This window comes from Mauremys mutica, chromosome 11 (genome assembly GCF_020497125.1).
Source record: "Mauremys mutica isolate MM-2020 ecotype Southern chromosome 11, ASM2049712v1, whole genome shotgun sequence".
Taxonomy (NCBI): domain Eukaryota; kingdom Metazoa; phylum Chordata; order Testudines; family Geoemydidae; genus Mauremys; species Mauremys mutica.
The window spans coordinates 64,474,091-64,701,264 of record NC_059082.1 but is presented as its reverse complement, the minus strand read 5'-3'; the positions used below and the strand labels follow the sequence as shown (position 1 = coordinate 64,701,264).

The 227,174-nt window shown below is 42.0% G+C and overlaps 3 protein-coding genes across 5 annotated transcripts; 1 reads left to right on the top strand and 2 right to left on the bottom strand.

Moving 5' to 3' along the window:
* Positions 1-12,918: 12,918 nt before the first annotated feature.
* Positions 12,919-165,595, bottom strand: PARN (poly(A)-specific ribonuclease). 2 transcript variants are annotated; one of them, XM_044979085.1, is made up of 24 exons: positions 165,424-165,595; positions 164,657-164,734; positions 163,741-163,820; positions 160,994-161,061; positions 160,820-160,901; positions 159,258-159,318; positions 158,091-158,256; positions 157,382-157,447; positions 156,032-156,070; positions 154,574-154,616; positions 153,724-153,804; positions 149,228-149,284; positions 147,482-147,559; positions 142,287-142,330; positions 136,130-136,172; positions 132,843-132,918; positions 130,394-130,504; positions 130,235-130,304; positions 116,658-116,713; positions 111,814-111,900; positions 89,135-89,209; positions 45,598-45,787; positions 35,103-35,293; positions 12,919-13,855 (listed from the first exon to the last, which is right to left on the bottom strand). In XM_044979085.1, exons 1-24 carry the CDS (start codon positions 165,440-165,442, stop codon positions 13,803-13,805), a joined length of 1,914 nt encoding a protein of 637 aa, XP_044835020.1. In that variant the 5' UTR covers positions 165,443-165,595; the 3' UTR covers positions 12,919-13,802. The 2 variants fall into 2 exon arrangements, with proteins under 2 accessions (XP_044835020.1, XP_044835022.1); XM_044979087.1 differs by lacking the exon at positions 165,424-165,595 and adding an exon at positions 165,165-165,216 and having other exon boundaries at positions 12,920-13,855.
* Positions 165,596-180,727: 15,132 nt separating this feature from the next.
* On the top strand, positions 180,728-193,335 carry BFAR (bifunctional apoptosis regulator). 2 transcript variants are annotated; one of them, XM_044981191.1, is made up of 9 exons: positions 180,785-180,879; positions 181,299-181,364; positions 182,193-182,528; positions 183,382-183,583; positions 183,942-184,105; positions 185,839-185,983; positions 186,438-186,608; positions 190,731-190,933; positions 192,035-193,335. In XM_044981191.1, the coding sequence occupies exons 3-9, from the start codon at positions 182,248-182,250 to the stop codon at positions 192,225-192,227; spliced, it is 1,359 nt and encodes a 452-aa protein (XP_044837126.1). In that variant the 5' UTR covers positions 180,785-180,879; positions 181,299-181,364; positions 182,193-182,247; the 3' UTR covers positions 192,228-193,335. The 2 variants fall into 2 exon arrangements, with proteins under 2 accessions (XP_044837127.1, XP_044837126.1); XM_044981192.1 differs by lacking the exon at positions 181,299-181,364 and having other exon boundaries at positions 180,728-180,879.
* A 1,322-nt stretch (positions 193,336-194,657) lies between these two features.
* On the bottom strand, positions 194,658-216,183 carry PLA2G10 (phospholipase A2 group X). Its single transcript, XM_044978684.1, has 4 exons — positions 216,034-216,183; positions 211,062-211,227; positions 199,239-199,345; positions 194,658-194,844 (listed from the first exon to the last, which is right to left on the bottom strand). The coding sequence occupies exons 1-4, from the start codon at positions 216,083-216,085 to the stop codon at positions 194,699-194,701; spliced, it is 471 nt and encodes a 156-aa protein (XP_044834619.1). The 5' UTR covers positions 216,086-216,183; the 3' UTR covers positions 194,658-194,698.
* Between the last annotated feature and the right edge of the window lie 10,991 nt (positions 216,184-227,174).

Here is a 227,174-nt window from a genome sequence, read left to right as displayed (position 1 = left end):
TCTAATGGCCTTTTTAAAAATTCATGCTATTATCAAGTAGAATGGGCTTTCATAGGAAACATTTACAGGACAGTAACTTTTACCTTTGTGTTTTCTAGTTCATCCTCCTCCTGCAATGCTGCACTATCAATTAAATGTAATATGTTCATCATAGCGCTCAGCAATCAAGGTGTCATTTCAATTCTCAGTCAGTTACAATTTTATGATGTGGTAGAAATATGCATGCTGTTGCAAAACTATTTTAGCTAATAATCAGCAGTTTCTCAAAGCAGTACTGCACAATATTATGATACCGAAGTTAAATGCAACTTCAGGATGGAATTAAAAGGTCAGATACATTGAAATGCAATATACAGGTTTTCCAAACAATTATGAGGAGGTGATATCTACAGTACATATTTGCTAATGATACCACAACTTCTTAAACACATCAGACATTACTACCAAAGTTGGTTAGTGGGACTGTAGTATCTGTTGGGAAAATAACACAGCAGGGCACAGATTATCTAACAAGTTCTTGGAATGTATTGGAGACAATTTTTCATTTCAGAAGATGGAGAAAGCTACTAGGGGAGAGGCTGTTCTAGATTTGATTTTGACAAATGGGGAGGAACTGGTTGAGAATTTGAAAGTGGGAAGGCAGCTTGGGTGAAAGTGATCATTAAATGGTAGAGTTCATGATTCTAAGGGTAGGAGGGAGAACAGCAAATGTTACTTGAAAGTGAGAACAGGCATTCACATGACACTGTTGTGGCCAGTGTTGCAAGATATTTACGTGCCAGATGCGCTAAAGATTCATATGTCCCTTCATGCTTCAACCACCATTCCAGAGGACATGCATCCATGCCGATGGGTTCTGCTCAATAACAATCCAAAGCAGTGCAGACCGACGCATGTTCATTTTCATTATCTGAGTCAGATGCCACCTGCAGAAGGTTGGTTTTCTTTTATGGTGATTCGGGTTCTGTAGTTTCCGCATCGGAGTGATGCTCTTTTCAGACTTCTGAAAGCATGCTGCACACCCCATCCCGATCAGATTTTGGAAGGCACTTCAGATTCTTAAACCTTGGGTCAAGTGCTGTAGCTATCTTTAGAAATCTCACATTGGTACCTTCTTTGTGTTTTATGAAATCTGCAGTAAAAGTGTTCTTAAAATGAACAACATGTGCGGGTCATCATCTGAGACTGCTACAACATGAAATATATGGCAGAATGAGGGTAAAACGGAACAGGGGGCATACAATTCTCCCCCAAGGAGTTCAGTCACAAATGTAATTAACGCATTATTTTTTAACAAGCGTCATCAGCATGGAAGCATGTCCTCTGGAATGCTGGCCAAAGCATGAAGGGGCATATGAATGTTTAACATATATGGCATGTAAATACCTTGCAATGCCGGCTGCAAAAGTGCCATGCGAACACCAGTTCTCACTTTCTGGTGGCATTGTAAATAAGAAGAGGGCAGCATTATCTCCTGTAAATGTAAACGAGCTTGTTTGTCTTAGCGATTGACTGAACAAAAAGTAGGACTGACTGGACTTTTAGGCTCTGAAGTTTTACATTGTTTTGTTTTTGAGTGCAGCTATGTAAAAAAAAATCTACATTTGTAAGTTCCACTTTCACAACAAAGATTGCACTACAGTACTTGTATAAAGTGAATTGAAAAATACTATTTCTTTTGTTTATCATTTTTACAGTGCACATATTTGTAATAAAAATAATATATACTGATTTGAATTACAACACAGAATACAATATATATGAAAATATAGAAAAACATCCAAAATATTTAATAAATTTCAATTGATAGTCTATTTTTTAACAGTGTGATTAAAACTGTGATTAATCACAGTTTTAATCTCGTGAGTTTACTGCGATTAATTGACAGCTCTACTGTTTATCTATAGCTGGTTGCCATCCATTATTTACAAAGCTACAGTGGTTTCCATTAAAGAGTAAGCGTTTGCCAACAGAAGTCAGACATATAGTATCCGAAATACATGTCATTACAGAAATGTCATTACACAGATGTCAAATTATAAATACCTTAGAAATACCATCTGTAGCTTAGAATGCTTGATAGCTACTTCTTTGTAAAATAGAAAATAAGTGTGATACACCTTACATAACCTTGTGTGATAAATATTAACAAATATTGATATTTTTTAAATGGTAACTACTGTACATGTGTTTTATATCCTGATGGAAATAATATAAATGAAAATATTAGGAGAGAAGCCCTGTGAGTTACAGTAGACACAACTTAGCTGTAGAAAATACTTTCAGAATATGGCTTTTTAAGTTGCTTTATTGCTGGGATCTAATTTCATACATCAGAGAGTGAGGTTTCATTTACATTACATGGAAAGTTCCAGGAACCGATATAATTTAAAAAGCTTTGGCCTGTTAAGAAATATTTAAATTTATTTCAGATACCATTAAAAAGCGTTGGTAGTGTGAGATACTCAAAAAATCTGCTGGGTCCGACAAAATGGATGGACATGTAATGGAATGAATTCCTGTGAGCTTAGCTGGGGGTGGATGTTGCTTAATGGAGATTTATGGGACACAATTTTATTGAAAAATAACAAACATATTTTATTTAACTAGCACTATTGACAAGACACAAATGGTCACATGTAATACAAAAGTGTTGTGCTCATTTGACCTCTCTCATCCCAATCCAAACACTAACTGCTTAGCCCCATTTTCGATTCCTTCATAGGTGGGCCCTGGTTTAAGCAGAAAGCTGCTTCTCTTGCCTGCTAAAAGTCGCAGGCCCATCAATTCATAGATTTCAAAGCCAGATGGGACCACTGTGATCATGTAGTTTGACCTCCTATATAACACAGTCCATAGAACTTCCCCCAAAATAATTCCTGGAGCAGATCTTTTAGAAAAAACATCCAATCTTGATAAAAAATTAACAGTGATGGAGAATTCACTATGATTCATTAAGGAAGAAAAGATTCAATAGATACGCAGAAAATCTGCTGAGCAGACACTGATCCTAAATCCCCCAATTCTAAATCCACTATGCTATTTTAAAGGGTACTGGGCTGTATTTTAGAAATTTATATAAAATACTACCTTAATGCTGCTGAATTTGTCTTATATTTTTGTTTTCAGTGAAAAAAAATAGCTTTTTAAAAAAAATAAAATAAAATAAATCTCCAAATTATAGCACATGCAGGTGCACATAAATATTTGTAAACTTCAGTAAACTGGATAACTGCTTTCAGAAAAAAAATTGTAAGCGTAATCAACCAATTTATACACTAATGTGTGCGTCCATGTGTGTTTTCTGCATCTTTGCCATTTTTCAAAATGTAGCCATTATCACTTTACCTAAAATGATGGTTAGACTTCAACCTTCTGGGCGCACCACATGGGGCTTCCATAACCCAGTCATAACTCCCGGGGTAGAGAAGAAGGCAGACTAGAGTGGCATGAACTGCTCAGCAAACTACTCTGCAGAGGAGCCTGAAATGAGCTAATGCAGTTCTCAAGTGGGCCAGGCCATAGTGGAAAGGACAAGGTCAAACTAGCAGGGAGATTACTTGATTCACAGCTTCTCCTGGAAAACCTCTGCTGGGTAGACTCCTATTGAATGCCAGTTGGAATATAAAGCTAGCTTCCCAGGAAAGGGGAAAAGGCAATCCTGTCATCTGTCCTTTCCTCAGGGGTTAAAACCCTTTACAACCAAGCAGAACTATGTGGGTGCAATTTATAGCCTCCTGTGCCAAAGGAAATGAAGTTGGCCTAATGACTCTATAACTCAAATGTTATAAGTTTGAAAACTCTCTTTCAACTGAGGGCTGTTATCCTTGTTTAAACTACAGTACCCTGAAAAAGCAAAATGAATTCAGACAACTCAAGTTCTTTGTATACTTTAAGAATCAGTGCATTCAAAGATAGGAAAAGGAGACGATGGTTCCATGAATCAGGCAAACACTAGATTTTTCGTATCTGTTCCTAGATTACTTATATCCATTCTTCTTTACAGACTTTGAGAACAGAAATGACTAGTTTTAAAGTTGGCAAAGGAGTAGTTCTTGTTGCAGGAACAATGTTAAGGGGGATAATTCTTTGTACAAATCTCAATTTTGGTGGTTTTTATTTTTTTAACGGATTGAAGTAATTAATACTTTCAGTCCCTCTTGGGACTTGGTGGTTTGTAAAAGCAGATGATGGACTAGAATGCAACATGCCTGGCGCAACTGTCCAAACTTTGGCATCAGTGGAAAACTACACAGCAATTAGATCATATTGGTTATCAAGTCTGGTAAGTCACTTAACCTTAAAAATGTTTGCATTTAGGCACTAACCTGTCCACGTGCATATATTGCTGCCACTTCATTTACAAATGGACATAATAAGGGCAAGGGAGTTTAAATTTTCACAGTTCTACTGAATTTTCTCCTATATTCTATGTAGGAAGATGCATTCCACATGGGTCCAGTAACTGTGACAGCCCTTTCATCTGCTGTAGTTCTCAGTGAAGCACCTGGCAGCCAATAATTATCCTGATACATTCTTTAAAGGAGCATCATGGATATTTAATAAATAATAAAATGGCAGGAACATCTTAATTACAAGTATAATTAAGCCTAACGCTCCAAACATTACTCCTCACACCATGGAGGTGTTGCAATATTTCTGTAAGGCACAGAGATAAAGTTTACTCAATGGGCTAGTGCCTGAGTAACATTTGACTGTAAAAAAGCTGTTCTGTCTTCATTTAGTAAATAGACTTTGGAATAAGTGAATGAGCTATTTGTGGAATTCTGTTCACTGCAGACATCTGCTCATCTGGCAATAGTCTAAGGACGTTAGAAGCCAAGGACTTTTGATTATCTTGAGTGGTCCTGTGTGTGTTCTGAAGCAAAAAGTGCAGAAGGAATTTTTGCTTGTATTACATTTATTATTTCTTAAATAAAGACATGGAACTCAATCAAAAGCCAGGAATTTCCTGGGGATCACAACAAAACTCATCATAAATGCTTAGAGAGTAGTAGGGGAGAAAGAGGTCAAATATCCTATCAATTATTTTCATTCCTTTTAAAATCATTAGATACACCACTCCACTCTTTCCTTGGGGAAAAACATTCCCCAAGAAATATTTAATATTCTATTTAAAAAATGTATTTATTCTTTTAATATAAGGAATGTAGTACTTGCAGGATCTAAATGTACCTTTAAACATTAAGGGGGAGTTGGGAATCTACAGTCCTCCATGCATCAAGATTAAATTCCTACATTGGAGTTTTTATATTAAAACACTTTTCTTAGTGGATTATCTGGTCTCCATCTTTTACTACAACTCAATTAAAATCAAAATTCTCATTAAGAATGTGAATCCCTTTAGAGAGTTTGGTAAGTGATATTAACCATAACATACAATAGTGACCAAAGTTTGCAGGCATATGGATATGATTTGTAACTCATTTTACAAGCATGCATCAAATGCTCAATTATCAAATATCTGAAAGTCTCTAAAGTTGTTGTAGCTTAAACCCCCCCCCCCCCCCAAGAATACCAAAAATATGTAGCTCACATCAGGGACACACTAATTCCTAAATTTCAGTTTTTTAAAAAACACCTCTCTGTTGTAAAACCACAAAAAAACCCATCACACTTAAGCTATTTTGAATACAAATAATGGTGTCATGACAGAAGATACATTTTCCGGACTAGCACCTCATCTCTAAATATACACATATTTGGTTAACTTTTAGCGCACTATATATAGTTAACCATAGATCTCACTATTCATGATGGAGTTGTGCAGCTAATATAAATCACTGCTGAAAGTTTACTACACTGGAATATTTGGTGGTAAAGATTTGAATTAACATTTTTATTCAAGTTTATTTTACATTAAATTCCTAAGAGGCCAGCTATTTTTACATTAAATGTTTAGTATGAAGTAAAAAACATATTACATCAGAAATAAAGACAATTAATATAGGACAAGAAAGCAATAATATATACATATTTAACTACTGTTACCAATTAAAGTAACTATAATATTTAAAGAACAAAAATTTTTATTTGGACTTATTCTCGTGCACTATGACAACATGCAGGGGACAAAGTGCAAAGTCACTTGATAAATGAATTTATCACACGCTTTTGATGACATTGACCTACCTATTTATATGGCTCTGTCTGGGCATGGATCAGCTTCATCATCAGATGTGGCCACTGCATCAGTTTTCCCCTTTTTTAAAATGTTTTCTCTCTGCTGGAAGGATGAGTTAGTTTAGCCCTCCGGCTACGTTAGAAGTCCTCCTTGCTTCTGGGGTAAACAAGAGTCTGAAATCAAATACCACCACAAATATAATGTTGTCCTCACTTCACTGTAGAAGCTCCACTGATAAATGTTTACCTTACTTGGGCCACAGTTCCTTCTCCCTATGGTCTCATTTTCCCTCCCCCAACCATCTCCCCGTCTCTCGGTCCTTTGCACATAGGCTGCAGAGTGCAAACCAATCCCTTTTCAGGTGGCTCTACTCCCAGAGCCCTAGGTGGCAAAACAAATCAAGTATTTTGCTTCACTGTTCTGCCCTGTCCCCCTCCCCTCCAACCCTACTTCCAACACTTAATATGGCCAGTACTAAGAGTTCAACTGTCATGAGTCAGATCCCAAAAAAGTAATGATGGGCTTAAAAATAATGATTATTTTTAAATAAATCAAATAATGTTTTTCACCTGCTTTCTGATTCTCACATTTAATTGGAAGCTGCCTGTTTTTAATTGGTAAGAAATCTCAGGTTTAGAATTCAACCATAAATACACACATGCCTCATGGTTCATCCCTTGGAGATGACCCTGCTTACCCCCTTGGGTGTGAGGAACTATCATTCTATCCCTTTTCTTAGCTAGACAAAATAGGCAGCATTCTCTCTCATTCTCCCTCCATGCTCTCCCAGTATCTGTTCCCCACTACCCATTACATTCACTTGCTCTCCCTGTCCTAGCATTACCACCTGTCCAGGTTTTCCCACGATCTTTCCTTTTTTGAAGTGTCTGTCCAAGAAAATCTGTAAGGGTGCTCAGCATATGCTGACAACTGTCTGGTTTTATGGACTCAGAATGATCCCAGATAGTCCTTTTTTGTACCTCAGAAGTGGCACACTGTTCCCCACCCACCACATTTTCCTCTTCTGACATAATACACTCCCTGACAACCTCTTCAGTTTACCACATGCCTGAAACAGTCCTTCGCATCCCTGCTTCTCTCACAATACCCTGTTCGCCTTCTGCTTCTCACATTCCTCTGACTCCTCAGTTTCCTAGCCTGTTCCTGCTCCTGCTCACCTCAGTTGGAGTTAGAGCAGCTCTACATTTTCTGTCCCCTGCTTAGCCCTTACTCTGTAAAAAAGGGATCTTGACTGAGGTAGGCCTGACATCAGCCTCACTTTCAGCAGCAAAGCTGAAGGGAAACAGCAACCATCTTGTTAAGGGCAGCCTGTGACTTCAGTCCCACTGATGATAAAGTGAGTGGCATTTGGGATGAGGGAAAAACTTGAGTTTAAAGGCAAAAATGAGAAAGCCTTGAGAACTCTTGAAAAGCACCAAACATCACAGACTTGTGATGAAGTCTGAGAGCCATCCCAAGTACACATTGTAGCCCTCAGTGGATTCCCATACACACATGTTGAGTATGATAGGATTAATTTTACTAGGGCTGCCAGAAAAAAAAAGGTGCAATCACCAATGGCCCAATTAATCATTATCCCCTACAAATCAAAACAGTTCCAAACCCAGCCCAGAGAGCCAGGCCAGTGGAGGGTTATACAGATAGCCTCAGTGTATAGCCTCCTCACTACCTTGTATCCTCCTCCTGCAGTGACTGCTCACCCCTGCCAGAAACAACTGTTTCTGGCTTGCTCTCAGCCTTCGAGTCCCAGCTCTCCTCCACAGCCAACTCCCGCGCTCGCTGTTGTCTCCAACCTGCAGCTCCTGCTCACCAGCAGTTGCTCTCTTTGCTGAACCAGGTTTCCTCTGACCTCAGGATGGCACTTCCTTTTCAGAGTCCTCTACTGGCTGCTTGTTGATAATGTAGCTCATTAGTCAGCCTGTATCATAAATATAAAGGGAAGGGTAACCACCTTTCTGTATACTGTACTATAAAATCCCTCCTGGCCAGAGGCACAAAATCCTTTTACCTGTAAAGGGTTAAGAAGCTCAGGTAACCTAGCTGGCACCTGACCAAAAGGACCAATAAGGGAACAAGATACTTTCAAATCTTGGGAGGGGGAAAAGGCTTTGTTTTGTCTGTTCTGTGTGCTTGCTGGAGACAGATCAAGAAAGCAAGCTATCCAACTCCATTAGTAAGCACTAGTGAAGAAATGCGTTAGATTACTTTTATTTTGGTTTGTGATTTTCCTTGTCTAGAGGGAGGTTTATTCCTGGATTTGTAACTTTAAGGTTTTGCCTAGAGGGAAGATCCTCTATGTTCTTGAGTCTTTTGTTATTCTGTAAAGTACTTACCATCCCGATTTTACAGAGTTAATTCTTTTACCTTTTCTTTAATTAAAATTCTTCTTTTAAGAACCTGATTGATTTTTCATCATTTTAAGATCCAAGGGTTTGGGTCTGTGTTCACCTGTACCAAGTTGTGAGGATATTATTCTCAAGCCTGCCCAGGAAAAGGGGTGTAGGGGCTTAGGGGGATATTTGGGGAACGTATGGCTCTAAGTGGCCCTCCCTAAATGTTTGTTTAAATCACTTGGTGGTGGCAGTGTTTCTTAATCCAAGGAATAGGAGAGTTTTTAACCTAAGCTGGTAGAAATAAGTTTAGGGGGTCTTTCATACGAATCCCCACATCTGTACCCCAGAGTTCAGAGTGGGAAGGGAACCCTGACAGCCTGTGTCCCCAGCATATTCATTCTACTCCCTCCCAGGATCCTTTCCCTGCTTGCTCACAGGAGGGATCTTTAGTCCCAGGATAGCCCAGCCTGCAAACTACTACTCTCCCTGGCAGTGGTGGAGCCAGGTTTTGCAACCAGGGGGGGTGATGGCCAAAGGGGCACTAACCACCTGCAGCAGCACCCTTCTCCCCAGCGCCACAACCCTAATCTTGTCGCAGTGCAGAAGGCAGACCTTGGGGATGGGCTGTCTCATGGGGCTGTGCCTGGCTCCTTGCTCCAGGCATTGACACATGGCACACAGGGTCACATGACTCCATATGGGTCATGAGGGAGGGCAGCCAGGCCAAATTTGAGTGACTGGTGTTGCAACCTGGCACATGGTTTGCAGCGCCATATGACCCCACCTGCCATGTCACAACACTGAAAGGGAGGAGCCAGACCTAGCCCTGCGGAACAGGAGCTGCTGGACGAGCTCAGGGCAGGCTCACATTGCGGTCCCATGTGAAAAGGCACAACACCCACACCTAAATGCTGCTGGGGCATGGTTGCTCCCTATTAGCTTTGCCACTGGTCCCTGGCTCTCTCTACAACGAGCAGAAAGGGCTTGTTTGTAGTCCTCACCCCCGTTCCTCAGCAGTCTTTGTTCTCATATGTAGGAAGAACTCTTTCCCTCTCCCCTCATCAACCTGAGGCCATTCTCATATTAAGGGAGAGGAGCAGAAAGAGCCCAACAGCTCAGGGCGGCTTTGCTCCCTCATCTTCACTGTGACCAACAGGGGAAGAATGGTGCCTCTGTTCCTCTCCCTGCAGCACCCAGCCTAGGGAGAGGAACAGAAAAGGGATGAAGAGCCTCTAGAACTGCCCTCCCAAGCTAGGAAGGGGGAAAGGGGACTCACTTCTGCTCTCCCAAACCTGGGAGAGCAGGTGAAGAACCCCAGAGGAGCATCAGTGAGGCTAGGGGAGCTGTAGTGATGGGGATATTGTAATTATCAAGCCCATAAAATGTACCCCTATTATAAATTTAAATGCAAGACATATGTAAAAGTTCCTGAGATGTGGCAATAATCATGAAAAATAAAGTTTACAACATTTTGTAACAAGTTCAAGAGAACCAGACAAAGAAGCCAGATTAGTCTAAACCAAAAAGGCCAAGTTGATATAGTCCAAGGACTATTAAAATTATGCTCGGTAAAAACAGAAGATATGGAACCAGATATTAATAGAACAAATACCCTCTACACATCAGGACTGGGAGTAAAATTAACCCTTTTCCTTTTCATCAAAGGGAGTTCTGAAAATAAGACTGATGGTTTGCCTCCAAAAGGAGAAAAACTTGAAAAGTTTTGACTTTTTTGCACACTCAAGCCACAGTTTCAGTATAAATGCCTGTTTTAATTTCTTGTTCTTTCTTGTGTTTAATAATTTTTTAATCTGAATAAATGCTTTTGGCTGTTTGCCAAATAACCAAGTAAAACCAAGGCCTTGCTGTTTAAAAGAACCCATTTCATGTTGGAGAGTGAAATGTATAGACACATTTATGTCTTTAGGTCTTTGAGCTCAATATCCTTTGACATCAATATCCATGTCCACAGGGGACAGGACTGATTTTGAGGTTTGGGGCAGAATTGCTGGGCAGGTAATGGTCAGATGTGGGGGTGAAAGCTCCTGCAGCAGGAGCCAAAAAATCAATTTAACCCCATAAATTTGGGAATAGGTAAAAATTATTTCTCACACGAGACAGGCAAGGATCGTTCAAAAAATCAAGACAGATCAGAAAACAATATTTTAAAAAACATGGTATTTGGGGACTGACATGATTTTTGATCTTTTGAGGCTGGCAATACTGGAGCCAGGTCTTGAGCTGCTCTAAAGGTCCAGCTCACCCTGTCACAGGTTCCTTTTGGATAATACCATAAATTGGTGATTTTCCTACTGAAATAGGAAGACCCTCAGACTTCTAACAGGATCTGTCACTTGGTTCTAATTCTAGAATATTCTAAAATGTCAGGCTTCAAAGTCATGAAGTCTTTATGAACAAAGTCCATTTTATCAGCGTTAATTTTAGTCATGTAAAGTTGGAATTGTAACTAAGGCGTTGTAACTTTCCAGGCAGAGGGCTACTTCCAACACGATTTTAAAACTCAAGTATTCCTAAAGGTTTTTTGGTAAGATGTGTTGTATACAAATTACATGAAATTGTGACAGATTTTATTGGCTGTTAATTGGGATAACCTACATAAAACCAGGTTTCAGAGTGGTGATTAGTCTTGTTGCAACACCCATTTTTTCATGTTTTCTGTGTATATATATATCTTCCTACTGTATTTTCCACTGCATGCATCCAATGAAGTGGGTTTTAGCCCACAAAAGCTTATGCCCAAATAAATTTGTTAGTCTCTAAGGTGCCACAAGTACTCCTTGTTCTTTCTACAAAAAAAATAAATTGTTTTGCCACTTGATGCAAATCTCAAACTCATGGTGAAGAATTGTTCATGCCACATCATCATTTTCATGTTTTATTTATAAACATTTTAATTTATTTGTAGTATAGTAGTGCCTAGAAACCCTAGTCAAGGATCCTGGAATTGTGCTAGACACCACAGATATGAAGACAGACAACACTTAATTACATTAAGTCTGTAACATTCCACATACACACAAAAGAACCAAAAATCAGGACTGTATGTATTACATAAATAGATTAGGACATTGATTCAATATAGGAAGTTTCCTCTCCCTTTTGCCTTATGTTACTGTTTAGAGTTAATCCCTACCAGAACCCTTAAAAGTATAATTAGAGAACTATATGCCAACTTCACACTGGTTTAGATACAATGAGGAGTCCTTGTGGCACCTTAAAGACTAAACACATTTATTTGGGCATAAGCTTTCGTGGGCTAAAACCCATTTCATCAGATGCATGGAGTGAAAAATACAGTAGCAGTATATATATGAAAAGATAGGAGTTGCCATACCAGGTGGGGTGTCAGTGCTAATGAGGCCAATTCAATTAAGGTGGACGTTGCCCATTTCCAACAGTTAACAAGAAATGGGAAAATTGACCATTGTAATGTACCATATTCAGACTGTTGCTATGGTTTAAAAAATATGAAACTACTGTATTACTTTTTTGAATGTTTACACTACTTGTTTTGCATCAAGGTAAGAATGTGAGGCTAAGCTTTTCGAACTGTGTTCTCTTTGATCCATTCATATGTTTGAGGACTTTGCCTTCTTGAAAACCACATTTTAGAGAATATAGACATGAAAATCGGACATTGTGACTGCAGCTTAAGTTTTACATCTCAGTGTTTGAAACTCTCTCTACAAGATGGTGCACAACATGAGTAGTTCTTCCTGCATAACTCTAACAATGATCATACTCACAGTGAGGAGGGATTTGAAGCCTCACTTTGGTTTGAGGCCACCAAAGGCACTTGGAGCTTGGTGATCCATATTAAGTTTTACCCCTGATATAGTACAGAAGACCTGGGGATCCCTAATAGCAACAGAGCTCACTCAGATTCATTACCCTCACCTCCCCCACTCCAGTCAGACATTCTCTTCCTTGCCTGACAAAGCAGTGGAGCAGATGATGTGTAGCAGAAGTTAGTGCTAAGATTGAAATTAGTTTCCCCCATAAAAGCTAGTCCATTCCTGGATTGTCAGATGAACATGCTGCCTTCCATATGTCAGGACCTAATATTTCAAAAGAAAAGGCAAGCAGGAAAAATTAAAAATTACTTTTAAGAACTTGAGGCATCTGCTATAGATCATAAAGGAACTGTAAAGGGCAGAAAGTTGTTTTTGCTTCACCCCTCACCTCCAAGGGGTTTCCCTTTATTGTGTTTAAGTGGGAAGGGGTTAGGCTCCACAATACATATAATCTCATGAAACCTGGTAGTTATTCCATTTGCTAGAATGATGTGTTGGAAATAGATTTATAAAACAAGAATGCGTCTGTCTTAATACCCACTAACCATATATGAATGGCAAAACAAGAGAAAAGTCAAATAAATGATGTGAAAAATAAAGACAGGTTCCTAAGAAAATTTCTTTTATTTTCATTTTATGGAAATACATTTTTCATTTTTATTTCCATGATACAAAAATGTTAAATATCAAAGTTTCTGAAATCTACCAAAGCAGATTTTTTTTAAATGAATAAAGGGCTGGTACAGTTTGCAGGTTTGTCACAGGTTTCAAAAACATTTTTACAAAAAACACAAACCATGGAAAACCAGATCTAGACTTAAGAGTGAAAACATCAAAGAAAAACCACCTCCTCCCAACATTAATTTCTCTTTCTTTCTTTTTCTATTTTTTTTTTTAAGGAAAGTATAAGTTAAATTTTTCCAAGAGGACAAAATGATAGTATATGTGTAGGATTAGTTTCCAGACAGATACTGGCTGAAGTCTTCCTACTGGGGAAAAAGGACAACACTGTAAGGTTTCCAGGGTAACTGGTAGAAAGCAGTAACCGATACTGAGGTTTATCTGTTCAGGACTACTGATAGTGTACTGATATTGCCCAAACATCTGATGAGAAGACTTGTGTGACAACTCCCCTCAAGCACAGGAAACAGCCTAACAAAATTCATAATAGTGCTGATTTTTTGTATATTTAATAGCCAACATGCCATAATAGGTGACCAAAACACATTTAGCCTTGCTTCTTAAATCTAACATTGTTTACGACAGCAAAGATTTCACATGATCAATAGACAGAATTGTAAACTAGTTAATACACGAGTAAAACTGACAGTGATTGTTCAGTAGACAGTTTAAAAAATTAAACTGATTTTCAGGAGACACACTTCTTTTTTAAACACCACTTTTTATTTAAATTAAGTATGGCTTCCAAGTGGTATACTCTTGCAATTGCTTTGAATCAGCTTCACTTTTTATTAATACAGATGTTGGCTACCACGTGTCAGGAACGTCAAAGAGTTCTGTGGAACCACTTGTGATGCTTCCTAAGAGAAGAGAAAGATATTTACAACATTAAAAAGTACCATCTCAAAATATTTAAGTGGACTAAGCCACCTTAAAATAGAACAAGTTGTAGCATAATACTTGCAATTCAGGGTAAATGTATAATGCTATAGTTATATGGGGAAAATCCTCAAAACAAAAATCTACATTTATACCATTACATTTAGCAGTCAATCTTAAGTGTGTCAGAACTATGAAAATGATTACAAACAAACCAACCAGGCTTTGATCCTGGATAAATTGCTAAGTTTCAGCCTTAACTTTTTTTTTTTGGTTTGGCTTTTGGGGGGGGGGGCATTTATGGGTTTAACAAGAGCAGCACACATGGCATGCATCACCAATCACAATTTGCAGACTGCCACGTAAGCAATACTCTAGTCTAAACAGTAAGACCAAGCATTCTCAGTGAAGACACTTCCTTAAAATGTGAGGCTTGCTGGTAAAAAGTTTAGCATTTTTTTTTAACCTGGATTTTAAAAGACTCATTACCTGTTTAAACCAAGAGTCAGAGACCTTCACTCATACTCTTTCACACTGTGCAAAGAAATTTTACTTCAGAGTGGGTTTTTACAGCTGGAATTAGTAAGTCAGAAAAGACGACTTTCTAACTGGAACCCTAACAGACCCTGCCTTGATTGCTTGGGTGCTCTCAAAGACTAAAAACAAGACAAGATGGAAGACTGGTGAAACCCTTCTCACCAGATGAAATTATAAGGTAACAAAGCAATGACCCTGGCAAATCATCAAGTGACATTTAAGTACTTTAGGGACTTTATATTTTCATACAGTATTTTGCAAATCAGATCTAATTTTATTAAAACAGATGCAGCAGCATATTCAGTTTGTAGCTGCAGCATCAAAATTATAATAAATAAAACTGTTAGTGGTACTATCCTACCTCCAAGAATCTGTACTGGGACATGTGCTGTTCAATATATGCATAAATGATTTGGAAAAGCAGATAAACAATGAAGTGGTGGCAAAATCTGCAGATGATACTAAATTACCCAAGATAGTTAAGTCCAGAGCTGACTTTGAAGAGTTTCAAAGGGATCTAACAAAACAGGGTGATTGGACAACACAAGGGCAGATGAAATTCAATATTAATGAGTGCAAGTAATGCACATTGGAAAATATAATCCCAACTACACATACAAAATGATGGGGTTCTAAATTAGCTGTTACCACTAAAGAAAGATCTTGGAGTCATTGTGAATAGTTCTCTAAAAACATATGCTCAATGTGCAGGAGCAGTCAACAAAGCTAACTATGTTAGGAACCATTAGGAAAGGGATATATAAGGCAGAAAAGATCAGAATGCCACTTCATAAATCCATGGCACACCCACATGTTGAATACTGCATGCTGTTCTGGTCTCCACATCTTAAAAAAAAAGGCATTCGAACTGGAAAAAGTATAGAAAAGAGCAACAAAAATGATTAGGGACATGGAACAGCTTCCATACGAGGAACGTTCTTAGAAAAGAGATTAACAAGGTGGGGGCATGGGATATGATAGAGATCTAAAAAATCATGAATGGTGTGGAGAATGTGAATAGAGAATCATTATTTACTCCTTTCCATAACACAAGAACTAGGGGTCACCCAATCAAATAAATAGGCAGCAGGTTTAAAACAAGCAAAAGGAAGTATTTCTTCACACAACACAGCCAGCCTGAGGAACTGTTGCCAGGCGTGTTGTGAAGGCCAAAAGTATAACTGGATTAAAAAAAAAAGTAGATAAGTTAATGGAGGATAGGTCCATAAATGGCTAAGATGGTCAGGGACACAGCTTCATGCTCTGAGTGTCCCTAAATTTCTGACTGCCAGAAGCAGAACTGGATGACTGAGGATGGAGGATCACTTGAAATTGCCCTGTTTTGTTCATTCCCTCTGAAACATATTGTGCTGGCCACTGTTGAAAGACAAGATACTGGGCTAGATGGATCATCGGTCTGACCCAGTATGGCCCTCCTTACATTAAATTCTTATGTACCAACTGCGATTGTTGTTAAATCCTTATTCAAGGCAGTTGAGAACAGGTAAAACACTGAAAACTCAAGTGTTTCAGCTTCAAACTAATGTTGGAAAGAGAAATTATTTACTGTTTTTCTGGCAGTCTCCATTTCCAAACAAGCATTAATGCCAAATATAGCAGAGGGATTTTACACACAATAGAGGCAGTTCCTTTAAAATATTTCTGTGGACAGATTTATCTAACATATTATTACATGCTTGCACAGTATGTTTTTTTCTTTTGTTGTGTCTGGAAGGAAGGGAGGCACTGAGAAAGATCTTAAAGTAAAATCAAGATCTAGGCAGTTTGAGACTTAGATTAAATCATTTGATAAACTGATCAGCTATTTATCACTGACAGACAATAGTTTGAGGAACACCACTGTGGGATGTGTCACCTACACTAACATGTATATCATCTTGATAGTGTTTAAAGAACTGTCAGCCATAATTTAAGAAACAGGAAAGTCCTTTAAAACAAAGCTATACATGAAAGCTTTATGAAAACAAAATTGCCAAAAAATGTACATTTGATTGTTTTTTTTAAAACTGGTATGCACAACATTAATGGTACATCCAATATTTTTGAACAAAAGATAAGTTACTATATAGCTATGACAATCTCTGTGAATTACCGTATTCCAGGTTAACAGTATCTACTTAAAATGGTAAGAATGTTACAAAGAAGAATTAAACATATGTATGAGTTAGCACGTTCCGGTAGCTTCTATCCTGGCAGCACATATATCTTATCTTTTCAGCTGTAAAGCGTTATGTTAAAACCGCCATTAGAAGACTTATTTGGAAGTAGATTAGGGTGGGCTTTTTTTAGCCTTGCCTTATACATTGACAGTACCTTTAGAACTTATTTCAAATTTTAATGAATCCTGCCAAACTATCTCAAGTGATTATTGCTTCAAGTGAATTCTAAACTTTTACACTGTAACCCTACACATATAAGATTTAAGAGTTCAGTAGTTTTTGTAAGACTAATAAAATACAATTTTTGCCAAACATTAAGGCAGGGGTAGGCAACCTATGGCACGCGTGCCAAAGGCGGCACATGAGCTGATTGACAATGGCACTCTCACTGCCTGGGTCCCGGCCACCGGTCCGGGGGGCACTGCATTTTAATTTAATTTTAAATGAAGCTTCTTAAACATTTTAAAAACCTTATTTACTTTACATACAACAATAGTTTAGTTATACATTATAGGCTTATAGAAAGAGACCTTCTAAAAATGTTAAAATGTATTACTGGCATGTGAAACCTTAAATTAGAGTGAATAAATGAAGACTCGGCACACCACTTCTGAAAGGTTGCCGACCCCTGCATTAAGGTCTTGTTTATAGTGCTTTGATTGTAAAAAAGCCCAGAAGACTTGGAATATTTTTCTCTGTTTACATTTTTAAAGATTAATACATATAGTATTTTAATTCATTTTTAAGGACTTTGAAACTCTGTTTAATACCTTTTATAGCAAGTCTCCATAAACTACATTCAAGAGTTAAGTGACCATGCTGTAACCTTAGGAGCCCTTAATGCCAACTGGCAAAGGGCTCACTGTCATAACAGCAATTTCTGTCAGGCCTCACTACACCTAACATATTGCTGTCATAGTACTTATCTATAAAGAATGTCATGTAAGGTATCTAATGAAAGCGTGTATCATACTAATCACCAGAAGTACTATGAGATGCATATACAGTGTTATTCAAGAAGTTGTATGTATGTATGTACTAAACTATCTTACCAGGCAGGGTTCAGAAAACAGTTTTTCCCAGAAAAGGAATGTTGAGTTACCTGTCTTCCTAGATTTCTGATGTAAATTAAGCAGGATAAGCCTGATACAATGGGAGTTCATTTGCATCTGATGTAAACAGGAAGATTTAGGAGGATGAGAAAGCAGCATTGAGTCAGCACAATGGAGCACAAGCCCCTGGGAAGAAGGATTTTACCTGAGGATACAATGATATATTTCAAGTTTGCTGGACTATAAGAAGGGAGAAGAATCCCTTTGTTATGCATCAGTGAGGACGAAAAAAGTACATCACTTTAATGAATGAAAGTTGGATCATGGCTCTGGGGCTGGTGACTCAGAGGTTGCTTCATGTGAGAAATTTATTTTAGACAAAGGTTTTAGCCTGTTAACAGTTGTGATTAGTTTCTTAAAATAAAAGTATAACATGCTTCTATTTGTAACCATCACTGCTTCCTTTATTCTTACTCAATACTCACTTGAATCTAGGAAATGGGCAGCAGGTTTAAAACAAATACAAGGTAGTTGTTCTTCACACAGCGCACAGTCAACCTGTGGAACTCCTTGCCTGAGGAGGTTGTGAAGGCTAGGACTATAACAGGGTTTAAAAGAGAACTGGATAAATTCATGGAGGTTCAGTCCATTAATGGCTATTAGCCAGGAAGGGTAAGGAATGGTGTCCCTAGCCTCTGTTTGTCAGAGGGTGGAGATGGATGGCAGGAGAGAGATCACTTGATCATTACCTGTTAGGTTCCCTCCCTCTGGGGCACCTGGCATTGGCCACTGTCAATAGACAGGATACTGGGCTAGTTGGACCTTTGGTCTGACCCAGTATGGCCGTTCTTATGAAAATCTGTTCTTTGTGAATAAACCTAATTTTCCTTTTAATAAACCATCATCTCAGTGCTATATTAAGTAGGGCATGCTTTCTCAGCTGAATCATGTAAACTGGGGCGTACACTTCTCTTTGAAGGCAGCAGACACATGCTTCCTGGATTTAATAACTGTAGATACATTTATAAGTTAGCAATTGTTTTTATATATACACATCTTTTATCTTGAGCTGATTATATTAGATAAAAATGTAATGCTACAAACAAAATTGTACATGGTAAGTGAGTTGGGTTAAAGACTGTAAATTAAGATTGAGAATGACACCATTACCACATCAATTTGAGCATTAGTAAGAAAGATTGTCTGATGGATTCATTTATTTACTACATTTGTGCTAGGAAAGAGTCCTGACTTCTCTTCCTTTGATCTTGTATGTTTTTAAAACATCTCTAAAGCACCTCTATACATAAGGGGACAGTGCATCATACAATATTTCTAAAGACAAAAAGGGGTAAAGAAAAATGACGTCAAGAGAGGCCATTCTATAAACAACTTAAGTTCTTCTTACAAGTAGGGAGAAACAGAAGTAAGGGAGGAGCAACTTCACCATACAAAGGCTCACCACAACAAAAATGTACTTGCCTGTAAAATTCAGACACAGCAGTGAGATTTTTAAACGGCAGTTAGTGTAGGTGCACAGACACCCAACAGAATCCGAAGAAACCTGCTGCTGCTTTCTGAAAAAGCTTCTAGGGTTAAAGCAGCGGTTTTGTAAGCCCCAATAGGATAGTACTGTAAAAAATAGATTAGTGGTCAGGAGGCCATGTGCAGCTGTTGCAACTTTTTCAGAAGATAGGATCATAGCCTGCATGAGTTGCACAACCAACAGACACACCCAACTCATGCTTTCCATGCAGAGAACTTTGGCCAAAGATGCCACATTTCTACAGCAAACAGGATTCATGGTCTGCCCAGACAACTCAGTGATAAATATGTTCTTTGTAGACAAACAAAGAGTACTTAGGACATTTCTTGATGATACTGTGCTACTTGGAAAGATTAGAAGTAGGAGATAGACAGGAGCAGACTAACTCCGTAATCAAAGTCTGTTGCTATTTTATCCAACTTTGTTTTTCTACAACTAGCAGTGTGTATCATGCAGCAGCACTCAGGGGTGGGAAGAAAACACCAGCTAATTCAACTGCTGTATTTCAAGTAAGTGGCTTTGATGTGCAGGCTCGGAGGACAACTTGGAGAGCCTATGGAACTTCAATGTTGAGTTTTTCATTTGAATTAGAACGTAAATGAGATTTTACATGGAAATTCTGGAGCTTGGTATACCACGGATACAGTATTCTGGATAAGAATCATTAGAGCAAGAACTGAAGTGACGTTTGAGCTAAGACATTCTGATGTAAGAATGAAAAATGTATCACTTTCAATAAAGGTAGCTCTCAACATGACCAGGAATTGGGCACCTGAATAGTAATTTATTATTTGCAGCAGGAATTAGATATAAAGCAGAGCCCCTATCTCAGAACCTCTCGGGATGCTGTAGACAGAAATATAATGTTAGTATTCCCTTCTTAAATACAAATATAAAATTCATTGATTCATAAATTCCAAGGCCAGAAGGGACCATTGTGATCAGCCAGTCTGATCTTCTGCATAACAAGCCGTAGAACTACCCCCAAAATATTTCCAAGAGCACAGCTTTTAGAAAAACATCCAATATTGATCTAAAAATCATCAGTGACTGAGAATCCATCACGACCCTTGGTAAATTGGTCTGATGTTAAATTATCCACACTTTAAAATGTATGGCTTATTTCTGGTCAGAATGTCTCAAACTTCGACTTTCAACCATTGGATGGTCTTACACCTACCTTTGCTACACTGAAAAACCTATTATTAAATATTTGTTGACCATATAGGTATTTATAGACTGTAACCAACTCACTCCTAACCTTCTCTTTGTTAAGCTAACCAGACTGAGCTCCTTGAGTCTATCATTATAAGTAGGGCCCTACCAAATTCATGGTCCATTTTGGTCAATTTAATGGTCATAGTATTTTAAAAATAGTAAAATTAATTATTTTAGCTATTTAAATCTGAAATTTCATGTTGTAACTGTAGGGGGTCCTAACACAAAAATGAGTTGGAGGGGGGTCGCAAGGTTATTATAGGCAGGGTTGTGATATTGCTATCTTTACTTCTATGCTGCTGCAGGCGGTGGTGCTGCCTTCAGAACTGTGGCCAGAGAGCAGCGGCTGCTAGCCAGGAGCCCAGCTCTGAAGGTAGAGCTGCCGCCAGCAGCAGCAGAGAAGTAAGGATGGCATGGTATGGTATTGCCACCCTTAAATCTGTGCTGCTGCCTGCAGAGCTGTGCCTTCAGTCAGCAGTCGCCACTCTACAGCTGCCCAGCTCTGAAGGCAGCAGGGCAGAAGTAAGGTAGTATGGTACAGCATTGCTTCCCTTACTTCTGCACTGCTGTTGCCTTCAGAGCTGGGTGCCCAGCCAACAGCCACCCAGGTCTGGCCACCCAACTCTGAAGGCAGCGCAGAAGTAAGGGTAGCAATACCACGATCTCCCCTAAAATAACCTTGTACCCCCCCCTCCCCTCCCCACAACTCCCTTTTGGATCAGGACCCCCAGTTTGACAAACTCTGGTCTCCCCCATGAAATTGGTATAGTATAGGCTAAAAGCTCACAAAGGAACAGATTCCACAGGGAGAGACCAGATTTCATGGTCCGTGACACATTTTTCACGGCCGTGAATTTGGTAGGGCCCTTACTATAAGGCAGGTTTGCTTTTGTAATCCTTTAATCACTCTTGTGGCTCTTCTCTGAACCCTCTCCAGTTTATCAACATCCTTCTTGAATTGTGGACACTAGAATTGTAGATAGTATTCCAGTAGTGGTTGCACCATTGCCAAATACAGAGGCAAAAATCACTCTACTCCTACACAAGATTACCATTTATGCATCCAAAGATGACATTAGTCCTTCTGAGCAACCTGTGTGACACTGTGTCCATGTTCAGCTGATTATCCACCAAGACTCCCAAATCATCTTCAGAGTCACTGCTTCCCAGGACAGAATCCCCCCAGCCTTAATTCTTTGTTCCTAGATCTACATATGTACATTTAACCGTATTAATATACATAAAGTTTGCTTATGTCCAGCTTGCCAAGTGATCCACACCACTTCGTCTGACGAAGTGAGTATTCACCCACGAAAGCTCATGCTCCAATACGTCTGTTAGTCTATAAGGTGCCACAGGACTCTTTGCTCCTTTTACAGATCCAGACTAACACAGCTACCCCTCTGATACCAGACCACTTTATATCAGTGACCGGCTCTCTTCATTCATTTACCACTCCCTCAATTTTTGTGTCATCTGCAAACTTTCAGTGATGACTTAATGTTTTCTTCCAGATCACTGGTGAAATTGTTAAAATACCATGGGGCCAAGAATCGATTCCTGTGGAACCTCACTAGAAACACACCTGCTCAATGATTCCCTGTTTACGACTACATTTTGAGACCTGTTAGCCAGCTTTTAATTCATTTAAAGTGTGCCATGTTAATTTTAATATTTTAGTTCTTTAAATCAAGATGTGATGCAGTACCAAGTCAAACTCCTGACGGAAGTTTAAGTGTATTACATCAACACTTTACCTTATCAACTAAACTTGTAATCTTATTAAAAAAAGATCAAGTTATTTGATGGGATCTATTTTACATAAACCCATGTTAATTGGCATTATATTACCTTCCTTTAATTCTTTATTAAGTCCAATAACAGTTGCTCCATTATCATGTCTGGGATCGGTGTCAGACTGACAGGCCTATCATTACCTGGGTCCTCCCATTTACCCTTTTAAAATATTGGCCCAAGATTAGCTTCCTTACAGTCTTCTGGAACTTAGACTTATCAAAAATCAACATTAAAAGTCCAGTAAGCACCTCAGCCAGCTCTTAAAATTCTTGGGTGTACACTAGACATTTAAAAATCAGCAGGTCTGACTCACTTTAGTAGCTGCTGTTCAACATCCTCCTGTGATACTAATGGGATGGAAGGAGTGTTATCATAGGCTATGACTAGAGCATATGTTTTTTCCCCAAATAAAGAACAGAAATATTTATTGAACACTTTGGTCTTTTCTGCATTATTATTGATAATTCTACCATTTCCATCTAGTAATGGACCAATACCATTGATAGGATTCTTTTTTTGTTCATAATATACTTGAACTTCTTATTGTCCTTAACTCTGCTGGCCACAGATTTCTCCTTGTGTTCCTTTGCTTCCTATGCCCATTTTCTATACTTCTTCGCTTCTGATTTACACTCATTACTATCAGCTTCCCCTTTCTTCTATTTGTTATCTATCTATCTATCTATCTATACATATATATATATATATATATCTATATATCTATATATCGTCTTTATTTTTTAAATAATACCTTCACTTCCCTCTCAACCAGTTTTTTTATTTTTTAACCAATATGGCTTTCTTCCTCAACTGTCGGATTGCAACTTTTTTTTGAACATCTAATTATCACCCACATTTTTCTGATTAAATTCTTTCTCCCAGTTGATTTGGCTCAATTGTTTTCAGCTTTGTGAAACTGACCCTTTTAAGTCACCACTTTTTTATTGCTGGTCTGGACTTGATAATATTTGTTACGTACAAACAGAATAAAGTCATGATCACTTGTACTTAAGCTGTCATTAATTTTTAGTTCTGTGATCAGTTCACTCTCTCTGTGTCAAGATAAGGTCCAATATAGAATCCACCTGTGGATTCAACATTTTCTGTGTCAGGAAATCATCATCTATAACAGTTAGAAATTCCAAGGATGTTTTAGTACTGGCAGCACAAGACCTCCAGCATGTTTCACTCAAACTGAAGTCCCCGAGGGTGTCTCAGCCTTTTCCCCCACTACACATTATAGATAGGTGCATAAGGAGCCAGTCATTCTGTTTCCCTGTGTGATTGGGTGATCTTTAGCAGATACCAATTAATATCCAATCTCATTCTTTACCTGTTAGGGCATTGATCCATAAGCATTCAAGATAATTTTCTTTCAGTTCCTGGTGACTCGGAAACAGGTAATGCTATTTTTGCTGAATACCACTCACCCACTCTCTTGCCCATTCGATCTTTCCTAAACATTTTAACATTCTAATTATGTGAATCATCCCACCAGGTTTGAGTAATACCAATTATATTGAATGTATGCTCATAAATGAGCAATTCCATTCTTCTTGTTTGTTACCCAGGCTCCTGGGATCAGTGTATAGGCAATTAAAGAATGTCCTTTACCACCTTGATTAATTTTGTTTCTCAACATCTGGATTTTGTGCTAAATGAGTACTCATATATTTCCTCTTTTTACTCTTCCCTTCTGTCATTAATTTAATGCCCTCCGAACTAAATGAAGCAGGCCAGTTTAATAAAACAGGAGTATGGAAATATATTTTTTTTATTTTTAAAGAGAGAATGTGGGTGGGTGGGAGGAATGAAGCTCTGGAGAAGGGATTTCCCACCACCAAAACTTGAGTCCTTATTATAGTGCCCAGTTTTGTAAAAATGTGATCTCAAGACAACTCCACATATGGTGGTACGATCTTTAAATGGTGGTGTGAGAAAATACACTCCAGACTTCATGAGACAGCTTTATATATACTGAAGGCTAACACTGATAAGGGACTTTACAAACTATTAAATACTTTTTAAAAAGTCCATCTACTAGTTAGGCAGATACTATAAAATACAAATAGGGCACAAACTAAACGGTGTGCAACTGTGCTGCTACATTCTGAACAAGCTCTAACAAAGAGGGAACTACGATGATTTCACTTCATGGTCAATGGTGCAAGATCCTGCTTGCTGCCCGATGATTCATTCCAAAGCTGTGAAAAAAACTCTTAGAAAATTAGTAACAATAATTTCAGTGCCAACTAATTAACTGTACACAGTAAGCCACTGCCTACACAGTAACTATCCAAATAAAATCCTGACGCTGGGCTGGGACGCTGTCCAGGATTAGAAGAATTGTGGGAGACACTATTAGCAGAAAGGAAACTATAAGGTAGAAGTTTCCCATTCTGTGGCCCAGCGTCTACCACGATCCTGATATGTGTGGGTAGTCATGAGCAGTGATGAGGAGTAGGGAGGAACAGAAAAGTGAACATAAAACATAGGAAACACACCCCCCCCACCATCCATTTTTGAACTATTCAAATGCAAAAGCAATGTCTGGATCACCACCTGGAGCACCTTCCTTCCAACAGAAGTCTATTAAGAGACAGAAAGTCCACCTTATAATATCTGATAGAGACATTTGTCCATGGCTACGTGGCTGGTCTGCAGATCTCTACAGTGGAAGCGCACAGTGTATTGGCCCACAAGGTTGCCATGGGACTACTAGAATGTGCCTTGATTCCTTCTGGAACAGATGCGCGGGAAGGCTTGTAGGTCTCAATGATACATAGTCTCATCCATAAGAAAGGGATAGTTTGGATACTCTAAGCCCTTGGCATGTCAGAATGAGGGAAATTAACAGGGAGCCTCATCTTTTTGTGGATTCTGTATGCTTGATTAAAAGTCTTTAGTGTTCTCCTGACATCAAGGGTATGCTGCTGCTTCTCGTTTGGATTCTGTCCCAATAGGCAGAATGAATGAAATCAGAGGCTCAAAGGGATGAATGGGTAGGGCTTTCAATCCCAGTGCTAGGTCCCTCTTAGAGAAGATTGGTTGGACTGCTGGCCTGGCCAGTCTGATTGCTCTGAGAAAACCAGATACCTGAAAGTTCTGCAAAGGAGCTAGACCATCCTCTGAATAGTACAATACTTAGAGCTGATACTCAGGATGCTATAGTGCTGGGATGAAGGCTCCATGTGCACCTTTCTGAAGGAAATCCTGAGTAGCCAGAATCCCAGGATTTCTTGGATCTGTGCTGAGCTCTTAGACATGAACTCAGTCCATGCGGAGGAGTAGGCTTTTAGAAAGGAAACTTCCCTGGAATAGAACAGAGTAGAATAGAATCCTGATAACTTTGGAAGATAGCTGCACTCGGCCTAACACTTCCCTTTTGATTGCCAGGCTATCAGATGAAAACTATCTGGGTCTGGAAGGAGGAATGGACCTTGAGAGAGAGAGAGAGAGAGAGAAAGACACCTCATCTAATTGGAAACGGCAACTGCAGTTCCACTGTATATTCCATCAGATTAGAGAACAAGGGTCTCCTTGGTCAATACAAAGTTAGCGCTATCACCCTTACTTTATTTTTGGATCACTTTCCCTAGGAGATGGTATGGCAGGAACACCTATAGCAGACCTAGAGGCCATCTATGTGACAGAACATCTGTCCCCAGACACTTTGCTGGAGTCTGCTTCCCAGGTGAAGAATATTGGCATTTTGCATTCTTGCAATTACCAAACAGGTCAACTGAGGGAAGGCTGAACATCCATGAGATCAGAGTGAAAACTTCCTGGGTTCAGACATCACTTAGTTCACTTTGAGTCCGCTGAGCCAATCTGCCTTTTGGTTCAGCTCTCCTTCCATGTGTATCACTTTTAGGGGAGGGAAAGTCTTGTCTGACCATTCTATTGTCTCCATTGCTTCTGCACATACAGCTACGCTCCTTGTTCCCCTGGGTTGTTTAATATGCAACTGTGGTCATGTTGTCTTGTTGGATCAAGACATGACTGCCTTCTAGGTAGCTCTGGAATCTCAGTAAAGCTAGTTTAACAGCTCTAAGCTCCAACAGTTTGATACTGTGATTCCTTTCTCTGGAGCTCCAGAAACCCTATGTTGTTATTGGTCCCGGAAGTGCACCTCATCCCTTCACCAATGGTGTCTATTGTGAGAACCAGCAGGTCTGGAAGATACACAGGAAGACCCCTGTGGATGTTCTCTGGGACTGTTCCTCATCTTAGGGAATCAAGCATCTGGTCGGGAACCAGTACCTGGTCTTGCATTTGCTCCAGGAAACGGTCCCATCCTCCCAGAAAAAAGACCTGGAGACACCTGAAATGTGACCTCACTCATGGAGAGACCCATATGCAAAAGACCAGAAGGCCCAGTGACTAGAGACACTACGCTATGGTTGGCCTACATGCATTTGTCTAACATGGATATCAGATCTTGGATCTTATGGAATCTGTCTAGTGATGGGTAGATCTTCATCACCAATGTCTCCATCCCCACTCATAGGTGAATTATGTTGGTCAAGGGAATCAGCTTTTCCTGGTATTATTGTGAAGCCATGAGCTTGGAGGTGATCCAGAGTCCAGGCTGCAAAACTGTGCGCTATGGCCTGTGAGATGTACCTTGCTGGACTACTATCAGCTACTTAAGACTCTGGGTGCAAAAGATGGATCAGAAGGAACTGTCATGCTGAGGATTTTGCTGGTTAGGAGGAAAATTAATCTAGCTTTCCTTGGAAACTTCTCCAGATTCCCTGCACTCCTCCAGGGTAACAGTCGTCTCTTGGATACTCTGAGTTGGTAGCAACCAGTGGATTGCTGTGCTGGCTTTGACAGCAAGGGTTGAGACCTCTGTGCAGTCTCAGCTACTAATTTCTCTAATGTTTTCCCCATTAGTTCCTCATATGTAAGTTTGAATGCACAAGATCCATTTAGAATGAGCGATGACTATTCATGGGTATAACATGACAACCTCGTAGCCACTAAATTAGAATCCACTGCTTATCACAAATCATATCAAGTATTTGAACAAGACAGGTCCCAAGACGTCTCACTCCAAGAACGGATCATACCCATGGAAGACGAGCCACTCATTGACCACAAAGGAGACTTGCCTTACTAAACATGTGAAAAACCTTTGGTCTGAACAACTATAGCTGAGGTTTTGCAATTGCTGTGCAGCATGTCATGATTCTTATGGTCTATAGCAGGAGTGACCAACCTGAACCTGAGAAGGAGCCAGAATTTACCAATGGACATTGCCAAACAGCTACAGTAACACATCAGCAACCCCCATCAGCCCCCTCCTCCCCCCGATGCCTGCCGGCAGCCCTGCCAATCAGCACCTCCCCCACCTTCCCCTCCTGCCTGCCAAGATTAGTTGTTTCGCAGTGTACAGGAGGCTCTTGGATGGAGCTGGGAGGAGCAAGGGTGCAGCAGGCTCAGGAAAGGCACACCTTGTCATGTGTCTTTGTTATGGTCACACGCTGAAGTGCTCAAGGCTTTAATGTCAAGCAGGGGAGGGGTGGCAAGAGAGCCACTTTACCTGCCTTTCAGAGTCTAATCCCCTTTCCCTGGCAGATAAGAAAGTGGATGATAAAGAAGGCACTTCCCATTCTGCTGCTGCCTCAAAATCTTAGTCCCTTTCTCTGGCAGAGCGAGGGTCCTCAAGATGAAAACCATACAGACACAATTTCCATTAGGCTGAAGCCTGAGGCAGGGCTGCATAGATGGCACAGGCTTCTCTGCATGCCCAAACATACTGCAGAGTTGGGGATGGGTATGGGGTGTCATATAGAATTCCGAGAAAGATTCTGAATGAGATAAATCCCAGGAAACCCTTCCTCAGGGGCAGAAGGGGTTTAAACCACCAATTTTCACACTATTTCACTTATTAATAAAAGTACCAGGTGCCTTGCAAAGAATACACTTCCTTTTTCCATTCTGGGATCCGGAGTCTCTGGGTTTTGCAGGATTTACCCGAGAGTATCATGAGAAACCCCTCATTCACGGTGAGAGGAAGGGATCTGAGTAGGACCCCAAGTTGTCTTCCCAGGGTTTCTGGGACCCACTTTTGGACTTGTGGGGGGACCAGTAGCCCAAAAAGGGGTCTTAGCTTTTATGGTGCTTTTTTGCCCCAGGACCCCCCTTGGTCAGCTTCTTCATTCTCCCTGTTCTATTCTCTCCCCCTGGTTGGGTTTTTTCTGAGATGGAGTCTCAGCTACTGGGGAAGAGGTGAGGGACACAGCAACATGTTTGTCCGACTCAGAGGCCTGTGCCCAAGCAGAGGCCCATGCCCTCGCAGATGGGAGGTGCTGCAGCAGAGGTTCTGGGCTGGCTGTGACCACTGCAGTGCTCACATTCCAGACCAGGAGGCAGTGTGGAGGCTTGAAAACATGCTTTATCTGCCCCCAAAATGGCTAACAACAACAAATCAAGAAGAGAAGGATGAGAGCAAAACACAATGACACCTAACTGCAGCTGTGGAGGTAGAAGATCTGGCAGCAGGCAAAAGAAGGGGTGTGGCTAGCATAAGCTGTGTTGCAACTTTGAACCGTCTCCAGAAACTGCAGACAAGAGAGGAATAGCTTATAAGTATCAGAATTGCGGGAGAAGCTGAGCATCAAGAACGCTTTCATACAATTACCTTTCAGTGGAAAATAAATGGTCAAATGGACATCAAGACCCTTTCAATTTGCCTTACTATTCTCAAACAAAATCCAACTGGGAGCATGAAAGAATGAGGCTCCATTTATAGATATACTCTACCAAACAGCAAGATCATATCTCCCCGGAGAAAGGGATATATATTATCAGCTGAATGCACTGCAGTTAAGCATTTATTCAAAGCAGAGACCAAGCCTGCATGGTCATCTGAGGAAGATTCACATAATTGCGTAACAGCGTATTCATACTATACCACACATTCAGACATGATCTCACTAAGAGACTTTATACATATATTCGACATGGGAAGCTGGATTTAATCACTGATTGACTACTGATACTTTAAGTCTATAAGTGTATTTTTCACACTTCAGGTAAACATGTAAACTATCAAGTTTCCAAGATCACCTAAATTTAAAGATAGAAACATTTTTGACATTGTTAATCAAAAAAAAGGTTAATCCTGTATAAATTCTTAGTGTCTGCACCATTTCTCATGCCACATTTTTCAATGCTTATTCAGTTACAAAAGCTTGACAGAACTTCATTTCAGAAACCATGAGCCACTATCTTGGGATCTCCCCAAAAGAAAGGTATTTCCACAATTCTTCTAAAAATGATCTGCCACACAATCATAATCCAACAAAGACATGCTCTTAAAAGCTCAAATGCCAAGAAGGCACTCTGTTCTACAGCTCCCAAAGTATAGTACAAGACAATATTTAGCCCTTCCATATTTTTCAAATCTATCACTCACTGAACAGATTTACGATTTAATTCATAATCTGAGGTCTGTCCTACATTATATGGGATACTAATAGGATTGGGAATGTTCACACAAGACTAAGTTAATATGATCCATTAAACAACTTTTTTTGTATGGCTAAAGACTTCAGTGTTTTTGATAATCTAAGATAAAATAAAAATCCTTTGATTTAACTGATTTAATTAAAAAATGAGGTAAACAATTATTGTAGTTCTTATTCATAACTACTTTGAACACTTAAAAAAAGTTAAGAATTAAGCTTCTTCAAAGTAATATTTAAGGTTAAACTCTTTAGTGAAATATGGTAATTTTAGTGTGTATAGCTGGACATTGTTGCCTTTACTATCAGACAATATCTGTACAGCACTTAGCACAATAGAGTCCTGACCCTGCCAGCCTCTGGATGATAGCAGAATATAAATGTTACGTTAGACACACAAAAACTAAATTAAAACAACATTAAGGTTGCAAAACAACGTGCTCAAAAGTTAGCAAACACCAGAATGAAAAGTTACGTCTGCAACCTTAATTCAGCCTCCTTCTGTCTATGCATGATACAGTAATTAATTACACAATTACATACAATTTTTTCCAGAGGAATTTTGCCATTTTCAGTGCACAGTGGACTTGCTCTGGGGATGAACCAGGGCTAGTAAAGACGACTTGTCTGTAGAACCCTTGCCTCATATATTGCAGGTTGGAAGGCATATAGTGAATGAGACAAGGGATTGCAGGAAGAAAGGAAGGTCTCATGGATAAGGCAGCTGAATGCCATCCACAGGTGATCACTGCATGTTCCTCATTTTCTGGGTGCCTAACTTGAGAGCCTGGGTCTGATTTGCAGAAGTGTTGAGAACTCAACTGCAACTAAAGCCAATGGGAGCTGTGTTTTGAACATATAAGACTCAGGTCTTAGGCACCTTAAATTGGGCACCCAAAATTAGGGCATACTTTTGACATTAATCTTTTTTTGTCTCCTAGAATCATACGGTTGGAAGAGACCTCCGGAGGTCATCTAGTCCAATCCCCTGCTCAAAGCAGGACCAACACCAACTAAATCGTCCCAGCCAAGGCTTTGTCAAGCTGGGCCTTAAAAACCTCTAAGGATGGAGATTCCACCACCTCCCTAGGTAACCCATTCCAGTGCTTCACCACCCTCCTAGTGAAATAGTGTTTCCTAATATCCAACCTAAACCTCCCCCACTGCAATTTGAAACCATTGCTTCTTGTTCTGTCATCTGCCATCACTGAGAACAGCCATGCTCCATCCTCTTTAGAACCCCCCTTCAGGTAGCTGAAGGCTGCTATCAAATCTCCTCTCACTCTTCTCTTCTGCAGACTAAATAAGCCCAGTTCCCTCAGCCTCTCCTTGTAAGTCATGTGCCCCAGCCCCCTGATCATTTTCGTTGCCCTCCGCTGGACTCTCTCCAATTTGTCCACATCCCTTCTGTAGTGGGGGGACCAAAACTGGATGCAATACTCTAGGTGTGCCCACACCAGTGTTGAATAGAGGAGAATAATCACTTCCCTCGATCTGTTGGCAATACTCCTACTACAGCCCAATATGCTGTTGGCCTTCTTGGCAACGAGAGCACACTGCTGACTCATATCCAGCTTCTCGTCCACTGTAATCCCCAGGTCCTTTTCTGCAGAATTGCTGCTTAGCCAGTCAGTCCCCAGCCTGTAGCAGTGCATGGGATTCTTTCTTCCTAAGTGCAGGACTCAGCACTTAAACTTGTTGAACCTCATCATATTTCTTTTGGCCCAATCCTCCAATTTGTCTAGGTAATGCTGGACCCTATCCCTATCCTCCAGCGTATCTACATCTCCCCCACTTAGTGTCATTTGCGAATTTGCTGAGGGTGCAATTATTAATCATCTGGATGATGGGATTAAAGATGTGGAACAAAACCGGCCTCAAGACCGACCCCTGGGGCACTCCGCTTGATACTGGCTGCCAACTAGACATTGAGCCATTGAGGAGGGAGGGATAGATCAGTGGTTTGAGCATTGGCCTGCTAAACCCAGGACCAAGTCACATGTGAGTAGCTCAATAACGAACCTGCAAATGTACTCTGTAAGAAGTACATGTAAAACACACTATTATGAACTGCTATTAATATGGAAACCTGCAAATGTATCTAAATAGCTTTCAGATGTTTGAGAAGCCAACAATCAGTTCTCTAACAATCTAATTCAAAACTTTAGTTCAAAATACTCAAATTGTGGAGGTTATAAAGTATTAATATGCAAGTCAAAAGGAAGGAACACCCATACAAAGGGTTGGTCTACACTAAAAAGTTAGATCAGCATAGCTACATCTCAGGGGCGGGAAAAATCCACACCCTCGTGAGACATAATTTAGCCAACCTAACCCCCGGGGAAGACGGCACTAGGTTGAGGGAAGAATTCTTCTGTCAATCTAGGGACTGCCTCTTGTGCAGGTGGATTACCTACCATGGTACCCCTCCCAATGTGGTATTCAGTGCGTACACTGAAGCGCTAAGCAGGACAGCTGCAGCACTGCAGCTCTGCCGCTATACTATTTTAAATTTTAAATATTTTAGTGCTGTAGAGTCTTACAAGCAAATTAGAATACAAACTACAGCTACAGCTGAGCCCATATGGAAGATACACACAGAACACTGGGTATGTTTATTTAAACACTTACAGCTCTAGGCTTGTTTTCTTTTTCTTTTTTTTGGGGAGGAGGGGGTTGGAAAAGTTGATTTTGGTTTACTTTTTTCACAAATATAATTAACTTTCAAATTACACATCTTCATACCAAGACACAAACAAGACATGCATGCATACATACATTACATGGCAAAACAAAGTGCTCCTTTACTGTTTAGACAAATCCAGAATTTGGCAGTACATAACCAAAAAGATTTTTGCAACCTACAATAAGGTGGGTCAGCTAAAATGTTCTACTCATCCTCCAATGTCCAACAGACACGAGAACACCACAACACTGGCAACTTACATTTTGCTCCTTTAGGAAACATTGACAACATTTAATAATGTGGCACTGGTCCCTAAAAGCTTTTTGATATGCTGTACATACAACCTAAAGATTTGTTTAAACTGTAGGCCATTTTCACAAAGCTACTTGCTAAACAGAGTGATTAATATGCAACGCTTGAACCTGTGAGCATGCCAAAACTTTCACATGATATCTGTGACTGAAATTGTACAGATACTGAATAAACTGGTTAACAGCAGTGTTCCCTTTACTATGAAAAGAATATTCCCCTCAATGCTTACATTTCCTTTTCCTTTTCATCCAGTAGAGTCATGACTGTGCACTCTGCCTTTCAAGTACGTAATGAAGTGACACTTGCATAAAAATGAAAGCAAATGTGGGTGCACCTCAATGATTGTTGACAAAGTTTAGATTTGACAACATGTTTATTGCTGTCATAAATAGTGTCCACAGATTCTACCATCAGGTTTAAGCTATACAAGTTAATACCACCTGAACAGAATAACTCTGAACTGCTCGGTAGTTCAGACGATTGGCCAGTACTAATTTGGAAAACAAAGCAATAGTGGCATACTTACGTTTCAAATTAAATAATTCTGATATTTGGGAAAGTATTAATAACTTCTTATATTTAACCTAATTATATTTAATATGCTGCAAATATCTCTATAAAAAGAGAAAAAATTACAATGGATGACATCAAGGCAGGGTAGGAAGGTACTATCACAATTCCTACTTTTTGTATCTTTGTTGCTTTATCTAGATTCAGCTGCTGGATTTGTTCATCGAAACACAAAAGTAACAAGATCCCTATAACCTTATTATATACCTCCCTTTGTAAGAAGTACATGTAAACAAACACACTATTATGAACTGCTATTAATATGGAAACTTTGTTCGTAAGTCAGTTCAGCATCCCTACTGCCTTCAAAAACAAGTATTCACCTGCCCTTAATTAACAGGAGGTAAGTGCACACAATGAAAGAGGAAGTCACCTACTGTTAATCCTATTTGTCAATAGGCTCTTAGTCTTCATGAAGTGGCCAACACTACATTAATCCCAGACACACATCAAATAAATCCGTAATTTGTTTTAGATAGCTAAAAACAGAAGTCACTTAGGCATGACCATCATTTCAGAATCCTTATGACGGGATAATAAAGCTATTACGAGAAAGAGGACTCTATATTTAATAAATCACATTTTTATTCCAAATTAAAGTGTAAAGAATTTACCATTTAACATTTTGCTGGACTCCAAATGTTTATTTAGAGTAATAAGAAAAACCAATTTATGTATGACATGACATATGACATCCACTTAGCTATACTGAAAATGGGAAATGGTCAGATTTTTCCTCTTCTACCTGGTGATAGAGAGGAAAGATGCTTCTTTAAGCCAGGAGATGAGTTTGCTTACGTTAAATAGGCATTGACATTTTCGGAGCTAGGGAGAGAACATGTAATATCTTTAGGGATGACCTGCTTCATATTATGGGAAACTAAACATGATCGACAACACGTATACACATGCTCTAGTTGGAGGATTTTTTATGAGGTGGACATTATGGTGTGGAATACAGAGCTCAAGGTTGGCGATTCAGAATGCCCCAAGTTCTGATGTCTGACTTGATGTGTAACCTTATGAAAGTCTCTTCATTTCTCTGCCTCGGTTTCCCCATATGTAAGATGTATTTTATTTATTTACCTTTCACGATGTTTTAGGAATCAGTTAATGTTGTGTAGTGCTTTGAGTATTTAAAACCCTAGTAAGTGCTAAATAATATTAAAAAAAGAGGAGTTCATGAACTTAATCAGGGAACCTGGAAGATTTATTAAAAGCTGAGCATATTTGCAATCTATATAAAAGACCAGCTAACAAAATACAACCAATGATGTCTCAGCTTAAACTATGCCAAGTTGATAAATAAGACTCCATCCACTCAAGCCAATAGACTAAAACAAAAAGATAAGTCTTGCAATATGCACAGGTTTGTTGGACTGATTGGGGAAAAATTGCAGAATCATGCTTCCAGTACCCAAATTTTCAAATTTCCATAGCATAAGCAAAAGTGTCCCAGATTACTCTAATTGTCAAGAGAGTGCATAGCCACACATTGGGAGAAAAAATTAGCTGAGATCACCAAGATTATCCCCACAGAGGCCTTTATTTTATAATAGAAAGTAATCTTCTAGTAAATGACCCGCCCCGCCCCCCCAAGCTTTCTTCTGGCCCAAAATCGAAGTCACAAATATTTCAAGTTTCTATCTTGTTGGCAATTTTTTTTTTACACTGATCAATGCAATCCCATAGTTTGCAATTCAAAATGGGCTTTAAATTAAAGCACTGTCTTAAGATAGATAACTATATGGATAAAAGCAATGTTTAACACTCAAAAGACATCTTGCACCTTAGGGTTAAGGTGGTTCCAAATAGAAAAAGGACAAAAATGAACAGTCAGACACATTGCTCTTACCTGTTGGATCTTGCTCCTTGACTTTTTTGAACTTTTTGGCTCTCTTCCTTCCCTCTGGAACAGACTCTGCATAGCAATCTGTTTCATCAAGCTCTGTGTCTTGGATTTCTCTCTCTTCCATATCATCAGAGCCAGTTTCCTCTTGAATAGGACTCATACTTCTTTTTCCAATTGTGCTGGTAGCTGTAAAACTGAAATTAAAAAAAGCAAGACAACATGGTCATCCTGATAGAATGAATACAGCAAGAGTATTTAATGAAGCAGGTGGGTCTGTCTATTTTTAATTTTTGTATACAGCATTCATGGGCCAGCTATAAATTTTAGTAATAATGACAGTTCACCATATCGACTGCATAAATTGTCTGGAAAATAATGCAGTCTTAAAATTAACTTGCCGGGTGGAAGATTTGTCTAGCACCAGTGTTCCATAAAAGTCATTCACAATTTCATCTTTTTTAAATGCAGAATGATCCGTTCTTTGTGCAAGAATATTTTATATTTTCCCCATACTTTGATCAGGACATTTTTTAGCTCCATAAAAACACTGATTAAACTCATATCAAAGACAACTGTATTTTATGAAGACACTGTAATGGTTTAACATATCTTCAGACTCAGCTACAAAAGCAGTCTCAGGGCAACACCAGTAGACACTGAAAAATTGTTCTATTTGTTATGGCTCAGATGTATATGAAATTAACATTCTACATGCTCACTTTTCATGTCTCCTTTGGACTGTAAGTAATCTGAAGAATATTTGTTGGGTAAAAGAGATGAACCCATCAACAATTAAGATCAGGTCTTAAAAAGTAAAGATTTCCTGCATGTAAAATCTATATATAAAAATAAAATTGCACCTTCTCTTGTTTCTCTATAAACTACTTACCCATAATATAGTCTAAATTTATCAAGACTTGATTAAAAAACCATGGTCTGAAGAGAATAACCACCACATTTTATTCAGAATGCACTGAAATTATACTGCACAAGACAGTTTCAAGCTTTTAATTCCACTGTAATTTGCCATTAGAGCAAACATTCTTGGACATAAAACCAAGGTTAGCAAATATGAGCAATGCAGTACTAAAGTAACCTAGCTCAAAGAACAATTACTGTAATGTAATTGCTGTGTATCTGGATATCAGATGTTTGCTTAAAAAATACTGTGTACATTTTAATGCTTTTTAAACAAGCCATTTTAAATATTATACTAAATTCATGCTTATGAAGCTTCTAATTTTCTGTTAATTTAAAATGACATCTCACACTGCAGTATTCACCAGTTCCTAAACAAACACTCTTACATAAATCAAAATGTAACATCTTCGTTAAAAAGCATGGTATCACAGGGCTTTTTTCCACTTAACAAGGAAATATGGCTCTCCAACAATCCTTTAGATTAATTCCTGTTTAGTTGTATTTTTTGGCTTCAAGATGAAATATTTTTTGTAGTGGATTCTGCAGAACTTCTCTCTACTTGAGACTGGCTTCTATTCGGATACCCAAAGGCACTAAAATATGAAATATATGATTAAACATCATGCTCTTACTTCCACTTCTGGGCCACACACACCGCCTGGTCTGAATGAATAGCTGGATTCTCCTCTCAATAGTCAGAGAGGAGAGGCCTTCCTTTGGGGACTCTTACAAGATCTCATTAAGTCACACCATGACTACCATTAACAAACACTTGAAGGCTATTTAGCTATAAAAATTCAGATGGCCAAAAAAGCAGAAGAGAACTATTTACCATATATATCCACTCTCAACATAATAGTAAATCTGGATTTGGAGTTTTAGACTAAAACTGAAGTGACAGAAGAGAAGGCACGATAAGAGGTTACAGGCATTCACAAAACTAAGAACCCAACCATGATTTAAGACTTCTTCTAAAAAATAGCTACCGGTACATAAAAAAAATTCAACTTCTGAGGAAAAGTATTAGTTCCAATGAACGAAAGAAATGAAAGTGTTGGGGAAAGGAGGGATGAGAGAGATTGAATAGTTATGTATTCTGATCCCATAGTTTGCAGGGGTACTCAAAGCACCTGGATCTTAGAAGAGAACCTGTTGTCTTTTCACAAAACACGTTTTAAACCAGGATCATGACCCTCCCACACAGCTGCATGGAAAGAGTTGCTGCAGCAACATAGGAATGTGAGTGTTGCTGCAGCACACTAATAATCTGGCTAAAGATTCTGGGTTGGTGGCTGAAGAGCCTTCTTCCTCTGAGTACACTAAAAAGGATGACCAAATTTCTAAATAACTATTCTCTTTTTGGTGCTGCTCTTGATTACGTACTTGGTATGAAAGATTTTCTATTAAAAGGACATTTTACTATACTATAATTTCATAGGAGAGCCTTATTTTTCCAATAATGTGCAATATAAAGCCTAGCTAACAATAAAAAAAACTGTCGTTCTGTTTAAAATGTGTATTTTTTTACTGGAGCATTAAGTAATCAGGTCAGAGGATCTCTAGGAAGCTGGAATTTTGTCAGAACATTAAATCTCTTTAATAATTTCCTCCCAAAACTATCCAATTTCTGGACAAAACCACCACATGTGCAAGTATGTTCCCCTGTCCCTGAGGCTCCAACACAGTGCGCCACCCTACCAGCAAAAATAGGATTGATCTCTACATGGAGTCAAATGCAATCTTTACAGAAATTTCTTTGTGAGATACACAAATTGAAGATGTATATCCCCTTTCAAATGTAGAGATCCACTCATCCAGAGCAACTGGTTTGTCCAAATCCCTCTCCCATCTTTTCATCTGGGCTGTTTTCTTATAAACATCTTTCAATTGAAATTGTGTGCACACAAGTGCATGCGTGTGTGTGTGTGTATATGTACGTATATCAGCTTTATTGCCCTTTTCATAATATTTTAATTTCAGGTATCTAAGTGTTTGCTCAGCCCTATTGCTTATAAAAGGTTAAACTTTCATTTCCTCTCTTTTACTTTCTTATGCACTTTTCAATCCTGTACATTTACATCTATATTCCAAACAGAAAGTTCTTTAACCAAACTCTCTTCAAGAATTCTCATTTTTTGACATACGATGCTTTATTATAAGGATCCCCCTCATTACTGCCTTTCCAGCATTGAGCTCCTCCTTATAATTTTCTTCTACATATTTCTGGACATTTTCTTCCAGCTTTTGAATTCTAATGCAGTCATACAACAAAGCTCTATTCAACCACCAGGCCCTTTGTTTTTCCAATGAGTTCCAATCTTTTAATCTAATATATACATGGGGAATAATCAGACTGTGTTATAAACACCCAGATTATCTTTTTTGACCAAATTAGCCAAAGTCTTAGAAATAAAAATCATATCAATCCTGGAATGAGATCCAAAAGTAGAGAATGTGTATGGTCCTTGATATCTGGATTCATTTCCTGCCAGACATCCATCAGATCCTCATTTTTTAAGTGATGCAACAAATTTGCATTTAACTCCTCCTGTACACCCTCCATGTACATTGCATTGATCCAGAAGTGGTATTAAGCACCTCACTAAAATCTCCCCTTCCCACCCCCCGCACCCCAGAGTAATATCCTCTTCCATACAACTTCCTAAATCCCTTTAAAAAAAAAAAAGAATAAAACTTGATTAGAAGCCATCAATTTGCTAAGGTGATGAGTTGTCCTCAACAATAAAAGAGACATGTTTAACAAAGAACACTGCCACTCCTCTTCTATTAGATTGCTTTGGAGACACATACGGTAGCTGTATCCAAGACATATTCAGGAATTTGTCAATTTTTTCATGTATTCCCTGTAAATAAATTAGATTAGAAAAATCCTTTTTCAGTGGCAGAATTCCCTTTTCCTTTTTATTGGATTGTTCATCATTTAGCATTAACAATCATTACAATATTAAACTCTCCCGAGTACCAAGTGTGCTCTTCTTACCCAGAACATTACCTTTTGTTGAAAGCAGTTAGACCAACCAGCCAAATGCCAGGTTTTCATTACATTGCATTTATTCTTTAAATAAGACATTTTAGATGGAGTTATCATATAGACAGTATCCCACAAATACTGTTTTTCTCCTTCTAATTCCTATATTGTTATACCCAGCCTCATTCGGAGTTTGATTTCCTGTAAACTTTTAAATTCTGAGCTCTAATATACTTTTTATTAAAACACATAATATTTAACATTTGTCTGTGTTCTAGGACAAGAAGCAATGGGCTTAAATTGCAGCAATGGTGGTTTAGGCTGGACCTTAGGAAAAAATTCCTCACCGTCAGGGTAGTTAAGCACTGGAACAAATTGCCTAGGGAAGTTGTGTAATCTCCATCATTGGAAGTTTTTGTCTAATCTGTTCTTAAATGGTTTAGTTATTACTAGTCCTGCCTTGAGTGCAGGGGACTGTAGTAGATGACCTACTAGGTCCTCTCCAGGCCTATGCTTCTGTGATGCTATGATTCTCTTACACCCTGCTTCCCTCCCTCTCTATGCATTCCATCATTGTTGCCTGGTGCCCTATAGCTGAAGGAGCCGTGTCTCTCCTTACTTCCTCCATGGGAATGTTAATTCCCTGCTGAACTGTTTTATTTAAAATATTCCTGAAAATTTTTGGGGTAGACAAAAGGCATTATATACTGTACAGTACTGTACTGTGGCTGGAAAGTGCTCCTGGCTTACCTCACACAGGTACAGCTCACTGCAGGCAAGGACGCTAGGAAGCATCTTCGCAGCAGCAGCAGCTTCCCCGGAGAAGAATAGGCGCTGACCTTGCCGGGGGATGATCCAGACCTGCCTCTTCCTGTCCCCTCTCCACTCCAGGCCCACCTCTTCCCACCCCCACTCCACCTCTTCTCTGGAGCATACCGCATCCCTGCTCCTCCCCCCCGCCCCAGAAAGTCCTAAGTGCCGCCAAACAGCTGTTTGGCAACACTTAGGAATTTCTGGGAGGGAGGGCGAGGAGCGGAGATGTGGCGCTTCCCCACTCCTCCTCCTCCCTCCCAGAAAGTCCTAGGGTCCCGGCCGCCGGCCCCGCTCAGCCCGCTGTTGGCCTGGATGGATGGAACCCCGGGCCGGCATCGGGTTGAGCGGGGCCAGTGGCTGGAACCCCGGCTGGCAGGAGCCGCCGGACGGAACTCCAGACCAGCAGCGCTGCCGCTCTGGGGTCCCGGCTGCTGGCCCCACTCAGCCTGCCGCTGCTCTGGGGTTCTGGCTGCCGGCCCCTTGCCAGCCAGGGTCCTGGCCACTGGGACCCTGGCCGGCAAGGGGCCGGCAGCCAGAACCTAGAAGTGAAAGTAAGGCGGAGCGTGCACGCTCGGAGCTGGCTGATGCTGTGGCGCTCCGCTGCAGCTGGAGGCATGGCACGTGGTGCGCTCCCAGCTGAGGTCCTGCTGGCTGCCGGAACTCTCCAGCAGGCTGGCGCTGGCGGCCCTGTGCACTGGACTAAGCAGCAGGCAGTCAGGCTGGTTACCAGGGCACTACAGGCACGTGCCAGCCCTGCGGCATGCACAGCTGCGGCCCCTCGGGGGGGAAGGGAACGTCAGGCCGGGGGTCTTCTGCCACCACCCCCCATTTGACTGCAGATGCAGTGTCCCCACACAGCTGGCCCACAGCTCCCTTGGCAGGAACAGGAACAGAGTGGGGCAGGGACCCATCCAGCATCCAGGTAACCCGGCTGCAACCGGGACTGTCCCAGGCCAGCCCCAAGTCCCCGCCCTGCCAAGGACTTCCCCCCACCCACACACCCCAACCCCCTGCCCTGAGCCCTCATGCCACCCAACCCTGACTCCTGCACCCCCATGCTCCCAGCCCTGACTCCTGCATCATCCACATCCCCATCCCCTGCCTTGAGTGATCCCCCCACACCCACACATCCCCAGCCCCTGAGCTCCTCCCCCCAAGGGGGGTTGCAATATGACAGTACCTGTAAGAAATTTAACTTACTTGCACCCCTGCTGAAACCCCAGACCAGCAGCGGACTGAACGGAGCCAGCGGTGGGCTGAGTGGTCATCCTGCTGCTGGTCTGGGGTTCCGGCCGCCGGCCCCGCTCAGCCACTGCCAGCCTGGGGTACCGGCAGTCAGCCCAGAGCTCTGCTCCTGGCCTCGACCCAGCACTCTTCAGTCACCCCCTGCTGTAGCCCACATTGGAAAACTCAGCAAGAAAAAGCGAGGGCAAGGATCACACTAAACTGATAAGATCAGCATTTTAATTTTATTTTAAATGAAGCGTCTTAAATATTTTAAAACCCTTATTTACTTTAAATGCAACAACAGTTTATTTATTGTGACAGGGTCAGGCCAGATGGCTACAGGAGAGTGATAGAAGGCAGATATATTAGCCCCAGGTTAAGTAGGTTCCCTTTCCCTGGGTAAGGTAACAGGGAAGGTTCCAGAACAATCAGCAGCTTTCTGGAAACAATTAAGGCAGACAGGCTGATTAGAACACCTGCAGCCAATCAAGAAGCTGCTAAAATCAATTAAGGCGGGCTAATCAGGGCACCTGGGTTTAAAGAGGAGCTCACTTCAGTTTGTGGTGCGCTTGTGAGGAGCTGGGAGCAAGAGGCGCAAGGAACTGAGAGTGAGAGGATGTGCTGCTGGAAGACTGAGGAGTACAAGCGTTATCAGACACAGGAGGAGTTGACCCGGACTGTGGGTTCCACAAGAGGGGAAGATCTCTGAGGCAAGTAAATCCGCCAATAAGTGCAGAACCCACCAAGGTAGAGGAGGAACTTTGTCACATTATAAAATATAGATTTATAGAGAGAGACCTTCTAAAAACGTTAAAATGTATTACCAGCATGCAAAACCTTAAATTACAGTGAGCTTGGCACACCACTTCTGAAAGGTTGCCTATCCCTGTTCTAGAGTGACATCGAGAAGGAGCTAGCATCTATTCAACTCAGACATCTTAATTGTACAAGGTGAGCGCAATGCATGCAGTGGTCCCAAGAGTTACCCAGAATGGAGCAGCTGTGTTGAGAATTTTGCGTATGGCAAGACAAACAGCAGAAGATTGCAACTCATGAAATAAGCAACTGTAAATGACTTACTATTACTAAATACCCTTTTCAAGCACAAACCATCATGGTGATGGATTGGGACACTGCCAGATTTTCAGACTCAATACCAAATAGACTTCATCATGATCTCGATGAGGTGATGTTCTGTTGTGACAGGAAGTCAATCCCTCAGGAAGGCTAACATAAGATCTCATCATAAGTAAGTAATAGCCACCATAAAGATCAAATTGTGACGCAAGAAACAACCAGCAAGTGACTTCAGAGTCCACTGTAATGTTGATAAACGGAAAGTCTGTGAAAGTAGTAAAATTCAAGATGACTGAACAAAAGCTGCAAGCTGCTGAACCTCTACAAGGGTGACATAGATCAGATGCACAGGAGATGTAATGCTCTATTACATACACCACAGATGTATGTGCTCTATTACATATACCTCGGGAAACAGATCCTAGAGCAGCAGCCTTGGATCACAGAGAAGATTATCAAGTTGTGTGATCAATGAAGGAAGCTAAGAGCACAAAGCAAGATGGATCAAATGGCAAGCAAGAGAGCAAGCACTTCCGTGTGATGTGAGAAAGATTGAAGACGCAAAAGAAGACTGGCTTGACAACAGTGCATCACACTATTATGGCAAATGCCACAAGAAAGGCCTACCAAAATATCAAGACTCTTTCAAAAAGTTTCCCTGAAGGAAAAATACCATTTTCACCCATTAAGTGAGGTAAGTATAACTTGAGACTTGTATAATATGAGCAAAAAGAATTTTAAGTTGGAAGTGAGGCAGAGATCTATGTCAGAAGCTTGACTTATGCCACTGAACCTCCTATGATCGAAGAACTTGATGAAGCAATGCAGACACTGAAAAGTAATAAAGTCCTTGAAGTGGATAATGTACAAGCAGAACTACTTGTAATTAAAAGTGGTGAAGAGGCATTCAACAGGCTTGTCAATGTGATTTGAGAATTTGGAAGAGGGCAAAGGACTTCGACACAGTCCCTGATGGTTCCTATATATAAACGGGGGACCCCGCTGTTAATGGAAATTAATGCAGAATCTCATTATTGACACACCCTAACAAAATGCTACCGGACATTATCCTGAAGAGAATTGCATCTAATATTGTGGTTGAAGAACAAGCTGGGTTTAGACCCAAAAGGGGTACACTGAAGGAGATATTGGGGAGGCATCCTAGCACCCGTGGCTGTTCCTACATTTGGACAAAGTATTTGTTGTTAAATGTAAAGGTGTCATGAGTGAGTATGAAATGTAAAATGAAATTGCTTGCGGCAGTCTCTCATCTTCAATATCTTGCTATAAAGATGAGACATGGATAGCAAGAAAAGAAGACATTAAAGAGACTTTTGGCCTTCAAACTGAAATGCTACAGGCAATTTCTGCACACTAGTTATATCTCACATATGATTAAAGAGAAGGAAATCACCCAAATGTACAGCCTAACTGGCATGATTCCTGGTATTAAGATGACCAGATAAAGAAAACTTGAATTTGCAGGACATGTGGGTAGGGTGGGTCTGATGAGTGGAAGAAGATTGCCAAAGCTAGTTTTGCAGGGACTGGTGTCAGAAGGCACCCACAGGGAGTGTGGATCAATGTGGCTGACTGGATGGACATGGTATGGCATCAAGGCTGAGTGAAGATCATAAAATGTGGAGAAAGATTAGCCACCAGTGACTCCCATGTGTTGTGTTTAGCGTACATTGTGAAGTGACTATGTATGCATGTACCTATGAAATAAAGTCCCATCTGTCTTCCTTGCTAGCTAGCCCATTATCAACTATTCAGGCCACTGGACTTTAATTTGGGACATGGATTTTGCTAACAAGAAAATATGCAATACATTCTGCCCTTTAAAGACCAAAACACAAAAAATGGGGGGCTGGGAGAGAGGAGAGGGGAGCTGTAATAATGCAGTCCTAAACCATGGTGAACACAGCAGTATCAACATACCTCAGAACTCTTCCCATATTACCGGATTACCTATGCTACCTAAACCTATAGGATGTACAAACTGTGTGAAGATGGATTACAGCAATACAGTTTATTTTACTGTATAAATTCTACTCCTAGATCAATTCATTTCACAGAAACATTAAGTAACTGAGGCTTCATAAACTTTAGAAGTCCTATAGTAGATTGTGTAACATGCCTTTCTCATTATTCATGCTCCCTCATACTGAATACCCAAAACTATGAAACACCATTTTTTGGAAAACCTAGATTAACTCCTCATCCCATCTCCCCAAAGAATCACTTGTGCTCCTCCTTCTCTCCTAAACATTCCTCACAAACTTTTAAACATGCATCAAAATGTGACAAGCATCCAAAACACCTGTTTTGTTCATATTAAATATAAACACTCATCTACAGTGTAAGTATAAAACCTGTTTTTAATGATTTCTTACTGTGAGAGAAGCCAGTTTTCTGTATTGCAAAATCCAACACATTCACAGGAGGAGGGGGCGTGGAAGCTACAGATCACCACATTATTCGTACAAAAGGAGAAGGAAGCAGAAAAAGCCCAGCAGTTCAGAATCAGTTTTGCTCCCTATTCGTACCTTCTCCCATCCTGTAAAAACATCAGGCCTGCAGCTCCCTTGAGATTTTTATAAATTTAAGAAGGAATCTATGAAACAGTGCAGCAGAGACTTTCAAGGACAAATCAGAGATTATATGAATTACAGTAACACTTAGAGGCCTCAGACCTCAAAATTGCACTAGACAGTGTACAGTGAGATTCCTTTTTCTGAAAAGCTCAATCTAAACAGACAAGACAAAGCAAACAAGAAACAGACGCAAGTCATACAGCAATTTACTGTGCCAGGATTACAACACAGTTTTCCTGACTCAGTCCAATGGATCATTAATGAGGGCAAAAATTCATGGCAACCCTTTAATTTTCACTAGAGACTCAAACAAAATCTAACCTAAAAAATAGGTGGTTAATCAAGGTAGTCACATAAAGAATTATTTCTATTCTTCCTCCCCACTTTTAGAAAAACAGAAGGAATTTTCATTATGATTGTTCAGTTGGCTGTTTCCCAGGGAGTGATAGAGTATGTATTACCGTGTGCTAGCACTTTGGAAAGTCAGCCACAAGACACTGATAGCAGTATGAGAGGGAGCAGCTCAGGGCTTGTCTACACTGGCACTTTACAGCGCTGCAATTTCTCGCTCACGGGTGTAAAAAAAACACACCCCGAGGTCAGCAAGTTTCAGCGCTGTAAAACACCAGTGTAGACCGTGCACCAGTGCTGGGAGCTGAACCCCTCGTGGAGGTGGGTTTTTCAGAGTGCTGGGAGAGCTCTCTTCCAACGCTCTGCCACGACTACACAAGCCATGTTAAAGCGCTGCCATTGTAGACTAGCCCTCAGTTTCCAAATCTTAAGAGAAGCCATCCAGAGCTGCTGAAATTAAGGATAAGTTGTTTTCTTTCCATGTGTTTTATTATTATTATTTTTACTTATGAAAGGCTCTCACCTGTTAACACAGTAGTACCGACTCTGGGGAATGTATGGTGTGTATTGCGTTTTTAACCGCTTTCTCTCCATCTCCTTCCAACTATCTTCTGTCCACTTTCTTTTTGCCTGTTTTTCTTCATGTTTTTTCTCAACATATTCTGCATAGGTCTGGATCCTATAACTTTCAGCATACCTGCTGGTGTTTACAGCTATGGGGAAGAAGAGCATTGGATATTATGTACAGAACAGCCTTTAAATACAGCCTTCCCTTCCCTGAAATAACTTAAAGAAGGTGGAGTGAACAGCTACACAATTCAAAGTTCAACTGATAGTGGTAAGGAAATGCAATAAGATCCTGCTAATTTTATGATAAATACTTCGGGAATGCAGGATGCACAAGAAATAGATCTATTATGGAACTGTAAAGGAGAACTTCCAAGTAAGAGTTCCCATATTTTGCAGTCATCTATCTAGGACAAGGAAACTAGTTTGCAGGAATGGAGATTTCCATCCTTGCTCCCAGGAGATGGAAGTTTAAATATGACACTCATGGATACAATAGCCTACATTTACCCACACCAAGTACAGTAGGACGTGCTACATTCACATTCATCCTCCTCTGCTGAAGGAAACAAGTTGTTTTGTACCCTCTTAATTCACATTGTTGCACGATAGAATATTTGTACTGTTAGCACTGCTCACAAAAATGGGCCTCACAAAAGGGGTTCATCGGTTTGAAGATTTTTTAAAAAAATGAGAAACCATCAAATCTTCTGTCATTATCCCTTCCAGATTGCTTATTGGCAGAAAAGCCTTCCTGGAATTTTTCCTTTAAGTCTCATTACTTAACCCAACAGGTTTATTTCACAAGTTTGCCAAGAAAAGACTATATTTACAAAATCTTAGACGAAACTTAGTTTTGATTGCTGCACAACACAGCTTTAGTTGAGTTGCATTTTCTATTATGCTAAATATTCATTAAAGAGGCAAGCAGTCTATTAATGATCACCTAGTTACTCCCATTATTGTAGCCCTCTACTGTTAGAACTCCATTTCACTGAAACATGACTGCCAATTTATGGTGGAGCGATTTCTCTCAACACATGCAGAATTAGGAGCACTTAAAAAAACACCCCACTTTCATTGCCTGCCTTCGCACAGCAACAATTTACCAACATTCCTTCAAGTCCCAGCAATTTTACAGTTGTCAGCCTTTAATCTGCAAGCCCAGTTCTGGCCTGAAGCCATTGGTATAATGAATGAATCAGCAAAATGAATTGGCTGTCAGCTGGTGTCCTCTGCTGTTTCCAGTTTAACTGTTTGAAAGAAAGTACTGTAGGGTGATCAGTAACACTGAAGTTTTACAAACAGTTTATAAATTATTCACACACTTTGTGTAATTCTAATTTAGTGAAGTTAGACACAAAACGCTGAAGTTTATCATTGCTTTTTCAGTCTTTTGCAGGAGCCAAGTTGCTCCTCACTAAACATTTTACATTACTGCTATCCCATGTATTTAAACTGGCATACCTTAACCTCACAGTTCCATATAGGCTGGGAAGCAATATCAATGATGATGGAATTTATTTTTCTTTTAGGACTGATGTTTGTATCCAATAGATTAAATATTTAAAAGTTATATGTAATTAATGACCCATGAGCCACAGGTCGCATATATTAGTGTTGTTGAAGGAGCATAAACCTTTTATTACAAGCATAGACAGCCAAACTAAAGCACATTATAGACTCCAGGAATAGTCACGTCTTATTTACTTTCTGATTAATGGAAAAATTTTATCGGATTTTTGTAGCAAAGTAAGGCATTAAACATATACCGTACATCTACACACACTAAAATTTTCTATTAACAACAAAGCTTCAGGATCTGTGTCCTTAGAAGCTAAAGTTATTTATTGCCCAGAGAAGTAGTTTTAACCCTTTAAATATGATTTAAACATGGCCCAAAATGGAAGGACTTCAAGAAATAGTGTGGGGAAAGTTCAATGTTTCTCATCCCAAAAAATAAGTTTAATACAACTGAGGAAAAATCCACAAGAAGGAGCAAAGTAATAAAAATTTGATGTTGGTGTGCCTTTTTAAAAAAAAAAAAATTTCACATAATGTTAATGTTTCTTACCTAAGTGGAGGAATCTGCTCTCTTTGAAGCCCTGTGTTTTATAGCAGCACATTCAAAAATTCTATATACTGAATGACCTACTGCTTTATGCATTGAGGAGTTGAGATTCATATATACAAAGTTTTAAGAAGCAACACACAGCTGAAACTTTCTTGTATGGCTTTCAGCAATGACTGGTAAAGAAGGGTGGTTCTTTAACTCAATTTGCAGCTATATTAGCAACAAAGCTTTTAGAATAGCACTCTTCATGCCACAATAGCACCAACATGCTACATAGTGTTATCTCATTTTGCATCTCCTGCCTAATGGCATGTGTTTCCAGAAGCTGAATCTCCCTATAACACAGTAAGCTCATTAAAAAAAGATTTTCATTATTTTGTTAGTTGAAAAAGCTGTCCTTTCCCTTTCTACGTCTGAGTTAGCGAGTCTGGTTTAGGATACCAAAAGCAAGCAGCTAAGTTATGTTATACACCAAACTAGATCCACTAAATGATTATTTAAAAAAACAAAAACAAAAGAAAACTGTAATTGCAAACATAACACTATGTTATGAAGAATATTTCTAGCACAGCATCACCCCCAGTTACTAGGCAGATTATTAAACAGTGACTGAGGCTGAGCGATCTAAAAGGAATGTGCACAAACACAAAGATTTTCTTTCACTAAGTCATTGCCCTTGTACAAAACTGAAATCATGCCAGACAGCCACTGACAATATTGAGCATATGAAGTACATAAAGTGGTCCCATACCTAAATATACAAATTAAATGTGTAGATAAAACTACACAGTTTTTTATTACACACACAGAGCAACATTAAAAGAAGACTAAAGTTGGAAAAATCAAGCACTCGAAAGTTAGGAAATTGCAGAATAAAGGTTACCGGAGGAACCTTAATTTGGCCCCTTGTATGAATGTATTATGATGCTGTCTTTAATTACATGATCACATGCTATTTTTTCCACAAAACCCCAGACTCATTCACTGCACAGGATGGACGCTGTTCAACTAATGAGCAACTATTCAATATTTTGTTTTATCCTTACTGAGCAATGTGCAGCTTTAGGATTTATTTACTGTACACTATTCAACCCTTGTTCTGAACAAAACCGACCCCCCCCCCCCAAGATGGATAGGTAAAAATAGCAAAAACTGCATGACCCTTTCATAAGCCACTTCCCGCAGTTCCCATTGGCTGGGAACGGCGAACCGCGGCCACGGGGAGCTGAGGGGCTCAATGCCTGCAGATGCTCCAGGTAAACAAAACGACAATGTATTAGATATTCAATTCAATGATTCCATAGAGTTTAAAACCATCAAATTTTGGTGTAGACCCGTCTATAAGGTGACCCACGCTCTTTGATGCGTTACTTTTTTACCAAAAATATTCAGCTTATGAACAAGTATATACGGTACTTTGCATTATATATCCCACTGACTTCAGCTGCAGGTGTGAGTGCTCAGCCCTACTGAAAATCAGAACCCCCAGTTTCGAGCTGGGCACCAAGAAAATGAGGAACCCAAATTAGTGACCACCTGTGAAAAGCTTGGTTTAAGTGACTTGCCCAGCATCACACAGGAACTCTTTAGCAGAGGAAGGGATAGAATCCAATTCTACATGACATCTTTCAATTGCCTTAATAAGACCATTCTTTCTCTTCCTACAAACCCCCCCCCCCATCTCATTCATTACACACTTTTCAATTTCTGTAACCTATGAGGCAGGAGAGTCTTGAAGACACCAATTTCTTTCACTACATAACACTGATTTATCTCAAGCAGAGACAGTATGTGCACTGAATGAGAAAGGGGTCCTTTGGAAAAAATTTGCTGCAAGCATGTAATTAAGGCTATGTCTACACTGCAGACCTTACACTGGCACAGGTGTATCGCTGCAGCTGCACCGCTGTAAAGTCTCCTGTGTAGCCGCTCTATGTTGAAGGGAGAGAGCTCTCCAGTGGCATAATTAAACCATCCCCCAACGGCATAGCGCTGTCCACACGGGCACTTTTGTTGGTGAAACTTATGTCGATCGGGGAAGTGTTTTTTTCACATCCTGACTTACAAAATTTTACTGACAAAAATGCTAGTGTAGACATAGCTTAACACTGTATATAATTCACACACACACACACACACACACACACACACACACACACACTAAGATTGCGCCTACAGCCTGAACTCTGGCATTTCTTAACTTCTAAGTGCTTGATTATGCAACCTGAATAGTGTTCTTTTATGTGTGTTTGTGCAATTTGATTATTTTTTTAAACTGAAAAACAAATTCCTTCATGTGACATCATACTGACACTAACATGCAACAGTAGGGTTGGAACCTTTAGATCCACCACACAGACCTCTGCCAATTGAGTTAATGGAGTAAATGATAGCAATAGAAGGTTGTCATGCTCTTTGTGGACCAAATAAGATACAGAGAGACTTGCTGACAACAGAGGAACGGCAATACGTGAATTTTGGTTTCCGTTCCAAGCTCTGAAGAGGTGTTTGTTACTGGGCATATACTCTTCTGCCTGTTTCCCCAAAACTTCTGCTCCAGCACATCGCTGTTCTAGTTCTGTCTCTTCTCCAAATCTAGCTCCTTGTCCCAGGCCCATTCTCCTTGCCTATCCAGTCCTACTCTCCATGCATGCTTCTTATCCTTGTACCAGTCTTTTTGCTTAGCCAATCCTACTCTCCCGGATTGAGCTTACTATCCAAGTTCCAGTCTCCCCCATCAACTCCCAGTCTCATCTCTCCACACACAGTCAAGTCCCATTTCCTCCTACTTTCTAGTCCAATCTGTCTCCTCTCCCCACACTGGCTCCCAATCTCCCTCAGGGTATGTTGACACAGCAACTAGATACCTGTGTCTGGCCCATGCTAGCTGACTGGGGCTCAGGCATTGTTGCTATGTAGATGTCTTGGCTCAAGCTGGAGCCCAGGCTCTAGGATCTGTGGGGTGGGAGGGCCCAGAACTCAGGCACCATCATAAGCCCATTAGTCTACACTGCAATGAAACAGCTCCATAGCCTGAGCCCCGAGCCCAAGTTGGCTGGCATGGGCCGGCCAAGGATTTTCCTTTGCTGTGTAGATATACCCTCAGACTCCTCATACAATCTCAGTATACCTGATTCCCCTGCCCTGGCTCCTCATTCCAGTCTTTTTGCCCAGACAGTCCCAGTTCCTCCCCCACATCCAGTTGTCGTCAGATGTCTCTATGCTCCCCATCTTGCCCATTATCTCCCAACGGTTTTCCACACTAGTTCTTTTCTCTTTGTCCAGTCTATTTCAGTCTCCACTTTCCTCACCCAATCTCAGTGTGCCCCCAGCAGTCAACTAAATCCTAGTCTCCCCCTATGCCTCCAGTATCAGACTTCCCTCAACCCCCTGGCTCCAGTCTCCTTGCCAACCCAGTCCCAGTTTCTCTTCCCCCCGCCTTCAGTCCCAGGCTCAGACTCCTTTCCTCAATCTACTCCTACTATTCCCCCAGTCTGGCATAGTCCCCTCTGCATTAGAACCAGACTTATTTCCCCTCCATGCTGCCTGGGTGTCAGCAAAACAGTTGCTGAAAGTACAGGAAAGATGGACTTTCTGCTCTGTGTTCTAGTGGTTGGCCCCATCCTCGCCCATTACAGGGAAAGGCCTTCTGAAATCTTGTAGTCTGGGGAAAGACTGTTCAGTTGCTCTATGCATGTGCTATCCCTACAGTCTGGTCAGCACTAGGAGCTGTGAGAAGCTTGAACATTCTCACTCGGGCAGAATCTTTTAGCTGCTAAGCTCTAGAAAGTGTCTACTCATCATGTGTGAACTGCAATTTTTGAAAGGTTATAATTTCGCAAAATTTGAGTGGATCTTCAGTGATGGCAAAAAGCACATCCCTGACAAAGTCCACAGCCTGCCAAATTTTAAGCACCTGCTTCAAAGTATGAGAAGCTCTAGCGTTCCCAAAGAAAAGGTCACTTAAAAAAAGTGGAAAATATATTTTTCCCTAACTTCATTCTTGGAAATGGCTCATTTGAAAGTCTAGCACAAGGTTTTAAGCCACTGAAAACTGTCTTAAAATAGGAAGCATCAGATGACCTTAATAGGTGGAGCTAGTAGCACAACCTAGCTAGTAGCACAACATCCCACATTTAAGGACATATTCAGGATAGAGACAAATATTTAACTTCTGATTTGTGGTCTACCCAGACAAAAAAGCCATTAGTGATATGAAAAAGTACAAGCTGAGATAATTACATTAGGTCTTGCATCACATAAGAGCATCAGTTACAAAGATTTCCTTCCTTCATGTTAAGATCTCTCCTGAAATCATTTCTCTAGTCAGCTGAAATAGAGTGCATTTTAAAAACATCTTTCCTATCTCAATGTTAACAGCAGTGCTGTAAGAGGTATGGGGAAAGAAAATGACTTTGTTCACTGCTCAGTAACAATACAAGCACAGCCTTTTAAAAAAGTTTGTATTTCACTAAAATTGGACAGCTTTTAAACTATGGTTATGAAAAACATTTCTTGTTCAATTCATTCTGAATTAAATACTTAGCAACAACAGGGAGGAAAGGTCATACTGGCCCGAGCCATGTTGCCTTCAACTATTGGCAAAGAACTATATTTATTGGCGGCAAAGAGTTCTGTGGCACCTTATAGACTAACAAACCGACGTTTGTTAGTCTATAAGGTGCCACAGAACTCTTTGCCGCTTTTACAGATCCAGACTAACACGGCTACCCCTCTGATATATTTATTGACTCTCTTTCCATACTTATGTCCACTTGGACTAAATGTATTTAATCCACCAGATGTGATTACAGATGGCAACCACCCTAAATGGAGAAACACAACATATTCCACAGGTCAGAAAACAAGAGAGCATGATTGTAAGCATCCTCCACAACCTGGAGAGAATAAGGGCTTTTGCGTTACCTAACTTGTCGCATCATTCACTTATTTTCATAATGTCATGGAGTATGGAGAAGATGCAGCAAGACTGGAGGAGAGGAAATGTAATGCATTTCTCTCAAACAGCAATGACTGATCCTCCCAATAACTGTCCCATACAAAAATTAACTTCTGTCATTAGTTAAATAAAGAAATAATTAAAAAATTCATTGAACATCTGGTGGATAAGAGAAATGTAAATAAACTGTGTGGATTTATAATAAATAAGTCTTTCTAAACTTGACTGCTTTTGACAGAATTACAAAATCAGGGGATGAAGAGAAGGCAGCAGATTTATTTGTATTTTAGTAAAGAATCTGGTTGTGTCCCAACTTTCTTGAAAAGTGGTTTTAAGCTTTTGGCACTAAGATTATTCCTGAGGAATGAAAATGGCTGAAAATGAACGGCAGAACAAGGTGGAAATGCTAGAGAAAAGATACTGTGGAAATCCATGAAACACTTACCTCCCCTCAATAGAAAGGAGAAAGGATGACTACGGAAGTTGCCTGGTGAAATGGATCATGGATTTTGCAACTCACACTCAAAGCAGATAAGAATATCATGGATAATAAAGATCCTACAGAATTCCAATTAAAAATCTTACCAAGCGGGAGGCATTACAACTTTTACACAGTTTTCTAAAGAATTATTATCCTAAAACATCATAAGGAGAAAAACTTGGTTTGATTTGTAGTGAAGAGATTGGTAATAAATCTGTTACACATGCATAAATACAATTTTTCCTATCAACATTCTCTGACTTGTGTACAGAAGAAAAAGCCTAACTGTGCTAGAAACCATTACTGTACACAGTGGTCCCTCTAAAAGTTGTAATTTTTTTTTTAATGGAAGTGTTTACGTAGTTTCTGTAGCACCAGAAACGTACACAAGGAAAGACACATTCCCGGTCCCAAAGAGTTTACGCTCTAGAATGGCTTACTACTGATGTCAATTCAGCAATTGGGAAAGCAATCTTAACCATGGTATCACAAATTCATAATATTAGGTAGTGAGACTCTTTTAGCATTAGTTCTACTACTGTATAAGAATTGGCTCACAAAAGACTAAAGCTGAACAAATCCTCATTGATTTTAAATATTATGGCCAGCTGCATTATTTTTTAAAAAGGTAACTTTCATTAAAAAAAATAAATATGCTTTTTCAAGTAGATGCAGATGTGTATTTCCAAGTAGGTGTGTGCGTGCAGCAGAGCCTTTTCTTAGCAGTACATGTAGAAGGGTGATGCTCACGCCTTGTGCCTGTAGCCCTTCCCCTAGTTATATGAGGTGGTATCGCCCCGACCCCCTCTCAGTTCCTTCTCACCCCCCATCGGCTAGAGTCAGAGCTCTGTGCAGTTCTTTTATAACCTCACAATTTATCTCAGCCTAGTTTTTATTTTTATTTTGTTACATAGTTAATAGTTAATTAGTACTGTTAGTTAAAGGTTACAATCTACAGTATAGTGGTAGTGTTTCCTGGTGATGCCCTCACCGGGGTTCAGGCATTGCCCTTCATGTGGAGTGGCGATTCCTAACAGTGACCCCACACGTGTTGATTGCTCTGCCTTGGCAAAGCACACCTTAAGTAGTGCTGTTCGACCTGCAGATTGTAAGAGAAAGTCTCAGGTGGTGTAGGACCTTCCCCTTAAGCAGCACCTGCATAAGCAGGCCATGAGGCTTGACCCAGTACCAAGGAGTTCTTCAGGCTGTAGAGCGCCCTCAGGTTTGGAGGGTGGTGCCACCTCCTATTCTGGGTCAGGGACCGCTCCGAAGAGGTGCGGGAGTTGTTCTCCATTGTCAATGCCAAAGAAGAGGTCACATAAGACCAATCGGGAGTGCTCCAGGTCCTGGGGCAACTCCTCTGAGTGTGAACTGGGGTGTGGAAACTTCTGATTTAAGAGTCTGTACCCCTATGCTCACCCCTTTTACAAGACTATGTTAAATTCTGTACAAAGCATACTGTGTAATGTATCATTTGAAAACTAATGTTTTGCTGATTATTGTGTGGTAAAATATGTGTGGCAACACTGTATGTAAAGATATAAGATTCCACTGTATAATAACAAAGCATGTTCCAGCATGTTCAGGAGGGCAGTAAGAAACGAGTTCCCCATAGACAAAAGGCTTGCCAACGCCTCAGAAAGGTGTCAATGAGATCAAACTAACCATTACCTAATTAAATGGCCACTCTTTGGGCAGGGAGAGGGTGTGTGTGTGTGGGGGGGGGGAAATCTACATCTTGACAAAGGAGCAGTTCTTAAACTGTTCCTGGCCCTGCACCAGGGCCCTGGCCCTGCACCAGGCTATACAGAGTTGCACAAGTGAACTGCACTCAATTTCTTCTCCACCACAAAATCCCTCAGCGGAAACTCTGAAACAGAGAGAAAGAAAGGCAGGTAGTAGAGCACACACCTTGAACAAATCCAGTTACTGCACAAGGTGAGTAACCACTCCTTCTTTGAGTGTTCTCCCTATAGGTGCTCCACTTCAAGTGACTACTGAGCAGTACCCTCATATATAGAGGGAGGAGATTTGGAACAGAGTCCACGACTGAAGACAACTGTATTCCCAAGGGCAGCAAAAGAATGGACCATCAAAATGTTTGGAAAGGGTATTACTGAAGTCCAAGTTGCAGCCTTGCAAACTTCCACAATGGGAACCTGCTTAGGCAATGCCACAGAAATACAAAGAAAGCTTGTAGAATGGTTAACAACTTAGAATAAGTATCAGAAGGGCAGCTGTGTTAGTCTGGATCTGTAAAAGCAGCAAAGAGTCCTGTAGCACTTTAGAGACTAACAGACATATTGGAGCATGAGCTTTCATGGGTGAATACCCATTTCGTCGGATGCATGTGGGTATTCACCCACGAAAGCTCATGCTCCAATATGTCTGTTAGTCTATAAGGTGCCACAGGACTCTCTGCTAACTTAGAATAAGGTTGCATATTGATAGATTCATACATAGTACGAAATAATACACCCAGAAATCCACCTGCAGAGTCTCTGGATGGAGACCGCAGACCCTTTGGATCTGTTGGCAATTGAAATGAACAGTTTGAAAGACTTTCTAAAATGGCTTGTTTTTGTCCAGTTAGAAACCACCACCTTACTAACGTACAAGATGCCTAAGATAGTATCCTTCCTAGTTTTATGTAGTTTTGGGAAGAGATGAGTTGGTAATGTGTAATTCAGATGACTCATTAGGTAAAAATTTAGGATGTAGGTGTAACAAAGCCTTGTCCTTGAAAAACTGCACAAGGGAGGACCTGGCCTTTAAGTTCTCCATTTCCCCGACTCTTTGGCTGTTTTCAAGGTAGACCATCTGCCCTGAAAGATGGGTGTTCCTAGATGTGCTCCCAAGCCAACAAAGATGCATTTGTCGTTAAAGTGATGACTGGAGATGGTGGATAAAGGAGAGACCTGCACAGACCTTGCAAGGGTTCTTCCACTAATTGAGAGTGTCTCGTACTTGACAAGGGATCGATAGCAGGTAGGTTAAGAAGAGAAAAGGTAGCCATCAGTTCAAAGGGAGATCTCATAAGACACTTAATACTGAAGTTTAGATCCCACCCAGGGGTTTAGTGGCTTTTAGTCTGAGGAAGAAAGGTTTCCCAACCTTGATAAATCTTATCATCATGGGATGAGCAAACACTGAGAATCCACTAAGGAACAGAAGGCTGTTACAGCCAGCAAGTGAACTCTGACAGAACTCCTAGGTAACCCAGATTTTTTTTAAATTCCCAAACTGTTTGTTCAGCATATGAACTGTTCTGAATCATCCCTGGAAACAGGAAAGACATAATTTTCAATGACATTATGCATGATGCACAACAAAGGTACACCTGCCATATGTCCCAGAAATTAAGGATAATTTCTTGTCGAAGTCTGGAGTACTGGAAGTGGTCTTGGTCAACCAGAAACCAAAAGAATTTCATGAAATGAGTAAACTGCAATATGAAAATACACATCCTGAAGGTTAAGGGCCAAAAACCAATCTCCTATAGCCAATGGTGCAATTATAGCTGCTTTCACAATGTTGTTTAGAAGTCTTAAATCTAGAATAGTTCTCCATCCTCTGTTTTCCTTTGGGACCAGAAAATACTTGGGGAGTAAAATCCCTTTCTCCTGTGCTGAGCAGGAACTGGCTCTATGGCTCCTAAGTGTAGAAGAGAGGTGATTTCCTATTTGAACCAAAGTTCATGAGACAGGTCCCTGAAGAGGGACAGGGAAGTGGGATGGGAGGAATGGAGTAACAATCTTATAAACTCCAGTACCCATTTGTTGGATATAATCTGCTCGCATGCAGACAGAAAGCAGGAGAGATGGTCCTGAAAGAGAGAGGTGGGTAAACTGGTGCAGCTGGAGATAAGAGAAGCACGGTTGTTCTGGGCCTTAACCAGACTGTCAAAATGCATGTTTTGACAATGGGGGTGGTCGAGTGGCTCAATCAGATGTAGTGTGTGGTCTCTTTCTTTGGAACCTGGGTTTCTTCCTTGGTGGTTCAGTAGGTCTCTAGAAACCAGAAAACTGGACTGAGTAGGATCTCTGGGTTGTCTGAGATCCACTAAACCAGTTTATTTTTAGGTGTAGACAGACGCACCCACTGCAAGGTGCCATGCAACAAATCCCAGAGTCTCCCCCTGGGCAACCATCTAGCTAGACTTCATTGTGAAGCTCCCCAAGTCTAAAGGGGTATACAAACATCTTAACCATCATAAACCACCTGACAAAGCTAGCCCACTTTGTACATGGTTACCCTTCTCCAAGGCAACCGTCTAGTTATAAGTAAACTAGGTTGTCTGTCTCCATGGACTCTGAGCTCATTATTTCTGACAGTAGTGCTCAGTTCATCTCTCATGATTGGCAGGAGGACCTCCAATTTTTGGGACTACGCTCCTGCCTTTCTTCATCTTAGTAGCCCCAAACGAATGGCCAGATGGAAAGGGTGAACCAAATCCAGGACCAACATCTCCAGCTTTATATCAACCATCACCAGAATGATTGGTCCTTGCTGTTACCTGATGTGGAGTATGCATATAATAATGCCAATCATGCCTCTATGGGACAAAGCCCCGTTTTTGTTTTTTTTTGTGAACTATAGGTTCCAACCCCAATTCCACCCTGAATTACCCACATCCTCCCTCAACCCAGCCTGCTGAAAAAGTGTCCATGCCCCTAAACTCATTTTAAAAAGTGTGATACTATTCACAACTTAGTCGTAAGTAACACACAAGTTTATTCAAGAGTGAACTATAATTGATCCATTAAATAACAATGACCACACAATAAATTAAACTTCAACATCCGGGGGGAAGAATCTGGACCAAAATCTAACACTGCAACGCAAACTTTTAGAAAGAAAATTTTAAAATAGGGAATTATTCATGACCCTAAAGTGAAGAGAAGGAACTAAAATTCTTACACTAAGCACATGTGCCATAACCCCTGAAACATGGAGACTGCTCAGCTATACACTCTTGCTGTGAGCCTTCTCCTGCAGTATTTCCAGAGCTGAAGTAGGACCTGCTATGCGGAACATAGCGATGTCCTGCAACCAGCCCTGCTGCAAGCCATTGAACAAAACAATTTACAGTTGCTGATGGTAGTCACAGAGCAGCTGCACTCTGTTGAGCGCCATTTCTGGTCCCGTGAAACAAGCACTGACTGGTGGGACTGCATCGTTTTGCAGGTATGGGATGATAAGCAGTGGCTGCAGAGCTTTCAAATGCAGAAGACCACCTTCCAGGGACTTTGGGCAGAGCTTTCCCCTGTCCTGCAGTTCGGCAACACAAAAATGAGAGCTAATCTGACAATGGAGAAGTAAGTGGCAATAGCTATTTGGAAGATTGCAGCGCCAGACAGTTATCAGTCAGTGCGGAATCAATTTGGAGTAGGTAAATCAACCGTGGGAGCTTCTGTGCTCCAAGTGTGCAGGGCCATTAATCAACTTCTGCTACAAAGGGGAGTGAGTCTGGAAAACGTGCAGAACATAGTGGATGGTTTTGCCGTGATAGGGTTCCCTAATTCCATTGGGGCAGTAGATGGCAAGCATATCTCCATCTTGACACCAGTCCACCTTGCCAAAGAGTATATAAAACGAAAGAAATACTTTTCAGTAGTGTTGCATGTGCCTATAGTTATCCCAGGGGACTCCGCCTACCCCTTACTCCCATGACTCATGAAGCCATACACCAGCCATCTGGACAGCAGTAAGGAATGGTTGAACTATAGGCTCAGCAAGTGAAGAATGGTGGTTGAATGTGCCTTTGGTTGTTTCAAAGGTCACTGGAGAAGTCTACTAACAAGGTTGGACCTCAGTGAGGAGAGCATCCTCCTGGTCATAGCTGCCTGCTGTGTGCTCCATAATATCTGGGAAAAAAAGGAAGAAATTTTTCCACGGGGTGGGCAGTTGAGACAGATCACATGACAGACATTTTTGAGCAGCCAGACACCAGGACAGTAAGAAGAGCACAACAAGGGATGCTGAGTATCCACAAGGCTCTGAAAAGCCCTTTCAATAATGAGTCACAGTAATGTACAATTTTTTCTTCATCTTGAAACATTTGGAAACTAGGTAACTTAAATCTCATTTGTCTGTTTATGCTTTTCTTTCATAAAATTCTCTGCAAGTAGATTTCCATCATAGCAACAGACAACATAGAACCACATACCGTAGTTATTTGGAACGTAAGCAAAAAACTTAACACCAGCTTTGACATGTAACCTGTCACCACCAAACTAACTTTTCAAATTGTAAATAGACATTTTTAGTTCACATACTTGTAGAATGTATATGTGCATGAGCTTACCAAACAGAAACTGGATAAGTGCTGTCATTAAGAACTCTCTCATTGTTATAAACACCTACATGGAAGACTACCAAAGTTTGAGGAAGAGTCTGTCAAATTTAATTAAGAGATTTGGAGATGCCACCAGGGTGAGCACAGAACATATTCTTGCTCAGTTCCTATGCCACAGTGGTCTCTGGTAGCCAGGAGGGGCAATTGCAGGGAAACCCTGCACTGGAGCGCACACAGTACAGATTGAAGAATTTATTTGGAGAATTTAGACTACTGACCATGAACACATAGATCAAAGGCTTATCAGTTTGCCAAGTTTGGATGGTTTTCACAGGAAGAGCAAAAAAGGAAATCTGACACAAAAGCAACCTATCAGTCAAATTTCATACCTCTTCTCCAAAGCATGGGGATGTGGGGAAGGGGGAAAACTAGAATGTTTCAATGGAGAAAGGTAAGAATTTAACATAGGCAAAATATATTTGTCCCTAATCATCTTCTTGAAAATGGCTAATTCATCTTTGCTGAATCCATCATGAGGATTGATAGAAAATTCAAGCGCAAACTGCTATAATTTGGCAAAGTTATAAGCACTGTCTTGTAACAGGAAGTGCCAGAAAGCTTCACTGTAAGTGTTGCTACCATCTTTGCCAATAAGCAATATCTTAAGTTTCACCTGGAAGCAGACTGGAATCAGTCCACTGCACAAACATGAGCTTGCCCTGTGTGATACAAAACTAAAAAGAGGTGGTAACACTATCTAAGTGGGCAATTAAGCTGAAAGTATAAGTAACTGGCTCCTGTTCAGACTGCTTATTTTTTAGGTGGAGTTTTAGTTAGAAATAAAGTTGTATTTTTTGGAAGCTGTATTTCAATTGCTAATAATGATTTATTGCTAATGACAGTGAAGTTTAGATATACCAACACAGTTTGCTTATCTGGGAATGATGAAAAGGAAATGACAAATATTCCTCTGTTAAGTGAACAGTGGACAGAAAAAATTCCCTCCACTCTCACAGTTTTAATGTAACAGACTTTTCTTCTGCCTTGAGGCATCAATGCTAAGTTTGAAATGTGGACATCAATTCAAAGAAAATAACACCTATCAACTCTGACCTCACTAAGACCCATCCATCTTCCGGTCTTACTCATTTTTCAAAAAAGGTTTTTTGAGAGTTCTCTTTGGTTAAAAAGGCCATTATCCAACATGTCTCCCATCGATTTCCGTAACTCAGAGATAAAACTGGCTCAAAAATCAGAGAACTTTGAGTCATCTTTGAGCAAACTAGGATACAACTTAGAAACAGGTCCACACCTTACTCTCTGTGAAAAATGACTCAGGAAAGAATGCTGGACTCTCAAACTAGAGACTGGGTGCTATTTTAGTCTCAAGTCCTAAAAAGGTAAGCTATTGGCTACTCCTGACAAACATCTATTTTTTGGCTGAAGGCTCAGGCTCCCAGTATATTTCTCCTGTTCTCCAACCTTTCATCAATGGCTTTTCTGAATTGCCAACAAAAAATTTATTTGTTTGTCTGCATCTCACCCAAGAAAGAAGGGTGTACAACTTGCATTAAGCTTCAGAAATATTTACACATTTTAACTTGCTTTTAATTTTGCAAATCTTTAACAATTGCTAGAACTGTATAAGATGCACTGTACACATTGATTGAAAATATTCAAATAACTGATGTTTCAGTTGGCTTGTAATTCTGAAAAAGAAAAAAAATCATTTTGGATTGACCCAAAAACAATTTGTGAAGATTTTTTTCAGTAATGTGAAAATCTTGTTCTTGGTTGAACAAAATATTGTTTAGATTTTGACACGGGACTACTACCAGCCTCTTAAGAATCTGGGTGCAGAGGATGGATCTAAAGGAAGTGTGTCACACTGAGGATTTCGTTGGTTGGCAGAAAGTATCATCTAGATTTCCATGGAAACGTCTCCTCCAAGTTGCTGCCCCACTGCCAGGGTAACAGTCCTTTTTGGATACCCTTGGCATTGGTAGCCACCAATGGATTTCTGGGCTCATTTTGACAGTGAGGATTGAGGCCTCTGCAATCTCAGCTACTAATTTCTCTAACGATTCAGCCAATAGCTCCTCACCTGTTAGTTGATAAAAAGTTTAATGGCCAGTTTTTGTCGCAAGTGAAGTGACATTCTGCAGCAAGTAATGAGGGAGCAACAGGAGCCCATGCCTGGCTGAGGAGTTTCTGGCATTCCCTATTTATCACCTGTCCTCTAAAGGATGATCTGTCTCACTATACACAGCTTTCTACCACTCCCCAATGGAAGAATAAAGAAGCCACTCTGAGGAGAAAACAGATTTTGAATGAAATATTTTAGAAGATTTAAATCTTCCCATTTTTACTGCATTTTAGAAGTGCCTGAATCTCCATTTGCTTTTACATCAAAATCCTAGCCTAGTCTAAATCATTCAATTTCTCAGGACCAGGGAAATGAAGCACCAGTGGTGTCACTCTACACAGCTCTATTCTCAGCACAGGAGCAAACATGCATACTTTTGCTTAGCTGGCTATGGACTTTTCTTGGGGATATGAATTTCTCTTTTCCCCATTCTCTCACTGCAAGCCATCACCACAGAACAGCTGCCAAAAATTAGGGCAGGTCTACACTATGGGGCTTTTTAAACTTAAGTTACACAACTCCAGCTACATGAATAGCGTAGCTGGAGTTGACGTACCTTAGGTTGACTTATTGTGATGCTTCTCGTTCTGGTAGAGTACCAGAGTCAACGGGAGAGAGATCAGCAGTCCATTTAGCAGGTTTTTGCATGATGAAGACCAGCTAAATCGACTCCCGGTGGATCGATTGCCGTGCGTCGATCCCCTGGTAAGGGGAGACAAGCCCTTAGTGAGTTCACTCTCTAATGCATATTTACATTACCATTCATGTAATCATTATATCTGGCAGTCTAAAGCACTTTGCAGTTAAGCTTAGCTATCTCACAGGGAAGATATTATCCTTTTACAGATTGGAAAATGTAAGAAGAGTGGTTAGGTCACTTGCCCAAGATCAAGTAAGTCCTTGGCGGGGCCAGGCTAACTGCTCTGACCATAATATACTCTTCCCCTACCCTTCATATTTTTAAAAATAAATCCACATTTTCCTTGAACTGTACAGCTGGTTTAAACTTCCTATGTGAGCTACTTAAGAACAAAAATAATTTGATAACTATTTCTTTAAAACTCTTTAAACTAAGAAAAACTTATACAATCAGACCCAATACCCAGAATTACTTGAATTCCATTAATAAATCAATGAAATATTAAACAATTTCAGGACTAAGTCAGAAATATAAAATGCCAACAAAAATGTTTTGACTGAGAGCAGCTTTTCTTGGAAAGGCAGCACTGGGAAAGCTTTGAACCAAAAATCTGTTTGGGGAAGTTTAAAAACGTCACAAAAACCAAGAGCCCAGTCAGGCCATGCTAAGTTAATACTTCCATTTTTAAGGTGTCCATTATTGAATATTAAATTTAAATAATTTTAAGCCACTCTGTAAAAGAGACTGAAATATGATTGAAATACTATAAACTGGAGACTTATTTCAGAACTTTTCATAGCACTGAATTACTGACAAGTGAAGCCATTACTAATTACACATCATTTTACCAGATAAAATTATTAAAATTTAATTATGAAAGTTACTACTTTTCTGACATTTATCCATATTCCCATATGATTTAGTACTGTATATAGAAAACAGCTGCTGAAAATGTTAACTCTAGTCTGACTGTTTTCAGCATTATTTTCTCAGTCCCCCTCCTCACCTGTAGTAATGAACTTCGGGTAATGACCGAAAGGACAAGATTGCGGGTACAAATGGCGGAAATGAGGTTCTCTGCAGTGTGGCTGGCAGAGGTGAAAATAAGCTGGTACGCCCCAGTACAGTGTACCGGCAAGAGCTGGTGTGCCGTACCGGGGCAGCCCAGCTTCACCAGGCGGCAATTTAAAGTGCCCTGCTGCCAGAGCTCTGGAGTAGCGGTGGGGCTCCGGGGGCTATTTAAAGGGCCAGGGCAGTAAGAAGCAAGGGAGTCCTGGGCCCTTTAAATAGCCCCCAGAGCCCTGCTGCTGGAGCCCTGGAGTAGCAGCGGCAGCCAGGGACCCCGGCAGTGGTTTAAAGGGCCCGGGGCAGTAGCAGCAGCTGAGCCCTGGGCCCTTTAAACTGCTGCCGGAGCCCCCAGCTGCCGCTGCTACTCCAGCGGGTGAGGGCACTTACCGGTACAGGGCGGGCCGGGGCTGTCTCTGACCCCCCCATCCCTGCCCCTTCTGCCCGAGGCCCCGCCCCTTCTGGGGGCCAGAGCCGGCCCCAACCCAGCCCCATACCAGTAACTCCCTATTTCTACTTTCACCCCGGTGGCTGGGCTCACTTTCCAAGACAGGGCGAGGAGCTCTGCTATTTGGGAGGGATAGCTCAGTGGTTTGAGCATTGGCCTGCTAAACCCAGGGTTGTGAGTTCAATCCTTGAGGGGGCCACCTAGGGATCTGGGGCAAAAATTGGTCCTACTAGTGAAGGCAGGGGGCTGGAGTCGATGACCTTTCAAGGTCCCTTCCAGTTCTAGGAGATTGGTATATCTCCAATTATTATTATTATTATTATTTTTTTATTATTATTCCTTGGAGTAGAAAAGATACTCCTTCAAATAGAGAAGAGCCAGCTGAGGGGGTTCAGGCACCTGATAAGGATACCATCTAGGAGGTTTCCTTTGGAACTCTACCAGGCATGTCCCACTGGAAGGAGGCCCCAAGGCCGACCCAGGACATGCTGGAGGAATAATAGCTCTCCAGCTGACCCAAGAATGCTTGGGAATACCCCAGGAGGAGCTGGAACCGGAACCTGTTGCAGAGGAAAGGGAGGTCTGGGCCTTCCTACTCTCCATACTATCGCTGCAACTCTTACCAGGAAATGTGGCATAAAGCAAAGAGAAGAATAATTTTCTCAGTTACAGCTACGTTTGTGACGTCTCAGTTTACTGGGCCATAAGGTTAGGCAATATCTTTTCTGTATTATACAATGATTTATTATAGCATTTCATGGCCAGCTTACATATATGAATACTGTGCAGCATCAGTTACATCTAGCCAAACATTTGCTTTTATGCAGAGTCAGCATTTCTTTAAATCTCTGAAGCCTTCTTTAAAAAGGTTGGGTTCAGTTTGTATGTTTCATTCACTATGAGTCTGAGATTTTCATCAAACAAAAAATTATGTTTAGGTAAGTTCACCTGCTGACACAGAATGCCTTGCACAATGTTTACGTTTGTAGCTTTTATGACTCAAGATTTTAACTTGAAAAGTAGCATTTTTATTATAAGGAAAATATAGGTCAAACATTGGCACTGAATTAGACTGATGAACACAAACATGTATACCAGTAAGAGTGAGAAAAAGACACCGTGTACCCTTCATATTGCACATACTTTTATGTTCTGAATATAAATATTTTGACATTCCAAAGGAACTACTGAAAAAATTTCCTCTTGGCAATGAAAACAGATGAATGATAGTACAGTCCATTAAATATTTCATACTGTGCATCTAAAATGTAGACTTTGTTCTAAAATGGTTTAAATTCTTAAAAGATCCAGTTCTTTCTTAAATACTGAAGGAATTCCAAACATTTGACCTTTGCACACAGTTTAAATACTTCAGTGATTGAAACAGAAGCTGAGAAATAAATGAATCTATTCCAAAAACAGCCACACAATGGACCAGCTATAAAATGAAAGATTATCATTACAGTTACATTTTTGCAATGGAGCATTATAAATGCCAGGGCCCTATATTTTAAGTTATCAGTCAACCAACCTTATTTTGTGTACAATACACGTATCTAACTGAAGTGTTTAATAAAAATGAGGTGATAGCTGTGAATCTACAGCCAATGAAAAAGTGGTTTGTTTCATATTGATTATAGAAGTCTGCCCCTATGTACCCTCACAGTGAGTCTACAACAGGAAAAATCAGATTTGTAATTCTCCGCTAGTGGTATCAATACTAGAAGCTGTAAAATAGACAGGGAACAGGTATTTTAGCAGTCATCTAGCAGAGCAGCATTAGACAGTGATAAATGTCTGGTGCCTGTCTCCACTACAGCTCCACCATTGAAGGATAATAGGTTCAACTTCTCCCAGGGTAGATTGACCCTGATTCAGTAAGCAATTCAGTTCTTAGTTACAGTCAAGTACTCTTGATTAGTTCAGTAAACAGACTAGTGCATTGCATCTCATATCCAGTGTTTACTGGTACAGAAATACTCTTGAAACAAAACACCAACACAAGTGCACCATTCAGAACATTTCTTACATCTCCAAAAGATCATTTAAATTAGTATAGTACTTTAAATTAACATTTAAGTCTATTCAAATCTGGGAACTAAAAGCCTTTCAAATACTTTGTAGCGCGTGTATAATCAGACAAGAATCCTCAGCTTTTATTACTACTAGTAGCAATAATTAGCACTTATAAATATTGCTTATCTTTAAGGTATTTTACAGAAAGTGCTTGAGAATCACATCATCAAGTTCAGTAAATATTCTCAGGGTCCTTTTGCTGTCACTCCAGAAGCCCAACTGTCTGCAAGACTCAACCCCAGCTGCAGAATTTGATCAATTTTTTTCAAGTTTGCAATTATAAAAACTTAGAAAAGCACCTTCAGAATATGAACTAACGTAGTGTCTCTGCCTGAGTCTGCAGATGACTTCAAACAATAGTTCCGAGGTACACAAAACAGCTTGCATTCACCATAATAGGAGAAGTGTTAATTTTTATATTAGCAGGCTTGAGTTATTTCACAAGCAGAAACACCCAACTAACACATTTGCCGACTAAAGAATACAGTAGCAGGTACTATTGGAGATACCTTGGTGGTTGATTCATAGGGTTAGTTCTAACATGCTCAGCCATTATTCCGTCCCTTGTGACGGAGTTGTCCCTCCCGCTAAAGAGGGAAGCGATTCAACCTCCCTCCACAAACCTCCACAGCCTCTTGGTGCCAAATCTCCAAACCACTGCCTGCCTCTTCCTTGGTGCCAGAAGCACTCAAAGCCACAATGTTTGTCAGTGGAAAAGATAATCTCTTTTATTATATTCAAGGCCCATCACTATAGTATACAAGCACTTTTCAAAGACTGATGTCACTTTAGGCTTGAAATTCAAAAGTTCCACAGTAGTCACAACTTATAAAATCAGCGAGTAACCAAGTTGAGATAAAAACCCTGAAGCGCTGCTCTCGACTGGACTAAGGAAGTTTACTTCATTTTGGGTAGCCATTTAAATTAAAGCCACTCCAAACATATTCAGTCACAGGTACACAAATTACAAAGAGCAACAGACAAGACGCATACACTTCTTTATTGCAGACTCTAAATAAGAAGGTTATGCCCAATCACAGCCTCTAATAGCCTGGTAAGGGAGAGGATTCACAAGACTGAAGTCCACTAGGACCCCTGCTATCCAGATTCTGAAAGTGGTCAAATTAAACAAAGATGCAATGGGAAATAAGATAGTTAAATACAATGTAATGCCCACTTCAGCCATCTCGATCCCATTTGACTCTCAGAGCTTTACAAGCTCAGGAGGATTAACAATTCAAGTGAGAGTAGTGCAAAAAATATACACCTCTACCCTGATATAACGCTGTCCTCAGTAGCCAAAAAAAATCTTACCACGCTATAGGTGAAACTGCCTTATAATCAAACTTGCTTTGATCCGCCGGAACGCGCAGCCCCCCCCCGGAGCACTGCTTTCCCGCGTTATATCCAAATTTGTGTTATATCGGGTTATGTTATATCGGGGTAGAGATGTATCAACTTGAGCTGTTGCAACTGCTCTAGTCCAATGTCATCCTGCTGTCTAAATGAATTGGACTACTCAAAGTCCAAAGGAAGAAAACATCTGACACAGTAAATCCTGTATGATATCATGTATCAGGATACCAACACATGGGACAATTTAATAGTTGCTCTTCACCTAGCACAAGTACATCAAATTGAAATTTTAAACATTTGAAAGCAATAGTAAAGGCAAAAAAATAGTCCAAACTAGGAAAATTCAGAGGCTAAAACTATCCTTAATCTAAGCTGTTGTCTTTAAAATGTCGGGGAAATTGCCCAGAGACAGCAGATATTCCAGAATACAACCTTCATTAAACTGCAGGCAAGCCTTAAAGAATCACACACTTCAGAAAAATTCTGACAGCATCTCTATAAACTAATCTTAAAAGGAAGAGCATGGTAACCAGATATATCCTTAAATGCAAAACTCTGATGAAATAAACCTGCAAGTATTTGCAGCTCATATTGCCTTACAGCCCTAAAAAACATGTATGTGATACTGGTGGACAGTTAAGGTTGTTTGGGGGATAATAGCTCTTTGAAAACAAATGCTCTTTAAAGTGAAACCTACATTTTTCATTTCTATATTTTCATTTCATTTCAATGTGTGTTTCAAAAAGCTACAATAGTTTCATAAGGGAGTTTTTCCTTATGTGACAGATTATACCATCCTTAGTTACAGGTTAACTTTTTTAAAAACAGTTTTCAGTGACCTATCATTAAAGGCAACCATGCTATTGTTTCGTTAGTGGTCACCCACAACAGATGTCAATGTTTCGTGATCAAACCTGATATTTAAATATCAGAAAGGATAAACTGGATTTATCTGGCCAAGTGCCCAGAAACATCTCAATAATTTACAACGATTAAAAAATGTTATCCTATCTCCATTATAGGTTTAAGTTCATAGTGTTTCAAAAAAATTCTTAAAGAATGAACTAAAATGGCAAGTGATTTTGATTTAACCACTTTCTAGAGATGTACAAATATGGATTAATGACAAAATCTACACTGCCGTCTAAAATATTAATATAACATTTAAATTTGACAAGTTTATATGAAAAAGACGTTTTTCTAGCTACTGAATATCTGAAATCTAAACGACAGTTTATGGCATACACCTCTATCATACTTAAGATCAGACCCTTGCTTTTAGAGCACCAAGACTTGCTACCTGATAAGTTTTCCCTCCTTTCATGAATAATGAAAAAACTTTACCTAAAAAGGAGCTGATTTTGACTCAGCTGATTGCTTCTTGTAGAAATTCACTATTAAAAGATCCTTTGCTTTTTCATGATAGAATATAAAGATAAACTAGCAGTATAGTTGGAGTAATTGTTCTTTTTGTGTCTGCAAATACCTGAAAATTGCTTTTGTGGGTGTTTCTAGAAGGGGTCCTACACTATTTAGCATTGATTCTTGGCCCTATGCTATTCAACAATTTTAAATCGGTGGCCTGGAAAGCAATATAAAATCATTACTCATGAAGTTTTCAGATGACAGACAAGGGAGTGGTAGATAATGAAAACAACAAGTTATTTTGAGAGAGAGAGAGAGAGAGAGAGAGAGATCTGGATCCTTTTGTAAGTAGGGCACAAGCAATATGCATTTCAGTACAACCAAAGGTAACATTATACATCTAGGAATAAAGAATGCAGGCCACTCTTAAAGGGGACTATCTTGGGAAGCAGCAACATTGAAAAAGATTTGGGGGTAATGCCGACTCATTAATTATGTACAGTAGATGACTGACTGCATGGTAATAATCCAAATAAAAGTGGTAGCCATCAGCTGTGAAGCCATCCATTGTGGCCAGAACTGTGGGAGATACCTAATAATTTCCTTTCTGCTAGCAATAAGAAATTTTCCATTCTGCAGCCCAAAGTCTCCCACAATTTTGCAACATGGAGGTAGCAAGCAATGAACAGGAGAAGGGAGGGATAAAGAGAAATTAAAACAGAATGAGATAGGGAATCCCCTCCCCATGAAGATTAATTGAAAGGCAAGGGTGTTACTGAACCACCGCCTGCAGCACTTTCCTGCCAAAGGAGGGCTCTGCAGATGAACGAAAGTTCACATTCTGGTGTCTTATAATGGTGTTAGCCAATGACCAAGTGGCCACTCTGCATCTCTCTGCAGTAGAAACAGTTCATTTGGGCCATAAGGCCACCATGGATCCTGTAGCGTGCATCTTGATTCCTTCTGAAGCAAAAAGTCACAATGTCTTCTAGGCCTCAACAATGCACTGTCTGATCTATCTAGCAAGAGATAGCTTGGAGGCTCTGAGTTTCTTACCATTTTGAATGGAAAAAGACACGTAGGGGACCTGACCCCCTTGTGGAGTCCGTACACAATGTAAATCTTCCATGCTCTTCTGACGTGTACGGCATGCTAAAGCTTCTCAGTCAGGTGCTGTGACACTGGGGAGAATGAAGGAAGGATCATCTTCTGTGATGTATGGAAAGGAGAGAGTTACACTTTGGGGAGAAAAGATTCTGAAATTCTCAGCATCATTGTTTCACTGTGGAACATGCAGTAAGGTTCCTACATAGATAAAGGCTACCAGCTCTAAAACTCACTAGCAATGGCAAGGAGAAAACAGGTTTTGATGGAGAGACAGAATGCTGATATTCAAGTCAAAGGCTCAAAGAGGTAAGTGGTCAAGGCTTGGACACCAATGCTAGGTCTCAAGGGGGAGGCTGGTACGATTGATGGCCTGGCCAGCCTGACTGCTCTGAGAAATCTGGATATCAGGGTGTTCATTTGCCAAACAGCCCAAGGACCCTTTTTGAGCCACTTAAAGTCGAGGATGGCTCTCACTCTCCCTCCAACCCACCACAGCGCTCTTCTGAACGATAAAGAGGGGAGGAAGAAGCTTTCTTCCAAGGGAATTCCTTCTATTGCTCCTATATCCAGGAGATAGGAAATCTCCTTCTGGAACAGTTCATGCTTGGCAGCGTTTGCTGAAGATTGGCAACTGGATGAAGAAGAGATGGGGTGGAGCCCATAGGTCAAGGGAGTTTCTCTGATTCTCTGTTTCTTATCCATTTGTCTGTGGTCAATGCACACTGCTCCTCTGAAAAGTGGGAAATTCTGCCTTCTAGATTCAGGTCTGGATGGAGACATATTTGCTCATTGTCATGTCATGGAGCCTGTGAGACTCAGCTCCACAACTTGCCCTTGGTTTATCCTTCCTTTGGTACTTCTTTCACCCACCTATCTCACAGGCATGTCTCTGCCTAAAAGCTAAAAATTCAAAACTCCCTTCTTAGAGGACTCAGCGAAGAGGGAAGGGCCTACTTAGATTTACCTGCACTTTTTGCCACTATCTTATCTAGTTTTTCTCCAAAGAGGAGAGACCAGGTTAACTCAGAGGAACACAGGACTGCTTGGATTGAGCATCTAACTTCCAGAGACAGAGCCATATGAGCTGCAAGGCCACTGAACTGGATACCATAGCCTGGCTGAAAAATGTCATTGGATTCATTGATGCATTAGCCACAAATGCTGTTGCCAGGGAAATTTTCTTTAAAATGGCGCTGAAGTCAGGGTGATTTATGTCCTTCAGGGTCCCCAGCCAGTACACGGTAGCTCTCATGAAGCATGTGGCTGCGAGAGATTTTTCTAAAGTGGCTGAGGAAGCTTCAAAATCCCTTCCTGTCTGTTGAGTCCAAGAACTCCATTTCTAATGGGACAACCTCATCCTCTGCCAGGGAGGCCATTGCAGTATCAACCTTTGGAACTTCAGTAATATTTTGTTGGCTCTTACAGCTTATATCGTCTTTGGTCATGTCTGTGAATGCATTTACCCTTCTTGAGTATCTCCCACTGCTCTCTGATCACATCCTCAAAGGAGGAGTGCAGGAGAATCATGGCCTCGGGGACAATTTTGAAGGAAAGTGTTTCCCTGAAGGCTTAGCCACAGGACAGGGATTGAATCTGGATTGTGGATGCAACTTTTTAGCAGATGGCCTCACACTTACTGAGGGGGAAGATATTGTTAAATTTTTTCCAAGTCCCGCTCATATTCAGTCTGAAAGCATTCCTTCTTCAGTAGAGGAGAAGGGGTCTAAGTCAAAAGTTCTTTTCAGGCTATTTATTTTGTGCACGTGCACTTGGTGGGCATTGCTGCCCTGCTGTGGCCAGAGCATGGTCTTCTGCAGCTTGCCTTATGTGGATTGTGGGGTCCTCCCATTTGGGGTCCCAATCCATCTGAGTGGGGGATGAGATCCCATTATCAGAATTCAGTGATTCACACTGTGAAGGAGGAAGGTTGTTTATGAGTCTGAGTTCTCTCCCCAAAGAACTGAGACCCATTTTAGGACTTGGATGGGGACTGGTAGCTCCACAAGGGTCTTATCATTGCAGTCCTGTGTTGCCACAGGTTTTATCTTCCTCCTCCTTAGAGCCTCTCCTTGTTCTGTCCTCTCTCCCCTGGTCAGTTTTTTTCCCCCCATGGGGGAGTCAGGACTTCTTGGGGTAGCAGAGGACCCAACATGCCTGACCAATGAAGAGCCCCATCTCCTAGCAGAGTTAGGGTTAGCTGCTGGGATCAGGCTGGGCATAGTTCACTCACTGCTGAGCCTGAGAAAGCTGCCTCACATATATAGCACCTTTTAGATTTTTCCCAGTGCTTGTGCGGCTGCTCAGCCCTGGCTGAAAGGGAGAAGAGGAGCTTGGCAAGGAGGCACTAAAGCAGAGGTTCCAGGCGGCTGTGACCACCACATTCCTCAGATTCAGGACAAGGGAGGAGGAGGAGAAGCTTGAAATAAAGAAAACTGCTTGCTATTGCCTGAAAAACAGCTAAAAATAAAATGCTAAAGAAAAGGATGGGAACAAAGCAAACCATCATTTGACTGCTGCCACCAAGGCTTAAGATCTGGCAGCAAGGAGAAGGGGGCATGGCCAGCACATGCTCTGCTGTAGCTTTGAACTGCCTCCAGAACTGCAGAAATGAGGCAAACAGCCCATGCATAGCAGAATTGTGGGAGGCGCTGGGCTGCAATATGATAAAATACACCCATACACATGACAGATTCAAAGTACCAAGGTACTAATGAATAGCTCAGACTGTCTATTGAATTATTTCTGATTTCTTATGCTTAAAGCTCAATTAAAATAGATATCTATTAGATTTTGCTTTAAAGTTGTACCAAGTGCTGAACTCTTTCCTCCATCTCACCCCCACTATTCCCAGACTACCTAAATGTAGTCTAAATGTACAACTCATAGAATCATAGAACTTAAGATCAGAAGGGACCATTATGATCATCTAGTCTGACCTCCCGCAAGATGCAGGCCACAAAAGCTGACCCACCCACTCCTGAAATAATTCTCTCCCTTCACTCAGCTGTTGAAGTCCCCAAATCCTGATTTAAAGACTTCAAGTAGCAGATAATCCTCCAGCAAGCGACCCCTGCCCCATGCTGTGGAGGAAGGCGAAAAACCTCCAGGGCCACTGCCAATCTACCCTGGAGGAAAATTCCTTCCCGACCCCAAATATGGCCATCAGCTGAACCCCGAGCATGCGGGCAAGACTCTCCATCCAGACACTCAGGAAAAAGACTTTCAATATCCCAACATTGACCCTCGGTACTAATTACCAGTGGTCGCACGTTATTGACCTATTGACTAAATCATGTTATCCTATCAAACCATTCCCTCCATAAACTTATCAAGCTTAATCTTAAAGCCAGAGAGGTCCTTCGCCCCCACTGTTTCCCTCGGTAGGCTGTTCCAGAATTTCACTCCCCTGATGGTTAGAAACCTTCGTCTAATTTCAAGCCTAAACTTCCCGACTGCCAATTTATATCCATTTGTTCTCGTGTCCACATTAGTACTGAGCTGAAATAATTCCTCTCCCTCCCTGGTATTTATCCCTCTGATATATTTAAAGAGAGCAATCATATCTCCTCTCAACCTTCTTTTGGTTAAGGAAAACAAACCGAGCTCCTCAAGTCTCCTTTCATACGACAGGCTTTCCATTCCTCGGATCATTCTAGTGGCCCTTCTTTGTACCTGTTCCAGTTTGAATTCATCCTTCTTAAACATGGGAGACCAAAACTCAAGATTCCTACAAAGCAAAACTCACTCAGATTCTCCAACAGTACTTATTCACATGTGAACTTCTGCAGATGAGAAGCTAGCTTCATAAACAGATGAAGCTGGCAACCATCCAGAAACAGAATAATCTAATGCAACTGGTTAGAGAGCTGAAGACCCTAATATATGCCAAGAATTTTTTTTGAATTTTTTTCCTATATTCCCAACTGACATCCCAAGTTAATAATCCCACGTATATATTGGTTTGTCCTTTTAACCAAATGTTTAAACAGTGGAAAACCTGAACTTAATATTTAATGGAAATATCTACTAACACAGGTGGTGCAGTCATCAATGTACTTTCTTTCCTATCATGTAAAAAGCCTCCCATATATGCAGTAAGAGAAACAGCAATGGTCAGTTGACAACCAAAGTGCTTTCTAATTAAGCAGTTGCCTCTAATTGGCGGCTACAGATTATAATTGACTATACTGTAGGTTGCATGCTCTGAGGTGAAGGAAAGGTTGCATAATGAGGTAGAGCTCAATTATTCTCCAGAGAGCACATGTAACTCAAGGAACAATTTTTATTAGAACATGTACAAAGAGGTAGAGTAAAGAAATCTGAATCACTATTTTAGAACTACATTTATTTGCAATTAATTTGGCAGTGTAATGAATTAACACCAAATAGTTTCAGACAAATGTATATTAAGATAGATCCAGCTAGGAACTAGAATTTACAAAAAAAAATTTTAGTCAGATTTAATGTGAACTATGTAAGCAAACAATGTCATATGACCAGTTTAACACAAGGAGGATCATAAGGCAGATAAAGGGTGTCTTCAACGAAGAATATCCGAGATATAAAGTGCACTTTCCGTTAACATACTGTAATTCCACAGAAAATCTCAGCATTACAAAAAACTATTGTGACAATAAAGGTCTCTGCTTGTTCCATAGCATCATAATATAGAATTATGTCAAGAAGCTATTAGTCTTCAGTCACTCGAATGATTTAGTTGGTTGAACATTCTTGGGTACTTTATAATAGAAAGAACAAAACTGTTGAAAAGCAAGAGTTTCTACCTGGTTTGAAACATTGAAAATGTGGTAATGCTTTGCAAATTTCAAACAGGTTCATATACTGCCTATAAAAATAGTGCTGCATCCTGTTTGCTTTCCGTCAAAATATTTATCCAACATGTAAAGATTTGTCAGTCTTTGGAGGGCAACAAAAATGCTTAAAAATCAGCATGCTTTTTACATTGAGCCATATGGGATTTGAAAGTAAATTTTACATTTCTTAAAGTAAGATAGAGTTCATATGCTCTCCCATTTATCAAGTATTTTTTACTATGCACTAGTTACCAGTATTGATATTATTTCTTTCAGAAACTGATCAGTAGTTTATAGATCACTGGGTTCCACAGATACAAAAGCTTTATTGCTTCACACTTTTATACTGGATTTTAGTTCATATTGAACTGTTACATCCGGAGCTAAAACATTCCCAGCATGCAAATAAGCAAGCTTTCAGTTAATCTGAAACCCACAAATCTACAGTTAACAGGGTTACAAATGATAGAAATAGCACCGAGGAGATGAAACAGAAAACTTCACATTAAGAAAAATCTTTCTTTTAGGTACTGTAAATGTAAAGTGTGACTTTGTATTAATCTATTAAAAGTAATTAGACATAACAGATTAATCTGAGATGTCATTTAAATAATCTGAATGTGTTATGGTGTGAAGACTTGAAAAATTAAAAAAAAATCCTCATACAGAAGTTTAAACTAAGAGCTCAATCCTGCAAATTAATCTGTAGTCTTCAGTGAAGATCCAAAGAAGCAAAGGTCCACCTGCTCAGATCCAATTACAACCCTTTTCTACAAACTGGTGACACACACACACACACACACACACACACTCTGTACTACAAGCAGCATTGGTGAATACTACTATAACCAGAATAGTGAAAACTGACATTTCTGTAATTTGAAGTATATTCAGAAGTTTTTAAATTAACCTACATGCATGCAGTATTCCCTTTGTTATTCTGATATTCTTAAATAAGATTGCTGGAATATATTTCCATTTTATGCTGCTACAAAATCTTCAGTTTTTAATGTGGCACAGAATTATGTATTATCAATACACACCCGTAATATCTTCAGTACAGTTAAGTGAATTTTGAAGTTTGGTAAGAGATATTTAGAGCCTTCTGATACCAATTAAGGGTTAAGAGATGGTTGATCTTTGTGTCCCTGGAAGGGGCTGAACTTCTTTCCCTGCCCTTGCTAGTAATAATGGAAGTGACCTAAATTTTGGAGGTGTAACTCCTAGTTTTCCAACCCAGCAATGCTTGACAGGAATCAGCCATCCACTGAAACAATAAGCACATCAAGGTGTAGGTTTCCATGAAAATCATAAGTAGTTAAACAATTAATATTAACATTAAGATCGATTTAAGTAAGTGGGGCAGATTTATACTTCAGGGCAATTATTCAGGATGTCTGAAGCCTCAGGAAGACAACACTTCAGTTTAAGAATAAATTTAATTTTTAATGTTTTTTGATTGTGTCTAACTTCATACAGATTTAATTTTCAAATAATTGCTTAGATTCTACACAAATTCCAGAGCCATGAAATAAAAAAAGAAATGAGATCTCAACTGTAATAAGCATGAGCAGGTTAATAAATCAAGTGGTGGCTACATTCCCCTGAGGAAGAGAACACAAAAATGTTTAACAACTAAACTATTAATGCCACAGTTTATGCTCTAGTCTACCACTGAGAATTGGTCACTTCTTGTATTAGGAAGTGGCAAACTATACTAAAATTCTCCCATTCTGTAAGTAATTATGTCTTAACCAGCTGCCACATATTTTGCAATCATACTCTTGTAAATAACTGAAGTCTCGCTCTAAAGTATTCTCCAACTTGTTCAACTCAATTTGCTACAGAGTTTATTCAGTTATGTACCAATATAAAAATCTGTCAGTCTAAGTTTTCATGTAATAGTATCTTCCTTGCTCTCCATATTGGTTAAAATGCCATCAGCACTGCATTACTTATCCAATATAGCATACTGAAGATAGTTCATTACACATGAAGCATATTCCCAAATTTTATTTTGATAGGCAGCTTTTCTATAACGTATTATGCAAAACGAAGTGGGGACTATCTTAAAAACACTAATTGGAAGAAGAAACGGATTCAACAAGGGGCTTTGAAGGTGTGTGGTATATCCTCACGTCTCAGACAAGGAAGTGGACAATTCACTGTCCAAGTGAGGATTTTAACAGCAATCCATGTAGACTAAAGATTGAGAGCTTTGTTGATTTTAAAGTTAAATAAGATCTAAAAAATGAATTTCAAAGCGTGTAGCTATTTGACATAACCTTTGTTTATCACAACATTAGGGCTCTGGTGTGATTAAATTTAGAGTATTTAATAGTGATTATATTAAGAAGTTAATGCTCCAAATAACTCATCAGTTACAAACAAATATTAATTGATTAGGTACATTTAAACTTGTTCTGTGTTTTTCTACTTCAGTATAAAAGCCTTAAGAAAGTGATGCTCATGTAGGATAGCCATTAAAGCAAGAAATACTAAAATCAATACAACTAGCTAGCTAATCTTCTTAAAATATTAAATATCTAACCAGGGTACATTTAGACCAAAAACTGTTGCAGTAGAGAAGTGATAAAAATAAGTTTCATTCCACTACCACTACAGCTCACAAAATACATATGAATCCTGAGCTCTGTGACTGACCAGAGAAAATAGTATTTATGAATACTCAATATTCAAGTTTTAAAAGAACGAAACCTGTTAGTGGCTGAATCCAATCAGATTCAAAATGAGAAATGCAAGAATTCTAAGTATACTCCAGGTAATGTAAACTCTAACTTCAGAAATTTAAGTTAATTAAAGTCTCTATAGTTTAAAAAAAACTGAAAAGTAAAATTATTAAGGATGATAAATGTGCAGATTGAATTACATCTGAATCTGATGCTGTTCTTTACATTAAAGATTTATACAGCAATTCATCTCCACCACATATAAAGTCTCACATAAAAATGTTTATATTCACTTACATTTGAATGTCATTTACTAATATAAAGAGAACCCAGAGTCTGACTCATCTTCAGAGGAGAAATGGTGGCAAGTATCCTCTGTACGTTTAGTAAGTAGCAGACCAATTAAGAACAGGAGTATCTTCTATTTTTTGCAATGCACACACACTGAGGCTACAATGATCTCGTGCTCCCTCTCCTGGGTATACCACAGCAGTGAACATTCACAGACTTATGCACGTTATGTTAAAATTGAAGATGCTATTGCGTTACGGAGCCACCAGTGCCCATTATGAACCAAATCAAGGTTCACCAAGAGGATTAAAAACTAGGTGTATTTAAAAAGGCAACAAACACATAGTTCTAGTCACCAATTCAGAGCTAGTCAAAAACTTCAAATTCAGACAGAAAATACTCCACCAATAGGACTGATCCTCTCTACATCTGAAATGAAGATGTTTTCTCCCACTTATAAAGTGGGACTACCAAGACAGGTACTTAACACAAAGAGCAAGTCAGTTGCAGAGACAGTATTAGAACTATAGGTTCCTGACTCCTACCCTAACCTCTAATAATTCAAGGTGATTGAAGTCTCTCCAACTGCTACGTAGAAAAAAGAAGACAAGAATACACATTGTTTATGGACAGAAGGGACCGCATATCCATAACCTAAAGTTATGAAAGCTGAAAGAGGATATATAGCTCGACATAACAGCATGAAAAATCTTGAAAATAAAATTCCAAGCAATCAGAGCATTATGACTTCAAAATACTCTCCTTTAAGAAACTGGAGCTACACAGAACTAAGACTTCAAAATGGTGGGCTTCAAATTTTGTTTTAACATCTATAGCTCAAAACTGAATAAAATTACAAGGATGGAATAGGAAAAAAATTACAAGAAACATCTGATTCACTGGTACTGAGTCTAACAGTGTGTACTTCAAGCCTGGTCTATAGTGAAATCATTTTTGAAAGAGTTTAGTACTGTAACCCTATTTTAGCACAGTTATAACAATTAAAGGTTAAAATAGTTTAACCATCCATAGAAGGCAGCAATAAGGTTTTTACCTGGATTTGAAGCTGTGAATTTTATTTTAATTAAAAAGATTTCATCTGGAAATAACTGACACTTTATAGTAGGGTCACAAAATGAGTAAACACCTATACGTCTCTTCATGTTTCTATGTGCATCACTAAATAGGAAGCATGTATGTCTGAAAAGACATTAAAAAACATTAAAGAATGCTGACACTGAGATATCTAACACATGAGCCAAATCAGGCCATCTTACAAATACAGAAATATATTTTGCCATGCTATATCATTTAATTCAATACCCAATTGTCAAGAGGAATTTATCCCCAATCTTCTATATGTCCAGAGTTCCTGCTGCATATGTACTCTAATGCAAGATCTGAACCAATCAGACAGCTCTTCCGACTTAAGTGTCAACCTCAACCAGTGGCAGTGAGGTGTTGAATTGCACAGTGTATTCTGGTTGGTGACTTTCCAAGGTTTTTCTTCTCTTGAGCACAGAAGATTTAGAAGCATTTTTGGATACACTCAGGTTAAGGAATAGGACTACAGTAACTCCTCACTTAACGTTGTCCCAGTAAATGTTGTTTCGTTGCTGATCTATTAGGGAACAAGCTCGTTAAAAGTTGTGCAATGCTCCCTTATAACATTGTTTGGCAGCTGCCTGCTTTGTCCACCGTTTGCAGGATTCTCTGGAAGAGCAGCCCCAACTTGTGGGGATTAGAACCAGGGGGGCCAACAGCCCCCCCCCATTAGCTCCCCTAAATTCCTTGTAATGTATGTGGCTCAGCAGTTGCCCAACACCAGTTCAGCTGTCCCTCCCTCCACTGCTGTGCTGCTCCTGCCCTGTCCTCTGCCTTGGAGCTGCTTCCTGCTCGCTGGGGGAGGAGGGGTACTGATAGCCAGATGTTCCCCTGCTCCTGCCCGCCCCCTCTGTACCCCTTCTCAGGGCCAGTGCAACCCATTAGGCAACCTAGGCAGTTGCCTAGGGCTCTAACATTTGGGGGGGGGGGGCGGCAACCGCGGCAGTCGTCAGTGGTATTTCAGGGGCGGGACCTTCCGTCACCTCTGTCAAGGGAGGCATTTCAGGGGTGGGACCTTCTGCCGCCTAGGGTGGCAAAAAAGCTGGTGGCGCTCCTGCCTCTTCTCCACAAAGTGGAGGAGGGGGACAGGGCTCAAGGACAGAAAGAAGGGCACCTGCTCGAAGCTGTTGCTTCCTGTCTGAACTGTTGATCTGCTTAAAAGGGCAACATACTTGAAATGGTGTCAGCATATTTAAAGGGGCAATGCACGTCTCTCTCTCTCTCACATGCACGCACGCCTCAGCACTTTGGAAAGTCAGCACCTGGACAGCCGTGCATGTGCTGTCAGGAGGAGGGAGTGGTGCACTCCAGTGGGATAGTGTGGGCTCATCATCATGTTCAGTTTTTGCAGGGAAGTGTTTGCAGCTACTGCCCTGCATTTATTGTGTTTCCTCCCTCACAATCATTCATTGCTGTGTACAATATTAAACTGTTTGTTTAAAACTTGTACTGTATATGTACTTCTTTTGTCTGGCAAAAAAATTTCCCTGGACTCTAACCCCCCCATTCACATTAATTCTTATGGGGAAATTGGATTCGCCTAACAGTTTCACATAAAGTCGTATTTTTCAGGAACATAACTACAACGTTAAGTGAGGAGTTACTGTACATGTTTATTTCTATATTGTTAACTATTTAAAAAATGAAGCTCACTAAATCACCAGAACAACAAGAGACCTTTATTAGCAAGTAACTCAAGAACAAAGGAATTAAAATGAGCCTTATTTGAAATGGAAATAGATACAGAAAAAGGACAGAATCCTTCTGAACATTCTGCAGGCACTGCTTGCTCTCTTTTCATCTCCTCCACATGGTATCCTTTCACTTGGTTCCAGTGAGCATAACTAAAAAAGGCATGCAAATGGAACCCACAGGCTTTATACTGCAGCATTTGACTTTCTGGCACAAAGAAAGGGAGAGAAGCAGTGGGGAGAAACAAGGATTTTTATTTGAATACTCAGTCTCTGCAAATATGCAGGGCCTGGCAACTCAGCTATAAGAGACGAGAAATATCCAGAAGTAGAATGTGGCAACTATGAGATATGCACAGTAGCAGTTTCTGAAACTATGTAAGAAGTTTAAATTTAGGGCAAGCAGTCTTGCAGGTGCCCCACTCATTCACTGAGACCTGAGCCAATCAGTGCTCAGGGGCAAGATAATAAACATAGGAGATAAAGACAGCCCTGTGGCCTTAGCAGCTGACAGACACAGGACCAAGAGTGGTATTTGCTGTGAGGGCTGGGTACCAATTCCTGTAACACTCTGGACACAGGTGAATGCTATTTCAGCTTACTTATTAGGGAAGCCCTCCATTAGGATAACGTTTGATCCACTGCAGTGCTCTATAATAGACAAAGGAAGAGCTGGAAGGGGAGCATTTTTATCCCTTGAGGCTACATAGTCTGTGGAAGTTACATTTAGCTGTTAGCCAACTGCTTTTAACTGGGATTTTGTTCCAGTTAAAGATAAGAGGGAAGATCTTAGCGAGTTGAAAGACTGTACTCTGAGTAGTTATCAACTGTTCTCTGTCAAACTGGGAGGGTGTATCTACTAGGATTCTGCAGGGGTCAGTTCTGGGTCTGGAACTAGTCAATATTTTCTTAAATGACTTGGATAATGGAGTGCAGAGCACGCTTATAAAATCTCTGACAATACCATGCTGGTAGGGGTAGCAAGCACTTTGGAGAGCAGAATTAGAATTTAAAATTATGTCGATAAATTGCAGAACTGATCTGAAATCAACAACATGAAATTCGTACTACACACACTTAGGAAGGAAAAATCAAATGTGCAAATACAAAATGGAAAATAACTGGCTTGGTAGGATCTGAAAAAGAGCTGGGGTTATAGTGGATCACAAACTGAATGTGAGTCAACAATGAGATGCAGTTGCAAAAAAGGCTAATATTCAGAGGTGTATTAACAAGAATGTTGTATGTAACAGTGGGAGATAATTGTCCCATGCTACTTGGTTGGCACTTGTGAGGCCTGAGCTGGAATACTGCATCCAATTCTAGATGCCACGCTTTAGGAAAGGTGGTGTGTACAAATTGGAGACACTCCAGATGAGAGCAGCTAAAAAGACAAAAATGTTTAGCAAATCTGACCTATGAAGAAAGGGTAGTTAAACTGTGGAAAAAGCTTCCAAGAGAGTTTATGGAGGTTTTTAAGAACAAAGTTGGACAAACACCTCTCAGGAATGGTCTAGATTTACTTGGTCCTGCCTCTGTACAGCAGGCTCGATTTGAGGACCTCTCAAGGTGCCTTCCAGCCCTACATTTCTATAACACTATGATATTCTTAACTAGCTTAACTCATTTTACGGGGATAAGATACAGCCCTCCAGAGTGATAGCCTTATAGAAATCTAAGGAAAAACTATTTTTATATGCTGATCTTTGCCAGTTTGGATACAGGCTACAGATGTGGTTCATCAGCAACTGAGTCCAGTCAACTATTAACCCAAAGACTGGAATGCTGCTAGCTGTAAGGATCCTCAGAGTTGCTTGCTAAGACGACTCTGAAGTGTTTGGAGAAGAACAGAGATGCTGCCATTCTTCTCAAGCTCTGAAGAATCCAGGTGACACACTACATATGACCACACTACAGTAAGGGAGAAATCATCTCTAAGAAAATCAGAGGGGAATGTGTGTACTAAAGTACAGAACTGTAGGTGTTATATTGAAACTTTGCATTTACATGGATGTAACATTAAGAGAAATTTGTATAAGGACTGATAACTTACAAATATTAAAAAAAATCTGTGTGTGTATTAAAGTTTGTTTATTATAGGAACTGTTATTTAGAGTTGCATTCAGAGTTTACACACAGAAGCCCCGAGGTTTAATTGTATAATGCTTTCTGGAAAATTCTAAAAAAAGACAGAATTCTGGCCTGTGCTTCAGCAAAGAGTTACGCTGAGGTGCAGGAAAAAGGGAATGCAGGAGTTAAACATAATAATACCTCAGCACCCTCCTCTCTGTTCTCCCTCCTGCCTATATCTATCTATCATCTACCAACCTACCTACCTACCTATCGGCAGCCAAACACACTAGTTCTATCTTGGTATTTTAACAGCAACCAGTTTTCCCCAGACTTTTCCCAAAGAGCCAAATTAAAACACCTTCCAGTGCATATCCTCCTTGTGAAGTTATTTTACTAATGCTAGGGACATTTAGTTTCCAAATTCACTGACTATTTTGATGGGGGTTGAAACAAAACAAAACAAAAAACCCTTTAGTTTTCAGGTTAGAAGACAAAATTCTTTAAAAATTCCCAAACCAGACAAGAATCCATAGAAACAAGGCTTAACACTTATGTAGTCAATGAATATCTGAGAAATGTTATAACTCAGATGTTGGCAGTAGACAAACTTGGCACGCATTATTTATTATATGCTCTAGAACACTGTGTACTAGCCAGAATGTTGGAAAAGTTAGTGTTATGATTTACACAGTGGAGCCTCCAACAGTGTTTCATGAACAGTTTATTCTTAGTTATTTAAAATGTACTCCATACAAAACTGATGAACAATAAGATGGACTTAGCATGCAGGACTCTTTTCTTTAATAGATGTTTTCCCTCAAAATATGGATGTTCAAGACTTACAGCTAGTTCATTTTTGCTTGGGGAGTTTGTTAAATAAACTTCAATGCCATATTTGAACTCCATCACTAATTACACGGCATGTTATTGGAATTATTAGATGCCTCAGTAGTGAAGAAAGTGCCAGGTCATAAGGAACACACTTTTCCATAATTTGAAATACCTATACTTTTATTCTGGTTATTTTCGATTAAGAAGATTATATGCCTCATTTTGGATGATTTAGAGGTATCAGATACTAAAAGTGAACACTGTAAATTGAGAGGTCTGCAAGTGAACTAAGTGAAACCAATAGGCTTTTCAACAAAGCTCAAATACGTAGTTTCATTTAAAAATATAAATTAGTTTTAAATGTCAGACAACCATAAAAAGCTACCCCATGCATGACACAAAAAAATCTAACCTGCATACAAGTAGCACAGCATTTTCTACAAACACGAAAAATGGTTTGAGCCAAAGGTCCAAATACTAAATCAAATTCTTCAGATTTTATAAGACAAAGGTGTTTATCAGTTATAATCAATTACTACTTTTTAAGCTCATGTTATACTTATATCACTATAGAAAATACTTTAACATAAGGATGTTAAAGGGTCCTTTAAAATTAAATTGCTTGCTATTCATAGCCCCTTGTAAACAGGAAACCAAAATCTGCCCCCTTATCAAGATGTTTCTCTTCCATCATGTGCACGCTGACTGGCACCACTCATGGAGTCTGAGTTGCTAGCGTTGAATTAAATCTTTTGCTATCATCAGATAAATTACACGACTGAAAAAAACAGATCAGACAAGACATGTCCAATTTCACATCTACCCACAAGTCACAAACTGAGCTCTTCGCAACTGTTCAACTACCAATAAAGAACAAAAATTAATTTTTGCTATAGGCACATAAGCAGAATGACCTCACCTCACATAAGAGGTGGGGGCCATTGGTTGACTTGTAGGAAAAGGTGTGTGACCACTTTAAAGGCTAGATAGCCAGAGAGTGACTTGATGCAGCAGCTTCAGACTAGGTCAGCGTGGGGACACTGCCCCATCCCTCCTCCCAGTCACTGGAAGAAAGGGGACTATTTAGGTCCATGCCAGAGCAGGAAAAGCCCATGCGGGTAGTTTAATACCAGACTTTGTCATAACCTACTGTGGGCATTATGCTAATCGCTCCTTTCACAGGGGGCTGAAGGAATTTTTTCCCTCACCACAGACTGGCCAAGGTGAGGTGGGGGCTTATTCATCTTCCCCACAGCAAGTTGGGGGCATAGTTTGGGAAGACATGAAACAGGGGTTAGGCTATGGTATCAACTCATTACATAGGTGTGGGGCAGATGTCCAGCACAGGGAAGGGATATGGTAATCAGATAAAATGGATTGGTAAAGGATTTAAAGGAGCAGAAGCAAAAAGGGACTTGAGGCTCTTATGACTGGTATGGCAGAAAGCCAATTCCCCTCCTTGGTATTGTTTTGAACAACGCTTGCGAGAGAAGTAAATCCTTCATACAAGCCTCTCCAAATCTAAGTTAAAGCGCACCAGGAAACTTTTAGTGTACTCAAGCAAGGCCAACACAGACCAGTTCATAAATGATGATCTAAGTTTGTCTAAACAGTGCGCTTTAGACATCCCATCCCTGCAGCATGCATTGCTGCACTACACAGACAAGCCCTTACATCATCTTCCATCATGATGTTGCAAACTCCTCTTTCCATCCTCTCCAACACACGCAGTTCCCCTTCAGCCACTAATATCTTTCTTTCTCAGTCTGATTATGTCTATACCTGTACAGGATGACTGTTTAGGAGCTGAAAACGGGTCTCAAAATATGGTTCAGCACATACCTTGTATACAAGAATAATCTATTGGGTGCTACCTATAAATTTCACAATTTTGCCTGGTTATGTTTTTATGAAGATATTCATTTTCTATTATGCCAATTAAACTTTACGGTATTTGAAAGCAATGGTAGAGATTGCTTGGAGGACAAGAACTATTGATATCCTGAGAAAAGAAATTGATCTGTGATATATTTCTGTAACTTTTTATAGAAAAAATAAGCTACTGAAGGTAAAGTTACACAAGTTAGAAAGTTTTCATTGTGTTACAGTGATTGCTATCTAATTCTCATGTGGTCACACTATAGTGCCAAGTAACTCAGCCTTCAATTTACACACTTTGAAATTTAAAAATCAAAAACTGTCTACAGAGTATAGGCCAGTTACGAATTTAATTTGCAACGTCCACATTTTATCTCAAACCTTTGCATTTTGCTGCAGAACATACTTAAAGTTAATATATATACACAAGCAGTGTTTTTGTAGCCATGTTGGTCCCAGGATATTAGAGACACAAGTTGGGTGAGGAAATACCTTTTATTGGACCAACCTGAGTTGGTGACAGAGATAAGCTTTCGAGTTTACACAGAGGTCTTCATGATCTGAAGAGAGCTGTGTAAGCTCGAAAGCTTGTCTCTGTCAACAACACAAGTTGGTCCAATAAAAAAATACTATCTCACCCAACTTCCATCTCTAACACACAATTGGTGTAACAATAAACCATACTTTGTTCCCCCAGCTATATCTGAATATCTTGACTTAATGGCACCTACTGGCAGCATCTAGCATTAAGAGACTGGAATTTTTATAAGAATACCTGTAGTTTATAAAGCCACTATCAAATCTAGCAGAAAGGAGTTTTCATCGGTGCATTTTGTATGTGACAGATACACAAGTCATTAACTTTAAGTGCAGGTGTATTACTGCTCTTTGTAATTGTAAGCTTATTACAAATAATCTACACTCTTTGAGGTTATGCTGTACAGCTTTTAAAAGCAAATGAGAGTACACAAATTAGTTTTCAAACTATTATGCAGAATTTGCAGGCACACAATTAGTTGGGGAGCCTCTCTCTGATGTCCAAGTTTGAAATACTCAAAGAATGCATGTAATTAAAGATATGTAAGTAATTCAATTGAAGACACCGCTGAGGGACTGACAGCAATGAAGGCAGCCTATTGGCCTTATGGGGGGGCCCCCCATTTGACAATTCCTGTCAGAGGCACCAAATTGGTCATCACATGCATTTACAGAGCTCTGCAAAGAGGAAGTAATCCGCTTCCTGCTTCTCCTGAATCATGTTAAGTCTCTCCTCCCTTTCCTACTGTGTGTTCTGTTGGTTGTTTCACTAATATGATTTACAAGTAACAGAGAATGGCTCATATTAATATTTTAAGAGGATCCATGTGGACCTCACTGGGCTAAATTTTGGGGCAGGGTTGGGTGTTGGTATGGCTCTTGGACATTACATAGAATCACAGAAACGTAGGGCTAGAGGGGATCTTAAGAGGTAATCTAGCCTATGGCCCTGAACTGAGGCAGGACTAAGTATACCTAGACCATCCCTGATGGGTCTTTGTCCAACCTGTTCTTTAAAATCTCCAATGATGGGGATTCCACAACCTCCCTTCGTAACATAATCCAGCATTTAACTAACCTTATAGTTAAGTTTTTCCCAATATCAAACCTAAACTTCCCCAGCTGCAGATTAAACCCATTACTTCTTATCCTACCTTCAACAGACAGAACAACAGATCACAATCCTGTTTACAAAAGCCATTAACATATTTGAAGGCTTATCAGGTCCCAGCACGGTCTTCTTTTCTCAAGACTGAACATACCCAGTTTAACCTTTCCTCATAAAAGGTTTAGAAAAACCTGACCTATCACTGATGACTCGTATTCAATTTGTGATGCACTATAACCCCACAGGTCCTTTTCAGTAGTACTACCACTACCAGTTATTCCCCATTTTGTAGTTGTCCATCTGATTTTTCCTTCCTAAGTGCAGTACTTATGTATATGCAGTCAATTTTTTACATCTACTCAAGAATGAGCCACTTATTTAGCCACTTTATTTTCTGAAAATGTTTGTATTTTTTTTTAAAAAACCTTTGTAAGTAAACAGTGCTCTCGTTCCACTTCCCATAGTGAGCAGTAATTTCCTTATTGGACCTTGTGTGAGGTCAGTGTTTTAAAGAAGGTCATTAACTACTTAACAGTATGAAATTGGAATGAGGATTAAGTAAGGTTACAATGTTTAAACATTAATATAAAGTATTCTGTCCAATAGGATTAGGAGTCTGTTTTCTATTTTCTGTGTCAGAATCAATAACTGCTCAGAGAAAAATGCATTCAACATCTCCAAACAGTAGAGTTTTGTGACCAAGGACACCTCCCCTGATCTCTTTCACTAGACCTCATGGATTTACTCCACAGGTGAGTTGGTGAGTTCTCTGGATGATGGTCAAAAGGGAAAACAACCCATGATATTAGGCTATGACTGTCACATAGCATTTCAGAACAGTGCTACAAATTGCATAACACACAGTGTTCTGTTTGTAATATCTCAATCAACTACCATAATACAATTATACTATTAGAGAAAGTTAGTTTTAATACTTGAATTTGATTTAAAGTGAATGAAGTTTGCCATCTGAAGTATTTAGGCGTATTTCTATCTATTCAGCTGTACACAGCCTTTGTGTTCTTGCTTTAAGATCATTTGATGTTTTCTTGAACAAGCTACTGATGAGAAAAAGCCTTTGCAAAACTTGGTTTTGGTAATAAGCCAATCAACTCTTTGGCACCAAGAAAAGTCAGCAATAATGAGCAGCTTGGCAAAGCTCACTAAGTATTTAGTACGATAAGGAAGAGCTAAGCAAACTTAAAGATGCCCATGCTAGAAAGTGGACTTTACACAAGCACTCAAGTAGAGATGGAACATAGATAGAATCATGTTTTAAGCATGTGAATGTTCAAACACTGGCAGCCCAAATTAAGTAAAAACTAAATTTTCATCTTTCCTAAAATGTTTTAGTCCTCTTCTACAATAAAGACAGAAGGGTACTCTGTATTGCTCATGCCTTTGGTAGATCATGAAACAAATCTAAGAAGATATGTCACACCTTAAGGTAGTTGGGGACACAGACATCTAGTGAAAACCCTCACAATTTTGCTCTACAGAGACTACCATTTGGTAGGCTTAGTGAGGAAGGGGAGAGAAAGAGGAGAAGAAAAGAAACTGAGCCAGGGAATTGGGTTTGTTTAGTCTGGAAAAGACGACAAGGGACATGACAGCAATTTTTGAAGTATGTAAAAGGTTGTTACAAGGAGGAGGAAGAAAAATTGTTCTTCTTAACCTCTGAGGATAGGATAAGACGCAATGGGCTTAAATTGCAGCAAGGGAGGTTTAGGTTGGACATTAGGAAAAACTTCCCAACTGTTAGGATGGTTACGCACTGGAATAAATTGTCTAGGGAGGCTGCGGAATCTCCATCATTGGAGATTTTTAAGAACAGGTTAAACAAACACCTGTCAGGAATTGTCTAGATACTCAGTCCTGCCACAAGTGCAGGGGACTGGACTAGATGACCTCTCGAGGTCCCTTCCAGTTCTATGATATGCAGATAGCAATGTGGATAGGGAAAACATGGAGTTTCAGTAAGTTTTACTACAAGAACTACTCAACTTGTTGCAGTGAAGCCTATAAACCCAACACATGCACTGGGGCTACAACAGCCTGGTGATTCTCTGCATAATACTGCTTGACTTCACAGTGCTTTGCCCCTTGGAACCTACCCATTCTGCTGGCTTCTTTTATGATACTCAGGAAGCAAAGTGGGCAGGAGAACAAATGAGTTCTGAATCTCTGTCTACCTCAACTGGCTCTAATAGCTCAACAAAATTCCCATACCTGTTTGTATTGCTGTTATTTCAGTGATACTCATACATAAAGATAAATGGTTGATACAAAGTGACAGCAGTTTATTAAGAGAAACAGTGGCAAATGAAATTCCTACTATCTTCCATCTAGAAGGAAATTATGGACTGAGGAATTTTAGAAGAGACAGTAGCAACCCTTTCAACGTCTGTTTATTGTGCCAACAGGCAAACCTTACAATGAGGTGATTCCAGTAACACTTACCTATTTGTACTTGTTCTGGCTGGCTAAGTGACACAAATGCTGATGTATCATCAATCCAAGATACCAGAATGTTACCTAAAAATGCAGATAAAACAAGAATCATCACAACAGTTATGACATTTCCCACAATCTAACAGGCTCACTCCATGTACTGATGTGCCATGGGATGGATAAAATCACTTGCCTTCAGTAACTAGAGTGTGAGATGGTTATGTCCTCTTGGATCTTACTGTAATACGTACACCTCACATACATGAGCCCAGAATCTTTTAAACCATGAGTGGACATGAAGCACTGAGCATCCTCAACCTCCACTCATTTCCTTCAGCAATATAGGCATCCAGGTAGAAGACTCAGTTACAAGTGGGGAAGGAAGGTGAGTCATAGTATCCATGTGGACAAAAGCATCTCTAAACCACTCCACTTACTGTAAGTTAGGTAACCTCTGCAAGCATTTGTCCACCTGCATACCACTATTAACTGCTGGTCAGTCACTAACTCAAGGAGCTGGGTGATAAGACTCCTATCTAAAAAACAACTAAGACAGACCTGCTTAATCTGATCTAGAAGCTCCTACAATGGAGTAATGATTGGTAAATACATGAGCAAAACTGTAAGTAATTGCTCTACTTCTCAGAAATAGAGATTCCTCTAAAATGAGCCATAAGAGTACCTGCACTAGCTTGAAAAGGGAGGATTACTTTGCTCAATATGTAAGAAACTTAAATACAATCTGAAACCTACTTTGAGAGTGTCTAGGTGGCATCCATTCCTTGGATTTATTAGCAAAAGCTACCACAACCCTGCAAGAGTTTCAGAATGACTGTTTTAAATAATATTAGAGCCTTGTCCTCTTATTTGTGTGTATAAAACTTAGTGTCTGTGGGAGAGTCAAGCAGCTTGGGAAAAATACTGGCAGCTGTATAAACTAACTTAAAAGATAATCTGAATTTTTTTAGTAAAAGCTACAGGTACAGCCTAATTATAACTCTGTCCTTATGGAATACAGCATATAGGGCAGGGAGCCATCACCAAGCCTGTTTTTCATTCATTGTGAGCTAAAGTGATAGCCACTAAAAATGTTGCTTACAGTGAGATGATATAGCAAATATGATGAAAGATTCAAAAGAAGAGTCCATTAAAAACAGCAGCAGCACCACATTAAAATCCCAGGTGAAATAAAGAGCTATTGGGTTGATTTAATAAAGAACGCACCATTCTCACAAAATAAACTGTTTCATGATATAAGGGGGAATATCTTCCACCCCTCTGTTTATATAATGCATCGCCATCATGTTGTCTCTGTTGGGATCTTGGTAGTGCTGTCCCAAAGGAGGGATAAGAAAGCCTTGCTGACTAGACAAACAGCTGTGAGTAGAAATACATTTGTGTAATTGACTTTGTCCAAAACCATAGACCTGAACCTGAAGGTTGTTTAAGGCCGTTTCTACCCTAGAAAAATTTTTACTGGCATAGCTATACCAGCAAACCCTCCTACTGTAGACACAGTTTATACTATCATAAGAGTGCTTCTGCCAGCCTAGCTCAATTTACTACTACAAATCCAATTCCAAAGTAGGTCTTGAGGCATGCGACTAGAAACAGCAAAATATAGCATGCCCAGACAGACAAAGTTTGTCTCAATTAAATCTCAGCCACAAATTAAAGATGATCTCAGATCATTACTGATATAAACTCTCATTCCAAGTGTAAGTTAGCTTAATAATTTTCACTTTCCATCCTATTCAGATAGGTTACAGAATGCTTTTTGAAGCTTAATCAGACAATAAAGTGATGCTCTTTTTTGCTATGATTAAACATCCTGAGCTTTTTATTCTTTAGTTTGCAAGTTAAGTACTGTACCTCTGAGTGGGCCAGGTGTTCAGGATGTAAATTACAATAAATCTGAAGACCCCAAGAAACATAATTGATTCAATATGGTTTCTGACAGCCCCAAACTGAATAACTGTTTCTAGTTCAGGACTTTCGTAACAGAACGCTCAATCATCCTGTAAATGAAGTTTATCACTTAAGTACAAGTTCTCTGAAATTATGTTTATACTACATTGCATTTCAAGAGGTTCAGTCTTCTCCATTATTCTAACAGTCTACAATGTTTTAGGAATGTGGATTCCTGCCCTCCTGTGGGGAAGAGATTCAGTACAGTGGGGGAGAATTATACTACTAGCCTTTGCAGGTGGCATAACAGTTCTTTGAGTATAAGAATTCAGAGTCAGGCAAAAAAGAGTAGAGAGGTGAGTGCACAATATGCATCTGGTAATGATCTGTTAACCTCACACTAGCCAGAATAAACCTTTTCCTGGCCATTTTAACCCTGCTCCAAACGTATCTTAAAACAGTTTACTGTACTGATGTCATGCAGTATTTTTTTTCAGTTTAAATATGATGAATCCATATTAACTCATTTCATTGGCATCCAGTTGTATGGTCATGTCGCATATTTCAAGTCTACTTGCATTTGCCATTCTACAGTTCTACCCTTCATTACTGGATTCTGACCCAACTGGTACTCATTTTCCTTGATACTTGCTCATGTCACCATTTTTAATCCATCAGTACAAGGGATGTTAAGAGATACTAAGTTAAATATTATTTTGAGGCATGAACATAAAAACCTGCAATCCAAAGTGTGTGAACCCCAAAAGGAATTCTTATGCAATTCCTCATGCTGATCAAAGAGTTCATGCAAAAGAAGTTGCTGATATTTAAGCTGACCTTTGATTAAGGGTATGTTAACTGACGAGAAATAGGCTCACAGAAGCAGGAGAGAATAGTAAGCTAGGTCATCCAGCAAATGTGGTAAGCATTCTCAATAAATTTTATAAATATTGTATATTTCATGAGTATGGTGAAAGGATAATAGATGTCGGAAAAATAGACACAGCTGTGCTGCAAGTACAGTATTTAGCAAAAAACACAACTGGATGCCAACTTACATACTGCAATACCAAGCCAAATATTTGACATTCACTAGAGTACAGAACACTAGCAGGAGAGGGTTGAGCCAGGGAGAGTTCTCAGTTTTGAGACATCTAATACAGGCCAACTGTCTTCTACAATCTAAGAAGTGACATTTTAGCCTAGCCTACAAGGTCACAAGTTGTCAAACAGATTTTTTCCCCCCATTAAAAAAAGTTTACAGCTTAACTTTTAAGTGTTATTAAAATTTATTTTATTCAAATCTCAGGAGATGAGACTTAAATCTGCCATTTCTGAGGAAAAGCTGCCATGTTAATATTTGGTCTCAATATTTTAGTTTTTAAATTTATTTTCCTTAAATTAAAATTGTGTGACAACCCAAAATATGGGAATTATCTTTTTGGACAGAACATTGCACTATAATGTCTAAGTCAGTGGTCCCCAACCTTTTCGCCTGGCGGGCGCCAGACGAAGGACCAGGGCAGCGATGGAGCATCCGCGGAAATGTCGCCGAATTTTAGTGGCGTTTTGGCAGCAGCACCTCTCGATGACGTCACTTGCCGCCAAGTGACGTCATCAAGAGGCGTCGCTGACGAAACGCTGCAGAAATTCAGCGGTATTTTGGTGGATGCTCCACTGCCAGCCAGGACGTGGGTGCATTTAGATGCCCCTACGGGCGTCATGGCACCTGTGGGCACCGCGTTGGGGACCCCTGGCCTAAGTGAATTATACATTATTCAAACAATATGTATGGAAGGATATGCTAAGACTCTCCCTGTTTTCATATTAAAGATTGGCTGAGTACTATATAGGTCACACTGAAGCTGCAAGCAACTTCTGGACACCTGCTCCCAGGACAGTGGAAACAGTTTAAGTCTTTATCTTGTGGGCAGGGGGTTAGTGCAGGTACTTGTACAGCATTTGCCGGCTAACGTAACTGAGAACAGTTAATAGAAACTATACATTTCAACTTTCTGGCTGGAAGACAGAGTGCAAAGATAGCAAGAACAGCTAGAGGGGGTGGTCAAGAAATCGGTCTTCAGTTGGGAATGGAAAGACCAGAAATGCTCAGAGCAGAAACAGAATGGAAAACTTTCACGGTGACCCGTATAACCTTTCCTAAAATTTCTTTAATACATGCTGAATTCCTCCAGAGTATATGGGAGGTATTTAGTACATATTACTATACTAGAAACATTTAAAAAAAAAAAAGAGGCTGGGCAGTTCACCTTAAAATACCATTTTTATTTTTAAAATGCAAACTTATAAAGTTAGATTAAATATTAATTTTATGACAGACATTGAAACACTAGCATAATTAGTAAACCTTGAAGACAAATGCTCAAGCAACAGGTGTTACAACCAAGCAATGTGGAATATGAAGTCTAGGTGTGCTGGCGTACATAAGATTTTTCAATATATGTTTCAAATATTGGTTTAAAGTGACTTTAAGAAGTCAAAATCTTATCTATGTACCATCTGAATTATTAAAACTGAAATTTTAAAAAATCCAGTGTTATTTGTGCATTTCACATTTTGAACATCACCAAGCTTAGACAATGAAAACAGATTAGCATCCATTTTTCCTCCCCAACTAAACGATTCTCTTGCACTAGCAAACTGCTATGTTTAGTCTGATTAAATCCAACTCACTCATTATGGTGAATTTAAAAAAAGAGTTTGGTAATAGTTTGACAATACTTTGAGTTTAAGTTACCTATAATTAGCAAGGACTAAACAAAGGCTATGAATGCAGCATAAAACCTTGGTTAAGTACTATCACATTTGTCATCTAATGACAATGTTGAATATTTAATAGCATTTCAAGAGTTTAAAGAGGTAAAAATAATGTTTTAAGGGATTTCACAGTCCTATGCCAAGATTTCTTTAGTTCTGACCAGCACTCGTTATGAAAGTTTTAAAAATCTCATTTAGCCAGGGTAAGAAAACTTGTTAAAAAATTGCAGCATGAAACATGTTAAAATCATGACAACAAAAACGGAAGGAGTGGTAAATAATGAAGAGGATTGGTCACTGATACAGAGCAATCTAGACCGCTTGGTAAACTGGGCAGGAGCAAACTATACATGTTTTAATATGGCTAAATGGAAATGTGTATACTTCCAGGAACAAAGATGAGGAGGTTACTCACCTGTTCAGTAAAAAACGGTTACTCACTTTCTCGTAATTATGCACATGCACGCCAGCCAGAAGATTTTTCCCTTAGCAGCGTCCGTAGGGTTGGCCTGCATTCCCCCTTGGAGTGGCGCCTTCATGGCGCCCAATATAGGGCCCTGCTGACCCTCCACCCGCTCAGTTCCTTCTTGCCAGCTATTCCGACAGGGGGTAGGAGAGTGGGCATTGGAATGGACATGAACACCACATCTTAAAACAACAACAGTTATGAGAAAGTGAGTAACCATTTTTTCTTCAAGTGATTATTCATGTCCATTCCAACCAAGTGACTCACAAGCCAAAGCTCAGGAGGTGGGGTCGGAGTCATGCACTGACTGGAGCACAGCATGTCCGAAGGCCACATCATCTCTGGCCTGTTGTGTAATTGCGTAGTGAGTCGTGAATGTACGCATCAAGGACCATGTAGCCACCCTGCAAATTTCCTGGGTGGGGACTTGCGCCAGGAACTCCGCCAAGGAGGCCTAGGCCCTGGTAGAGTGGGTGGTAATCGGTGGGGCAGGCACCCTCGCCAGGCTGTAATACTCCCAAATGCAGGATGTGATCCACGACGAGATGCGTTGAGAAGAGACAGGGAGACCTTTCATTCTGTCCACCACAGCCACAAAGAGTTGGATGGACTTCCAGAACGACTTAGTCCTCTCTAGGCTAGGGCCCGACGTACATTCAGAGAGTGCAGCCTGTGCTCCATACTGAAGGAGTGTGGCTTGGGATAAAACCCTGGGAGGAAGATGTCCTGGCCCACGTGAAACTGGGAGACAACCCAGGGAGAAAGACCGGGTGAGGTCTGAGTTGGACCTTGTCCTTATGAAAAACTGTGTAAAGGGCCTCGGACGTGACGGCCCTGAGCTCTGATACCCGTCTAGCTGAGGTAATTGCCGCGAGGAACGCGAACTTGTACGAGAGATAGAGCAGGGAACACGTCGCCAGTGGTTCAAATAGAGGGCCCGTAAGTCTGGAGAGGACTAGATTAAGGTCCCATGCTGGGACAGGCTGATGTGTCCGCAGGAAGAGCCTGTCCAGGCCTTGAGGAAATGACTGACTAGAGGATGTGTGAAGACCAAGAAGCCGTCTGTGCCCAGATGGAAGGTGGAGATGGCAGCTAAGTGGACCCTTATTGATGACAGGGACAGGTTGTTGTTGTTTTAGGTGAAGGAGATAGTCCAATATGAACAGTATGGGGGTGAGCAATGGCAACTGACTGCGTTGCTCTGCCCAGATAGAGAACCATTTCCACTTGGCAAGGCACGTTGCCCTGGTGGAGAGCTTTCTACTACCAAAGACGACTTGTCTGAGTTGATCCAAGCAGGACAGCTCCGCAGTGTTTAGCCACGGAGCATCCAGACCATGAGGTGGAGCGACTCTAGATTTGAGTGCCGAGTCAGCCATGGTCCTGTGTGATCAGATCTGGCACCAGCGGTAAAGCGAGCAGTATCACTACGGACATTCCCAGGAGCAATGTGAACCAGTGCTGGTGCAGCCACGCCGGCGCTGCCACGCCGGCGCTATCAATATGACTCGGGCCCAGTCCCCTGCGGATCTTGAGGAGCACCTTGTGGACAAGCAGAATTGGTGGAAAAGCATAGAGCAGGATGCCCCCCCAGAGGAGTAGGAAGGCATCCACAATGGACCCCGGACTGACTCATGAGGGAGCAGAATAGCTGACATTTCCTGTTGCCTGTTGTCGAGTGGCAAACAGGTCTATCTGGGGAGACCCCCCAGAGACAAAAGATTGAGCTCACCACATCCGGCCGAAGGGACCACTCGTGGCCATGTAAGGTCTAACTGAGACTGTTCTGCACTCCTGGGAGGTATGACGCCTGCAGGTGGATCGAGTGCTTTACGCAGAAGTCCCACAGCGTGAGAGCTTCCCGACACAGGGAAGAGGAGCGTGTATCCCTGTTTGTTGATATAGAAAATCACAGAGGTGTTGTCCATGAGGACTGAGACGCACCTGCCTGCTATGTGGGTTTTGAAAGCGTGGCATGCCAGGCACACCGCTCTCAGCTCTTTGACATTGATGTGCAGAGCAAGGTCCGCCTGAGACCAGAGGCCTTGAGTCCTGAAGTCCCCTAGATGAGCTCCCCAGCCCAGATATGAGGTGTCCGTCACCAATGAGAAAGAGGGCTGAAGGCTGGCAAAGGGCACTCCCGCACAAACCACTCAAGGGTTGAGACACCATAGGAGGGAGTCCAACACCGGGCAGGGCAGGGTTATGATGCTATCCAGAGCGTCTCGGGCTGGCCGATACACCGACACCAGCCAAGACTGGAGTGGGTGGAGTCTGAGTCTGGCATGCTGTGCCAAATAGGTGCACGCAGCCATGTGTCCCAGCACCTTTATGCAGTTCCTTGCTGTGGTCATGGGAAACTGTCTGAGGCCCCATACGATGTCCCCTAGTAAGCAAAACCTAGCTTCCAGGAGGTACACCTTAGCTTGAGTTGAGTCCAGGACTGCGCCTATAAACTCTATTCTCTGCACCAGGGACAGAGTAGATTTAGCCTCATTTAGGAGGAGACCTAATTCGAGGAAGGTCCTTCTTATGAATTCGACCTGACCCTCCACTTCGGCTCTTGAGCGGCCCTTGATCAGCCAGTCATCGAGGTAAGGAAAAACCTATATCTGGCGCTTACGCAGGAACGCCACAACGACTGCCATACATTTTGTGAATAATCAGGGAGCTGTCGACAGTCTGAACGGGAAGACAGCAAACTGATAGTCACCGCTACTCATCATGAATCTGAGGTAGTATCTGTGATGTGGGACTATTGCGATGTGAAAATACGCGTCCTTCAAGTCGAGGGTGGCGTACCAATCTCCTGGATCCAGTGAGGGGATAATGGAGGTTAGCGAGACTATACGAAACTCAAGTTTCTTTACAAACTTGTTGAGAAGCTGCAGGTCCAAGATAGGTCTGAGGCCCCCACTGGCCTTCAGTATGAGGAAATACCAGGAGTAAACTCCCTTGCCCTGTAGCTCCTGAGGAACCTTCTCCACTGCCCCCACCAAGAGGAGGGACTGCACTTCTTGAATTAGAAGTTGCTTGTGAGAGGGTCCCTGAAGAGGGACAAAGAAGGGGGTGGGAGGGCACAGAATTGGATGGAATATCCCCTCTCTACCGTGCAGATCACCCAGCGGTGTGAAGTAATTCGGGACCAGGCATGGTAGAAAGGGAATAGATGGGATGAGAAGGTAAGAGGGGAAGGATCCAGAGTCTGTACTGGTGAGCCGTCCTCCACCACACCTTCAAAAGGGTGGCCTAGGCCCCAGCGGAGGCTTGGGCTGGCCAGAGTTTTGCCCAGAAAAGGGATGTTGCCTCCTCCTACCACTCCTGTTTTGCCTAAGCTGAGCGTCCTGGTGGTTCTGCGGCTGGTAAAGCCAAGGGGCAGGCTGAGGCCTAAAATGTCTGCACTGGGTAGCTGGCATGTGGAGCCCCAGCCAGGGGCGGCTCCAGGCACCAGTGCAGCAAGCATGTGCCTAGGGTGGCAAGCTGCGGGGGTGGCCTGCTGGTTGCTGTGAGGGCAGTAGTCAGAAAATGTTTGGTGGCATGCCTGCGGGAGGTCCGCCGGTCCCACGGCCTCGGCGGTGGGTATGCCAAAGGCGCAGGACCGGCAGATCACCCGCAGAAACGCCGCCGAATCTGTGTCCCCAGCGGACTGCCCGCAAGGATGCCGCCAAAGGCCACCTGAGTGCCGTGCTTGGGGTGGCAAAAAGCCGCCCCTGGCCCCAGCGAGCACAGAGCAGCTCTAGAGTCCTTTAAACTGTGAAGTCTCCTATCTGTTTTTTCAGAGAACAGAGAGGATCCCTTGAAGGGAACGTCCTGTATGGTCTGCTGGACCTCATGGGGCAGTCCAGAGACCTGTAGCCAGAAGCCTCGCCTCATCACCACCCCTGTGGCCAGCGTGCGCAAGGCTGCATCCACCACATCCAGAGCTGCTTGCAGAGAGTCCCGGGAAACCAACTTCCCCTCCGCCACAAGTGCGGAGAACTCCCCCTGAGAGCCCTGAGGCAGGAGCTCCACGAACTTAGCCATTGCCAAGTGAGTATTATGTCCGTAGCAGCTCACAATGGCCTGCTGGTTGGCTATGCGGAGCTGCAGGCCCTCGGTCGAATACACCTTTCGGCCAAATAGGTCCAGCTTCTTGGCGTCCCTGTTTTTAGGGGTGGAGCCTTGGAACCCCTGGTGCTCGCTGATTGGCCGCATCAACCACCAACGAGTCTGGGGGAAGGTGAGTATAAAAGGTGTTCGTACCCCTTCGAGCAGCGCTACTTCATACCGTCTGTTTTCTTGGTTGTAGGGGCCAGAGAAGCAGGGGTCTGCCACAGATTTTTGGACATGTCAACTACTGTTTTTATCAGTGGCAGAGCAACCCTGGATGGGCCGGAGGGAGCAAGGATGTCCACAACAGGGTCCAAATCCTCCTCCACCTCCTCGTCCTGTATCCCCAGGCTTTGAGCGGCCCATCTCATTAGCTGCTGGAGAACACGGTTGTTCTTGAGAGCCGGGGCCGTCCATGTCCTCTCGACCACTTCATCAGTCAAGGACGAGGATGAGAGGATGGGTAGCAGGCCCTGTTAGCTACTCTTGGCCCCTCTGGGGTCCCTTGGCACATGGTACTCGAGCTGCGGTACTGGTGCTGATGGGGGATTCGGCACCAGGGCTGGTAAATCTGGCGGTGCTGAACCCAACGGTGCCAGAGGGGGTTGAAGCTGGAGCTCTCTACAGTGCTGTTGCCTGGAGACATGGTGCCAGAGTGGTTTGTGCCAGCAGTGCCGCTCCCTTGGATGACGGTGCCGCTGGCGGAGGTTCTGGCGCTGTCTGTGGCACGAAAGATGCCGAAGACACCAACACAGTCCTGGATCGCGGACCATGGACTTAGCCCTGGCTCTGATAGTAAGACCAGGGTGTCCAGAAGGGCCGCTGAGCAGACAGCTGCCACTGCTGCTGCTGCCGCCACGGTGCCGGGTATGGCTGGTGACTCCGTGGAGCAGGAGGTCCAGGTCTCGACGATCTGCTGGAGCGATAAGAGTCTACAGTCTCCGAGTAGGACGACCATGGAGGAGCAGTACCCTGGGTCAGTGGCAAGCGGTGCCGCAAAGCCAGGGAACAGTGCGGTCCTTCTGTCTGCGCGAGGGGTGCCAGTGATGGAGAATGGCGGGTCATCATAGCTGGCTTGCCACTGGAGTGGAACAAGGGGCACATGGGTCACTGGCGACTTGTCCCTTATCTGTGGGGAGGACGGCACCAAGAGGCGCATCAGGTCTGTGGCCACCTCAAACGCCTCTGTATGTCCCCTTGGCAGTCTGGGGACCAAGGAGGGTTCGGACTCAACTGAACCCCGGCTGGGGCAGGAGCCGACGAGATGCTGAGCAGAAGCAAGGAGGGGTGGGTCTGTCCTGACACACTCGTGGACGGTGATCGACCCCACACTAACCTCCTCTTCTTTACCGGCACCGAAGATGGAGAGCGGTACCATGCTGAGGCCGACTTCTTATGGCCCGAGCCGTGACGGTGCCAGGGGGCCTTAGAGTCCTTAGTTGGGGCAGTTTCACACGCCAATGAGGACGTGCTCAGTGCCAGTTCGGTGGGTCCTGGATCGGAGCGTGCTCTCAACAACACCTCCATCAACAGAAGTTAGCGTCTCTGTTCCTGGTCTTTGAGGGTTCTGAGACGGAAACCCTTGCAGATATGGCACTTCTCCTTCTGGGACTCTCACCAAGGCACTGCAAGCAGGAAGAGCGAGGCTCACTCTTGGGCATAAACTTGCCACAGGCCTCACAGAGCTTAAACCCTGGAGACCCAGGCACCAACTAATATAACTATAAGGAAAGACTAACTGAGAAACTATATACACAATATGCTATCAGACACTGCTAAAGCGCTTGCTACCGGAGTGAGCAAAGTTCCAGCTAGCCGTCACCGACGGTAAGAAGGAACTGAGGAGGTGGAGGGTCGGCAGGGCCCTATATTGGGCACCATGAAGGTGCCACTCTGGGGGGCGCCCAGGCCGACCAAATGGACGTTAAGGGAAAAGTCTTCCAGCTGGTGTGAATGTGGCACGCACACACCTGGATGGAATGGACATGAACAATCAACTGACGTTCTTCGAGATGTGTGCCCGCGGGTGCTCCGCTTCAGGTGTTGGTGCACCCTTGTGCCTTAGCTCGAAGATTTTTACAGCAGTACTCGCACAGGCCGCGCACATACGGTGCCTCCCTCACATGCCAACTGTGCCTCAATAGCACGCACGTGGCCCGGGCTCCTCAGTTCCTCCCCTACAATCGAGATCGTTCCAAACTCCAAAGTAGAGGGCAGGAGAGTGGGTAGCGGAGCACAGGGACACTCATCTCAAAGAACGTCAGTTACTGCATAGGTGAGTAACTTCCTCTTTGAGAGAGAGATGCCCCTGTGGGTGCTCCACTCCAGGTGACTGAAATGCAGTATCTCCTAAGAAGGTAAGGACTTCGGGTCTGGTTAGAAACTGTAGACAGCACAGCTCAGCCCATTCGAATGTTGGTCGGGGTCCCTGAATAAGAGCATAATGCTTAGCAAAAGATATGCTCCAACCCCCTGGTGGCGGCTTTGAAAATATCTGTGAGGGGAATGTTATGTAAGAATGCCACAAACGTTGACATCGATCTGGTGGAGTGGGCCCTAACAGAAGTTGGAGGATTCATCTTTAGTTGGTAGCATAGGCGGATGCAGTCTGCTATCCAATTGGATATTTTTTGGGTAGAAATGGATTTGCCTCTGGATTGTTCTGTGATTGAAATGAAAAGTTTAGGGGAAGCCCTAAAGGGCTTAGTCCTATCCAAATAAAAAGGACAATGCTCTGAGCACCTTGAGTGTGTGCATTGCTGCTTCAAAAGTGTTCTCAAGCGATTTAGGAAAGAAGGTTGGTAGATGGATGAGTTCACTGAGGTGGAGGCAGGAATGCACCTTCTGGAGAAATTTGGGATGCGTTCGAAGCGTAACTTTGTCGTTAAAATACAGTGTAAGGTGGGTCAGCCATAAGCGCTCCAAGTTCTCCTACATGCCTGGCAGACGCAATGGCAACTAAAAATGCAGTTTTCATGGATAGATGTAGGAGGCAGCATATTGTAAGTAACTCAAACGGATGGTGCATCAAGCATGTGAAGACTAAGTGCAGGTCCCAAGGTTGAGTGCATCATCTAATGTCTGGGTATAGGGTCTGGAGGCCCTTGAGGAATTGCTTTGTGATGGGGTGGGCACAGATAGTAGTGATCTTATTGTGAAATGCCATAATTGCTGCTAGATGCACCTTTATGGAGATAAAGGAGAGCTCAGATAGTCTAGTATTAATGAAAGAGGGGTGGAAGCAGGAGCTGTTTGCTTGGTGGAGCACCAGTGAGTGAACCTAGTCCACTTATGGAGATGGTATGTGTGGATTGTGTTTTACCTATGTAATAGTACTCTTTGTACCTCTTCAGAGCAGTTAAGTTCCTCATTAGAGAACCACTGAGATGCCATGCTTTGAGGTGCAGCATCGTTACGTTGGGATAGTATAGTTGACCCATGTTGTGATAATAGGTTGGGGGGGGGGAGGGAAAGAGTGGAATCGGCGGACAAACCGACATCCTGTTACAAATGGGTACCACGCCTGCCTGGGTCCATGTAGGGGCTATTAGCATGACCCTGGCCCTCTCCGCTTGTATTTTTTTGTAATACCCTGTGAAGAAGTGGTATCGGGAGGAATGAGTATAGGAAACTGTTGCTCCATTTGATGATGAACGCGTCTCCCATCGAGTGCTTTCCTAGGCCTGCTCTAGAGCAGAATTCCAGGCATTTCTTGTTGGTTGAGGTTGCAAAAAGATCCAGTTGCGGGTAGCCCCATATTTTGAATATGTTGTGTAGGATGGTATCATTTATCTCCCATTCGTGATCTAGGGGAAAAAGATCCGCTGAGCTCATCTGCAGTGGTGTTTAATGAACCAGGTAGGTAGGAGGCTGAAATTTGGATATTGTGTTGGAGGCATCAATCCCAAAGTTTCATAGCCTCTGTGCAGAGCAAGTTGGATTGAGCTCCCCTCTTGTCTGTTTACATAAAACATGCAGGCGATGTTGTCGGTCACGATCCTGATGTGTTGGTTCTGGATGTGTGGGAGAAATTGGAGGCAGCGTCACGGACTGCTTGGAGCTCTAAAAGATTTACGTGTAGTGAGGTTTCTGTAGGGGACCAGAGTTCCTGAGTGGTGTGCTGTGCCATGTGTGCCCCCCAGCCCGTGAGGGAAACATCCGTGGTAACTATAACGGAGGGGGACTCCTGCACGAATGGGACTCTGGAGCAGAGGTTATCTGGAAGAGTCCACCATGTGAGTGAGTGAGTGAATCCTTGACTTTGGTAGGTATGGATAGAAGTCTGTTTAGACCGTGCACATTTGGTCTGTAGACAGTGGTCATCCAACCCTGTAGGCACCGCATGCAGTGGCGTGCATTCTTGACCACAGAAGTGCAAGAGGCCATATGTCCAAGAAGTTGCAGAAAGTCGCAAACAGTAACCTGCAGATTGTTCTGCAACTTAGCGACAAGATTCTTTATGGTGTTGAATCTTTCGGATGGGAGAGATGCAAGTCCGGTTATGGAATTGAGGTGAGTGCCCATGAACTCTAGTCTTTCAGTAGGAGTTAATGTGGATTTGTTTTTGTTTATTTGTAGGCCAAGACCCTGGAAGCAGTCAATGGTCATCTGCATGGCTTGGATGGCCTCCTCGAGAGTCTGTGCCTTGAGCAGGCAATCATCCAGATAAGGAAAAATTATGACTCCTTTTTTGCGTAAGTGCACCATTGCCACCACGAGAATCTTGGAAAAGATGCAAGGTGCTGCTGAGAAGCCAAAGGGCAGTGGGAATAAACACCCTTTCCCCTGTGTGGATCAGGCACTGTCTCCACTGCTCCTAGTTGCTGGTGTATGGATGCCTAAGGATCTGAGCGTCGCTCTGGAATCCTTCATGGTGTGCAGCACCTTGTTGGTTTGCTGCAAATAACTTCTCACGATCGAAGGGGAGAACCTCTATGGTGTTTTGTATCTCGCGTGGGAAAGAAGAAGAGGCAAACCATGAAGCTTGACATATTACTACGACCATCGCGGTGGACCTGGCAGCTGTGTCCGCAGCATCAAGGGCAGCCTGCAGTGCCATGAGGGAAATAATCTGCCCTTCAGAGACTACTGCTTTGAATTGTTGTCTCTTGTCCTCTGGGATGTCATTAATAAAATCCATAAGCTTCCCGTAATTTCTGTGATCATATTTGGCCAGTAGGGCTGCGTAGTTTGCCACTCCAAATTGTAGCATGGATGATGCATAAACTTTGTGGCCAAGTAGGTCCATTCTTTTGCTGTCCTTGTCACAGGGAGTGGACTGGAAATGCTGCTGTTCTTTTGGTTGGCTGCTTCTACCACCAGCGAATTTGGTGCTGGGTCCGTGAAAAGGAATTCTGAACCCCTGGAGGGGACACAGTATACCCAGTCTGCCCTTTTTCAGGTAGGAGGTATGGTGGCTGGGGTTTGCCAGATATTCTTGGCAGGGTCCATAATGTCTCCATTAATAGGTAGAGTGATCTTGGAGGAGGTCCAAGGTTGTAATATTGTAATGCTGAGTCTCCGACACCTCCTCCAGAATTATCTTGAGCTCATTAGCCACTCTTTAGAAGAGGTCCTGAAAATGAAGAAAATCATCAGCTGTAGTTGGGGGACATAATAGCCTCATCCAGTGAAGAGGATGAACTATTATTATTTGGAGAGGTTTCAGGTGCCTCCTCGTCTGCGTGCACCACTGCAGGTTGCTCTTGTGCATCCATTACAAAAGTGTGCACAGGTACAGGAGAAGATCTAGTGTGCCAGCTACTGTGATGCCTGCTGTAGGACCCCACGAGTTCCAGTAATACCATTGTCCGTGGAAGGGCCTGGGCGGTCCCATCCACAGGTGTCCATACCAGGGTGGTAAGTCCCTGGAATATGAGGACTTCGGTCTTCTTGGTCCAATGCTAGCAGGAGAATGAAGGGGGGAGGAATGGTGTGGTGAAAAAACTCCCTCCACTTCATTGTCCTCATCACAAGAAAAGTGAGAGAGGGAATAGGGGATAGCTGTCGGTGCCGTGCTGATGGTTCTTCTGAGAGATCAGTACCAAGTAATGGGGAATCTGGAGTTGGCGAGACTAGCAAATCGCTGGAATGACTAAATTGTGGTACCGAGGTAGAAGGAGCTGTAATATATTGTGCTGGATGCGGCGGCGGCATAGGGTTGGCCAGTGCCAATTGGTGCAGCGCAGTATGTGGAGTCATAGATGGTTGAGGTGTTGGTACCGGGACAACAACCGTACTTGTGTGCAGCACAGGCAGGCTCAGCTGAGTTGGCACCGAGTCCTTTGCAGTGCTATGCGGTGCCATATTAGAAAAGGCAGGCAACTTTAAACCTGTAGCCTCGGCACCGGAGCGCTGTGTACCGGCAGCAGCTGGGGTACGGACGGTGCCGGAGTTGCCCAGAGCATCATATGTGCTGAGCCGTGGAGCGGTCGGCACTGACAAGACAGACCTGGTCGGAGACCATTTGGATGCTGGCTGGTCTCCGTGTTGTGATGAAACTGGCTGTTTTTTTGTCCTTAGTGGACTTAAGCAGGCTCTGTCTTGAGTAGGACTCCAGACCTGGGTCAGAGGCAGCTCCATTAGAAGATTCAGGTCTCTATCCTTTCGTACCTTATCCTTCAGTTTACTGCAGGGGGGATGTGGGACTCCCCCAAAACAGAGAACACACTGAGAATGGCCATCAGAGATATGGATGGCCTCTCTGCACGGAGTGCATCTCTTAAAACCTGGCAAGCCAGGCATAGTATAAACTGTCTAACTGACAGAAAATCTGGGAAGGGGATTTGTTTGTTTGTTTAAGAGAAAAGAAGGGGGAAATGAAACTTATCTGACTAAAAAAACTAGGTAAACTGTATAAACAACTATCTATCTAAAGCAAAAAAAATAATTGAGCAAGACTGCTGAGCTCCATCTCAGGCGAGGGACAGTAGAGAAGGAATTGAGGAGCCTGGGCTGTGCACTACTGAGGCACAGTCGGCGCATGGGGCAGGCACCACGCGTGCGCGGCCCATGTGAGTACTGCTGTAAAAACCTCCGACTGAAAGTGCACCGACACCTGGAGCGTAGCACCCACAGGGACATCTCCTGAAGAAAAAGAATGTAGGCCATATTTACAGGATGAAGGACACTATGCTGAGAAGCAGACACTCTGAAAGAGATTTGGAGGTTGGGGTAGACAATCACCCGAACGAGTTCCCAGTCTGATGCTGTGGCCAAAAGAATTAATATGATCCTGGGATGCATAAACAGGGGAATCTCGAGTAGGAGTAGAGAGGTTATTTTACCTCTCCGCACTTGGCACTGGTGAGCCCGTTGCTGGAATACTACATCCAGTTCTGGTGCTCACAATTCAAGGAGGCTGTAGATAAATTGGAGAGAGTTCAGAAAAGAGCCACAAGAATGACAAAGGATTAGAAACATGCCTTATAGCATAAGCTAACTAGGTTGAGCTTCTTGAGTCTAACAAAGAGAAGGTTAAGGGGTGACTTGATTAGAGTCCTGAAATACCTACACGGGGAACAGAAATTTAATAACGGGCTCTTCAGTCTAGCAGAGAAGCATAATACAATTTAATGGCTGGAAATGGAAGCTAGACAAATTCATACTGAACATAAGCTTTAAATTTAATGGTGAGAGGAATTCACCACTGGAACAATTTACCAAGGTCATGGTGGAGTCTCCATCACTGAATTATTAAATCAAGACTGGCTGTTGTTCTAAAAGATAATCTCTAGAAATTATTTTGGATGTCAGACTAGATGTTCACCATGGTTCCTCCTGGCCTTGAAATCTATGAATCTTTTTTTAAAACTAGAAAATCTAAATCTGCTTCCTCTATTACTTTAAGTTTTGCAGAGGCTGGCTGATCCTGAAAGAGTTTCAGGTGTTTCCATCAGAAACCTTGTATTGGAGCTCTTCAAAACAAGAGATTTTATTTAAAAAAGAAATCAGAGACCTTGTTTTTTTGTTTTTTTAAATAATGGACTGTTTAGTTGTTAGTAGTGGGATGAGATTTATTACTTCTATGACTACTATTGACTTTCTTTGGGGGCTTTTGGCAAGTCACAACCTCATTGTCCCTCAGTTGCTACCATCTGTAAAGCAGAAGTACTACTATATCTCATCACCCTAGGATGCTGAAAGGCTTAGATTAAAATGCTTTGAAATGCTTATCTGATCGGCTCTAAACTGAAACACTTTGCATTGATACTTTCCAAGTATCAAGTGTCCTGTTGTGTCAATGGGATTTTACATTACAGTTTTATAGCACCAACTACACCCGTGAACAATACTGTTCTATTTAAATTGAAAGTTTATTGCATTGTTCATAGATATGAAAGTATAACCCCTACTTGCTATGACCTATGGCTGCAATACTTGCCATTAGTAAGGCCTGGTCTACACTACAGAGTTAGGCCAACGTAAGCCTTACTTCGACCTAACGCTGTAAGCATCTACACTACAATGTTGTTTCTGCCGATGTAAGTCGCCCACTACACCGACTTAACTCCACCTCAGCGAGAGGCATAGCACTTAGGTCAATGTACTTGGATTGAAGCAATGTCAGTGTATAAATAAATAAATAATTGGAGATATACCTATCTCCTAGAACTGGAAGGGACCTTGAAAGGTCATCGAGTCCAGTCCCCTGCCTTCACTAGCAGGATCAAGTACTGATTTTTGCCCCAGTTCCCTAAATGGTCCCCTCAAGGATTGAACTCAGAACCCTGGGTTTAGCAGGCCAATGCTCAAACCACTGAGCTATCCCTCCCCTCCTGCACTGCATTACTTACATCAGACCCAGGCAGCGGGGCTCCGGCTGTCAGCCCTTCACAATGTCCTATGCTGACAGTTAAATCAGTGAAAGCGCTCCTGCTGAGGATGTGCACCATCGACAGAAGGAACTAGTGTGGACATGCTAAACCAATTTCATCACTGCAGTGACTGTATGTCAACATAACTTAAGTTGACTTAATTTTGTAGTGTAGACTTGCCCTAAACGTTAAAGAGAGGTATGTGAATTAGGGAGAATAATTCTACATAAGGGTTTTGGTGGCTTCTAAGCTGATGCTTTTTCTAGTAAGAATAAAGTTCACAAGCAAAATCCTGTGCTTTAGTCTCTGAGAAACTAGAAAGTAAAGTCCTGGTTAGCTATGTACTGTTCAGCAACCTGGAATACCAGCTTCTAGAAATTTCTAGAGATTTTATAGTACTCCAATTCAGGCAGTCAGGAATACAAAGGCCCACCCAGTGGTATACTGGCAGTGCCTTATGGTATAACTTGGGTGAAATAAAGGGAACACAGCCAGGCTCCTGGTTTGTGTTCTATATATATACACACTCTAAGGCCTGGAACCTAGAGAAACAGAGGTGAACTTCTCAACTCCACATGAAAAGCAGTGCTTAATTTCACCACCACAAACCTTGGGGTAGCATGAAATCTTTTGGTGTAGGATCACATTCCTACCCTCTAACGAACATTGCCATTGCATGAGCAAGACCAAGGACCACCCAAACTTACTAGCATGAACTACCTCTTAACAATATCTTCTGGATGTTGACTGAACATCCTTGTAGCTACTACAACAATTGCTTATCTGGAGCAAATGTAGTTTTAAATGTAGTTTAAAGGAGTCAGCACCACATGAATACTCAGCTATCTGTGGACTATTGGCAAGTGCTCTCTGAACCACAGAACATACTATGGGAACTGCTAGGCTACAGATGAGAGGAAGGAAGGCTTTAGTAGAACCCAAGGTCAAGGGAAATACATAGTTACAAGCTTAAATCTTCCAAGAAACATTCCTGGACCCCTGGGTCCTGATTTTAACTAACACACAGCGCTTTAAGAAGTGTCAAGATGATACAAGAACTTAACATTGATCAAATATGTTGTAGGGGTTTCACAGTAAATACCCAGTCTAGCAGCCTTGACTTTCAATTTCCTTTTAATCGATTTATATAATACTGAGTCTCAAGTTGGTCAGCTACTCATTCACAACTTATGTTGCCGTAAGTTTTATGGCCATGCTGCTTCAATAGAAAGAATTCATAACAAAGCCTGCTTTTAAAGAAAACACTTTTGACTAAGATGTTTGGGAGGGAAAAAAAACCAAGAAGTGTGCAGTTTATCCTTTACCAAAAGTATTTTGATTTGGACTCTGATTACAAAAAAAGCAAACATGCCCTAGTTAAAAATGTTTCAAAACTACTACAAAGACTGATGCCGAAGAGCACGAGTCATCAGAAACATTTTTCAGGAAGTAAATTTTTCAAGCATTTAATTCTTAAAAAAGCAAGAAATATCAAGGCAAAAAAACTAGATTATACAAGTATTTCAGGAAGACAAGTCAGATCATCCAGGATCTAACTTTGTATGATATATGTAACAATTTTATACACTTTCAATAGAATTCTATAAACAAATAAGTGTATCTGAACACTCATGCAAAAAAATAATATAATATAATATAATAAAATAAATAATATATGGAGATATACCTATCTCAGAACTGGAAGGGACCCTGAATGCTAATTTTCAGTAAGTCTTCAAATACTGTGGAAGTTCCATAGGACTGACAAAGCAAATGTTGTGACAATATTTTTAAAAAGGTAATGGGATGACCCAGGCAATAACAGGTCTATCAGCATGATATTGACCTTTGCCAAACTAACAGAAAGGATAATAAAAAATTAATAGTTAATAATAGAATTAAAAAAGATTAAAAGGCGGCTAATATAATACCAATCAGAGGTTTATGGAAAATAGATTGTGTAACCTGATATGTTCTTTATGAGATTAAAAGTTTGATTGATAAAGATAATAGTATCGATCTAATATAGACTTCTGTAAGGCATTTGACTTAGTACTGCATGATATTTTGGTTAAAAACTTGAATGACTCAAAATAAACATTAGCACAAACTAAATGGATTAAAAACTGGCTATCAGGTCTCAAAATTTTAAATAGGGAATCATCAGTAATTGGGTGGGTTTCCAACAGTGTCCTGAGAGGACGTATGTTATTTTTTATATCTTTGCCTTATGCTATTTAACATTTTTTCCCTGTGACCTAGAATTAAAAGTCATGCCTGATAAAGTTGCCAGACGGCGAAGACGGGGGGAGTAGTAAATAACAGAGAACAGGTCAGTCACATAGAGCAATCTGGATCACTTGGTAAACTGGGCAAAAGCAAACAATGTGCATTTCAATAAAGCCAAATGTAAGGTCATACATCTAAGGCCTACGCTACACTAGCAGGGGGGGTTCGAACTAAGATACGTAGCTGAAGTCAAAGTATCTTAGCTCAACTTACCTGGCCGTCCTCACGGCGGCGAGTCGACTGCCACGGCTCCCCCGTCGACTCCGCTTACTCCTCCTGTCAAGGTGGAGTACGGGTGTCGATTAGCGGATCGATTTATTGCGTCCAGACTAGATGCGATAAATCAATCTCTGATACATCGAACACTACCCGCCAATCCGGCGGGTAATACAGACGTACCCTAGGAATAAAGAATGCAAGCCATCCTTTAAGGATGAGGGACTCTATCTTGGGAAACAGCGACTCTGAAATGGACTTGAGAGTCATGGCAGATAGTCAGCTAAATATGAGTTCCCAGTGCAACGCTGTGGCCAAAAGGGCTAATGTGATCCATTGATGTACAAACAAGGGAATACTGAATAGGAATAAATTATTGCTGCTGTATTTGGCACAGGTGCTAGCACTGCTGGAATATTGTGTCCAGTTATGGTGTCCACAATTCAAGAAAGATGTTGAAAAATGGGTAAGGGTTCAGAGAAGAGCTACAATAATGATTAACGGATTGGAAAAACTTGTCTTATTGAAAAAACTCAAGGGGCTCAATCTATTTAGCTTATCAAACAGAAGATTGAAGAGTAATTTGATCACAGTCTCTAAATACCTATTAGGGAACAGAAACTTGACAATGAAAGGATCTTCCATCTAGCAGACAAGGCATAACAAGATCCAATGGCTGCAGGTTGACAATGGGCAGGTTTAGATTGGAAATAAGGTACAATATTATTTTTTTTTAAATCAGTGGGAGGCAATTAACTATTGGAATTCACCAAGGGCTGTGCAGGATTCTCTCTCTCTGGAAACTTAGATCAAGATAGGATGTTTTTCTAGAACATATGTTCTAATACAAGCAGGAGTTAATTCAGGGGAGTCTTATGGTCTGTGTTACACAGATAGTCAGATTTGATTATCACAAGTGTTCCTTCTGCTTTATAATCTAACAATGAACATGAAGCTCCAAATGAAGCTTTGGATAATGAAGGTTGTGCTATATATACACACACACTATACATAGTGAATAAATAGTTGGTATGAAGGTTGTTCCCATTCTCCCTATTGTTCCGTATTCGAAAACATCCAGACTATCATATGTAGGATACGCAGCTCTGTCTTTTCAAAACACATGCAGCCAAGAACCCATGGACAAGCACACCAGGATTGAAGTATGAGCTCCACTGCACAGAACCCTGCTGAGCAGTTGCTAATAGCCCCCTGATTAATGTCTACTAGCTTTATTGAATTTCAACCTCACCAGACCTGGCCATCCCTCACCATGACTTTTACCTTCACTCCTTTCCCATTTCAATTACATCTTGCCTTCTTTGCTCAAAACAACTCTATTTTTCCTCTTCCCATTCTCACATCAGAATACATAAAACTTCTGCTGGAGGCAGGGAAGGCTGACTTCTGATTTGCAATATCCTTTCATCCAAATCCTGCACTTCTGCTGACTTCAGCTTTCATGTTGAGGATTTCAGCAACTCTACTCTCATTTCCTTATTTAATTCTTGGCTAGATCAATCTACTTAATCACTGTCTTGGCCACTCTTAACCTTGTCTTCACCAGGCAATGCTTCTCCTCAAATATCACTCATCTACTGCATTCAGATTACTACTTTTTCCTTATTTAGTACTGTACACTTTCCCCCTCTCAGTCTCATTCCTTCCATAATCTTCAATCCACTGATAAAGACTTCTTTGCTCCTCTTAGCCACCTCCTTCCCTCCTTAACTGAAGTGCACCTTACCTCAACATTCTCCTCCCCTTCACTGACACTATGATCACCATCATCCTCTTCTCCATAATCCTTACTCCTTTCCCTCCACTCAGTTCATTCCACAAATTCCCCAAACCCTGGGTCAACTTTCACATCTACTTCTCCCTTTCTCCCCCAATGCTGCAGAGTACATCTTGAAAAACCTAAGGACCACAAGGATGATATAGCTAGATGTCCAACACCCATGAAACAAATATGCTATAGGCTAATCATGATTTAGCATTGTCTACTCTAACAGCTGAACAGTCTACAATCATGGTTAAAGGGTACAGACAGATCTGTTCAAGACCACCATTATCAAAAGCAGGACAGTTTCCTAGGCAGACAGGGACCCAGCTGCATTACTTACCAAAGGCACTGAAAAGCTGGTAAAGATCACTAGTCTTCCACTCTTTGGGAAATGTAACATGAAGAACATGGTCTCGTTTTGGCTGCACTGCAAGATAAGAATGCATTTAATAATGCTGTCAGGTATTCATATAGGTTTGAATTGTTCAGTGCATCAGAAAAAACTAAAATGTATACTTGAACTGCTAGAGTGGCAACTACTCATTACAGAAAACTGGTGCATGATTTTCAGAACTGCATGCAGTTACTAACTGAAGTGAGTTACAATTACTGTAATTATGCATGAAAATTACTACTTAAAATCACACTGGCTCATTCGTATATGCATTTGAAGCAACCGTGCATGAAGCAGTAACTGCTCACAAATTGCGTACATGCCTTTTTTGCCCAGCATTGCTCATATGTAATTATGAAAATCCAGTCTTACATCTCTTTTGCACCAAATTCAAGGAAACGAAACTTGCTGTAAAACAGTTCTTAATTATGTTTTCACACAGTACCAAATACAAATTAGAATATAAAACAATCCTCCTCCTCCTCATGTGATTTATCCCATTCACGTTAAAATTAGGAAACAAATGACCTGTTTCCTTATACTACTGATAGAGGGGAAGGACACAAGTAGGATGGAAAAGTTAACTGTATGCCAGGAACCCTAGGCATGCGGTGAAAATAATTTACTGAAAGCCAAATAAAAGACAAAGGGAAAATGCAGGATTTGGCTGAACATACAGCTTTCACAGCACTCCCTCCATAAACTTATTGAATTTGTGCATGACTGTAATGAAAGCAACTTCGTTTCATTCTTGGATACTCACATTCTGTAATTTCCTTATCCATTAAAAGAGAAAAGAATGGGATACTAATACTTTAAGGTGCAGGTAATTTATACTATTTGTCACTTTTATACATACAAAACATCCAGAATTTATCCTCTGTGGCATATGTCCTTGATGTAAGAATTACTGGACATTGCCTCATTCTGTTTTACTTTGTTCATTCCTTGCTACCCAATGTCAATCTGTCTACTCTGGCCCTCAAAAGAGATCAGGGAATTTGTCTGGAATGCCTACTATTGGGACAACCACAAGTGGCAAATATAATCCACTGATGCCAACATTCTCCCTGATGTCTGCTGATTCCTTCCAAATCCATATAACCCTAGGATTTAATCTAAAGTAATATTTTGGATTGCTCCAAGTTGTTCGGGAGAACACACATCAGTTAACCATCATAGACGCTGGTTTAAACCAAGAATGTAAAGTTGAATGCAATTCCAAACCACTGCAAAACTGTGCTAAGGAAGCAGCTTAGCATTTCTAGTATACTCTCCATGAGTACCTTACTAAAAATTATTATTAAGAATTCCTTATAAATCTGGGATTTTTTTTTTAAAAGAAGAATTTTAAAATTCAACTTCGTTTTGGTCTGTACAGTATTTTGTAGTGTACAAGCAGTTTCATATTTTAAGTTTTTGCTCTGTCAACTTTCAGAACTGCTGCTTATACAAGATTTCACCCACTGATTTCAGTGGAGTTACAATTGATTTATGCCAGTTAAATTCGATAATTAGACTGTTACACTGAACACCAAAAATGAACAGTGTGTGTAGTGCTTGATGTCATAAGTAGTGTCAGCAATTTCAATTTGTGGCATACTCATCTTAGCCTAAGATCTGTATGAAAACAGTAGCTGTTTTTAAAGACACCTACCCTGCTGCTCTCCCTCAATTCAATCAGCTCTGTATAAAAAAATCCATCATTTCTACGGAAACTACTGAGATGATGATAGCTTCAAGTGGGACATAAATGGGGTAATTCAGCCTTTCAGAATAAGATTTTAATATTTATAGAAATGTATTTGATAATAAAGAAAATGCACTCCAATTAAGTTTTTGTAAAAAAAATATTTAATTTATGCACTCCATTATGTGTTAGTATCTTGGAAACCAATCAATAGATCAAAGATCACCAGACAAAAAAGGTAATTTGAATTAAATATATCTGCAGCTTTAGCATAAGTGTAATAAAAAATATTGCCCTGACAAGTGTAACTCTACTATAAAGGAAAAGCACAAAATTGTACACTAAAAAATGTTACTGCTGAAAATAGCCACACTTAAAGTACAGTACAAACTAGAGCTAAGGCACAAAAATTCAAATTTTATAAACTAGTTTAAAGATGATCTATTTCTTGTTGTGAAACAGAGTTGATGGTGAATATTTCAAAGGGTTTTATTTAATCTTTGCAACTCAATTAGTCTAGCATTAGAACTCTAAATTTCCCAGTTCAAGATAAAGGTCTTAATAGCATCTGTTTCCAAATAAGATAGAATAAAATGTTTATGGCCCTTAATAAATGAACCTTACCACATGTTGTTTTTATTCTTAAATTTTACCCCCTATATTGTAACGTCCTTCTGATGAACACCAATGCCTAGCCAGGACAGGAATGTTTCAGTCATTTCATATAGTGTTCTAAATACAAAAGTAACCAAGTGTAACTGCTGTGAAAGCCTCTTCATATTCATCACTTCTTGAGATTGAGGATGGGTTACTGAATTCCTCTAAAGGTAACTTCTGTCACAGTTGCAGAACTAGCTGCATCTCTGGACTCTTAAGTGCACGCTCTTCAGATATGAGGCCTTGTGCCTTTATTTCTGTTGAGTGGAATCATAGGATTCTTCCACTCCTACGATAGGTCCTGGGCCACATCATCCCATTGATCAACTGTGCTTACCCAGCAGGCTCAAGTGCTTTAGGCACCTGCAAGTCTTCCCTCCAGGAGCCTGAGACCAATGGATAATACAGGAGACCAAACAGCTTTCGCAAACCAAAGTATTGTTACATCTTTTTAGTAGGAACAAAGCATGTCTACCCACCTAAGGTTACCATACCATGGAAGTTTAAGGCCTAACTGCTTCAGATCCTCCAGCAGTCAGTTTGTTTCCCCTGAACAGCTCCCTAACAACTGCCTCCCCCTATCTAAAGTGAATTTTTAATCATTTAAGGTGTCTACACAGCAGCTGGCTGATTCCCAGCACAAGTGGACATACACATGCTAGCTCTATTTGAGCTAGAGTACTAAAAATGGCATTGTGGCCATGGCAGTCAAGCTAGTCACCCGAGTACAATCCCACCTGATGTCCTGGGTAAGTACATGGGTGGCTAGCCCAAGCCATTACTTGTGGCGTCACAGCCACACTGCTCTTTTTAATGTGCAAGCTTGTGCAGAGCTAGAATGTGTATATTTACTCCCTTTAGGAATCACAACTCCCAGCTGCTGTGTAGACACACCCTTAGGATCCTTTTGGCAGTCAGACTTAGTTTTGTAATTTTGCTGGCATCTAGCAGTACCAACTTCACAGTTTAGTAGCTCAGGCATTGTCTCTTAATGATCCTAAAAATCTTTACATTGAGGTTGCTTATTTCCCAACTGACTACTATCAAACTAAACCAACATACAATAATCACACCAATAAAGCCACACTGTAACTATCCCAGTAACTAGGTCATATACTATATTCATAAATTGCTATTGATCTCCCTTACAACCTTCTCAAATTAAACTTCTCTCTGAAGTACTTCCCTCCAGTCAGTGAATTTAATGACGCTACCATCAAAAGGCTGTAGTTACAAAAGGCTATTTTTAGTCAGAATTATTCAGTGCACAGAAAAAAAAAATCTTAAAAAAAAAAGGAGGAGAAATGGCTATTATCAGGAAGTTTTATTTTGAGGGCAAAAGCAAAATGTCTCTCTTGAGTTATATGTTTCAAAGTCACTGATAATTTTTTTTCCTCCTAAAAAACTAAAACTTATGTGGGTATTTATATAAATCAACCTTTTCTATGTTAAAATACTTATTAAAAAGTCTAGTCCTGACATGAAATTAGTCTTTTACCACTCTTTTATTGTGGATTACATATTTACTATTGCTGTAGTGCATATTAAGACTACAAACAGACTTGTGTTTTTCAAGTATCTGGACAAAGCTGTAGGACTCCAATGGTTTTTAAAGAAAACCTTAATCACAGGGATGAAGAATTTTTAAGCCTCTATTTAATCAAAGACCAAACCTTCCCATATTTTTAACCAAATAAATCAAATCATGAAAGGTTCAGATCTCTAATGTTTGTAAGGATGATAGGGTCCATGCAATGCTTTCCCTCCTGAAGTTATAACCTGGCGTGAAAATGAACCTCTGGCTCAATAGCCTTAATAAAAAATAAATAATTATTCATTAGCATTCTATGGTTTTTGAATCCAGAATCAAGGTAACAACTGATTCTATGTGAAGGCCTAATTTCAATCCCCATCTAATTTCACCAAAATATCCTTTGGCCTGAAAATCCTTACATTTAGGCTAAACACATTTTTGGTGAACTTTGAAGTGAAGTTGTCAATCTACTGAACAATCACTACCTTGCATCCTTTACTTATTGCAAGAGATGAGACAAAATGGCTATTTAAGACCGCAAACTTTAATTTGGGCCACTTCACTTGTGCATAGATCAAGGATAGAATATGACTCAAAGCTGTTATCTTCAACTATATTAAACTTGGTACCCACAAGGAGTCCAGACTGATCTAGACAAAACCTGTTTCAATAGTATTTACTGTATACTGCAGATCCTTCATCCAAAGTAACAAGGATGGTTACTTTTTTTTTTTTTAATAAAATGGAGAAGCAGTACATTAATGCCACTTGATAAGAGTCGATAAGAGCTCAGCTGCAATTTAAGTCCCATTCTCTACCCATGAAATAATACTGTCTTACACTTGCTTCTACAGAGGACCTTTTTAACCAGAACAGTAGTAAGATCAAGGTAAAATGAAAATTACTTACAGTCTGGTCCTTCCAAATTGAGATATGGTATGTCCATTACCCTCATAAGAAATAACCTGAGGCAAAAAGGAGAAGTGTCACTAGCAAACTTATGCCATACAGTTCTCTATTATAAAGCTTAACACCACACTGATTCTCTAAGGTAGCCAGGAGCAGTACTAGTCTAGGGTGACTAGCAACGGAAAGCTTCAGTCCCACTAATAATTTAAAAATCACAAGATGTAGGGAGTATCCCATCAGCTAGCTCGTTCCATGCTGTGCAATTATTTTAAAGTAAATGTTCGTTATCTTACTGACTTGCTCTAAAACCGATATGCCTAGTGTTATTAAAATAGGAAAGAAAATGTGAAAAGTACATACAAATTTCAAAATAATCCAGTAATTTATGGTACTGCATAAAAGCAGTTAAGTAATTAAGAGTTGATTACAGTGTGGAAGGAGTCAAGAAGCACTAGCGTAAATATGCTGGAGAGGGGGACTATAAGAGTCAGCTGTTAATGTATTGCAGTTCTGCCTCTTCCTCCTCTACCCACAACTTCCCCAGCCCCTCTGTCCCTATTTACATTGAATGGAATTGGAAAGCTTAAAAACAGATAGCTTATAATATTTTAAATGGAGAATAATGAGAGATCTGGCCAAATAAAAGCTGCCCCCTCTAAACTATGAAAACTACAGACACGTCTACACTACAAAGGCACAGCTATGGTGCTCGAGGTCTATAGTGCAAACACTTGCTACAGTGATGAAAGGGGGTTTTCCATTGACGTAGTTAATCCACCCTCTTTGAGAGGCAGCAGCTAGATCGACAGAAGAATTCTTCAGTCGACCTAGCAGCGTCTACACCAAGGCTTAGGTCTGCTTACCTACATCTCTCAGATGGTGAGAAAAATTCACAATGAACAATGTACAAAGGTCATCCTAAGTTGCAGGTGTAGATCAGGCCTATGTAATGGAAAGTAAGTTTTTCATAATTTTGATTCGTATTTAAATAGCGCCTCTCTTTATGATCTATCTGGTTAAAATTGTTAGCTTCAGCATGCAGTAAGCCAGAAAACAGAACAGGATGACCTGAAGGGTTTTTAATTTTATAAAATCCATGCCACTCCACGTTAGAAGCACAAGTCTCCATTTGCGTAACAGTTTACTATGTAAGAGAGAGGTGTATATACTGCACACACAAATAACAGTTCTGTTAAGAAAGAAGCCAAGTGATGCTTGAGATTATAAATGGAATGCATTCTGTCACATTTACTGTCCAGGAGCTCTGAACATCTGAACTCAACATCTACAAGCTATTTTGTTTCTTTCATTAATGAGATTTCCATCGGTATGGCTGGACTTTTTTCAATAAGGTCCAAAAAACACCAACACCACCACGGGAATGTTATTCCAAAGTCACTAGCCCCAGCTCCGCCTTCAGCCCAAGCTCCACTGCTGAGGAAGCCCTGGCTGTGCAGTAATGGAAAGGAGAAAGATTCCATTAATGGGAGGGTGCAACTGGAAACGTTTGCACACCACTGCTCTCGAACTTGATTAACATTATTAACAAAATATCCCAGAGAATGAAGTACATTAGACCATGGAAACAGTCCTATGCCAACAATTCCACTTAATATCTGACCCTTGCCTCATCCAAGATGGGTAGAGTTGTAGGAGACACTGCTAGCAGAAAGGAAATTATTGGTAAGAAATTTTCCATTCTGCTCCACAGTATCTCCCACAATACTGGACATCAGGGAAGTAGTGAGCAAATCTAGGGAGGGTTATGATAAAAAGTTTGGTAGATATGTACCCCCCTTTTCATGAGCCCACTCAAAGGTCTATATTATTTGGTTATGTTTGTTCCATTAGAAGTCAGAAATCACTACAACTTTGGGGGGCACATCTGGATTCAAACTGATGGTTAAAAGATTTTGTTTTTCATTCTGAGCCTTCATCCAGAAACATTCTGCTCACTGATTTTAGTTTGCAAACTCAAGACTATATTTTGAATCAAGATTTTTATATACTATGGCAAACATAATATTTGAATAATTGGGTCTGTTTTATGAGAAAGACATTTTTACATAGAAAATCTGTACACTAAGTTCTCTAGGAACTAAGAGCAGGGTAACCTTGTTTAAGTGCTCCATTTTTTAATTGACAGTAACAATTTAAATGCACACTACTATATTGTGTTTGACCTAGTTATGCATGTTTATAGTATATTTGCACCTCAAAAATGGAGAAAAATATTTAGAGTTATAAAAACAATTCTGCAAGGTATGTATCATGATTAAGGCTAAGGTTTTGTCACAGATATTTTTTAGTAAGAGTCATAAACAGGTCATGGGCAATAAACAAAAATTCATGGAAGCCCGTGACCTTTCCACAACTTTCACTAAAAATATCCCTGACAAAATGGAGAGGTGGGTTCAGCATCCACTGCTACGGGGGCTCCCAGGTCCCCCACTACTGTGGTCACTGGGAGCTCTGGGGGTCCCCTGCTGCTCTGGGGAGTGGGAGATGCAGGGTACCCGCCATGTCTGGGCAGCTGCAGGGTGCCCCCACCATTGCACAGGCTGGGAGCTGTGGGGGGTTAGTGGGGTAGAGGGAGGGAGACTGTCTGGGAGCAGAAAATGTCATGGAGGTCAATGGAAATCACGGAGTCTGTGACTTCCGTGACCCCCATGATATAATTGTAGCTTTAATCTTGATGAATCCATGTGTAAAGAGCCCTTATAGAAGTTAGCAGTATATGTACCAAATACAAACAAGTTCATTCTGTTAAAAAGTATGTGTTAAGTTGTCTTGGTTCTAGTTAATGCCCCCTCGCCATTTTAATTTAGGTTGGATTCCATGGTTGAAAGATACAACAGCTAAAAATTAATGGAGCTATGCAAGGTTACCTCAGAAGCAACTCCGTTTGTTTGAAATTCGGCACAGCCATTTGGCTTAAAGTAAAAATATGCAATACATTTCACAACAGGCAACATAGCTAACTGCAATTCTTCCTATTAGCTCAGCCAAAAGACAAGCTTCTAGGATTAACAAGACCATGGCTAATGGTTTTCAAATCTGCTGAAAGCTTGGTCAAGGTACCTTACTGAAGCATACAAGTAGCATTTAGAAAAGATTGATCAACTGCTAGTTCTAAATTCTACATTTTAAGTTTAAGAAATTGGGTAAATAAGCTTATGAGCAGGGATCCTAGTCTTCCCATGATAAAAAGCCCACAAAATTATCCAATAAAAATATAAAAATCAGAGTTTACCATGATTAAAATGAAACGCTGAACTTGTTCCCTAGCCACGATACACACACACCAGTTGAACATAATGTCTTATTGACATATTTACCATTTTTAAGCAAGTTCGAAGCCTAACAGTGTCTCAATCATTATAATAAAAAAAAATACAATTACTATTTGTATTTCTTACATATACATATACTTATGTCTGTATTTTATTTTTTAAGAAAACTTTTTTTTAAGTGCACAAATAATAAAGCAAAAATTGCTTTTATATTAACATTACTCACTTTCAGAGATAGTCCTCGCGGCTCACGTGAAATTTGAGATGTATTAAAACACAAATCCCTTTATGCCATTGAGTAACCTCTATATGCCAGAGGTTTATTGGAGTATGTTTAGCTGTGTAAATTTAAAGTGCATTCAAAAATCAACCACAGAAGGGGAGGTTGCATGTATTGAATAAGTGACACTGATACTTTCAGTAAAATTTAGTTAATAGTTAATATGTTTTTATTTTTTCATAAAACGTAAAAACTGAAGATTATCTGTAAAAACGCAAATTCTGCATTTTTCCATGGCAATTGGATTTCTAGGATCCTTACTTATGAGTAAAATATTGTTTTTTGCAAGTCAGTCATCCTTAGCTATTTGACTTGCTTTGTATTACAGACATCACTCTTTTGTCACGTAGTCACTACTGACACACATTCAGGTTTATCTTAATATTCTGTTGAATAGCATTTATGAAGTCAGAAAGTAAAGGTGCTTAATAGAACTAAACTAGCATTTAAAACTTAAGTCCAAACCCAAAGTATCTATTGTATGATTTTCTGTATGGAAGCTAGAAGCAGAAACTACATTTAACCACTACAACATGTAGTGAAAAATTAACAGATGCTCCAAGTTTAACATTGGATTTATTTTTACCGCATGAAAACATATTGATCCATTCCTGACTGCAGATTTGTACTAGGCTGAAATCTGATTAACTTAAGTTCTAAAATGTAGCTATGTTTTCTTATCTTTATACAGCTACCACACAAGCAAATCATAAATCCACTGGGGAAGTGATTTCTGATATCATAATGTTGTAAAGCTGAAGTGCTCAACCTGTAGGTCATGACCTCATCATCCTCTTGTAGTCTACAAGTGTGAGGGGTAGAGAGGTCTCGAGCCAGTTCTCATGCCCTGATCTTGGTTTTCCTCTAAAGTGATTTGCTTAGTCATTTAAAAACATCCCTCCAACATCAAAACCACAAACCATTCCGTAGATTTCAACGGCACATCTGTTTAAGTGCTGTTCAGATTCCTGCTTCTGACTGACTGAAATAACTATTTTTTAAGTTAATATGCAATATTTATACCCACAATGCCCCCCATCCCCAACACACACTTTGCTTTACAGGGAACATTTTTCATCTCAACTGTTAAAAAAATACACCTAACTAGATTTACAGATTTTTTAACACCAGGCAGGACCATTGCAATCATCTAGTCTGGTAAATTAACAGCTCCATAGTTTGGAGAAAAGTGCATTTATATATGCACTGAAATAATGTGTTACTGATTTATGAAGTGCTTCTTGCTGTAGCAGGTAGGTGCTAGTTTACTAAGTTAAGAAACCAGTGACAAGAGTTCCCACACCACACTAGAGAATCACTGCAGTTGTTCCAGAAACACTGATATTTTATTAGGAACACCACAAACAAGTCTGATAAGACTAAACCACATACACATCTTGCATTCTGTCAGGGCAGCTTGTAAGTCCAATACTGAAGGCCAGCTTCTTCAACCCAGAAAGCACTGCCATCAGCCCTGCAGAGTTCAGAAATGGGAAAAGGATCATCTCCCAGTCAACCTGAACTGCTTCATTAGGGACCAGGATAAAGCTACTTCTCAGACAGGAACAACCACAACCTCCTGAATGGCCACAGAAACCACTTACGCTACTGAAAAATCAGGAGCATCGAGGGTTTCAAAAAGACCCTGAGGCTGTGAATGATGGTGGAGAAAGGCAAATACACAGCCTCAGACTGGAAGCTATATTCATAAACAACATTCCTCTATTTGCTTCCACTTACTAGCTAACACATTTCAGAATTATCCAGGTTGATATGCAGCCAGTTTACATAGCATCCAAACCCTCATTCTGGAGTATGATTTTTCCAAAGAATGACAGTTAAAGTATTTGAATACTGTTAGAATATAAAATTTTTCGACAATTTTGAGTTCATACTTTGAAATTACTGGTAAAGACAGCATTTGGGTCACAAGACTGTTATAATGTGACACATACTTCACTACACTTGGTATAATTAGTACATTAAGTGGACAGTAAGATTTGATGTTCTTGATTAACTCCTTGCTTCTAGGTGCTTGAACTTTGTGTGATAACTACAAGATAAGAACACTGAGCATATTAAGTGGTTTCTGAAGTTTTTTTAGTTTTAGAATTCATTCAATATTAATTTTAACTCAGTATCAATTACTGTCTAATGATTAGGAAATCTGAACTGACAAACTAAGGTAGTTGCTAGAGATCATGTAATCTGATGAGACAAAGTAATTTTGAGTTAGCTGCTCACTAGCAATAAATTGAAAAAATATAAAAGGAAAAACAAGTGTAATTCCAAAAACCTGAATCAACTGCAAGTCAGTATGATATTAATTCGCTAGACAGTTTTATCATTTAAGCTGTTTAGAAATCAGTTTAGCTTGTAAGAGTGAGGTTTCTTCTTAAGGTTAACCGGTTTTATGTGCCAAATCTATAAAGCATATTGAGTTCATATAAAATAAGCTAGTTGACCACTGTTACTGGAAAAGCACACAAAGGAATAAATGCCTCTGGGCTCTAGTTCTCAGTTTACAGTACTGAATTAAAGTATTTCATCTGTAATGAGCTTGGACACTTATTACAGATAGATGTGTTTTCCAAGGGCAGCCCATATTTCCACACTGGAATCCAGTCACCTAAAGAGCAAACCGCATGCTCAGTGTCGTGATGGTAAGAGTATCAGCAGGGTTACATTAGTTGCTGGGATAGTGATTAAATGTTAATGTTTTTACTGGTATCGGTTGACTGAATTAGGAGAGCATAGAGATCCTAATAACCATGGAAGACTGAACATGTACCCTGTAGGGAGGAACACAGTACTAAATATTTATGATAAAGTAGATTTTTCCAAGCAAAAGAACTTCCTTCATTGGTACTTTAGGCAACAGTCTATGCTGCAATTGAAGCGTTGACAGTTTTAGTTTTTGAATTTTAAACTGTAGAACGCCAGTCCTAACTTTTTAAAATCAGACGCTGGAATTTCAACCACCACCCAACTGTACTGAACTTGCTAGTAGTTTCAATATTTTCTGCAGCTAACAGCATTAAAAGTAGAACACAAGCAGTTTCTATGCTATATTATACATATTTACATGACATAAGTTTTCAGATATGCACATTTTCAATAGTAGTTAATGGATTTTAAGAAGTGGACTAGAATAAATTGTGCAATTTATTCAAGATTGTTCAAAACAAGTAACTTATTAATTCCATTCATTTTTAACTATCTGGTTTGGTTTGGTTTTACTTTTTGCTTGAGACAACCTCACCTTTGTCTGATCAATGAGACATCAGCATTACAAAGACCTATCTGGGCAATACAGATCTAGTGAACCGGAGCAAGTGACACCCTAAACCTTGCAGTAATAAAAAGGATAACATGTATGATTCTGCTAACAAATTAGTTTTGAATGGTTAGACTAGACCAACCGCAAAACCAGTTACAAAGTGAAAAGTTGTATTGTCAGGTGGCAACACTATTTTAAGAAGAGTCTTATGCAAGTAAATATGTCCAGAGTGCTAACCACAAGTGCACTGATATCTGGTGTTTGAGAAACTGAGGATAAGCATTAATTTCTCATTTGAAAAACTCTAAAGTATAAGCATGGCATTTGACATGATACCTGTAATAGATGATTTTCACACTTGGCTATTTAGATGACCAGAATGAGGGAGATGGATAGTCTGATGATTGAAAGCAAGCACTGAAGCCAGTGTCTGAGTGACCATGACTAGATAAAGAGAAAAAGGAGGGGTAGGGCTATTTTCTGGATGCCAAGACAAAAGATGTGAGAGATAAAGGATACCCTGAAGAATAATATGAACTGTTGACACAAATAGAGAAACATATGATAGGTTCTTAAAAATCAAGACATTATTAAGAACCTAACAGGAGATTTGCTGTACTGACTCAAGTTTTGTGGAAAAGCTACAATGGATACCTCTACCAGACATTCATTAGAGATAGCTAAAATATTAATATACCACCTAAGCATGCTTAGAAACAAAGTCTCTTCCACTGACTTCAGCAGACTTTGAATCAGGCTCAATTCAATACAGGTAACTGCTGTATAATAAGGTTTTGTTTTTGATGGGGGTACAGAAGACAGTAAAGGAAATTCAGAGAACTGGCCAACCATAAGTACTGTATAATAGGGATTTTTGGTTTGAGGTTTTTTTTGGGGTGAGGAGGGGCACACCACAGAGGGTAATGAAGACCTGGCCAACCACAACCGTTCAGACACAAACCTGGCATTTTTTGTTCATTTGGTTATGGCATTATTGGTGACTAAAAAGTGTATATGTCATTTTACATTTCTGAAAAAAGTTTCTTCCATCCTCTAACACACACAACTGAAGGGATTCTCAAAATTTTCCATAGAAGTGTCCCTCTGAGATCCAGCAAGGAAAACATCTGTCCCTCAGAATAGTTTTTCAGAAAGTAATGAGACTATTAAGACAAAAGTGTTATAAAGGAAACCCCCCATCATAAGTATATTGGCTGCTATAAGGCATTTGCTACTTATCAGAATGTCTGGATGCAACACAGATAATATTTTCATCAATACCTTCCACCATTTTCCCTTTCACAGACCTCCACTGAGTGGTTCTGATCATAATTACAGTAGTCATTTCAATCAGAAGATTATAAATGTTAACACAATTGTCTGATGAAGACTTCATTTACACTGTAATAAAATACTAAATGTTAATTTTTTTTTATTGCACAGAAATTTCAAATACTTTCCATAGTATCCCGTTCAGTAGTAGCATTTTAACTGCATTACATTTTAAAACCTCTTCTGGTTACTTTGAAAGCTTCATTTAGGAATTAAGTATGCCTGTTTGTTGGAAGGCAATTACTTGCTCTTCACTGCAAAAGCTGAGAAAGCAAATTTTTATGTTGCATGAATATAACTAACTGCTCTAACTTTTAAAATCAGCCAGTCAATTTACTGTTCAACCTTAATATACCTAACAAACGAAAATTCAGTTTCCTATGCAATATTCAGAAACTGCAGGAAGTAGTAGCAGAATTTGTATTCAATTTTAATGGCTTGCACAATTGAGATTTTACTAGAAATCTCCTTATTTTCTTTAAACTCCACTATTTAGTAATATCATTCACCACCATTCACGAAGCACTTGTCTACTTGAACAATTAGAAAGCAGCAAGCCAGGGTCTGAATCTACCCTGCACTTGCCTGTCCTGGTCTAACTGTCTGTGTGGATCCTGCTGATGAACATTAAGAGTTTGTCAGAGCGCTCTATTATCAAAGTGCTCTAACTGTTATCACATATCACTAGGGCGTGCATAGAATTTAGACTGTAACAGGCTAGTGCAAGCTAAATTTACATCCTGGCTTGCCCCGGTCCAATTGGACAAGCCCCTAAGTTGTTACCAACATGACAGTTAATAATAAATAATATTAAGGATCAAAAACATTTCAATTATGGCAATGCAATCATACTTTAAAATTGGCTTATTCATAAAGTCATAATTAAATACTAATTGGCACATCAGCTTGACAATAGTTCTCTATGATCATACGTTGTACATTATCTCTATTTAAGTACTAGGAAACCCTCCAAAAAGAGGAGTTATCACTGACAAAGTGACTTGTATACCAGTTCTGAATTGCCAGGAATTGTAACTAAGATAGAAAATTTCAGCAGATGCAAAATGTTAGTCACTGCAGCTACCATATGCATGTGCAACATAACTTTCCACCAGTAACTTATTTGTGACACCACCATTACGTACAAGTTGTGTATATTGCTTTGTGTTGTAGTGAGTGTGCGGCATCCTCGATTGGTAGATTAGCCTTGCAGTTTACGTCCTCACATTATGTACAAGGAGAAAACATTCAGGTGATATTAGGAGTGCTGCTATAATTTTTTGCCCTTCACAACAAAAGAACCATATTTACTAGATTTGAAGAGTAACTGAACAAAGCTAAACTCCATCTGCTCTTGACCAATTTCAAAGCTTTTAAGCCACCATAATATTTAACTGAGTTCCAAACTGGTAACTCCAAAATGTTCAGGCTTCCACTAGAAGTGGAAAACAACAAGTGGTAAAGAAAAGCAGCTTCTCTGATGGCGAATACTGGAGAAAACTCTTACAACAAGTTGTCTCAGCACCAGCTACCTAAGTGTTATCCAATGCATTCATTTACCCTTAGTAGACAGTTGTTGTCATTAAGTTAATTGTTGCAGATGCTAGTTTACTAAAATGCTGGAGAAAAAAGTTTAGCTAGAATACTACCCATCGGTATTTAATATAGTTAGTTTTAAAAGCATGTTTAGGAAAACAAATTGTGGCTGATAGCAAGAATAGACAGGCACCAAAAATTATGCCTATGCCAGGAATTTATCACGGTCAGAGATCTGCTCCCTTGCAAAAGCACTGATCTTAGAATTGAGATAGTCGCAGTAATATTTCTTTAAATGATGCATTTCAAAATACTGCATTAGTTAATATAATCAATATTTGCACTTGCATTTAAAACTAAGTAACATCAGTGGGAATGTGGTGCAACAAATGAGATCTGCTACATCTGTATTTTCATTTATCTGCATGAATTAGGAATAGAGAGTCAGTGTCTTTATCCATGATTTGAGACTACCTCTTTTGTCTGTTTGAAACAAATAGTCACATAAGAGTGTCACCTTATACTATGAAATAAATAAGTGGTGCCTGTGCTGAATTAACAAGATTTATGTAATCATGGGTAAATATAAATGTGTTTTCACTACATTAACTCAAACGTGTTTATTCTAATTTTATCAGTATAACTCAAACTTTTCCTATTAAGCATTTACAGTCAATAGCTAATGCAGGAAGTCACAAGGAGAAAGAATGTCCTCTCTATACATCTTATGGAGTGTTTTCCAGTCCTTTTTGCATTTGGAGGAAGCCTTCTTTAAGATCTTTGAATGAAAATTGCAATAGAAGTGATAACTCTTAGTACTGGGAAGAGTGTGTTAAAGTGCCTCAACATCCCTATGTGATAGGAATACTTTGTGAACCTATGTTACAAATAGGAAACTGAGACAAGTCAGTGGTGGAGCCCATAACCCATCTCCTCCAATCCCACTCTAACTACTAGAGTAACTATATATAACTTTTACATACTCTATCCTACATTTCCCAAAAACTGAAATTCTTTGATATCAGGAAAATGTTACAAACAGAAAAATAGATTTACTATCAGTCTGGGTTCTCAAGCTAACAAATTCATCAGCGTGGTTGCTTCGAGCCCAGTATTTTAGAAATTTCAGATTTGTAGTTTCTTTAGAAGACTCAACAGAGCCTCTGATAAGGATATTTTAGTTTTAAGTGTTTAAATTTCATTTATTACTAACTTGGAATTCTCTCAATCCATATATATTTGTGGCAGAGATCTCCAAGTCTAACAAGACCATAGACACTTTTAATCAGTTTCAGTATATTATGAAGAATATAATGACACTCTTGGAATTTCTGTAAAAAAGTGTTTTTATCTACAGCTACTGGGAGTGAGTGAACAAACGTGTTAATGTCATGTATTGAATAACCTCTCAAAATACATATAACTTTAGAGTGAGATGTATCACAAGATTAAATGAGACTAGACTGATCAATGCTGCAGCCAGCTCTCAGTTACTCAACTGAATATATGCAATAAGAGTGGTGTTGAATTCCAGTTGATCACTAATCTACACTTTTCAGTCACTAGTATATCATAGATAATGGAAGAACTTACAAAATCATCAGATAAAATAGCCTTTTTTAAATGGTAGAGAACTGATAAGGGGGATTTTAAAAGTCTACTTAATGGGCTAGAGTCACAAAAGGACTTAAAGAGCTGCCACTTCGGGAAACTACTGGGATTCACCAAACCATCACTCAGCTGTTGCAGACTTCAGGTGCCTGCAGGATTTGGCAAGCACCTACATTTTTTTCAGTAAAAGTTCTAGGTGTCTCTGTTTCTGCCTCTGAGCATGCACAATACAGCCCGATGCCAGGCATCCAGATGCATGAGTTCCATAGCCATTCACAAGCCAGGAGAAAAGAGGGGTTCCTCCTCCTAATTTGCCTACGGGGCTGATCTGGTAAGCATGCAAACCTCACCTAGCAGATCGGAACCCTATAGGCAAGCTTACATAAAACATCTGGGATGGGATGGCTACCTCCCTCATAACTTTTAGCCCAGTGATTCAGGTACTCACACTGGATGTGGGAGAACCCTGATTCAAGGCTCTCTACCCACCTCAGCCCTCTAACTGAGCAGGACAAGAGATCTGAAAAGGGATATACTACCTCTCTGGTGAGCATCCTAACCATTCGGCTGTAGGATATTCTGGTGTGGGGCTCCTTCTGTCCTACCTGATGACGCTGTTCTACTATGGACAAGTAAAGTCATTGGAGCAGGTCTACTACCTCCTGAGTGCTCTAATCACTAGTCCACTGAATGATTTATCCTTGCTCCCAATGACACTTTCATTATTCACAGTGAAACGCTTTCAGAGAGACTGAGGGAGCCACACACATCACAATATCCTATTGCCCAGTGATTATTTACTCACATGAAAAGTGGCATATCCCTGTTCAAATCCCTTCTTCCGTTCAGGTGGTGGGAGGGGCATGAACCAGGGGTCTCCCATATCCCCAGTGAGTATCCTAACCACTGAGATAAATGTTATGAGGGAGGTCCTCCTCCTTCCCCTCCCTCTCAGCTTCTTGATAAAATGGCATAGGTGCCTAATGTCAAGCAAGGGTGTGCAGCTGAGAATCCCAATGTAGGAAGGCACCTCCCTGCAGCCCAAATTTAGGCACGCCTATCTTTGAGGTACAGGGTGTAGGATGAAAACCGCATCTTGGCATCTCCCATTGGCTAGTTTAGGCAAGGAGCCGCCACCATGCTGTCTTTTGTGAAACCCACTCTCAGGAGGCTCTCCCCCCATTCCCTCATTGTATAGGGCACCTAACTCAAGTTTTGTGAATCTCAGTGATTTTGTAAGCGCCAAAAAAAAATCAGGAGTGCTGATGCCCCTAAGTTTCTTTGTGACTTAGCTTAACATGCCTTCAATATTATCTCCAATAAGGTGACAGTTTGCAGATTTGGCTATTTCTTTCCAAAATGTGGCAGTCTTCAGTTTACAACTGTCACTAAACCTCTGTTAAGAGATTCCCCATCATAACCTTACTGTGTTCACATGCCATCATGTAAGATTATTCTAACTTCAGAAACATGATAAGGAAAGACTATGAATAATCAAAGCATCAGAAACATGCACAAAAAACCCTTTAGATTTCTAAAATTCTCAATTTAATCTTTAAGATCTTCATGAATATCTAATCCAGAAATAAAAAATGTTGTGAATTTAAGATCCTATGAATTTATTCTGAAAATTCAATGTAACTTCTTTAAAAGTTTATTGCCTGATATCTTAAATGTCACAGATATTAAGATTCTGGTCCACTTAAAGCAAAAGCTGCATCAAAAATACCACTCTGGATCCTTTGGACATACTTCTAGGCTACATCTCTCGCTCTCTCTCTTTTTTTCTTTTTTAAAAAGTGTAGCAACAAGCTTAATTATTGCTCACACTAAATCTATAATACCTAACCTTGCCTTACGAACTATAGAAACATCTAAATCAGAGTTATTTTCCTCACTGATTATTCCTTAGGACTATGCAAACGTTTGCTAACTAACAAAAATATATATCTCAATACCGAGAATAATAATGGAGCTAGAGACACACAGTTTTAACGTAATCCCTACCATGCTCTCTTGAGCAAGTTAGCAGGCATCTCCCTGCTCAGAAACAATACTTAATGAACATATGGGAGTTTTTAACTCCCAATACCAACACTTTATGAAATTCTTAATATGAATAAGATATGCCACTAGGGAATTTTAAATGTGAAGAAAATACAAGTAATTAGTTTAAACTGAGGCTAGGATTTTCAGCTCCACCTTCAGATTATAGCAGGTTTTGTAATGTACAGTGATTACTTACTTGTTAAAAAAGGGTTCAATGAGTTTTGATCTAGCAGATACATGATTTTTCGGAGGACTGAGAAATGAACCTAACAAACAAAGAAGAAATTCAGCATATCACATGCAGTGAAACAGAGCATGGAGGAAAAGTTTTGGGGGAAAAAAAAATATATAGTACCTAGGTAGTTAGCCATGGAGATGAAACACAGTCCTGTTATGTAAGCATCATATCCTGCTTCATGAAGTTGTTCAGAAGCTGTGTCATAACTTGGAAAGCCTTCTGCACTTTCTGAAGAAGGAAAAGTCATGTTTACCTAAGGGTATCATGGAAGTGGAAGTTACATTTAACCAGAAACTTACATTTGCAGCAAGTGCATAATGCACTATGGATAACTGTAGTAAGTTTTACAAATTACAAGCAATTTAAAGCTTCATTGACAGGATAAGGCTTCTAGGAACCATTCCTATTCTCATTGAGTCAAAAATTGTAGCACTAGTCTCTCATAGCCCTTCTCATCCAGAGATATTCTGGACCATACTTCCACTTTAGCAGTCAAACTTCCATTGAAACAATGGGAACAGGATTAGTCATCAGCTTATTTCTTCGGACTCCTCTGCAACACATGACATATACAGCGTGTAATTGACTACATTTTTTCAAAAATGCCTAAGTGACTTCAGCATCTAAATCCTATTTCCAAAGGTGACTTAGGGCCACATTAAAGATACTTAAATGCCTAAATATGTAAATAAGTACCTTGTGGCATTCTGAAAATCCCACTAAGCACCTAACTGCATTTTTAAGCACCTAAATACTTTTTAAAAGTTTATCCCTAAAATATTTAGAAAGCCTACGTCCCATTGACAGTCAATTTACTTCCACCCCACAAGCCCCCAACATTAGGATTGTGTAGCCTTTAATACTTAATTTCCCAGTCTGTAGAAAGACATCTGAACAGTTCAAGCAATTTTTTGGAGGGGAAATGGGACTAGAAGGAGAGAAACAGCTGCTTAAACCAATCAAACTTAAGTTCACACAGTGGAAACGGAGGTCAAGCTTAGTTATATTCACATTATTACAATTAAGGAGTCTTTTCCGCAGCAAAAGTGATGAATGAATATAGCTATGAAGTACACCCCAATATTTACAACAGGGACATAAACAGCTGTAATAATATAGTATTTTAGCCATATGTAAAGGAAGCCTACCTATATGTAACAAAATAAGCTGACTAGTATCTAGTATTTTTCCAGTGTCTAACCATGACTCAAAATTCTTAGCATATTTAAGTTTAAAAATCTACAAAAAAGTTACACAGCACTAACACATAAGTATGCCAATGTTTCACAGTCAAAAACAGTCTCTCTCGAAAGAGTATATTTCTAAGAAAAAAATGTTACCACCACCTAACAGGTTCAATTAACCTGTTTGAGTTTAAATCAAGTTATCCTTTTAACGCCACAATGCATACCCACAAACACATTTCTCCATAAATCAAACAATTGACAGAAGTATTTCAATAACTTTAAACCATCTTTGCCTTGAAAGTTCTGACCCATTTCTATGGCAATATCAAACTTTACAGTAGTCATTCTCTACAAGTGATTAATGTTAACATATCCAAATTTTGATGCAGAATCTGACAAGTAGCAAAATTAATATGATTTCATACAATCATTTGGTACTACATCAGGTAAAAGAGCTCACCAGGGAGAGGCCAAGTTGTCCCATCCCCAAGTTCGAAGAGGCTACAGTGAATACATTGTGAAAACTACATATGTGGAAGTAGGAAACTATGCTGTGTGCACCAGCACCTCCTGCCATTTGGTTAATAGAATGATTATTACAGATGGAAGTCAGAAAGCCTCTGGATTATTATTTCCTTTCTTGAAGCCACCCAAGTTTATTAAACTATGCATAGCTAATGCACTTATTTAGAATGCTAAACAGAGTAATTCAAAAACATCTGTATTGCTTAAGACAAGAGACCCTCTCCTCCTGCCTTTTAACATGTTACACTGCCCAATGGTTTTTCCCCTTTCTGTATCAGCAATTCGTACACTCCATTCCAGAATGTTAAAACCAGTCTGTCCCTTCTGATCATTTAACATCCCTTCTTTCATGCCACTGCCTTATAAAAAGTGATACAGCTCCACAGTACTTAATTACATTCTAAAAGTTAGCATGGGATCTAGTTACTACTGTATTTTTTTCAGAGTTCAGCTAAGTACTAGTGGTAATTATTTAAATAAGAGCTTTTAGAGTAAAGTACTTACAACTTGGCTTAATTTGAGACATAGCAGAAATTATTCACCAAAACCTAAGCTACAGAACAAATGCCATCAGTACAGTGACAGAACAGCTGTTCATTCAAGAATTACTATTCTACTTCACTCAAAATAAAGCTGACATATAATGCCTAAAACCACAAAGAATAATGATCACAAATAGTATTGCATATATGTAACCCACTGGCAATACTAAATGGAGTTTAAACACCATTTAATTTAGAAATAGACCATTTTACATCCCAAACCAAGCAATCAGCATATCAAACTGTTCTGCGAAAGTGGAAACCTAGCACGTAATTTAGGGCCATGGGACAAACGCTTTTATGCATCCTTACCAACTTCAGGAGGGTTGAATGGAATCTTTTTTAAACGCTTTTCCAGTTCTGCAAGGGATGTGTTGTTAATAATTTCCTAGAAACATAAGGCACAGTATGTGAGGACATCAATGCCAAATGCATTTTCCCATATATTGAAATCATATGTATCAGAGGTAACATTTGGGATTTAGTACCGCCAGCCTGTGCGCTCTACAGAGCTATACACAATCCAGTTCCAAACTCTAAAGTCCTGGAATGAACAGTTTGTTCCAACTCAAGTTTAATGTTACATGCAAACAATTGTTACAATTACACTATTTTTATCAAAAGCAACTTAGGCTCTGGGAACCTAAAAAAACAGCAAAATCAATACTGAGGCACAGTTCTTATCTAAAATCTGGCCCCCTGCTGAAAAAGGAGCACAAACAGCAATTCACAAAAACCAAGGTTTACAGCAGGTTATGGAATTGGAACTGAGCACCTCTTGCCCAGAAAGGATATAACTGACCAAAAATATTGGTACTTGAGCTGGTGAGGGTTTTTTTTAAACAAATAGTAAAGAATACACAACAAGGTGTACTGTTGCTTAATGGGGTAGCCAAGCAATGGAAATAGACTAACAGTTTAGTTACACTGCTATATGGTGTCTGATTTATTAGAGTTAGCAAATCTTATACATTAGCTTAGTTGACTAGCTTTATTCAATATTACAAAAGTAGTCATTGACACATTACACAAAGATTCTTAAATCTGAAATAAAAAGACAATCTAGTCTAATTCATTATTTGGGTCACTAAATACTTTGTACTTATAACACCATTAGTCTCTCCATTGTACAAAGAGAGAAAGAAGCAGCAACTTGCTCACGGTGATAACCATTGGAAGTCAGTAGAACTTAGTTCTCTCTATTCAGCTGCGCTATCGTTTTACAACTTCAGCTATCTACAATATATGTAATAATTTTGTGGTTTGAGTTTAACTCTTATGTTTGAAGACAATCACCAGAAGCCAAGAACCAAAATGGACACAGTCTGGAATACCCTCACTCACTAGTGGCCATCCATCCAGTGTAAAGCTACATGGGTAGAACAGGATGGGAAAGCTTGCACTAGCACTACCTCAGACAGACCTATTCTGAGAACAAAAGTTTTAGCCACAAGAGCTGAAAAACAAGATAAACAAGTACTACTGTCTTTAAAAACTATATTAAGAACCTGCCAAATAATTTTCAACCCAGTGGTCGAGCTCAGAATATTTGTTGCACTGGCATCCAAAAACCTCAATTAGATGCACAAGACATGTACACAAATAACATTGTTTCTGTCCCCCCCCACCCCACCCAAAATTATATACAATAAAAATTCCAAAGCAAATATCACTGAAGTATGTGAGCTAAACACAAAACCCAACATGTGTTATCAAAATATTAGTTTTCAAGTCACAAAAGCCTCCAGATCTATTTAGATTCAAACAGTACTGCTCAACACAAGGCTGAAATACCTGCTACATAAATTAGTTATTTTTACTCATTAAGACCTTGCCCCCTGCCCCTCCCAAGAAAGCTACAGAAGTTATTATGGCAAGGTATGCACCTCTAGAGGCACCTTCTTCATCAGGTCACCATTCACCTTTAGAATTCACTCAGTCCTGGGGCACACAGGAAAGTTTTGCAGAATGATCACTAGCCTGGCCATTCATTCCTCTAACTGGTATGTGATATTTAGGAAGCGTTTTTAATTTCACGCAGAGACAGCTCCCAGTATGCAAGGGGGAGCGGGGGAAGAGAGAGAGTGAGAGAGAGAGTGAGAGAGAGCAACCGAAGCCCCAGGCCCTTTAAATCACTTCTGGAGCCTCAGGTGGTGCCGGCCGGGCAGCGCTGAAAAGCTGGCTGGGGGATTTTGGCCCCAGCCCTGCCCCCTCCACCCGAGGCCCTGTCCCTTCTGGAGGCCCAGAGCTGCCCCACCCCCACCCTGCCTTGCACGGGACCCCAGCTGCTCCGCGTAAGTCATTTAAGTTACTTTCACCCCACAAGTAGACAGACAATTCAGGATGCAACAACTGTTATTCACAAAGCAAAACCATTCTACCAGTCTCATTAATTAGAACCACATTTTAAACACTAAAATTAATATGCTTTTTGAATTTAGAGGACACCAAGTTAATACATAACATATGCAGAAGTTAATATTTGCAGCCCACTTAGAACAGGACAAAAATATAGCTAACTGCCCATAATTCTTATCATAATTATGAATTAAATAGGGTTTTTTTCCCTTTAGTGCCCCATATTGTTCTGGTACAGATCACATGTACTGCAAGAGCTTGTGTGCCTAGAAAGTTAAGACTACCTTTAAGATATTGGTCCTACAAATATTGTTCCATTTATGAAACATTTTGAATTGTTATTCAATTTTTTAGATATAGCTATAAGAATTAGTTTCCCTATCTTATATAAACAAAATAGGCAAATTAACCGTCTGTACACACACGGTTAATTTGCCTATTTTGTGTATACACACACACATGGTTAATTTGCCTTTTTTGTGTATATAAGATAGGGAAACTAATTCTTATAGCTATATCTAAAAATTTGAATTTTACTATACAGATACAATTTGGCCATGATGAAATCCTACATTCAAAATCAATAGTTTAGTATTACCATGGATATAAAATCCAGCAACTGTGGTACAACACAGCATTAAATTAAACTTAACCGAATACTCTGTTCAACTGACATTTTAAAAAACTTGTTAAAATTACGTTTGAACAGTCAAATGAGTCTAAATAAAAATGATGCACCTTGGACTCAAAAACCCAGAGTTCTACTCAGGCAAAAGTCCTGTTGATTGAGAGGATAGTTACCCAAGTAAGGACTGCAGGAACGGTGCTCCCAGAGTTCAAGGAAAATCATGATGGATAATTCAGACATTTTCTTGTATTATCTCACAATAGAAATAGTAGAAGATTAGTTTCGGCAGAGTCAATTAAGAACTTTACATTTGTCCAGGACCCAAAGCTAACTGCTCAAGACCAGCCATCTAGTAGAGATTTTACAATGAAAGAATGGAATTTTAAAAGTATTATAATTTGTTATTTTAAAGTTCATTTACGGTAGTTTTAGAAGGGTTAAATGAGAAAGTTTTTACAACAGTATGAAGTCATCCTGCTACAACAGAGGTAGTATTTATAAATGCAACATTCTATTATCGGTTGTCCTCTAGTAAAATATTATTTGTATTTCAGTACTCATTTAAAACACACACAAAAAGATTAGACTATAGTTATTTACATTTGTAAGTTACCTTAAAAGGTTGCGTACTTGCCATCAGTTTAGTATCCAATAGTCTAAAAATGAAATTTAAGAGGTAAGAATAAAATGTTTTGCTTTTATAAACAATTTTGCCAAACACTCAAGGATATTTTGTTTTATTCAGTGGTAAACAACATTAAGATGCTGAAAATCATTAACACAGATCTTCAGGGAGCATTAGAACTGAGCTATGTCCACTAGAAAAAGTCAACAAACTAAGCCTGATAAAAGCCTGAAGCTAGTAACATTAATAGCAAATGAACATTGTTCCCGATTCAATCGGGGTTCACAACAATAATTTTCATACAAAGATTTTTTTGTAAAGGCTTCTCCTTGGCTAAGAAGTATTCTGACAAGGGCAATGCAATCAGCAATGTCATAAATATGAATTAAAATGCAGACAGTAAGATTATTTTTAAACTAAATTGTTCTTCTTCTTCGAGTGATTGCTCCTATGCATCCCAGTTAGGTGTGTGCGCCGCGCGTGCACGGCTCTTCGGAAGACTTTTACCCTAGCAACACTCGGTGGGTCGGCTGGGCGCCCCCTGGAGTGGCGCCGCTATAGCGCAGGATATATACCCCTGCCGACCCATCCGCTCCTCAGTTCCTTCTTTCCGCCCGTGACGGCCGTTAGAACAGTGGAGCGCAGCTTAGCTGACCTCCACCTCCCTAGCTACTCGTAGTTTCTCTCGTTTAGTGTATAGTTTATAGTTGTAGTTGACTTTATTTGTTTGTAGTATAGGATTTATTTTCAGGGGTTCGGGGTTTATCCCCTTCCCCTCACCCGGTGCCGGGTCCGATGCCCGGTCCACAGGGTTTTACAATGCTCGGCCGGCCACAAGCCATTGCCGACAAGAGATCCTCTCCTAAGTGCCTCGAGGATTCTCAACTGACAGATAAGTGCCGCATTCGCGGGGCCTTTGATCCTAGAACAAAGGGGAGCGGGACTTTCGTCTCAAACAGCTCCTGAGGGAGGCAGCTCTTGCTCCTCCGCTCTCGGCGCCGAGCGCTGGTTAGTCTTCAAGGAGCACTCCCTCGGCACCGGTTCCCCGGTGCCGCCAAGGCCTCCCGGCACTGGCCCTCGCTGACTCCGACGTCCACTCGCCATGGTTCCCTCTCCTGGAGGATGAAGAGGCACAATATACTTGCTGCGTCCGAGCCGCCTGCTCCGCAGCCAAGCGCTAGGCTCAGTCGGATCGCCCAACACCGATGTCTGCCGCGGCACCGACATTATCCGCTCCATTAACTCCGGCCAGGCAAGAGCCGTCGAGTCCGGTGCTGGAAAGCTCCCCGGTACGGACCGTGGTCGAGCTCGCTAAGACGCTGCGTCCGAGCCGCCTGCTCCGCAGCCGAGCGCTACGCTCAGTCGGATCGCCCGGCACCGATGTCTGCCGCGGCACCGACAGTATCCACACCGTTAACTCCGGCCAGGCAAGAGCTGTTGAGTCCGGTGCTGGAAAGCTCCCCGGTACGAACCGTGGTCGAGCTCGCTTTTCAGCGGCGTCTGAGCGGCCCGCTCCGCAGCCCGAGCGCTCTACTACGTCGGGCTGCCCGGCACCGGTGACTGCTTCGGCACCGACAGTATCAGCACCGTGGACTACGGCCTCGCAAGAGCCGTCGAGTCCAACACCTGAATGCTCCCCGGCGCGAGCTGTGGTCGAGCTCACTATTCCCTCCATGCTGGGAACATTTCCACAGCGAGGGAGTTGATGGCAAGGGCAGAGCCTGCGCTGCTTAACCCCCGACATCGCCGGTGCGGGTTTTATGGTCTTTTGGCGAGCCTGTCTTGCTCACGCCACCCTGCGTCGGCACCGCAGAGTGGCACCGTCCCCGATCGCGGTCCCGCAGACGTTCTCGGTCCCGTCACCGATCGAGGTCCCGACGCCGCTCGTGGTCTCGGCACCGTTCTCCATTGCGGTACCTTTAGTACTCGCGGCACCGGCCAGCGTCACGTTCGCTGGCCCGGTACATTCGGCACCGATCCCGCCCCCGGCACCGCCCCAGGCACCGAGACTCCTGTACCCACTCCTGAACGTCGAGCCTCGCGCTCTCGGTCTACCGCCCAGCACAGCTCCGGTGGCAGGTCTCGTTCTCGGTACCGGTATGTCTCCCGGTACCGATCCCCGGTGCCGAGTCGAGCGACGTCAGTTAGAGAAGGAGACTCTACCAAAGGCTCTTCAGCTCCTTCAGGGCCACCCAGTCACGCATCAGTGTTGCCACGTGCGGACACTTCATATGCACAGTACTCTCTTTTCCGATGTGCCCCCCAGAGTCTTCCAGGAGACCTATCAGAGGTCCTTCTAGTCACCATGGGCGTACTGCCACGCCAGAGGCATACCGGTGCTCCCATCTCGCTCCGTTCCGTCGGAGCTCTGGGTGCCAGAGGCGGCAATTAGCCGTCCCCCTGCGACCAGTACGGAGCAAGCCCCGGTTCAGCCACCGGGCTCCCAGATCCCACCGGATCAGGAGGTCGTCCAGGAGTGCGAGCCCACACAGGACCCGCTTGTCCCTGGCCTTTCTTCTTCCTCCTCCCCAGCTGAGGCGGGGGCAGGAACATACTCCTCGGGCCCTCCTCTGATCGGAATGCAAGTGCATAGCATCATCCAGGGGGTACGAGTACCTAGGTACATCTAACCCCCCCCCCCACTCCCTTGTCGTCCAGTCCCTCAATGGGATGGAACGCCATGGCCAGCAGGCACCAGCTCCTAAATCCTAGCGGGCTAGGCGACTGGTCTTACGGGGCTGTACGATGTACCGGCGGGGGCCCTGCCATTTTGTGTAGCAAACTAGCAAGCCCTGCTTAGCTGCTACTACGGGTGGCGGTGGGCAACTTTACAGAGTCGGTTCTTCAGAACTCACGTCAAGAGTTCGATGCCCTCCTGGATCGAGGGAAGAAGCTGGATAGAGCTTCCCTCCAGGCCTAGTTGGATGCAGCTGACTTCGCTGCCACGACCCTGGCCTCGGGTGTGGCCACGAGGCGCATTTCCTGGCTCCGGTTATCGAGCCTTCCCTCGCAGCTGCTGTCCACTATACAGGACTTGCCCTGCTCTGGCAAAGGCCTGTTCTCTGAGAAACCTGGCCCTAGGCTGCAAAGCCGGAAGGGCAGCAGGGTCACTTTCCGCTCTCTATTAGCATGCACACGCCGGTGCTTAGCACCGACCTTTCCGTCCCCAGCCTCACCGCTCTTACCCTGCGCCTAGACAAAGACAAGACTTTGCCAGCAGGCGTCACTTATGCGGTCGTGGGCGTCAATCAGGCCCTCAAGGTTAAGGTCCTTCTAACCATCCTCATCCCTCTTAGGGACCCCTCTCATGAGCGATTCCTCTTGCAACAGGTGCGGACGCTCCTCTTCATCGGAGCTATACAGGAGGTGCCTAGGGATGAAACCTAATCCCCTAGGCGAAGGGAGGTCTCAGACATATCCTAGACCTGCGGGTCCTCAACAAGTTCACGCTGCGGATAGGTTCCGCATGGTTCCCAGGGGGACCGTCATCCCACCCTTGGATCCCGGAGTCTGTATGCCGCCCTCGATATGACGGGCGCGTATTTTCATGTCCCCATTTCTCTTCCACATTGGCTCGTTCGAGGGACCTCCCAGCCCAAGTACCAGCCCTGTGGGCATCGACACGGACCTATTCCGGTGTGTAGGCCTGATCATCAATGGTAAAATCCACTCTGGTTCCCACACAGGGAATAGAATTCATTGGAGCCACCCTGGACTCCAATCTCACCAGAGCCTGCTTACCTCAGCCTTGGTTTCATGCGGTGGTAACAATTGTACAAGGTCTACGGACCTTCCCGGCAATTTTGGCTCGCCCAGGCCTAGGTTTCCTGAGTCACATGGCTGTCTGCGCGTTTGTTTCCAAACATACCAGGCTTCGCCTCTGTCCACTCCAATCGTGGCTCACCTGGGTGTGCCACCCGGGCAGAGATACCACCCTGGTCGTCTCGTTCCCCCTGAGCATCCTAGGCTCCCTCAACCGAGAGTCAGTGCCCTCCCTGGTGTATCCAGGGATGCTGTTCCATTCACCCCTCGGGGTCCCTCATGACGGACACCCCATCTCTCGGCTGCGTGCTCACCTGGGTCAGCTTCGCGCTCACGGCCTTTGGTCGGCCCAAGAGCTGGCCTTACGCATCAGTGTCCGAGAGCTGGGAGCAGTCTGCCTTGTATGCCAGGCTTTTCAGCTGGCGGATCGCCTCAGCAGATCCTTCCGGTCTCACAAGTGTCGTTCCCTCCGGACAGTATCCATTCCGTTTTTTGGAAGTGGGTCTTTCCCCGCATAGCCCTCTTCGCTCCCGCGAGAGCGAAAACAGAGAGAAGTCCTCCTCATTCCAAGACCTCTCCCCGGGCTCAGGCTTGGAGAGGTTTCTGATGCCATGGATGAGCCATCGGCTGTCCAATTTCCACCGTTCCCGCTGGCTTGCAGGGCCCTGCTAAAGCTCCGCAGGGGCAGAGCGCACCTGATCATGATCGCTCCAGCGTATCCCAGGCAGCACTGGTACACCAGGTTGCTACCCCTGTCAGTAGCCAACCCTATTTCCCTACCTCTTGGCCCAGACCCCATTTCGCGGGATCGCAGCAAGCTTCACCACCCAGACTGGTAATCCCTGCACCTCACAGCAGGGCTGCTGTGTGGCTAAACCGATCCGAATTACATTGTTCTGCCTCGGCTCTACAGGATTCTCCTGGGTGATAGGAGATCCTCCACTCGGTTAACGTATCTGGCAGAGTGGAAGCGTTTCTCCTGCTGCTACGAAACGCACAATGTTTCTCCCGCCGAGGTCCCGATCCAGTCCGTCTTGGACTACCTCTGGGTCTCAAACAGCAGCACATGGCGTGGCCCTCATTAAGGGCACTCTTGGCAGCCATCTCTCCCTTCCACCCAGCGGGGAGTGGCCGCTCCGTATTCTTACGCCTTGTGGTTTCTAGATTCCTCAAGGACTTGGAGCGTTATACCCCCACGGTTGGCCCCCGCCACAACCTGGGTCTTCAACCTGGTTCTCGCCAGTTTTATGATTGCCCATTCGGGACACTGACAACATGCTCGCTGGCATACCTGTCCTGGAAGGCAGTCTTCTTTGTAGCCTTTCCAGACGAGTCTCCGAGCTTCAGGCGCTCGCGATGGACCCACGGTATACTGTCTCTCTCAAGGACAAGTGCAGTTGTGACCATGTCCGGCCTTCCTCCCTAAAGGTGGTGTCAGCCTCTCATATCATCCAGGATAGCTTCCTTCCGGTCTTCTTTCCGAAGCCACACTCATCGCAAGGAGAGCAACAATTGCCCTCCCTAGACGTCCGTAGGGCGTCCGCAATCTATATCGAGCGGACAAAGCCCTTGCGTAACGCCCCCGAATCTTCATCGTACTGGCATACCGGACGAGGGGCATACCTGTCTCCTCCTAGAGGATTTCATCTTCGATGACTGGTGCATCTGCGCCTCCTGTGTTTAGCCCATGTTCCATGGAGCCACCTTACTGCACATTCCACCAGGGCTCAGGCTTCCCTGCTGCCTTCTTGGCCCACATACCCTTTCAGGGGATGTGTCGTGCAGCTAGTACACACCTTTGCCTCATTGGCCCAAGTGTCCAGAGATGATGCAGCCTTTGGCACAGAAGTTTGCATTCTGCAGCATCTAACTCCGACCCCACCGCCTACATAAGGCTTGGGAATCACCTAACTGGAATGCATAGGAGCAATCACTCGAAGAAGAAAAGACGGTTACTCACCGTAGTAACTGTTGTTCTTCGAGATGTGTTGCTCCTATCCATTCCAGACCCGCCCTCCTTCCCCACTGTCGGAGTAGCCGGCAAGAAGGAACTGAGGAGCGGATGGGTCGGCAGGGGTATATATCCTGCGCTATAGCGGCGCCACTCCAGGGGGCGCCCAGCCGACCCACCGAGTGTTGCTAGGGTAAAAGTCTTCCGAAGAGCCGTGCACGCACGGCGCGCACACCTAACTGGAATGGATAGGAGCAACACATCTCGAAGAACAACAGTTACTACGGTGAGTAACCGTCTTTTAAATCACTGCAAATTGTGATACGAGTCACAACCATAATTTTATGCTTAATTTAGCCAAGAAGATAACAGGAATTTGACAGTTGATATCAGTGAAAAAACTGCTCAATTGTAATTTGAAGATGAGCCTACCTGGGAAAGACACATGCCGCTAACTCCTTAAACTCACTTAGGTCCTAAAATTCAAAACAAAGTTTTGTTACTATCAAACCTGAACAGCATAAAATTCATAAGATATTCTACTACCCTGAAACAGATATTGATCAAGAGGTTCCAACTCTTTTATACACTAAGATTTCTAAAGTAAGATCAAATGACTGTATTGTTTTCTATTCAAGACTGAAGCATGCTTGGTTACACTCTTTGAATGCCTCCTCTCACACAGTTTTTATAGGATTATAACCGTTTAGCTTGTCACTGTTTTTTCACCTAAACCTTCTGCCACCCATCTCCAATATTCTGCTATGCAAAGATAATTGAAAAGGCTGCTACAGAAGATGAGCAGAAACTTTTAACCTGAAGAAGTTTGGTATAACCCAAAGCCACTTTCCATTAGAAGCGGATGCTCTTCCCATCCCAATTTATCATACTAACAATGGCAGCCTCCATATTTTGTCTGATATTAGAGCTAATCAACTACAGAAAACTGAAAAAAATTATTAGGTATTTCTTATATATTTCATAGTAGAGAATTAATTGAATGTTCATTTTCAGAAGATATTTTACTAATGAAACACTTTTTAAGTCATTGGCCCTTTCTTAGAAGGGGTTTGTGGAAGTCCAACTCAGTCTCTTAAACATTAACTCTTTGAGCCAATGAAGCATATGAACAGATGGTCACCTGGGGCTTCTGGGGAAGGTTGAGAAAACCCATCCTCTGTATTCACACAGAAATGACAGTGAATCTGCTAATAGAGGTGAAGAGTCCACTCTTTGCAGCAGAGATGTATACCAGAACCCCACTCTATGCCGAACGAGGAGGGGGAAGTAATCCAGCTAAAACCCTTATGAGGGGGGCAGAAGGGAAGAAGTCACTGTGATGTTCTGGGGATCACCCAGATCAGTAAGGGGTTCTGTCACCACCTGTCCTGCAGCCATGAGTTGCCTTCATGTTATGCTGCTATGGCTCAGAGTCCTGACACCAGTAGACAGCTCCATCAAACTCACAAAGGAGGTGTGACAATCAGGGCTCAGACACTCCAAGAAGAGAACAGGGGGTCTGAAACTCACAGAGTAAGCAACTGAATCGACAGGTTGTATACAATGTTATTGTGTACAAAAATATGTTGAATAATGTCTTTTATAAAAACCTGTAATGTTCTGCACTTGATGGTCTGAAATATGTATAGAGACTGATTATGAATATATGTATATAGAATACTATGCTCATGATATGTACTACAATTTCAAATACACCTCAAAGCAGACAAGTAACCATTCATCTTACAACCCAGGAAAAGACAAATAATGTACCATTACAGTTAATGGGAAGACACTGACACCCCAGCTACCAAATAAAAGGGAATTTCCCCTGTTCTGAGAAACAATGAATTACCATAGTCAAGGCGGAAAAAACTTCAAGCCGTATTAAAAGGGAAAGCGGGGTTTGAAGTGAAAAAGCACTGAACTGAGAGACAGTCTCAACAGCAGAAGGGACAGGGGCGCTGCCTGTGAACATACGATATCATCACCTAAGGCTAGGGGGCAAGCTGGGAAACTGTTCAAAGGCAAAAGGTAAGTTTGTATTAGAAAAAGGAATTTATCTAATATAGAAATGTAAAGCATGAAGTTGCATCTTCATATTTATATTCCCTAACTTGTTTGCTTTTTCCTTACTATTTCATCTTTGAGTCCGAGATTATTTTATTAAATAAATGTTGTTTATTTTTATCCCAAGCAGATCTCTGGTGTGCAAACTGCATGGAGTGTCTCTGCTAAAGTGAGCTGATAACTGAAGACTATTTCCACACTTTTAGGGGTGACGAACCAGAAGGGAAGAGTACTAGTATCTGGTGGTTCAGAACTCAGGTTAGACAAATTTGGAGAGGCTCAGGACCAGAAGGGCTGTTGGAGTCACCCTGCAAGGAGTAATTAAACTGGTGGAAGCCAGGCTGAGTCTTTGTTTGTCGGCTGGCTACTAGTGTCAGGTCTCTGAGCCATAGCAGCACAGCATTAAGACACCCAAAGTTACAAGGGAGGCCTGTCTGGGTGATCCCCAGATCATCAGTCACTACTCACTCTTCCCAGTGCCTGAAAATCCCTACCACAAATACAAGTCCTAACTGACTCAGCCCCTTCTCTCTCAGCTGCCAACCATCTTCCATAACAGAAGCCGAAATACCTTCATCATGGCCTTGGATTCTGGATCTCCCCATTTCCACAGGGAAAGAGGGCTAACGCAAGCTACAAGTGACAACTTCTGAATGACTCAACAGCATCCAAGGGTGTAGATCCTTGATCATTTGTAGGAGTAAGCAAAGAAAATCAGCCTACACCATAATAACTACATTGACCAAAATCTGAGGACTTCAGAAGCAGTGACAGCAGCCTGACCTGCACTTTAATAACTAAAAAGGACATGTTACACCCCTGTCTGAAGATGGTTTCTTGAGCAAGTGACTCCCTATTTGCCTATGTGCCAACATAGTTCAAACAAGCCTCAACCCACTTCCCCCACATCTAATAACCAAGTCTTGCACGCAGCCTCACATGAAAAAGCCTCAAAGATGATGATGACTGTACAGGACACAAGTGACCCCTCTCCAATCAAATCTCTTGCTTCCTCAAAGACTACTACTGTACCCTTACCCACCTTGCACAAACAAAGCCCAGGCTAGTAGATTAGGACTTCTTAAATAATCAGAACACCCTCCTCCTCCAATATTTCAGTACTGCAATTCCCATCCTTATAATCAATTTGATTTTATCCCCCAACTTCTGTTATTAGATTTCATAATGTCATCTCCATATCACAACTCAGCTTCTAGCAAACATCACAGAAGAGAACTTTATTTTTAAAACACAGCAGAGGAAAGTAAAACACTTCCATTAACGCTAGAGGCCTTGTTAAGACATAAAAAGTAAGGAATTTTTTAAAAGAAACCAGTATAATGCACCTAATTACCCAGTCAACTACTGAAGCAGCACTGAAGGCCAAGAGCTGCAAGTACAATATTGACTTCCTAGTTTTCCTTTTTCTGAAACTGAACTTAAAACTTGATTTCCTACAACTTAAATTTTCCACTGCCATAGAGCATTGCAACTCCTGATCACTGAAGGCAATTCTGCCCTTTAATAATTATACTCTTCTTTAGCATTATTCATGCTCCATAGGAAACTGCCATTTCCAATTAGCTTTCCTGCACTGTAAATACTTAGTGATATGGGATTATAAAGGCTAAAGGATGAATGTAACATATATTTAGTCAGACTAGGTTTTCAATTACAGTCACTTAATAAAGGTTTAGTTTTATACTCAAGTCTCAATTAAAAATAGCTCAAGGACAATAAGGACATATGCCCAATTATATATGGGTTGAAATTTTAAAGCTTTCAGGACAAATGCTTTTAAAAGTGATTGAGGTATGCAGTTAGAGATGCTATAGTACATAAAGTCACATACTAGAGTTGATTTTTATTTGTACTCAATGTACGTGTTTCAAGAACATACATTTAATACCCTGAATCCTCGCCATTTTAACTGCTGCTCCACTTTGAGCAGATGTTTTCAGAGAACTATCCACAAAGACTCCAAGATCTTTTCCTTGAGTGGCAACAGCTACTTTAGACCCCATCATTTTGTATGTATAGTTGGGATTATGTTTTCCAATGTGCATTACTTTGCATTTATCAAGTATCAGAGGGGTAGCCGTGTTAGTCTGGTTCTGTAGAAGCAGCAAAGAGTCCTGTGGCACCTTATAGACTAACAGACGTTTTGCAGCATGAGCTTTCGTGCAAGTGCCTTGCATCTGAAGAAGTGGGTATTCACCCACGAAAGCTCATGCTGCAAAACGTCTGTTAGTCTATAAGGTGCCACAGGACTCTTTGCTGCCTTTGCATTTATCTACATTGCATTTCATCAGCCATTTTGTTGCCCAGTCACCCTATTTTGTGAGATCCCTTTCTAACTCTTTGCACTCAACTTTGGACTTAACTGTCTTGAGTAACTTAGTATCAGCTGCAAATTTTGCCACCTCGTTGTTCACCTCTTTTTCCAGATCATTCATGACTGTATTGAACATCACTCGTCACAGTATAGATACTTGGAGGACCCCGCTATTGACCTCTTTCCACTGTGAAATCTGACGATTTATTCCTACCTTTTAATGAGTTACTGATCAATGACAGGACCTTTCCTCTCATCCCATGACTGTTTACTTTACTTAAGAGTCTTTGGTGAGAGACCTTGTCAAAGGCTTTCTGGAAGTCCAAGTACACTATAGCCATTGGATCCTTGTCCACATTTGTTGACCCTAGGGTGACCAGATGTCCCGATTTTATAGGGTCAGTCCTGATACTTGGAGCTTTGTCTTATATAGGCGCCTATTACCCCCATCCCCATCCCAATTTTTCACACTTGCTATCTAGTCACCCTAATTGACCCAGAAATCGAATAGATTGGTGAGGCAGGATTTCCCCTTACAAAAGCCTGATTGACTCTTCAACATAATTTGTTCATCTCTGTATCTGATCATTCTATTCTTTACTATAGTTTCAACCAATTTGTGTACTACTGAAGTTAGGCTTACAGGCCTGTAATTGTCAGGATGGCCTCTGGAGCCTTTTTTTTAAAACATCAGCATTATATTAGCTATCTACCAGTCTTCTGATAGAGGCTAATTTAAGCAATAGTTTATATATCACAGTAAGCAGTTCTGCAATTTCATGTTTGAGTTCCTTCAGGTGATTACCATCTGGTCCTGAGATTTCAAATTACTGGTGAATTTATCAGTTTGTTCCAAATCTGGGAAGGTTCCTGAGATCTGTCAACTAAAAAGAATGGCTAGGTGTGGGAAATTCCCCTCATTTGCATCTCTCGTTGCATCTCTTACTGCGGCATTTCATGCAAAGATACAGTTACCAAATTGATGATAGAGATAATTTCAGCCCTAACTGCAAACTCTCCCTAGTAGAGGGTTTAAGAAAACTGATGAACTATGGGCCAGTATCTCCAGAGAGCACACAGATTTCTAATAGCATTTCAAAGATTCTATTTTAGTTTGTTCAACAGCCCCTAGTAAGTTTCCATCCACAATAGGTTTCAGATGAATTACTTCAAATTTCAGGATACATTTTCTAATTAGCTGAAGACTGACAAGGCCACTTACTTCAGGTAGGGGACAGTAAAACTGGTGGATCGTGTGCATGACATCCAGTAGCATGTTGTGTCCAACAACAAGTTTGCCCTAAAGAAAGAGTCCATTATACATGTGAATGACATTTCAAACTACTGTATACAAAATAGGTTACGGAAAAGGCTCTGGCGCAGTTTCACTCAGTTTTCAAACTACCATACTGAATCACAAGCATATTCTTTACAGTTCAAGTATCTGATAATACAGTGGCAGTGTCAATAAGAAGAGGGGAGGGGGCTATTGTGGCAGGCACTGTACAAACACAATGAGTCCTGTCCTAGAGCATAGCGAAACCATTTAAAAACCTATTTTGAATATTTAGGTAGAAAGTAAGCAGACCCTGTTGATCTTTTTCTTACTGTGGTTATGCTTTTTACCTTGTGGTTACAGTCAAAACAAGAGCTATGTCCTTTTTGAAAAAAAGGAAATGACTCAAAATCTTGTTAACTCCTATAAGAAATTGGTATTATTCACTTTTAAAAAGATCTAATGAATAGGTGTAGTGAAATCTCATATTACTAAAGACTTTTAAAAAAGGATACACTACACCTATTTTATATCAAAGCATTGCCATAACCAAAAATCTTAATTAAACTTGATAATGTAAGTCAATTAGAGCCCTGCATGGATAAAAAATTGATATCCATGGAGCTGCAGGGCTCTACTAGGAACAGCAGCAGCAAAAGCAACAGCATGTCGGGCTGCCGCTCACAGGAGCCAGCACCCCACCCAGACAGCACCTCTGGCATGGATGTACCATCCCCAGCCCTGGCCACAGGGACGGGCACCAGGCTCACTGGCAGCTGCCCTGGTCACACTAGCGTGTGCAAGCAGCTTGCATACTCCCATAAGGCAGCCCCACATGCTGTGCTATCACCATTGTGGTTCCTGATAGAGCACAGCAGGTCCGCACATATGCACTTCAGATCCAAGGATATAAATTTTGTATCTGCGCGGGGCTCTAAAGTTACATACATTTGAGTCATACTTCATTAGTATTTGCTTATTTGTACAATTTAGTAGTAATGGACCTCATACTCTATGTGAATTATCAACTTTTTACTGTTAACTACGTTGGGACTCCCTGAGACCTTTCCCACTCGGCTTATCCAGAACACTTCATTCAGTTCTCTAGGATCTAAAAAACTCTGTTCGAGTCCAGATTTAAATCACTAAGGTTCCTTTATTTGCCATATAGCAAAACTACACTGAGCTTATCAAACAAAAACAGGGAGGTGGATGCAGGGTATATCACACCTCCAAATGTACACAGAAACCCTCTCCCTTCTGATACATTTACACATGTCATGTATAGTAAATGCAATGAGATCACATTTTTGTATTGGCTTGATTACTTTGCAAAAAACAATCCCTGTGCAGCATGCTGTGTCTACAAATTGTTGATGCTTGACCTCTTCTCTGCATTCCTAATTAATCTTGTCCATTGCTAGTAAATGGTTCCCTGGATGTTCTCCCTCTTACCTTACCTGGCTCAGACATTCTGTTTTTTTAGCCTACTGACCTATTTACTTATCTTATTTAGCACAAAAGTTCTGCTTTCAGCCTGATGATCTGTTTACCTGTCTAATCCTATCCTCCAAGTAATGAGGCCTCCCTCCAGGTGTTAATTACTCATGTTAGGCCAGGCCTCAGCTGAAAACTAAAGGTATATATTGGGGGAGGGGGGAACAAAAAAAAAAAACATGTTGGTTAACTTACAGAATTAGCAATGGCATGAATGACTCTGGAAAATCCCACTGCATCACTGAGTTCTTCCTGCAAAATTTCAAGTATCATTAAGTGAAGTATAAATGCAAATAACTGACAGCAATGTCTGTATATTGTGACAATAAGACAATATCCCTGCAACTCCATCTCAAATTAAGGTACCCCCATTCTGTATACTTCATAAAATGATAATCAATATTTGCCTAGGAAAGGCAAATATTGTGGAAGTATTATTGTGGTCAGAATAGGGCACTGGTATCAGCCGTCTCTCTATTGGTGTAAATAAAGACAAGTCAACTTGTGTCACAGATCCCCATCTATAAAATACGCATGAGCGGGGATGAAAGAAGTCACACTGAACGCGTGTTTAGCTGAGTTGGAAAGGGGTGTTAAATATCAAGCCAAAGAGGACTTCCACTTATGAGCAAATAATGCATGCTCAAAACAGGTTGAATTTTTATCCTGAAACATGCATTCAATAAAGGGTGCCTGGCATTTTTCTGCTCAGGGCTCAGGACTTTTGTCAGGCCCCAGAGACAGACAGACATTTCACGACTCAATCATTTGATATTTTAGAGATTTGTCTTGATTTCAGACCTCAATCTATAAGGTATTTGGAAGTACTGCTAACCTATACACCATTAGTTCAAAATACTGATCTGTGAGTTGCATGCTGTATACAACAAACTACTACATTATTCTATAATGTAATCAGCAAAACTGAATGAGGTGTGTTTTTGGGCTGGAGGAAAGGAGGATAAGACTCCATTAGGTGTCCCTGCTGCATCTGGATTACAAGGGAGGGGAAAAAGGGGGACAGACTTATCTGAGCAGAGCCAAGGTGGGAAAAGTGGCCAGACCAGATGGAGGCTGACTGACCATGTGCACCAGGGAAGGGAGGTATTTATACCCCATGTATACCAGAAGGAATGTGAACTCTCAGTCACTTAGCAGCAGCACTCATCTTCCCACCCATGGGATCAAAGTAAGACAGGATTTTATGATCTACTGTGGGCTTGTGCTGGTTGCTTTCTTCATTTGGAGCTGGAAAGGAATTTTTCACCATCACCTTCCCACGGCAGGTGATGGACCAAGAGATGCAATGAAAGAAGGTAGGTCAAGATGTTGCAACTTAGGTAACACATGCAACAGGTGTCCAGTGCAGGTGCTCATTACAGGGGATACAGTTCGCTGATAAACAGGAGTTGGAAATGGATTTAGGGGAAGAAATCCCCTAAGAAAGCCGGAAAAGAGGGGCTGGGGCTCCAAACATCAGGTACAGCCCTCTTTTTTTTCCAAGCCCACTTTAGTCCCCATACAAGGAAATGGTGATGGGGTTCCAACAATGGGCTGGGACCAACTTGAAAAGGGGGAGGGCTGATGGCAGCGCTCAGAAGTGGGAATGATTAAGGAAAGAATGAATCTGCACTGTGTGACTCATCGCCAGATATGTTAAGTGAATGAAGTTGCAGCCTAAATGAGTCACATTAATTGCATTTTGTCTTTCTTCCTTTTCTTTCTTCCTTTCTGTGGCCAGAACGAAGGTAGTAGCCCTCTGATTGCTCTTAGAACAATGCATTTTTACTGGGCTAGTGTACAGTAAGGAATATTTTTACTTCAACAACATGCTACAGTACAAATGTGGTGCACAACTTCACCTTAGAAGCACCACACAACTTCCATTTAAGTATAAGTACTCAGTCATTGTAAGTAACGCATTTAAGGCTTAAACGTTTCATACATGTAGAACCTGCAGATCTGGTAGAGTAAATTCACATAAGGATATAGAGAGCAAGTGCAAGGGAAGATGTTTGAGCACTGGAAGCCCACTCTTTATGCTCATTCTAATGGTAAGAGGACAATGCTAAAAACGCTTTGATCTTCTTTCTTTATCCCTTATTAATCCACTTTATGAGCTACTAACTAAGAACACTTTTTAACATTTATGGGGAATCTTAGTCTCTGCGGTTATGGCTGGATAAGTTCTACTGTGACTAGTCAATTAATTCTTAGCACAGAAGCATTTGATGTCCCAAAGAAAAGACTCATAAGCACTAAAAATCCATTAAAGCAGGCAATTCAGTACCGCAAGCCATACATCTGGAACTGTATATGCCCAGTTTCAGGACTATCCTGGAAAGACTGAAACAGACGGCTATTAAAGTCTTCTCTAATTTTAATTTAAAAGAATAACTGAGGTACTTAATATTATGAGCGATACAGTAAAAAAAATACTCAGCCATTCCTTTTGACACCAAGTCAAAGTAAGAAAATAAGAATCATAGAATTATAGAATATCAGGGTTGGAAGGGACCTCAGGAGGTCATCTAGTCCAACCCTCTGCTCAAAGCAGGACAATTCCCAACTAAATCATCCCAGCCAGGGCTATGTCAAGCCTGACCTTAAAAACCTCTAAGGAAGGAGATTCCACCACCTCCCTAGCTAACCCATTCCAGTGCTTCACCATCCTTATGAGGAAATTTTTTTTTCCCCCCACAATATCCAACCTAAACCTCCTCCACTGCAACTTGAGATCATTACTCCTTGTTCGGTCATCTGCTACCACTGAGAACAGTCTAGATCCATCCTCTTTGGAACCCCCTTTCAGGGAGCTGAAAGCAGCTATCAAATCTTCCCTCATTCTTCTCTTCTGCAGACCAAATAATCCGTTCCCTCAGCCTCTCCTCATAAGTCATGTGCTCCAGCCCCCTAATCATTTTTGTTGCCCTCCACTGGGATTCTTTCCAACTTTTCCACATCCTTCTTGTAGTGTGGGGCCCAAAACTGGACACAGTACTCCAGATGAGGCCTCTCCAATGCCGAACAGAGGGGAATGATCACATCCCTCGATCTGCTGGCAATGTTCCTACTTATACAGCCCAAAATGCCGTTAGCCTTCTTGGCAACACTGTTGACTCATATCCAGCTTCTTGTCCACTGTAACCCCTAGGTCCTTTTCTGCAGAACTACTGTCTAGCCATTCGGTCCCTAGTCTGTAACAGTGTATGGGATTCTTCCTTCCTAAGTGCAGGACTCTGCACTTGTCCTTGTTGAACCTCATCAGATTTCTTTTAGCCCAATCCTCTAATTTGTCTAGGTCCCTCTGTATCCTATCCCTACTCTCCAGCGTATCTACCTCGCCTCCCAGTTTAGTGTCAACTGCAAACTTGCTGAGGATGCAATCCATGCCATTCTCCAGATCATTAATGAAGATATTGAACAAAACCGGCACCAGGATCAACCCTTGAGGCACTCCACTTGATACCGGCTGTCAACTACCTGTTGAGCCTGATGATCTAGCCAGCTTTCTATCTACCTTATAGTCCATTCATACAACCCATACTTTTTTAACTTGCTGCCAAGAATACTGTGGGAGACCGTATCAAAAGCAATGCTAAAGACAAGGAATAACACATCCACTGCTTTCCCCTCATCCACAGAGCCAGTTATCTCATCATAGAAGGCAATTAGGCTAGTCAGGCATGACTGGCCCTTGGTGAATCCATGCTGACTTTCCTCTCCTCTAAGTGCTTCAAAATTGATTTCTTGGGGACTTGCTCCATGATTTTTCCAGGGACTGAGGTGAGACTGACTGGCCTGTAGTTCCCCAGATGGGCACTACATTAGCCTTTTTCCAGTCATCCGGGACCTCTCCCAATCATCATGAGTTTCCAAAGATAATGGCCAATGGCTCTGCAATCACATCCGCCAACTCCTTTAGCACCCTCGGATACAGTGCATCCAGCCCCATGGACTTGTCCTTGTCCAGCTTTTCTAATTAGTCCTGAACGACTTCTTTCTCCACAGAGGGCCCAGTGCAGTAGTCTGGGAGCTGACCTTGTTCGTGAAGACAGAGGCAAAAAAACAAAACAACCAAAAAAACCGCATTGAGTACATTAGTTTTTTTCACATTCTCTGTCACTAGGGTTGCCTCCCCAATTCAGTAAGGGGTCCACACTTTCCTTGACCACCTTCGTGTTGCTAACATACCTGTAGAAATCCTTGTTACTCTTAACATCCCTTACTAGCTCCAAGGTGTCACTTTAGTTTGAAAATAGCACAGGAAACACTTTTCAGAATGCAGTTAGTTACTACTCAAAGTTTTCAAATACTGTAGCAAGATTTTAAGAGACGAGTAATGATAAACATCTTCTAGCTATTCTGGCTAAGATAAAGGTAACTGAATATGCGCCATGACATAAGCAGAGAGTCACAGTGAGCAGGTACAAATATTATCCCCCCTCCACTTCCATCATGCACAGCATTGCTTACTTAGTCAAGCATATCCCTGATTTTTCCTTCCTCTGAAGGATCAGATATCACCAATGCAAGAGGCAGGATACTGGAGTTCAGAGGTGGGGAAATTTCAGTGTCATAAGCATGTGGAATTCAAGTCAGTCAGGTCTCTTCCCCAGTTCCAACATTTCAATTAAAACAAACAGTGTTTTCTTTACCTTAAGAAAGAACAAGGACACTAAAAATTTTACCTGTTCTTTTGCTTGTTTCTGCTGTTCTCTTCTTTTGCGTTCTTCTTCATCTACCTTGCTAATAACAATGTATCTTTCCTTCTGAAAGCAATAATGACATAAATAAATTATTCCAGGAATAGCTTGACAAAAAAGGTGAGAAACTAAAACAGAATCCCAATGCTAATACATGAACTAATCACAATTTGCGATCTAAATTTCTACTGCAAACAAAGCTAAATTGCATCTGTTATACTCAGAGTTTAGCGGCAGCAGTTTACCTATTAATATTACAGTGTTTCCTTTATAAACTATTTTTTTCTAGGGATTTATAATTTTAACAACGCTATCTGAGCTGAACCTACTCACATAATGAAGCCTAAGGGAAATATGCTTTTTGGTTGGAATGAAAACATTAATCATACTAAGTTTCCCTATAACTTTAGGTTTTAGTGGGGTTTTTTAATCCAGTATTTTCAGGTGATTTGGGGTTCATATTGTTTACCTAGCTCTTTGGGGAAAAGTTAATGCTTAATATCTGCTGCAATTATTGTTCTGTTCTCAAACCACTCAGCTGACCAAGACGTCTCAATGTACTGAATGTTAGATAGCCATTATAGTTTCCATTCACACACTTTTAATATAAATATACAAGTCATATATTTGTATTTATACCTCCTGGATTTTTAAGTCAGGCCATAAAGGTTATTCAAAAGTATTTTATCATAGTTTAATAAAAGTTTAAAAGTTTGCATAACAAAGCTTCAGCAGACAAATTTAGAGGTCAAGTAGCATGAAATTTCATTAGGACTGAGATTTTGCTTACACAAAACAAGCATCTAAGACAGTATGTTGTTAGTCAATTAATTACCTTCTCGGTCTCCAGAGTTTCAACATGGATACCTTTTGGATACCTACAGCAAACAGTGAAAAGTAAACTATAGTTTTTGACTAATTTGGCAGTTAGTATACTGAAGCTCCATCTTCAGCTAGGCTAATTTTTATAGCTACACAACTTGTAGTAAGGTTACAGACAGGCTTAATATTAAATGCAAAAACTAGTAAGGCAGCTTTTAACCAAAATGAAGTCAGCAAATTCAAAGTACCAAAGTACTCAATAATTTAGCCTTCTTGTGTATCTCAAGAATTTCAACAATTAGTGTTAGTTTCTTAATATACTATGCAGATATATTGCTGAGAGAACTCTAACTAAATTTCTTGACTTCAGTGCAATTAAACCAATCTGTGTAATCTGATGTGCATTTTTTCAGAAGGAGAAACTTATTCAAAAAAGCAGTTACTAAGTTACCCATTCAGGAATGCACATACACTCAAATTCCACAGGTTTCAGAGTGGTAGCCGTGTTAGTCCATATCAGCAAAAAGAATGAGTATTTGTGGCACCTTAGAGACTAACAAATTTATTTGGGCATAAGCTTTTGTGGGCTAAAACCTACTTCATCAAAAAGCTTATGCCCAAATAAATTTGTTAGTCTCTAAGGTACCCCAAGTATTTCAAATTCCATAGTGAGCCCTCATCTTTCAGGGAGAGTGTAGGCAAAGCCGTTAAAAAAATCTGCCACAATGATAAAAAAAAATGCAAAATGTCATTATTTCAATGTGCAGATATCCAAACAAGTATTTTAGAGTAACTTCCTCATGTTCAACAAAAATGGTAAGGAAAACATTGTGGAAATATATTTGTTAAGCAGCTTAAAGACCTCATCCCATCTCCATTACTCAAATGGCTTCTTCAACAGCTTTTTTATTTTTAAAATACAATTTACTTCTAAGATGAGAATAAGCACAAAACAATTTTAGCTAAGAACAGCCTCTAAAAACAGGATTTTAAGAACTACTGCCAACTTGAAACAATCTCCCACAACATCACCCATAAATATAACAGCACTATCAACACCCTATAGAATTAGTTATTGTTCAAACTAATCCCACTATCTATGTAGGAATACATTCCCGCTCTACAGTCGTTTGCAATAACTGCACACTGTACGTTAAGAGTCGCATGTTATTACATAATCACTCTAATCTGCAACATTGTACCGTTCAATTTACAACTATTTTAATAATTATAAGTGGTAGAATAGAAATATGCTCAATTAAAAAAGGATTCTAATGAACCCCTAAGAACTCCACGCTTGTAATAGGGCTAAACTGAACTAATGCTTACAAGACTGCTTAAGAGGAGAAACAATTTAAATATAATGGATATGAGATTAAGCATAGATCAGCTTTTTATCCCGATTTTTTTCATGTTAAAAACAGCACAGATATACAGTAGGTAAGGTAAGAGGTTAACACTAGTAACTTACTTCCAGCTCAAGGTCTGATAAATTAGTTTCCTCTGAAATCTTTAAAAGCAGAAAAGAGTAATGGTTCTCGTATATAAATATTTCAAAGTCAAAAACAAATTGATGTTAAAAATTCATGCAGTGAACATAAAACAGCTCATGGTGTTATCACATAGTATTTTAAAGGGCATTTAAAAGGCTAAACACTAGTCTAATTTTCCAATGAGAAATTGATTTACATCTTATTGCACACATATCTGCCTTTCTGATGAGAATGACTAGCCAAAAATTAATAGCTGACAGAACCAAACAAACATTTTTCTAAGCATTATTCACTCAAGTCTATTTAGGTGGAATAACTACACCCCTACCCCGATATAACGCGGTCGTGGGGAGCCAAAAATCCCTACCGCATTATAAGTTAAACGCCGTTATATCTGGGTAGCGGTGGCAGGGCTGCAGAGGTGATTTAAAGAGCCCGGGGCTCCGGCCGCTGCGGGGAGCTCGGTCCCTTTAAAATCGCCAGCCCAGCCCCACTGCCGCATCCCCGGGATAGCGGCAGCAGGACTCCGGCGGTGACTTAAAGGGCCCGGGGCTCCCCGCAGCAGCTGGAGCCCTGGACCCTTTAAAGTGCTGCCGGAGCCCCGCTTCTACCGTGCTATATGCGAACCCGTGTTATATCAGGTCGCGTTATAGCGGGGTAGCGGTGTACTTCCTTTTTCATTATGGTTAGTTAAGAAATAACTATACATCCAATGATAGTGGGCCTCGTAATACAATATTCCAATGTGTATAATATTTCACATGCACAAGAGCCACCTCGTATCACCAGGAGCTGATTCAAAAAATATGCAGACACATGAAGTATATTGACTAAAGGAAAAAGGAGTTTTAAAAAGTCATCTTGATAATCAACAGAAAAGGCACTAGAGGAAATTTGATACTTTACCTAAATTCCAATTCAAGTATTATTTATGAAGAGCACCTCTTTGACTTAAAACAATGTTTCAAGATAGACGACTGTAAATGTATGTATATTCAAATAATGCCATGTGCATACTATATATCACCCTTAGTATGTGTTGCCACCACTGCAGAACTTCAGGATGAACATCTAGAAGTTTAGACCTTTTAAGCAAGGAAAGATAACGAAGCTCCATGACAGCAAGTCTTTACTTTCAGTGCTAAGTCAAACAGTTTTTGCTAGGACTAAGAAGGGATAAATTTGTTGACATTATCTGCAGACCTGCAGAAAGAGGCTTCCCCCCCTCCCACATAGCTGGCTAGTAGGTCAAACGTAATTTCTTATACAGAAGACAATTCAGAGTTCTCTGTTTACCAGAGAATTAGTGTTTATTTTCAGAAACTGACCCTGTGCATGGCTCAAACTGCAAACTCTTGTTTTCTTCATTCTGTATCAAATCTTCTATTTGCTCCCTGGAGGAAAACAGATTAAATGTATTAGTAAAAGCAAAAAATAATCTAACACTATTGTCAAAAAAGCATTTAGTGATATATGCCAAAAGGCAAGACAAATCTTTTATAAGTAGTAGTAATGGAATATTTAAGATGTTTATATATATATATATATATATATATATTTCATTTTTAGAGACATTAGTATAGTGATAAATATGAAATCTTGCATGATTAAGAAATCTAAAACAGAAACCAAGTGTAGATTTAAATGCCTTCATATTTGAGGGCCAGAACATACATGGCCATTATTTTCCATCCAAGATCACAAACTAAGAATTGGATTAAACTTTAGCAGAGGTTTTGGAAAACTGATAATACCATCAAGAGTTAAAAATGTAACTAACAACTTAAGTAGCCTTGATGTAGCTGAAGACAGATTACTGAAAGTTGCAAATAAGCAGCAAAAATGGCTGATTAAAAGGAACAGAAGTTTCCCAGGCAAACCCTCTCATCCAAAGGAATGTTTTGTTAAGACTGACAAATTTAGAATCAGAACACACAACTTCAAGTTTTTAGGCAACTTCAGAATGGAGGACTACCACATAAAGAACAGTGTGCACACATTAGGATAACATGATTTCATTTTTATATTTCCACTTACACCACTCTCTCAATGAATTTTTTCTGATCCTCAGGAATAGTCACAGGACACTTTGTGGCATTAGGGGAAATGTACGATAGGGTCCCTGCACCATTTGCCTGAGAACGTTTTTCATCATACTGCTCCCGTAATTGTCTTTCCTCTTCCTGATTTAAATATGGGATTCCTAAGAAAAACATTGTACAGGTTTTATCATTAAAAGCAAGCAAATACTGCACAGCTCAGAGAGGCTTAGTCACTACCCCGGTCATGTTACACCCTAAAAATGGGGGGGAGGGGGAAATCTGTATCCCTCAAATATTTCTTCTAAGTTTCCCTTTCCGTATCTCTAGTTGCAATGGATTTCTTTTGAGAGAGCCAAAGCAGCTGGCACCTTCAAGTCTAAATGAGTCACAAGCACTTTAGGCCCTGCTCCTGCAATCTGATCCTCACAGGCAGACCCCTATTTCTGTACAGAACCTCACTGAATTTGATGGACCTTCAAATTGTTGATACATGACTGGGGCTTTCTACCACAAAGCAAATAAATAAGGAATAGGGATCTACCCACATGGATACAGTTCAGCATCAGGGCCACAGATTGCTATGGATGTCAAGGAGCTTTGAAGTAGTTGCTATGTATCTCACAGAAAAGATTTGCAAAACATCAGAGCCCTCCAGGTACTAATTACCTTAAGAAACCTGCTGAAATAGGGAAGTGTTAAGCAGAAGAGCGGCATTATATAGGTTCCTAAATTGAGGAACAAGTCAAATGACACTGGCACTGTCATATTAAGTATCACAATTATCTAGTCCTTAATTTACAGTGTGACAAGCTAGAAAATGCGAGTGTTCCAGCAGTAAAACCTATAGGAAAGTTCTTTTGGAAAGATTACAACTTTGGTTTGTGTTTGACCACTGAAAAACAATCATCACTAAACTATGCTTAAACAAGTAGGCATTCACCTGTTTCTAAGAAAATGTAGATGGACATAGTCACTTTCCCTCCTCCCCCCACAAACATTGTATAGAACTTTATTTGCATTATTAAAACACCAAATAAGCTATAACCCTAGCAACTTTACCAAAAGGTCAAAGTGTACATGTTTTGCCTTTTGTTTTAAACAGGAAATGGAGGAAAAGAAAGATAGTCTATAAAAACAGGTTGTAAAATGAAAGAAAGCTTACCATTGCGAAAAACTTTATTAAAATCAAATCCTTGGTTTGCTAAAAAGTCTATACTTGAACTCTGGGGGAAAAAAAAAAAGAACAAAAAAGAAAAAAAACAGCTTTGTGACTGGTTGTATACCACTGAAATTTCAAAGGTCAATTAAAAAACAACTCAGGTACTTTCCTCAAATATATTTGTTTTAAAAAAACCTATACTAACTTTTTTCTTTGTCAAAGTATTAGGTTAGTGAACTCAAGAAAGTTAGTCTGTGCAACGAAATAGTTTATTAAAAGATAAAGTTTAATAGAGTAGAACAAGTCATTCATAATTAAATCTCTCCATCAGTATTTTGTCGCTTACTTGTTCCTAACAGATAATCCACGGCTTGTGCACTATGGATAACAATACATCCCAAAACCTTAACATCAAACCCACCATAACACCAATTAATATGTAGTACACTGTTTAAATTATAATAAAAAAAGCCACTTTGAAGCGATGTACCATTTTGATTTTAGTTAGAAGCTACAGAGTCATGATTTTAGTTGGCCCAGAGAGCCAAGTGAGGCTCAGGATTGTTTAAAACTGTACCCTTCCAAACAAAAAGCTTACAAATGCATCTACAGGAGCCATTTTGGCAACGAGACTCTTGATATCTAGGGCAACATGGAAACCAGCAACGCAGCAGTTTCTGCCATAACACAATATAATGGTAATATGGGTAGAAAGGAGCGTAAAGCTTTCTACACATGTATCTACTACTATATAGATTTTTTTTAATACACATAATCAACTTTCTGTAATAAGAAGAGAAAGCGCATTCTGGGCTCTATCAAGCTACACATGACTTGTTGAACCTTTGTGCCAGAACAAAGAGTGGTACAACTGTTAGAAAAAAGAGTCAGGTGGAAAAACATGAGGCTATGTCTGATGATGTCTGCTGCCTTTCCTTTAGAGCTTAGCACTGGCTATGAATCCCAATCTTTGGTATACTGATTATATTTTTAATGAGGTACGGATGAGAGACAGGAGAAAAATAAAGACATAGGAGAGAAAGAATTGCGGGGGAGGGACCAGAGGTGGAGAGGGAATAGGAATCAAGTGAAGGAACTGGTGCGGCAAAATCCCATGAATCCAGAAATTCTCACAACAACTTTGGGAAGTAATGAGAGAGAAAGGGAGAATAAGAATGGATAGGAAGAGAAATCAATAAAAAAGCTGGATAAGAAAATACTTTATAATGTCATAAATCTGATTGTCAGCTTCAGACAGTCACCTGTCGCCAGAAAAAACTAAGGCCTGTTTTAAGCAGCAGGAGTTTAAAAAGGGGCATGACCTTTACTTCATTTTTCACCCTAGTTTTCTTCATTTATAGAATATGGTCCCACTAAGACTTTTTTTTAGCGAAACTTGCTTCCTTCTCTATGCACTGGGGAAAAAAAATTCATGAAGAAGGAATTATGCATAGGCAAAAATGCTTGAGGGACTAACCAAAATTGACACCACTACAGAAATTTCCCAAAAATCATTTTGAAAAGTTTTCCAGTAGCAATACATATAAACCTGTTTTTCCACTAACCTGACAGACAAACTTGACATCTGGTGAACTTCTATTGAAGGGTTTTGGAAAAATATAGAAGTTAAATGATTTCATTATATATCTGTGAAAGGTAAGAGTTACAAGTCAAAATAGAGCTTATCAATATTACCTAGCATAAAAAAAAGTTAGGAATAAGTCAAGGAAACAACATACTTAGCTTCTGTGTGGTCATATTTAAAACTACAAAGGCCAAACTGAAAAAGCAAGAAATCCATGGAATGCTGAAAAGGAAAAATAAGTGAGAATAATGGTTACAATACATTTTGAAATGCAACTTAGAGGCACTCTGGGAAAAAATTATTTGTCTGAGTCTCAGATAGCTATACCTCATTGATAAATATTGGCACTACTAGGTTACCTCAAGTGAAAATGCCTTGGCATAATACTTTAGTTTAAAAAGGACCTTTGGCTACATAAGTCTCACGTTTAAAAAGAAAATTATTCTTACCAATAGCATTCTATTTTTCTTCTGAAGTTTAGCATTTCATTTTTACCTTTTCTTCATTTTTGCAATTTTTTTCTGCACTTCACTCGGCTTGGACAGTGAATGGACTAAATTTTCACTTTGTTTCTCAGGCATTAGGGCAATATTGTTTCAGCTGCCATTATTGCAATGGTATGAACTAAAACCAGCTTTTTAGAAACAAGTTCTTTTCTATTTATATTAAAGGGACACCACCAACTTGATCTGTTCAACTTCAAAGTAGGTTCTGAGGATGTACATGCCTCAACTACCTCCTGACAGCTTTTCTAACGTTACAGCTACCTTTCCAAAACTTGTTTCCCTTCTCCATTGCTATACACACACACTCCCACGAGAGGTGAGCCTGACAGACTATTCAGGCGGAGACAGTGGAACTGTACACAAAGAGCTAAAAAATCCACAAAGTAAACAAAATGCAAAATAGAACAATTCTTCTAATATCTTGAATTCTAATAATCCTAACTGTAACCTCTAACAATAGCAGATAAAATATACAGATATATGATTTAAGTTTGGTAAATTCTTGTTTTAAAAATGTGGTGTTGGGGCTGACAGTCTCTTTAAAGGGATAAATGTAGTAGCTTTTATAGCTAACAGCAAATAAGCATGCTCATAAGCTTAACAAGTATTTTACAAGAAAAGAGTTCCTTCCCTTTCTGAGATATAATCTTAGTTTTAAATAGTACTGAAAGCTTTTGGCATTTTCCTTCTCATGACTGATAGTCAACCTAACCCAAGATCTGAGAAGTAATTTAAGCACTTCCAGTAGAAGATAATAGTATTTGGGGGGGGAGGGGGGGAAAGATACCTATTACAGCTTCAGTAGTCAAAGTTATTAAGTGTAAGCTGTTGCCACAACACCCTTTCTAATGTCATGTCTATATGGTAGGTTAGTGCACAGCAAGTGGCGGTACAAATCTACAGCACTTCAGCATGCCACGCAGTGACAGTCTGTGTGGACCCTGCTGCTGCACACTAAAAGTTCTCTGGTGCACTTTGTGTTATTGTGCAGCAGTAAGTACACATGGACAGTAAGTGTGTCGCATGCTGGAGCACTGTAGATTTATACCCCAGCTTGCTAAATCTTAACTGTTCATCTAAACAAGCCCTAGCACCAAGTTGCAATCCTCTCTTTTCCCCATTTCATCTGGCAGTTGCCCAAAGGGTTCTTGTTTGGGGGGGGGGGGTGTTTCTTCCTCCCTCCCTCCCCTTTTACACACACAGGCAATCTGGCCTTGCGTACAATGTCAGATATCAGATTCCCACCTTCCACTATTTGTCTAGCACAAGAGTTCTCAAGCTTATTTGATTGGGTCCCCCTTCTTTGAGTCTGTAGTAATTTACACAAACACAAACACAGCTCTGAAGGCAGAGTGGAGAGCAGTGGCTGCTGGCTGAGCGCCCAGCTCTGAAGGCAGCACTATGCCAGCAGCAGCACAGAAGCAAGGGTGACAACGTGAAAAGTGATATTCATCAATATCACTTCACAGCAGATTTAGCACCCCATTGCCACCCTTACTAAAGCTGATGCCATCTCAGGGCTGTCAACCAGAGCCCTGCCACCTCCAGATGAGGGATTGGGGGGCAAGGGAAGGAAAGCCTGAGCTGCCTCCTGGTGAGGGGGAGGAGAGCCTCCTGTCATGGCCCTTCTGCACAAGCCCCAGCCACCCAGGGCTGACAGCCAACTCCCAAAAAAAGGCACTCAGCTCATGCTTCCCCTGAACATATTCCTACACCGCTGTTGGAAGGTCCGCCCCATAGTTTGAGAATCACTGGCCTAGCATCAATGACACTTACATTGGCAAAAGAACTAGTGTTGACTGGACACAGGTGTTTTACCACCATGACATCTGGCACTTGCCCACTGTTAGACCAGTGTTAGACCAATGCTGGAGGCTCTCAAGACAGTTAGCATAGACACTGCCAGACTCCTGCTCAACAGGATAAGCATGGCCTTACCGAAACACTCACCAATTGCTGTAGACCAGTGGTTCTCAACCTATTGACCACTGTGAGCCAGGTATGTGGCCCACAATGCATTATGTGGGCTCTGGGGCACAGGCTGAGAACCAGTCCTGTAGACTAAATAGATCAAAAGTATTGTTTTTAATCAATAACTATTTTAACCTAATGTAAATTTAAAATCCTACTTGTCTCCACTGTTTCCCTGCCAACATCCTGTCAGCAGCCAAATATTAGACTATTTTTACTGCTGGAATTCAAGTTTTTAATCTATGAGTACTATTTAGAATGAAGCAGAAGTCTTAATTTGTCTCAGAATAATGCCTATCATGACATACTGATATACTACTAACAAATCTAACAGTTTGTTCTAGTCTCAGATACATTGCACCTCCTACCAAGGATGGCAAAATACTTAAATAGTTTCATTTTAACTCTTAAGTTTTACATTTACCTTTTTAAGTTTTTGATACCTTTCTTCTGGTGTGTCAAAGCCATTGGTTAATGTGCTAACAGATGGCCCGTCACTGATTCCTGAAAAAATATAGGGAATATTACATAAAAATAAAGCTATTTAAAGAGAGTAGGTGAGGAGCAGCAACAAAGGACAATTATTAAGAAGTCTGCCACTATATAACTAACATAATATTACATTACATGTGTATAAGTTACCATTCAACTGAAAATAAACCTCTTCCATTACAGGTGAGCATCCCTCTTTAAACAAAAGCCAATTAAACGATGTCATTCTACATAAACAATCTGGTGAGTTCAGAGAAGATAACATGCTAGCAGCAAAGCCATGTTCTAGGGGAAACTATGAAAGCCTCACTTGTGTCATTCACCAGTTAGATAAATAATCCTGATAGAATGGCATGTGGTACCAATGACCAGATGTTGATGGGTCTCAAGCCACATTACTGGAGCCAGAACCAGAGTCAACGAAGTGACAAACCAACAGGAGTGTGACAAATATTGTCAAGTGACTATTGGCCTCTCTTATTCAATACATAACCCATATGTACAGTAAACATTTTGACCTAGCTTTTGTTTTAAGTATTTCAGTTTCCTATTCGGGCATCGTAGAATAACAGAAAAGTCTAAAGACAGCTATTACATCTAACAGCAATAGGAAGTCCATAAGCCAAGTGGCTGCAGATTCATTACAGCAGATCTCTGTCAGCCCATTTGCTAATACTCCCCCTTCCCAAGGGGTGCTGGAACTATTTTTATAGTGGGAATGCTGAGAGGCCTTGAACCAAACTGTAAATCCCGTATATAAGAAAACTACTTCAAGTCAGGGGGCATGGCACCACCCCAGCACCCCTAATTCCAAATCTATGACGTTCACAAAATAATCTTAACAGTACCTGAAAATTCGCCATCAATAGCCAAAAAGTCTGCTTCCTCGATGGCTTCATACACTTTATTTAGATTATCCTTAAAATCTATAAAGAAATCATTACAAACATCCCTGAGAACAAGGCTGTTATCAACTCGGGAACATCCATCCCGCCTCCCACCGCACGGGAGCTAGACAGCAGGGCCCTGAGAGCCACCCTCTGTCTCGCAGCCTTTTTAAGAGACTCGGTGTCCAGTTGCAAGAAGAACCATCGTTTTAGAGGTAAACCGACAACCCCGGGCCTGCAGAGGTGAGGGCCAAACGCAGAGCGCCCAACGACTCGGCTCGCGTTCGGCGGTTTCCCCGAGCGCACACAGGCCAGGGCCCGCGTCAGCGCAGGGCCTCAGGCAGCAGCACAAGGGCCGGGCTTTGGGGTGCAGACAGCGGGCCGGAGGTCACAGCTCAGCCAGGTACCGCGGCACGGCCCGCGCGTGGAGCCCCGGCCCCTGTGAGGCAGCGGCCCGCAGTCCACCTACCGCTCCCCGGCCCCTCACTCGGGGGCGGCTGGGCTGAGCCTGCCCTGCCTGGCGCCCTCTCGCGGGGACTCCCCCCTCCCCGGAACCAGGAGCCTCCTGGCGGGGGCACGTGCAGCCCCCGAGCACAGCGCAGCCCCGGCTCCTGCGCGAACGGGCCACGGCACCGAGGACGCGCTCGGGGCCCGCCCGGGCAGCGGCGAGGCCAGGCCAGGCCCTGGGAAACCAGCCCCCGCCCGGCGCGCGCCCCGCCGTCACTCACTGCTCCTGATGATCTCCATCCCCGCAGCCCGCACCAGCCCGGCCGGAGCCCCGCTCCGCAGCGTCCTAAACCCGGCTCCGCCCGCGCCGAGCACTTCCGGAAACAACCCTCCGCCCCCGCCGGGCACGTGAGCGCTCACGTGAGCGGCCCCACGCGGGAGGCGGGCGGGGACAGCTGCCATGTTGTCCCTGGGGCGCCCGTGCGGCGGGGCGGGTTTAGGGGTTTGTGTTTAGCGGCTTCGCAGGCGCAGCCGCGCTCGAAGTTCCGCAGCGCGAGCCAGGCGGCTGCCGTACCCCCGGCTCCTCGGGGAGCCGCAGCCCACGCAGCGCTACCCGCAGCCCTTCTGCTGGCGGCATCGCTATTGATAGTTGCACCCAGCAGATTCCCTCAGCCCATGGCGCCCTCCCGGGGCCCTTCCTCCCGCCCCCGTTTAGCCCTAAGCCCCTCACTTCTCCCTGAAGCTCCGGCTTTTGCCCTCCCAGGATCCCCAGGCAGGACTCACACCTGACCGCCCCTGTCTCCACAGTGGCTGCAGGGTCCCCTTCATTTTCAGGTAAATGAGGGGTTTGCTATAAGAATATTTTACATTGTTATTTGTCTGCTGAGTGTCCTTATCGAGGTACAGCAGAGGAACTAGGCCCAGAAGTAACAAAGGCTCACGTGAGAACCCTCTGCAATGTAGGTAAGCAAACCTAAGCCCCTGCGAAGATGCCACTAGATCAGGGTCGGCAACCTTTCAGAAGTGGTGTGCCGAGTCTTCATTTATTCACTCTAAGTTAAGGTTTTGCGTGCTGGTAATACATTTTAATGTTTTTAGAAGGGCTCTTTCTCTAAGTCTATAATATATAACTAAACTATTGTTGTATATAAAGTAAATAAGGTTTTTAAAATGTTTAAGAAGCTTCATTTAAAATTAAATTAAAATGCAGAGCCCCCTGGACCGGTGGCCAGGATCCGGGCAGTGTGAGTGCCACTGAAAATCAGCTCGCATGCCGCCTTCGGCACACGTGCCATAGGTTGCCTACCCCTGGACTAGATCAATGGAAGCATTCTTCCAGCAGCCTAGCTAATGCATCTCAGAGAGATGGATTTACCAGACAAACCCCTTCCATAGTGTAGTACAGGGGTAGGCAACCTATGGCACAGGTGCCAAAGGCAGCAGGCAAGCTGATTTTCAGTGGCACTCACACTGCCCAGGTCCTGGCCACCGGTCCGGGCGGCTTTGCATTTTAATTTTAAATGAAGCTTCTTAAACATTTTAAAACCCTTATTTACTTTACATACAACAATAGTTTAGTTATATATTATAGACTTTTAGAAAGAGATCTTCTAAAAACATTAAAATGTATTATTGGCACTTGAAACCTTAAATTAGAGTGAATAAATGAAGACTCAGCACATCACTTCTGAAAGGTTGCCGACCCCTGGTGTAGTAAGTATCTACAGGCTGCATCAGTGCAAGTGCAGTTTTTTTTTTAATAAAAGATTTTAGGGCTTGTCTGTCCACACTAAAAAACAGTACCACTTTATATTGGTGTAGTTAGAACAGCAAAAACCCCTAGTGTTGCAGTTATACCAATATAAAAGTTCTTATCGATAAAGTTTATTCTAGATTATGAATAAAAATAAAATATATCAGTATAAATGCATCCAGACTAGGGCTATTACCAATAACTGTGTTGGGGGAGGAGGATCACACCTCGGACAGACCTTGTTATACCAGTAAAACTTTTTAATTGACCAACCCCATATTGGGCCCACTGAGATTAATAGCCACACTCCAGCTGACTTCCTGGTAGCCTAATACTTCATTTAGGAATGGTAATTCATAGATAATATCTGCAGTTACATACTGCACTTGTTTAAAAGCATATGAATTTCACCAAGAAACTTTGAACTATATGATAGTACAAGAACTAAAAGAGACCCATATAATGAAAAAAACTGCATCAGTTAACTTTTTTTGTCACACAAAAAGAAGAGAAAGTACAAGTAGTTTAGATACTCATTGTTTATTTAATACAAAGCTCACATTGCAGATCATAAAAAAAAATCTGCATAATCTTTGCTCTTGTATTCTCTATTTTAGATTCAGTGAAGAAAGTGATTTAGATTTTTAGATTTAAGTGAAGAAAAATATTAAGGGACATTTACCTTGAGCATTTTTTTAAAGTTTAAAAATCAAAAGAGTTTTAAGATTATAAATATAGCAATGCTGAAAATGCTTAGGGATCTAAACAGTTTTCTGCATAGTTATATTCTGATTAATAATCTAGGTAGGATTACTGAAATATTAGACTCTAGAGTGTGGTTTCATTCAGACTAGAGTGACTCAAGCTTTGTCCTTGTTCTGTGATTTTCATACAAGATCTGTTCAAAAAAAATCTCCAACTTCTAAGTAGCTAGTATTGCGCACAACCTGTACACAAGTGAGAAAGTTCACTTTTCAGGTAATATTCTTAATTATTACTTGTATAAATGTTTAAGTTTGTAATTTCTTTTACATTCAAATCCAGTCCTGCTCAGGCACTTTTCTGAGTAGGGATGTTTAAGCTGTTCAGTCATTCAGGTTCCCTGTCTCCCTCCCCTCCCCCATAAAAGCAAAAATGTTTCTTTTTAGGTAATGCTCCCACCTGTCTGGAGTCTCAGTAAACTCTAATGATGGTACATCCTCAAACACTAGGGTGAAAGTGAAGGGAAACTGGGCTTTGTACCAACAGTTAAATAAATACTTCATTGTAATAAGAGATTTAGAGTTTCTAATTTTACTGATAACACCAATGTAAAAATATTAAGACATTTTTACATTATGATTACTGAGTTTTGAGTTGTTTTACTGCAAGTTCTACATATTTTCAACGTTCAGACCAGCAGCTAATGCCAGCCATTTCTTATCACTAAAATACTTTAGCAACCGTCTTCCTCTGGTCTCACCCTCCCACAGGCCAATACCATTCACTAGACTCTAAAACAGCAAGATATTTAGGAATACTTTAGAAGTTTTACATCACTGGAATTTTAAACTTTTTGGCAAAATAATATACACTTAAAACAAAAAACATTTAAAAGACATAAGTTAATTAGAGAATGTTACTTAGAAAGCTTGACTTTTTAAAGCAAAGTATTTTGAAAATTGTATGTAGACTAGAATGACAAAGTTTTCTAAATGAGTTCTAATTAGATAATATTATTCAATAGTTAAGTATTCTAAAGCACACTATTTAAGACTATTAGATTACTATGATATAGTACTCTGAGGCCTGGTCTACACTAGGACTTTAAATCGAATTTAGCAGCGTTAATTCGAATTAACCGCTCAACCGTCCACACCAGGATGCCGTTTAATACGACCTAGAGGGCTCTTTAGTTCGAATTCGGTACTCCACCCCGACGAGGGGAGTAGCGCTAAATTCGACATGGCTATCTCGAATTAGGCTATGTGTGGATGCAAATCGAACTTAGTAGCTCCGGGAGCTATCCCACAGTGCACCACTCTGTTGACGCTCTGGACAGCAGTCCAAGCTTGGATTCTCTGACCAGCCACATAGGAAACGACCCGGGAAAATTTGAATTCCTTTTCCTGTCTGGGCACTTTGAATCTGATGTCCTGGTTGGACATCGAGGCGAGCTCAGCAGCACCTGCAACGATGCAGAGCTCTCCAGCAGAGGAGTCCATGCAATCCCAGAATAGAAAGAGGTCCCCAGCATGGACAGACCGGGAAGTCCTGGATCTGATCGCTGTGTGGGGCAATGAGTCTGTGCTGTCGGAGCTGCGCTCCAACAAACGGAATGCAAAGACCTACGAGAAGGTCTCCAAAGCCATGGCACTCAGAGGATACAGCTGGGATACAATGCAGTGCCGCGTGAAAATCAAGGACCTGAGACAAGGCTACCAAAAAGTCAGAGCGGCAAACGGACGCTCCGGAGCCCAGCCCCAGACATGCCGCTTCTACGAGGCACTGCATGCCATTCTAGGTGGGTCTGCCACCACTGCCCCACCAGTGACCGTGGACTCTGCGGATGGCATAGTGTCAACGGGCAGTTCCTCGGCGATGTTCGCCGATGGGGAAGATGAGGAAGGGTTTGTGGAGGACGACGCAGGCGACAGCGCTTACAATACCGCTTTCCCCGACAGCCAGGATCTCTTCATCACCCTCACAGAGATCCCCTACCAACCCTCCCCGGCCGTTAACCCGGACTCAGAATCAGGGGAAGGATCAGTCGGTAAGTGCTATAAACATGGAAACATGTATTTTTTAAAAAACAGGAATTAAAAATATATAAAAACTTTTCCATATAAAACTATATAAAAAGAAGGTCCACACATATAGGGATGGAACAGACACATATAGGGATGGAACAGAAATCCTCCTGGGACACTTCCACGAAGCTCTCGTAGAGCAGCTCGAAAAGTCTCCGCAGGAGGTTCCTGGGGAGAGGTGCCTTATTTGGTGCTCCGTGGAAGCACACTCTTCCGCGCCAGGCCATCCTAATGTACAGCGGAATCATTGCCTCCACCAGCATGGCAGCATACGGTCCTGGTCTGTGCAGGGATTCTCGCAGCATCCTCTCTCTCTCTCCGAGTGACCCGCCTCAGGGTAATCTCGTTCGGAGACTGCTGCATCTAATTAGGGCAATTAGTGTACTGTTACTATTGTGAATGCTTGACTTTTACCTTGCATAGCAATGACCTTCGTTTAACAGCCACGTGTTGGAGGCCGCAGAGGAAAAGCATACAGTGATCTTTCCCGGGCACAGCCGCGAGGGGCTGGAACAGGGTCAGACTTTATGCTTTCCAGATTGCCTTCAGCGGGAGGGCACAGCTATCCATTAACTGTTAAGCAGCCTATAGTGTAGTGCTTACCAGGCCTGGCTGCTACACGGATTCAGCTGTACCGCCCCGCTTGTCCGATCTCCTGTGCACGACCGCAGCCAATGAAAGCGTATTCCGAAATCTCGAACTTGTCCTGAGAGCTCGTGAGACTAGGTGCCCTGTATGGTCTTGTTCACAGAAACTGACTAGACTATGTTCAGTGTTCGCAAACATGTATCTTTTCAAGGAAATCACTTCCTTTTTCCCATCACACAGCTGCGGCTCTTTCACGAACTGCCCCGGCTTCCCCCTCACAGAGGCTGGCGCAGATTAGGCGGCGAAAGAAAAAGACTAGGGACGACATGTTCTCGGAACTGATGGCCTGCTCCAGAGCCGATGCGGCCGAGCAGAGACAGTGGAGGGAGACCCTATGTCAGCACCAGCGCTCACACAGCGAACGGGAGGACAGGTGGCGGCAGGAAGACCAGCAGGCGACTCAAACGCTGCTTGGGCTAATGAGGGAGCAAACGGACACGCTCCGGCGCCTTGTAGATGTTCTGCAGGACCGCAGGCAGGAGCAGAGAGCCCCCCTGAACTGTATCTGCAACCGCCCTCCCCCGCCACAAAGTCCTGTCCCCCCCTCACCCAAAATCACAAGAAGGAGGGGCCGTGAAAACTGTCACTCCACCCCAGCAGAGCGCTCATGTACCAAACAGCTCTCATGCCATAAATTTTGAGAAGTGCTTCCCTTCCTGGATCACCCAGTCCCAAATCCAAGTTTCATCCCCCCACTGTGTAGTTGAGTATTAAGAGTAGTTTGTTGTTATTCACTGTTTCCGTCACGTTTTCCTTGTCAGAAGACTTTGTGTGAAGGGGGGGGAGGGGTTTTTTAATTGCATAGGACAGCCTCCATTACCAGGGTACAGACTTGGGGGCAGGATCAACAGCAGGACACACACAGACTGCAGTCACTAGGCACCAGGGTCAGTCTGTGAGGTGTATGCTGCCCCGGGTCAGTCTGTGAGGTGTATGCTGCCCCAGGGTCCTAGCGCCTGCCATCCACAAATGGCAAGGCAGGCTGCCCTTACCATGCCCTTCCACCCTAGCCACGAGCCTCTCCGATGCCCTGAGCCCCAGCAAGAGCCCTCATCCACGGACACATACTCACCCTTTCCACACACCCCTCACCCCTTCCTACGCCCCAACCCCCAGCCCAGAGCCTGCATCCAAACTCCGTCCCAAAGACGGCACCCCTCACCCTTTCCTGCAAACCCACCCCTTCCTGCACACCCACCTGCAACCGTCCTCCCCCCAGAGACCGCTGTAGGAGCAGGAGCCTGTCATTCCTCTAGTGTAGAAGCGGTCTGTACATCAGTGCACACCGTACCCACCACAGTCTGCGTCCATGTTTCAACCCTTGAACAGGAATTCATAATTAAAGAAAACTTTGTTAATAATCAGTGTTCCATTAAATTTATTTTAAAACGTGTGTTGGAAGGGGGGAAACCTGGAGAACGGGGTATGTAACCGCAGATCGAAGTCAACAGTCACTGAAACAGGCTCAGGTTCAGCTTCTCTGTAAATCAACTGGAGAGTCATAGGTTACCCTGCTCTCCGAGGAACCTAGCTTTCAAAGCCTCCCGGATGCACAGCGCTTCCCGCTGGGATCTTCTATCGGCACGGCTGTCTGGCTGAGCGTAATCAGCAGCCAGGCAATTTGCCTCAACCTCCCATCCCGCCATAAAGGTCTCCCCCTTGCTCTCACAGAGATTGTGGAGCACACAGCAAGCGGCAATAACAACGGGGATATTTTTTTCGCTGAGGTCCGAGCGAGTCAGTAAGCTCCGCCATCTCCCCTTGAGACGTCCGAAAGCACACTCCACCACCATTCTGCACTTGCTCAGCCGGTAGTTGAAGAGTTCCTTCTCACTGTCCAAGGCGCCTGTATAGGGCTTCATGAGCCAGGGCATTAGCGGGTAGGCTGGGTCCCCGAGGATCACTGTAGGCATCTGCACATCCCCAACCGTTATTTTGTGGTCCGGGAAGAAAGTACCTGCCTGGAGGCGTTTAAACAGACCAGAGTTCCTGAACACACGCGCGTCATGAACCTTGCCCGCCCACCCAACGAAGATGTTGGTAAAACGTCCCCTATGGTCTACCAGTGCTTGCAGCACCATTGAAAAGTAGCCCTTTCGGTTAATGTACTCGCTGGCCTGGTGGGCTGGTGCCAGGATAGGGATGTGAGTCCCATCTATAGCCCCACCGCAGTTTGGGAATCCCATCGCGGCGAAGCCATCTATGATGTCCTGGACGTTTCCGAGAGTCACTACCTTTGAGAGAACTTGCTCAACGATTGCGTGGGCTACTTCAATCACAGCAACCCCACGGTAGATTTGCCCACGCCAAAGTGGTTCGCTACTGACCGGTAGCTGTCTGGCGTTGCAAGTTTCCAGAGGGCTATGGCCACTCGCTTCTGCACACTCAGGGCTGCTCGCATCCGGGTGTCCTGGCGCTTCAGGGCAGGGGACAGCAAGTCACAGAGTTCAAGGAAAGTGCCCTTACGCATCCTGAAGTTTCGCAGCCACTGTGATTCATCCCAGACCTGCAGCACTATGCGGTCCCACCAGTCCGTGCTTGTTTCCCGGGCCCAGAATCGCCGTTCCACACCATGAACTTGATCCATTGCCACCATGATCTCCACTGCGCGGCGTACCCTGCTTTGTGAGAGGTCTGCGCCACTCTGTGACTTCCTGTCCTCACCGCGCTGACGGAGCCTCCTCGCCCGATTTCTCAGCAGCTGACTGTGGAAGAGGTGGACGATAAGGTGCGAGGAGTTGACAACGGCCATAAGTGCAGCGATGATCGCAGCGGGCTCCATGCTCGCAGTGCTGTGGCGTCCGAGCTGTAACCGACCAGAGAAGGGCGCGAATAGATTTCCCGCCGGGGCTTTCAAGGAGAGAGGGCGGGAGTGACGGTTGAATGATGACAGTTACCCAAAACCACCCTCAACACATTTTTTCCCCCAGCAGGCATTGGGGGCTCTACCCAGCATTCCAATGGGCAGCGGGGACTGCGGGAACTGTGGGATAGCTTCCCACAGTGCACCGCTTCCAAAGTCGACGCTGGCCCCGTTACTGTGGACTCAGACAGTCGAATTAGTGTATTTAGTGTGGATACACAAATTCGACTTCATAAGGTCGATTCCACAAATTCGAATTAAGTAGATTCGAAATAGTCTTGTAGTGTAGATGTACCCTTAGGCTTGTCTACGCTATCCGTCAGATCAGCGGGCAGCAATCAATCCAGCGTGGGGGGGCTATTTATCATGTCTAGATGTGATAAATCGACTGTGAATGCTCTCCCATCAACTCTGGTACTCCACCAGAACGAGGAGCGCAAGCAGAGTCAACGGGAGAGCATCATCTGTCGACTTACTGCAATGAAGTCACCGCGGTAAGTAGATCTAAGTACATCAACTTTGGCTACGCTATTCACATAGCTGAAGTTGTGTATCTTAGATCGACCCTGCATGATAGTGTAGACAAGTTTGTAAGAATCTTAAGTAACAAAGTCTTTAATACATACTATAGTATTTTTAAAAGCAAAAATAGCTAAAGAACGTAAGTGAAAACATCATGATCCATATTTATCAAAAACCTTTTCTATTTAAGATATTTTATAGCTATATAATTTAAATATTTCTAAAATATTAATCAGTACACCCCCTCCCACTACAGAATCAAGATTATTTCAAAGCAAGACCCTTAGCACAGTTTTTATATTTTATTGTAAATTACACAGCTAATTTGACACTTATAGCCAATTAGCAGCCAATGATACAATTTTCACCTTTCCTTCCCTTAATAGATATATCATATTGGGCAGAGGAGGAGTCAGTGTAAAATAGCTAAAAGAAAAGGTATATGATAAATTACTTCTTAGAATGATTAGTAAACAGTATCTATGTATTTATTATAAATGATAATATAATAGAATAAAATCAATTTTGATAATACTTTCCCTGAATTTTGGGGATTAGTGCATTCTTTTTCAATTTGAAGGATCAAACCAACTGAAAGGTCTGCAGAGTCTTGAAGGGTTTTTTGTTTGTTTTTGTTTTTTTTTCTGTTACCATGACAGCATTTATCAGCAAACTTTATAATATAAATGTCATGCTCAGGGAACAAACAAGTTAGCTGAGTTGTGTTAACATAATTTTAAGGCTCCTAACTAACAAGTTTTGATATTTCTTTACAAAATGAGACATTTAATACATTATGATATAATAGGACATGTATCAGTCTATATTTCCTGGAACGCAAGGCTAGTCTATGTCTAACAAAAGGTCACAATATCAACTGAAAGCAATGGTTATCTTAATTAGAATATTTACACTTCCTTCATCAACACAGAAGTATAATCAATTAAAACATTGTCTTCTAACACCTTCACAATCAATTAATTGACCCTTGTAACGACAGTATAACTGCAAGTTAATTAAATGAAATAAGCAACAAGTTTCCACTTCTTCAGACCTAAAGAACAGATTGATTCAATTGTTTGAAAAATATACTATGCTCTTAAGGATTTTTTTCTGCCAACTTGTTTCAGGAGCTCTGATATTTGCTGTTTTTTCCTCCAGTGTCTTTAATTTATTTGTTTTGATTGAACTAAAAAGGAATCAGTCAACTATGGTTAAAATCAAATAAAATTTAACTTTGAGAAATATTATGTACTTGATTGATGGTGTTTGAACTCTTTCTTTCTTTTAAGTATTAAAGTAGTTTCTTAGGGCCAGCTTTTTAAAGGAATTTAGTTGCCTAAAGATGTAGAAAGATGGCTAGTGGGATTTTCAAAAGCACCTGGAGCATAAATCCTATTCTTTCCAAAATCTGCGCCTTAGGTCCTAATCCTGAAATGTGATGCATACATGTGGACCCTAGCACTGATATGGAGCCCCGTTGACTTAACTGCATTGCTAGATTTGGGATTTTGTGTTTTACTAGATTAAGGCTAAAAGGGTCCTTGAATCCAAAGTTATTGCTGTGATATCTGAATAGTGATCATTTGGATTCTGATATTAAGAGTTGGAAAAATACATGTGTCCCTGGGCCTAAATGACTCTTGATTTAATCTGTGCTGATGGATTGATGTGACTGATTTTCTATAATGCTTGTCACATGATCCTCAATTTTTTTTTTCATATGTAGAATCTTTTTGAGTAGATTATGTATTTTTAGTGGGGGGTTATATGGTCTTTTTTTGGTCTTGTTTGATTTTTTACGCCAAAATTATGTTTATGGATACATATTTTATACAGGATTATTAGTGCCTAGTTTTTAAGAAACTTTGGTCTCTGAAATAGATCATTTAACTTTGCAATTTGTTGACAGACTTCTTTTCTTTACAAATTACAGCCCTGAACCTGTAAAGACTTAAGTGTGAATTTAATTTTATGCACTATGAGTAGTTTTATTGAAGTCAATTAAGTTTAATTTTGTAATATGATTCCAGATGGAGCCCCATTGACTTCTAATGTTTCAGTCCTGCAGATTGACTAGTGGAGCTTTGCATAGACATAAGGGTTTCAGGATCAAGGCCCTAGTCTTTTCATATTTGTAAAAGTATATGATGCGTTTTGTTGTTTTTTATGTATATTTTTCCATATAGGTTTTGCTTTCTCATAGAAACAAGTTACAGAAAGGTGTTTGAAACACCTATGATTTTTATTATATCCTGTTAATTTTTATGAATTTAAAAAGCAGCATTTTAAATTGGGACACAAGGTTTGATTTAGCCCTTCTGAGGGCTATCTTGAGTAAAGATTTGGGATAAATGACTTAAAACAGTCAGAATTGGATCTTTCATTCTCTCTCTCAAAACCAAGTTTGTTCAACACAATTAAGACCCTCATATTTACTCACATGAATAAATAATAATATTCATGAGTAAGTATTTACAGGATTGAGCTATGCACTTGCAATACACAATAGGGTGAACATTTAAATCCCATCAGAATTGCAAAGGCCTTTAATTCCTTCTTAAGGTATTATTCCTTTTTCACTAGAATCGAGTGGATAGATCTCATAATATAGTGCTTAGCTGAGTTAGCTCACAATCCTGCAAACACTCTTATGCTTGACTTTACTACTGTGAGGATCCCCTGTAAATCAATGGGACCTCTCACAGTAATAAAGTTACACATGCATGTTAAGTGTTTGCAGAAGAGGGCCTTAACTGTAAGCGTTTTGGGGGCAGGGACTGATATATTTTTTTAATCATCTGTTGTTCAGTTCCTGGCACAATCAGATCCTGGCCCATGAGTGGGGATCATGGGTGCTTCTACAATACAAATAAATAACAAAGATAACTTTAACCAAGTAGGGAAAGCCTCACAGATGGGCCACATACTGGGGTGGAACTCATTAGAGAAGGGAAGGTATAAGGCTGGAAAGGACAGAAATGATTTTTTTCTTTCCACTTTTAGATGCCTTGACCTTTTAGGATACAGAGATCTAAATAAGATTGCACAGAAAATTAATAGTAAGTTTTTGAAGTATATTTTCTTGTTGTCTTATAAAGCTTTTTAACATTGTCAGTTCATAATTATTTTTTTACTTTCATGTTATTTCAGTATACATTTTCTTTTTTGCATGTTTCCTTTATAGTTTGCTATGTATAAAATAAAGGTTGAACATATTTATTTTCTGTGTATACTATAAAACATAAGAACGGCTGTACTGGGTCAGACCAAAGGTCCATCTAACCCAGTATCCTGTCTACCGACAGTGGCCAATGCCAGGTGCCTCAGAAGGAATGAGCCTAACAGGTAATGATTAAGTGATCTCTCTCCTGCCATCCATCTCCACCCTCTGACAAACAGAGGCTAGGGACACCATTCCTTACCCATCCTGGCTAATAGCCATTAATGGACTTAACCTCCATGAATTTATCCAGTTCTCTTTTAAACGCTGTTACAGTCCTAGCCTTCACAACCTCCTCAGGCAAGGAGTTCCACAACTTGACTGTGCGCTGTGTGAAGAACTTCCTTTTATTTGTTTTAAACCTGCTACCCATTAATTTCATTTGTAGACCCCTAGTTCTTGTATTATGGGAATAAGTAAATAACTTTTCCTTATCTACTTTCTCCACATCACTCATGATTTTATATACCTCTATCATATCCCCCCTTAGTCTCCTCTTTTCCAAACTGAAAAGTCCTTGCCTCTTTAATCTCTCATCATATGGTACCCATTCCAAACCCTTAATCATTTTAGTTGCTCTTCTCTGAACCTCTTCTAGTGCCAGTATATCCTTTTTGAGATGAGGAGACCACATCTGTACACAGTATTCAAGATGTGGGTGTACCATCAATTTGCCTATCTGTTTGCCCACTTATTAGAGAAGGACTGAGATAGATAAGGTTTGTTTAGTGTAGGAATTCTAGCTCTTATGGGATTTCATTTTTCATTTCTATGAGGTGGTGAGAGAGAAGGAAGTACTGTTGTTGTGATTCTATTATGTTAAATAGATAACTTTTGCACTACTAATTTAACAGTCATTGGATAGCACTTTGTCCTGGCTAGGTCTAGATTTGATCCCAGGATTTAAAGTAGTAGCTCCAAATCCTGTTGCCCATTTTTTCCCTGAGGATTTTTTAAAATTTTTCTATTACTGCTAATAGATATGCACAGGCACTGGCAACTGTGGGAGTGCTAGTGCAGCATTTTTACCACAATGTTGTAAATGTTCTAAACTTTCATCAACTTAGAAAAGAGATGACTAACGCACGGTCCACCTCCTCTCCCTTTCTGTGGGCTACATCTCTATGGCAATTGGTACCCTTGGAAAGTAATATTAAAGAGATTTTAACTCTCTTCAATGCATTGATCTTGGGGGGGGGGAAATCCTATTTCATTTTACTCTTCATTGTCTCGCCCTCTTCCCTCCATATCGTTCCTTTTTCTCTCACTGACTCATCCATATGATTCTCTGCCATGTGGTGCTTTTTTTCCTCTGTTCTCCTTGATATGCTTTACTGCAAGTTGGTCTCTTCTTCTGGTCTCAGATAAAAAAGCTTTCCAGATGACTTACACTAGAGCAGTTTGACAAAGATAAGGCATTTTTTAAGAGACTCAAAACCCCAGACTTCAGTCTCTCTACACTGAAAAAAACAGAACTATGGTGGGATTGAAGGGGTATGTTCAGTGTTGTGGAAAGGAAAAGCCAGTAAGAAGTGTAAGGATATCTTTAGACATATTCTGTAGAATTAAAAGCAAAATATTTTTTTCCAATTATAGTTCACTTTCATACAGCAAACTTTAATCTCTGTTTAAATTAACATTATACCTCAGCAATAGATGTAAACTTCCTGATTAATTTTCATCTTGCTGGAAACTTGAAAAATTAATTTGCTGTCAGTGTGGACAACTAAGATTTCAGTGCATGTGTTGAAGCAGGTAGATGTTTGCTCTGAGGTGCTGGACCACGTTTCCATTTCCCACTCTTGTACAAATGTATCATATGGCAGATAATTGCCACCTTATATATTGAAGATGGCTATTACTTACAAGGCAGACATGTATTTTTCTAGAACTGTGTATGTTTGTGAAATACTTCTGTCATTTGGGGAGTGGGAAATCCCTCTTCATCCTTACTACAGGGACAGTAAGTATATGCTTTGTTTCCTCCAGCTTCCTCTTCTCCATTGAGCCAAATCCATAACAATCCATAGCTGTCAAAATCTTTCTCTTCCATTTTTTAGTTTTTCCTTTGTTCTCTTCTTTTCTCCCTACAATACAGTGCGTTAAACCTATTCATTTTCACTGTGAAGGTATGGCTACAGTACAGGGGTTGATAAAATGGGGGGGGGTCATGAGGTGGTTATATGTGGGGGTCAGGGTCTGATAGCCCCAGACCCAGCCATGCACAGGGGGCTGTCAGCCCCGAGCCCCTTTAAATTAAAATTAAATTACATTTAAAACCTGAATTTAATTGGGGGGGGGTGTCACACTTAGAGGTTTGCTGTGTGAAAGGGGTCACCAATACAAAAAGTTTGAGAACCACTGCTATAGTAGAAATGCTACAGCTGCATTTGCACCGATGTAGCCTGTAAATACTTACTACACCAGGGGTCGGCAACCTTTCAGAAGTGATGTGCCGAGTCTTCATATATTCACTGTAATTTAAGGTTTCAAGTGCCTTTTAACGTTTTTAGAAATCTTTCTATGTCTATAATATATAACTAAGCTATTGTTGTATGGAAAGTAAATAAGGGTTTTAAAATGTTTAAGAAGCTTCATTTAAAATTAAAATGCAGAGCCGGCCGGACCGGTGGCCAGGACCTGGGCAGTGTGAGTGTCACTGAAAATCAGCCCGCGTGCTGCCTTCAGCACCTGTGCCATAGGTTGCCTACCCCTGTACTACACTATGGAAGGGGTTTGTCTGGTAAATCCATCTCTGTGAGATGCAGTAGCTAGGCTGCTGTAAGAATGCTTCCATTGATCTAGCAGCATCTTTGCAGGGGCTTAGGTTTGCTTACCTAAATTTCAGAGGGTATGAAATTTTTCACAGGGCTGGATGAGCTAGTTAGGTTGACCTAACTCTATGACACAGCAGCCCTTAGACACTTATTCTGCTCTCTTTCTGCTCCTACTGCTCTTAGAATCACAGAAATTAACAGATGGAAAAAAATGCTACTCTCAGCTGGTTGGTGTACCAGTGTAGGACTATTCCCTATACTAGAGCTTTGTGTTAGTTTAGTTTTAAGTTTCTGCTGCAAAGGCTTAACTTTGCTCATGCTTGAGGTTTGTCCTTTTTTGGGTCAGCCCCTTCATTCGATCAAGCTTCCATACACTTAGGGCACTCACTCCCTGTATAAAGCACACCTGCTGATCGTGGGAACCACTTCCAGCATAATGACATGTCCCAGTCTCCCATTTTTATTTCTGTATTGCCCCCCTCTTTGTGCCCTGAGGTGGCAAGGGTTCTCACGTGAGTCTTTGTTACTTCTGGGCCTAGTTCCTCTGCTGTACCTCGATAAGGACACTCAGCAGACAAATAACAATGTAAAATATTCTTATAGCAAACCCCTCATTTACCTGAAAATGAAGGGGACCCTGCAGCCACTGTGGAGACAGGGGCGGTCAGGTGTGAGTCCTGCCTGGGGATCCTGGGAGGGCAAAAGCCGGAGCTTCAGGGAGAAGTGAGGGGCTTAGGGCTAAATGGGGGCGGGAGGAAGGGACCCGGGAGGGCGCCATGGGCTGAGGGAATCCGCGGGGTGCAACTCTATCAATCGCGATGCCGCCAGCAGAAGGGCTGCGGGTACCGCTGCGTGGGCTGCGGCTCCCCGAGGAGCCGGGGGTACGGCAGCCGCCTGGCTCGCGCTGCGGAACTTCGAGCGCGGCTGCGCCTGCGAAGCCGCTAAACACAAACCCCTAAACCCGCCCCGCCGCACGGGCGCCCCAGGGACAACATGGCAGCTGTCCCCGCCCGCCTCCCGCGTGGGGCCGCTCACGTGCCCGGCGGGGGCGGAGGGTTGTTTCCGGAAGTGCTCGGCGCGGGCGGAGCCGGGTTTAGGACGCTGCGGAGCGGGGCTCCGGCCGGGCTGGTGCGGGCTGCGGGGATGGAGATCATCAGGAGCAGTGAGTGACGGCGGGGCGCGCGCCGGGCGGGGGCTGGTTTCCCAGGGCCTGGCCTCGCCGCTGCCCGGGCGGGCCCCGAGCGCGTCCTCGGTGCCGTGGCCCGTTCGCGTAGGAGCCGGGGCTGCGCTGTGCTCGGGGGCTGCACGTGCCCCCGCCAGGAGGCTCCTGGTTCCGAGGAGGGGGGAGTCCCCGCGAGAGGGCGCCAGGCAGGGCAGGCTCAGCCCAGCCGCCCCCGAGTGAGGGGCCGGGGAGCGGTAGGTGGGCTGCGGGCCGCTGCCTCACAGGGGCCGGGGCTCCACGCGCGGGCCGTGCCGCGGTACCTGGCTGAGCTGTGACCTCCGGCCCGCTGTCTGCACCCCAAGGCCCGGCCCTTGTGCTGCTGCCTGAGGCCCTGCGCTGACGCCCATGTCTATTTGCAGTTATTGATGCAGCAAATGAAGAAAACTTGAAGAGCACCTGAACAAATAAAATGTGAAAGATGACTGGTAATCTGAGCAATCTGTTTGATCTCACCCCAATCCCCCCGCCCCCCGAAATAGATCTGAGTGCTTGATCTTCCCACTGAACTTTACCTCAATAGAATAGGTCTTCTGAAATGGTGAGACAGTAGAAAATTAAAGTCACTGTTTTTGCTGGGGAGATATGTGCCCCGTTGAACTGTGACCATCTAATCATTGTTAGGGAAGCTAATTGGGCCCCTATTCTGCACTGAAGTCTATACTAGCCAGCCCTTGCACAGAGCTACATTTATTTTATGGAGTCTGCCTCTGTAGGAGGCTGGGGACTCTACATGGGAATGTGCAGGGCAAGACTGGGCAGAGGAAATTTGATCATAGTATACCACATATGCAATATTTTTAGGTTAAACTTTTTAGGTGTTGCTTAACATGGTGATTTGATTAAATACATAGTTTGCTAAAATAAAATAAATTCACCTTTGATCTTGTCTTGGCAAGTGCTTACAGATTTTTGTTGTGGTGTTGGTTAGTTTGTATCTGAAGATAAATGAAGGGCAAGAAAATGACAAGGACTTAGGGTTTCAGCTATTTTAGTTGGGTACATCCAGAGTCTGCTTTTTATTGTAGTCTGTACTGGATGTATTATAACTGAGAGAAGGTAGAAGGTGATGCTACATCTGCTAGAGTTGATACTCTAGCAAAATGATAAAAAAAAATTGGTGAATTTGAGCTAAAACATTGAGGATATAACGTTACATGTCACATGGAAAATTTGGTCATTGTATTAATGCTGCTTCTAATACTTCTTTAGGTTTTGTTAAGGAGAAAATAATTGCCTTTTTCATTGTTTTGCAGAATTACTAATGCCTCGCGTGATTTAAAGACTTGGAGTGTGCTTTCTGGTGATCTGATGCACAAAGGGAAAATGGAGGAAGATGTGAAGTTACAAAGAGAGAATGAGAAGTTGAAAGTTAAAGCAGATGCTGCTCCTGAGATCAGCCATCTGATTTCAGTTAGTGAGTTCTCTTGCCACTGCTGTTATGATATTCTGGTGAATCCCACCACCTTGAACTGTGGTCATAGTTTCTGTAGACATTGCCTAGCCTTGTGGTGGGTATCCTCTAAGAAGAATGAGTGTCCAGAATGCAGAGAAAAGTGGGAAGGATTCCCCAAGGTCAACATCGTCCTCAGGTGATTGTAATGCATCTATTTGGTCTTTCTAAAAGCAAGGACACATACATTGTTGCTTGTTTTTTGCTATATACTTTTAAAACCACTCTGTAATCAGAGCTTTCTTGCAGACTTTAAGGCTTGCAGTCTCTCACAATATGTAATTGTTCTGAACTGTTCAAGTAATCACTTCTGTATTTTGGAGTGGATCTCTGAATTTTCTTTTCAGATTTTTTTTTAAATGCCTTAATTTTTCCCCCTTCACTTTTAATAGTTCTTAACAACATATCACAACTAGAAATAATTCTAGTTTTGAATGATCAGTGGTATTAATGCGAGTACTGTTTTAGTTCCTTGGAATAAATTCTGGTCTCATTACAGCACAATGCTAGAAGTATTGATTCATTAAGTACTTGCTGGTGTTTTGAGTTACATACAACCTCTTTTATTGCATTTTTTAAGAAAGCAATTTTCTGAGCTGTGTAAACAATATTCAGTTAAATAGTCTACACTGTTGATTTTAGCCTTCACTGTTGGACTTGGCCACTGCTATTGAATAACAACCTATTAGCTGTCTTTCAGAAGTACTAAGGTATATCCTGACTATCTAAATTTAGAATAGTGGTTATTGTATAAACTTCAGTTTTTCTTGTCACATATTTCTTTATAGTGAACCTTAAATTTAATGTCTGTGTTCAAAAACCTTTTATTCAACTTTAGTTAAAAGTTGATTGCCTAAACCTCCTTTCACTCAAAACTTAATATGTAACTAATAAGCTGTAAAATACGCTTTGCAGCTGAGGCCTAGTTCTCGGTGCTGTAGACTTGGATAGACTCAGTGAAATATTGTAGTGACTGATATGTGTTTCTCCAGGGATGCTATTGAAAAGCTATTTCCTGATGCCATTGAACAGAGAAAAGAAGACATTCAGCAAAACAGTGATGTAGCTCACAGCCTTGAAGCCTTCCAAAAACATGGAAATGATCAGATTTCTGCACCTCCAAATGTGAGAAGAATTAATCCTCGAGGAGGGGGGTTTTTCTCTGGAGTTCTGACAGCTTTAACTTGTGTGGCAGTAAGTTTCATCCCCATGCATTTTCCAGATAAACATGGAAAACCATCTTGATGGTTTTAAATCATTGACAAACACCATCAGCATTTAATTTAAGTGCTCCAGAAAAGTAATGACAAATATATATATTTTTGGGGGGGAGTGGTGGAGTTGGTGTTAACTATAGATTTCAGTGCCAACTGTGGATGGATAATAAATGGGGGTGGGAGAAGTTGAGAACTTGGAGATTTTACTCAAATTTGTATTTGTTGTGGTATTTGAGTGTACCTCATGAAACCTGCAAGACTTTCAAAGATTTGATCCAAACTTAGTCAATGATGTTTATACTACATTCCAAAAGAATCCGTTGGCTGTTTTGTAGGTGGTTTTGCTTGGGTATCATTGGAGCAGCAGAGAATATGAAGATGATCTTCTTGTCCACAAACCTGTTGCTAAATGGACTCCTGAAGAGGTGATTCTTTGGCTAGAACAGCTGGGTCCTTGGGCTTCCCTGTATAGAGAGAGATTTTTATTAGTGAATGGAAGGTGAGGAAAATACAATCTCAAACTGACAAGAGCAGCCATAATAGAACCATTTAATTGGATAGACTTCCTTTTGCATACTATATATGTAATGAAATGTCAAGATCGTGTGTCCGAGGTGATCAAACATTCTGGTACCAAAGGATGTTTCAACCCTCAATTTAATTGACATAATTCTAATAATGGGTGTCAATACTAAGTATGTGATTTTTCTTTGTTTTACAGTTTTTATAGCTTGTAGTCAGGAAAGATTATAAGTAAAATGTTACTAGGTCTCTACAACAGGGATTTGGACAGTTACCGAATGACCCAGATTCTGGAGTTAAAGGCTTAGCAACATCCAGATCATGGGGTTGCATCTCTTACCATTTTGGCTAATAGTCATTGATGGACCTATCCTCCATGAATTTATCTCATTCACTTTTGAACCCAGTTATAGTTTGTCTTCACAACATCCCCTGGCAATGGGTTCCACAGTTAACTGTGCATCGTGTGAAGAACTTCCTATTGTTTAAAACCTGCTGTCTATTAATTTATCATATTCTTATTATGTGAAGGGGTACATAACACTACTTATTCACATTCTCCATTCATGATTTTATAGACCTCAATCATATCCCCCCTTTTCCAAGCTGAACAGTCTAAATCTTTTTAATTTCTCCTCGTATGGAAGCTGTTCCATACCCTTAATCATTTTTGTTGCCCTTCTCTGTACTTCTGTTTTGAGACAGGGTGACCAGACCTGCACACAGTATTCAAGGTGTGTGCTTACCATGGATTTACATAGTGGCATTACATTTTCTGTCTTATTCTATCCCTTTCCTAACAGCTCCTAACATTGTTGGCTTTTTTGAGTGCTGCTGCACACTGACTTGCTCCTCCCCAATGTACCTTCTAGTTCTCCTCTGTTTGGAAATATTTTCTCTGGACTCCTCTCCTCTCCCTCACGCTTCCTCTTAACTTGGTGCTCCAGTAGATGATAACTCTTCCATCCTAAATTGATACACAACCAGTTAAAATTACAGAACAGATTTCTTTTCATGAAACCCAGATTTAAAACATAAGATCCTATCTAAGTGTAGTGGCTTATCTTATAGCAGGGGTAGGCAACCTCTGGCACGGGTGCCGAAGGTGGCACACGAGCTGATTTTCAGTGGCACTCACGCTGCCCACTGGTCCGGGAGGGCTCTGTATTTTAATATAATTGTAAATGAAGTTTCTTAAACATTTTAAAAACCTTATTTACTTTACATACAACAATAGTTTAGTTGTATATTATAGACTTATAGAAAGAGACCGTTTAAAAACGTTAAAATGTATAACTGGCACGTAAAACCTTAAATTAGAGTGAATAAATGAAGACTCAGCACACCACTTCTGAAAGATTGCCGACCCCTGTCTTATAGCATGGTGTTAGTTAGTTATAGTTATTGTGTGAGCACAGCTCTAGGAATAAAAGGGAAGCTGTGTTGGCTTGCCTGGCTTAAAACTTGTTTGTTTGCCAAATGTGGGGACAAAATGAGTAAGAGAAGATTTTAATTCAAGCTTGTCAATGATAAAACCATAGAAGGTATTTTATAGGATTTGGGGGCTTAGTATGTTTAAAAGTGTATGGTATGGGACATAATTTCTAAAGGTGATTCAGTGTCTCGTTACTATGTTAGAATTAAAATAGTGTCTGTTACGGAAGAGGTGAGCTGTCAGTATTTACCCTTCTGAAATATTTTATTTTGTAGGCTTCTACTAACAATAACAGACGAAGATTTCACAAAAACTCCTTATCATATAGAGAACAGTAGCCATAGAAAAGCCATCATAATGGAATTGGAACGTGTGAAAACATTGGGAGTTAAACCACCACAGAACCTTTGGGAATACAAGGTAAATTTTATAAAGTAATGTAGTGTGTCACTTAGAATAGATATTTTCAGAGACTATTTAGGCAACTACAAAGAAACGTCTAATTCTTTAGAATGGGATCAATAAGTGTCTGAATACAGTGCAAGGAATAACATGCAAATAAAATCTCTCAAAGGTGAATGAAAAACAGGATTCATGTGACTGGTATGGCAATGGATGCCACTGTAAAAGGTACTGTTGCATATTGCACAACAAAAGCCCAGAAAATCATAAAGTTCAGAAGAAGGCAAGGCAGGGAAGTAGTCTGTGTGCAAACTGTTAAGTTTAAAAACTAATGACTTGATTTGTCACATTTGTCAATGCTAAATGCTTTTCAGCGATGACTGCGTAAAGCAAAATAAACATACTTCAGAAAAGTCTAAAGCTGACTTCTCATAATAGTATGTCTCACTGTTAACCTTCTGGTTCATTTCAGGCAGTAAATCCAGGAAAGTCACTGTTCCTACTGTATGCACTAAAGAGCTCTCCAAGACTCAGTATGTTGTATCTATACTTGTTCGATTACACAGAAATATTTTTACCGTTCATCTACACAATATGCCCTGTGCAAGAAGATGAATATGAAGATATTATCACAAAACTATTAGTAAGTGTTTAAAACATTTATCATTGTGCCAATTGCTTTAAATTAAGCATTTGTATTTAAAATTTACTTTTCAAATATGCATAGCACGTTGCTTATCATTCTTATAATAGCTTTAAAAAAAAAAAAACTTCCCTGCTAAGTACGCTTCATCCTCAAGCTTACTGTATAGGGTTTTGATAGTGTAACAGCTATTAAAGTTGCCCAGCACTTCCAGTTTATAACTCCCTGTTCTTAATTGGTTACTGTTTGGCAATTTTAGACATTCAGATTAAAAAAAAAAAAATCATGCTTCATCTTGGCCTCAGGTTGACTTAAAAAATATATATATATATTAGCACTGCATGAAATAGCAGTCTCATGGGAAAAATAGCATTTGACCATGTAATTAAATATTGTTCCATAAAATATTTGAGGGGGGCAGAATTGAAGCTGCATTGGCAACTCCAGCACGGGCACTTTCTAACTTTTGAATGCCTGACTCTGCAAACTTAACACTTTTTAACATTTGTTTCCATGTGTAGATTGTGCATTAATCAATGGTAAATGAGACTAGACGTACCAAGCAATTCCTTGCCCAGAAATGGAAAGGCATTCCATCTGTTCATGTGGACTTCTATATTTAAGAGCAGATCTTGTGAAAGCAAATAGTGACAATGTCTAGTTAAATTATGTATATTACTAATTAGATTTCTGAAGTCTTGCACTTTTAAAATATCTCCACTTGGCTTTTCTTTTTTCATTTGCATTTGACATCTTAGGGCAGGTCTACACTAAGGGCGGGGGTCGAACTAGGGTACGCAAGTTCAGCTACGTGAATAGCGTAGCTGAATTCGAAGTACCCTAGTTCGAACTATTCACCCGTCCAGACGCTGCGGAATCGAAGTCCGCGGCTCCAATGTCGACTCCGCCACCGCCTTTTGCAGTGGTGGAGTACCGGAGTCGACCGCGGCGCTTCCGGAGTTCGAACTATCGCGTCCAGATTAGACGCGATAGTTCAAACTCCGAGAAGTCGAACTCACCGCGTCGACCCGGCTGGTAAGTGTAGACTAGCCCTTAGACAACTTAAAACAATTGTTAGTTTCATATTTAGGCTTTACTGCTTAAATGTTTGGGAGTCCATTTTAAAAACTGACATTCCTTTTGAAAAACTTTCCATTAGAGCTTAAAGAAAAATATTCTACTGGTCTTGGAATATGTGTAAACTTGTTCTTATAAAATATAAATATTAGTCTGAATTGGAGTAATCCATTGTAATTTATAAGGGCACTACAGTAACAAATGCATGTATTTTAAAGATCAGTTTTGTGTTAACTACAATCTCTTCTTTTAACACATGTGGCTTGCACTTTAAAAGAAATCTCATCTGAAGATTCCTATGTATTTTTCTAAATAACTAATTACTTTAAAAACATGATAGATTTTATCCAGTATGATAGGTAAACATATTTAATAACTCTAAGGAATGAGATGGTAGCTTTCACGTTTTTTGTCCAAAACCATTTTATTTATAATAAAGCCTGTAGTGGCAACAACCACTCCTTAGTTAATGTTGTCTTCTGTCTGGAAGCACAATTCCACTTTACTTCTGTGTCCCTTCACCCCTCCCTTAAATCCTCAAATGTCATCCGCTTCAAATTTGGCCTGTGAGCACCTTTTTCTGCTACCAAATTTTGAAACTGTTCAGACAAGCTGTTAAGATAAATGCCTATTCACACCTGAAAATACTTACTACTTCCCCACTCTCTGATAACAGCCTGCTGCCGCCAGCTAATGTAGTTTAATTCTGTAGCAACTTTGAAGGTTCAGGACTTGGTTACTGATCTATTCCTTCCCATTCCCCTATTCAACCCTCTGTATTCAAGCCAGGCTCTTCCTCCTCGGTGCTGCCTGGGCCGCACCAGGGTGAGTACTGAGGGCACAGGAAAGACACTGAGTCTGTCTTGTCCTTTTTTTTTTTCCCCTGGAGATGGAAGGTATAACTACCAGCTTCAGGAGACATACCAGAGCTAGCGTGCTAAAAATAGAAGTGTAGTGTCAGCTGCACATGTGGCAAAAGGACTAGTTGCCCCTTGTTCATGTTTAGGGTCTCAGAGGGGATTGTACTGGGGCAGCCAGCCCCTCATGTTGCTGTACCTACATTTCTATTGTTAGGGGATCAACTCAACCAGAAATTAAACATTGCAGTATAACCATACACTAAGTCTGTGCTCAGTTAAGAGCAGAAGCTGCAGGCAAGTCATTCCTAGTCCCTGCAGCCCTGGGCTGGACCATGCTCCAATACAAAAGGAGTATTTGGAGAACTTGGTCCCCAAACCACAACAAGCCTTTTCTGCGTGTGTAAATAGCAATTGTTCAGAGGCTTGTAACTTAGCCAAACAGAGATTTTCTTGGGGATGATAAACAGCACTTCTGTGATGCCAGGGTGACCGTGATGTCAAATTTCAGGTTCTTGCTCCAAAATATGAAGATGATAGAGCTTTTCACTGAAAGGACTTATAAGTTTTGGGTTGTTTGTTTAAACATTGGTAAAAAAAAACTTAATTTTTTCCTAACCTTATCCTTGAAAATGGCTGAACCTTTTCAGTCTTAAGCAGTGACCCAAATAGAAAATAGCCAAACTTTAACCATTAGGATTGATAAGTTAGAAAGAAGACGGTTTTCAGTTCCTTCTGATGGAAGGTTGTCCAGCACTCTATCACTTTAACCATAGGTGTCACTGTCCCCATCTACAATATTGATAACCTAAATATGTGGCCCATGTTGAAATGCTGACCACCTGCAGCTCCCATTGACTTGGGCAGCAGTTGTGGGTGCCCATCTTTGAAAATCACTTATTTTATTAGCCTAAATATTAATTTAGGTGCCTTACTATAGGCTCCCATATTTGAGACTGTTGACCTGTAATCCCATGTGGATGGGAAAAGATGGATTTCACAGGGAAGCAGTGACTTAAACTCTGCTGAGGCATGTGTCACTGTGCAATTCTTAACTGTCTTCAGTTTCTGAGAAACTTTTAAGATTGAGAATACAATATCAGTCCTTAATTCTGAATCAATACATCCAATAAAATAGGCATAAAGAGAAGAAAGGAGGTTTGAATCATTACAGGGGCAAAAGTTGAGGCTTGTATTAGGATTCAATATTGATATGGAAAATGAGAATAAACCCTCATAATTTCAGGACATGAACCAATTTCTGGCACTAGTTATGAAAAAAGTTTCCTTAAGGGCAAGTTTATTTTTGTAACTGCCTATCAAAGGCTTTCTTACTCCTTCCTTTGAAATATCTTTTGATGGCCACTACTAGAAACTAGACTGTGGAATAGATGGATCATTTGTAGACATGCCAAACCTGTGGGGGGAAAAATGCAGTAATTGGGCTTGGTTTTGGCTTAATTGGCTTGTGATTGCTTATTGGCTAGTTTTTTGGCTTGTTGGGCTTGTAGCTTGTTGCTTCTTTGATCAGCTCCCGGCAAGCAGGGGTAAGGGGAGGGGGGGGGCAGTGGCAAGCGGGGAGAGAGTCAGGAGTGCCCAGCATGCCCAGCACAGTACCAGACGGCATGCCGGGGGGATCTAGTCACAGAGTGTTGGAGTTCTTGTTTTGGGATTGGCTTGTTTGGCCTTGTTTTGAAATGGGATTAACCTGATTTTTGGCTTATTGTGAAAGTTAGGGTGCTTGTTTACCACGTGACAGTTGGCAACTGTGATCATTTGTCTAATCTGATATGGCAGTTCCTGTGCACGTCTGTATATTTTTAAAAGATTGACTTTCCTGGATTTAAATGTCAGTGTCTTTTCTATAATCTTGTGTTTTTAAACTCTTAAACTGCGTACACACCTACTCAATCATTAATTCCAGTATAATGAAGACTTTCTTTATTTTTTTAAACACTTCAGTGATTAGTACTCATTGAAAGGAATCTCACCCATATCTGCATCTGGTGCTTGTTTGTAGAGTATACTTATTTGCACCCTCACTTAAAAATTTGTGTGATGGAAATTTAAAATTTCCATTTAACTAGCTAGCAAAACTTTGGTGAAGCAAAGGTACTTCCTTCAATGAAAGGTAAACTGAACTAGTATGTAATTAATTTGACCATTGATTTTAATTTTTTCCCCTTAGGACCTTAAGGATCCTACTTGGAAACAGTGGAGAGAATTCATTGTTAAGTACTCATTTTTGCCATATCAGTTAATAGCTGAATTTGCTTGGGATTGGTTGGAGATACACTATTGGACATCACGATTTATAATTGTTAATGCCATGTTGCTCTCTGTTCTGGAGTTATTCTCCTTTTGGAGGCTCTGGTCAAGAAGGGAACTGAAGTAAGTCTTGCTCAGATTGTTTGTTTCCATTTTTTATGGTTGCTATTGAAGATTTGGGGGGGGCAGGGATAAATGGTGACAATTGGTTATTTTCATAATTTGATCATTAAAATGACCATGTTGAAACAGTACCATCAAGGTGAATAAGTATTAGATGAATCTGCCCACAGAAATCAATGTATACCACAGCTGGTGAATGTATAATGTAATTGATATTTTACTCACGGACATTTGAGTGACTTTTAATCAGTACATCTGTTGATTCTGAATACTAGTACTATACAGTGTTTTCACCTCTCTTAGCCAGAAGGCCGAGAAGCGATGCTTCCCATAAATTCGCTAATGTTAATTCTCCAGGAAAAAGCTTCAAGTTTCTGTTATGGCAATCTTAATGTAAGGAGTGTATGCTAAAGATCCAATGCAAATTAAGACCATCTAATTTGGCTTGGAAATTCAGTATAGTACAATAGTTCTTGGAAGATGTTTACTTAGCAATTCTTTGTATTTTTTCTCAAATTTAGATTACTGGTATTTATTAAGGCTTTACTTAAGATGTTAATCACCTTTTACAGAGTTAGAGAGTGGGAATAATTACTGTTTACCAAGCACTATTCTAATTTGTCTTCCAAAATGAATGGAATCAATATTGCTTTATTAGAATAGAAATGAGCAGTCATTAGTCTCTACTTTCATGCTGTGCTTGGAGGGGATGGGCAAAAAGAGGGTTAATGTTTTGACGGGATGGTTTTTTGTTATCTTTCTACTAATGGAGGGCGGAGTAGGCTTTGTGGAGAACAGTCTACATAATTTTTTTTCTCTATTTAAGCAATTATCTTAACTTGCTATAAACTACTGAATTCTTGTGGCTCAGTAGCAGTATTTTATCTGAGTAGGCCAGGACAGGAGCTACACCTGCAAGGCATCTGTTGGAACCATAGGATGCAATTGGTGAGAATGCAGTAGACTAGGTGGCATCTCACTGATTGAATTAATGTTGTAATGATTACTCATAGGTATTTTTCTTCATTCATTTGTTTTAATAGCGATGTCTAGAATACCTTCTCTATAGAAAGATGATTCTATTGCTTTTTTTTTTTCCAGGACTATTCCTCAGAGAATGTGGAGCCATTTCTGGAAAGTGTCAACCCAGGGTCTTTTTGTTGCTATCTTTTGGCCCATTATTCCTCAGTTTGTCTGCAACTGTCTGTTTTACTGGGCCTTGTACTTTAACCCAATTATAAATATTGATCTTGTGGTAAAAGAAGTACGACGTCTGGAAACACAAGTGCTGTGATTTGACATTGAATCTTTTTCTTAGGAATTGAATACCTAAGCTGTCCAAATGTCTGAAGTCAGACATCTGAAAGGAAAACAAATTGCTTTCTTTGCTTGCTTCCTTTATGGTGATTGGAAAAAATGCTCATTTTGTTAATTTAAAAAAAAAGATTGCCTTGAGGTAAGTCCATTTTGAAGCAGTAGGTACCATAACCCTAAAGGTAAGCTTTGTTTTATGTACCATTGCCATAAATAAGAAGGATATTGTATTCTTGAATGGGCCTTGTACGTTTGTTGTAGTCATTCTATTCGATTTTTGGCTAACTATAAAAATCAGACTGTAATACTACTCCTGTGAAATCTGGCTAATGCCAAGCTGTTAGGGCCTTTCCACTCAATACCTTCTAAACAGTTAAAACTGAGTGCTGTGCTATTTTGTAACTTAACATTTCCTGACTGTTGTATATTATTCAAAACTTGCCAGAGGGGAGCTTTTGGACAATCTCTTTAATTGGTTTAATATTGAAAATATTTGAGGCTTTTTGATTCATCTTGACATGCTAGGATGCTACAGTCAAACCCATACATTTATAAACATTTGCCAATAGTGCTCATTTTAAAATTCCCTCTATTCCAACTGTATAACACTTAGTTTTCTTTGTATCCCACACCTTTTATAATTGGCAAACATGATTGGCATGACTTAAAGCTGTTTTATTTAGGCCAGTTAATTTTTATCTGTCAGAGCTGACTTAGTGCTTCCTCTCCTAAATCAATTTTTATTTGCTAATTTCTTAAATGAATTCAGATACCTCTCACAGTATTAATCTGGTAAAGCTGCCATGATACTGTAATTGATTATTGTAGTCTGATGTACGTAGCAAGACCTGTATCTGTAAATACTGAATGAGAAGTGATTTATTTTGTATAAAAACCCAACCAGGTTGCCATTTTGTTTTTGTGGTGTTTGAGAGAAACAGAGGTTAGCTTTTGTTCTTAAAATCCTTTGTACTTATGAATCTCATCTTGTTAAGTTTGCATTTGTATCATACTATTAATGAATTCCAGATTTGCATATGAACACTTTTAAAAGTTGGACAAAATTAAAGATTTTTTTCTACAACTTTCTTCCTGTAAACTAAAGATTCGAATTTACCTTTAATTTTTTTCTTGTCAATGCTGTTGACATTTACCTTATACTGTAATTGATCAATAACTTTTAGCAAATCTGCTGGCTTAAAGTTAGCCTGATCACAATGGAAACAAGATTCGTTTTTCAGAAAACGTGAATGTTCACAAATAGTTATGAAGAAAATTCATTGTACAGTACTAGTTAATTTGAAGCTTTTCTGAAGAGAAGCCCCAAAACTTTAAAGTTTGCTTACCTAACCGTGCAACCCAGCTTTACATTCCTGTAAAGCAAAACCGTTCTCTTCTGAGTATTGTTGTATATAGATCCTGACTCATGGGGATAGGTCTATGCCCTGCGTGTTGCGTAACCCTCTTTGCGTAAAAGGGGGGACAGAATACAGGAATCCATATCATGGAGCTGTGGTCTTTGGAGACTTCCTCTGGTTCAATATACTCTAGATCCTAGTGGCTTAACCACTCATCACATCTACCTCTGTGGAATGAAGCTACAGCAGGCGACCATGGAGCTGCTGCAGCCCAGAGGCCACACTAGTGGCCACTGGTATCTGTGTTGCTGCTCTATATGTGGGAGGCAGGCAGGATTTTTTTTCCCCTTGTGTCTATGGGATTCCCACTCTGGTTGTACAAGGGGACCAGGATTTGACCCATACTTATCAGTCAGTGACTTAATGTCTTTTTTTTTTTTTAATTTAAATACTCAAGTGACTGAACAAGACAGTGAAGCTAAACAGTCTAATTGTGTTGCCTAGGCCAAGTGAAATTCAAAACTTTTATGATATAGTGAATAGTAAACTATTGTTGGTTATCAAAAGTGTTGCTAATAACAAAGGTTAAAAGCCCTTCCTTAAACTGACAGTGTCACTTTGAGTGTGCCTTTCCCTTGGCTACATCTAATAATAAAATTTTAGCTTCAGGATTCAAATGAAGTTTAAAAGTAAAGGTTTTCACTCCATCCCTATGTGCTGTTTTGCATAGGTGGGCGATAGAACAACGTTGATGAAAGAAAATGAGTAGCTTGCAGTAAATAACATGGTGAAAGCTGGTGTTCTAGAGGCTTTCCCCATAGTTAACATTCCATTGCTGCTTGTGGTGATAAAGGTTCACAGACTATTAGACATCTCTGACAAAATCATTCTTGAGATTCAGTCCGTGAAAGCTGCTACAGATTCCCAGCTGTTAAGAACCACTAAATTTTCTTTTAGCTTATGCATTATGAAAACTAGGCATGCACAAACATTGCTGGAAAAAATCAGTCATCATTTTTTATAGAAATTTTATTTTAAATTCAAAAGCATGTACAGATTTTTGTAAATATTAGAGTAGTGTCCTCCTGTCTCACTAAAACTTACATTTTGGGTGATAGTCACCACATACAAAATTTGGCCAGAAAATGTACCTTGGGTAATAAGGGGCTTTAGCCAAACACTTGGCAGCTTTGCGGTCACATTTACACATTATTTTTTGGCATTTGTCTTCTAGTGAATCTGGAAAAGAAAATGAAAACAAAGTACAAATGATTCTTAAAGTAATTAAAGGACATCAAATGGTAACAGTAAGCAGTAAACATAGTATTCAGAAAATTGTCCTAAATGTTATTTCCGGTATAAATTGTAACATCTTAATTTTTTATAACAAACCTTTTACTTTACCCAACTGAGATTTCTTTCCTCCTCTACTATTCTTTACATATTTTGAAATTTTTGCTGTACTTGGTTCATGGTAAACCAGAATTCTCCCAAATTACAGTGCTAGACTGAACCTAGATGATGATGATACCTCCCAGCAGATGGAGATAGTGGGAGGGGAGGGGATTTGTGAGCAATCCCATCTGCAGAGCTCATTTTAGCTGAGAAATTAATTTTGCTAACTGTGTTGGGAGGAGCAAACCCTCAGTGAAGAGTTATCTTAAATCCTCTTATGCTTACAAAATGGAGGGATTTTATAGTTTAGCTCCTTTTCAGAAAGGAGTAATGGTAATTGTTTTGTATCTTCTGCTCTAGTCAGAGCTATGTGAGAGAAGTGGCTCTTCGTTCTCTCTGTGTATTTAATGCCCTTTTAAAAGATGCAAGATCAAAAGTTAGACTTATGTACTATAAAATTGAGTTGCAAAGGTGTTAAGACTTCTACTAAACTTAACTCGCTCATTTATACAATATGACTTGTTACACACTATATTCAACAGCCTATTTAAGGTGCAATTTAACCTTACAACATTATTTTCTGTGCCTTTCACAAAGGTTTTGTTTGTAACTGTCATGTTGCAGTAACGTGGTCTTTATTTTCTCCAACTCTGGTATTTGACCAGGTATTTGTAGTATACAGTGACCTGTAGAGAGCAAGTACAACAGTCTTGGAGGACCCACTTATATCAGGTGGCTTCTGACACTGTTAAATCAAAGTTTAATTGAGAAGTGTAGAGTGGATCTTTAACTCTGCCCCTGAATCATTCCAAGGTGTTGGCACAGTAACAGCCCAGTCTTGTAGAGCATGGTTAAGATCTAGTTCATGCTATGGTATTGAACTGTGCTTGAAACATAACCATGTTAGATCTCAGGGCAAGCTACATCTGTAGACTAGACAAGATCTTAAATGAGAAGAATGCAGAACAGCACTCTCCCTTTCCTTCCTCCACCCCAAACTTTGTCTCCTTTCTGGCATGTCAGGCACCCTAAATTTAATATTTTGCATCTCATGAGCATGCAGTTAACTTATTTTGGCTGTTACTAGCAGGCTGTCTTTAGATTAGAGTAGGAAAATCACGTTTTTTTAAAAAATGGTTAAAATGTGTTGGTTTAACACTTTAAATCCTAGTGTAGAAATGGTTTAACACCTTTTTAAAAAAAAAAAAAGGTGATCACAAACACTAGTTGGCTAATGCACTATTTTAAAGTTATCTTAAACATGACCGATTTGTCATCATCTAGACATGTCCCCCAATGCAGCATTGCATGCATTTAAATATGCTAGACTAAAATTAATACTCAAATGCACCTGAGCAAAACAAATTTAAGTTCAAAATGTGCCTTTTCTATTGGCTAAATGTCATATTTGTAAGAAGGAGTAAGCGCCTGTAAGAAACCAACTGGTGAGACATCTTTGTGTTTCATATCTGTGTCCATATTTTTGTGAGGTGCCAACATAATTGCTTTCTAGATGGCTTCAGGGTTTTTGCTCCCAGGGTTTACCTCTGCAGTGGCATACAATTATTGGAACTACAATTACAGGTGAGTAACTTTTGTCTTAAAATTTGTCAAATACGACAGCATTTTGTCTTGCCCAGTTTTATGTAATCTTGTAATGAAAAACTTAGTTTAAGCAGATAGAATTAAACTTACTGAGACCACTAATACTAAGTTTACAACTTTTGTGGTCTTAATTCTTCCTTCTTTTTGTAAACTTAATCACAGAATAATCTTTTCATCTTCTGTTTTGCTTTACTATTATGTGCACAGTTATAAAAATGGGGGTCAGGTGACCAAATGAAAGGTCGAAAGCTAAAAGATAGGTACAAGTTACTGAGTCTGGACAGGGATATTAAACAAAAATTACTATCTGTTAACTTCCAGTCTCTGTAGTGTGTATACTTGGTATTAGAAAGGTCTCCCTTTTCCAGTCTTCACCTCTTGAAGCCAGAAACCAATTTTGTGTCAAAATTTTTCTACATGAATAGAAAAACATAATTTTCTCTAATCTACAGTGGGGTCAGGTGTATGATAGCAATCAAATTAAGTCGGTGGTAATAATAATCAACACACACGCTCTTTTCAGTGATTGGAATCGCCATTAGCAGGTATAAAAACTTTGTGGGAGTCTTCAGGAAGGATTAATGACCTCCAGGATTGACTTATTTAAATTAAGTCATTTTCAAAGTAACTGAAGTTAAGATATTCAGCAATAAACTGGGTAGAGATGGGGAGAGAGGACAGCAAAGATTTAACAAATGATACATAAAATAATTGTGGCTGTAGGAGTTATACAATACACACTGCAGAATTACTGAAACAATTTATGTTGTAATGTTTAGCTACTGTTGTAAAATTGAGAGAGAAGTTCTACAGAAAACCTCCTTCCCCACTCCAAACATTTAAGTCCTAATTACAGCAAAATCTTTTCACTCTGAATCTTATTGTGTGCTGTCAATCTGAGTGAAGTCTTTCATTTCTAATTTCATTACTTTTTATTTTAATTTGAGCAAAATTCTGTCTAACATAACTTGAGTTCCCATATTTCAATCTTTTGTTTCTGACTTTCCACTAAAGATATTTCTTGCGACTGAAGGGAAATAACATGACTTCCTTCCAAGAGAAGGAAACTTGAACACTACTCATTGTAATTCTATTCTGCCTCTTGAAGGTATGTTAAAGCTTACAGCTGAAACTCTGGTGCATTGGAAAAAAAATTGTTTAAGCAGCATTTTTGTTGAACATGCATATGAATCCCATGTAGTTCCTCTTTCACATTAGTTTACCTTATCCGAATTTTAGGGCTCAATGAATTCCTATCCTGACTTTCATGGGAGATTTTTCTGCAGGGGGCCTGATGCATTAATTTAGGAAATTAGTACTTGATCAATTTGTCATACTGTAGCTATTGTATAACCAGACTGCTTTGCTTAATTTTACATGTTTTTTCCATCCGGTCATGTCATTACTTAGCAATACTCTTCTGCCCTCCTGTAGTTTGGCAAATGTATTGAAGTTTAAATCTTATGGAAGAAAAACACATTATCAAGGTGCTGTGAGCAAGAAAATAATGACCCAAGCAATTCTGAAGTATGAATTTCTATGTCTTTTCAAAAAGATAGTGGGTTTTTTTTGTGGCCTATGGGCATATTTTTCCCATATGTAAACCTAGTAACGTAGTGCACTATTACATGTACTAAAGCAATTGTTCGTAAATTCTAGCCATGACTAAGGCCTGGTCCACACTGGCGGGCAGTGTCGAGGTAAGATACGCAACTTCAGCTACGGGAATACCGTAGCTGAAGTCGAAGTATCTTATCCCGACTTACCTCCCGTCCTCACCGCTCGGGATCGACGTCCGCGGCTCCCCCGTCGACTCCGCTACCGCCACTCGCTCCAGTGGAGTTCCGGAGTCGACGGGAGCGCGTTCGGGGATCAATATATCGCGTCTAGATGAGACGTGATATAGCGATCCCCGCAAAATCGATCGCTACCCGCCGAATCGGCGGGTAGTCTGGACGTACCCTAAGTGGAGCCTTTCCCATTAGGCTGCAGTGTGAAACATTTTGAGAACCCAGTGGCAAGGAATTGGGTAGCTGGGAGGAAAGGTGGCTTATGAAGGGTTTTCTTTTTTTTTTCTTCTTTTTTTTTTGGGGAGGAGGGAAGTAGGCAAAGAATGGAAAAAGTTTAAGAATCACTGTACTACAGTGCATAGAAATGACAATCATCCCAGATGTGCTTATGTCCATTTTGAATATTCAGATGTGGAGAGGCATTTCCTGCTATGTGTAAATTGTAAGATGCCTTTGAAAGTACTTCAGTTTCTGAGTCTACTGTTGGCAGTGGCTATCTTGATGAAGATGCCACTTGTGACCATAGCAATGTAGCATACTGTGGTTCTAGCAGCATGACAGAATGCAGATTGTACGTGATTGGTGATTAACTTTTTTAAGTTGCCTTGTATTGCTGTACATAGAAAACTCATTAGTATGTGATCCCTCACTTTAAAGCTGTGGTTATTTTGAATCTCACTGAAGCTAAAATTTAGAGATGAACAAATTTAGGAGCATTAGGAGTGTTAATAGAAATGGTGCAAAGAAAGAAGGGCCAAAAACAAAGGAAGAAAGACAAAATAAGGAAGTTACAAGTGGCATTGTGGTTCCCTGGAAGGAGAATAGAGTTAATTAGTTACTCACCACACACAGCAGTATTGTCTTCACATTCCCACTTATAGCTTGCTATCTTGGGCTTACAGCCTGCTTGTTCTGCCTTACTGTAGCAGCAGTCATGCTTAAAGCAGCACCTGACAGCAATAAAAAGATGGATTTATGTTTATCTCACTATAATATTGTGTGGTCATGTAGTGAGTTTAATGCTTTTGTTGGCACACTTTCCTATTAACACAGTACACTCTCACTATAATAGACCTGTTGGGATCCATGCCTTTTTGTTATAGCCAGGGGTTTGTTATAGAGAAAGGACAATCAAAAGTAATAAAACTGCTGGAGTAAGTTAATGAAGTTGCCTTAGATAAAGGAGTTAGGTATCATCATCATTTTATTAATTAAACTAAGGCTAGGAGTTGGTCACAGAAGGTGATTTTAGGTGACCTCTCCACCTTCAGCCATCGTAGAGAGGGTCAGGCGGTCAGCCCCTGCAGCTGCTGGGCTCCAGGCTGTCAGCCCCCACCTCAGCGGGGCTTCGGCTTTAGCCCTGGGAGGCTGGATGTGGGCCCACTCCTTAGTTTCTGCCCTGGGGCTTGTGTATGATGCTGAACAAAAATTGTGCATGCATGTGCAACATCTTTTTTTAACAGTACTGTCCTGTAGTTGGGATCCAGGGACCAGGTCCGTTATAGCTGAAGGTTTGTAATAATGAAGGGCACTATAGCAAGGGTGTACTGTACGTAGACTATGCAACTTCAAAACGCTAAAGGTCTCCATGAACAAATTCTTCTAGATCCAGTCAAGAGTCTTAATGAGAGAATAGATAATTGGCTTTTAATGTAGTATAGCACTTAAACGACATTGTTTTGCCATGTTTATTCATATATACTAACCAGTATTGAAGAAAACAAGTAGAATAGCTATTGTGGATCTTAGATAATCTAGCTGCATGTGTACTTTTTTGCTCTCAAATGATCCTATCAGGATATTTTGGCAGTATTCTCTAATCACAGCGAGCTTTGTGTCTCCCAAGAAACTGCCCAGTGACAGGGCCCAATCATGCTACAGCTACGTCCACTTTTGGTAGCATGTAGTGCATATACATAGCTCCCCAGTCCAGCATCAGGGAGCTGGCAGAGCCTTGCCCCACTGCCAGAGCTTTTTCCTGCAGTGCAGGGAAGGGCTTCAGCAGAGGGCAGGCAGCTGGAGGCTACATTGCTACAAATAGCAATGTATCTGGTGAGTAAAGACAAGTCTGAAGGGTGCAGGTATGTAGTGGAGTACATATCCTACATGGCTCACAGCCCCACACACTCAGCTACATACTCCCTTCAGGTGTGTCTTTACTTGCCTAAGCTGTGCCTCACTGTCTCCATTGCTGTTTATACCAGTTAAAAGGGCATCCATTTGTGGTTTATATTACTAATGAAGATAAGAAATGCAGTAAAATCTATTATGAAATAGTATTGTTTAAATAAAGACATTACTTAAGCTGTAACACTGTCCCTTAATTGTGGTAGAGAACCAAGCAATACCTGTAGAGTGTACGGCCCTACAGTGAACAGACATGACCGCTGTATAATCCAGGGGTGGGCAAACTACAGGCCAGATTCAGCCCCTCAGGGCTTTGGATTGGCCCCCGTGGTGCTGTGGGCCCCACGCCGCTCTCGGAAGTGGCCGGCACCATGTCCCTGTGGCCCCTGGGCAGAGGGCTCTGTGCGTTGCCTTTGCCTCCAAGCACTGCCCCCCCCCCACAGCTCCCATTGGCCGGGAATGGGGAACCGCGGCCAACGGGAGCTTCGGGAGAGGTACCTGGAGGTACATCAAGGGCGGCGCATGTGGAGCCCTCCAACCCCCTCCCCCAGGGGCCACAGCGCTTCCTGAAGCGGTGCGGGGCCGGGAACAGGGCAGGCATGAAGGGAGCCTGCCCTGGCCCTGGTGTGTGCCGCTGCCACCCTGGAGCCTGCACCCCTCCTGCACCCCAATCCCCTGCCCTGAGCCCCCTCATACGCCCCTCCTCTGCCTCAATCCCTTGCCCTGAGCCCCTTCCTGCACACAGCACCTCCAACCCTCTGCCCCAGCCCTGCATACAATTTCCCCACCCAGATGTGGCCCTTGGCCCAAAAAATTTGCCCATGCCTGGTATAATCAGAATAAAAGCAGAATTGTTGCTTAATTGGGATTTATTTGGAGAGCACTGATGAATTAAGTGTCATTTAATGAGTGAAATTGAGTTGCTAATGTAGAAAAAATTTGGGGATAACTCAAAATGACTCACCCTTCCTGTTTTTTAAAAGCCTTCATAATTAACACAGCTAATATAGAAAAGCTATATAAGAAACGGTATTTTATTGTAAAATTGCTAGCATTTCATAAACCTTGATTCTTGAGCCAGAGTCACTACTCTTGCAACTACTTTTGACAACTGGGGACATTTTGGGGGGGATCTGGAATTAGGGGGCTGTAGGCTCTGCTACAAACTCTGGAGTCTGAACTATGCAATAGTTACTGGTACACTCTTTTTGTTCAGATGGAGAGTAGGACATGCTAGTGAGCCCTTTTTGTTCAGTGATGACATCTGGTCTCTTCTGGTGACAAACAAATATAGTATTGCAGTATGTATATGATTTTTTTAGATAGCTCCTAGATTGGCATGTTTCGCTTTTTAGGATCTGGACCTACAAAGATTAAAAAGTAGTGCTTTGAATCTCAGCACTATCAAGTATTTATTTTTGTCTTGATTTTACAAATTGCTGCCAACAGTGAATAAACAAGTGATTTTTTTTTTTTTGCTATAATTTGTTAAACTAATACTTGGCAGCTCGACATGACCCTTCATCTAAAGATTGCAAATTGCTTCACAAACAGTTTCACAATGCTCCTGTGATGTAGGTAAATATACGTATTTGACAGATGAAGAAACAAAGCACAGAAAAAATTGGTGACTTGTCCAAACTCCTTCAGCAGGACTGAGGTAGTCAGAATATAGCCCAGAAAGTCATGGTTCCCGGCACCAAGTTCTAATTACTAGATTATGCTGCCTCATGGACTTAAAATTTACTATGTTTATGGAAAAACAAACAGCCTTTGTCTAGCTGAAGTTTAGGAATTAATTTTAATCCATTTGTGTTTCAAATGGTTAAATACAGAAGTGTGTGTAAGAATTGCTATGTCTTGCTTTTGATTTTATGAAAGTAATATAGCTGCAGTGATGTGATCAAAACTTCAAGAAATAAAACAGGGAGAATAAGAACTCAGCTGCCCTTTGTGAAGCCCAAGTATGCATAAATGTCTTGTACTTTCTAATTGCTGTCCAAATTGAGATGCTCCGTAAAGATATTTTAAAAACCAAGACAAAAGAAGGCAAGTTGTGTACCCACTAAACCCATACCACAAATAGCTAGCCATATTTTGTAAGCAGGAAGTTGGCTTGCCACCAGGGGCTCTTTATATTTTTTCAGATGCCATACCCCAGAATGAAGGATTTGAGCTTACAGTGACCACAAGCAAAGATAATACTCTTCCATCCATCTGTATTCTTAATTTAGTTATTAAAGTAGCAATTACCTTCCACAAAATTGTCTACAAAATAAATGTCAGATGTTGCATTCAGAAGCTTCAAATAACCAGCCAGAGGATCATAAAATTTATTCCACGTAGTCCAGATTTCAGTACAACAAAGGAGTTTAAAATGTGATCTGTTTGTATATTCTAGCCCTAAAGAAATATTCAAAAAAAAATTCTGCTTTCCTGTTGGTTACAATACCATTTACTGTTAGGGTACCAACATCCCCAATTTGGGGTGCAACAGATAATGCAGAAGAGGGGAGTGTCTTAGTAGGTTCATATTCCCAATGATGATCTTTAGAGGAGGCATTTTGTAGCTGTTTACTTGGTAGTATGGTTACTACCAAGTGTAGTTTAAAATGTTGATGTCAGTATGGATCCCACTGTAACCACTCATGTACACATAACCAGATCTTATTTTTCATAGTGTCTTTGGGGCTATGCATGCTTGTGCGTTTCGTTAAAATTCCTTGCTCTTGGATTTGTATGGAATCTGTAAACTCCCTGTGACAGGAGAATTGCTAATATATTTGCCATTTTTAAGAAAAAGGCGGTGGGGGGTGGGGAGAAGAGGGTTTAATCCAGGCAACTACAGGCCTGTTAATTTCACCTCAATTATACGCAAGGTCTTAAAACAAATTTGGAAAAAGAGAGTAGTTAAGGATATAGAGGTGAATGATAATTGGGGTAAAATACAATATGGCTTTTCAAAAGGTAGATTGTGCCAGACCAACTGAAAATTTGCAGATGACACAAAATTGGGAGGTATTGCCAATATGGAGGAGGACCAGAATATTATACAAGAAAATCTGGAAGATCTTGAAAACTGGAGTAATAGAAATGGAATGAAATTTAATACTGCAAATTGCAAGGTCATGCACTTAAAGACTAACAAACATTTTTGCTATAAGATGGGGATGGAAGTTGGAAGTGATGGAGGAGAAAGACTTCGGTGTGTTGATTGATCACAGGATGACTGAGTTGCCAAGGTGATGTGGCCATGAAAAAAGGCTAATGTAGTCCTAAAATGGGTCAGGTGAGATACTTCTAGTAGACAGGGAAGTGTTAGTACCATTATACAAGGCACTGATGAGACTTCATCTGGAATAGTGTGTGCAATTCTGGTCTTATCTTTTAAGAAAGATGAATTCAAACCGGAACAGGTGCAGAGAGCAGCTACTGGGATTATCCGAGGAACGGAAAACCTACCTTATGAGAGGAGACTCAATGAGCTTGTCTTGTTTCATCATCCTCATCATGTTCCCATTACGCCTCTGGTGTTCAGGGCAGCAACAAAGCTCCTCCAGTGATGAGCACCGTCATTGCCAAGAGGCATTGGAGATGGATTGGCCATGTACTTCGGATGGAAACTGATTCCATCACTAGAGTAGCAATAAGATGGACACTTGAAGGCAAGCGAAAATGAGGCTTCCCAAAAACAACATGGTGAAGAGCTGTAGAAGCCAAGCTGAAAATCCTGGGGCACAGCTGGGGAACCATTGAAAGACTTACCAGAAACAGACAGGACTGGCTTGTTTAGCCTAACCAAAAGAAGGCTACAATATACAGAAGGTCAAGCTAGATCAGGGGAGGGCAAACTACGGCCTGTAGGCCGGATCCGGCCCATCAAGGCTTTCAGTCTGGCCCATGGGATTGCCAGCCTCATGGCGCAGCGGAGCTAAGGCAGGCTCCCTGGCCCTGCGCAGCTCCCGGAAGCAGCCAGCACCATGTCCTGTGGCCCCTGGGGGCGGGGAGGGGGAAGAGGGCTCTGTGCGCTTCCCTCGCCTGCAGGCACCGCTGTCCATAGCTCCCATTGGCCAGGAACAGGGAACCACAGCCAACGGGAGCTTTGGAGGTGGTACCCACAGGTGATAGCAGCACATAGCAGAGCCACCTGCCCCACCCCCAGGAGCCACTGCCAGACATGCTGGCCACTTCCAGGAGTGACATGGGGCCAGGGCAGGCAGGGTGTCTGACTTTGCCCTGCTGCACACAGCTGCTATCCTGGAGCTGCTGGAGGTAAGTGGTGCCGGGCCGGAGCCTGGACCCCAAACTCCTGTACCCAAACCCCTTGCCCTGAGCCCCTTCCCGCACACTGCACCCCCTCCCACACTCCCTCCCGCACCCCAAACTCATGCCCCAGCCCTACATCCATGGTCCTGCATACTATTTCCCCACCCAGATGTGGCCCTTGGACCAAAAAGTTTGCTGCCCACCTCTGGGGTAGATGATGATGTTCCCTTCTGACCTTTAAAGTTTGTCATTAAGGGTGGGTCAGCCACAAACCTTCCTTAGCTCCCTTGCAATTCCTTGGCTACATGGGCTTTGACTTAAAAAAGCAAGGATGGCATGTGGGTTAGAGAATCCACACTGACTACAGTATCTCTAAGAATCACAATTACTGTAGGGTAAATAACCATACTTTCTTTTTCAAGTATGTGTGTGACACATGGCCAGAAAGTGTTAAACATCCTGCAAAATTAAATAACCCTCAAAAGACATGTGGGGAGATGTTTGTGTTTTTTGTGTATTTACATATGTATAAGTAGAGTCGACAATGTAATCAACAGTCCCTGTCTATCCTGTATTCTGATTGTTCTTTTGATCTCTAAACTTCTAGCATTTACTGAATTGTAAACATTGGATATCTCGGTATTCATCTCTCTTTGAAACATACTGTGAATCGGGTGGGCAAATTTTTTGGCCTGAGGGCCACATTGGGGTTCTGAAACTGTATGGAGGGCTGGGTAGGGAAGGCTGTACTTCCCAAAACAGCCTGCCCCCATCCCGACCCCTCCCACTTCCCGCCCCTGACTGCCCGCCCTCAGAATCCCTGACCCATCCAACCTCCCCTACTCCTTGTCCCCTGACTGCCCTCTCCTGGGACCCCCACCCCTAATGGCCCCCCTGCTCCCTGTCTCCTGACTGCCCCAATCCCTGTCCACACCCCCTCCACCTGACAGCCCCCCTGGGACTCCTATGCTCCTGCTCCTTCTCCCCTGACTACCCCCCCCCCGCTACCCGCCCCCTTACCATGCCACTCAGAGCACCGGGACTGGCAGCTGCGCCGCCTGGCCAGAGCCAGCAATGCTGCTGCACAGTCTAGAGCACCAGGGCAGGCGGGTGGCTCTAGCAGATAGGGGAGGGGCTGGGGGCTAGCCTCCATGGCTGGGAGCTCAAGGGCTGGGCAGGACGGTCCCATGGGCCAGATGTGGCCCGTGAGCTGTAGTTTGCCCACCTCTGCTGTGAATGGTGGAGGAACAAGCAAATGGCTTTAATTCTGTAGCTAAGTACCAGTGATGGACCTCCTTCAAAGTTATCCTAATTACCGTTTTGTTCCTGGAGGAACTCACAACTTGTCCAAGAGTACATGAAATTGTATAAAAGATCCTTGGGTCCTGATTCTGTCATCTCAGATCTGCTTAAGCTTCATCAGGAGACGTTTGAGTCGCAAGACAGAGGTCCCAGTTATGCTGGTATGCCCTAAATATGATATTTGGACATTGGACTATAACCTATGAACTATTTCTGAAAGAACTCTTTGCAACTACAAAGCTCACCATCTCTGCTATGAATCTTAACCTCAATGAATTGAACTCATGTCTGTATGTATATTGATCTTTTAACCATACTCTTGTTTTTAATAAATTTTAGTTAATAAAAATTGGCTGTAACATGTATTTGGGTAAGATCTGGAATATTCAATAACCTGGGAGGTAATGTGTCTGATCCTTTGGGATTGGTAGATCCTTTTCTTTTATATGATGAAATAAGATTTTCAGATATCATATTTGACTTAGGTACCTGGACGGAGGCCTGAGGCTTGAACACCTCAAGAGAACTGTGTTTGGACTTCTGCATAACCAGTAAGGTAATAAAGAAGCTGTTTTATGCTGGCTTGGTAAATCTAAATATTGGAATATCCACCAGCTTTTGGGGGTTTGGCTGCCCCGTTCTTTGCAGTTCACCCTAATTGAGTGACCACAGCTGGCCCTACTGGGACCCTGGTCCCAATGTATATCTGGATCCTGCAGTAAGTGACTGACAAGCAGTACCCTCACCAGATGGTGAGAGTGAGGAATCTTGGCTGTATCCGTCAAACAGGGATTGAGATACTGTTTTTTGAACTTCGTATTTGTTCTGGCTGCCATGTCAAGTTCACAGTGTTTCACAGAGGTCAGTGACTTGCTGCATATGGCTGCCTTACAGATCTCAGAGATCTGTATATTTCTAACGCAGGCTGAAGAAGTCACCTGGGCCCTGGAATAACATTCCTTGACATTTTGGGGAGAGGCTTTCCAGTCAACTGATAGCAGATTACACAGTGCATTTCCACTGCTTTGAGATACTCTGGGGCTAGATGACTTGGCATTTCTGCACACCAGGTATAGGCGCACAAAGAGACCAAGGTAGAAGTCCTGAAAGATTTGGTCCTTGTAATAAAGTAGGGCCCTGGACACGTATGAAGCTTTTTTACTGACGAGTGCAGCGGAGGGAAGACTACCCATAGAGTAATAGACTGCTTCACAGGGAGTTCTGAGAACACTTCAGGAATGAATCTAGGGTGCAGTTTAATCACCACTTTGTCATCGTGGAAGGATGTACGTTGCTGTCCTGCCAGGAGAGCTTGCAGTTCTCACTCTCCATGTTGGCGTGATGGCTATGAGAAACACTTGTAGAGGTGGGGTGATATAACAAACTACATTAACTATTTGAATTGAGGCTCCATAAGCTGTAGAACAACATCAAGCTTCTGTGTGGGAGCAGGTCTCTAACCATAGGGCAGGTATGGAGAAGGCCCTTGAAAAATCTTAATACCATGGAATGTGAAAAGATTGAATATGACTATATTGGGGTGTGGCACGCTGATATTGCTGCCAGATGGACTTTAGCTCCCTCTAAAAGGCTAGGCCTGCTTGCTTCAGCAGCAGTGTGTGTAGTCCAGAATCTTTGGTATTGGGGCTCTACTGGCTTCACGCTGAGTTCACACTGATTTGCCTGCATGGGAAGTCTTTTTCCACTTCAAGAAGTAAGGCTTCCTCGTGGAGGATTTGACTGTAAAACAATCTCTTGGACCTGTAGGGAGTAATTTCTAGCAGTCCTGCTCAACCAGCTGACATCTAGGCCATGGATCAGCAACCTATGGCACGCGAGCTGATTTTCAGTGGCACTCTGCTGCCGGCCTGGGATTCCGTCTGTAAATGGCTTTCCGTTTTTTGCAGTTCAGTGCAATCTTGTAACTTCCTTCTGTAGCTTTGGCTGTAACACCCGATCTAATTTCAGTTGCTGATGACTTATGTCATGCAGGAGACAGGCTAAATAAGCTAGTGGTCCTGTCCGGCCTTGGACTCTGGCTTATCTGGCCCCCATCACTGCAGTAGCTGAGCAATTCACTATTTTTAAGACACTTACCCTCCTGGCAGCCATGTGGGGCAGGGCAGTTCCCATTGTACAGAGGGAAAACTAAGGCACAAAGGAGACATCCACACTGTGATAAACTTGCCGCACCAAGTCTTAGCCTGGGTCAGCTGACTCAGGCTTGCAGGGCTAAAATTAGCAATGTAGATGCTGAGAGACCCTTTCTGGGATCTCGGAGCCTGAGCATCTACATCACTTTTCAGCCCTGCAAGCCAGAGCCAGCTGCTGCCCATTTATTGCAGCGCAGACATATCCAAACAGGCTGAGTGACTGGCCCACGGTCTCACAGGAAGCCTGTAGCAGAGGAAGGCAGAGGCGGAGAGTTGTATGGGCCCGTGGTGCCTGGGCTCCAGGAATATTCATGGCCCAGGGGCCCTGCTCCACCAATGTTTGGATAAGTTAACCAATCACTCAGAAGCCGGTGTGCAGCTTAAAGTATCCAAATATGTGCCAGACATTGGAAAACTCAGCAAGGAAAAGCACGGGCAAAGATCACACTACATTGGTAAGATCTGCATTTTAATTTAATTTTAAATGAAGCTGCTTAAACATGTTAAAAACCTTATTTACTTTACGTACAATAATAGATTAGTTACATAATATAGATTTATAGAAAGAGACCTAAAAACATTAACATGTATTACTGGCACGCAAAACCTTAAATTACAGTGAATAAATGAAATCTTGGCACACCACTTCTGAAAGGGTGCCGACCCCTGATCTAGGCCCTCAGAAGCAATAATTGGGTCTGGGAGCAATATTTGACCATAGTTTTATGAAAACATCTGAACAGGTGGGAAGGCATATGAGGGAAATGGCTGAGCATATGTCAGTGGTCTGGTAGCCCACTACTGGCAGAGTCAATTTTGACTATCATGATGACCATAGCTTGGATATCATCCTGGATATCGGTGGGAAGATTTACTTTGGTGGTGTCAATGACTGCTGTACAAGGCACCTAGAAGGGAGCCAGAGCTCCTATCTCCTTTTAGAGCAGAAATTCCTGCACTTGGCATTGTCTGCCATGGCAAACAGTCTATCGTGAGAGTTGTGTACCAATGGAATATCAGTTCCAGGATGGATTTCTGCAGTGACTGCTGATGGCTGGTTGCCACATTCCTGATCAGAAAGTCCACCAGGTTGTTGCCAACCTCTAGTAAGTGGAGAGCTTTCTTAATCACTCCACGCTGACCGCACCATTCCCAGAACTCTAGCTTCCCCTGTAGAAAGGGGATGATGATCAAGTGCATCCTTGCCCACAGTGAATCAAGTACTTCCTGTGGACCGAGTGGATGGTGATATGCAAATTGGAGCAGTGACCCAGTCTTGAGTTTGGAGTGATGGGATGATGGAGGCAAGCGTTATCATCCCAAACCTGTGGTGCTGTATATATTTGAGTCTGCTGAGGTCTAGTATAGGATGGTCCCCCACTTTATTTCCTCTAGATAAAGGACTCACCCTAGGTACAACAAAGGATTTCCTGGTCTGGTACTCTGTGGTAAAACTGGGTATGCAATCTCTGGTGTGTGGTGGTTGGGGATATGCCTTTCAATAGGGTGGAAGAACATAGATTCCCAAAAAGCATAGGGTCACTGTGGAATCTTTCAGTGACTATAAGTAGGGGGTCTCATAAAATTGCAGAGAAATCGCACAATTTTTGCAGGTTGGTTGTGGCATAAATAGCATATTTTAAGGATGTGTTACACCCCTACTTCTGTGTTGCAGTGGCATGCCTTCAGAGCTGCCACTATCTGCTCGGTTTTCAGAGCTGGGTGGCCCTAGACTGTATTTCACGGGGAGACCAGATTTCCCTGCTGTGAATTTGGTAATGCCTTATATTTAGGGATCTCGGTCCGTTTGCTGAACAGCTACCAACACTTGAGGGGTCAATTCCTAAATTGTGGCTTGTACCTTGCAAGGGAATATCCCAAGATTTGGCATCTTAAGTGCTCTTTGTATGATCACCATGGTGGTCATAGACTTGGCTGCTATCATAAAAACTGGCTTTTATGATGTCTTGGCTCCTCTGCTTTTGTGAGGAAGCTTGGGCGGAAAAGTCTCTCTCTCTCTATCTATTTGGCCCACTGACTAGAGGCCACCCTCAATTGGAGTGAGGCTGCTTGAATATACCTTCCTTTTAAACAGATTGCGGGCACAGGGCTCATGTGTGGCCCAGATGCACACTATTCAAATAAAATCCAGTGTTGCATGCTTAAGGTGTATGCACACCTAGAGTGGAATCCACACTGGCACGCACGCATGTATAATTTATAAATACATTTTTTTCATAATTTGGTCTGTTTGCACAACAGTTTTCCTTCATAGATTCCTTTTTTTTCCAGACACTAATAACAATCTAAACTCACTTTTTGGGGTTGAAACTTTCCATGCTTGGTCCCATCAATATTTTTTTTTCTGGAAAGAGTAAGAAATATCCTTCCAGCTCTTCATTACAAGAGGCAAGAAGGCTGCATTTTATTCTTGAGAACATTCCCATCATTTCTGTTATACAGAACTCAAAAAGAGATGAGCTTTAAAACTTCCTCTGAGAAGATGGATTATAAAATGAAGCCTGGGACATTCAGTCAAACAATAACAGTAGCAAAGTGGTGAACTCATCCTATCAAGTTAGTACAACTCATTGAGGTGAGTTAAACACCAAGCCTCATGTAAACATTTCATTGCAATGGAATTTTAGCACACTGCAGCTACACCTTGGCCACTGGGCCAGATACTGTCCCCATTTATACACCCTACTAGCGTTAAATAGGCTGTAAATCAGATAAGAATTTAGCCTATTTTATTCTCTCCCCTACCCTTCTCGTGGCAAACCCAGTATTTTGGTTAAATATAAATGTATTATCTTACCAGTCTACTTTATCCCTAGGCCAGCCTTGCCCTCCTAGACCACAATAGCATCCATAACGTAGATAGGCAAAAGGAGTGCGTCCTGTGCTGCATGTAATGGCTCCAGCTAATTCAAGGATTCCTCTTCGATTCCTAGAATGGGTTTTTCCCAAAGCACCTTTAAAATCTAAAGAAAAACCAAGACACTCACTATCTGAATAATGTTTCGGAGAACATTCGCTATGCACTTATTTAAAGCTTCAGTTATCTGAAACTGTTAATGTCATCTTTACTCTGAGTGTTAGAGATTTTTAATGTTTAAATGCTTATTTTTTTTACCATACTGAGAGTGCAGTAAAGTGGTAATCTCATTCTTCCTATAGAGGCCTTGTGTTAAGGTTTAGTGCTAAGACTCTGGTCATCTGGGTTTAATTGCCAGCTCTGCCACAGACTTCCTGTGTGATGTTGGGCACTTAGGGCTTGCCTATACGAGTGGCAGGCTAGCAAGAAGTAGATTTACACCCCCACTTGGCACAAACTAAGTGTTCTCATAGATGAGCCCATACTGTCTTTGCCTCAGTTCCCTCCTGTTGTGAGGATACATTAACTGAATGTTTGTGAGGTGCTCAGATATAGGGTAAGAGGCCCAATAAAAGAAACTAGATGGCAAGTGGCCAGTATCTGGACTATTCAGGCCTGGTCTGTGCTTAAAAATTAGGAAGGGTTTGGAGGGAACAGGAGGCTCCTGCTGGCAGGGAGCCTGGCCAGTACCTGAGTGCCACTCTGCCTGCCAGGCCCTCCTGCCAGAAGCCATGGCCGCTCCTCCTGGGGCTGTGGACCAACAGGAAGTCGTGATCCAGCAGGCTTTTGGGGGAGGAGGTGCAGCTGGGCTGTTTCTGTCTGGCCTGGCAGGCAGGGGGAGCCTGTGCCACTGCTGGGACCTCTGGCAGGAGAGAAGTAGGGCTGGATGTGGGGCAGGGAGGGTTTCTTTCCTGGTTTTCTAACTGTTCTAATAATTACACTGAGCTAAGGACACAATTATAACTTGCAAGTTACTACAATGGTATACATGCCCTGTACAAGACTCTTGTATAGTGTGCATACAGTTGTAGAAACACGGTGGTGAGTTAGTTGTGTAAGAGACTTAATTATGGATTTTTTTTGTTTCTACCTGACTACATAGTTAAGATTTCATAGCTGCTTTGTGTCCATTAACTAAAGTGAAATGGGTGGTGAGAATTCCTTAGGGATACCAGCTTGGCCCCCCAGCCCTTTGGGGAGGGCAGTGATCCCAAAGGGCTGGCCCCCCTTATTTTTTATTGCAAAAATAGACCTCCACTACCATATGTCTAGATGTCATCATTAGGAACTTTTTTACATACCACTCAGTTATAAGTAACAGGAGCTGCATTGTTCATTGGAGTAGAGTCCTCTGCATTATTAAATAAAATTGGGTCATGTAGTGGAGAGGATATGTTGGCTTTAAATTCCATTGTATAATCTATGACAGATTATCTGTCATTATGACAGAAGTAATAGTGGTCATACTTAGACTTCAAAGGAAGACTATAAATGACCATTAGATGAGAGGATTGGAATAAAGTTTGACTGACAGTTAGGACCTCAAGCACTGGGATGTTGGAATATAGGCATAGCCCATTATAATTGAAAAGAGAGAGCTAGAATGCTGGAACTAATCTCCAATTTACCAGGACTGTAATTATAAGATTTAACCTACCTAACTTGGCTTTTACTTATCCTGTATACAAGATAATTCATTTATTTGATTTACTAATATGCTACAAAACTTCCAAACCTGAGTAGTGCTGCAATCCAGTGTGCCAAGCTGCAATACCCAGATCAGGGAGCCAGCCCAAGGGCTGTGAATTGCTGCTACAGAGTGAAGCTGGTCCCCCCTCCTTACCTCCTCCCCCACCCTATGCTGTGATTAGGGTTGTGCTGGAGCAGAGGGTGCTGCTGCAGACGGTCTGTGCCCTCAGGCTGAGGAGGAGGAAGTGGCAGTAGAGTTCACCCATTGAACCAGAAGCCTTCATCAGCATTTTATACAGGAAATAACTTTTATCTACACTGAGGTCTAAGGTGCGTAACTTTATAAAATTATGATGCATAACTAAAGAAGTGTACAGGAGCCCATAACACTGCCTATTCTTAAGACTGCTTGACCATTCCCATTATAAGACCCTGTCTTCAGTTGCTTACAACTTTTGTGAAATTTTAACCCTTTGGACTAAAATTTTCCATATAGGGGTGTCACTCACAGTTTTGTTTTAAACATTTGAGCCACAACAGTTCAGCCACTTCAGAGATCAAGGCTACAGGAAAATGTTGTTTTGCGATGTTTTTTTAAAAAATTGATTAACTTTTCTCTGAAAATCTCAACCCCCCTCATTTTAGAGCAGGGATTAGTAATTTGGTAAGGGGGGCCCTTTGTCAGGGATATGCCTTTTTACTTCCCTATGAAAATCTGTCTGAATTGGCCAAGTTATATACAAACAGAGTTTTCAGAAGTATATGCCTAGTAGAGACTTCATACACCATCAGTCCAATTTTTTTCCCCAAGATTCAATGCATGGTTTAGCTTCACACCACCTAGTACTGACCAGATTGTGCATGTGCTGTCTCTACCGAGTGACTGAGCATGCTACTCCAGCCTGAGGCTTCTGGAGAAGCTGAACCTTCTCTGTAATTGTTGCTCATGAGTGGGCTTGGCTGGGTGACTAGCACCAGAACTGAGAGGAGAGAGCCTGTGTCTCCTATGTTCTCAATGCCCCCTCTGCAGAAGCCCAGGCAGCATAAAGAAGGAAGCCATCTGACTTACATGCACAGGGGACAAGAGACAGACTTGAGACTGGATGTGTGTGTGTTTGGGGTGGGGGGAGGATATTGGGACAAGGAGCCTACTAGAACCTTCCTTGAGTCCTATTGTGCATTTGCATTATGATAGTATGTGATCACATACTTAGGCCACATCTACACTTACCCGCCGGGTCGACGCGGCGAGTTCGACTTCTCGGAGTTCGAACTATCGCGTCTGATTTAGACGCGATAGTTCGAACTCCGGAAGTGCCGCGGTCGACTCCGGTACTCCACCGCGGCAGCAGGAGTTGCCGGCGTCGACCTTGGAGCCGCGGAGTTCGCTTCCGCGGCGTCTGGACGGTAAGTCATTCGAACTAGGGTAGTTCGAATTCAGCTACGTTATTCACGTAGCTGAATTCGCGTACCCTAGTTCGAACCAGGGGCTGTGTGTAGACCAGGGCTTAGACTCTTTTCCACAGGACCCCTGCCTCATTCAGGGCACAGGCTGAAGTCTCTAATGTAGAGTCACACTATAATGGAGGAGACTGTCTGTATGATCCTTGATTCACTACACACCTTCCAATTTCTGCAACAAATGAAGCAGGCAGGGGATTGCCGGAAGAGAAAGGACTATCTCCTGGGTTAAGGTAGTTAAATGTTTCCCCGGAGAATTGAATTCTATGCCTCCTTCTGCCACGGAGTTCCTAGGGCAGGAAAGTCACTCAAACTAAACTTCTCATAGGTTGTAATTAACTGTGTTCTATATTTTGTGGGTGCCTAACTTGGTCTGCTTTGCAGAAGTGCTGAGCACTCAGTTGCAATTGAAGTTAATGAGAGCTGTGCTTTGAACAACTGAAATGCTATATAATGCTAAGTATTTAGGAAGATCAGGTCCTAGATGTCTTAAGTGTGGCATACAAACCCATTGATACTTTGGACTCCCCTCTCTCTCCCTCAGTTCCCCATCTGTAAAACTGGGATAAGACACACACACACACCAACCTCATGAGGTGTTTGTGGAAAATAAAATCATTAATGTTTGTAAAACACTCATGCTATACTAAAGCGTACCACAGAAAACCCCAGGATAAAAGTGAACATGGAATTAATGGAGCAGGGTTTGAATAATGTGCAGTAAATTGAGCACTAAGGAGAAAAAAATATTGAATAACTGTTCACTAAGTGACTACTGCTCCCTCTGGACAAATAGTATGTGATTAAAGACTATATCATAATGTGCCCACATAAGAGGGCTGCCTTAATGTCCTACAAGCGGTCTTGATTCTGGCATTTCCTAATCTTTGAGTGTTTTGACTTTGCAATCTTAATATTTTTAATAGTTTTATATACACTCCATATAAGCTATGCATAACTGCGTAGGCTTGCGCTATATATATTGTTGGGATCTGCCATCTTTAGTTTAAAGTATTGTGTTATTTAAATCTTTTGCATATAGCACTGATGCTTTTTACAGTCTTTTGTATTTCTTTCACTAAAACAAAAAACAAACAAGAAAACCCACACCCTACTTTATATTTGCAACATTACGGTTACAATTAACCACCCAGAAGTCAAGAAACTGAAAAGCTGGGAGTGTCAACTGTAACGTGTCCAAATTACAAATCTTCTCTCTGAAGTTGTAGAAGTTTTTAGTTACGGCTTGGACTATCCATTTCTCATTTGGCTGAGTTCTACGTTACCCAACTACTTTCTACAACTCCTTGAACTAGTTATTTCTTTTCGAGAGAACACATTATCGTGCTTTACCCTCACCCCTTTCCTACCCCCAAAAGGCGGCTCATCCTCGCCCAGACTAATATTGGCAAGTGTCAAGCGCTTAGAACAGCGCCACCCCCCGAGGACGCAGGAACCCGTCCAGCCCAGGCTCTGTGTTCAATCACAGAGCCTACAGCCCCGGTCCCCGCTCTGGGGCGATGCCTACAGGAGCCTGTAGAACTGTAACGAGACCGAAGTGATTCCTCTCTCCCTCTCCCCCTGAACTCTTCACTGGCTCCCCTCTCTCCGCTCCGGGCGGGTCCCTCCTTCCTTCCTTCCCAGCTTCTGTCGAACTCTACCGTGGTTCAGACCAGCGGGCCCAGGGCAGCTCCCCCTGGGTTCGGGGCAGTTAAGTGGCAGCCCCGCAGCACGGGTCCGCGGGCGCAGTTTCTCCACTCACCCGGCGGGAGCAGGAGCAGGAGCAGCCAGAACGCCAGGCGCCGGGGTCCCATGAGGAGCGCAGCGGACTGGAGACGCGCGGGTGGCCGGCAGCCGGTGGTGGGTCGCTGCGCTTCTGTCTCCCGGGCGCTCAGCCTGCGTGCCTGGCTCGCGGCCCCTGCAGCGCACAGGGAGCGGCGGGTGGGTGGGAACAGCATCTGCTGCCTATAAAGGGTTGCCCTCAGTCTGCCCCCTGTTCTTCACGTGCCCAGGGTGCAGCGCGGGAGGCCATGCCTCGGTGCCCAGCTCGCCCTTGGGGCGGGGCGCCTGCTGCTGCGAGATCCACGGAAGAGACTTGTGCTGGCACCAGTCACTTGGGTAGCAAGAGAACTGAGCCTGAGCTCCATGGCCAGACCGCCGGCTCCTAGTGCCCTGCTCCTGAGGGACAGTCCGCTCTTGCAGCTGTAGTGTAGCTTGGTGTTGTTTCTGGAGCCTTACTATTCATCATCACTGTCAGAAGTCCACAAATGCTCAAAGTAACGCCCCCAAGACAAGAGCATAAAACCTTATCAGTATCACAAAATGTAAGGGACAAATGTTAAAACCTCTATATGCATCAATTCTGTGTGCAGTCAGATACTCTGCTATAGGCTCCTACTTATCCTCACTCACTCTCCAGCCACCAAAAGGATTTGGGGCTGAGGGACAATAGGGATTTTAAGGAACCGAGTCTATTCTTGTATTATTTCTATTGTGGCAGTGCCTAAAGTCCACAAACGGAGATTAGAACCCATTTATACTCCGCACTCTACAAGGCAAGAGTGCAAAGAGAGTCCCTTCCCCAGAGAGCTAGCAATCTAGGGTTTAGACAATAGGCAACAGGTGAACAACATGTTCCAAACAGAAAAAGCAGTTCCAGATTCATATTTTTTTTAAGGCAGAAGGGTCCATTACAACCATCTAATCTGACCACCTCCATAATAGACTTCACTTAGTGATGTCTGCATCAAACTCAGACCTTCTGTTTGAGCTATAACATACCTTTTAGAAAGACTTCAAGTGGTAGTGAATCCTCCTGGTCCCTAGGTAAGTTGTTCCAGTGGTTAATTAGCTTCACTGTTAAAAATGTGCAACTTATTTCTAGCCTGAATTTGTCTAGCTTCAGCTTTCAACACTCGAGCACACTATGATTGCTCTTTAATCTTGCAGAAAAAACTAGTATCAGAAATCTCCCCCCCACACACAGGTACTTGTAGGCTGATCAAGTCATCCCGCTAACCTTTTCTTGAATAGACCAGATTTACTTTCATAAATCTCTCACTACAAGGCATGTTTTCTCAGACCTCAAATCATTCTTGTACCTCTTTTCTAAACCCTTTCAAATTTTTGATTGTTCTTTTTCAAGTGTGGACACCAGAATGGGATTCAGTATTCCAATTCAATCGTTAAAAAAACAAACCAAACCTGTTAATGCAGAGTTTAGGTTGCTTGGTGGTGCCAATCCTTTGCACACATATACCTTTACTCTGCCAACCCTACAGCTCCTGAAATATACAAACTCTTCACTGCTTTTTGCAGTTACTCTCACCCATAGGATTTCATCTAACACTAGTAAAGAACAAAAAGGAAAAAAAGTTGCCCACACCACCTTCCCACTACTCTCTTTGGGCAATGCCTAAATTTGCATATAGCTGTTTCTCAAATAACCACTCCAAGGCTTGCCTACCACCTGTTCTCATTTCCCAACCTCTCTGGAGCTGCACCCCTCTCCTCCCTGTCCCCTCCCCATGTTCTTCTCTGGCCTCTGGCTCTGGCTCCTCCCCACAGGATATAATACATGTTGGTTAGATCAGCTGCAGACTATTCTTCTTCAAGTGATTGCTCCTATGCATTCCATTTAGGTGTGCGCGCCGCGCGTGCACGGCTTCTCCGGAACATTTTTTACCCTAGCAACTCCGGCGGGCAGGCTGGGCGCCCCCTGGAGTGGCGCCGGTATGGCGCTGGATATATACCCCAGCCGGCCCGTCCTCTCCTCAGTTCCTTCTTACCGCCTGTGACGGCCAGTAGGAACAGTGGAGTGCTCCCTTACCTCCACAGCCCTAGCGTTCTCCATAGTTATAGTGTACATAGTTGTTAGTAGTTAGTTAAGTTAATTGTTCTAGTTGTGTATATATAGTTGTATAGTGTAGTTCGTAGGGAATTAGAGGGGTTAGCCCTCTTCTTCCGCTCCCGGTGCGGGCTTATGCCCGGGGCACCGGGATTCAAGCCCTGCGCGGCTTGCCAGCGGCCCATGCCGGTGAGTGACCCGCACGACTCCTGCCTCCGCTGCCTCGGGAAGGCCCGATCTGCGTGGCCTTCAAACCCCGAATGAGGAAGGAGCGGGACTCTCGCCTGAAGCAGCTGCTGATGGAGGCTTCGCTCCAGCCTCCGGCGCCAACTCCACCGGCGCCGAAGCCTTCCTCGGCGAGCAGCGCACCGGCAGCACCGAGCCGCTCCGGTGCCGTGGAGGGTCCTCGGCACCCGGCACCGAAGTCCCAGCACCGCTCCCTCTCCCCCGGAAGGAAGCATAAGGCGCCGAAGACGGCCTCGGCAAAGCAGCCACAGAAGCCGTTAGCCCAGCCGCCGCCGCCGAAAACGGTTCAGGCTGAGGCAGTGCGCAAACAGTGCACCGTGCCGTCGACTCCGGCGCCGCAAGGGCCGTCGAGTCCGGCACCCCCCAGCTCCCCGGTACCCACCGAGGAGGAGCTGCGGATCCCGTCCACGCCGGAGGCGTTTGCGACGACGAGGGAGCTGATTGAGCTCACGGAAGCTCAGAGCCTCCGGCCCCCGGCACCGCCGGTGCGGGCGCCTAAGTCAATAGGCAAACCGCTGATGATGCGGCCTCCTTCCCCGGCTGAGCGAGACGGTCGGCGCTCTAGGATTCGGTCTCGATCCCGGTCCCACTCTCAGAGGCGGTCGCCGCCACACCGGTCCCGGTCTGGAAGGCGGTCTACATCGCGACGCCGCTCCCCGTCTCGACACCGGTCGCAGTCCCGGCACCGCTCTCAATCGCGGGGCCGGTCGCACTCCTGGCGACGGTCCCGGTCACCGAGTCACCGGCACCGCAGCAGGTCCGGTTCCAAGTATCGCTCTCGGCACCGTGACTCCCGGAGCCGCTCCCGACGACGCCGTTCACGCTCAAGATCAAGCTCCAGGCGTCGCCGGTCGACTTCCCGGCACTGTCGGTCGACTTCCCGGCACTGTCGGTCGAGCTCCCGGCGCCGTCGGTCGAGCTCCCGGTACCGCGCCTCACGCAGGTCCCGCTCCCCGCTGACGTCTCATGACCGGCACCGACCTTCGGCACCGACGAGACACGTGACGCCTGCGTCGGCCGTCCGCTCGGGGACCGCCACGGCTCCTCCCTGGCCTTCGCGGGAACCCTCCATTGCTTCCGCTGAGGGCAGTGTGGTAGACTTCAGGGCAGAGTCTCTCCCACGGGACCATGGACCCCAGCAGTGGGGATTTTGGGTACCCTGGGCCCAACATGAGCAAGGGCCCCCCCTTCCACCGAGACAGGCGAGTGCGGCGCGTTCCGTGCCGGAGGCCACTATCAGCAGGCCCCCTCCGTCCCCAACGGGACAGACCACCTCCCCTCGAGGCCCGCCATTGGGGCAGGAGACACTGACGGCTGATCGCCCAGGGGCAGAGCAAATGCCTGAGGAGGTGCTGCCAGGCCAATCCTCGTCCTCATCACCTGACGAGGCGGTGGCGGGGGCATCACCATCCGAACCCCCGCCTATTGACCTGAAAGCGCATCAGGACCTTCTACGACGGGTAGCTAAGGCCATTAACCTGCCCATTGAGGAGGTCCAAGAGGTCGATGACCCAGTTACCGACGTCGTGGGAGCGGAGGGCCCCGTGAGAGTAGCACTGCCATTCATCCGCACAATCCAGCGGAATAATGCTACCATTTGGCAGTCGCCTTCCTCCGTTCCCCCCACGGCGCGAGGGGTGGAGAGAAAATATTCCGTTCCACTCAAGGGGTACGAATACTTATATGTGCACCCAGCCCCGGACTCTCTGGTTGTCCAGTCCGTGAATGACCGGGAAAGGCACGGACAGCCGGCCGCTGCGCCAAAGTCCAAGGAGTCGCGGCGCATGGACCTCTTGGGGCGAAAAATCTATTCAGCGGGAGGCCTTCAGCTCCGCATTGCAAACCAAATGGCCCTCCTTTCCCGGTACACTTTCAACATCTTGGGGTGCCTGGGTAAATTTGCAGAGCTCACCCCGCAAGACTCTCGCCGGGAATTCTCGGCGCTCCTGGATGAGGGCAAGACAGCCTCCCGGACCTTGATTCGAGCGGCTGTGGACTCCGTGGACTCGGGAGCCAGAACCATGGCTTCCGGGATAACAATGCGGCGTATTGCGTGGCTGCAATCCTCCACCTTGCCGCCGGAGGTACAATACACCCTCCAGGACCTCCCCTTTGAAACTCAGGGTCTCTTCTCTGAGAAGACGGACACGAGAATCCAGACCCTGAAGGATGGGAGGGTTGCTATTCGGACTTTGGGAATGCACACCCCGGCTACCCAAAGACGATCGTTCCGGCAACAGCCCTACCGGCCCTTCACCCAGGCCAGGTCCCGGCCATTTAATAATCACCGAACGGCCCCTTTCCGCCGCAGGCCATCGGGGGGTCGGCGTAACCAGGCCCAGAACTCCTCCAAGGCTCCTCAAGGCCCAAAACCGGCCTTTTGATGGGACGCCCGAGGACGGCCCACCACTCTCCCCACTGGATCCATCCCTATTGTTTTCAAGTCGCCTTTCCCGATTCCTCCAGGTGTGGCGTTCTATAACGTCGGACAGCTGGGTCCTCAACACCGTCCAGCACGGCTACCGCCTGCAGTTTATTTCGCCCCCTCCCTCCCACCCACCTTCCCCGTCCCTCTTCAGGGACCCCTCTCACGAGCAAGTCCTCCTGCAGGAGGTCGAGACTCTGTTGAGCGTGGGTGCTATCGAGGAGGTGCCTCGCAGCAGGCGGGGCAGGGGATTCTACTCCAGGTACTTTCTAATCCCCAAGGCGAAAGGAGGCCTTCGTCCCATCTTAGACCTCCGAGAGCTCAACAGACACCTGTGCAAGCTCAAGTTCCGTATGGTGACCTTGGGGACCATTATTCCTTCCCTGGATTCGGGAGACTGGTTTGCCGCCCTCGACATGAAGGATGCATACTTTCATGTGGCAATTTACCCCCCCCACAGACGCTACCTGCGCTTCGTGGTCAACGAAGCTCATTACCAGTTTGCGGTACTACCCTTCGGCCTCTCCACCGCACCGAGGGTGTTCACCAAGTGTATGGCGGTCGTGGCCGCAGCCCTCCGCCGTCGTCGAATTCACGTGTACCCGTATCTCGACGACTGGCTGATTCGCGGTCGCTCCCAACAGCTGGTAGCGGCTCAGGTGACCGAGATACTGCACCTGTTCCGGTCTCTAGGCCTGCTTATCAACGCGGAAAAGTCCAGCTTAGTTCCAGCACAAAGGGTGGAGTTCATAGGAGCGGTCCTCGACTCCACTTTGGCCAGAGCCTGCCTACCTCGTCCTCGGCACGAGACGATGGTCTCCTTCATACGAACACTGCAGGCCTTCCCTACAACAACGGTGCGATCCTGCCTGCGCCTGCTGGGTCACATGGCATTGTGCATGTTTGTGACCGCACACGCAAGGCTGCGACTTCGTCCCTTCCAAATGTGGCTGGCATCGGTGTACCGCCCCCATCGCGACCCCATAGACATGGTGGTGACGGTGGCGAAGCCCACTCTCCAGACGCTTGCTTGGTGGCTAGATCCGGAAGTGGTCTGCGCGGGGGTCCCATTCCGCCCTCCTCGCCCGTCGGTCACCCTGACCACAGACGCCTCGGCGCTTGGATGGGGGGCTCACATAGGAGACCTGCACACCCAGGGTCTCTGGTCAGCCCAGGAGCTCTCCCTCCACATCAACGTCCGGGAGTTGAGAGCGATCTGTCTGGCGTGCCTCGCCTTTCGGACCCACCTCCAGGACCGCTGTGTAGCGGTGTACACGGACAACACCACAGCAATGTTCTATGTCAACAAGCAGGGCGGAGCCCGATCCTCCCTGCTTTGCAAGGAGGCGATGCTCCTCTGGGATCTTTGCGTGACCCACTCGATTCGCCTCGAAGCGTTTTTTCTGCCAGGGGTGCAGAACATGTTGGCCGACCATCTGAGCAGGTCCTTCGCCTCCCACGAGTGGTCCCTTCGCCCAGATGTGGCTTACACAATCTTCCAGAGGTGGGGGTTTCCCCAGATAGACCTATTTGCCTCCCGGGCCAACAGGAAATGCCACAGGTTCTGCTCCTACCAGGGTCAGGCTCCGGGCTCCCTCTCGGATGCGTTCCTCCTACCATGGACAGATCCCCTCCTCTACGCTTTCCCTCCGTTTCCGCTCGTCCACCGAGTGTTACTCAAGCTTCGGAGGGACAGGGCCCGCGTAATACTCGTCGCTCCGGCCTGGCCGAGACAGCACTGGTACACCCTGCTGCTCGAGCTGTCAGTTCGGGATCCCATTCCCCTCCCGTTATGGCCGGACCTCATCACTCAGGACCTCGGCAGGCTTTGTCACCCGAACCTGCAGTCGCTGCATCTTACAGCTTGGTTCCTGAGTGGTTGACCGACTCAGAAAGAGGTTGTTCGTTGCCGGTACAACAAGTGCTGCTCGAAAGCAGGAAGCCTTCGACGCGCTCTACCTACCTCGCGAAGTGGAAGCGCTTCGCACTCTGGTGCGACCAACGAGGTCTTAACCCATTCGTGGCCCCCATCCAGACCATCCTCGACTACCTCTGGTACCTGAAAGGTCAAGGTCTCGCGATCTCTTCCCTGAAGGTGCACCTGGCGACTCTGTCAGCCTTTCGGCCCGCCATAGCAGGTCGGTCTGTCTTCTCTAACCCAATGGTGGCCCATTTCCTTAAAGGGCTAGACCGTCTGTACCCGCCGGTACGTCCTCCTGCCCCGACCTGGGACCTGAACCTGGTTCTCGCTCAGTTGATGAGGCCACCCTTCGAGCCCCTGGCCACGTGCTCTCTGCTTCATCTCACCTGGAAGACGGCCTTCCTCGTGGCCATTACATCCGCCAGACGAGTCTCGGAACTCCGCGCCCTGACGGCAGGTCCCCCGTATACTGTCTTCCATGGGGACAAGGTGCAACTTCAACCGCACCCGGCCTTCCTCCCCAAGGTGGTGTCGGCCTTCCATCTCAACCAAGAGATCTTCCTCCCGGTCTTCTTTCCGAAGCCGCACGCCTCCCTTCGGGAGCAACAGCTTCACACCCTGGACGTCCGCAGGGCCCTCGCCTTTTACATCGACCGGACGAAGCCCTTCCGGCGTTCGACCCAGCTCTTTGTGGCGATCGCCGACCGCATGAAAGGCGAGCCGGTCTCCTCGCAGCGGATTTCATCCTGGGTGACTTCATGCATACGAACATGCTACGAGCTTGCTCGCGTCCCCCCATGCCGACTCACCGCACACTCGACGAGGGCGCACGCCTCGTCGGCCGCCTTCCTGGCCCATGTCCCCATCCAGGACATCTGTCGAGCGGCCACCTGGTCTTTGGTCCACACCTTCGCCTCCCATTACGCGTTGGTGCAGCAGTCTCGAGACGACGCAGCCTTCGGCTCAGCGGTATTACACTCCGCCACGTCTCACTCCGACCCCACCGCCTAGGTAAGGCTTGGGAATCACCTAAATGGAATGCATAGGAGCAATCACTCGAAGAAGAAAAGACGGTTACTCACCGTAGTAACTGTTGTTCTTCGAGATGTGTTGCTCCTATCCATTCCAGACCCGCCCTCCTTCCCCACTGTCGGAGTAGCCGGCAAGAAGGAACTGAGGAGCGGACGGGCCGGCTGGGGTATATATCCAGCGCCATACCGGCGCCACTCCAGGGGGCGCCCAGCCGGCCCGCCGGAGTTGCTAGGGTAAAAAATGTTCCGGAGAAGCCGTGCACGCGCAGCGCGCACACCTAAATGGAATGGATAGGAGCAACACATCTCGAAGAACAACAGTTACTACGGTGAGTAACCGTCTTTTCTGCTGAGTTCACAGTAAGCCTCCCCCCTAAAAAAAAATCATGTTGTAATTGAGTGTGGGATAAGTATGAGAAACGCTGAGGTTGTTTTGCTTCTGAGATAAATTAATTACGCTGGATCTGCGTGTGAAGACCTGGCTCTGGGTTTGTTTTCATTAGTTAATTAACTGTAATTAGGATAATGAGCTAGACAGGTGTGTCGGATGTTAATTATCCCAACTAGTTACAGTTGTTTCTGTTAACCAATTGGTCATTACTTGATTGCTGAATGAAACTATGTATAAATGCATGCTGGGATAGAATAAACGGAAGCTCTGCTTACGATCGCATTTTGGCTGTCAGACTCCGTTCCTGCTCTGCGATACAACAAATGGTGACCCCGATGTGATTTTTGAAGATAGTGTTGGTGGCCTGAGTTGATAAAAAGAAAAAAAGGGACGCGCCTGAAGTTTCAGCGTCGGGCGTCCGAGAGAAAAGAAAAGAAAAGAAAAAAAAAAAAGCCGCAGGACGTCCGAAAAAGAGAAGCGCGCCTGAGTGCCAAGCGGCGGCTGCAGGGCGTCCGAAGAAGAAGGACGCACCTGAACAGAGTTGTACAGCTGGGAACCATAGAGCGTCCAAAAAGAGAGAAGCACCTGAAGCCCAGTGCCGAGCGGTAAGCTGCAGGGCGTTTAAAAAAAAAAAAAAAGGGCACACCTGAACCTAGAGGTGAGCAGTAAATATGGGAGCCGCTGCGTCTGCAGAGGAGAAAATGGTGCATGAAATTCTGACACGCATCGCGGAGCGACGGGGAGAAAAGTTCCCCTCTGATGCATTATCCCGCCTACTACAGTGGGGACGTTCAAGGGGACTTTCTGTTTCACCCAATACCATATTTGATAAAACTGTGTGGGAACGGATGGGCTGTGAGCTTTGGAAATCAGTGGCTCAGGGTAATAAGGAAGCCTTTTCCCTGAGTCCAATATGGAAGAAGACAACAGAAATAGTAGAAGCTTTTGCGGCCGAGGCAGGAGTACAGGCAGCCCTATCTGACCTTTGCCGCCCAACGCCTGGAATACCTTCCGTTTTGCTGGTTGGAGCCAGGGATTTTTTTGGAGGTGAGGACATAGTGATACCCTTGGCTTCCGACCCCTTTCCTATGGATGATGTTGCCTCTACTACAATGCCATTACCCTCCAATGTGGCTATTGGCCCTGACATGACTGATCCTGCTACGGTCCCGCTACCCCCCGATACACCCGAGCCTATGGAGACAACTTCGCCATATGCACCCCCTTCAAAGCCATGTCGTGTCCATGGGACCTGGGGATGTCATGAATGTGGGGAAACAAAGGAGGCTCGGGTGGAACATGTGCCATTACAGCCATATTCTGATTTTACTCAGTTTACCCGATCTGATGCTTTTTATGAGGAAATGGAGCGCCAAGGTCGACAACTGCAGGCCATTTCTAATAAATTGGATCAAATACAAGGTCTTCCAGCTGGATCATCACGGTCATATCTTCACGGCTGTTTTCATCCGACTTACCCTTCTGCCCCGCCTGACCCCGGGGACCCTCCGGACCCAGTACAGCGTTGGCATGGGGTCATAAAGGAAGCCATCCTTGAAGGGCTAACACCTGAGGCCTTTCCAGTAATTACGCCAGACCCTCAACATCCTAATCACCGACAATGGGCCCCTTTGGATTGGAAGTTGATCCGTGAGGCACAGAAATCAATTATGGTTTATGGACTAGATAATCTATATGTACAGTCTCTTATCGAACAGGTATTTACGGGCCAGGCGATGTGTCCGTATGATGCAATTAAACTAGCTGATCTGCTTCTTACACCTACGCAAAAACTGTTATGGAAAGATGATTGGGCCAAGAGAATTGACTTGGCCCTTGTCCACAATCTGGATCTGCCGAACGATGATCCCCGGCGCGTGGCCACTACTGAGATGCTTTTGGGAGCCGGCCGTTTTGCTGACCCGCATTTGCAAGCCCGTCTTGAACCCCGGATCCTGCAGCAATCACAAGAACTAGCTTTGGCTGCTTTTAAGGCAGTGCCCCAGATGGGGAAGCCGAACCCTCCCTATGCTAAAATCACACAAGGCCTATCAGAACCATATTCCACCTTTTTGGATCGCCTCCGAGAGGCTATTGATAGATCACCTAACCTGACGCCAGAAGCCAGGACTGCAGTTGGACTTGATCTTGCCACCCAGAATGCAAATTCCACTTGCCGCCGTATCTTAGCCACCTTGCCCAAGACTGCGTCCCTGATGGAAATGATTGAAGCATGTAATAAGGCCACTATGTTTGAGGAGACGGATAAGGCAGCAATTCATGCTGAGGCACAGGCCTCTGCACTAGCCGTGGCGTTACGACCTCTGCTCGGGCGACGGTGGGGGGCTAAAAGATCGACCCGGCCGGCCGGCCCTTGTTTTAGTTGTGGAAAACCCGGGCACCTCTGGCGGGACTGCCCAATGCAAAATGGGCAGCGAACCTCTGATATGTCATCTAGAGCTGCAACAGGCGCTTGTACATGACGTAATAGGTTTGGGCAGCGAACCTCTGATATGTCTCCTAACGCTGCAACTGGTGCTTGTGCACGATGTAATAAGTTTGGACATCATGCCAATGATTGCTGGGCGCGTTACAAGAAGGATGGAACGCCGCTGCCGGGAAACGGATCACGGAGCGCCCCTCGGAGGAGCGCGACGATACAAGTACCTCCACCTACCAACCCGGCTGCCTGGAACACCTCACCGGAGCAACCCGTGGCAGTGCCGGAGTGGACCTGGCCACAGCATCAGATGTAGTTCTAGAGACTGATAAAGTTCAAGTTCTTCCTTCTAACACTGATGGCCCATTAGGATTTGGACTAAGTGCTCTTTTGATTGGCCGTTCGTCAACATCAAAACAGGGTATTTTTGTTTTACCTGGCCTTATTGACGCCGATTATACAGGGAACATTGGGATAATGGTACGCGCCCTCTGCCCCCCTGTAACTATAATTGCTGGCACGCGCATTGCTCAACTAATACCCTTTAAGGGATGTGTACCCCGATCGACCCCGATTGATCGTGGGTCCCGAGGATTTGGATC

Bases quoted from the DNA above. Each gene is read 5' to 3' on its own strand.
- PARN (XM_044979085.1), bottom strand. The intron at 160,902-160,993 runs GTATGTTGTTTC...TACCTTTCACAG, and splicing joins TATGACCACACAGAAGCTAA to ATATATAATGAAATCATTTA. The intron at 13,856-35,102 runs GTAAGAGCAATG...CTCTTCTCTTAG, and splicing joins CAAGGAGCAAGATCCAACAG to GAAGCATCACAAGTGGTTCC.
- BFAR (XM_044981192.1), top strand. From the start codon at position 182,248: ATGCACAAAGGGAAAATGGAGGAAGATGTGAAGTTACAAAGAGAGAAT. The intron at 182,529-183,381 runs GTGATTGTAATG...GTGTTTCTCCAG, and splicing joins AAGGTCAACATCGTCCTCAG to GGATGCTATTGAAAAGCTAT. The intron at 190,934-192,034 runs GTAAGTCTTGCT...TTTTTTTTCCAG, and splicing joins TGGTCAAGAAGGGAACTGAA to GACTATTCCTCAGAGAATGT.
- PLA2G10 (XM_044978684.1), bottom strand. From the start codon at position 216,085: ATGGGACCCCGGCGCCTGGCGTTCTGGCTGCTCCTGCTCCTGCTCCCG. The intron at 211,228-216,033 runs GTGAGTGGAGAA...GTTTTTCTTTAG, and splicing joins CCTGCTCCTGCTCCCGCCGG to ATTTTAAAGGTGCTTTGGGA. The intron at 199,346-211,061 runs GTAAGATAATAC...TATTGCTGTCAG, and splicing joins CCTAGGGATAAAGTAGACTG to GTGCTGCTTTAAGCATGACT.